Source organism: Monomorium pharaonis, chromosome 3, assembly GCF_013373865.1.
Source record: "Monomorium pharaonis isolate MP-MQ-018 chromosome 3, ASM1337386v2, whole genome shotgun sequence".
NCBI lineage: Eukaryota > Metazoa > Arthropoda > Insecta > Hymenoptera > Formicidae > Monomorium > Monomorium pharaonis.
Genome location: NC_050469.1, coordinates 30,384,033 through 30,672,390, shown reverse-complemented (window position 1 = coordinate 30,672,390; position 288,358 = coordinate 30,384,033). Strand labels below are relative to the sequence as shown.

The window sequence follows — 288,358 nt, the reverse complement described above, 5'->3', positions numbered from 1 at the left end:
CGCGCAAAATCCACTCGCCCCCGGTCCCCCAAACCCCAAACGCGCGTTCGGCGCGTTCAACAAGTGTATCGGTGTAAAAAAAAAAAACTGCGCCCCGACCATTATCGGTGAAATTGGGAATCAATAGCCCATGAAGGGATGGGGTGCCGAGCGCGTTCTCCGCCTTCTCTCTCATACCCGCACGACTCTCGGCCCTTCATCGCACGTGCACGCGCAGAGATACGCGTGTAGGTAGTTTTTATTGCACATCTCCCTTTACCGGAGCGCGGGATAATTCGATTGTCGCCTGCCGTGTTGAAAAAAAAAAAGAAAGAAACAAGGAAAAAGCGAGCGAGCGCGGAAGGGCGCGCTGAATAAAACCACGGTAACGATTCGGTAAGGTACACATACGGCCGACTTGTTATAGGCATCACTCAAAAAAATGATCTTGCAACTTCAATTAAAATTATATGTGTGTAAAAATTAGCTGAGGTAGCTAAATGATTAGCAAATACTGTGATATGTATATGTATTGCACTTAATCAATTTAACTGATAGAATCAGAATTTACAAATTCTATACGTGTCAAAATTTTAGCAGATACAAAAATTAGCGGTACATTTTGGTTGTGACATCAAGAATTCTATATATATCAACAAAAAATTTTTTGGGGTGATTAATTGATCGTACGGAAACTCGTCGGGTGCCTGTCCCTTTGCGCAAGCAATTCGCTTCTTTGCAAACAGTTTCTTTTTTTTTCTTTATTTTCTTAATTGAACTGTGAATCAATTGAATTTTAAGCGAGACCATATAAGTACATATTTGAACGGAAAAAAAGAGAAAAAGAGAAAGAAGTTTGAAATATAGTGAAATGAAAAGGCACTTCCGAAAGTAACTTTGTAATGACTTACAACCGACTTGTTGTTAGTCGGATAATAAGCCTAAGGGGTGTTTGAGCGTTGTGTAAAGTTCTGGCCGGAAATAACGTTTCACGAAAAATAATCAAGCCATCTGAACTCAATTCGGGCGACACCGGTATCTGCCGCCTTACCGGTATCCTTATCGCCTGTCTCCCGTCAGGTATAGGGCGTTAAGTGCAACAATGCAAGCGCCTAAATAAATGCCGATTTATGGGCTCGCGCAGTGACACGAGACGTATCGTAAAATTCTGTTTGCCTCTCCGAGGAGAAGAAGATAGAGAGAGGGCAGTTGGAAAGGGGAGAGGGAGAGGGGGGAGACGCCCCGCGCGCATAATGCCTGCCTGGCTCGTAAAACTCGCGCCTTCTTTCGACGATTCTCACCCTGCTTCCTGTTATTTTCTGACTTTATTGCAGCACTGCCGCGGCTGCACCGTTTGCAGAGTTTCGTTTGCACCGTCGAGGGATAAGGCGGCCGCATAAAAATCGGCCGAGCGCTAGCTGGCGCACACCAGCTGGAGACAATGTTTCTATTGTGGCCACCTGTAATCAGCGACGCGTTCTCCGCCGGGCGTCGGAGTTCCGCCAGGTGTTTTTCCCGAAACTGATAAGTCCGTTAATTTCTTTATGGCTTTACACTTGCGCGCGGTCCTACGCAAACAGCGTGTCTACTCGGCGCACAATAGCGTTGTTCTCCTTAAATCTGGTCACATCAATCGTGAATGGTGCACACGGTGTATTCAGATGTCGCAATTTGTTCCGTGGGATTGATATTACCACACGATTTCCTATATTTACACTTCCATTAGGACGTAACTCGAAAAAATGGTAATATTTTAACATATTCTTCACAGAAAATAGGCATAAATGACGAGAAAATAAGTTGAATTTAATTTCAATTTTGCGTTTAAAAAGGCTAAAAAAATATCATATTTTCCATTTATATTTTTATTTAATTTTTCTGATTACATAGAAGTTGTTAAAAATTCGTAATGTCTACATTTGATTTAAGTCATTATTTAATCATTCCTATACCACTGCTTAACATGCCGTTAATGTAATTAAATAATGAAATTAAATAATTTAACTTAAGAGAGTTTAACGCATTAAACTTGACTTAAATTTAATTTATTAATGATTTTGTAAATACACAGGCAAATATATAAATACTACTCACTTTAAAACTAAGCAATTTAACCATATATATATACATAGAAGTTAAACATAACAAGATATTATATAACTTAAAAAATTGGTTCAAATATGATTCTTTAATATTTTACAATGTTACTTATTCTATTTTTTCTGATACCGAATAATGCTCGACTGTATATGGACGATAATTCCGCCGTTGTCGAAATATTCACCGAATTTTTGGTATATCACCGTCACGGGAAATGGGACATTTCTCGTTCTCGCGCAATCTCCTACGTTTTTTCCTTCTCCAAGGCAGTCGAGCACAGAAAATGCGCGGTCGATTGACAAGCTTTTTACGAGCCTAGTCAAATATATCTAAAGAATTACCATATTGAAAGAACACCTATGACACCGGGAATTTAATATTCTTGACTTTCTCATCGAAATAATCAATATTCATATCCGTGTTGATATTTAAGTCCACAAAACTACGTCAGCGACTCTTGCGTTCTGTCACTGATGCTATCATTGAATGCTTCCGGGAAGTAAGAAAACATTCGATAATTTTTATGATTACAGAAAACACTCATTTTTGTTTCAACAGTAAGTTTTTCTTTAAGATGCTATAGAAGAAAAAAATATATCCTCAAGATATAAGAAAAAAATATTAACGAAACAAAAGTAATTATATAAAATTTTTAAGAAGTGCCGTCGTCATCATCATTGCGCTTCAACATAAAAGCAATATCGGCATCTTTAAATCTTTACCCTTCATCAAGAGGGAATCCATGGCCAAAGGGCGAGCGGCGGCGAAGAGCAGTACTGCCGGTGCTCTAAGTACGTAGGGCTTGTATTTAAAACATCCTTCCCGCGAAATACCAATATAGGTGAGCTCTCGTCATAAGGGGACGACTCAAGGTACGAGAGGATAGAGCCTCCTGGTTTCCCAGGCGGTGGATGCTTGGGGGTTGCCGAGCGTACGCGAGAATTTGCTACCCCTCCAACCCTTGCTGCTGGCAAGAGGTATGCCTTTGGCCTTTGTCATTTAATATCGGTGCCGGTATGCAAGGACTCGGGGTAAGGAAGCCTCGGGTGATCGCTTTGATGGCTGGGCGGTCCATTCGCAAATTTATGGCAAGTTAACTCCCCCCTCTCCCCCGCTTTGACCTCTTCTGGCGACTAGACGAGTCACCGCAAGTCGGAGAAACCCCAATTTCGATCGAAGATGCTCCGATTGCACGGATAGAGTTTCAATGAAATTGCTCAAGGTACACGTTGCCTTGATTCTCCCAAATTTTGAACAGTAATTCAGCTAATTTGAAGTGATCTAGTGTAAGCTGATATGTACTGATTCAATCTAGACAATCTTAACAAGCATTGAATAGCACAATTATTCGTCTAATCTTTATTTTAATATTACAAAATATATCTAAATAGATATAATAAAATAATTAATTAATCCGTTATATCAATACAATGAATAACTTAATGAGTAAAGCAGTAATATTGAAATGATATAAAAGAGGAGATTCACTTCAAAGAAAATGCCCTAAAATTAGATATGTAAGATATCATCTTCGATTAAAATTTATCGTTCGAAAACCGACATCATTAAGCCTCTTAAAACGAGAAGAGAAGGGTAATACTTTAAACCCTTTTTGAAATCAAAAGAAGAGAAAGAGAGACAACGAAGCCAAACGGAAAGAAGAAGATATTTGACTGGAAAGTCTTTAATATAAAAGGGTTGCCGCGGAATTAAAGGCACGTCGGCGATTATCATCAGCGAGAGTCTGGACGATCAATTGGGATGGTTAACGGTCAATTGCGGAACCGAGCGACTTCTGTGGGTGGCATGAAACATCAAGCGGACAAACGTGGTACACATCTTGATAAAGTAATTACTTATTTTGCAATTAAGTTAAACTCGCGAATTTATACTGTCATTTTTATTCAAATTACATAATCTGTAATCATCTCGTAAGTAGTCGCTAAAGATAATTTCGACGAGTCTGACTCTTCTTGATAATATTTATGATTATACATGTCGGCAAGCAAGAAATAAAGAATCAAGAAATGAAGAGAAACGAACGCGACGAAAGTCCCGGCGAAAGTGTCGGCGAAACTTGGTGGAAAAATAAAGAGGGAGAAGCTGTGTGCAGGAGCCGTGAAAAAGAGCCCCATCTTCCAAATCCTGCAAGCAGATATCTGCCGTAATTACTAATAAGTTTTCGACACGAAATGAGGTGAGGAAAAGGGAGAGGGTTAATCCGAAAGTACGACCGAAAGGGGTTCGAAGTTACTTCTGATACCTAGCAGACGGAAAACCCGTTGGGGCCAATAAGGCTCCAGAGAGAAACGGATGCTGCAGACGATCGGACGAAGGAGTGAGAGGCAAAGGATGAGAGAGAAAGAGAGAGAGAGAGAGACCGCTCCCTTTTCCATCGAGAAGTCGGATGGCTGAAAGCAGTTAAAGATTCGCGATGTCTTTTCGATTCCACGCCGAGATATTCGTAATTACTGTTTGTGTTTCTCTTCGTCGACGGCCGTATTTATCCCCTTGAAGCCCGACCCTCGGTGCCGATGTCGTATCTTTCGAACTCTTCTGGCCAACCCCAAGCCGGCGTCGTTCTTCTGGTCCTTAAATCCTAACGAAGATACCCCCGATTCACGATCTCTCCCTCGTGCCTGGCACTTCGTTCGCGGAGGAAGTAGCCCGCTTCTCCGATTTCTCCCGTTAACATTGATCCTTATCGCGACTGAAAGAGGGACAGACTGATGCTCTTCGAAAGTGTAATGGGTTGATCTGAAGCGAAAATGCTTTTAATTCGGTGCATCTGATTTATCGATGTCAATACCTTCAGCGAATTTCCAACTACTCGCGTAATCGTTTTAGAATTTTTGTAATTGCGAATCACGAAGTTAGAAAGTCTTTGATTCAATATGCCTTTTAGAAAATATTTAATTTTTATTACCCATCAAGTTTATCTGTCAATTTTCTTATATATTAAAATACAATTAAATTAAAATAACGTTTTCTAAGTTAAAAAAAAAAATAATAAACATTACACATAAAAATGACACATAAACAAATAGCGTCAGACCGGTAAAATATCTCGAAAACTAAACATTAATATTATATGATTTTTTAATATTACGATTTCCCAGATTATTCTGCATACATAAAAATTTTAAGATAAAGTTTTCAAAAAATGATTCACAAAATATTTTATATTTTATGTTAAAATATATGCCAGAAAAAAAAAATATAAAATATCTCATAAACTACTGATTTTTCAATAACCTAGACTTAATATTTTTATATATGCAGAATAATTAAAGAGAAATCATAATCTATTTTTAAATGAGTAACTATGATAACCTTCATATAACCATAAAAATTTGCTTCGAAAATTATTTTTATCATTAATTATTCCTCTCTAGACCATGCAACTATTGTATGAAACATTTTTTTCAAATATCTCGTTCTCGAGATACTTTATCCGTTACATTTTGCTTACTCTGTGTACAATATATCTACGTATGTGTGGCTATCATACGCGGCGTTAGACGGAGATGACTTTTCCAGTGGCCATTAACAATAAAAAGAGAAATCAAAGTTGCGAAGTGGAAGAGTGCCAAAGGTATCGTCAAGGCTATAGCTTCCGGCGCGACGGTCAGCATCCGGCGGAGGACGTAATTGATGGTAGCCGTTAAAATTAGGCGGCGGAATCAATCAATATTTTACGATCTCTAATAATCGCCTGGCTGCTCGCGCTGTGACACGTTAACTGCGGCGCATTGTTATATAGTGCTCTACAGGATCGTTCATCATCGGACCTACTACAAAGTAGTCGTTGAACCTGCGCGAAGGTAACGAATACAGGATTTATGTACAACGTCTTAATCCTATACAACTCCCTCTCTCGCGGGTAGTGCTCGCTCTTAATGCAACATGAAAATATACACGACAGTTTTTCAATTAAAATTTAATCTGCGCAGTAAAATCGCATTTAGCCGGACGAATTTAAAATAGTACATTTTTAATTACGCCAATACATCCTCAGATTAGCACACAGCCGGGCGCAGCGTTGTGTCTTAAAAAGATTTTATCAGCTTTTAATTCTGCTAACAAATGCATAATGTGACGTTTAATAAAGAAATTACGCGATATATTCAAGGCGCAGATAGACACTGTCCCCTCCGCTGTGCGCTAAGCAGAGTATTTTGAATTTTAAAGAAACGTGACACTTTGTATGTACGTGTCAGATACATAATGTGATATGGTGTAGCCGCGCGTTTGAAATATCTCTCGGAAATTAAGTGAATTGTACGCGCGCGCGCGTTAAAGGCAACAGTTAACTCGTCATATTGCTCTTTCGCCGGTTGACGTTATTCCTTCGGCTCTATTTCTCCGCCGAAAGATAAACGCGGTCATACGTGGACACAACGCCCGAGACAGTAAAACCCGCGGCGTGGCCTCGGGAGAGCGTTCAGATAGCCGAGAGAGAGAGACCCCCTTCCTCGTTTGCTACCACGACGCTTCGAGCGGTAATGCTTTCCTTCCCGAGCGGGCTGCTTGATTTATTTTATTGCTTTTGGCCTAACGTTCGGCGTTTATTTCGTCGAATTACAAGAAAAGGGTTGCTCGCGCCAGTCGCTAAAAGGCTCTACTTCCTCGCCCCGCTGCGCCTCTAAGTCCACAAACTTATGCTACTCCCGGTTACAATTTATCGAAGACACTCTGGAACGCCGAGAGATAGCATAGACGAGGAGCTAAAGAGCAAAAATGCAAAGATACGGATGACCGCGCTGATGATTTTTTTCACAGGCAATCGAGGAAAGATCAGATCTCTCTATCTACAAACCTGTCGAGACTCGAACGACAGATCTAAAAGCGACAATAAGCGAATTCGCCCGGCGGGGATTAATCCGGATATCCGCGAGGGCGGAGAAATCGATGTTCATCCCGCGCCGGGAGGTAGGAAAGAGGAGTTCCATAGGCATCGTTCACCGTCTTAATGTTTGCGATGGTGTTACGGTTGTGGGGTTACTATGATAATTGTAATGAACGCCTCGAGATTCCGCGAGCCCATCTGCGTCCACCCCCTACCGACGCGACTACGCGCGGGAGGAGGCGGGCGATACGCCTCGCGAGCGAGCAACGCTTCTCTACACAAACTCGGGAGCTCTTAAGTACCGAACTTGTTCGAATTGATTTAAGTGCTGAATGCTAAATCAACCGAAGGGCCCACCCTACCGGTAGGAGGGCGAGGAAGTGAAACGAGAAAGAGAGACGCGAGGAGGAAAATTTACGAGTCGCGCGGCGTCTCGCGTTTACGTGCGGTATCCTCTCCGCTGTATACGGCGAATCGACCCGGCGGTGTCGACCCCTCGGTGTAATCAGTATTTCGCGTGGATCAGATGCAGTTTAATGTAAAGGTAGGCGGTGTAACTAGCCTTTGTTCTCCTGGAGGCTTCCGGAGGACAGATAATCGGAGATGTATAGTCTCGCCGAGGTAATTAGTTAAGCGTGTAAAACAGCGCCCGGCGAGGATACGCGCGATTATTTATATCGCGGCGTGCAAATAATGCCGGTAATAAAAGCACGAAGGGGATACGAGCCATTTGCATCTTGGATTAAGCATATTTTTTGAAAAAAAAAAAAAGAAAAAAGGAAGGACAGTGACCGCTTTTGGACTTGTCCCTTCGCGAGATTCGCGAGATGTGTGTTTGGGAGAAGTGAAACATCAATGCAGAGGAGAATTGTCGAATACTTACCGCTTATGTTATTTCTTAATATTATATTTCCCTTTTAGTACCGATTTGTATGCAAACGAACGTTGAAAATTGTAGCTGTTTCAGGCATCTGTTACTACAATGTACTCTTCTCTCTCACCAATAATAAATTAACTTATAAGCTTTTTTGCATCAGGTTGCAAGAGATATGATTTTGACAACCGGTTATTTTTGTCTTTATTACTCATTTCTTACTTTATATTTTTATTATTAAGTGTTATTTACATTAGTATAAATATAAAATATTGATAAGATACGATTTAGACGATCGATATGCATTCATCAACTCTCCTCCGTATCATGTTTGTCCGCATCCGTATACACAGCGAAATTATGAGAAGACTGTATTATACGCTGCGCTAGGTATTGATTGCTAAAATTTTAAGTTATAATATAATAGTATAATAAATTGTATCGTAAGATTACATGGAATTTATTTAAGTTAGCGAACGCGTTACAACGTTCCGCGATCCGTAATTTATAACCGAAGTTCATATTGTGCCCGTGAACGTAATTATCCTGTGATAATTACTTAATTTTCCGCAGTCTCCTAGCTTATGGCATACTTTTACGGGACGACGTACTCGGACGAGAGGGTGAAACCAATCTTGAAGTTAACATGCTTCAGACTTTGCAACGAGTTTTGCGATAAATTTGACAGAAACTTTATAGCGAGTTCAAATATGCCGGTACACCCCGCCGATGCCTCGAGTATAACATCTTGTAAATTATACGTTGCTTATCGTTGTGCCAGGAGTTTTTCTCCCCTTCAATCTCGGGAGCGTTTCGTGCCACATTTATCCGCCATAATAATTTCACCAAGTTTATGAGGAAACTGATAAGAATAATTGAAGAAATGAGGGAGGGGAAAGGGCAATCCGTGTGCAAGTGAAGCGTGTAAATTGAAAAATTAATGCTCCTGGAATGCGTGCACGTGTAATCTTCTTAACGCGTTTCTAATCCGGAAGTATCCCTCTATATCCTTCCACCACCTACTTAGCAGGAGCTATCGTGTTCGATCGCCGTCCTTGTACACAATTTACTTGGCGCGGTAATTTACAGGCGTCGCCAACTCGACAATTAATATCGCCGTACGAAACGGTCGCCAGTCTAGGATCGACTTTCGGAAACGAGGGTCTAAGATCAAGTGCGAACGGCTTCCAGGAGTCCCCCAGATCTTCCCTCTTCCTCTTCTTCTTCTCTCTCTCTCTCTCTTTCTCCTTCTTGACCTCCTCTGCCTTCCTCTCCCCTTCTCTTCCGCGGTGGTGCCAGCAGTAGCGCGGACGTAGATCCGCGATGACGCACACGCGTCCGTCGCGTTTATTTTATTACGCGTGCCCGGACTCCGCGAGTGACTCGCAGGAGCTGGTAATATCCATAAATTAGGAGTATCGTTGAAAGAGAGGCACGGTTATGTCGCCCCGCGCATACGTACGTACCGTGCGCGCGTTAACCCGTTGAGCAACGACGTCGGATTTCTTCTTTCTCTCTCTCTCTCTCTCTCCCTCTTCTCGTCTTCCTTTTTCACGTGTAGATCTTATCCGCGGGAGGATCCGTACGGATCCGGCTGGGAGTGTGAGAACGTTCGCGAGGACAGGTAATGGTCGCGGCGACAATCCGTTCGTCAGCGAGGATCGCGAGATCTCGCAACGACGACGACGACGACGACGACGACGATAAGACGGACATTTAAGAGAAAGAGAGAAAGAGAGCCGCGGAGTAACTGTCACGGTAGCCCTTGCTTCCGATGAACGCGCGGCGATGAGAAAGGAAGTGAGAGCGCTGAAATAAAGGAGGCGACCCTTTCCCGAAATACGCGTGTAACACACTTCGCGCGCGCACGCGGAGAAAGTGTACCGATCCGGTCCCACGTGAGTTGTCATCGCGATAATTATCGCGGCGCGTATTTTCGAAGCTGGGTGCACGCGATGCCCATCAGCGTCCTTTTTTTCCCTCCCTTTTTTTTTTACAACAGAAAGGTGCGCTGCAATTTTATAATCGCGCATTCGATATAAAGTGTCCGCGCTAATTGAGAGCTCGGGATCAAAATTCTGTTCGGATAAGATTTTAACATTACCGTTCGCTCAGGTCTCTGAAAAAATTTAAGAGGCGCTAATGCATCGCTCGGATTTAAATATCGCGATCCGATGACTTTTTATCTAACTACGTTCGCGCGGTGTGTATCTTTGTCTCCGCGACAATGACAGCGTCCCGCAGGTGGCTACGGCCGTCTCCGTTTTCTAAAGGCCGGCGAAATGATTGAAATATGTACCGAGCGGCACAAGGTAAGGGCACACGGGTTCGTAATATTGCCCTTATACGGTAAATCCGCGCCTCGAGGAGAAGAAGAAGCTGCCCCAGCGACGTTAATTTGTGAACGATTACAGGCACCTGGTGCGTGCACCGGCGGTGCCTACAGGTCGCCACTACTACTGGGGCCCCGGGAGACAAAGACACGCGAGAGACCTCGGGGATGCGACGTGGCGGCCATCGCGCATTCTTTCTTCAGACGCGGATTTAACCGTGGTTGCGCGCCGTGGCGTTTTCCTCCTTCGTGTCTCTGTGACCCTGAAGGCCGACGACACGCCACCGATGCTCGGGATCGGTGTGAAACTGCACCAAGGGCATTCACCAGAGGGTATTGTACATCTGTTAAACGAAAAAGAACTTCACACTTTTCTAAACATTTATAAGAATCAGAAGCAAAAAATTTAATGATTTTTTAATAGGACATCTGTTGAAATTCTTCGCAGATGCTCAAATAATAAAAAATCTGTAAATTCTGTATATATTTTTCGTAATACTTTGAGATATGGCACATAAACATCCTTAAACATATCTACGAGTAAATGATGTGCTCACAGAAATGGTCCAAACATTTCAAATCGACTTTGTTTGATTTTCAATTATTGTTCAACGATTAAGTAAGTAGTTAAGATGATATAATCGAATTTGCTGTGAATCAGAACGTTGACAAACGAGATACACAGCGACAATACAAGAAAATGTAAAAGAAGGTTTATACGAAACATGCGACTAGACACCTCATTATTAGTATTTGCTTGGGCAAACCTGTTTTCTGATCAGAGCATACTTCGGCTTTACGGGACATCATCAATAAATCGAGATTTAAACATGTTTATAGGGAAAAAAACTCGAACAAAAATCTCTGTTCTATAAATTTATTTAAAAAATGATGATTTGCGAAAAAGTTTAAAAATTAAGCCGGATATAGATCTAAAAATAATTTTATCCGACTATTAAAATAATTATGTAAGATTCTCGAATTGATTGCTAGAATGTCAAAATTTCGTGCAGTATTGCTCATCACGCTTTAAAATTGTTTGTCTCAGATTGACATTCCACTTGAATTATGTATGCCTTGAAATTTTAAATAAGAATACAACCTTCAAAACTCTCTTCAAATTCGCAGAATATCAATAAGAAAGAATCCGAATTTTCTTATTGATCAATAAATTCTTCACAATTTATCACCGTACGAAAATAGCCGCTCAGGAGAAGATGAAACTGAACTGCTACGTCGAATACGGGAAAACAAAGAATTTAGGCGAGACGCCAGCGAATGCGATCGTCATAGCACTTTGGATGATTGCGATTAATTAATTTTACTCCGAGCCGAGACACTTAGTTTCCGTTCGTTTAAGCTCGTTAATACGCTATCTTCTCTCTTTCTCTCTGCCTCTTTCTCTTCCTCTCTATCTATTTCCCTCTCTGTCTTCGCACCATCTCTCTTTCTCTACTTCCTTGAACGAGCTGCAGAAACAGCTCACTCAGTTTACGCCGTACATGTAAATTCATCTGCGCCAGTTGGCCTGTCACGAAGAACGACCTCCGCTCGTGACCGATCTACTCGCCATGCTCCCCAACCGTAAAGAGCTTCTGAAATTCGAAACTTTCGTTGCAAAAGAAATAATATCCGGCATCACTCGTGAACGTCATGTGTTCCGCATTACCTGCGTTTATTGTTTAATAACAATTCCGCGCTGTAATATCATTTACTCGATCAAGAAAAGTCTTTTTTTAATAGTAACAGCTTATCTCGGAGATCTCTAACTTTAACTAGCAACTGGCAATTCCGATAAACGATTATTTTAATTAGCGACAAGCAATTCAATCAACGACAACTTCTATCAATGATCTTCAAGCCTTGTTAGGACAAAAAATCTCACGACCACTAACACCTATTAAATCAGACGCGACAATGGCCGGGTAAACTTCGGCTACTTTGGTACCGGTCGTTACCAGCGCAGGTCGTCTAATAAAATTAATGACAAGGACCGGTCTCCCTCCTCTCCCGGTGACGTGGAGCCGTGGGAAGTCGTTCGCGGGTCATCGCTGGCAACACGTTGACGGCGACGTTTTGTCGACGTGCATTTACCTGAACGGCTTCTTCTTCTCACCTCCAAACTGCTCGTAAAAGTTCGCCGGCACGGTGTACCTACGCGATGATAATTGTCGAGATTAGAGAGAACGACGAGAAGCCCGATGTTCTCTCCCTCTCTCTATCTCGGGCTAGTTAAAAGTAACGGCGTTTATTCACTGAATTCGTACCGACGAATCAAAATCTCGGCGCTTTACAGGCAGAATTCAAAACCGGTGTGACAGGTGTGGTGCTTTTGGCCTCGTAATTACTTTTAATTTTTAATGAGGTTTATGGAACGACTCGGCGGCACACGAAACGAATGTTTAATGAAGAGATATTATCAATGAAAAATTCCCCATGTATTTTCGCAACATTCGTATTGCCACATTTAATTTAACATTGGCGCTCGGTGAGCCGCGACGCGAAGAAACTTTGCTTCACGAGTATTATTTTTTTTTTTTACCTTTGTTTAAAACGAATAATTATTAACTGATCTAAGAACACATTTACTGTGAATCATTTAAGGGGGTACTGCTCTTGAATTTAAAGAAGTGAATTATTATTTTTTAAATATTTGTCATGAACTTTGGAAAAGAAAACCGATCGAAAAATAAAAAATGTTTTTATAAATGGTTTGCAAATTTTTCATTTTTCAAAATTGTTGCCACAACTTATCTAATTTTTTATCAATTGACTAAAATTTTTTGAAAGGTATTCTTAATATTTTATAACATATTTTTTTCTCTTTTGTCTAAATATAATCGAATAAAACAAATTCCAACTTTAATTTTTCACTGTTTTACTTTGCTGGATTTTTTACAAAAAAATCAATTTTTTAACTTGATTATAATTTAGACAAGAACTATATTTATATAAATCAAAAATTTCTTTTGAATTTTGTTTCTAATAATTTTTGCAATTTAAAGATGTATGTGTCTCATCTCAAAGTATTATCAAAAATTTTTTAATTTTATATACTATTTTACTATTTACTATTTAAATTAGAATATTTGTATAAAATTGGGCCTAATTTTTATATTGATATAAAAATTATTTATTTTTTGTTCTTAAATTTTATATAAGACCGCGTTTTATAATACTTATTTACAAATTTGATAAAGAAATAACATTACGAATTAAATCAAAATTTTTATCTACACTAATAAAACTCTAATAAACATTTTTACAAAAGTTTATTTGAATCCACTTACTTGTATAAAAATTATTTACCCAAAACTGAAAAAAAATGAGATTATTTTTACTGCATTAACATATTTCTTGGAGACATACACATTTTTAGCAAGTAATCTTCAAAATATTGTTTCTAATGTTTAAAAAAATTTCTAAAGAACATTCAATGGTTGGTTGTACCAAGCTTCAAGTTTATAGCTCTTATATCTTTCCCTTCAAAATTTCTAAAAATACGTATGAAAATGGTATTCATAAAAGCAAGAATAAGCTTATCAAAATTTATACAGTGGTAAAGACTCTAACAACGAATTACTTAAAGCAAATTTGAAAAAGTTCACATTATGCGATACCAAACTACAAACAGATGTACACGCGCAGATGATATCGTATTAAAATAGCTGCGGGCAATCCAGCACTTAGGAACCAATGACAGAGATCCCGCGACAGTTCACACGAGCGTAGCGCGCAGTACCATGCCGCCGTACAATTTCTTCGCACGAGGAAGTTATGCGCTCGCGGCTTATGAGAATCGCGATACGTAAATGACGGGCTGAGGCATTACATAAAATGGAAGTTTAATTGAAGCCAAACAATAATGCGATGTGCGCGGAACCATGCGGGTCAGGAATGGCATTCGTTATGTGTCTCTGCAGCTCTCACTCCCTTGCCTTCTCCCCCTTACCCTGCCACCTCTCTTCTTCTTCGCCCTCGCGCACGCCTCTCTTCTGCAATATCCTCCCTCCCTCCCTCCCGCCGTGTTCCCTCATTCTCGTCCACTCGCGCGCGCGTCTCCGTGTCGAACGTATTAAATTTCATATATCGCCTCTCCCTTCGCGAGGCCCACACTCCCACGATTCGCAATTGCTCGCATTCTCCGCAATCTAGAAATCTAGATCACTATTAATTTTATATCCTCTTCGCTCCTCGTATTCCCCCTCATCCCCCGTCCCTCCGTTCGTCGCCGAGCAGCCGGCGCGCTTTGCACAATTGTGCATTAGCGAGATGTTGCTCTCCGTGCTGCGGAGTAATCGTTACTAAAATCGTCGAAGGTTTATCTGATTTTCTTGAAGCGCGCGCCGGGAAAATTGTGGCCCCGCCGCGAAGCGGCGACGGGATGTGCTTTCATTGTTACTTCGTTTACGTAACGCCATAACGTAACCGCCAGCACGAATCAGGAGAGCGGCGGGCAAACCGAACGTAAAATCTACGTTTCGAGCAATCGGGCTGGCGAACGGCGTCGTGGCGCGTTCGCTCGTCTGCGAATACCAGCAGAATGCACCAGTTCAATTATTTCACGACGGGAGCGTTTCTATCATTTCTCATTAATACTCGACGACGAAGCGACTGCAATCGAGTCGCGCCTGCGTCGCAGTAGCGGACGCCGGAATAAAATCGGACGGAGATTTCCGGGGCCCGTCTTTACGGGATACGATAAGTTCTGCGAGAAGACGTGCGGGATAGTTATAAGTTCCTTCGACGACGTCAAATCGAAGGGGGATGTTCAGCGCGAGAGCGAGACGACGACGCCGGGGACGAAGTAATTTCAGCCATCTGGAGAGTCTTAATTAATGGGATATCTTACTGTTCCACTTCTTTCCGGCGCGCTGGCGTGCTAGCCGATTAAGCAAATATGTATCTTTCTCCCGGTGCATGGCCGACGAAGTAATTACAATCGGTATTCGTTATCGCGCCACGCCCGAGTAGATCCCCCTTCCTCCCTTCCTCCCTTGCTCTTCCCTCCCCCTCCCCGCGCGCCCTCCCCGCACATAATTATTAAGTTTTCCTAGGGGCAATAAATATGTCGAAATATATATCTGTGACCGCGAGAGGAGCGCGTCGAGGCGTTACCGCACGGTCTCGCTGAAATACCGCGCATGAAAACGAAATGAAATCAATGTATCGAGTTACTTAATTAGTCGCGGTTAATTGGATAACAGGTTTTAAACCGGGGGCCCTGCCGTTTAATAAGGACGCCGAGGGCAGCCGAAGGAAATCGTTTTTATTGATAATCGCTCCAATACGTTATTTCGTTACTAGAAGGCTGGCCACGGCGATATTCAGGTCCTGCATCTTCTAACATAACGACGTGCACGACGTCAATGAGGCTCTATTTTATTTATTTTCTTCAATAAAACGTTTCGCTTATTACTTATGTCCAGTTGAAATGATTATATACTTTTATTGCAAAATATATATATATATATTTTTATCATAAAAAGAAGCACGTTCATAAGGACTGAGTTATTCGCTAATAAAACATTTCTACTCTGTATCTACAAATGTTCTATCCCGCCTGTATGTACAGTAGCTTCGCGTTCTTGAGCGACCTAAATTTATATAAATGTTCAACAATTTAATCTACGTGTCTACAAATGTGCAGCTTCTCTCAACATTTTCCCTTAATTATGCTTGCCTTTGGTTCATGCAAAAAGGTCCATGAACGAAGTAAGCCCCACCACCGTCACCGCTTGCTTTAATTCGAAAGATGAATCTTCCCTTTATGAATTAAAATTTTATTCAATCGCTCATCAACAATTTATATTTTATCATAGAAATACAAATGTGTCTCTTTGTATAATTGGATCATGTAATCAATAATAACACTATTTTATAAACGTTTTATGCAAGATATAACTAATAGTTTTAGTTAAAGAAGAACATAATCCGATTGTTCCTGAGATTCCTATTTTTCACGCTGGTGCCAGAAATTTGCGTCTGATTTTTGAAATAGAAAAGAAGACATTTCTCCTAAGATTTAGTTTTAATAAAATTAGAAAATAAATCAATACAATATTCGTATAATTACATGTTGCTTTTGTTGAGTGTTTAATTTGTACTTTTTATATGAAAAAGTAACGCTACAGACAAATTTCAATTTTGTGATTATATTTTATCACTGTCAAACAGTGCTTCTCCAGCATACAACATCTTAATACTTTGGTCTGGTAGAATTTTTCTGGTGACAGATTCAAACGCAGTGCTCTAAACACGATAGAAAACCACTGTTTCCTGTTCTCGCATTAAAATTAATGTAAAATTTGTAAACTAGTAATTAATAGCATCAATATAATATACGTATACATTATGAAAGTCTTTATTTGATCAGATGATGAGTATGGTAGGAGGGACGTAAAGCGGATGAAATTGTTAAGGCGAGCCATACCGACGGTAAAATCGTATCTTTGTCCTTACGAGATCCGCGTGCGAGAGAACAGCGACCAATCAAGCAGAAGAGAAAGACATATAACACGCGGGATCCAGGGGCAAAGGAGATGGATAAAGATCGAGAGAAAACGAGGCAGGGAAGCGAACAGACAGAGACAAAGACAGAAGCTTTGGGTATAGAGGTACGCATGCATACACAATGCAGAAACGACCGTCCAGCCAAGGATGCATTTTATAGGTCCGATGCCTTTTATAGTCCGCAGGACTGCTGGCGGCTCTAAAGAGACTGCAGCGATGAGGAATCCCGTGCAATTAAACGCTTATTGCTTGCATATCTTCGAATCGATCCGCCACTAAAGTGAGTATCGGCGCTGGTAATAAAAGCTCCTAGATAACCGCCGGCGCTGACCACCGACCGCGCATCTCGGATCTTCGAATTTCGAAGTAACGACGGACAGACATGTGTATGTGTGTGTGTGTGTTTTATTCCGCCGAAAAGCACGGCCGAGTCAAAGTCGACGGGATATGTCAGAGCGCCCAGCCTCGCCTTCGGCTTCAGAAAGAACCACGAAAGCCAACGGGAGAAGAACTTCGTGCTGTGAATAATTAGCCACACGTTATTCATCGTACAAACTTACTTTCGTCACTCTAAATGTATACCTATAAAATATTGGACTTTTTAAATAATTCCTTTCATTTACAATTAATTTAAAACAAAAATTCAAGTATAAAAATGTTGATATTATATTTATCTTTGCGCGACATAACAATAATTGAGAAAATTTTATGACCCTTTTAATTGTGCCTTTGATAAGCGGTATATAATAAACGATTTATTGGTTTTATTCATCTAATATTATAGCGGAAAGTTTTCCAGTCAAAAAATTCTGTTCCCGCTCAAACCCATTGCTACTTGGCGGAGGATCGCAGGAACGAGAACGGCCAAAAAGGACTGTAAATATTTTCCTGGCGGGTTATTCCAGACGAAGTTGATTTTATGATTTTATGGGTTCAATTTTATGAAGCTGTCGATTAGATTCGCGGTACCGCTTTTTACACTCGTTTCGCTTTTTATATATTGGAAAGGAAGAAAAAAGAATTTCCGCAGGCGCGCACGCGCGTGTATCTCCCGTTGATTTTACGACGCACGAGTCGACTTTCTGATCAGCATTATGCCTCGCAAAATTAATATATAACGCATACTTTATACTGCCGAATAGTGCATTCTTATTAAAAAAAAAAAGAAAAAAAGATACAAAAAGTCTAGCATTCGAAAAGTTATATTACCGAGCGATACGACCACATTAGAAATCTTATCGGCGAAACGTTCCATAAAGGCGACATTCCGCGAACATCTTCACGAATACGGCCCATAACAGTTTCCGAAGGAAGACTCAGTTTATAATTAAACCAATTTAACGATTACATCGTGCGTCGCGATAGTCGCGAAGTCGCGGCCGAGAGCTAAAACAATTAGAAACAACGGCGCGGTGACAATTTATGTACCGCCGAGCTCCTTAATTTCCGCCGTTCCCTTTAGCGAAGCTCACTCGTCAAACAAGACGGTCATGGTGCGACACTCGCCTCCTCCTCCTCCTCGGACCAGCGCCACTTCCACCTCTCGAGCGTCCCACCGTCCGAATAAGCTGCGACACGGTGCTCATTGCTACATTACTAATTTCCGCCCTCGGCCTCGGCCGCCGCCGCACCGCGCCGCGCCGCGCGCATTGCCCGTGATACGCGTATGTACAATACATACAGCGAAGCCAGCGCGGTGCCATCATGAACATGATCAAGCGCGCATCAAGAGTGTGTCGGTGCTCCGCGTGCGGGAGATAATGCGTCCACCTACAAACCAATCTATTAGGCGCCATCTCTCTGACTGCTCACTTACGTCGGGCTGTCCGGTCCCGCCGTCTCTCTCTCTCTCTCTCTCTCCTCTCTCGTCGCCCTCGTACCTCGTCGCTGTCTCCTCCTCCTCGCCTGCCGGAAGCGGACCGATGCTGCCGGACACCCACGCGCGCGCGATCGTGCGTCGCGTTCGACGCGTATCAGCATTTGCGCGGACCGGAGAATGTGGACCGACAGGGGACTCGCGAGCGAGCGAGGTTCGCTTTCAGGTCAGAGCTCCGCGCCGGCGGCGAGGAGCCAGATCATAGGGTGAGTGATTTTGATAAACGCGCGACTATCATGTGAAAAGAATTCGTAATAATTAAGTTTCCTTCACAGGTATCTTTTTCACATAACAAAAAAATTACAAAAAGTGCCATTTCTTGGTCAAAGTGGCACTCCTGTCTACAAGAGTGCCACTTTTTACCAAGAAATGGCACTTTTTGTAATTTTTTTGTTATGTGAAAAAGATACACTCTAAAAAATAAGAATGTTCATATAATTCTCATTTATTATGATTTAAAATGTTTATAGTAAAATATTAACACAGAAAATGACTATAAGTTGTGGTTAAATTATATAACCGTAACCATTGTTTTCTCTCAGTGCAGAGTACACGTAAAACGATTGTAAATGTACAAATAGCGCAGATGATTTTGTATCTTACTCATATGAAATTCTTGCATATTTCTCTATTTTTATAGAATAAAGAAAGCATAATAGAAACCAGTCGGATTTTCTCAGAAATATGCAGTTCTCTGACGCGATGTGAATGAGCGATTCTTCAGAGGTTCTCTCGCACGTTCTCTCGCTCGAGATCGAGGAATCGCGCGCGTAACAGATGTTTCCGGGAAAAACGTGCTCGTAATATATCTATCGTTCCCATAAATTTCCATCGACCACCGATGCACAGTAGGCATTTTGTCCTCGACTTGATGATGCCCGATGATGAAGAGCCAGGCGCATTACGCGCCATTACACGCCGCCGCTTCGGAAAAGGATGTTATTCGCGAATGTAGTGTCACGTCGCCGCCGTCATCGTATCGCCTAATAACGAACATCCGAGCCGACCCGTTGACCGAATGTAGCCCGTCAATGATGCGTCGGAGTGTGAGCCGTTGAAATTCATTATTCTCAATTCTCGTAAACAGGCAGTTATAAATTATTCAGGCCGAATGCCCCGCCACGTTGGGATGACCTAAGCGGTCGGATAGCCGCTAACTGCCGGTAAATTAGCCAATTGAGGACTTCGAGTATCCGCGGATATCTTATTACACACTTGGCAGCTACTGCCATGGCGCCCGTGCGCTTGTACATCTCCGTCCGCGAGTGATATTCCTTCTCTTCCATCGCACATCAACTCAAAATCGTGGAAATCGGAGTAATAAAAGTAGAAATTTTTTACATTTAAATAAGTAAACCATAATAATTACCCATGATTAAACCATAATGGAGAATCTAGATCGATATGTGAAAGAATACAATTAATTAAAAATGAGTTTTATTCGATCGTAGGTGAAGTGCTTTATGTTTCTTATATGTAATTTTATACACATTTTCAAATTTATCAAACTCGGCGCTAAATAAATTTCAGATACTATGAAGAATTTATTGTGAGAAATAACATTGCAGCGAAGGACCGAGAACTTGGACTTCTAAACTGCTATTACAAACATCCGTCATCATAATTTTATATATAAATTTCTATCAATACCTAAATATCATGTAAATATAAATTTAAAAAAGAAAGAAAAAGAAGACCGAGACCTCCCCATCTTTCGTACGTTGCCTCGAATTCGATGTCGCTCCCATTACGAGAGAGCAAGTGGACTTGTCTCATAAATCGCAATATATTGAGCAAGACGCGCGAAAGCAAGCGTCACGGCCTAATCTCCCCCCTCCGCCCCTCCACAGGTGAACACGAAAATAATTAACTGCCAGATTCGCGGAGGCGGTCTAGAAACGGATTCGTGAGAACCTCGCGCGATGGAGGTCGACGGTTTCGAGAAAGACGATGGTTTGGTGATGACGATTCGTCGTTCACCGGGGACGACGGGGGGGGGACCGGCGATTCGTGAGACCGGTAAACAAATTTATTCTGCCGTAGACCAACACCGCGTCCGGCCGTGTCATTACTCCCTTTCGCTCTCTCGTTCCTTGTTAACGAGGACTCGTGGCCCGCACGCGTAAAGCGGCGGATCTTGTAATAAGACGGACATGTAGCTAACCGAATCGCAACCGGCGAGGACAACGACGGCTACGACGATCGTAGGAAATGCTGAACGCAGGGTGCGAGCTGGTGCACGCGCACTTTTTGTTACCGTTACGTCCGTGTAGCGTCTCCGTTAAAAGCGTCATTGTCTCCCGTCGACTTGGAGGCTCTCTTGTTCAACGGGAACAACCGAGGCATATCTTTCAGTATTAACATTGTATTCGTAGAATAGAGAGAAAATTACTAAATCGTATCTCATCAATATTTTATACTTTTAGTTGACGTAAGCAATGTTTAGTAACAAAAAATGTGAAATGAATGCAAAATGTGTGATGCAAAGAAAAATTTTTTAACAGATTTTTCTATCAGCACCTCGTTTTCTGCTAACAACACTTTACAAAATCTGGTACAAGTGATGTTAATCTTTAATTAATGTATGTAGCTAATAAAATAATATAATTGTGTAATTTCTACATGGTTTATTGTAGAATATTTTATATTTGTCGTATAAGCATATTTGCAATTTTTTTTAATCAAGATTAAATCGATGTTTTTGGAAAATCTATCATCAAGCTTATAAAATTGTATCGCCATACAAATTGTATTGCAATAAGTAATATTATTATAAAATTGAAAAGTAATAAGACCAGTAATTAATGTGAATAAAAAGTATGTAAATACTTTTACATTTTATTTCGTAGATTTTTATCGACTAATATCTCATTGAACGTCATCAGGTTACCTTCGAACGTAATTAATAGATAGACGAGCCGTTTCCGATGAAGAAAGAAAAACAGACACATCCCTCTTAATTATACATAGAACCTCGCAACAAAACGGGACCGTCTGTAATCCACTAGCTGGAAAAATTTTCCTCCGTCTTCTCTCATTCCGTCGCAATTTTACCGCGCGCATAGACTTAAATTGAAGCAGTTGCTCTCCGTAAGTGAGTGACTAAGGAAGAGAAAGGACTTCTCCTCCTTTCTTGAAAACGCCTGGCTAGGAATCGCGGCGCGAAATGAACTCGAGCATAACACATCCTTGTGTATCGTCGGACGGATGCTCGCCGCTTAAACTCCGCAGAGACAACGACGACGGACCTTGGGGTGTAAACCCAAGGGAAGGCGCCATTATCGTAGCTCAAAACCACGAACGCGGCGCGACAAATCAAATCTCCGCGCTAAGCGACTGAAAACAGGACGAATAGACGAAAACGAGGGCGGCGATGGGGGAGGGGAGGGGAAAAGGGGAGAAACGTCGAGTGGGGGGAACGGAGGGGAGGGAGAGAAGAGAAAATCCAGGAGAGGAGACGCATACACTCGCGGGGGATCCGTGATACAGAATGCCACTGGAATTTCACCGGATGCGCGGCACTTCTCCACGAGCCATTGAACAGCCATCGCGCTACGTCGCGCGATGTTCAATGAGCGCGGACAGCCGAGTGCGAGGACTTCCGTTTTAATACGCGCTCGCGACGAAATGGCGGACCTGCGTATGCGGGCGCGAGATGAGATGCTCCAGAGGTGATTTTCCGTGGATACGGAAAAATCAGATACGAATAATTAACCGAAATTTCGTTTTATAAATTCTCGATAAATAAATACTTTATGAGAAGGAAATTTGACGTCACTTATCTCGCTTAATTTTGTATCGATCATTAATTTTTCGTATTTGAATAGCTTATCTGAGGGAATACGACGTTCATTCCTTTTCCTTGTCTTAAGGTACGAACGCAATAAATAGATTACAAAAGAAATTCTAATTTTGTTAAGCAAGTTTTTCCTAGGGAGCATCTCCGCGAGCGCGTTTAAAATATTAGCGGGACCTCAGCGAGGTCGCGTTCCTTGTCTTTCCATCCTAGGTGACTCGTGAACTTCTTGTTCGCGGTCGCTGCCCCTGGCCTAGACGCACGACATGGCAACGTGAATATTATTATTAATGCGCGCGTGAGAGCAGAAAACGACCAGGAATGCGAGTTAAAAGGTACACACCGTACGCCGTGTGACAGATAAGCAGAAAGCCGAACTCGCGGAAGCCCGCCCGCCGAAGAAGCTGCGGCCTTGCACGTCCATCCTCCTCCATATCCCCCTCGCGCTATTATACGCGTCATGTTTCTATAATATGTTGTAACGACGGTCGCGCGGCCGACACGAGCCCGGGCTTAGACGGGCGCGATCTACGGCCGACTTTTCTCGGCGGAAAGCCCGGGTAACGACTTCCAAGACAGTCATGACGCCCCGTAGCGACACCCGACGCTTTTAACCTGCCGGAATAATAATAACCAGGCGGTAATCGCGCCTAATGCTCGTCGAGAGCCCGTCGAGCAAAAGGAAAAAGATACATACGCACGCTACATCTCTCTCTCTTTCTCTCTCTCTCTCTCTCTCCCTTTCTTTTTCTCTCTGTCTCCTTTCCCCTCTCTCGGCGAGTAAATAAAATTGGTTGATTAAATGTACTTTATAATCGCACCCGGCGAAAAAATATTCGCAGACTATTTTCGGCTGTCTGTATCTAAAGTCGAGTGGAATAAAAATAGGCGAGACGCGCGCGGGGCACGCGATTAATTGTTCCTTTTAGATCTACTTTCGATAGCGACGTTCTTTAAATACACTAATTAAATTTTCTGAATTTCAGAATCCGCTTTAAGTTACAGTTTTTAGCATTTTGGCAATTACAGATTTGCATGCCTGCACTATTAAAAAGTTAAGGCTTTATATAATTAAAATGATTTTAATTTAGGTACTCATATACTTATTTAAAGATGTTATTACCTTGTTACAATTCCTGCAAAGTAAACTGAAATGTGTTATAAAAGTTGTGCGAATAACATTATATTTTTATTTAACAGATTTACAATCTATTTGTTCATTTGTTATTAAATACTTTAAAACACAGAAAAGATTTTTTCATAAATACTTGAAATATTTAAGATGATTTGCGCAAAGTTTTGCCGCAATTCTAAGCTTAGTTATCCCGTAAATTAATTAATTCATAAATTTTATTTTCATAGAACAATTAATCCCTGCAAACTTTATTTATTTTCAATACTTATAAAAAGAATTCAGATCTTTTGTCATTATTTCTTTTTTTCGAGTTACATTTCCATTAGAACATATTCCTATTTTTCAGTAAAATAATTATTGATCCAAAAAAACGTATAAAATTGTCGAGTTTTTGTATTACTTTGAAACGCAATATAAAATGTCACTTTTTCATAATCTTCGTCGCTTTAAAAATATTTAAATATGTCTAACAATACATTCCTAAAATATCAAATCGAGATCGTACTATATGTCAATTACGGACATTGATACAAATCTGTAAACTTCGTGGACAATGGTCATTATTTTATCTCAACATCGTAGTTAAAGTAATTAAAATAAAACTTGAAAATATAATCGACGTTCCTTAAGATATACAATTAAAACTATGCATAAAAGACATTAGAAAGATGAAGAATTATCGTGACATTTAGTGTCTCAATCTTTCGGAAATCTCCCAAATCATTCAAATGAATCACACAATCGTTTTCATCTGACCCAAAAAGAAAGAGAAAAAAAGCAGAAAGAGGCCCGCGTGGGAAAGATTATTTCTCTACGAATTTCACCGTCCTGTATACTTTCTTGTGAGCGCGCCGACCGTCTCGATACCCATCAGCGATTGTCCGGCGTTGACTATCGGTCGACAGCACGGACACGCTGTTTACGCACCGCGTCGCGGGTTTCCGGTGAAATCATCGCGCGGCCGTCTCGGCGCGGCGCGAACAATCGCGCGGCCATAGTTAATACGGTCGAACGAAGTTTCATGGCTGTGAGCGGCTAATGTCCCGGCCGAGCACTGTCGCCTCGATTAAGGAGCGAGCGACGAGGACACGCGAGCAACAAACGAAGACGCCGCCGGCCAAGAGGAAGCAGGAAGCAAATGGAAAGGGAAAGACTCAGGGAGAGAGAGAGAATGTGCGACGTTGAACCTTCAAACGAGGCGACCGGATAAAAAGTTGTGCTTCTTTCTCCGGGAACGAGAAATAGATGGAGAACGCGCGCGTAAAATGAGGAAAGACGGGATTATGGAGAGAGAAAGAGAGAGAGAGAGAGAGAGAGAGAGAGAGAGAGAGAAAAACAAAGAAGATTGTGAAGAAAGAAACGGTAAAATATGGAATTATTTTCTATATGTCACGTAGTTACATTTTGTAATAAAAGCTGTTAGTTAAATCACATGGATCTATATCGAAATTAACAAAAAATTTAAGTCTTTAGGTTTGCAATTATTAAAAAATATTTTAAGATGCAATATCACTCATGGTAAAAAATATTTGTCAATCTGTATAAAAAGAGTTTAATAATAATACGCAAGCCTATAGATCATGCTTTGATGAAATAAATTTAATGTTTTGCTTAATCTAACTAAATATTTAATATTTTCTAATTATACTAATTCTCCCTCTTTTCCTTTGATTAACCATTGATTAACCTTTAGTTATTAAATTATACTCCATTCTTTCAAAATAAAGTTTACAAACATTTAATACTTGAATTGAAATTTGTGCATTTAAGGTAAATGCCTAAATTCTTGAACTGACAAAATTTTAATTTAGTTAGAAAATTTTGTCAAATCAACAATATTTTTTTCTCAGTGTAAGAATTTGTAATTCTGAATTGGTATTAAATGCTTATTAAACGGCTACTAAATATTACTAGTTACTCGATTAACTATATATTTAATTGAACTTATCTCATCAAAGCTTGGTAACTATCATCTAGGCTTGATAATTATTAGCCACCTCTCTTTTTTCACTGTAATAATTGTATACCGCGCCGAGTACAGGGGGAGACGGGATTCCGGAAAAATTGTTTCTCGGCCTCTCGGATGGTGGGAAGTCACCGTTCGCGGAGAGACGAGCATAATTAGTAGCAGTCCCGGAAAGAGCGGTTGTTTGCAAAAAACAGTTATAAAAATCATCAATCCGTCATGCATGCCGGTGTACGATGGCCGAGGACGACGACGACGACGCGACGCACAGGAGATCACCCGGACCTCTCCCTTTCGCCCGTCGTCGTCATCGTCGTCGTCGCCGTGGCCGTCGTCGGCGTCGGTACGTGACGGTTCGCATAATCGTGACGGACGTAATAATCGCCGAGACGCGCCGTCGTCACACCTCGTGCGTCCGCTCGAGCTGAGCGCTCACTTACAATTATCAACTGGACGATGCGCGCGCTTTCCCGGCGCCGACGCGGACAATGGTCCGGTGATGTGCGATCGCCGGGGATGAAAATTGGTGATTTGATTAAATAGAAATGCAGAAGTCGTTTTCAAAGTACAACGACCGAGACCGGCCAATGCCAGTAGTTGATGGTTCTCGCAGTTCTCACCACGATTCAAAGTATGAATTCTCTCCTTTAAAATTGAGTCTTTAAAAATTCTAATGAATACCTTCCATAAAAATTATATACTATGGACGTTAACAAGTGGTAATTATAATTGCATCGCTACATAATATTATATTTCCTGAGAAAAATCACCGTGTTGCCTCTTTTGTGATCGTAATAAATTGTTTTGTGTTTACTGAAATACATATCCCAATATTATGAAATACTTTTAGCAAATATTAAACTATTTAGTTCAACTAAGATTTGTTTAAAGAAAATTACTTCTCAACTTTAACTAAAACAACTATACATTGTGAGATAAATATAATTATAAAATATGAGAAATTTTTTACTCTTTGTCAGTAAAATTGAAAAGTTCTTAAAATAACCGTGAAGGCCCCTCTAAAAGTAATTAAAACAATATATGTGTACCACTTCGCTGGAACAGTCAGCCCCGAAGGGGCTAATGTACACATTATTCTCGGCTCTCCAATTATTACCGAATTAACGGGATTATTACTTCCGTAATCGTCACGTGTCAACATCGACGCGGACATGAAGCGCTTTCTGGTGCGCGTTATTCATAATGAAAAGGACACTTTATAAGAGGATTAGAACGCACAATTTCGGGGACACACGTTAAAACCGCGAGAGCACGATGACAAGAGCGCCGCATTGCCCTCGAGTGTGTTTGCTTCGTCGTCGTCGTCGTCGTAGTCGCGACTCGCAAGAGCCGCATACCGTATCTAATAGTGAAATAACTCAAATAATTCAAAAGGAGTTATGCGAATACCTTATCGTCCTGACGCTTTGTATTATCCACCCCGGCGGTGTTGTCCAACGGGGAAGATGAAGAAGGTGAAGGTTACGGCGACGGCGCGGTGTAGCGGCGTAGTGGGTGCGTATTTTTAGAATGATCTATGCCTTCGTTTGATTCCGAAGATTGCGCGCTCTCCCGGGACCAACAACAAACCGGGCGTCTTAACGGGATCTTGTTACGGACGCGCGTGTTTTCGGATTTCTGTAGATCAGCTTCGTCCTGGGCTGCTATCGGTATCACGAATCTAACTTGTCGCCTCTCCCTTCTTTTCGTTCAACACGCTGATAGGACCGGCCCGTTAGATTCATGCCGATCTAGATTACCTCCATCGTCTTTTCTTCCTTCTCCTCCTCCTGCTCCTCGCTTTCCTTCGCTTCTTCCTCACTATTTTCCATATTAGATAGCTCACTGGATACATATATATATATTTTTTTTTTCATCCCTCGACTGGCTTCTTCACGCCAACGTAAGTACTTAATCTCTAAAACGTGCAAATTTGAAGATCTCATTGAACATCCCATGAGTGCGATCAGAGCATTGACTTGAAACGCGATTATTTCTCCCGTTATTATATTTTCCAATTTCAGTGAGGCCACAAGTGAGTCTCGGGATTGATTACGCCCCGGAAGCATAAAGATTCTCGTCTGGTATGTCTGTCACTGGTATTCATGTCAGTTTTAATCGAATCTTTGAGACAAGCTTGAATGTGGAATCGGATGATTAATGTGACAGAGCGAATGAAATTAGGAACATTGATTAAAAGGTGCCAGCGACGCCGAAATTATTCTGGGAAGAGGTACGAAAAGATTGTCATGTATCGGTGTGCAACATATAAGTACTCTATCGCAGACAGAAATCGAAATATTTAACGAGCGTAATTTTCACATTTTAACAAGACATAAGATTGCAAACTAAATTACAAAAGAACTTAACCTAAAGTTTAAAAGTATCGTGTCAATCATGTTCAAATGCGGAACGTAATATTTCAGCCGTGTTACTAATTAATCGGAAATTACTTGTAAGACAAGGAAGGAAAGAGAGAAACAAGGAGAAGGAGAGTTTTACTTTATTATTCTAATATTATTCACTACATTTTTAGCCTTATTATTAATTTTATCATGTTTCTTGCATATTTTGTGCTGTAATGTAATTTTAAAAGTTCCTTCATTAAATAATATTTAACAATTATGCAAACGACAATAATCGATGCATAAACATTGATATTAATATTGAATTGTCTAGAACATATTATAAATTGCAAAAATAAATCTGCTTGTTTCTCGCGGTCGAACGTCTCCGCGAGAGGCCGCCTTGGAGGTTCGAGATCTCGAGCAGATCCCCAGTAGATTGGACTTCGAGTAGACTCGCACGCGAAGAATCATCCCTCGCAAATTATCTCGCGAGAGTTCCACTCGGTAGGCATGCGCGCGTACACATACGACCGTTTCACCCACACACGCGGTCGGGCTGTTGCGACCAAGTGGCAGGAAAAAGGAGGAGAAGAAGGTCCGCGCACGAACGCGAGGAAAAAGGCAGCAGGAAAATAAGAGAACGCGCCGCGGAGCGTCTTGCACGACGTGCCACGATCAAGATCGTAAGATCTAACTGGCGGCCGCACAGTGTTCATTCGACGTGCTATATTTATCGGTGATCTTGCCGAGTTTTCCGACCCCTTCTGGCCACACGAAGACATCCGCACACCACTTCGATATCGCGATTCTCCCTATGACGGAACGCACATGCACATGCATACGCTTTTATTTATAATGCAGAATGAAATAGGAAAGAGAGAGAGAGAGAGAAAGAGAGATGAGCGAGGGTGATGAGGGATGGAGGAAGAGGCAAGGAAAAGATGGAGGTCTCACACGCGCGCGGGAGAACAATGTACGGGTGCCTCCTCCGCCCGTTGTGCGTGAGCAAGCGCGGGTGCATGATTCTGAAGGATGCGCACCCTACGTGCACGCGGGAACGCTCATTAACGCTTATCGATAATTACGTTTCTATATTTATCACATAATAAGCGAGCCTATCTCGCCATTAGCGGCGTTCCCGGACGGCGCGGCGGCGGCAAGCCGCGCTGAGACATGGTCTACTTAAGTTGGCCATGCTACGGAGCGCCGAGCGACCATCCGACTCCGCGTTTTCCGCGCCCGGCCGCTCGTGGAAGATTTTTCCGGAGTTAATGCTACACCTTCCACCGAGAGTCGCTGAATAAACAAGATTATCGTACGACGGCACGAAATACGAACCTCAAGATGAAACTCGTTGATATGTTTCATATTAGATTATATGTTTATAATTTATAAAAGATAATTGTGTAGTATATTTATAGAAGATAATTGTGCAAGAAAATACTAAGAAGAGTGCCCTGATTAAATCAACGGAACGTATTAGGTAGTATTTATTTTTGTAAAACCGGAATATCTGGTTATCATCATTATACTTTGATGTGTTACAGCGAGAAACTTTGATAGACTTAAGTTAAAGATTTAATTAGCATTTTCTCTTATATCTTATAATTAAAAATCCACGCAGAATACGGCGCAACATGATAATCTTTTTCACTAATACTCTAGTTCCGTAGAATGTTATTAAATATGCCATAATACACAATGGCAACGAACCCATTTCATAATAACGTTATCATTGCCGTTTGAAAAGCGTGGATCTTGCGATACGTGGATCTGTGCGAGAGCACGCGAGTTTTGTCAGTAAAACGATTGATAACTACGGCGAATCAACCGAGCGTACTATAAAATATATAGTGTTCGTGATGAGGCAACATTGTAAGAATTTAATGGATAGCAGTAATAACTGGCACTAACGGAACGTACTTGCCAGGAAGATAGTAATCGTATCCATGCTCTATTTTGATCGAGATACGCGTACCAATGATTTACGCTGTTGTCTACCCATGCTGTTCCTCTTCTTGAGCGAACTTATCAGCGTGTTTATCACCATGAGAAGATTTTGGCTTTCGTTGACTGCGCGCGCTATCGTAAATTTCATCTGGTTATCTTGCGCAGCAATTATAGATTATAATATCATACTAAAGGATCACGAAAAAAAAAAAAAAAGAAATCATTCGTTCGTATTCACGTCTGTCGAATGAGCGAGCGAGGCCCTCGAGAAAAATCTCATTCGATCGATCAAACTCTGATTTTTTCGAGCTAATTATCTCGCTTCGATGTGAAAACGACGTTAATGGCCGTCGAGACAAGCTTTTCTAAGGGGACACGATATACCCCCTTCCACGCCTCGGTTAGCTTCTCCGCACGAACTGGTGCGACGTAGACGATAGGAGCAAGGTGGTAGGAAGGGCGCGAGGAAGGCGGCGAGGGCTGTTTCGCCCGGTATATTAATTTAATTCTTTGGATACCCGATAGAGATGGTGGGTGGAAGGCGGTAGGCGGGGGTAGGTCTCGCCCAGTTTGAATATTCATAGGAAAGAGGGAATAGAGATCGGGTGTAATAGAATTTAAATTAAGGAAGGGAGGTCGGCTGAAACTGTATGGAGAGTTCCATAATATGATAATGCGCGTCCTATCGATATATTCCTACGGCCGGCCGCCCCCGACGGGAGCTTGAAAATAGCTCGAGAGATTGTCGTACCGTTGATTGACCCTTGGCACCGAATATACCGCGACCGTTGATCGACTTTCCTCCCATTTGTCGCACCATCGACCTTTACGACTTTGCGTATGAGGCTTGTAAACGGCTCGTCGTAATATTCTCTTGGTGAGTTTTGCGAAATCCTTTTCCACGATCGTGTCTTTCAATACTGCATTTTGCAAAAAATATAAGTATAAAAATTGAAAAGTTACTCGGGCGTTTCTGTCCCATCGTCGTGTAACGTTACAAGCATAATCAACGTAACTTTGTTGCCCTTATTTGCATAATTCTACTCTCTATTTCTAATTCAACTCCGCTCTATATATATATATATAGAGAGAGAATATTATATACATTATCCTCGTAGGGTCGATAGCGTTTCGACAACAATGCGCGAGTAGGTTACCTCATAAGCGCAGGGCCATAGTCTACTGCAGGAAGATCCGCGCGAGGAACTTTTAATACGGACTCGAAGTTAAAGTCCACCTTTACCACCTCGAATCTCCTACTTTCGGCCTTTTCCACCGACAAGAATCTCTCTCTGATTCTCCGCCGTCTCCCTCGACACCCCTAACGCTCTTTCATCCCCACCGCTCTGCGCTCTCCTGCGGCGTCAAAGTCCTCCGTACCTAGCTCATTCGCTCGAGACGTCTCTAATCGTAATCGTCGTGGAGTGTTAATGTTCCCGTTAACTCGGCTGAGGTGTTTAACCTTGTTAACTCGTGCTCGTGCACGGTACTGGTACGAACACGCATCTCTACTTCTTAGATACGAAGCTACGTGGCGGATACATAGGTAGGTAATCGGTATGCTCGAGTCGTTTCAGCTTCCTTCCACCCGCACCCTTACAACCATGAAAAAAAGGAGACGCACATGCTTTTTAACAGCAAAAGTTGTAGATTGCGAATCTTACGACGTGTCAAAGCAATCTTCTCTTTTGCGATCTAAAGACATAGATTCAAATATCATCGATTTAAAAAATATATGTACACATTGATATAAAATCTTTGTGGAAAATGTTCGAGATTCAGAATGTTCGAGATTCATAAATTGAACAAATAGATAGGGCGGCATGCACGCGTTAACATATTTCCTAATCAAAAAAATTTCTCCAATCGGCATCTGCGAAGGTCAAAAGTCACGTGTAGATGCGTTGTAGGAAGATATGTTATCCCGTTGCAGCTCTCGCGACCGATGTCGCCTCCGTCCGTGACGCGGCTAAGTAACTCAAGCGGGAAGTACGTATAGCGTGCGGAAAAGTGACTGCGAAGTTTACCTCGGAGCGACAATCAGTTAAACAGTTTCCTGCGTACCGCGGTCGCCGTCGTCGCCGGTTGCCCGTGCTCGCCCGTGAACTCCCGGAGCGTACGGAGCGTAGTGTACGTGATGGCGTATAGCCGCGCGGCGAAGGCAGAGTTGCCTCTACGCGAAGAAGGTGTGGGGTAGATCGGCGTCGCGGATAAGCGAAATAAAAGTTACACTCCTCATTGTTCGCGGCGGCTTCTAATTACGCACGTGAAGCCGTATACGCGCGCTGGTAAGCGACCGCAAATGCGCGCGCGCGCGCGCGCATGTATTCCCTCCAGTGTGTGTTGTGTCTCGAGGCGCGCTTTACACTTCGCTTTTTAGATTCGCTCGCGCACAGTTTCCTCGTACGTTTACCGTACGCGCGTTGGAAATTTACGTGATAGCCATTAAGCCTAACTTCAACGTCGCGAAGCAAGTAGAATGAAATTCAATTGGGTATACCGCGTTTTAAAACAAACAGCACTGTACTTTCTTTGGATTCCGAGAAATGTTGAAAGAAATTCTCTGTCCAGCCAGTACTGAAAATAACGAGTTTACATTGATTTTTCGATACAACGATAAGAAAAAAAGATTCAATACAACAATTGGAGGATACGGTGAATTAATTCATATTTTATAAAAATAAAGAAAATGAGGGCTAAAGTTAAAGTGATCAGCGTTAAGAATTTATTTTCTTTCACTTTACGACATGTGAATTAGTTCACTGTTGCAACAAGTTCGTCGATTAATCGACATCTCATTTCTTGCCGGAAAGATGATTTTTCGTCTTGTACTTTTGTCTCTTGCGTGATTTCTCCGACACGAACGAACACGAAAGCTTTCTCTCGCTTCCAATAGAGACGCTACCGAGAAGGGCGTCCGTCGTCGTCATCGTCGTCATCGTCTGTAAATCTGCTCCAACGGCGGAGATAAAAACGGCACGGCGATGCATCTCCGCGCGGCCGGTCACATACTCCGCGCCGAGAGAGTTCGTTATCGGATGCAGATCGGAGAAGAAGAAGCAAGCGTGGCGCGGAGGCGCAGGGAGAAAGAGAGAGAGAGATTCTTGCCGCTGAAACGGGCGTACCGAATCCTATGACATCCCCGGGACATTTCCACGAAGGGCCCGGCGCGAGATGATTTACCGGACTTCGTCATAAAACGGTACCGCGCCGCTCCACGCACACGGGAGACACAAGAGGACTCTGATTATCGCTGGAGATTGTTTGCACAAAGGGGGCCTCTCCTTCGCGGATGGAAAAAGTCCCCCCGAGATTTAGATATTTACGCGGAGGATAGGAGCAACGGAGACGGAGTGTCCGTGTCGCGACTTCGCGATCAGGTTCATTGTTGAGGGATCATGACGCGGGATGGATCCTAAATCAGCTGGAACGAACCCGGTGATCTCGACTTCCCCGTCGCGCATTCTGCGCGATGAAATAAGAGCGCAGGGTCCAGATGGGCGGGCGATTCTGTCGCGGCAGAAACGCACGCAACCGCTGACTTACTCATACTCTGAGACACGACTCTGTCGTGGCATACGCCGCGCGCCGCGACGAAGTCGCTCGCGTGAACGAATCGACGTTTGAGCCCTTGGTAAAATTAATAAAGACAAATATAGTAAATAAAAATCTTTTCACTTTTAGACACACAATTTTTTGACTGCAATCGTATCGTCCTTCTGTCACGTTTTAATTTCCATTATCGTTCAAAATTAAAGACCCTTACGTTTCTAAAGGAAACCTGTACGTATTTAAACGTACGGAAACGTGATTATTCGTCCAGATTATTTGTTCCTGTCGCGGAGTCAATCACGCACGAATTCAAACGTCTAACTTACGAGGCTCTTACGAGCGCCGTAAGTCAAGGCGCAGGCACCAAGCCAAGAATCGCTCGGTTCGTTGTGCAAATACCCGAGGAAACAGAGAGGACCCGTAGAGCGCGAAGAGGAGGGCGCCATGGATGGGGAGGGATACGAAATGCAAAGGACCGATCGAGACGATGGCGGTTTCCCGGGGTCGGGCTCGAATCGCAAAACCCCGGTGCGTTAGTGTTATTTTAATCAGGAAATATAATGATCGCCGCCTCGCGGAGGGCGATGGCGACGGGGAGGGAGGGGGCGAATAAACGGGAAGGAAGGTGGAAGGAAGAGAAGGAATGGCGGGAGGGGGGGAGGGTGGTTCCGATGGCGTAGCTTGCGAACGCAGGTTGGCGCGCATTTGTTACGGGCCGATAGCAATTGTTTCCCCCTATCTACGAGTTCCACTGCGACACTGCAGCCCACCACCAGTTTGGTTGGCTGCGTCGCCTGGTCGGATTGTAGTGTATACGTGAATGCGTATACAACCTGTACCTGTTTGCTGTGTACTCAGTCTAAAGCGCGGGAAAGAGAAGGAGAAAGAGAGGGAGGAGAGAGAGAGAGAGAGAGAGAGGAAGAGTGGTCTTATGTAAGCGGCGCCCCGACGCTCAGTATAGATTGTATTCTATCGGTACATACGGTAATGTTGCTCCGGCATTGGTACAGGCTGACTCCAAAACTGTGATTACTTCGGGAAAGGGCACGGCGACGGTGACCTAATTCCATGCGAGCGCTTACAATTACACATTCCTCCGTCGTCTCTGTTATTTTATTTAATTCTTCCCTAACTGATATACTCTCGCTGTCGCAGCGTTTCTTTAATATGTTTCAATATGTCAAAGAGAAAGTTCCGCTTTCATGTTTTAGAGACGACAGGAAAATTTCATAGAATCGTCTCAGTGTCAATAATTTCTACTAAATGGGAGAACGAATACTTTAAAAGGCAAAAGTAAATCGTGATAATCGCGTGCAATGGAAAGCGATTCGTGCTTTCCGAGGCTTAGAAAGAGCCCCCTGCCCTTCCCCCAGCGCGGCACAGGTTCGAATAGGAATCGTTGCGTTTAAAAAACTGGCCACGATACAGCTGTATGGAGAAGACCGGGGGAGAGGGGAGGGAGATTTCAATCGTACGTAGACGCGGAACCGATCGTGCTTGTCAAAAGGAAACGAACTTCTCAACGGGAACGTCGGCGGAAGGAGGGAGGAGGGCATCGTGGCGTTTAAAAGCTGCTCTGCCAATCACGCGATTGTGTCAGGCGTCGTCCTGTTTACGTGGCATTTAAAAATTGCATCGAAATCACCGGCGCCTCAGCGTTTGATCGGAAAGATTAATTGCCCTTCACTTCTTTCGCAGTAACCCAAATTTCGACGTCGATCTGTCCGTCGCCCCTCAGAGCCTGTCTGTCGTCTGTCATCTGCCGCGTCTCGCGCGCGACGACGCGCTCGCTCCGCCGTCGTTAATTACAGAAACTCCCGTATCCATATTCACGTGATTACCGGAAGACGGCGGATTCGTTCGGGATAAGACTCTGCGGCGTGTGTCTGCCGCGAGATTGAGTTCGACTCATCTCGAAATGCTTGTAGCGACTATCCTATTCGTACATAGTTGAGTGGCGCGGCGGCGGCGGGTACATAGATAGGGGAGACGCGGGGAGGAGGAGGAGGAGGGACGAGAAGGGGAGGGAGACAGAAGAGAGAAGTGAAGAGAAAAGGGAGGTAGGGGGGTGGACCCATGTACGCCGTGTATCTATTTGCAGACACAGATAAACACGGATAGAACCAACACCCCGATACACCCCGGGACAGAGCGAGAGTGTTCTTATAGTGGAACTTATTGATCCAACAAAACTCATTTCAAGATACAGTGCGAAGTCTCCAAGATACTGCTCTCCTACTTCTCTCTTTCTCTCTCTCTCTTTCTCTCTCTCTCTCTCTTTCTCTTTCTCTTCTTCCCTTCCGTCCCATCACGTCCCGCACCTTTCCACTCCACCCGATTCCCTCCCGCCGCGAACCTCCCTTCGTCCATGATCTTCTCACCGTTCGACGCCCCATCCGCACGACGGCTCTACTCTGACTCTTGTATCGTACATCCAAGACGTTCCCTGTATGCGTAAGTATATATGCATATATATATATATATATATGTGTATGTGTGTGTGTGTGTGTGTGTGTGTGCGTGCGTGTGTGTATATGTATTTATATATATGTATATATACAGAACGATTAATGCACGTGCGAAGATACAAATAGGATTTCGAGAAACGAAACTGCATTCTTTCGAGCCGCTTTGATTCCACCGCAACAGAAATTCCGCGCGAAAATGAATTTAGATTGCTCAACGACGGTGGACGATACGTAGAAATCGTGCTACCACAATCGCTACAATTAGATTATCATTAGATTACCGATGCAATTATATTTTATCTGAATTTTTCAACGAACGCACACGTCCGTTTCTTACAAGAAATAGTTCATCTCTGCGAGCTGCATAGATTCGCGTTTAGGATCTCCTAGGGGGGAAAAGTTAATAATCTGACTCAACGCGTGACCTTGTACTCCGGCGCCTTCTCTCTCAGCTTTCACCTTTCCTCGCCCGCCTCTCGCCCAAAATCCAAAGTTTCCTCGAGCAACTCGACACTGGAAGCAATTTTGGCGTCGACTAACCCCCACCACTTTGCCCGCTCATTCACCTAGCCCTCCGCCGAGTAGTAAAGGAAAGTGCATAAAGTTGTAGAATGTCGCTGCTCGCCTACATTGCTCGCTCCTCGCTTGCATCAAGAGAAAACAATTCCAGCTCTCGCCTTTCATCTACCAGCTTGATATTTCTGACACATTCCTTACGCGCTTCCCTTTTTTTTTTCTTTTATATTTTGAGATCGAAGATTCTCCTCGTATCAATGTTTCTTTTTTGTTTCAAGATGTAGAAATGCGGTCAAATAGTAAAGTATGACAATAACAAACTCAGCATCTTTCAAGTTTCATAAAGTATTCACGCGTTCCTCTATCTCCTCGCGCGTTTTTCTTTCTTTTCCTTTTTTTTATTATTTATTATTTATCATGCGAGAGGGTACTTGTGTGCTAATGGATCTTCGTCGCCACGCGTGGGCAACAATATTTGAATCAACGTGGAAATGGGCAAACAAATGAAGAAACTTACGATTGCGTAAAACTGCGAAGTGTCTGCGGTTTGTTTGTCGGCGGGAACATTTCGAGGTAAAGGCCTAGAGAAAGAGGGAGCGGAAGTGAGACGACGCGAGACGGAGGCGGCAGAGAAAGAGGGCGGAAGGGTGTCGGGGTTGAGAAAAGGATGACGGCGAGAGGAGGCTGAGGAAAGGGGGGGGAGCTTTAGGTAGGTGAGTCGCGAAGGATGGGCGAGAGGTTGCGCGGGCGGCAGCTGGGGGAGGGAGGGTGGTAAAGCCGTAGGAGGAGGTGGAGGAGGAGAAGGTAGAAGAGACAGAGAAGGTTGGAAAAGGGGCGGAAGGGGTGGAAGGCCACGAATGTCGGAGGGAAAAGAGGGAAAGAGGATGGAGCGGGCGGGCGAGAGGAACGCCAGGAGAGGGAAGGAGGAGAGTGAGTCGGAGGAGATAGATGTATGTAGGAGGGCCGCTCGATACAGCCCCAGCAACTCCCTCCTCCACCTCCTCCTGAAGCCAAGCATCGCATCGCGAGGTTAAAGTGAGAAAAGTCAACTCCAGTCACTCGGCGAGTCCTTCCGCGCTGGAACATCAGGACTTAAGTGACCAAGTAGCATTGCTAAGCCGACAAACGGCTTAAGGATCACCCGCCTAAAGGGCCGCCTTTGTTTGTCAGCATCCAAGAAGAGTCTCTTTTGCGTCTTTCCGCGCGTCTTATTATCCCGTTAACTTTCAAAGGCGATATCGCGTCGGAAAGCGGACGACGGCGGTCGTGGCACGCGGTGAGTTTGATAGAGTTGCCGAGCGTGACGTAGAGAAGCGAAATTGTTACTTCGAATTCCGTAACGGAGAATCTTACGGGCGTTCAAAACTGACGTAACGGCGCGCGTACTAATAGTCGTCGTCACTGTCCCTCCTCCGAATTCAACGAGAATACGAATAGTAGCTGGGTAGCTACTAGCGACGCAGCCTTTCCCGTCGACGCAGTCTGCCGCCACTTATCGAGAGACTTTTAAACCCACTTTCCCGAGTTGGCTGGCTTTCAAAATTCGAGTCGAGAGGCATGCTTGCGCTGGCAGGGGCCTGCCAGCCGGAGACCTGCTGGCTTGTCACTTGGCTGGTTATCCAGGCACTTCCATGCCCGGCCACGCGGATACGAGTGCATAAACATACGAGCGAGCGCCATCCTAGCTAAAGAGTACCTTTATCTCTAGCGAGCCGCTTCCACCCACCGCCTCTCCCCCTAGCTGTACCTTTCACCCGTTCTCTTTCCCTCTATCCTCCTATTTTTCTCTTTCTCTTCCCTTCCTTACGCCCACCACTCTCCCTCTTTCACCCTGTTTTCCTCTCGTTTTCTCTCTCTCTCTCTCCCTCTCTCTCTCTCTCTCTCTCTCTCTCCCTACATGGAACCACCATTCTCCTCGTGTGACGCTGCCGGCGTTCAGGGCAGGAGGAGGATGAGGAGGAAGCTCACGTAGGTTACTCCTTTCTGCCGGCAGAGGATATTGTGATTTTAGCGTCTGTGTAATTATGGAAATTAGCGACATGGAAAGCCTAGGATAAAAGGGTTGATTATAATCCGGGCGCGGGAGTGAGGACCGACCCGAGCGTCTCGCTCCTCCGCGTGACCGTAGATTAAAACGCTCCTTCTACACTCGCGCCTTTACTTCCACCAACTACCCCTATCCTCCATCCGCTGCACATCCCCTCGCGCTGCGTCCCCCATATAACCCCTATGGACTCTGAGAACCGTCCGCTCCTTTCCCCCTCGCGCTTTCGTCGCGAATTCTGCGCTATCATCTACCCTGTATCCAGAATCACTGGCGATATTAGGATCGAGTTTCCTCTGCTTTGTATACGCGCTTACCAGCTGGAGGCGTTTAGAATTTCGTCTGCTGGGAGATGAATTATAAATGACACTTCTCTTTATCAAGGCGCGAAGCGCGTCTCTTGGAAGTCGCGCGCATTAACGTCAAAATACGTACGTTTCGTATACGACGGCATACGTCATGTCATCAGAAGTTTCGTTAGGAATTCCATGTTACTAGAATATTGACAGACTCGAGACTATCAAAGAAATTTCGATACATCGTCACGCAAGATATACGTAACCACTCTCCGTCGAGGAGATTAATCTCCAGTCTCGCAAAACACAATAAGTCAGCCGACCGTCTGCGTCGGTCCCTTCCCCCGTTCTCCCCCTTCCCTGCCGTACTCCCCCGCGTTTTCGGGGTCGTGCGAGAGAACGGCGGAGAAAAAAAAAAGCGAGAAAGGAAAGAAGAAAAAATGGCGAACCCAACGAATTGCCTGCTACGAGGTTGGCTGGTCGGGTTGGGGTGCAATCGCAATCCAACCCTACGGTAGCACCGGAGCGCTTTTCACCCCCGCGCGCATCGCCCGCGACATTGGCGTAGATGCGCGCACCCTCTTCCTCGCTCTCTTCCTTCCTCTCCCTCTCGCGTTCCCGTTCGCTCCCACTTTGATCCTCCCGCCGTCACTCCCTACCTCCTCCTATTCCTCCTCACTCTCTCTCTCCTCTCTTTCCCTCGTTCTCTCCACGACGCTTTTTCCCATCTGGCTATTGGACTACCGCGGCGTTTCAAGCGGCGGGCAGGAACCTATGATGTGATCGGGTATCGAATATCGGCTGGCTCTCCCATTGGTCGTTCACCGCGCACGGTCGCAGCACCGGCGCGGCAGTTACGACTGATTTGTTACGTAAAAACGTCGATAGCTTCTATACCCTCTCTTGTCCCACCCTTCGGTTTCCACCTCTCGCACAACCGTCCTCCATCCCGCCGTCCTCTGCTCGCTCACCACCTACCACGCCTGGCCACCCCTTCGACGGTCCTCGACATACCGCCACCGCCCCCAACGGGTTCCGCTTGTGATAGAGAAAGGAACGAAATAGGTAGATAGGGACAGAGAGGGAAAACTCTCTTCTTTTTTATCGGCGCCGTGCGTCGCCGCTCGCTCGTTCGGCTGGGTGCGAACGCATTGTCGAAGAAATGGCCGATAGACGATGTTCTTCATTATTTCGGATGAAGATTTCATCTTTGCTCGTTTGAATCTTGATGATCTTTGAACAAATTGACGATAAATCGATAATAGTGAATAAGGATAAGAAGACGTGACGTGTAATCATTACGTGTCACGTATGCATTTAATGCATAAAAGCAAGTATGTAATATTTTTTAAATCTGAATTTTTAATCTTTAATATTTTATTTTCATATATAATATATAATATATTAAATTGTTGTATCGAAATATATCACAGAAATGTAGCTGACTTTCTAATTGATTATTGTTTATTGTATAAATTAAAAACCGTATTATTAATAAAGTTGAAGCAAGACTCAATTGCTAATTTAATTGGTTTCAACAACGAAGTCGGTCTTTGATACTTCATACGTCCAATAACGCTGACATGTATAAATAATATATGACCGAATGAAAGAACGGAAAGGGAAATAACATTTTATAGTATCAAAGAATACATTAATATGTTGCAACTGTAAAATAATATGAGCCGTAATACTTAGTGACTATATCCACTCAAGGGCGTGCAACATTATCTTTGCAATTTGCCCGCTTTTCAAGCTCAATTCTACTCTCCTTGTCTCGCACGCTTCTAGACTACTTTCTCTTATAGTTCCTTGGTAAAACTTCTCGACAGAATCCAGTAGAAAAAAAAGGACGCGGTAAATTATACTTAAGTACTCCCTCTAATGGACTATAAACCGAAGCATTTGTGTGTATCTATATTTGCAGTTCTGCGCTAACGACGTAAAGTAAAATCCACTTGTCGACTTTGTAATTTAATAATCACGAAAGAGCGCAAGGAGGATAGAATCCGAGATCCGAGCTACCGAGCATGCGGCGGAGCGAAATTATTTATTCCCGCATATCAGACCGTCTTAATGATGATTACGCAATTTCAGTATTTCGCGCTATCATCAATCGTGCGTCATACGTCGTCATTTACATCGCGATCATTTCGGACTATTAGGTGTATCAAGGTGCACCTAGGATAAGAGACTTTTTTTAACATCTTCGCATCTCGGTCGAACGTCGAACGAAGATATCCGGGCGCGTTGCAGGGCGCGCTTGAGAACGCGAGAAATGGACGTTTCTCTCGCGTCGCGGGTGAATTTTAGTACGGCATCGAGAATATCGCGCGGTACCTTCCTCTATCGTGGGCGCCGGCCAGAAGGTAGAAACGCGTTACGATACTGCGTAGTGACCGTATTGTGGAAGCGTATTCAATGGCGCTCCGCCATTTAACACCCCGGCAAGCCGCGAAGTTTCCTGCAATGAAAGCACCGGCGCGGAACCTATTGTGAAAATATCTGACCACTGTCCGGTGCAATGAGGTATGGCCGTTCCCGGGAGTGTTGGCTCGTCGAATACGGTGCGCGCGCGGTACGAATGTACGTGTGCACACGGGTACACGGACGATTACGTGTGCACGTGCAACGACATCGACCGAAAATATTTCACGCAAGCGCCACTAAAGAGACATAAACGCACTTAACGACAGGTCCACGTCGTGATATACAAACCCGCGTTACAGTCCATTTTAACGGCACCGGGATATTAATCGGCATCCGACGCCAGGATAATTTACCATTCGTACCGATGTTAAAATAATTTCTCTCCCTCCCCTCCCCTACTCACGAGGTCCTGGAAATTATTATTAAGTGCACGATTTTAAAGAAGCAACCCAAGCTAATAATTATCGTTTGAGAGCAAGATGGTACCGTTGCCGTGCAAACCAAGAGAAATGTCCCGTTGATTGCTGATCGATATTTCAGAAATTATTCCATATTGAGATACGTAGAAACACGTTGAAAATTAAATATATAAATAATATAAAACATTTATAGATAAAATTGCAGTAATATAGTGGCTAAGAGCAAAATTATATACAATATATTCTTACATAATCTTACATATTGTTCTACACAGATTATTTTGCAACGTATTTCATCTTCACATTAGATAATTTTATTTGTATAACTTTTTGTTACAAAAATAGTTCATCACATGATCCATGAAGATATTCATTAAATCATTATTTCATTACAACAATGGAACAATTTTACCTCGCTACTCTCACGACTCGCTGCTGAAAGCAAGAATCATACAGAAAGAGAAAAAACGAACGATTGGTCTTAGGGAATGGCAATAAAGATGAAAGAAAAAGTGAAGGAGAGCGAGAGAACGGTAATGTAGCGCGTATAACTACGGTGCGAACGAAGTACGACGTAGAGAGAAGAGAGCGCAGACTCAATATCTCCGAACCGAACCCTCCGATAGGTCGAGGTTCGACTTCGAGGGTGGGAATAGATTTCCAATCGCTCGGGGGGTGGTCCTACGAACGGCTCGGATGTTCGCTCACCGCGCACCCCCGGTAAACTCCTGCCCGCCTGGCGTCGGCAGAGGGGTCCACCCTTTCCTGTATCGATGGACCAACGCACCTACACGCAACCCCGGCACCCTTTCCCCGCACACCCCACGGAAGTGTTACACCCCCTTTCGGACTCTACGTCGTTAGGACAGACTGCCCGCGGCGGGACGGAGAGGGCGCCGGAGAGGAGTGGCGGACCGGCACGAAGAGGAGACACAACTCTATTGACCAGGGTTCGATGCGCGCATCTGGGCGTAACCTATTCGTTCGTTCCGTCGGACCAGAGAGGGCGAAGAAGAGGAAGAGAGAGAAAGCGCGAAAGAGAAAGAGGGAGGGAGAGAGAGAACGTGAAATAGAGAAGGAGTAGTGAAGCATCGGTAGGACAGAGAGGGGAAGAAAGAATGTGGGAGGCAGAATGAGAGAGAGAGAGAGAGAGAGGAGGACTGTGCCGCGCCTGCGAATTGTCGTCAGGGCGACGGCGACACTGGAAAAATCGAACTGAAATAAACCGAAGCGTTTTCTTCGCGGAGCTCGAGCACGAGTTTTCCCTCTCGCTTGTTCTTTCACAATTTTCTCGGCTCTCATCTCATCCCCGTACCCCTTCGCGTTCCGTCGACCGACTCGCCTCACCTCCCTCTATCACCCTACTTCGATCTCCCTCCCTCCCCCCCTCTCTCTCTCTCTCTCTCTCCCTCTCTATCTCTTTCTTCCTCCCTCCCACCCCGCCCTCCTTCTCGTTTTCCAGCACTTCTCTTTTCTTCCGCCTCTGCTTCTCCTACCTAGGCTGGCTTCGTTCCTCTCCCAGGCTCCCGCAGTTTACTCTGTTATTGCCAGACCGTCCAGGACGACTGCGTTGGACTTTCGACGTCGATCGCCAGGCTTCCACCTTATTCCGCCTTTTCCGCGGTCAATATCCTTTCGCACTACATCTTTATTATGTCCCGTCCTACGGTACGCCTCTGTATAGAGCATGCACCTTGCATTGCCGTGAATCAATTATATGGTTTTATTAGCATTTCATTATCATACAAATTATATGTTTTTATTAACATTCATTATCACACAAATGTACTCATCTATAATTAATATTATTTTCAACATGCAATTCTTTTTTTCCCATAGACGTCTCACAACAACGCTTTGTACAATTTACACAACTTTACACAATTTTTATCAACACAATCTTTTAAAGGCGTAGAAAGAGATCTCGATCAGAACGATCGATGAGATTTTTACACTCGTAAAAGCTGACGTATGAGACGGAGCGATAAACGTTCGCGCGGCCGAGGCAATCCTGCGGATAGAAAAGTAGAGAATCGTTCCTGTAGGAAAGGAGGTGAAGCCCTCATCTCTCGCCGTAGATCTTCAAAGCTCGTCGCAACTTTCAGCGGATGAGTTGTTGGAGCGATTTAGGCGTTACCGCGGGAATGGTCTTTTCGCCTCTTCGTTCCTTCCGCTTTCTCTCGGTTCCTCTCGCATATCTACCCCGTCGAGTTCTTTCTCCCTCCATCCCCCCTCTCTCTCTCTCTCTCTCTTTAGGTTTCTGGCAGACTCTCTACAAGCCGGAGAGAGCCATGCCGGTATTTACACGTCTCCGTGGCGCGCGAAACAAAGAATTATTATTTGTATGCCCTCGTGGGTGGCGGAGGATTTTGCAGTTCACAAACTAAGTTAGCAGCTACAACTCCGTGGCTTGGTTTGGAGGTGCCGGTAGTGGCATAGGAGTCGAGCGGGTGAAGAGGGTGGATGTGGGTGCCGCGGTGTCCGGAGGTGTCGGAGAGGGGGAGGAGAAGAACTGTAGGTGCCTGCCCGCGCCCATCCCGGCAGCCTGCCTCTCTACGGTTTCTGAGATTATGTGTTGCGGATATACGGGAGTTACAGCCCTGATGTCGGAGGAGGTCTACGTACGTATGTGCGCGCGGGAGCTCGCCTCTTCGCTCTCTCACCTCGGCGCTCTATATTTCTCCCCCTTGTCTCTCCTTTCGGGCAGCACGGTAGCGCCCATTGTATTTTCGCACGAGTGTACACTTTTATAAATCGTCTGACGTACCGGGCCACCACCACCACTACCGCCGCCGCCGCCACCACCACCACCACCACCACCACCACCACCACCACCACCACCACCACCACCACCACCACCACCACATCGCCATGCGAGCCGGCACCGGATTAGATTAGCAGTGAGTTATAACGCCTCGGAGGAGCGAGCGAGAGAAAAAGGGCGCGGGGGCGAGGGAGAGAGGCGTCTTTCTTTCAAAGCCCTAATACGCGAGTCTGGGGGACCTTTGATCCATTTTGGAGTAGACGACCCGCAACGAAAATAGATCTAACTGTTATGCACGCGGAAACTTGAGGTAAATTCCTTTGTACTCGAAAATAGCGGACGTATTTATTGCGAACGGTATTCGCTCGCTGAATTGCAATACATTTTTCTTGAATTTCATTGTCGTATTCACCTGAGGAGAAACATTCGGAAATTTTGTACTTTGAAAGTATAACGAGGCAACACGGACTCAAATAAAGAAAAGAATTTGTTGTTGCGTTACAACTTGAAGGAATAGGTAAATTGCCAAAGTTTAATAAACCGCAATACCCAACAATATATGAAATCCGCTGGATAGGAAATTAGTATTTCGAGTCATTACCGTCGAGTACACGATTTTATTAACTCAAACTCACTGCGTCACTTCCTGAAGCACGCTGCCCTACTTGGTACTCCACTAATAAGCTTTCATAACGAACAATCTTGTAACCGAAGTATTTCCAAGCAGGGATGCAAAATCTCTACAATCGGGTCGTACCACCACAAAATAACTTTGTCGTCCCGGTGAACTTCGAAAAACTTCCCGCTTTCGCGAAGATTGGGAATAAGAATGCTGCCGGGGGTTTCGTGGACGCGAGTTTCTTAGTTCGGTATCTGGCGAAAGGAAACGTAAACTGAGAGAAATTCACCGGCGCACCAAGTCCCCGAGAGGTCCTTGTCTGTGGACTACCACCTTCTCCTACGGCGAACAGGCAGTCGCGATGGGAAGGTCGGTCGGAGGTATTGATCTCAACTCTTGCTTTTCTCAACTTTTTATCCGGCACAGCCAACCGCGCCGCGTCGGGGAACGACGGCGACGCCGACGACGACGGACCTAGGAGCCGGCAAAGCCGCAACTTACTTCAATTCCTCATTCCCGTGCGAATTCTTGGCTTGAACTTATGACCAACTCCTAACCCCCTTCCTCTCCCTCCTCCCCCTGCCCCCTCCCCCCCGCAGTTGCGGACTTCCAGCGCCGTGAGCCCCTGTGATTCTTACCGAGTCTCACCAGAGATCTTAAGAAGCCTTGACTTTTGTCAATATCTCGATTTGTCCCGAGCGAGATTAGTGTCGCGTCTTGAACTTCTGTAGAGCGCAAGGATTTTCGAACGCCATGCATAATTTTTTTCTTACGTTGTAAACGTTGTCTGTTTATGAAAGAGAAAAGAAAAAAAAAAGACTGTCGAGACAGTTTGAGACTTTCCAAGTTCTCAGAAGTATGGAAATGTTCTTTCTTGTTTTATACTTTCATGACAGTTGGAAATATGTTCTATATTTATATTTATATAAAGTTGATTTTATGAATATTATATATCTATATATAAAATCTACTTGGGTGTGTGTGTGTGTGTGTGTGTATGTATGTGTATAAAATACCTATATTTATGCAAAATATATGTATACACGTCTACCCTCGTCTTACGTAACTTATATTTTAGGAAAGCGTTCTTGTTGGTTCATCGACATGCACGCGAGCAAAAAAGCACGCCAACGAGTTAAAAACACGTACGATGGTAGCAGGAAAAGCAGTACAGGTAATCGTGGCCGCGGGGTATACACTCTTTAAACTTAAAATTCAGTTTTCGTAATGTAATCTGTAATCAAGCATCCATGTAATCTCTTGCATTTTTCCTGCGCATGATAAGGTATGATGTATTGATTTATTTATAAAATAGTTCATTTCGACATAACGACCGACTTGTACCCTCGACACACTTGTACAAAAACATCTATCTTTCTTATATCAAATTTGATTTAAGGGAAACCTGAATTTTACTGCATTTTAATACTCGTACATTATCAATTTCATTACCTTTCTTTAGTTGTTAAATTATTTGTAATTTTTGTTTCTATAAGTAATTATCACACAGATTCGACTAAACTAAATAATTCCAATTTACTATTTTTAGTTTAAACTATTTTCTATTTTTATCCTTTTATCTTTCCTTATCCGTAGAAAATAGAAGACTACTTTTTTAATTCAATTTGATTTCCAGTTATAAAAATCACAAAAAGTTTTTAGAAGATTAACGTGTCAATAAAAGAAGATATCAGTGGTAAAATGGGAGAGGCATGTCGCTCGAATGTAGCGATGAATAATCGCACTCCGAGGCTGGCTGCTTCTTCAGAATTAAAATTCAGTTTCGCGGTCTAGCTTGTAAGCAAGGTACGAAGCAAACTTTCATTTCCCATCCGGTGAAATATCGTGTATTTATTTGTCTGTGAAATCCTCGGTTCCTCGTCTCGCCCACCGCCTACCCTCCCGCACCCCCAGGCTTCGGCGCCTCTTTTGGGCACGGGAGCCCGCAGAAACCGTGCTGCTACGCCGAGGCGGCAGCTATCTACGTTTCTACCGTTTTCACGAAATTAATATATCCCTCATATACTTTGCATATTATTGCAATATTCCGTAGCTATTACTCGTCCGCCTTTTCCTACCTCACCCGCGTCTGTTCCCGCCGCGCCCCGTCAGCGCCCGCGATATCGCGGCAGTCGAAAGATGTACTGATTCCGCATCCCCAACCAAAAGATCTACGCTCTACATTCCTAATTCTCGCTGTCTCGTATCGTCTGCCTCTGTTTGAAATACCTCACCTCTGTTCCGCGATCACGCTGATTATTTAATGTCAGAAGTTGGAACGAGATATTATTTGTCTAGCACCGACGCGAGTCGAACGGGCACCGTTTCGCTAAAAATAATTTCATGATTAAGAATATTTAGAGTAAGTGCTACTAAAATTAATATATCCTTGCCGTCAGCCACGCGCTGTGAAAGCGATCGTGGCGTTACGGAAAGAATAAAAGAGGGAAATAATAAATTTCAAGAAACGTATAACTCTTTTTCAAGGACTTAATAACGACAATTTGTGAAACTTACGAGATCTACACTCGTTTAATATTCACTAAACTGCCGTGTACCTCATGTACGATTCTGTGACATTAATCTTTAGTCATTTAATGAAAGCACACGATCCATATCCAATTACAGATTGTGTTACATTTTCTATTGAAATAGATGGATGTTTAAAACTAATTACAGGTGTACAATAGCTTCAGTTTAAATATAGCGTCGTTATCAGAATCTCTGTCAGTAAGGAGAAGATTAATTCGCAGCCGGTTCAGTGACATCCGCAAATTAGTCTAGAAGTAGCTACGTCTGACCTCCTTCTATTTAAAGTACCATCGCCCAATGAGTTCTAATGAAAAATCGCGACTCGAATCGATATTTAAATTGTCAAGATTCGAAATCAGTCGCTAGGTATCGTTCAGTGTACTGAACGTGAAAAATTCAAGGGTGCGCATGCTCTCTCAAATTGGAAATCCAGCGCGATGGAAGGATACAGCTCCCCGTTAGTGGCGGAGCGATAATCCCGCGACTAATAATCTAATGTGCGCGATTCATCGCACCCTCATTTTGATAATTTTAACGTTCCTCTCCTTGAAAATAATTGCGACATGTCACAAATATGAATCGCGTTTGCGTTCGGTAGGCATCGCCAGGTTTACATCACCACCTCGTTAGACAAAATAATATAAAGTAAGCATTACAGTAGCCGCATGATCAGCGAATTAGTAGAAAATACATAGCGTAACCTAAAATAGTTTCTCTTCTTCTACGGTTAATTTAATCTAGACACAAAGTTAGCTCGTGCGCGTTAACCCGTTGCTGCCAAAATAGCAACTTAGTTTCTAAGCTAATATGTAACTGTCTTGCATTGAGATAATTAATGTTTACATTCACATACGCACATATTGGATTCTAAATCTTCTTGCTGCGAACACGCTGGGCGTTCATGCGTGCGACATGCACCTTCTTTCGATGAATCTGCCAGGTCTGTCCTGTTCGGCTGGCAGAAACTTTCGCGGGGTTATAATTATCATTCCAGCGTAAACAGCGTACTATTTTCCAAGAATCCGAATGACTGCTGACAAATGCGATTGCAAGGAGCGTGGAAATTAACATTAAAATCGCTTCTAAACGCTACGAGCATCGAAAAGACGGGGAGAACGTATATGCACTAAATATACATTCGTACTAAATTTAAATTGATATTAAACGATATTGCCCGACATAAATCAGTTACAGCCTGCATAATCTATCCGTATTTCATAACCACTCGCAATCATAATTGCAAATCAATACGCATTGCTTGACAAGTGGGCTTCTGCTTAAATTTAAACTCGGATAGCCCCTCCGCTGTGTGTATTCCTCCTTCATCCTCTAACCGTCTCGTTCTCTCCCCCCCCTCTCTCTCTCTCTCTCTCACATTTGCATCTGCTAAGTGATAAGTAAACCCCCCGTAAACATATCCGGACAGACGATAAGCGTGAAATAAATCGCGAAACTTTAAGTAGTTATAAATCTATACTTACACTGAGGTCGTGAGAAAGAGAGAAAGAGAGGAAAAAGAGAGAGAGAGAGAAAGGAAAGACGCCTTTTGGTCTCGAAGAAATGAAAATCAAGGGCGGAAGGTTGGAACGAGGAACGAAATGAGAGAGAGTCTAGAAAGGGAAGCAAACATAGCGGGAGGCATAAAATATAATTGCATCGGGTGGCGTCACTGTCTAGTACACCCTCTCCGCGCCTGATAGAACACCACCGCTACTCGCTTCTCGCATTTTAATGCCTAAATTATGTTCGGCATTAGAGATAGGCTGCCTCAAGAAAGCCCCCATTGATTGTGACCCTAGATGCCGAGTCAGTTCGCGTCTTTGTCTCAACGAGTTTGTTATTTGCGAATATGAAATGCGGAACACCTCGAAATTGCTCCAAGTTTCGCGACAGCTAACACGTAAAACTGCGGAATGAAAACAAATGAGCGTGTATTCAGACACTTAAAGAAAATGTGTAAAAAGACATCGATCTTTATTTAAAAAAGAAATAGAAAGTTTTTTTCTGTGAGTTATCTTAAGTAGGGTAAATTAGGGTATGATGGTCATACGGCTAGAAGATGGCCAATGGCTATAATTTCTCCAATAATTGCTAAATAATGTGTTGTTGTAATTATTTTTAAAGATAATCAATATTTACCATAGTTTATGCGCGTATACTATTCGAAACAGTAATATTATGGACATTATACTATGTTTTTATTTTTGACTGCTTGTAAAGTTTTTCATATATTCATTAAAAATTGTCACAACATCGAATGAATTATAGTTGAGTTATCACAATCAACGTTAGACACATAACGAAGGTATGTAAATTGTAATGTGCGATTATACATTTTATTTTAAATAAATACTATAACTGTCTTTCTCTAACAGTTTGAGTAAGATGGCCCATGACTTTTTTCGGGATAAGTGTTTTTATGTATTTATTTTATGTAAAAAAGACGAAAATTGCGCACTAAATGTTTTAAATTTGTTCAAAGATATTTTTTGGTACTGATAATTTTATTAAGCATTTTTTTTTTAATGTCGATAGTGTTACATGCTTTAAGCTTCAGTAAAGTAATATACTAAACGCTATTAAAAAATAATAAAAACAAAAACTTTTCTGCATGTTAAAAATTATGGCCATCATACCTGAGTTTACCTGTTTCAGATTATTAAAATAATATTTATATGTACTTAACTGAAAATTTTGGGTCATTCTATTATTATTTATTATAAAAATTTATATTACGCAATTAAATTACCATATTGCTATAACGACATACATATGAAAAATATTTTTAGAATGTTTTTTATTATTTTATCACTATGCAAAACATTTATATTATCGCGTGTAATTAAATGTAATTAATTGCATAATGATTCATTTTAGAATCATTATATGACGTCATAAAATATAATAAATATAAATAAATTTAAATCGTTTCTTTATGCTGCATAAAATAAGCTAAATTTACTGTAAAATTTAAGCAAACAATTGTCAATTTTGATGCACTAAATTTGCATTTTCTGTACTCAATAAAAAACTAATGTTATAAATAAGTTATTACTTTTTCTAAAAATGTAATAATAATTATTAATAACATTAATAATTAATACGTAATTATTCACCGCAAAGAATTAACTTCGAAACAATGTCGTTTTTCAAAAAGCTTACATCCGGGAGTGTGCTTACAAGTGTAGATCCTCTCGTAATATTAAGTTCAAAGGACGAGAGTTCGCGATTCGCGAGCTGATCTGCTGGAGAACATTTGTTTAATTAGCTCGCGCTGTCGCTGCTGACCGCGGGGACCGTTCGCGCTCGTCGTCTGTCCGTGGTGCGTTAATAGGCTCGCACTTCCAAATGGATTTCGAGATTTATGCTAACGCGTCGCATTTATTCGCGCACCGTGGCCCACGGGTCCGCGTGCGTTTCGCAATGCTACCATACGCAGACATTACGTGGCCGTTACCTGACACGCTACACGAAGCGATCATTAATAGAACGATATACCTGTACAGATTTGTTCCGAAATGTCCCGAGTGCACACCATAATGCAGAAATTACAGAGGGACATGGCATTACAAACAGAATTTCCTAAGAAAGCAATCGTTTTAATATAGAATAAAGACGAAAAATACGGAAAATTTGTTTATAAATTAATATTACTGCGATACAAGTATCAAAACTACTAATTTATGTAGAACTCTTAAGAAGCATATTAGCTATAACATCCAATTAATGAAGTTTCCAAAATTTACATTCAATTTCAGTATTAACAAAACAATGAAAAGATCTGAAAGATAAGATCTACAAAATAGAACATAATATAGAATACAGATTTAACACGAAAACAATAATGATTAACACAATACAGATAAACTTGTTTATTTATGTAAATTGATCAAAAATACAGTTAAACATGGTTCACATCTTTATTGTACATAAAACATCAAATAACATTATTATATGTGAACAATAAAAACACGAAATTAAATCTTAAATCATAAAATTATTATACAAAATAAATATTATTATTCAAAATAATTATGTATTATTATTCACGATAGGAACAGAAGTGTTTATATTTTTATATTTGAGTAACTCAAAATGACAATTTATATAAAATAGAAGGAACACTGCATATGAGAAATTTTAAAGTATGGAAAATTTGTAAGATATAATTAAGTATATCTTTCGTAAAAAAGATAAAAATCTTATATAATATATTCCATATTGTCTATTTTTAAAGCATTACCTGAACAACTTGATATAAGTGAAATTTTTTCGTATCAATAATAAAGAAGGAGGAATAAAAATATTTATGTCGAAAAAAACCATTGCTGCACAAGATTCGCTATTCGTTATAACATGTTTGCAACCGTAACTTTTAGCAATTGTCACCTAAATGCAATACTTTCTTTAAAAAATGAGCCTTTATTCCACATTAGTAGTCTATTCTATGTTATCTGTCTTTAATAACAGTTCAAGAATAAAATTGATGGTAACATTCCTAAAATTTATTATCATTTGAGAAAACGGATAATTGAAACGAAAATGCGATATAAAAGTGATAAAAAAAAAACGCGAGGTATTTTGTATACAAAACGTTAAAGCGGATCTTAATAGTATCGACGCAGAAAACTGCGCGACGAGAAAATGTTTTAGGAATATTAGTAAGCAGAGCGACGGAGGGGGAGGGGGTGGCGGCGGGTCGTGAGCCGCTTCGTCTCCCGGAGGGTGAAGCGCGGGAGATTAATTTACGGTAAAAGATAAGGAAGAACAGAGAGCGAGGTCCTCTCCTCTCATCCGACAGGATTCGATTGTGTCTCGCGGGGCAATAAATGTATTTCAAGCCGCTCGTGCCGACCACCCCATCCGTTGTAAAATATATCCATTGTTGTTGCTGTTGCAATTAGTCATGCGGCGAGACGGCCGCGTCTCGCGCAAAGAACCAAATAATATATGCTCCCGATATAAGCGGAGGACGTTTATTTTCAGTCATTTCCAGCGAGAAGACGCGCAATGGCGTAAGGGAGGGACGGCGGGCGGCTGTGGAGCGCGAATAAGAGACAAAGAATTTCATTCAGCGCGTTTCGCGGTCGGATCGGCCGCGGATGCCGATGATTAAACGATGCAAAAACGCGAAACTGATCCCGCGAATCTCGAATTTCCCTCCAAGGGCGGTGCGTCTCGCGTGCTGCCTCGATTTTCGACGTGGACAATCGATGCGACCGGCTCGGTGCATCGCAGACGGAGTCTTAAAATAGTGGTGAGCCTTCGGTAAAAATCAGTACGCGGGGACAATGCGATCCGTGGCACGTTATCTTTGGATCGAGGACAATCTTCGAAAGAGGTTCTAGATCGGTATCATACCAGTTGGCGAACGGCACCCGGAAGGTACGACTATGCGAGGATAGGAGTGCGATCTGCTCCAATTTATCACTAATGCACTGTAACGCCCACCGCGAGCGTGGTAGGGGCGCAGTGTGTGCACATCGAGAGAGAGAAAGAGAGAAGCGAGAGAGCTTGTCTCTCCCGCGTCCCAAAAATCGAAAATAGCGTCTGTGCCGAGGCTGTTTGCGCTGGGCTGACCGGCGCACAGTTCCTAGCTTGTCAATCGTTTAATTAAGAACCTCGATGACGCGAGCGTCGCTACCTGCCGCAACGCGGTAAACGTTCCGTACGAATATGCAAATATCTAGTGACAGTCGCGAGCGTCGACCGAGTCTCGCGAAGATCGGAAAACGTCTCGTTCAGCGATGCAGATTTCGGACTGCTGCCACATAGCCGCGACTGCGATAAGGGGGGGATAAAGAACTATGGGCGAGAACCAATCGTACACCGATTCTTTAATATGATTGGTCTTTGCCCTTAGTTTTTCATCCCCTCCGCGGCTACAGCTCTGTGACCAAAGCCCGAAAACTGTAACTATATTACAGTCTCGCCTGTTCCCTCGTCGCGCTGTGAGACGGCAAGCGATAAACGCAAAAAAAAGAGTTCGAGACTTATCGGAGATTCATGTCGAATCTCACGCGAGACAAGTTTGCAACAATGCGTTGCTTCTGCGTTACGTAACCCGGCGGTTTTGTCGGTACCGCCGGTGCGAAAGCCCTTGCCTTGAGGAGCGAATCCATAACGTGATGTAGCGTGATGCAATTCATTACGTTATACGTATCGCGCTTTGTGTCGCGCTCGGACACAAAATACGGATGCCCGTTACGAGTTATTTAACGTACGACACGCGGCCAGGCGTGTAATAAGCGGCGCATTAATTGCTTCCGCGACGGCGGATCTCGCGATATCGAGGACGACGACGACGACGACGACGACGACGAGCGCGCGTGCAAATCATGCTCGCGACGCGTTCGTATCTCTCGCTATCAATAGAGGCTGAGGTGTTCCAGGAATAGGCTGTCACGAGCGGTGCCAATGCAGCTACTAACCTATAACTTATTTCACGTGTCGTTTGACGTGATGCATTCGATCCAATAATATCTAGCAACATCGAGAGAACGGCGTCGCCGCTGCGGAATTCATAACTGCATCGGCCGACGACGGCGCGCTCGAACGCGCCGCGATTTTCCCCGCAGAGATGTTACTGTTGAGATTAATCGATCTTTCGGATCGCAGCGTCCGGCGGCTCTGGTAAATGCGCGGCCAAATTTACAGCGCGAGTTCGTCGCGCTTAATCGGGGCGGTGCCTGGAGTTGCGGAGAGATGCCAATAACGAAGGGAACGGTACATACGCTGCGATTGGCACGATTGTGAGTCCGGATTCGCGTTCGTTGAGACAACTTGAATTATATGGGTACGTTTCGAAAAATCGAAAAGCGCGAACGTCGCGATTAATGTCAAATGCGACATTTCCAGGACGCGCGATTGTTGCTTTACATGTGATCCCAGGTAAAAGTTTTTCTCAGAACGAACTTTTATATAAATTGAAACATTTTTCATAAATATTGAGAAGATCTACATATTTTTTCTCAGAATTTTTCAGACTTTCTGTTTAATTGTTTAGGAAAATTGTAAGATTTCTTGTGTAAATCTTAGAATTTTCAACATATATAAAAGATTCTGAGAAAAACCTTTCTAAAGTGTTTTCAATTCGTATAAAAATGAATCTGATCGCGGTGCTGCGTTTGTTGTTGCATACCGGAAATTTTAGTAGATCTAACTAAAATTTCTGGCCACCCAAATCCTCATTTAAATATTTTAGTTGCATACCAAAACGATCAGAAATTTATTTTCATCAAAACGCGCTTAACCAAACACATCTTGTTAATTCGACCATGATTGTTTTTCCCGTTTTGTAGCGACGTAACGCTTGATAAAGACGCTAGAAAGGGACCTTTCTTTGGCGTCGCCTTTGTCATGAGAAAAAGTTTAACGCTCACGCAAATATCGCTACGGACTCTTGCCGCGAGTTCACTGTGTTTATACAGTTCTCTTGCGACAATGCGAATGTAACTGGGCTACTTCCATCTGCTGTCGGATATGTTTGCTACGCTCTCTGAAGCCGACTGCTGAAACAACAAACTGAAGAACAGCGCGGCCGCGCTAGCTCGTAGCCTCGATTTCTGTCACTGCTTCGCAGTACGGACACGATACTCGGCACTTTTGCTCGTATCTATTTAAAAGATAATAAATGACGCAACACGTATGCAAACATGAAAATATTTAATACGACTGATACGCTACATCTCCATCTTCTCGCGATATCTTCCTTCTATTTCCTTCAGCTAACGCGCGTTACTCCGTTCCGCAGTCGTATAATTTCTTATCCTGGAAATATTTCCCATTATCGAGATAAAGCGTTAACGTTTACTCTGGATGTTCATAATTGATTTTGAATTCGTTCAAGCGAATCCAAAACCATTCCGAATCTAAGAGTTTCGTATGAGTCACGTGTATTGACAATTTTATATAATATTTAAAGTAATTTTATGTCTTTATATTTAAAATGACTTTATCAATCAATATTATTTAAATTCAAATTATTCACACCGAGATGAAAGTGAAATAAACTTAAATCGAAGCCTCGCTCGATATATTTGAATGTCTCGTCGAATTCTTCTCGAGATGTCCTTTCTTACGCTCTGTCTCCTTCCCTCAGATTTACCTAGCATCGCCTATACGGTCGATACAGTTGTTGGCACGACGAAACACCAGCCTCGATGTTTCGATCTCGAGTCGACATACCGAAGACACGGCGCTTTAAGTAGTTAAAGCGCTCACGGACGACCGACGCGACGCACCCACGTGTATCGGCCATGCGTTTCGCGATGCGCTTTATTTGCCCGCCCCCGTTGTTAACAGTCGTATTATGTCTACGGCGAAAACACGTTCACCGTGGTCGCTGCTAGACGGGGAGAGACGTGGCACCGGAGGTAAAGAAAGCCAGGAGAGACAAGGGAGATCGACGAGGAGGTTTCTACATGTCGCGCCCGCCATCGCCGCCGCTCGGAACGGTCTTAACGTCATGTCTTCCGTAACGACACGTCCGTCATCCGGCGAATCTTGCCACCCAGAAGGTGATGGGACCCCAGCGAGGGTGATCTTTTGATTCCGCGTGCAAGTTGCTGAAATACAGCTTACCAGCTGCACGGTTGGCGCATACATTTTTCCATTAATGTGCCACGACACTAGGATAAAGAGACGCGTTCTGTATTTATCTCAGCTTGAACTGCAGAGGATATTTTGATTGAAAGAAACATTGGAGAATTTCCGAGAGCGATTGCCACTTTGAAAATAAATATAGTTGTGAGAGGAGAGTCAAAGATGTGTGCAGCGGTGCATACGATGACGCATTAATTAAAAATTTAATAGCAGCATTCCAATTGCTAATAATAAACTGCGTATTACGATCTATTAAGAATAATTTACACAGAAAATAGTTAGCTTCAAATCTGCAATCATTATTTCATAAGTGAGAATATGAAACCTTTAAAAATTTTGACAATTTTGTACAGACATAGTTGTTAACATAAAGAAATTTTATATAATTTTATAGAGAAAAATATATTTAACTTTGTTGAAAAATAATTTTCATGAGTGAAGAAGAAAAAATATCATACAGAAAATAATATCTTCAAATCGAGAATTAAAACTTTTCAATACTATTATTATTAAGATAATCATATATTGTATTGTTTAGATAATTATTATAATATTAAAATAAAAATAAATGCAATATTTTGCTAAAATTTAAGATTACATTTTTGCTTATATTTGAGATAACGATTGTTAAATTGATACTAATTTTTTGTGTCAAATAATAAAATAGTTATATCATTGGTCGATCATTGCATTCTAAATCAGCATTTAAACCTTGATCCACAATCCCAGAAATTTGTCCGAGATCTCAACACAAGGCTTTACAGTCGAAAGATAATCTCTCGAATCACTTTAAGACACTCTACCACGTTTGCAGTATTCGACCAACACAAAACGCTGGGATTGCAGCCAAGACAATCGGTGATTTGTTTTTCAGTCGACTTACCACAACTTAAATAAACATTATTTTTAAATTTCCAATCTTCTTTACTATTTAATCTTTAAAAACTGAATATTATAGTTTATGGAACATAATTATTATTAATTTATCTTTAGTAAAAAAAACATCAAAATACATTTATTTACTTTTTCAGTATAGAAATTATTATATGTTTACGTAACGGAACAAGCGTTGCAATATATGTACATTGCATAATCGAGTAGCGTGACAGTTTGAGATGGATCCTCCGTGTATACGGGCGAAAATATTTACCTATCGCATCTAGAAAGCCGATTAATCCGACGCACCGAGCTGAACCCGGCCAAAGCAACTTTTATCATCACGTTGGACACATGCCAACGACAAAATAAGCGAGAAGCCCCAAGATCGGTTCCGCTATACTTGCAAGTGATTTATCGACGTCGAGATTGTTTCGATCGCGAGCAACGCCGCTTCGTCGCGGCGTCAGGTGCCACGGCCAGAAACGGCCCGATCAATACCCAATTGCGAGAGGAGGCGGACCTTCGGTCGTCGATACTACTCGTCGTGGGTGTAGAGTACGACAGAGCCGCCCCTGGCTCGCGAATCGACAGCGCCGATGCGAGAAGCGCCAGCGAGATGTGCAATGTGCAACGACGCGGTGCTGTTTTATTCGCAGTATACTAAAGTGTGTCGTCGTAACTGTCCCTACACGCCACCACCCTATCCCTCCCCCCTCAACCCCTCGCCCTTCGCGAAACGTCCCGTTTATGCGAAGGCTCTTATTTATCGCCGAAGACGTAGCGGGCCCGGTTACGGTTGAGACGGCGACGACGCCGTCGACTTGCGACGAGCATCGAGAATCACGCGATATGATATTCTTAGACGGAGTTAAAACCCGAGATCCGTACGCGGAGGAAGACGCGATCGATCCAGCTGTCAGAACGTCCGATTGACGAAGCGTAACGACCGCGCGGCGCGCTAAATCGATGATACACAATCCTAAAGTCGTGATGTAAATATATCCGAGAGATATTGTATTTATTGTCGTATATGTATATGCGGGGCTGTATATACCATGGCTGATACCTCGTCTCGAATAAGTGAGCGATGTTACGTCTATTTAAATCAATGACGCCAACCGAGCGTTCGAGATTACGTCGTCCTAATTATCTAATTCCACTCCGTCACCGTTTATACTCCGCGATAAAGATATACCTTTCGCACCAAGTTTGCCGTTGCGGGATAAGAAACTCCGTCTAATTGAAAGCCGCGACGGTTATATCTCATTGCGCTTAATTTTATTGGCATTCTTTTAAGCGCGCGCGCGCACGCGGCGTCGTTACGTCTATCATAATCGTCGCGTTAACAGTTCACTTCCTCGCGGGAGTTTCCTACGCGAGTGACGCTCGCGCTCGAGAAGAGAACACCAGTTAACACACGTACATACACACCGGGTGTACTAGGACTAGGAAGGTCTGATCTATTCGGACGTTTACGACCACTGCGAAACCCACCGGGCAATTACTCCGCAGATTCTACAGCGGCAATCCCCGGTATAGTGGCAAATTCGAAAGTGACGATTTCTATCTGGCGGGAACGGCGAGCGATGCTCCGTTGTTTCGTTTGGTCTTTAACGATCCGTCCACCTACAAACGATCGCCCCTGCGGTATAAAATATATCGAATGTTATTTCGCCAAGTGCACGAGAACGAACTGCCGCGAATCGAAATCAACGCACGTTTGCGTATATAAATGATAAATAGCAATAAATAATTGCGGGGGTAATTTAATTTAATTTTTTTACGTTAAAAAATTAACAATTCAAACTTACCAAAAAATACATAAACTAAAATAAACACAATAAAAAAAGAATTAAAAATAATTAAAAGTACACTACCTTCCCCTAAAAGAAATGATAGAAAGAATGATGTTAGTAAAATAATAATTTTCTTAAAGTATTAAAATAATGTAGGATGCTCAAGTTGATTGCTAGATTATCAAAATTTTTTAGAGTATTATTCATCATATTACACTTGAATTCTGTATAATTATTTTGATAGTCTAACTAAATAATGATTAGCTTTGGATTCAACCAAATGTTTAAATACTTTAGCAAAGCAATTCTTTCAGCGCATCGTTGCGTATTGCATATTTTTCAACTCTTACCTCCGTCTCCTTTTTCCTATTCTACATTTTGACCATATAATTATTTATTCGCAATTATAATTAGACAAACAAGCAGACCGAGAGGTGCTGCATCTTCGCGCAGCTGTCGGCGTCACCGTAGGCGGCTTCGACATCACTTCGTAAACACCACGAATCGCGGCGTCCGCGAGCGAATGACGGAATAAACGATAATTCCGCGGAGATGCAGCGAAAAAAAATGGGGCGCAACGCTCGTCCGAATTTCCAGCGACCAATTAACCGAAGTGCGCTGCTTTCCGAGATCCCGAGGACCAACCCCGAAACTCGCTCGCACAAAGAGATCGCACGGGCGCCTGCCGAAAAGAAATGCGATGCCGACCTTGACGCGTACAAATGCGCCGATGAATAACCGAGTCATTTTATTTAGAGAACCGATCCGTCTTTCCGCGATGCAGAAAGCAAGGGTAGACGCGATGAGGGAAGACATAGAGAGAGAAAGAGGCATAGGGAGACGGAGAAACAAATCGCGAGACACGAGGAAATAGAAAAGAACGAAGAAGTAAAAGAGCCTGCGCATCGCGCGAACTCTCTCTCTCTCTCTCTCTCTCTGTCTCTCTCTACCGTTTCTCCAGGAATAGTCACCGCGTAAGTCACCAACGGCGCGCGTGGTTTTTCCCTTCTTCAGGATCTTCGCCAAGACGGCGATAATCTCGAGGCGTGTCTCGCTTGGTCGATGCCGGAATATGCGACCAATTAATGCCTACCTCCCTTTGATTCTCAAACACGAGGATTGATGTGCTCGGCACCAGCCGGATAGATTTCACGGTGCGACTTTTTTTCCAAGACGAGCGAGAAAGGAGAGAAAGAAGAGCCCGTGCGTGTCTCTTTTCGCGCAAAAGGAAAATTCTCGCGAGACTGCCTGCTCAGAGCGACCGTCAACGGACAACGTCGCCTTTGCCGAACTTTTAGCACGCTATTTTTTACTCGCCCCGATTCGTCGAAGCGATTCACGGCCGCCGATCTTTCTCGCGGGACCCCGTCCTCGGGACACGTGGGTGACGGGCACGTTCGCGTTTTCGGGAATTATGGACGCGCCCGGCGTGATTTAAGGCGCATTTAGGCGAGGGAAATAATGCGCCTTCTCCGCGCGTGGGCGGAAAGCTCGTATTTATTGTTTCGATGAAGTAACCCCCCCCCCTCCCTCCCGGTGCACGCTGCGCACCTTTTTGTTTCCCGCGCGCGAAACTCTGGCCCCGTTGCCGCGTTGCGCTTTACACTCGCGTGGTATTTATTCACCTCACGGTGATGGGCTGACGCGCGAAACGAGGTGAATGGGGTCGTTTGCGAAGAGATAGGAGACAATCATCTCTCCATAAAAGTGATGTGTCACTAGCGCTGTCAGTCAACAATTTAATTTTTTTTTTTTTCTACATCTCTCGCGCCTTCTTCACATGGTTTTCAGATACTTTAGCGTTACGTCTTAGCGATGCCAGTTTATTAGCCAGACAACTTTCGTCGACCATTCCCGTTGGCAAAAACTTTTTCTCACGTAGACCATAAACTTCCCAGCTTTCGCGGACGTTTCTTCTTTTACAAACTGTATACATGATACGTAATGTCTGCAAATCACGCATAGAGGAAACGTTAAACTTATGACCATTGTCATTTACGGTGGACGGCCGATGGTAGTTTCAAACGCTCCCCGGCGTGTCTTTGGGAGTGTCAGCGGCCAGAGAAAACGCCAAGTCTTCACACGCGGAGGCAGCTGGTGTATGTTTCTGCGGATGCAATTTGGAGCGACGCGCGTCACTCACGGTATGATCGGTTCATCAGTCGGGCGGGCCACCTGCCCGACGACGAAGATGCGGCGTTAACAGTTAACGGCGGCGTAATTACTCGGGAGGATCTCCGCGGTTACAAATAAACGAGCCTAATTGACTCGGAAATAAACCGCGGACCGGTGCCGGTCGCGTCGTCGCGCATTCAAGTGAGACAGCGCGATGCGAACGAGTCGCGGGGGAGGTTGGCGCGGGAGGAGAAAAGGGGAATCTTTGGAAGAGACGCAGTTATGGAACACGGGGGGGGGGGGGGCAGTGCGAGTCTGTTCGCGCCATATGCACGCATACCAAAGGTTTTGACTTATGCCAAAACGAACTTGCCTTTGTGTCTGGGACTCGGCCGCGTCCCACACCTTCCCCTCCCCGTTCCACCCCCTGTGTCGGCCGAGTCGCGCGGGACTAACTGGGATTATTTTCACGGCATACCACCGTCTTAAATATAGACTTGCGAATGGTATCGAGTTCTGGTCGGAACGTCCACCCGTCCTGTCCTCCGCTTCTCCTTCTCAGTCTCCTCCTCCTCCTCCTCTCTCGCCGCGCTGGCACACCCCGCGCTTTTGCGTTCGACTGATTTTCTGGCATCGCGAGTTCGATGATACCGGCTCGCAAGAGGTAAACGGCCCGTAAAAGCAGTTTTGGCGGTCGTTGATGCTTCCACGCTTCGGGCCGAGTTTCTTTCTCGCGCGCGGATTTATGGCTCGGCTGTTACTCGCGAACGGCCGATTACGACGAATCGATTGTCGCAAGCTGCTATTTCGGTATACCGTAATCTCGCCGTCTGCTCAGTTCTCACGGTATAAAAATTCTTCTTTCACGTACAATAGTACAATTTTTAATTTTAAGGTATTTTATATTATATTTACACCGAGAGAAATGGTTTGATTATATCGAGATATTTGCGGTTATTACAATAGGACTCGAAACTAGAATTGCCTGATTGACTTTACTTTAATCCAGTAATTCCTACAAGATTTCCGTTTCGTCCATTTCTAGACTATACTGTATGGTTGAATCTACCAGATTTCTAATTGATGCAATTCTTTTTTCAGTATAAATTCTAACATTATACGTATATTTGAACGATTCATATTTCATTTACGTAATTAATTATTTTGAACGTGTCATACACGTGACGTGCTTTACCAACGTGATTTTATACTTCGGAGCACAATTCGAGTCGTTCGAAACGATTCCGCGTGGAAAAAGAACGTACGTCGATGGCAACGGCCGCGGAAACAGAAAGAGCGCATTTCAGATCGACACGGTGATTCACTGTGCCATTAATCTATTTCCACGTACCGGCGGCGCCGATGCCGATTTCCACGAAGTGCCTTTTGATCTGCGAAGATGAATCGGCAGCGCGGTTGTGCGCGACAAACGGGGGCTTCGGCAAACGGAGAAAACCTCTAAAAAGAGGATCGGGGGTGAGGTCGACGTCGTTTACATCGGAATCGTAAATGTCACTTCGATCGCTCGCCTCTCTCGCTCACAATACCGAGTCAAAGCGGCCGCAGCAGCGCGGCGGATGCCTCGCGCAAAACGAATCAAACTGTTTTCCCGACTCACCAACGTCAACCGCGTCAACACGTTATCGGGAAAAGTTGGGATTCGGAGTTGCTCGTTACAAATGTTCTCGCAAATTATTCCCCGTTTTGTAAACGAACGTAACACATTTCAAATGCGTCCTCCCTAACGCCGTTGTTTTCCTTTTGATAAGATTTACGGCAAATAAAAGAAAAAAAAAAAATCTAAAATACTTCCTCCCGCCGCGCAAAAACTTCATCCACTCGCTGATCGCAGGTGTGTGAAATTCTCAGAGACCCCGGATGAAAGAACACGTACAGTCTCGCGTCGGTTATTGCACACGGTGTGTGCAACGCGGAGCGGGATCTGCAGCTTGTTACGGAAAATTCTCTGAGTGATTCGAATACTAAATAGATTACGGCTGATATATAAATAGATTCACCGGAGGTTCGTTACATTGTTTTCACCGCTCTAGTAAGTTACACGCTTCTTTTGCCACGCGCAGTTACGTAGCAGCGGTTATTGCGTACAGTTTTTTCGAGCGCGCGAAAAAGCCCATAATTATATAAAAGATCTATAATTAAGTAAATTGTGCGGGTTAGCAATGAAACGGAGTCATTTATGGAAAGAGTCGGCGATGATCGCGTGACTGAGCAACGAATGCAGAAATTTATGTGTTACGTTATGATCGATACAGCCAGTGACGGACGCGCCGTTGAGAAAATCACCTGCACCGCTAAGTCATCTCACGTTGCGAGATATCATTTCGCAAAGCATTATTACGCATTTAAGAAACGTGACGAAATATTGCGGTTAAAAATATTGTAATTTAATATTGCTTTCAGATATCCCATATTGCTAACACATTTAACAATATTTATCAAATATTTCATAAATAAATATGTTTCTTTATCTAATGAAAAAAATTTCATGTGATTATAAAACTATAAATACACATAATTCTGATTTAAAAACAAAGATGTTAGAAATCTTGATTATAATAAGTCTACACGTTTGCATTAAAAAATTTGTTTTTTTTGATAATAATTTTATTAAGTCCTTTATCACATTTAGAAAGCATAAGCGATTAAATAATAATAATCCGCAACAAAAATTATATCGGTATTTGTTTTTTAATCAACAGTTATACTCTGTGATTTATTATGTGAGGTAAACGTTAAATCTGAAAATTTGCTGATTAATTTACATGTGTTTAGTACGTAAGAGCTATTAATATTGTAATCAGAATGTAACTTTAAATTTTAATAATACATAATTTTATATTAAGAATATGTAAATGTGTTTTTGAATACTTAAAACATAAATTCTATCGCTTTTTAATAGACTACAAATTTTAGAATAATTTTATGTCACTATCCATGTTACTAATTCCCCACAGTATGGATAATCATAATAAATTTTAACTAATAATAACTTCTCTTTTGACATACAATCAATTAGATAATCGGTTTAAGTACAATTAAGAGTCAGCGTTGTTATCAGTGTACAAAATAATTTATTCAATTATAGTATTTGTTTTAATAATTTAATTAGACGTTTTGGCTCAAGATCTTGTTATCTGCTATCTTTCCTCCCAAAAATAAACGGATTTGAAGATTGGTTTAGTTCATCAATAATAATTATATTCAGTTGTTTTGATCCATAAAAATTATAGATTAAAATTTCTCATATTTCGTTGAAATCAAATACTGTATTCAATTCACTTGTTTATATTTGAAATATATGATTTTTATAACATTTCCAAAATAAAACTTGCCTAAATTTATTTAAAAATTATAAAGTTACAAAATAATTCAGTTAATGATTGTATATTTTTATCATAATTATTGTTATATTATAAAATATATTATGTAGACTTTTTGTATAAGTTTTATATAAATTAAAATAATTAAAAAAGAATATATGAAATGTTTAAAATAATCGAAGAACTTCCGAACCTTTTCAATTAGAATTGTGTGCAGAATTTTAAGACAAGTCTGTTACCTCACCTAGTTAATGTTAATAATACAGTGTTAATACAAAAAAAGGGAGAAGTCTTAATATATCTTGTCTACATACATACGCACGTGCTTTATGCGCAGTGCATCGCTGTAAATTGGCATAACAGCCTAACCGTATAAACAGCGCACAAATCCCCCGTGAATTATGAGAGTGATTAGCCGCGTCCATCGTCGCCATGGATCCTTGGAGTCTCTTTTTCTCAGACTTTATCCCCAAAATTAGAGCCTACATCCTGTGCAGTCGGCGCAATGTTGCACGGGCATGTAAAATTTATGGGCGTTTACGTGCTACTAACCGATGCGAAGTCGTCTTGAGCGACCCGATAACTCTTTGGAGATGAACGAGCCGCAACGTCGTTCCCTTTACAGTCGGCTCGTGTACGCATGCATACTGTAGTATAACCGCTGAGGAAAAAAATCGGCAATCTTAAACTGCCGAAAATAAACATCTCCGCCGCGAATCTGCCGAGGCGCGTGCGAGATACAATTGAGAATTTGTTGCGGGTGCCGCGTGAAATCAGAAATTCAAGGAAAACGGTTTCACTGCGTAAGCTGTCTTGCTTAAGAACAGATAATCTGATATAACAGCTCTTAACAGCGAGACGTGGGAGGCGACGGAGAACCGACAGTCTCATTTTCGAATACATCGCAAGTTCATCGCGAATAATTATTCTCAAAAGACGAGCACATTCGCACGCAAAAAGAAGATAGCAAAACTATAATTTATTACGCACGTTTAACATTAACAACATTAAGCAGACGGTGCAACAAGGAAGTTATGTCGAAAAAAAAATTGTGTAAATATAAATGTGTTAACTATATGGGAGAAAAGTGTTTCGTATTTTTAAACATACACAGTAAAATAATTATGATTAGAAATTCCATCTTTAGTTATTTATCACTGCTGTATTGCAAGTAATAATAACCTTTATTTTCGTTTATAGTTTTTTAAATATGAAAAATTTTTACTGTAAATTATGAATTATGATTATTTTAAATATAGAATAGTAAAATATCCAAATACGGATAGTAAAATAAACATATGTACAACATTATACATGTACAGCATACATATACATATATTACATACATAAAAGCAACCATAATTATTATTACATAGTAACGTATTATTATTACATAGTAATAATAATGAATAGCTGCATTTTACCTAGCTAAAACGACTACAATAAATACAAAGTTGAAAATGACTCTAAATTATAGTTAAATTATACTAATTGCAAGTATCTTTTTTTCTTAGATTATAATTAATGTAAATATAAATATTGAACTTGTGTAGCAAGCCATAGCTTCGCTGTCTTTTTCCTTTCTGTCGAGTGAGTTTTGTGCTCACTTCGACATTGCTCTATTCTAAGAATGTTCTTCCAATAATTCCATTTTTAAATCTGTGCGACACACAGAGCTAATTTAACCCGTGGAAAACAAAGCTTTGAAATATCGCATATTATTCGATACGGCGTTGGGCACGCGTTCCGAACTCATCTTATTTCTCCCAAGGCTCGTAAACCGAGGCGTTATTACTCCTTCGCGTCGCGGGGAAAGCACAAAGCGATGCGAGCGAGATTCGCTCTGTCGCGCATCCAACCATCGGTCCACCACGAGCCGAAAATAAACGGTTCCCTACGCGCGCCTTGCTCGCGCGTGTACAATTGAAAATTTGCTGTTTGTCGCCGGCCGGCGTTGCATTAATCCGAGGAGAAGCTGGTCATCGCAATGTCGTGCCGAATAGCCGGCGAGAGACGTCAAGCGAGAACGAAAGGGAGAGGGAGTGAGCGATCGGGGGTGGAGAGGAGAGAAACGGCTCGCCACGCTACCAGCGCCACTAAATTAGCTTAATGCGATGCATTTGATTAGATCGCTACTCGGTGAGGTTGCCTGTGAGGAGGTGAGCGGTAGGTGGGCGAGCGGGGGCGGAAAGAGCTTTGCTCTTTCGAGTTGCGCGGGGTGGCCAGCCTCGTTTCACGGAATTGATTAGATTCAGTTATTAATATTCCTCTATCCCTCACTTCATTTCCGGCCCCGATTAACTCAGCGCTAACAGCGTGACGACGAGCAGAGACCGCGGTACAGAAGCGAGACCACTACTCCCGAGCCCCCCCCTTTTTTCCCCCACCCCACCCCTACTCTCTCCCACGCCACCTTCGTCTCCGAGTTCATCGTCTCTCATTCGCGCGAGAATATACATATCCGAAAATAAATCGGAAAGCGTTGGACAATCGTTCGATTAGCATCGTTAATCTACGGTTGGTTCACCACACAGCTCGTCGAGCAACGTCCCGTTTGAAAAGTTTTATTCCATTAAACGGACGCGCAAGGAGGCTGGTTAAAACGTATTATCCGTCGGTGGAAGTATTCGCGCGCGAGGGGCAATAAATTTCACGCGGACGCGATCGCGTGGGCTCACGCGAACGAGATTTATCTCACCTCCAGAACATTGTAGACACGCCGTGTATCTCCTATCAGTTGTCTTCTGAAGCGAATCGATGGTACTCCGAAGTAGTCCACCGCGAGCGAAGCGCGAAGCGAGAGCCGACTCGTGCGCTCACCGAGGCACGAAGCGATCCCGGGAGATCAGCCGCGCGGCCAAGGAAAACATCGAGGGCCACCGCGGTCGACCAGAGAAAAGATGGAAGATCACGCGGATTGCGATAAGATCGCCGTTTCAACGTTTGAACAGTCAATAAACACACCGGGGGGGAAACGGTGCGCTCACGGCAGCCACGGCACGTGCGGCGCGCCGTGACGTGCCAAAAGTCAAGAGGCATCATCGCGTTGCGTGGAAACAATTTTCCGCCATTACGTTTGTACCATGCTGTTCGCGCGTCATACAGAGCTAAGCGAGTGTGGAAATTGCATTTCTTGATGACGCGTGTAGTCAATTAAGCCGAAAGAGAGCTGGGAGAATCTCTATTTCAGATACGAAACTATTTCTAATGTTCCAAATGACAATCTCGATTATAAAACACTACACATGTATTATACTAGTATTTATATACTGAAAAAAAAATGTGTTTGATTCGTCACCGTAATTACATGATAAAATGATTATAATTAGAAACTCAATTTTTATAGTCGTTACTACTGTGTTAGGAATAATATCTGTTTATACACCAATTACGAAAAAATTACATTATCAATTGTGATAATTTTAATATTAAAAAAAAATGCAGTAATAAAATATCAAGATATAAATAGTAAAACTTTTTTATATAGTAAATGCAATTACAATAATTATGCAGTATATATAACTGTTTTTTTTACAAATTTGTTTACTTCTTACAAAGTAATAATTATAACTTGCATGGTTAAAACAACATGGTATAAATGTATAGTTGACACCGAAAATAACTATGAATTATAGTTAAATCATGGTGAATGCAACCATTCTTTTCTCAGCGTAGCAATATCTTTCTCCCTGTGCTGTTGTCTTCTTCCACGAGATAGTCGAGAAAACATAATTTTCTCCCTTTGCTGAAAAGTATTTGTTTCCATGGGCAGACGTGTAACAGCGTTGTCACTTGTATCGAGAACTTCGGACGTGTCCACCGCTCTGACGCGGAATTTACGAAAAGTGGAAAACTGAGGTCCATTCTGTCGACTTATCTGCCACGATCGCGGGGCTTGCTCGGGCACGGTCAAAGCAATTGCGTGTTTACACGCGTGTGCGCGCAAAGTAAACGGCGCCTATTCCACGCCGCGGAATATGAGAAGCCGCCGGCGGATCGTGGAGAAGATGTAGCCAAAGCAAACAAAGCGCCGGCTAAACAGCGCGACCACGTACAGACGAGGTCTCCCTCCCCCCTGTTCCTCCCCTCCGCCCCCTCCTTCATCCCTCCCGACACTTAACGATGTATTACAGTAATCGTTTCATTACCGGAATACGCCGATGCGCCGACGACGGGCCTATTATTGCCGGTGCCATTATCACGCGCCTGGATTCTCAATTGACTTCGCGCGCGCGGTCCTTGGGTTTTAATAATAATTCAACGTAGCGGGTGGGAAACCTACGCACAACGGCACTCTTACGAGCTCTTCGGCGGCGATGATGCTAACGTTTAAACTACTCTCCTCGCGATTCAAGTTATAACCCGCGTCCCTCTCCCCGCCTCTCCCCCGCATCATCACGGACTCGCTTCTTTGTCAGCCGGCGACAGAATTTATTGGCTCTTATCGGTCGCCTCCTCTCGATCGATTATTATTATTAACTCACTTGGGGGAACTCTCCTCGCGTTCAAGAGCCCCAATTTCCGCTAACCACTTGTCCCCCGCGGTTTCGCGCACACACTTCCAAAGCGAAGGACGCGCCGCCGCCAAAGCGACCGCCGCACACTTGCGACCGTTATGGATGCGGATACGTGTTGCAGCACCAGCAGCAGCAGCAGCAGCGGCGGCGGTGCTTGTGCGCGTGTTGTAAACGGACCTCTTCACGCGCGGAGCGAGGGAGGCGGGCGAAAGAGATGAGGAGACGCGTCGGTTGCTCGAAGATCGCGGGTAAGTAGCCAAAGCAAACGTACGTACGTACACGGCCCGGGCAGTCGCGTCGGTCGGGGTTCGTCGGCAAGGGCCGCCGCAGAAAGAGATCTCTCACAGACTGACAAAAAAAGTTCTCGTATAACCGGCGAAAGAGCGGCCTCGTCGTGTAATAGTAAAACGCGTGTATCGCACATGCCGTTGGCCGTTGCCACCGAGAGTTCGCATGCTCTTCCCTCCTCTTCCCTCCCTTCTATCTCTCTCGCCCCCCTTTCATCCTCATAATCTCTTTCCGTCAGTCTGCGCTCATATGTGTTTGTCCGCCTCCCTTTTTAGCGACCTCTTCGACGTTTTATCTTCTTCTTCTTCTTCATCGTCTTCTTCGGCCTCTTTCCTCATTTCCTTCCTCTCGACCTCCCTGCGAACCGAACGACGATTCAATCCGTCGCCGATTGTAAAAATAAACGGATTCTCTTCTCGCACTCCTTTCTTTATGACGCGCGTCTCTCTCTTTCTCTCTCTCTCTCTCTCTCTTCTCTTCTCTTCGATCTTTCAGAAGAGGGCCGAGTCAATGCGCCGCACGCTGCTGCAACGCAGCGTCTTCTATTTCCGTACTCACGAAAACCGGCGTCTGTGTTTTTGACCCTTGCTGGGCGATGACGCTCGTCGATTCGACGCGTTTCGTCTATTTGTCGCCGCGTGCGTGCGATCTATACGGCCTCTGATCTAACTCAGACCTCTCTCAGTTCGGAATGCCAAAATGATTCTCTTGGGAATTTTCGGTGTGGGCAGTTCCAGATGAATTTGTGTTTCTTTGTATATTTTAAATTCTTAGCTTATTAAAAATTTATTTATTTTTACAAAGTTCTATGAATATTGTTTGCAAATCGTTTTTTTTTTTTTTTTAATTATTTGTAGATTATAATCAATATTTATATATATTTAAATTAGCACAAGGAACTTGGCAATAAATGCATGTAATTAATTATTTAATCTCTTGATCGCGTCTCTCTGTTATAATTGATCTCTGTTATACTTAATCGTGAAATTGCGACTTCTTATAGCCCGTTCATCCGGTTCGTGCATAGTCTATTTATAGTTTAATTTGTGGCTTAGGGTCCTCGTTAAGGGTCGCGAGTGTATTTATTTGGTCGCACCGGGTTCAGAACTCTCGAAATCCATTCGCTCTCCGTCTTCGGCATGGTGGTCGAGCGGAAAGAATTTTTATGAGGGCGTTAAACAGGCGGCGAATGTATCTCTAGACTTTTGCCTCCCAAGCACGATCGGTTTATCGTTCAACGAACGATCGAGAAACCCGTCATTGTCTATACTCCCTTTTCTCGTCCCGTGAGCTATAAGAAGTCACTGAACCATTTGTTACGTGTAAACTCGAATCAGTTTTTTCTTCGCATTTGGCTATTGAATTATTATTTGATAATTTAAGAATAATTTCCTATATATAAAAATAAGCATTTAAATTGTTTGTAAATCTTTATCGAGAACTACGATTGTAGAAATTTTACTTGTTTAAATTTTGTTTGATAACTGATCGTGTTTGTCAGCTCATTGATAAGAAACAATATCATAACACCATGCACACTAAAAAAATTGTATTTTATATAGGAATCAAGGAAAGACTCTAAAAATAAGAAGATTCTAAAGTTAAAATTAAAATTATAATAAATTTGTGTAGCTATTTTCAAATTTAAACTTTTCCCTTTATTTTTAAAATATCCTCTTGGTTCCTAGAATACAATTTTTTCGGTGTAAACATTGAAAACTTTATGCAATATTATATATTGATACACTTTTTTGATTACTTTTAAACTCAAAAACTCCTGTAACATTTTTATATAAAGATTTTTAAAATCAAAATTTTATATACCCTAATGAAACTGTAATAAAGATATTTGTGCAAAAATTTATTTGAATCCACTTACTTGCCTATAAAAGTTAATTACCATTATAATGTATAAACTAAATTTTTTCTTCTTTGCAGCTGGTTTCCATTTGGGAGCCATTTGGATATTCACGACCAAACTTTTTTGTCCCTTGATTAGAGAAAAAAAATAAATCTAAATAAAGGCTGCAGTTTTTAAATGTCTATCTTTTAGCTGGTATTTTAGATCCAAAACAATAAAGTCATTGACTGCAGAACACTCCCTTCAAAGGAGATAATAAGCGTAAAGATGACAAGTTTCGTCATAGATGATGTAATTTATTGGTAATTGAAACCAGATCGGGGTCGTCACATATTGCATAGCCAATAGATGGATTAAGGTGCGGCTAATAATTGCCTCCGTTTACCGTGAAATTGGGGGTCTAATTGATTACCGCGCGATAATTGCACGGTGAGAAAAATAAAAAAAAAATGGCTCATCGATAGCGTAGGGGTAAATAACTTGGCGCGCATCACCCGATACCCGCACGATAGTGAGATACTCTCGCGCGCATTAACGTTATTGAAATTGTCACTCTTTCGTAAACGGGATAAAATTTGCATACAACGGCCATAAACGCAGCCGCGCCATTCATTAACGATGAGTCAGAAATGAGCGGTTCTTCAGTAGATCAAGTTATCGTTGCGCTGCCGTTACATGCGTGCTAACAGCCTGTTTTCCAGCCTACTAGTGGCAACGCTGAAAATAAGGCGTTGGCTTTCGTCTAAAGTTTAATCTCCACTCGAGAACTGATCAAAATCGAATTTCCAGCAGACGTGGATTTCTTTCTCGCCGCATTCTCGTATCCGGCCGCTCTTCTTCCTCTGTGATTAAACTTCAATCCGACGTAATATGCCAACCAAGTGAGAATGAAACTGGCATTAATTACCTTGGACAACTCTAGCGATTACAAGGTCGCGTTTGCTCATTGCACTCGGCAAATATTAATATCAGGACTGCATGCACGGTGTATTTCACGTTAGACAAAACGTTAATAGTAGTAATGCGCAACGAATGACGAAAGAGTTATTCATTAAGTTAATTACTCTTAATTAATCAATTCTTAATTTGAGTGGATTGTGAAGCTTTGCCTAACGAGAAAGCGCCCGGCGATTATAATAACTCGGGAAAGCTCGCATAGAATTGTCCTTCATTCGTTTACTCAGCCGCGAGAGTAATAAAAAATTGTACAATTTTTTTTTTTTTTAAATTCTTCGAAAGGGGCAGCATTATATATTTGCCACAACAGAAAATGTTCGACGAAACCACACACCCGATATAAAATAAAGAGGCCAAGGCGATAAAATGTGAATTAACAGCCTTGATTGCGAGCGTCGCTGAAGATCCGCAAAAAGCAAAGACTCTTAAACGTGTTACCCATAAGTCTACCAATTAAAATGACTTTCACTGGTATCTTTGGCAGAGGGATAGCGAGACAGCCGTAAAGACGAGGTAAGATGTGACGCGATAAAGCCCGAGAAGCGATCCGGGCATCTCGATGGTCCCTTTGGCGTCCGACGACGGTACTAGCCTATTTGCATCACCGGGACGTCGCGTAGAAAGTAAAAAAGTCCGACGCGCGCGCGCGCACACATACACGACGCTGGCCGCTAATTCGATTTTCGCGACAGGTCGATCTCACGCATGGTTTGATGGCATTTGAACGGTAACGCGCCGGCTGCGCGCGTACTCGCGCTCGTAGCGGTGTAAATCAGGAGTTTATGGTTACGGTAGAGAGAGAGAAGTCAAAGGAGGCTTTGGCCGTCGCTTCGACCGTCACACATTTTACCGAAATCGTCGCGGCGCATAGTACCGGACGATATATGTATAACGAGCATGGCATCCGTGGGACTCGTTTGCACGTACACGCGGGAAATGCACTCTGCGTCACTGAATCATCGCGGGCATACATTTACAAACACATTTGCATACACGTGTACATTTACAAGGTGCGATATGTAATACGTTCGATCTTAAATTTTCTATCATTCCACTGTAGCACCATCTCTTAAAATGCTGCTAAATTTTTATTCAAATGCTAATTTAGTGCAGTTTTTGCTATTAGAATTTTAATAGGTTAAAATAATATCTAATAAGATTCTTTCTTTCTTTTTAATCATTTAAATTTTGGCCCTAAAAACAATTGCAAAGAAGAAAACAGTGAAAAATTTAGCTTGATAATAATTATAGATAAATGATCCCATTTTGTTGCAATTTTAAGTAAATAATTTTTTAATAAGTAAATGAATTTTTGCACAAATATTTATTACAGTTTTATTAGTAACTGTACAAAGTTTTATGTTATTCGTAATCCTACTTTTTAATCAAATTTGCAAATAGGTAATTACATCACGAAATGTAATTTTACATAAAAATGAAAAATAAAGGAAAAATTAAATGACCTTTAAACTAATAAGAGAATTATGTTTAAATTTTACATAGATATTTAAAAGTAATAATAGAACAATCTATAAAGTTTAAAATTTTTTGGTAATACTTTGAAGGGTTACACATTTTTACACACAACAGTATTCTAAAGAATTATTATTCCAATCATTTGATATCTTGTTTCTGATTATTTTTTCATTTATTTAAAGTATTTCAAATAATTTATAAAAATGTATGAACATACTTTCAAGTGTCTAGAATGTTTACTCCTTTTTGTGTCAAAAATAAAATGTACTGTAATTTAATTACTTTCGAGTAACTTTTATAGTTAAAAATCGATTGGATACGAAACATGTAGGATTAAAAATGTAAAAAAATTCTTAATTAAATTTCTTAATTGAGTAGAATTAATATCTAAAAAATAAATAGCACTTTAGGATTACATAGCCCAAATTGCTTTCCTTCGTTCTTTTGAAAAAGAATGTGAAATTATTTTTTTTTTCCATGATACAACGTAATAAAATCACAGTAAAAATATATGAGTAAAGAAAAAGTACATTAATACATAAAGTATAGATATTCATCGCAATTTTGGGATTATAAAGTACCAAATATACTTTTCGTTTACAAAGTAACGGGAGATCCCTAAAAAAAAAAAGTAAACTCTTCAAACGAAGAGGCGGATTAAAATATTAGTCCCGTGATATTCTTATACGAGGTCACGAGTAAGATAAGGTGTAATGGTAACCGTGAAATGCGCGGGTTAAACGCTACGTCCAATGTGTCGTCGGTACGTGTGTATGACACGCTCTTACGACCGGACGGAGCTCGACAGATTCTGCGCGCGCCGCGTACACTTTCTCGCCTCGTTGTCGCGTCCGAAACGCCAGTTAATATCGTTGGATTGTCGGCGAATAAAGCGCGGACCTGGTGGAATTTCGAATTCTCGGCTGTAATACGATCAATCTTCAGCCGCGCTCGTTAACCGTCGAGCGGGTTCTCCATGCCGCTCGAATTACTCGGCCTTTAAGTGTCGCTACCCTCGCGGTTCGCCCATTACGAATGCCAAAAACGTTTGCGCGCAAACGACAGTTATTGACAGAACGCATAGACGACGCAGTAAAGAGCAATACGCGTTGCTTTGATTACAGAAATAGTAAGTGATTGATGTGACAGACGCGCGCGATACATAGAATAGCTTTTGCTCCTTTAATTCCGAAAGTTTTAAATAAACATAAAAAGTAAGCGATGAAAATACATAGAAAAGCTCAATTCATTTCGTCTGACATTACTCTTTAGAATAGTACATTTGGAAAAGCAAAAAAAATACCAATTTCTCGTGAGCAAATTATTTATTTATTGATTTATTAACAGCATCCATCGGAATGGATTAATCAGATTTAACGTTAAATCAGAATTTACTACGAGTCACGTATATTTTTCGACTAGTGAAATCGCACCGAATAAACCTCCCACCGTCGCAAACTGCAGCGATCGTCGCAGTTCAGCCACGTCGCAGAATTTAGAATCCGTGACCGCCGATTAATCTCTGAGCGGTCGTTATCCGTCAGGTTCTCCACGCTGGTCGCGCTTGGAGTTTAAGTGCTCGGCTTGGTGAATGGTCAGCGATGGTTTCCGGAAGTATTTTCCGTGCTATTACGGCGCGTGATATGAATCGATCGGATACAGCGGGATGGAACTCTGCACGCACGCCAATTCGCATAGACAATGAAAGCAAAGACATTATGATTATGAAGCCGGATAAAATTAGAGCGCGCCAAGGGGACGTGGAATGAAATTTGATATAACACTCCTGTGCTTTGCGTCTGTCTCGCGAGACTAAATTTGCGTGCGAAAATGAGGAGCACCTTGATTTAGCATATTATAATTACTAACACACGTATATTACAGTCAATGGATCAGAGAGAAGCATTAAATACTCTTAGACAGAGTTAGTTTCAAAGACTACAAAAAATTAAGTTTCTCATCTTAATGCATTAATCACGACGACAGGCTCCTTTTTCTAAGCACGATTCGTTTGACGACATAACGCAGATTAATGCGATCAGCCACGGAATTTGCTGTTGAATTTCGCAGCAAAGCTCGCATAATTCATTTCTTCGACGTTGTGACAATGGGTTGGGCAAGGTTAAAGTCGGAGGACTAACTACTTGCTAAGTCCTCGAGGTTCTCTCCCCCCCCGAAGAGGTCGGAGGAAGGGTTACGATCTCGTTGATTGCTGTAGTTCGACTATGGCTACCATATCGAGGACTGTAATCGCCTAGGGAACAATAAATTAGACGAAGGAAGAATCTGTCTGCAAAATCGGACGTCGGTGACAAACTCGTAACGCGCGTCATTCCGTCGTTCCATTCGCGACAATTTGACAGTAAATTATGAAACTTGTGTATAAATAAATTTTAAAATAATTTCTTCAACGCAAGTTAGTTTGGGATTAATGATTACACAATAGTTGCTTCTCCCTTTTTTTTTATAAAGCATCTCCGATTTGGCAATTTAAAATTGATCAGAATATATGAACATTGATATAATCCGTCGTTTTAAAGGGAATTCGCGTGTACCTGTCACCATTGCCGCGCACTTTGAAACGAATGTATCGCATATAACAGTTGATATATTTGCATGTATCTGGACTTTTCAAGTCATTTATTTCTATTTTTCTGACACTTCTCTTTGGGGGGGAAGTGAAGCTATTTACCAGTCCCCGCGATTCGGATAAATGCTATAACATTTTATAAAATTTCCGTCGAGCGTACGCGACGCAGTTTCGCGTTTAAGCGAATTAACTTTCCCTCCGATCACAATTTATTATTTCGCTCGATGGACGATCGATTCAATTCGTTCTTAATCCGAGAATCGAGAATTCTCCGGCCTTTGATAACACCCTTGTCGTGTCCCTATCGCGGGATATTTAATCTCCGCGGGACGTGTTTCCATTACAAAATATTTCTGTATTTGTCTGCGAAGTTTCTTAAGAGTTTATGAGGAAACTCCGCCGTTAACCGGCCAAGGTGGGTACATCTCGAAGAACCTCTCCTCGGTGTTTGCCTCGTGCTACTACGCGCGGTGCTCTCTTTGCCATCCCTTTAGTTTCACCACCAGTACTCCGAGCAGCCCCCCTTTACCTCTTTTTCAGCGTCCTCCCCTCGCTCTTCCCCGCAGCTACGGTGGCACCGCAAAACTCGCCCCCGCCCGCACGCGGAACGCGCGCGTGGCCACAACCGAGTCTCTGGAAGTCCCGGAGAAGCTGCCGACGAGACCGACTAACTTGCATAATACATTTTAATTTATAGTGATATTATGTAAAACAACTTTACCGATGTGCGCGTGTTTGACTGCGCCGAGACGCAATAGTGAATGACTTAGATTATTAATGCTCAAGATGTACTTGGATACGTATCAATCTATACATTAATAAAAAATGTCTTTCTCGTGATTATGACTAATTGTCTTTTGCTATTTTTGTTTTATTCACAGTTTTGCTATATCAGCCGATCTATTTTTTCCGTGCGCAGTCAGACATTCGGAAATAAATCTTTTTATTTATGGAACCTAATGCACGTTTTCAAGTTCGAGGTCTGATATTTTCGTCATTTTACATTGGAAGGCACAGAATCGGGGAAAGAAAGGTTAAACGGGGGAGTCATGTCGGAAACCGTCTGTATAAATACAGCTGTGACATGTCGCGTTGTGTAGAGGCGACCCTATAACATCTTATTCCGCGCGAGCGACTTTCTACTCCCTCTCTATTTATGGTTTCTTCGAGAGGGTAAACGATAACACTTTTAGGTGCGCATTTGATTGTATATAATTAAATTTGTGTATACATCGCGCATACGGGCGGGCTGGTACACGGTTTACGTTACTAACTTTTATCAAAATGTCTCAGAAAGAATAAACAGCTGGAAAATTGCTTTGACCCGACGAGTTCGAGCACTGCAGTTCATCGGGCGAGGTCGGTTGGTCCGGCCAAACGATTCGTACGCCATAGTGATAATGACAAGCATAACCATTACTGGCCAGAGGTTACTAAGCAATAACGCGGAAGAGCAGCTTTTCGGTCACGGTAGCTTGGCGGTAAACCGGAGATAAAAACTGCTCGTCTAGAAAATTAAATAATAAATTACTTTCGCCTCTCTCCCTTCCTCCTCTCCCCCCCCACCCCTCTTCGCCCGCACGCACACACACGCAGATTCGAAACTACCAGAGACCCTCACACAAGGATGGCAATTAAATATTTTTCCTTTTATATTTTTCTCGTAGAAACGATGGCGCAAGCTTGATTAATTCGCCGCGCAATTAAAGTCGACCGATCTTATTCTTGTTTCCGCGACGTTTGTCCATTCTAACGAGTGAATCATTTAGCCAGGTGTTAATCAGTCGGTAATCAAGATAAACTTGTGCCGATCTCTCGCTCAATGAAATCAATCGTACAAATTAAGTTATTTCTTTCAAGTCGTTCCGCGACACGTTTTGGTGATCAACGGACTTGGGGATTAAAAAGTTTAATCATTCATATAGCTGCTTCTTGCGATAGGATCTGTCCATAAAAAATACTTTAGAAGATATCGTAAAGTCAGAAGTCAAAATTCAGATTTCAAAACTAAAAAAACTACACTGAAAAAAGAGTTTCGTAATAATAATCAAGCTTTAGCATGAAATAATTTAAAATATAATATTTACTAATTATATTAATAGTAACCACACAATAATAGTAACTAAGTCGGTTATCAAATGATTACTGAATAACGGGATATATTAATGAAACATTTAATTGAGAAACTACTTCAGAGTAAATACTTTAATAATTGTCATCTAGGCATGATTATTATTAACAAACCCTTTTTTTCGGCGTAGATTAAGTTTTCTGCTAGCAATTGTTTTCAAAATACTATTTCAACGAGACCGATAGATAAAAAACACTTTGCAGTATAAGCTTGACGGCTATCCGAGCGAACGCTGCACTCAACAAGAGTCAATTATTTCCGACGCACGCGGAAAACACCTCCGCCATGCATGCCTCTCCATTTCCCACGGCACCAAGCCACGAGGCGCGCGCGGCGCTAAAAGACCTAAACACCGCAAACCCAAACGCTCACTAATTTTCTGTTTAGTCGTAAAATAAATTCTCCGCGGGCCAGGAAGAGTGTGCAGTAGGTTCGAAACGAGGAAAATGGTTCTCCGGGCGTATTTCCACCCTTCTTGCAGAAGGGTGGAAAGTGGTGGCGGCGGTGGCGGTTCGAGCATCGATGTTGGTGGCGGTCTGATGCCGCCATTTACCGAGCGGCAAAATTTCAAACCAGAAGTAATCGAATTTGTTGGCGTCGTTTAATGAGAGCCGCACAATAGCTGTCCGTATAATTCGTACACACCCCTCCGTTCGCGCCATCGCGACCCAAACGGCCCTTCGGTGTGCCTCTCCTCTCGCGACTCTTTTCCTGCTCATCACCGCCAATGAAAACGGAGAAACGGCAGAAAGAGAAAGGAGTTGTGTTCTCTACGGCGTAACTATTTAGCTGGAACGGCTTCTTGTGAAAACGTTTATTTAGCGGCAAGGTTGTTCTCTCTGCGCAAAATAATACATTCATCTCTTAATTAACGACGGGTTTTAATCGTTCAACTATCGACAAAAAATAATAAGACTTTTGAAAAGTTTTGGTACCTTGTCCATTATACCAACCAGGCAATTGGCGAATTGGAGAGAAATGTCGGGTTCTAAATGCTATCCGACATCCGGAAACCCCGGTTATTTACCAATACAAGTTGATTAAATGTTCCATGAAATCACGAGTTCCACGTCATAACATTTTAAGAGTATCCCCCTACATCTGGATGTGGCACACTTTGACTCTTGGCCGGGTCGAGCGCGCATACGTGTGCCAACACATATGTGCGTACGTTTTTCGAATAGGCTCAAAGTTTGGAGCTTTCATCAGCGAAACGTTTCTTCCCAACCGTTTAATTACAGTGCATTTAACCGCACGATCATTCTTACTCCTTTCCTTGCTCCTTAGCCGTTACATTCCTCGTTTACTCGAACATGTGCGTTTTCTCTCTCTGTCTTTCCGCCCGCCTATCTGCGCGCCCGACAAAATTTTAGCCGTCCGTTCGGAGCTTCCTGATGCTGAAGTTAACGAAGACCAGGCATCACAAGTTGAATGTAAGTATCGCGTCCCAGGTTGGAGGGAAAAATATACACTTTGAGGAATAAACGGGGTACATCGATCCTTGGAAACAGTATGGACCCGCTCTTTCGTTCCGCTCGTCGTGGAAAGTTTAATGACTTTTTGTTAATTAACGTCGTGCAGACTGTGAGCTTAGAGTAGCGATGGTCATTCCGGTCAGTCTCTCTCCTCCACATGCTCTTTTCTCACTGCCTCTCTCTCTTTCTCTCTCTCTCACACACACACACACACACACACACACATTCTCTCGTACTTTTCGCGTGCCCGCCCTTGTTCGATGGCAAGCGCGTTCATGCCCGTGGATCGTATTGCTCTCGTAGGGCAGAACACAAACACGCGCGCCGGTCATCCCGTTGTCCACACACGTGGAATTGCGGCCACGCACCGGACCGCCGAGCGCGAAACAATTTGCCAGTCGATAAATTTTTATAGAAGGTCGCGCCGGTGGGAGAGAAAGGAGCGGGGTAGGACGGCAGCAGGTACCCGCCGCCACCGAAACGGAATTGAATCGATATATTTATGTGCCGGTTACCGAGGGAAAGGGTTGGCGTTAGCGCTCGTGTAATTGCCGCCAGGGTAAACTTAATTTCGGGAGACGACCGACTGCCATGATCTAATCCGTGGAATTCGTGCGTCACTCCGTTTACGGTTAAAGGTGGACCCGGCGCGCGCAACCTGGATTTTCTATTCAACCCTTATCTCTGCACAGTTTGCCGCTTCTTTGTGCCGAGTAAATTAAACAGACATCTGTTAACGCAATTCGAGGCCAGCTTCATCATCAGTTCTCAACATTACGAACATCTGTCTGTTAATGAATTACATAATCTTTTTTTTAATCCTGTAGAAATATATATAAATATAGTACTGTTGTGCACAAAATATGGAACTGTATTTTGTTATTAGGTTGCCTATCTCTCTGAAATAATAGTCGAATAAAAATACACGGAAAGAAATGTGTAGTAAAAAATTATTATAAATAGTAAGCGCGGACCAAGGAAGAAATTATGAAAATTTTTACTATGTTTTATTAAATTATTGTAGTATTTACTTTTGGTATAATTTTCTGAAATTTCTTCTTGTGGCTTTCTTGGTCCGTGGCTATTATTGTATATAGTAATTTTTATTATAAAATTTTCTTCGTATATAATATAAAAGAAATATCCATGAAAAAGCAATCATGCACTGAGAAAAAACTATTTAATGTTTATGACTGTAATTGTGTAACAATAAAATACTTATAGTTAGGAGCTTTATTTTATAATTACTACTACAGTGTTAGTAATAATGTTATGTTTGAGATACTAGCACTATAAAAAGAATTTACTATAAATTATTTTAATTTTAAATATTAATATAACAAAATAACTGAGAGAGATATGAATGATTAAAAATGGACATTTTTGTGTATAAATGTAGTTATATATAATTATAGTGAATTATATAATTAATTTGTTAACATTTGCTTGCTATTTGTATAGAAGTAATAACTAATAGTTATAATTTACATGATTAGAACAACTATGAATATTATTGGCACCAAAAGTGATTTTTTAAGTGAGTATTAAATTATAGCAATGCAATTTTTTTTAAATTAAATTAACAAGATATATTTGGTTAAACAAATTTTACAAAAATAAAAGAATTTCTTATCATAATCAAATATCTTGATATATAATTCAGAATATTTAAAGAATAATAAAGATTTGATTAATACTTTCTGATTAGATCTACAAAACTTCTATATAGCAGTACGCAATTTACGGTGTTCTATTTCTTGTCAGAAGAAAATCACACAATAGAATAATAGATGTAGTATTATGAGATTTCTGTATCAATATTCTGGTAAAATAATTTTTTTTTAGTTCTTAGTTTAGTTTTTAGTTCTATACAAAAATTTACTCACAACTTTAATAATTCTCACCAAATTCTGATTCGTTTTGACAGACATATTTGTTGAATCTTGCCAGATATTCAATTAATAGAACTAGATTTTTTTCAGTATAATCGGAATCACAATATATGCCATCAAATTCGTCTAGTTATTTTAATGAAAATTATGGATCGTTCATATTTCATCAAACTGCCAGATTTTAATTGCTATATCCAAATTTCAGATTAATTCGACTAACCGTTTTTCTGTGTACATTTCGCTACAACTTTTTTAGAAACACGTCGAATCTCAACACTTTTTGTCCGATTGAATGAGAATGCGTGATTGGTACTTTGGACCCTTTTGGCTTCTAAATGTCAGGGAGCGATAACGCATGAGAAATCGCAATGAACGTCTTCTCATCGACCAGGTGCGAAGTGATATTTTCGTGGCTGTCACCAACGATTGAACTTTAGACAGTTGTACCTCGGGGACCGATAAAAGACCGATTCGTTTCATTATCGCCCGTATCCGCTGACAATCCTCGCGGATTAATGCCCTTTCGTGTTCCGCCGCGGTAAACGGCGTCCTCGGAATTTATTGTAATTGGTCTTTTGATATAACGTCGCGCGGTGCGCGCTCACGTGCCGCGCATTTTCGCCTCTCTTCTGCCATCCCTTCCCGCCTCTGCCACTTTCCCCTTTCCCCTGTGTCATTTGGTCCCAGCCCTCCGCCACCAGCGCCGCCGTTTTCTCTGACCACTACTCTTCGAAATAACGATAATATTTTAGGAGACGTGAACGATGAGTAGCGCGGCTGGTTTTTTGTTAACCTTCCTTCGTAAGGATGGATAGTGCGAGCGATACTCGTGCTCGTAAATCGGACGTTTCTTTTCTTCCTAGCGCCACGCTTTGGGCCTTGAGCCCATTTCCTCTGATGGAGAACTTATTCTCAGAGCTCCTCTGTATAGATCCTGTCGTAAAAATTTGTGATCTATCGTACTTGTTTCTCTTTGGTCTGTTTCGTAAAATCTCGCAAAATCTGATGCTTCTCTTCCATGGATAGACCTGCATTTTTCGACACACTCGCATGCTACGCGGAAAACACTTCTGATTCATCAACTAGAATTTTTATCAAACGGTTCCGTGCGACACGACGCTGACGGTTTTTTTCGGGTCGTGTCAGCCCTGTGAACGAAGAAATTCCATTGCCTCGAGAGCGATAGAGTATCGCGCAGCGATGGAAGACCGGCGATCAGTATAGAAAGAGAAAGAGAAAGAGAGAGAGAGAGAGGTAAGGTCGGGGGATGTATCTCGGCAAACGACTCGAACTCAGGAACCGGGATCGTTCGGGGAACGTACGAGAGACGAAATGCTCGAAACTCGAAGGAAGAGCGCACAATGCACGGGGGCCAGGGGCGGCGGAGGGAAACGAAAAGAGGGGGCGAAAGGATGGTGTTGTTGCCGACTGTGGAGGGCAAAAGACGAGGGAGGGAGGGAGGCAGGGGGTAGCCGGCTGAAGAGGCAATATAGGAGAAAGCTTATTATTGGACTTCGCTGCACCCGAGAAGAGAACAAAATACAGGCGAGCAGTGATTGCTGTTTCCAATTGAACCCCTCGCCACGCCACGCTCTCTACCTGAATGAACGTGCTAGCGGAAAATAATCAGGCCCCGCCCGGAGCTACTATCTAGCATTCGCGTATCTACCTTTACTCTCTCTCGTTCGTTCTTACTCTTACTTCTTCCGTCTCCGCGTATCGGAGTCGTCGTTGCTCCGCGGCGTCCCCCGCTTGTTTCAGGTATCGAGTAACGACTAAGTAAACGTTCGTGAGAATTCTCGTCTTATTCTCTCTCGCTGCGAAGAAACTGAAATTGCTTAAGAAATTATCTAGCCGTCAGAATCGCATACACCTTGCGGTAAAAGACAATCAGGACATAAACCGGAATCTATCACAGTAGTAATAATAGTAGTAGTAATAATATAATAAAACCATGCGATATAAAGGAGGAGAATGTTTTAGAAATCGAATTATTTCAGAATAACGATAATTAGAATAATAATTAAAGTATATCGAGACGCATCGAAGACGTTAATAATTATTAACGTCAATACAACGCAACACGTCATTTTCGATCTGTATCGAGATGATACCGTATACGTTTGATTCCCCCCCCCCCCCCCCGCAGTCTCACCTGTCACTTCAAGCGACGATGTAAAGTAAGTGGCCGCGGGTAAGAAGGCGTTTGTCGAGTGATGGGGTGGAAACGGGTCTTCTAGATAGCTTGCGAGAGGAGGAGGAGGAGGAGGAGGAGGAAGAGTAAAGAGGAAAAGGCGCAGGACGGGGTGGTTCGGGTATGGGGTGGCAGTAGGATGTACTCATCCATTGCAGTGCTGCAACTAATGAGACATCGCTAAAGGGCACAAGGGTAGGTGGGTAGACATGGCGGGACATATACGTGCGCGGGGTAGTAGGCGATACACTTCACCTGAGACTCGGCTGTAGACTGCAAGAGATAGACGACGACGACGACGCCAACGACGACGACTATGACTACGACTACGACGACGACGACGACGACGACGACGACGACGTCAACGATGAGGACGAGAGTGCAGGCACAATTAAAACTGACGCTCCTAATGGCAAGTCAAACGCCGACGGGCTCAAGAGATTCTTGACTTTCCAATGAAGCGATTGTTTCATATTCCTCCGCGCGCCTCACCCGCCCTCACATCCATCGACCTCATCCCCGCCCTTCCCCTCGCCATTACTCTCTCATTTCTATCCTCTCTCGCTCTGTCTCTTTCATTTATTCTCTTGTTCGTGCAGACCCGACACATGAATCCTGAAAGCTCGATGGAGCGAGAGACGAACACGGGGGATGAGACCGGGGAAACTTTAAGAGGGAGGAATCAGCTTAGATCTGTACACGTTTGCGCTGGCTTGGAGAAGGTGCCTGTCTGTCGTTAACAAACATGGCGCGTCCTTATCCAATCTCGATGTCTCGCGAATCTCTCCCCTATCGCGTGATATACCCAACGTGTCTGTCACCTACGTCTTTCGATAACATAAATTGACGTCACACAGATTATTCTTCTTACCATATTAAATGTTTATACGGCATACTTTTTTTTCTCAAACAGAAATATTTCTCAAAACGGATATGATAACGTTAAGAGAATGAATCATGACAGCTGATAAATAAACGTTAGAAACGATTTCAGAGTGTATCTTGATTTTCGAAAGACGCGAGAACGTACGTCTGGTAAGGAAGATGAAATTACAACTATCACCTTTCGACGTAATAATAGGTTTTTTATTCGCATGTAATTATCTCACCCGGTGAAATCGCTGTCCTTTACTAAACGCGGAGGGCCTCGTGCATTCATTCGTTCTTCTTCAGCCCCCTCTTCGTTCCTTACGGCGTTTGCATTACTAAGGACAGCTGCGAATTGTTTTTCTCGATGGAAAGAGAAAGAGGGTAGAGAGAGGGACAACAAATTCTTTGTTTACAGACTGACGTTTGGTTCTGTTAGCCGGTATGGAGCCTCGCATCTACGGGTCGCCAGCTAATGAGCAGCAAATCTCAAGATAACTGCGGGAGCACGCGCCGCCGCGTGCTGAACGCTTCTGGCAAAGACGGAAAGGAGGGAATAAGAGAAGAGTAGGAAAAAAGTGTAGTAATTGTCTGCTCCGGGTAAAGCCGAGGCAAACAACCAGTCGTGCCCTCGCCATTTTCGATGCTAATGCCACGGAAATTTTCGGACGTTTGACGTTGCGCAATTTCACGGAATAAAGTTCCGACTTATGCCTTTGCATATGCTTTGCCGATCTTACGTGTTGAAAGGTTTTTAACAGGAATTCGAAGAACACATTGTACACAGAGAGAAAGATTTCTTTAGATTTAATAAACAGTTTTGTTCGACTATTCCAAAGCACATATTTCTGTGGTTCTTATAAATTTTATACACATTTCTTTAGATTTAGTAAAATTGATTAAAAACAAAGAATTTTGGAATAGTCGAACAAAACGGTTTATTAAATTTAAAGAAATCCTTCTCTCTATGTATAACGTCACGAATAATGATTGTACACCAGGAAAAAGATTTTGTCGTAATAACAAATAATTTTAAAATGTTCCAAACAAAACTATTTAGTTGATATAAACAAAAATTTGTCTTATTCACATGTATTTGCAAAAGCAACTAAATTTTTTATTTCCTAAAACAAAATATTTGATTGCTTAAAAAAATGCCTTAACTGAATTTTTATACAAAATACTAAATCTTTTTATTTTGCTTTATGTTATAAAGAAAATTTGATAGCTTCTGCGAAATACACATGAATAAATAATGATGCTAACTAAATACTTGTTTTTATATTTATATTAATTAAATAATTTTGTTTGATATACATCTTAATAAAATTATTTATTGTTTTTACAAGGGATTTTTCTTAATGTAACGTAAAACGATAAATTTTTTGAAAATTATTTTGTGTATTAGCTATAGAGCTATACGAAGAAAACAAACTGTTTCGTTCTACTTTCAACGGGAACCAAAGGCGCATGATAGGACATGCAGTCGGATGCATATGCGGGTATTTCGCGGCCTCTCGACGTTGAATCCAATGAGCACCTAGTGCAGCATATCCTCGTATATCAGTCCAAGTGTGCTTGTATTTAACAAGCTTTCGCATATTATGCAGTACATGCTTAAAAGGAAACCAAAAATAGGGGCAAGTAGTTCAAGCTCGGGGGCAGAAAGGGGGGGGGGGGATTAGCACGACTCGCAACGGCGGCAAAGGAGGTGTGAGAATCAACGGGATCACAGTGACACCTCGGGCACCTACTCTCGTATCGTACTTTTTTCTTCACAGTGAGTACCGTACAAACAATAACAAACAGCACTAATGAGACTCTTCAATATCGTAGAAGCCGCAACCGTTGCCGACAAATGAGCGCGGCACTCCGATGTGCCCGCGACAAAACCAAAATTATGCGACATTGTCCGAAGTTCGAATGCGTATCTCGAGAGCTCTTCTTGATTTATTTACTTCTGTACTTTAATTGTCTCAACGTTGAAGGCAACGATAACTTTTTACGTATCGAATTGCATGAAAATTACGTATTGTCAAATCGCACGATAAAATCGGCATTTTTCTGTCGGGATTTAAATAATTGGAAAGGATTAAGTAAGTCCTTGCTCGTCCAAGATGAGTTTGGACACAAGTCGGAGATATAGATTACACAATACGATGATTCTCTTGCGATTTGCACCTAACTGCGATATCTTTCCTTTAATTTCCGTCATTATCTTCCATTCTGCAATACAACCTCTTTGTCCGTTAGCAACAGTTACAAAGTCTACCGTTGCAACAGCTGCGCGAGTATGCAATTAAACTAATTGGACTAAGAAATAATACCAACTGAGAAGATTGCAGGCCGCTGAGCAGTCCTTGCGGAAACCGAGGTTTGCAATGATTATTTGTTCTTTATCGTCCGCGGGTGCGGGACGTGGGTGGTTGCGTAGCTGGTTCCGATGTCCGCAACGCCGACATTAACCGCGGTCGCGAAGCAGGATTCGAATATTTCGCGATCGAAATTCGGGGGCCCGACGACGAGAAATCTGACACGGGCTGAATCAATACGAACCGAATCCGAAACGGGGACGATTCGCTTGCGATTGTGAGCGAAATGCACATACCGATATTTCATAACTTCATCAGCTTCTCCTCTATTAACTCTCGTAATTGAAAGATTAAATATTTATTGGAGCGCGTATCCGCGCTCCGTCCGAGTGCATTCGCGCTGAATAATTTTACTGGAAGTTTCGGTTGTTGAGGAGTTGTAACGGAGAGAGAGAGAGAGAAAGAGAGAGAGAGAGGGAGAGCTAACGTACAGAGCGCTCTCTAACATTTCCAATCTCTGCGCCGATTAATAATTCGCGGAGACCAACGGACGGTCTCCCAGACATCATCCGTGCAGCGCGTAGCGCACTCACGTTTGTCTGGAGCCCACAATCACGACGGCTAATGGATTTACGTGGCTTCATTCTTTGCGCAACAATTAGATTTATTATCGTTAACGAGTCCGTCCCTCCCACCCCTTCACCCTCCGACTTTTGATCGGGCGCGGACAAAGCCGTGCCGTGTCGTGCGCGAAGCAATTTTCTCCGTGAGCGTTCTCGCAGGTGTAACGGTGACGACGACGACGGGGAGGCGGACAGGGCTGATTCGCAAAGCAGTTTACACCGTTTATACAATGAAGGAGGTTTATACTTTGAGAGGAGAGAGAGAGAGAGAGAGAGAGAGAGAGAGAGAGAGAGAGAGAGAGAGAGAGAGAGAGAGAGAGAGCTGAAGCTTAATCGTTGCGCAGAATGCGAGGTGGTATGGCAGTAAGTTCCCTCCGTCGTCGTCGTTTTTGCCATCGTCGTCGCCGATGAATTCATCGAAGCCAAGGCGGTGAAAACCTATTAGCTGCCAGTCAATAAACAAAGGAACGTTTTGGGCGATTTAATATTGATTAATGGGGAGGTTAAGGAAGCGTGGAGGCGTTTAGTCAAAGTTCTCTCTAAGGCAGTGACGGCGAGAAACCCGCGGAACGGGAGAGAGAGAAAGTAAACGCCTTGATAAGGAGAAAGAGCAAGGGGCGGAAGGACGAGAGGGAGAGGGGTAGTATAGAGACGGGGGCGGAGAAAGAGACGGAGCGCGAGGGAGAAAGGTGCACCGCAGTTAGTGTGCGTGCGCGTGTATGCCGAGCGATTATCGAATTTCCTCCCTGTAACAATGAGGTCCTATTAACTCCCACCCTCGGCGAAGGTTCACCCGATATAACCCCCGCTTTTGTGTATTGTTAAGTCTATCCGCATTAAGCGATCCATAATGCGAAGTTACTCTTCGCGATAAATCGTTTCAAATTGCTGCGTCCGTTACGGATACCTGCATAAAGCACGGCGTTTGGTACAAAGCAGCGAGATTGGATTTTAGCTTTCGATGGAGCGCGGTGTATATGTGTTTCGATGTTACGCACGCGATAACGTAAAAAAAGCGAACACGCGCGGTAAACGAAAGGAGCCCCGCGTTCATAACGCACAATATATATTTATATATTAATTAATTAATTATCCCGTTCTACCTTTTGGCGCGCCGGCAGTCGTCGATCTTTCCCCGTTGCATGTTCTACTCGCGGAAACGATTTTTCCACGCTCGCGGAATAATGCGAATCTCTTTCTTGGATTCTGCGAGTTCGGATTCGGGGAGCGCGATTTCGACCGGAGGGCGTTGCGTTTACGTTTTGTTGTAAAAAAGAATGATTCCCCTTTACCTTTGAAATGCGCCGACTATCATCGCGAGTCTCCGGTACTGAATTTCCGCTCCTTCCTTTTTTTCATTGTTCCGTATGCTTCTTTCTCGTTCACACATCTTCGTCCGGCCATCCAATCATAGCACGTATCTTGTTTACTATAAATCCGAGACTTTTAAGAGAATCCCACCCTCCCTTCCCCCAATTAGTTCCATTTTCTTTTAGGAATGATGTACGTTTTGTTCCTCGGACGTGACAAAAAATTAAAAATGAAAATATCGGATTTTATCATCGCGTTCAAAATTAATATCATTGCTATAATCAATAATATAATTGTATAAGTATCAATAAAAATATTTTGCAGATATACTTCTGCACGTGTTTTGAGGCCTACTTCTCTTGCACACAGCTACATTGAACTTCATTTAACTTTGCGATCCAATTACGAAAACTATCATAAACTCCTATTAGGGCACTGCAACGTAACTGACACTATCAAATAAAGCAGCGACGCGCAAATACATTCTTTGCGTTGCTTGTCAACAATTAAACGATCACGCGCGCCTATCATCGCGCGCTCCCCGAGTTCATTAAGCGCGGAATAAAGCGCGCGCTCCCTAATTGCAACCGGCTAGAATTTAGCAACATTTGCACTCGGCGAAACATCTGTCTTAGGTGTTTCGCCTTTCGACAGACTTTTCGGTGCCGCGCGATGCGGCGGCAGAATTTCTGCAAGCCGACGTGATTGCGTTTTAATTTCTGCCCGCGCGATAATGGAAACCCACGATTCTTGTGGGGCCCGGCGCGATCGCATAATTGGAGATCAGGAACGTGATGTTCTCCGCGACGTCGCCGGTCTGCGCGGGAGCGCTGGCGTTTCGGAAGAAACGGCTCGTACCTTCGCCGGAATACTCTGCCTTACGTAATGCAGAAAATAGCTCGCGAGGAAATAGAGACGCCGCGCCGCGGCTTAGCGGTTGATCTTTATAAGAGCGCTGATGTTTCGTAAACCGAGTTCTCAAGATTATTAATAATAAGACTTTAAGTTAAGACGTGTGTAATTGGCATTTATGAAACAAAGATGTGAAATAAAGGACGGGGGGTAAAATGACCCGATTTTTGCTCCCAAGAGTGGCAAATGAAAACTGGTGTTTCTTTTGCAGCTTTCTAGCCGCTTAATCTGATTCTTTAAAACGTTTTCATTTGTTGTGGAAATATTAAAATCAGCATATGAAGCTATTAACATCTAATACAATAAATATTATTGTATTTAGAAACGTATTAATTTAATTTAACAATTTCCGTCCATTAAAAATGTTTCACTATTGTTGTGTTTGATGCGAATTAGTTCGAAGCAGATTTTGATGTTTAAAAATATTTTTGCCCAAATTTTATCATTTTTAAAAGTAAAACACTATAATACTAAAATACTTTTAATAAATAGAAATCCATATATTATATATAGAAAAATATGTTCATTAAAAAAAAGAAAAACAGAACAGAATTTTAAAAATCTCGCTTTTTTATTTTATTTTTTGTTTACGCGTCAGTTTTCATATATTGTTTATTCTATTACTTTCATTAACATACGATTCTCATAATACACCAAAACATTTCTAGAATAAATTTATAATATTACTCTCTCTTCTATGTATCACAAAATAAGATTGATATGTTATAATTATTGTTCAGAGAAGAATGTTTTATTCTTAAATGAAAAATTTTTAGTCTAAAATAAAATCTTGGTATTGTCTCATTTATTTTCTTAGATTTCATTTAGAAATGAAAATGTGTGACTCATAATATATGCATATTTAACAATAGATTTATGTGAAAAAAATTTAAGAAATTTTTGTTTCTTTCTAATAAAATATCATAAAGGATCATAACGAAGCTCGCTTTGTGGACACTAAAAATATCTCGTCCGTCGTTTAAAGGCCCATAAGTACTACGCTTTACGCGTAAGCAAAGGCTGCTGAGCTTTCCGCAGATACGTTAATTATAATGCATCGCGTGAAATGTTTCTTACAGGAGAGTATTTGTCCGCACGTCTTCTATCGGTGTCCCGGTTAACTGCTAGTAGTTAAACATCGTGCATTATAACATCGAATAAATTTTCATTTTAAATGTAAAAATATACAAGCTAAAATTTATATGAATTAAGGCTGTTGCACGTACATTTCCATAACCGTAACCATAGAGATTTTGACCAATCGCATTGCTTAACTTCTTATTAGTAATGATTACAAAAGTAGCCCTTTCTTTTATCTCGAGACAATAGACAGTCTTATTTAAGTTGACGGAATTATCAATCATATTTTAATATTGCTTTATTTTTATTCTGCATAGGGTTGCAATAAGATTAGTACGTCAAGAATATTTTTATTTTTGTTATTAGAAATCTTTTTTAAAAGGATACTTTCTTATATAATATTCAATATCGTCATGTGCTAATTTTCATACTTTCCCAACAAATTAAAATTTTTCAGAGAAATCAATTTAAAAACTATGGAAAAAATCTGCATTTTTACTTACCACTTTGAGAGCAAAAATCGAAGCGAAAAATTTTATCCATCATTGTTTAAGTTTCTCTTATATGCATCCAAAATTCTTACTAACGACAACTATTTATCATAAATAGATATAATGGATGTGCACACATTCAATGATTCGCGAGTGCAACGCCGTCCTCTCTCATTTTCTTCCTCCGTTTTATTCCACGGGGCGACGGGAGAGGAGAAGGGAAAACATTTTGCTCGCGCGAACAAGTCTGATCCGAGTATCATGAAAATCTACCAAATTATTACTCCGTGTCATCGCGTGGCATTCGTGCCAGGAGGTATGACGTTCAGGCTGCGTTGAGGCAGGTTCCGCGGCAATAAATAATAAATAATTCTTAAAACAGTCGCCTATACATCATCGTGTCATTTTCGCGACGCTATATCCATGCCGGCGTCGTTGTCGTCGCCGCCATCGCCATTGCCATCGCCACCGCTGCGCCGCCGCCGTCGCCGCCGCCGCCGTCGTCGTCGTAGTCGACAACGCGGAACGACGCGCCGGAAAATTTATCGATGCTAATTTCCCGGCCGCGGTCCTCCGCCGTCGTGGAAAAGAATTGTTATCCTGCCAGGGCTCGCCCCCGTGCCGTCACCCCTCGTCTTACCCGATCCTCGGATGGCTTGTTACCTGCGTGGTTTGTTTTTCCTGCCGAGCGATGCGACGCGCTAAAGCTCCTTTTTAAAATCACGCCCTGCTCCCTTCTTCCCCTACCCCCTCTGCTTTAAATGCTGAGTGAAGAGTACCGACGTGAATCAGCAATAAAGATCTGATAGTCGTCTTCCGTCTCGCGCCTCTTATCTCGTGTCCTAGTTCCCGGAAATTATTGTCCTTCGGATATAATCGGATAGGAATACAAGATATGTAAATTGACGCCCAATAAAACAAATCTTTTATAACATGGCAGTTTTAATTACACGCCACTATTATTCTTTAACGCATTCAACTGTGTATAGATATCTCTCCATTTACGATGGGATTATGAAATTTCGTAAATCGAATCAATTGTAAGTCGAATAGCATTTATTTTTTATAAATAATTATTCATTAAAAATAATTGGACTTCTATTTTCTTTTTGATAAAAAAAAATTTTGTTACATGTGCGTCGAAAGTCTCTTTCGTGTCATATTTTTGTGGGTAAAGTCACCGATTTCAGCACTTTAACATTATTGCATAGTTCTTGTCCTCTAATAGACGACATGAATCATGGAAGTCGCAAAAAATGGCACGACTTTTTCAACACGTTTGATCTTTTTAATATTTGCATGCGCGTCATCTCGCGTCATGCATATAGTTATTTTCGCAGAATTGACCGAATTGCTTCGTCGCTTTAGCAAATATAATTTTGACGAATCTGTCAATTTGCGAGAACTCGAGACAAGGGATCATACATCGATGTACGGGTAATAAAAAAATACAATATGCAACAAGGGCATAATGGCCTTTTGCACTTGTGCATAAAAGGTCTACTTTACTTTCTTGTTACATAATGCATTAACTATTAATTATAATTCTTAATACATTATTTAATATTATAAAATTAATATTTAGCTAAAGCAACAAATGATTTAATGTAATATTAATGTAATAAAATTGATGTTTAAATCGGATCATTGGTTAACGAGTGCGTAATCAGTTTCTCTCTCGGATGTCTATATATATTTTAGTAATAAGTTTTTAAAGTTCTATTAAAAAATAAAGCACAGTTGAAATTAAACGCGAAGAGATCAATACGCGTTGCAATAAGGATTCCTAAATGAATTTCACGAGGAAGGTGCACTGTATAAATCATGAAATCACCTGGTGATCCGATTGGCACATCGCTGTTTCGTTTCTTACAAGAGTACGGGTTATATGGTTAATTTCTATTACAAAAGAGCACTCGACAAACGCCGCGTGCATTATACCCACTTCTCGGGGCGCGCTCGTAATACCAGCAATACTTTTTCGCGCCTGTAATCTTCATAACGATGTCGTGAGTGGCGTAACACGGTAAATTACTGGATCAATGCTCTTTAGTACGCGCGAGACTTGTCCCCGCGTCGAGAGGGTGTTTCCGAAGAATGCGACGTAGACAATGCGCGTGACAACGGGAGGAGAAGAAAAAAAAACAATGGCGGACGGAGGAGGGGTCGAAAAGACACGCCGAGGGGTCCTCGGGGCGGAAAATAATCTTGGAAAAATTTCAATCAGCAAAATGCGTTACATATTCATATCCATCCCCCTCCCGCGCAATCTTGCCCATAAATAAGGTAAGTTGTTGTGCCTCGCAAATTGCGCGAGACGCCCGACGTGACGACGGATTCCGTTGTTACGTACGCGAACGGTATTCGTTATCGCCGCCCTTGCGAATTGTTACGAGGAGATTTAGAAACGTCGACGGGGAACGATATGCCTGCAGTTTCCCTTCTCCCCTCCCGTCCTTCCCGCTGCCGCGAATCTGAAAAATTACTACGTCAAGTATAAAAAACGGTCGCGGTCGATATATAGGTATACATGTACGTGAGATTTCGTGCGTTGCGTTTCCTTTCCTCCCGGATTCCTGGAGTGCGCGGAATTCAGCCGGGGTGGCCCCTCCGCGCGCCCCGGCTGGTAGTTAAAAGTTACAAGATGATTCGTTGAGTAATCCCAGACCGTTCCCAGACGGTGGCAAATTGCAATCGTGAACGCCGCGATAATTGTCGCGCCAGTTTGCGTAATGACAATTTTCATCGTGTCGTCACACAGCGCGACTGGCGGGGTGAGGGAGGGGGGAGGCGGTAATTGCCCTATTGCATCTTTCGGAGTATCGTCATTATCGCGAATAGCCCATTCGGATTTCGAATGTCTCGCGAACGCGCGCTGATACATTAGACATGTGTATATATATATATATACGTGCTAATCTGCCATTTAAAAACTTTATGAAAGCGAGTAAAAGACGGATTTCGTAACGTGTCAACGGATACGAAAGGTATAGCTAGTGACGACACATATATCTTTCAACGAAACGATTAAATTTCGATTTACGGAGACAGACAGAGAGAGAGAGAGAGAGAGAGAGAGAGAGAGAGTGAGATGATAACACGTACGATAAAGATCCGTTTTGAATTAAAATTGGGAAATGGCGAAGAAGTGGCGCGTTCCGAGGGCTTTAGAGGCGATTCACGATCGGTCGCAATTCTAATCGAGACTGTTTTCGCCCGGTGTCATCATCAATCTGTCGCGGCTCACGAGAGGGGTACCTTCAAAGATCACGCTATCTACAGCGCGAGCCGCGCGCGCGTGGCCGTACTTCCGAAGGAATTCCAACCCCGGCGCCGTTGGAATTGCACGGAAGAGTCGCCCGGGGAGTTAAGCTGAGCAACAGCGTTGCACCGCCCGGTCCGTTAGTCTATCCGCACAATAAACTACAATCACAAATTACAGAGTCAAATAGTTTCGGCGTTTCGCGCGGAATGTCGCAATTTCAGCTTCGCGAGAAGGGGTTTTCGGACCGAGCGGCGGGCGAGGGTATACGGCGCGGTGGCAAAGAGAGGGGTGGCATAGGGCCGCGGTGACTTCTTCCGAGGACGGCGAGGGGGGCGGCGGCGGGCGAGGCTGGAAGATGGAGAACGTCGGATAGAAGCGCCGGGGAGCTACGGGGGTGCTCCCGAACGACGTAGGGAGGACGGTGGAAACGTGCTGCTCTAATGAACTTACAATAATTGCCAACCATTGATCTATGGGCCAAAGAGTTGTGTTCCCTGCTGTATACCATTACCGAGGACCTTCTTCCTCCTCGCCTACGTGTTCCTCTTCCTATTGGGAGCCTCTTTCTTCCTTCCTTCTCGCCGGGAACACCGCCGGGTCTCGTCGCTCGTTCTCCCTCATCGGGATAATGTTCCTAGCTGGGGTGGCATACATTGTGCCTGGCATTAAAGTAATTCTAGGCAGCTAACTGCGACGACGAGGAAGGTTCTCGTCTGCGATTGTTTATCCTCGTCGAAAACGCGAGAGTGAATTTGCAGAGCGAGAAGATCCAGTCGGAGGCGCGGCTGCGCGAGGAGATATGGCAAACATTTCTTTCCTTTTTTTTTTTCATATTTATACGAAGCGCGAATCGATTAACGCGAGCGGAAAATTTTAATGTATATAATATTCTAAGTTAGTAATACACAAATACATGTGTGCAAATTCTCGATGCAAGTTTCAATAATTATTTCTTAAGCGTGAAATAATTAATCAATTGGGCAATATTTTTATCACGCTGGTAGATGCATTTGAGTGGCTTTGGTTTTAAATATTTTAAACTGCTGCGAAAGGTAGTAGTCGACGAATATGCGTCTCGACAGGAACGAAGGGACCATTTACATGCCGCTCGACAAGCAATATCGGGCGCAGTCGCCGTTTGCTTTAACTGCCCTACCAGGCAATTTTCACTATCGCAAAAACAATTAATGCTCGTTAAAAGAAATCCTTGATTTACTGTTGAATGGGGTTCGAGGCGAGATAACCACTGCTGGCATGCCTTACGCGAAATCCCCTTCCTTGGCTGCGAGTTAACAAGGGAGCCACGATGCTCCTAGTCTTTGACCCGTCAACACAAAGAGCTCCGTTTTTCCTTGGATTTTTCACGACCGCGAGTGAACTTTTAAGATATTCTTATATTCTTCAAAATGCTCAGTCATTTTCAAGTTTCACCAATATTAGCAATTGAATTTTGTTCAAAATTTTACCAATAATAAAGCAACTTTTTAAATCTTTGACTTGCGTTTACTGTTATTATATTGTGGAATTTTATCACATGATTTGGCTTTTTATATTTTATCAAAGTTCTCATATTTTCAATTCTATTGGATTTTATAGATAAATGATAAAATATTGCTATCGTTTTCCGATTGTTTAACTATGTGTTACTCCTAGCTTTTGGAATTGATAACAGAAAAGATATTCAACCGTATTTCTCTGTATGATAACTTTTTATTATTGCTGAAAATAACTTAAAACAGAAAAAGTCAAACGTTCAAGTAAATATTTTAAATAAATGTTATCTTTATGAAAAATTTGAAATATTTAAAATGTTTAAAATATATTTATAATATTTAAAATATTTAATTGAACGTTTGACTTTAACAAACAATAATAGTAAGTTTGATAAACAATAATATTAAATTAATTATTCGACTGATAAATGTTTTAAACATAAAGTTGAGATTGCTTATTTCGTCTGCAGCAAATCTTGTACTGAATATAATTTTCCTATTAATTTAATTTCTTCTAGCTCATATAAACTGCGCGCCGACAAGTTTGTTGGTCTTGAAACATAGTTACTAGCTAGTAAAAATAAATCAATAAAAAGATTTTAATTTCAAATTTGATAACACACAAATCTAAAGAATCACAATGATCGGGACAAGCTTTTCTGCGACATTTTTACGATACGTCATGTGAATGTCTTTAAGCGACTGGCTCTTACCGTGGCGAACGTATTAGTCGGCAAGAGTACAATAGGTGGGTAGAGCTTATGGTAACGGATGCTTTACTGCCGGCGCTATAGCCATTAACGGGTAATTAGAAACAGATGCCGAGCGAATCTTTTAACATAAAGCATAACCTTAATTCATAAAGTGCGATTATTCAGCGGCTGGGACACCCGGGAAGAGGCCATACATCACCGCTACCTTCGAAACAAAAGTTTTAATTATTTATTAGCCGGGGCACGCGCTGAATGCAACATTGCACAGGTCCGCGGTACCTCCGCGGTGCTTTATCTTTTATGTACTTACCCCTTGCCTTCAAGAGGCGGACGGGAAAGTCGAGAAGTTTATCAAAATGAAAAGAATACAATCTTTCACTCGCGAGCCGTGAATCACAACGGACTTGGGGAATTAATATTCTTTTGTTTTGCAATATTGGACATTTATTATGGCAAATTACGCACGCATTGGCACGCATTGTTTCGACACTTTCATTTTTTACCATAATTGATAGTTGGCGAACGATCCACGTCGTGGCTCTCCCGACTCGTCTCGGCATTAAAGTGCAAATCCTAGATGTGGCGCAAGAAAGTCCTGCCTCATCCTGTCTCTCATCTTCGCGAAGCCAGCTATTAGCCATCCAACAGTCCCATATATCGATTGTATAACCACGCTCGTACAACGTGACCGCAGAAGATATAAAGCCGGTTTTTCTCTTATTACCGGAGATACGCGCGGGGAAGGTGGCGGCGCGTCATCGAGCGAGACACGAAACCGCATAATGATCGGATAATGCATCTGCCACCATCTCTTTGGCTTGTGCCAGTTAATCTCGGCGCTCGCCGAAGAGGCGCCGCGCCGCGCCGCGCGGCGAATTCGACCGCGCGATCCGACGAGCCGACCGACGACGCCGCGCCGGGAGGATTTGAAAATGAGACGGCTTCGTGGTGGGCGTAGGAAGACGAGGGACACCAAGGGACACCAGGGGGGAGACGCGGTGCAGAGCTGACGTGGCGCAGGGCTGCCCAGCGGAGACAGACGGACGGACGAACGAAGACGAAGAAGGAAAGGAAAGAGAGAGAGAGAGAGAGAGCGGCGGCGACCCGCGAAGGGACGGGGAGAGACCGAACACCGAGGCCGCACCCTGCTCGCGTGGGTCGCCGGATGTGACAGTCGCTCTCTTTAATTACTCACACGCATATGCGCGCCGATGCTACGTGCAAGGACCCGAAGGATCCAACGAGGATGCCACGACACACGCGTACGTCCGCCACCCATACCGCCACGTCGCGCGTTCTTCGACTTACGCATTATGTTTTTTGCGCGTCTGCCCTCCCACAGGACGCAGGAAAAGAAATCCCGCGGACCGGTAAAAGGACGACGAGGAATCGTCGCGCGGGTCCGGCTCATTTAAATGGCGCAGCCTTCTACGAAGGAACAGGATCATCGCGACCATCGGCTCTCGTCTTGTACACGGTATATGCGATATTTTTGTCTGGACCATCGGTGTGATATAACGACGCGAGTAAATATTATAAATAAATAACTGAAGCACAGTTGTCAGTTCATTGTTATTGAATTATAGTCTGTATACCGAATAGCGAATTTTTTCGTATTTCTTCCTTCTTGGACACGCGACGTCGCATGTATATATTATCGCAGCTAATGGAGTCATTAGGACAGTTAAATCGTTATTCTTTATAACGTCCATTATCCTCCCGATCATAACTCATACGCGCCGCACCGCGTGGAACACCCGCACGCGGAGCAGAAGTCTTAATTCAGCAATTAACCTAATGGAATGTATATAACAATTAGGCGGTCCACGCAATTTTGTTTCGTCCGCGTAAGGATGAAAGGGAGCCGTTGCATCCCTCCGCTGTGCTTGAGACTTCTCCCGCCTCCGCAGCCCAAGGCAAGGGGTAGCGCCACGCCGAAGGAAAGGAAAGCAAGGACGGCGACGACAACGATGGTGCCGTTAGATGATGGTAGGGGGGGGGGGAAGAGGTTAGCTGTATCTCGTAATTACCAGCTGATAATTTATGTTTATGCGGCCGTAGGAGCGCCGGGCTCACTTACCCCTTTCGCGAATGGGGTTCAGCGAGCGCGCGCGTGCGGAGTATATTACTACACATTCTTAACGCGCGTGCGAGGGTGTCGGAGTCGCGAGCAGCTCCCGAAGGTTGGACGGGAGAAAGGGGGGGGGGGGGGGGGGGGGATGAAGGAGTGCCCCTTGTTCATATTATACATCCTTAAAGTCCTGCCACCCATTACACCGCGCCGTCGAAATTTACAGCCGTTTTCACACGTTACCGGAGGGGGTTAATAGTCCCTGCGGAGAACCGGGAGAACGAATTGTACGGGCCCCCGAGATACAAACCGTTTCCGGGAGGCAGGACCTCGGTCGAAGGACTCGAGGAACCTGACCACGAGCACCGCCATCCCCTGACCGCAAAGAGGGGTTGCGCGTGCCAGGCGTATCAACATTTCGCAACTGCTGCGCGCACGCGGATCGGCAAATTGATTGGATAACGCGGTGATTCGATGTTTTGAAAAAAAAAAAAAAACAACTTTAATGTTACATTTGAATTAAAAATACCTAAACGGTGATAATCTCTTCGGGGACGAACTTTCACTTATCACCACAATGTCTGGGATGCAATAAATATTTAATAATTAATTCTGTTTGCTTTACAGTCGGGAAGATCGAGCCGATCCATTGGCTCACTCTACGGAAGCGCATGAACTCGTTGAATCGTTTGGCCACTCCACGCCCGTCGAACCGATTGGAGCTGCTATATAGTCCGGAACTAATTGCGATCGTCAATTAGAACGCACCGGCCGAAACGAGCTGAGGATATTAATTATCGATGGTTTGGCTCGTGCAGCTCACGCGCCGAGACGACGAACGGCGTCGTCGTCGTCGGCAACGGCAGCAGGTAGATATAGTAAAGCAGGTAGGTTGGATACTCGCAACTATTCGGCTAAATATCCGGGCGGAGGGAAAGTGAGAGAGGAGGGAGAGGAACGACGGCAGGCCGCAGAAAATTAACTTTCAATTTGAACTCTTTATCGCGCCTGCAGCTTTCCCTTAACGGGAGGGCCTACCCTGTAGATGGTACCGGCCGGCAGGTAGCTTACACCTGTACACTCCGAATACCGGCCACCGAGGGAACCATCGAGCCCCCTTCCCTCCCCCATCCCCCGTTCCGTCGCTCGTTCGCTCGCTCCCTCCTCGCGCTATCGCCAAGAAAAACTTCCGGTTTCCTACATACTCGAAGGCGGCGAACGGTTTTCTGTGCACGCGAGCCTGTCGATCGTGTGTGTGCGCTTCCCACCGAGGAAGTTTATTTTAAAAATTTACAGCGGGCCTGTTCTGCCCGTCGTTTACATGCCGCGCGCACGTTGCCCGATAATATCGCGACGAGAAAGAATCACGATATGCGGAGAGAGATATCGCGGTGTACGCCGGGCTCTAATAATAAGACACGTACGCCGGCGTTCAACAAGCAAATTTGTATTCGTGATCGGGTTAACAATTCCTACGACGCGTAGCTTCGATCTGTGAAGGTAGGTAGAGCTCGCATGTTTATTGCCCTTTCCATTTCTGTCGAAATAATAAAAACCCGAGCGAGGGAATTATCAGTTGACGAGATCTATAGCGCTGCCCCTTTTTAGGCTTTCATCGCCGATTCTACGAATCCCGATAGTGCCGTTATCGACAAGCGGTTCTATATCAGTGTGGGTCCTGTCTTATTCATAAACATCGTCGACGTAACGTCGATAAAGGAACCGACGGACGTCAGTTACCGAATATCGTTCGACACGGTGAGAAGCCCGTCCGCTCTTCGGTCAGTACGTGCGAGCCCATTTCTCCGTATGTCGTGCTCGTTCACCCCTGACGTGGCACCTTTACCCGTTTCGAGTCGTCGTCGCGAGTTCGACGTTCCGCAAAAGCGTATTCCGCAGTGCGTGCGTGCGTGCGTGCGTGCGTGCGTGCAGGTCGACTAGGCGTATAAAGCGGGGCGATCAGGTGAGACAGGCCGAAGGGAAGCCACGAACGGAGGACACGGACAGATGTCGGTGAAATTCCGTTCGAGAAGTCACTCGAGCGGCGCCGGTCGCATAAGCGAACAAGGCAACCCACTCCGGCGCGTCTTCCTTTATTGCCGCCACGGGCACTTCTTATTGCCTACGCACGAATTCGTAATGCCCCGGCTACGCACTAGCGCACGGCCCGTTTCGTAAGTAAGCCGCAGATCGACCGGTAAGATTCGGCGAAATACTTCGTGAGGGAGGCAGGGAGGGAGGGAGAGGGAGGGGGAGCAAAGAGATGTTATCGCGATTATTCGCAAAAATCCGCTATACGTTACCACGCTGTACGCTTCTGCCGCGTACTTTCACGACTTTTTTACATAATCGAAAGTGGCCGCGTGCAAACGACGAACACAACGTTGTAACTGTGAACAGATGCTTCTTTCCCATATCTGAAAAATATCTTATTCTTGTGTCTTACAAGTATATTCATGTGTCCAGTTCTATATAATAGAATCGGTTAAATTGAGTATATTTTCTTATATTTATACATCAAAACTTTACGTACGTCGAAGCATAACAAATTAATTGCTTTAAATTGAATTAAAATAATGACAATTAAAAAGTTGAGTCATCTAAGCTCAATCACTGATTAATGAATATCATATTTCCAAAGTCATGCCCCTGCAAGATGCACTGTATGGTAAGCACCTGATGCCTGTAACTCTTCCCTAACACTGTTTTATTCATTATTACATTGCCGGACCATATCTTCAATTTAAAAGAGATGATATCAGGTTCGAAGTTACATTAGACAACCGTGAAGATATAGAAATGTGATATTGAGAAAGCAATTACGGGAATATATGGCCGATCATCAAACAACGAGATCCGTCTCGCTAATTTCTTAACGACAGGGGCCAGAGCACAACCGGTCATTAATTCCTAATTAAGAAGCAGTAAAATTTCAATAACGATCATCAAGAAGCGGACGTTACGGGGTCCAACGTCTATCGGCCGATACGCGTTGCGTCGAAGGGTTGTGCAGAAAGGGGAACCACGCAAGAGCAAGACGGAGAAACAGGCGAAAAGGAGCGAGGTATCGCACGACTGACCGTCAGGTGCGCCAGATGCGTGCTCGTCCCTCCTTCTTCGATACTAATCGTTCGCCGATCGTTTCTAAACGACCTTCGTATACCGGGCACGAAGAACGACTTCCTCAGCCAGCGCGGTTTGCCACACGACATTGTCATTACAATGAAATTACAGCAAAGCGCTATGCGGTTAGGAATTGTTACGTAGCCGCGTTTACATCAGCGATGTTATTCTAATCCTCTGCAAAAGTATTATCGGGAATAAAGATCGCAATTAAGAAATCGGTTATTTCTAGTTATTAAAACCAGAAGTCGACGTGATTAATTCTCAGACAGAACAGAGTATTATATAGACGTTCGTTTTATGTCTGTTTCTTGTCGGTATGTACTTTATAAGACGTCCACAGGATATACATCTGTGAGTGTTGTTGAAATATTAAAAAATAAATAAGTTTAAACGCTATTCTTACACTGAGGAAAAAAGTTGTTCATTTGACTAAATTTTTCAACTTGATTAAATTTCTTTAATTCAATTATTTATGTATTTTAGTCAAATATATAAATAGTTAAATTGAAGTACAAGTATTTTATGTATTTAAGTTAAATGCATAAATACTTAAATTGAAAAAATTTTAATCAAGTTGAAAAATTTAGTCTAATTAACATTTTTTTCTCAGCGTATATGAAATAAATTTACTTTAAAATTGCATTAAAAAATTATGTAATCTTACTTAGAATTTTAAGTAAAATTTAAGTAAAATTTCTGGATAATGTGCAAGTATAGTTTTATCAAATTTATATTTGTATTTAAATACTTTATTACATAAATTTTTACAGTATTTTTTGTAAATATTTTCATTCTTACTTCTTTAAAATCTGTAAAATGCAAGGCACAGCAATTATTACATATACTTATTTTTGCATATATACAAAAATTACTGTTTTTAATCAATTAGCGAGCAAAAAGTTAAATAATGGATACTTGTGTATGATGTGTGCCTATTATACGGCTGTATGTGTGATAGTACAAAATACTTTTTTATATAATTTCTTAAAATAGATCTATTATGTAAAAAATATACACGCTTTTATTGGAGATTTTTAAAAGGATGAAAAAAAAAATAATGTAAGGTATCTCCTTTTATATATCGCATCTATGAATTATTCTTGAACACGTTAAAAATTAAAACATGTAGATTAATTTTACAAACGGGTACATAGAATGTCCGAAGAACATAAAACGAATAGCTCACGAATATCCTGATATCTTTAAAGGATGTCTTCCTTAAATAGATCCTTCGGATATCCGTGCCGTCTGAGTTCAATCGATCGATTTATTCATATACGAACGCATTTGCGGAAATGTATTTTTTTTTTGTTTGTATTTAGTATCAATTGGCTGAAAATACTTTACTGAGTTACAAGCAGTACTTCTCGAGAAGTGGGATTACATTAATCTCGGCGTGCGAATGAAAATCCCTGGCAAGACAATGGGAAACGGGCCAGCACAATGACCAAAAAGGATGCACACTTCGTCCGGATATAATCACCAACGTACAATGATCAAATAAGCTTGCCGCGGGCCTCGAGCATTCGTAACGACGCTCGGCGGCACTCTCGGCGGTATTCTCCCGTGTGCTGAGCTCGCATGTATACCACGTAGGTGCGTGAAAGTTACACCGGCGGTATCGGGTAGTCCATTATATTCCACGGCAAGGTTAATACTGGATGAATTGGAATTGAATATTACGGCCCGGCCTGTGCAAACAGGACCTCCGCGCGATGCGTGCTGGCCGATGGTGTTGGAGCGGCGACGGCGATGGAGACGGTGATGGAGGTGGTGCCGCACCACCGGGACGGCGGAAAAGCGGATAGCTTGCGGTACGGTAACGGGCGCGGACCTCGGTGCGCCCTGCCACCGGTCACTTGTACGGAATTGTAATTATAACGTCGGTAAGTAAATTATAATACAATGCCGCGCCGGCGCGTGTTTGGTATTCACAAGATAAATAATACCGGCGTACGCCTCCGGAGCCGGCCGCGAGACGGACCAGCGATGCGGGGACGGGACGGGACGGGATCGTGCTGGGAAACGGGAGCGAGTGGCGAAGGGGCGGTGAGAAGGGCGAGGAAGCGGAAAGCGGAGAAGTTGAGACTCGGACGGGGCAAAATACCCGAGTTCTCCGCGTTTCTGCGGTCAAAGAAGCTTGACCTCGGACCACCTCGAAATCACCTACGCGGAGTTTTCTGACCTTTGTCGGGAGCGCTGCCGCCGGGGAAAAAATCTCGCGGTGTAGCCGCTCCCCGGCGTGGCGGGGAGTGCGGGGCGTTCGGTACACATAAGGGAAGTTTTGCGGTCGCGAAGTCGTACAGCTCCCCCAGCGATGGGAAGTCGCGTACGCGATGATCGTTCGTGCATCAGCGCATCGTCGTTTACGACGGCTATCTCGAATTTGAGAAATTACGGGTATAACTGTAATTTATTACCTCGGGCGTGAGAAGAAGGAGCCCTTGGAATTGCTGTATGTGCACACTTATGAAGCCCGCAGGATCTTAAATCCCGACCCCGGCGAGACACAATATCAATGGCATCACACGAGCAATCAATTTCGGTACCTCTCCCCTTCTCCTCCTTCTCTTCTTCCGTCTCTCTTTGTAACTTATTCCTGTCCATTCTCTCACCCCGTAGCTTCCTCCGTTTCTTCCTTCTTCTTCTTCTCGCGTGTCTCTAATGCCGAGACACATAAAGTCCAATATACGAACGAGTCGGGCCGCGCGATGACCATGACTCAAAAGGCTCCCTTCTCATCGCGCCGGGTAAATAACACCCACGTGACGGTGTCGCTTTCTTCCAGTCGGTGGCTAGATTACCCGGATGAGTTATGATAATTCCTGCCGGACGGCGATCAACGACGTCGGGCAATCAAACATGGCGCCCGCGGCCACCGAAGACCGTCAACGCCGCGCCGCCGCGTCGGCCGGCCGGAGTAATATCTCGCGCGCCGCGAAATAACACGATACCTAGGCGCAAGCCTCTCTCCCGAGGAAACAGCCGCACCTGTCCTTTCGCACCTTCCTCCCCGGGCGATTAATCTTTTTGCAGAGAGACAAGAGAGACGAGACCCCGGGTCGTCTCGAGATCGTTAGGGGTGATTGATACGTATCGGCAGAATTGATTGTTGTAGACAACGCGCCGCTCCCATCCCGTTTGATCTATATCACGTCTATATCACTTATCGAAATTGTTCGACGCGACGTCGCGAATAATTCTGGGCCGACGGCGGTCGCAAAAATTCAGTAACTTGGCTAAATTTCTCTACTTGAATTAGAACTTATTTTAATATCTTATATAAAAATTTTAATCAAACACTTGTATTTAAATTGACATACTCGAACTTGAGAAATTGAATCAAATTAAAAGGTTCAGTCTGGTTGACGATTTTTTTTCAGTGTACAAAAAAATTATTACAATAATGTTTGAAAGTAATTCCTGTAGTCATCATAATCTGAGCGAGAAGACACTAATTGTTTCTGTACGCGGAAATAATTTTGTCTAATCGAGCTTGTTTTTGTAGCTTTACGTCATCGTTTAAAAGTGCGACGCCCAAACGCGATTGTACTTGACATGGAAACGGCGATTTGTCGAACGCGACGATTTCAAGGAACGGAGAAGGAGATGTGCCACGGCGACAATAACAATTATTATTCCATCCCGGCAGCCGGAAATACAATGGCCGATCCGAGAAATCACGCCAATCGCCGCTCCTAACGTCGTCGTCCCGCATATATAGGCGCTCGTTAATCTCGTGCGCGCACACGTCGGTCGCCTTCGTGGAAACGGAAAAATAGCCTGGGAACAGCTTCGGAATCGCTGCCGCGGCGAACAATTCACCGTGCTACCATAAAATCAAAGCAAAGTCCGGCGGCAAAGTACGCGGCGGAAAGGGGGTGGCAAAAGAGGAGAGATCGATCGGGTCGCGTCGGTGCAAGAAGGAGTCTCTCTCTCTCGGTCAGCCCGATAGAAACGTCGCCGGTGCGCGCGAGAGAAAGCGACGAGAGCCCCGATAGCCAATGGAACCGATGGAACCAATGCGCGTGTTGCCAGTTTATTCCTACCGGCCAATCGTGTTAAATCGCTTCGACCTCCTCCACCGTCTCCTCCAGCTCCTCCCGCGCTCCCGTGCTCACGCCGGCTCTCCTTCCCTCCTCCGCCTCCGCGTCTTTCTCCTCTTGTTCCGCTGGCCCTTCAGCTATGCCACGCATTACGCGAAAAACACGAGAGAGGAAAATAAGAGAGGGACAAAGATACAGAGGAGAAGAAGAAGAAGAAGAGGAGGAAGACGAGGGCATCGAACAAGACCGAGGAGGCAATTTTATCGCGCGAGCAAACCAGACGAGGGGAGAGGCGGGAGAGGGGGTGAACAGAACGAAGGAGGACGCGGAGGTACCGTTTATAGGGAGGGAAAGAGCGGTGTACCGGCGGCAGTAGTGGTGGATATCATGAGAGAAGAGTAGTCGAGAGAGAACGCTTACCTACTCCTTGGAGCAGCGTCGCGGTATTGCGCCGTCTCCGTCTTATCGATAATTGGAAAAAGGAGAAAAAAAGGAAGAAGCCTGCCTGCCAGCCAGGGGTAGAGAAACGACGACGACAAGAAGAAGGAGGAGGCGGAGAAGGAGGAGGAGGAGGAGGACGACGACGACGACGACAACGTGGAAGAAAACGACGACGACCACGCCGGTGCCTGCAGCCAACCCCCTCGAACTCCTCTTCGGCATGTCTCCTCTTCATCCCCTCCCCCCCCTTCCTCTTCTCTACCGTGTGCCGACCGTCCCAATGTCCCGCGCGACCATCCTTCTTTCTCACCGATTTCCGATGCGCGCGATCCATCCTCCTTTCTCGGATACTTTCGGTGCGCTGGCCGTCTTCCTTTCTCGCCGAGCCTCCTTCTCCGCGGGGCTATTCCCCCTCTCCGTCCTCTCCTCTCGCTCGCCGGATGGAGGTCCACGGAGGTCGGAGGTAGAGAGGAAGCGAAACTCGGTGGAGGTGGACGGCACTTCATGGAGGTAGAGAGGACGAGAAGGAGGACGAGGAGGAGGAGATGGTGGCGGCGGTCGCACGGCGACGTTGGGAGGGGAAGCCTATCTAGAACTGGAGGGGAGAGGGAAGCTACAAGGCACGGTTGGAGCGGAGTAATGGAAGCTGGAGTAGATATTGTATGGCATTACCGGACGAACTTTCCGCGGCGAACATTGCGATATTGGTTTCGAAGAGCGCAGCCGAAGCAGCTCGGATGAAATTGGCCTACGGTGCTCTCTTTCGTATCCATCGCTTTTGCAATAGTAGTAGGACCCCGGGCTTCAAGCATCCGGAAATGCAATGTTATAAAATAGCTGGACGGAAATTACTGGGAATCATGGGAAAGCATTAATATTTCACCTTAATCTAACTTGTACATGAAATTAATTTAATTTAAATTTAATTATTTTTGTTTTTTTAACGTACAATTACTTGTAACTAAATTAATTTATATTATAAGAAATATAAGGAAATTGATCTTATTACGATTTTTTAAGTTAAAAAACATATTGATTTTTCTGACTGCAATGATCTGCACAGTATATAAGAATATACACTTTGCATGACTCAATTAAGATTCTGTATTATAATGTTTATAATCAACATAATTAATGTCATGAATAAAGATATGGATATTCGTATCAAGATATCTAATTATATTGTTCACATTAATTTCGTAAATATTGTTTCTTAGAAAAATATCAGTTCTTGAAAACTTTTTCTAATAAATACTATACACACAATGTAGCCTATTAGAGAAATGAGAATGTAATGTTATCGTTTATTATTTATTTAATTATAATTTAAAAAAAAAATGCACATATTATTTTTAGAAATTTTTATATGAACTATATATTTAAAAAATCTTAAAAAGTGAAACATGTATTACAAATACTACATTTGAAGAATTAAATGTGCACTGAGTATTAATGATATAGAGTGTATTATTAATGAGAAATTAATATAATGTGATATTTTGTATCGTGTATTGATTCACAGAACAGAAAGACAAAAGTATAGAGATATGTTCCACAATGATATCGTTGATATCGAAGTTTAATGTTTATTGCGACATGGTCATACTTTTAATGAAATCAAATTGCTCGTGAAGATGTAACAATGTCCGGACAAAAAATTTTATTGCGCGCTATTAAAGGGTAAGCACCATGTTGCAGATGTAATAAATAATTCATCGAACGAATGCGACGTGAAGTTTTAATTGATGATGATGATGATGATGATAATGGAGCAAGTTACACGTGTTTTCACAAGTAGTAAAGTATTAACTAATAGTATCCTTGGTGCGGGACAACAATGAAATCAAGTGATCAAGCACAATTTGAAGGTCTACGCTATAACAGAAAATTGACCGTTTTACAGGTTGCCCCGTTCCGCATTAAAAACTGCATTATATACTATCTCGATGAATGGGTATAATTATATGCAAATTACCCAATTAGTTTTGCTTGACATATTTGCAGTACTTGTTAATATCGCTGTTGTTCAGTAACAAACTATAAATATTATAATTCATTGTACAGATCACATCGTGTACACCCATTTATTTAGGCGATCGCGTTTATTGATTGCGTTCCCATTACGAGAAACAACACTGTAAGCGATAATTCGAGTATTACCCGAATATTTGCGTGGATGTTACATCATTGTTTTGCGATACGTATGATAACGCTCGAGTTAATACCGTTTCTGAAATTGCCGTTGTACCTTGGCAGGCGGAAAAAGAAGTGAGAAAGAGAGAAGGAAGAAAAATGAAGCCGGTGACAATCGAGTCAACAACCTGCGGGCGTTCCGGCCATTGTTTCCTTAGTCGTTGCGTAGAACAAATGATATTTCGAGAGGAAACAATGGCGCCCTGTGTTCGAAGTATCGCTCTGGTTCGTGGAAAGCATCAAACCGACTGTTACTGATACCCGACAGAAATTTCCGTTTTCTGAATGTGATTGTGTGCGAAGTCAGAGAGCCTCGTATGAAGTGATATCACATTCACAAATTTAAATTTAAAATTCACAAATTGTTCTCCAATTGTATTATATAAAATATTATATAAAATCTGCCTTTCGCCATTAATTTCTTGCAAAATTTTCATATAGACTATGTTTCGGAAAGAAAAAAAGAAATCGATGAAAGGCATTAATCCAAACCTAAAATAAAGCTTCTTATATTTATCGACTTATTCTATTGTCTATTAGTCAAGCAAATTTTTCGACTATCAATATGATAATCGTTCATACATCATACAGAGAGAACAATGCGTGAGTAGCTTAGTCGCGCACACATTTCTTCGTTTATGCAAAGTAGCGCCGCTGAAGGAAGACGATTGCTATCTTCACGCTTCATATGCCTTAATTGGGCGTTGTCGGATGACGGAATTAATTTGCGATCGGCGAGCTGAGTGGCTAATGAGAGAATAGACCGTCTTCCTTTTATATACCGAGGAGAATCTACCGGGAATTAATATATTGAACGGTTCATTTGGAATTACCTTATGTGACTAAATTATGATAATGGACGGGTTCGTTAGAAAATCCGTCCTCGTAAACTGCACATGCTCCGTTCGCTCCCGATTGATTACTTAATAACACTACTAAATATTTATTATCGTGCGCTCTCATCACGCTTCTTACGGTGAAGCACCTTCGATATGCTGAACTGATATTGTAATCGCTCTCAACGTATATTATTTTATTATGGGTCAGTACGCACTTTCAAGGTTCGCGAATAATGTCGAACGGAAAAATTGTGTATATCGCGAATAATAAAATTATTTCGCTGTTGCAGCTCTCTATTTACAACTATTCAGGCGACTGTTGAAATTTTTTATAACACAATTTCAGGAGGTTTTATGCTTTAAACATCTCTCTCTCTCTCTCTCTCTCTCTCTCTCTCTCTCTCTCTCATCTTTTCATAATGAAATATATAACGGGAGCAGAGGAAAGTGCCGTCGCATTATTCATCGCAACCGTGAAGTCTGACAGTTGCCGGGAACTTTCCAGCTCAAAATCGATGTCACGGCCGTAGTACCTCGATCTACCGCAACGTTGTCGAAGAAGAGAATAAATAGCAAGTAAAAAGAAGAGGAGCATTGTGTATCTATTCTCCGGGTTCGGGACCGAGACGTATACTGGTGCACAGACGCGAGATACGGGGACTGCAATAATAACAGGAAAGCAGCGGCACGGTCGAACAGACATATCGTGTACGTTTCGTAGATATTCGCGGTTGGACGGGCCTCGAGACCCGACTCCAGTGTGAATCCTCTCCATTCGCGGCGATCTTTTCGCTTTGTATTCGCTTCTGTGGTGTCTTAACCACTCAGAGCGTTTCGTGTGATATCTGTACATATGACGCCTACGTGACCGTTGAATTAAAACAGCTTGAGCGCGACGCGGACATCGCGATCGGTACTTTTCAGAAAACAGTAACTAAAATTTATTCAAGATATAAAAGCATTAATTGAAGTTGCATCAAAAAACAATAAATGGCAATATTTTTGTATTAAAAAACTTTTTGTCAACTGTCATTCAACAGATGATAAGACTTCGTTTCTGATAAACATATTCCAGTTCTTACATTAAGAAAAAAAATTATTGCAATTTAATTCTTAATCATTTTCGGTGTCAACTATATATTTACAATTGTTTTAAACATGCAAATTATAGTAGTAGCTATTAGTAGTTATTACTATGTAATTATTAAAACAAATATTAAAAAAATATATTTATCATAATTGTGATTACATTTATTATATAAAAATATTTTATTTTTATCTCTCTCTCTCTCTTTTTTCTTTTAATATTTATTAATATTTCAAATAATAATATATTTATGGTAAAATGCTTTTACAGTTGATAGAACTATAAGATTACTATTACTAACATTATAGCAGCAATAACTATAAAATAAAAGCTCTTAACCATAATTTTATTATCCAATAATTAGTCACAAATATCAACACATTTCTCAGTGTACAAATATAATCTAGCGTTATTCGTCGATGCTTTGTTAAGTCTTCTCAACCCTGCGTTAATGGAAACAGAGAAAGTCTCGCGTAAATACAGCGGCTACGCGAAGTGTTCGCCACCGACCAAGACGCGGAGTGCGTAAGAATTGCCAGGAACAGTGATTAGAATCACTCGCCGTTTCGGACCAGCGACCAAGATCGTCCACGCGTGGAGGACTCAGCTGCTTGCCAGGCCGCAATTACAATACGTCGGAACCCCCTCGTGATCTCCCCTCTGTTCACTGCTATACCACCAGTTCACTAACTCAACCGCCGCCAAACACCGACACACCTTTCCCGACAAGAAGAGAGAGAGAGAGAGAGAGAAACAGAGAGATTCACCAACACCTATACATACGTACGTACGCCTTCGTTCTTCGCACATCTCATTAACTCCACTGTTTCAACCTGACGAGGTATCGCCGACTATCAACCAGGCATCGACTTCGACGTAGGAAGTGATTCACGGTTCACCGTGCATCATTTCACGCGGATTCGACTGCTGCTTGCTGCATGCATACGTTAGATACATACGCAGGTCTATACATTTCGCAATTTTCAAGTGTTGAGCTCTCCCGAGGGCACAGACCTTGCGTCATATCGTCTTTAAGAGGTGATTGTGATAATTTTCTTAGGCCCGGTTGCAATGCAGCTTAACTTTAAACTCGGTTTAACTTACCTGCTATCTTTTTCTAATTCTAAGAGTTAGAAAAGGATAGCAGATAAGTTAAACCTAGTTTAAAGTTAAGCATTGATGTAACCGGATCTTTGCAATAAAGGAATGTCAAAGTTGCTCTGTTTTATCGATCAAAGGCGTTCTCTCTTCAACACACTTTTTTTTTTAAATTGTATTTATAGATTTTAAAATTCTTTTACACAATTAAAATAGATATCAATGTAATTCAAACCAGTCCAGTCTGTTTGTACAAAACCAGACTAATTCGAAGTATGAATTACATGAAGAAACAATGTAGAGTTCTTAAAATTAGGCTTGAATACCTGACATGAAAGATTAGAGTGCCTGAAAAATTTGTGCGTTAATAATGATATAATGTATAGTGACATATTGATGTTTTGTAAATCACTATTTAATCAATAAAATTGACGTTAGCATCTTCATTATTATATATTTATTTCGTAAAAAATTTCAACATTGTGGGTTTGCGCACAGAAAGATTTCTTTAAATTTAATAAACCGTTTCGTTCGACTCATTTCAAAGCAACTATTTATATTTTTTTGTTTTTAATAAATGTTGAATTTAAAAAATTTGTATAAAATTCATTAAAATCAAAGAAATATATACTTTGGAATAGTCGAACAAAACTGTTTATTAAATCTAAAGAAATATTTCTCTGTGTGTGTGTGTGTGTGTGTGTGTATGTGCATTCGGACGCGCGTTAAAATTATTTATATCTAATTATACACACATTCATGATAATTCATAAATTTTAACTAATATTTTAATATTATGAATAAGAAAATTTTCTTACGTCAATTTTTTTAAATAAACGTGCACTTATATTTTTTTTTATGGAGTTACATTGGATCAATTAGTTGCGTGCTATAACTTATTAACTTACGTGAAAGTTCCGAGAAATAATTACTTGCGCCTATTTCATTGATATCTTATCATTACACGTTGTACCGTTCCTTACAATTATGACTTTATAAAGTATAAATCTACAGCAATAATTACTTAATTCTCAAGGCCGTTATAGAGCACGTTGTACAAGCACGGTGGAACCAATTAGGATGAAAATTTCGATGAATTATAATTCGTACTCAACGTACCATGGCAGTTAATCGCACGGATTAAATTCACCATCGGGTCATTATATCGCGGCAAAGTCCCGAGTTTGATGTTTAGATGAAAACACAACGCGCGCGTTCACGTGAGTCGTCGCGCTCCGCCAGAGAAGAGCCACCTTGCAGCCCGATCCTAATTGTCTGGCAGAGCCAGGTGGGCCTTCCAGTCCCTTCCTGTCCGTTCATCAAACTGTCATTCGACGATGTCAGCCTTAAGAGAGCGAAAGGGCCCAACGCAACACACACAACACGTACACATACGCGCACACGTCACAAGTCCCTTCTTGAAAATCGAATTATCGTCAAACGCTGTCATTAGACACGCGTGAGTGGCTACGAACAAAATACCAATAATTCTTGTATTTCGTTCTAACATACCGGAAGCTAATGGATCATTTACATGTATGTACTTCGTACTCAATTCATTTCAATTGTGGGAAAAATGTTGGTATTTCCTTTCTCCCTCCCCTCTTTCTCTCTCTCTCTCCCTCCTGCACCTACATTATTTGCCATTTTAAAATGTATTCAAGGTAAAAGGAAATATATTCTTTATTCCTGAAAAGACACGTGGATATAATGTAAATCAACACTTAATCTCTAAATTAAAATTAGAAGATGTGTATGTTTTATTTAGACGTTTTCTGCGTAGAAAAAGTATTGCAAACATCTTTCAATGCTAAATATATGACCCATAAAAGCGTTAATTATGGTCGCAAATTGCCACGTATCCGTCAGTCAAATCAAGATGTGAAACGTCATTTCCGAAGATCACGTGCGTACACAGTAAATAAAATTTATTCACACGGAGAGAATAGGGATTCACTCATGTACGCCAGAATCTAAGCGCGCACGTTCATCAAAGCGGCAATATGCGATATTAAAGACGATTTAAACCACTTTCATATTCACTTTTAGCGATAACTCACCAGCACATCACTCTTTAATTATTTTCATACCGTGGGTAACGTAAATCGCGAATAGGCGTAATTTCCTGTGAGTACAGTGGCCATGAAAGAGTCGCGTCGTCGGTTTTGATGGCATCACCGGGACGCACGTTACCTGCCACCTTAGCTTCTTTCCATTCGTTACTTCCTTTCGATTATCTCGCGCCGTCCTCTATTAATCAGACCCGACGGTCGGTGCTCGCTCTTAATTACTTAGCGAGAGAGCTCGAAGCCCGCGTACGTAGATTGACCATAAAGATGACTCGGGGTATACGCTCGATTCTACTTCGATGGTACCGGCAATATAAAAGCGCCGACCGAGCCGCGGATACACACAGGGGAAGGACACAGGACGAGCGGTTTTAACTGGCCGTTAAAACTCAATGTATCGCCCGCACGACGCCATTAAGGGCATTTAATCGAAACGCGAACATGTCGGAATTATTCTTACCCCGACCTGCTCCTTTCTCACCTGTCATCGACCGTAATGACGCTAATGGACTCGAAGGGATCGATTACGTTGACTGTATTTGTCTTCTAATACTTGCTCGATATCAAATACGAATTTTAATCTGCTCAACGCGCGCGTACACAGACCCAATTTTATCCTTTTTTTTTATCAACTATTATCTGATTTATTGTCGTTGCACTTAATGTTGTGCTCTTATAAAACTTTTAAAATTTCGTCCGATATGTAACTGAAAATTAAGAAAAAAGAGAAAAACGAAAGAGACGTGTTACCGTGTTTGTAAATACACTCGAGACGAGCACTTTCTCGTTCGTTTGCACGAAGGATCGACGCTCTCTCACACGCGGACGGGCGCATTCGCGCGTGTGCGTGCCGCAAAGTACGTTGAAGAGACCGCGCCTGATTTAAGAGCCCAAGCCTACCGACGGAATACCACAGATATTAGGAACGTTCGCTCGGCGAACGAAGCTATAGACAGTCATATCCGGCGGGCACCGACAATTAATAACTCGCCAGGGCCTATTAATGCCATTGTTCAGAGACGCGTGACGAAAGTGCGTCCGTGTGAGTGCGCGTCAGCGTGGCCGCGTGCGCCTGCTATTGGCAGCACTCGAGCGGCGCGCGTGTACGTACGTGCGTGCGTGCGTGCGTATGTGCGTGTGTGTATGTGTGTGTGTGTGTGTGTGTGTGTGTGTGCGTAAGTACGTGAGTTAAGATACATACAGGGCATTTCAAAGCGAGGGCGAGAGGACGGTCGCAAACAGGTGCTCTCCCGCCTCGTGTGCGCCCGTAATCGGCGGGCCCGATCTGCCGATCGATCGAATTGCGCCACCCGGTGGCGGCAGGAAGCCCCCGCGCTCTCGGAAGGATAAAATGAGATTTTAATCGACTTTTCGTATGCTCACGCACAGCTGGAACTGCCTTTATGGTATACAGCTCCCGTGCGTAACGTACAATATGTATTTTCGTAGGAGTCGAGCGCCGAGGGTGCGATCGTTGAAAGTCCACATTGATAAGAAAAGTCTTGGCCGGAAACAATATTTATTTCTCCAATAATAAACAATCGAATCGGTTTAAATGAGAACAAAGAAAAACGATATCCAATTATTGTATTGCATATTGTTTGTAACACAATATAAAAGTAGAAACTAAATGTTTTGTATTTAGAATGAACGAGAAAGATAGTTAAATTATCATAAACTCAGGGGCTAAATAAAGCCTACTTAATTTATTTTATTTTTAAAAAATTCCGCTTATAGAGATGTATATTTTAAAATATACTTTTAACATCTTCATAAATAGAGTTTTAAAGAATAAAATTAATTAAGTATACTAGGGAAAAAATTTAGCATAAAAGCTGTTTAGTTGAAAATTATTTAATAGAAATCAAATATTTCATTTTATATGTATAACAAAAAATTTAGTTGCTTTTTCGGTAAAATGTACCGAGCAATATTATTTAGTATAATATACTTTTTATTCATATGTATTTCGCAAAAGCAATTAAACGTCTTGTTACAAAACTTTTGATTGCTCTTGAAAAATGTCTTCATTAAATAATTTTCGCTAAAAATACTAAAGTTTTTTTTTTTTTTATTTAAGCTTATTCAGGTACTCTGGTTTTCTTTTAAGGTTTATTCAGTACAGATATCTTAATCGTCCCAAATTTTTATCGCACACTTGCCTCCTGCGATTGATAAAAACTTCCTCGAAAATCGCAGAACCGAGAATTGGAGCAGGAATAACACGGGCGTACCGATCGCGTTGGAGCGCGTCGCGAAATCTTCTGATATATCGGCGCGAAGAATCGAAGCCGTGAAATTTATTTGCCGCGCGCTACGTCGTCCAGCGGTGCGATCAGTGTGCCGTGAAGGTAATAATAACGATACGCTATATGTGTACAGATATATACGTGGCGAACGGTAGCCGTCAGCAGGCACACAATGCCCAAGCGTCGACGCACACACGAACATCCTCCCGTCTTCTTGTCCCGGGTCTCATTACTCCGTTTGCGTTACGCTACCCGGTATACCGGAGTCGATGCTATCTGTCGTCAGTGTATCGGCTATACGAGGGTCGCTTCGAATTTTTACCACGACTTGATAGATCGCCTTAGTATGAGCGGCGCGCTACTTTTTGCCTTCCTTCTCGATAGCCGCGGAACAGTCGTTACCGAAATAAGGGGGCGAGAGCAAGGGACAAATTCTCTTTCTCTCTCCCTCTCTCTTTCCTCCTCCTCCTCCGTCAGTGTCATATATACGTTTATGCTAATTTGCAGTTAGCTTACGTGCGCACTCGTATCTCTGCCTCCGATACGTGCACTGTACGTGCCAACGATAGGGCGACCCGTGGAAACCGGTTCCCGCCTACCGAAATCACATGAAATGCGATTTATTTTCCCTTTGTCGGCTATTTGCAAACAGTCGGCGATTCGGCGTCCACCGATTTCGAGCCTACAAGCGTTAAAAGAGCGCGTGACAACTATGCAGAAAGTTATCGAGTCAATAAGTTAATGGATTTAAGAGCTTGTCACTATAGGCGAGTTTTTAAATTAATCGATTCATATTTTATCACTCAAAGTTTTCCGAACAGCTCGAGTTTCAATTGTCAAATAACGAAGGAAAGATCTCTCAATGTTTGGACGATATAAAATTATTGTATATATATATATATATATATATATATATATATATAAATATATATAATATATAATATTAGAAAAAATCTCCAAAATACTGACATAGGCTAAGCGATACCCTTTTAATATTCTAAACATTGCACTGTGTTACATTAATAAAAACATGATCTGTTTAGATCATTAAAAAATATGAAACAGTATTATAAAAGCTGCTGTGCTATTTGACAGAAGACGTTTTCTAGTTTGTATTTATGTTTTCAATGCTTTATTTTTAGTTTAAAAAATATCTAAAAGAATAATATACATAATATAATTCTGGTAACTGGTTTCTTCATTATTATTACATATTTATACAATAATACTAAGATAAAATTTCCTTATAGTAGAAATTAAATTTTTATCTGATTATGAGATAAAAAAGTTATGTCTTACCTAATTACTATCTCATAATGTGACGTTTACTTCTCTCATAATGATTATCTAATCTGGACTAATTATCTTTTATTATATCTTATTATTTATTCAGTACACAGGGGTCGTGTTCCGATATTAAAACCTGAAAATTTATAATTAATATTATGCGTATTATAAATTTTCAGTTCCTAAATAGATCTTTTATGAAATAAGATAATTTTTAATCTGACTTTGCTGACAAATCCAAAATTGCTGATTTTACAATAAGTATAGATTATATGTACATTTTTATAAAAGCATCGTTACTTGAAATCATTTTTTTCTGTGCAATGACAAGACAACAGTCACATCACATAAACTGATTATAAATATGCAGTCAGTAACTAATCGGTAATGAGTTAGAAAACTTAATCTAATCCAGTAGTAGCCAGGTATTTATAGATTCTACAGACTAATAGATTCAGAACCAGATCGACCAGATTTATTTTTTATTTGAGTAAAAGCGTTGCACCGTGATCGTATCGTCATTTCCTTACAATAGTTACAATAACTTATATTATATTGATGTAACCGGATTTCTTCCCTATCCAAAAACCAGTCTCCTCTTTTACCGGCTACTTATATTATAAATAAACGACAACGACGAGCGCCGACGAGAAATTACGTTATTTTTAGTAGCTAAAGATAGTGCGCGTGAATAGTTTCTCGTAACTTCCGAGATTTCCTTTTCAGATGGAAATTGCCGATTACCCTCTCAATGAGCGGTTTCCATGATTTTATTCCGCACGATTTTCCCTTTATATCTTCGAATGTCATCGTCAGTTTAATATATACGACGAGTTTTGTCAACTTGCAGTTATGCAAATTTAAATGAAAACTCTTTCAGAAATTAGTACATTTCTCTGAGACGGGGAACGAAAGGCGTTTCGACATTCTTGTCTTCCAACGTGGCGACTTGCCGCGAATCGGTAGAAGAAAAAAGAATCAATGCTAGGGGAATCGATCTGTACGGACTTTGATACTGCACTGAGAGAAGAAGACGCAAGTGTCCGCGCAACTGCGTCGTTTTCTTCGTCTATACGGCTATACACGCATTTACGGATCGCAGGCAGATTAATAGCCCGTGGAAGGATGAAACCAAGGCGCACGTTGCTTCTGAATCAAGATCGTAAAATCCCTGGCTTCCGTTCACACCAAACAGCCCTCTGAACTCGATTTCTCCGTCCATCTCTTTCTCTCTTCTCTCCCCTCCTTCCTCCCTCCCCTTTTATCTTGCTCGTATAAGCGAGGAACCAATAAATCTGGATCCGGTCGCCCGAATCATGTGTGTGGCTACTAAGGCGCTTACGCATTATCTCTCGCCCTCTCTCTCGTCTTTCTCTCCGTTTCTTGATCGCGCGCTCCCTCCTCGTCCTTCCTTCGTTCGGTACAGTTCCCATCGAACTTCCTCGTGCCTCGTCCCTCCGGCCCGCAACAGAACTCAAATCTAACTTATTTACATATCTCCGGCGATGGTGGCGAATTACCATATTTACGCGTGTATATACATACATACACTTACTCGGGTGGCACATACGTGCCAATGCATATGGGAGCCGAAGACGGACATGAAGACAGCCGCGTAGGTAGGGGAGTTGGAAGGGCCGAAGGGGAGAGGGGGGGAGGGAAGGGGGACTCCTGGTGCCCGATAAAAACCCTCGTATACCTCCTGTGTGCAAAGGCGGATCGTATGACACATACGGTGTACGTGGTGAGAAAAAAAAAGACGAGAGGGTCTATGTCTGCGTGCGTGCGTACGTACGTGCACGAGCGTACGCTCGGCGGTTGTGTGCGTGCCAGCGTGTGCAGCACGAGGAGGGTATCCCTCCTTTATTGGGCCAGGTGGAGGGGTTGCGCCAAGGTCGAGCCTTCTCTGTCTTTCGATCGTTAGAAGGGGTTGTGGATCGATGGGCACGAATTAGCATTGCACCGCGATAATGTCCGGGTATCTCGGGACACATTCGTGGCTGTTGCGACGTGAACTGACGATGTGCCTCTACACAATGTGGCGAATGTATGATATTTCGCGAGTTAACGCGCGAGTCCGCCAAATGCGCGGGGAAAGTATAACTCACTTAGCATAAACAGTCACGATATAACTGATAGTATCATCGGTAACCGTAAATACACTAGATTCGTTATACATCATTAAATCGACGCACAAAGATTTAATAAGACATTTATAAGCTCACGATCAATGGCGTGGACGGCGATTAGAAATGTTTGCGCGCAAAGCGTGAGCCCGAACGATGCTACGTACGTTGCCCTAGAAAATATCGGAGAAAGAGACCATAAAAGTCGATTAAGATCGCCTTACGTCGAAGTCGAGCCGGAGGTTTTCAACGGAAAACTTACAGTATTTCAGGTAGGCTCTATGGCCGACACCTTTGCTCGTTGACCTGGATCAATTCTGGAAATCAAGATCCAGGAAAATTGTGCGCAGGTAGCATACAGACGGTGATTCATTGGGCGGAAAAGCATTACTATCTAACTAGAAAAATGGATACAATACTTTCGAAAATCTTGCCATAACAATACCTAATCTAGATTTTTCGTTGCGTCACTCGGTAGCAATAATCAATTTATCAATTTAAATATCGCTTTTCTTCTCGACATCAACTGTGTTGTAATTTTAGTACTTACACAATTAAACTGGCATATAAATGAAACGGCAGTTTTGCAATGTAAAACATGTCGGCAATCAATTATTGTATAAGTTCCATCACGTTTGCGAAAGTAAAGAAAAACACGATTTTTCGAAGTAATCCATTAAAAAGAAAACTAATTATAGTTATTTCAGTAACTGACGATGATGATGAAGTTCGCATCGGTAAGTAACTTGTAATGTTTTATCGATGACTGAATACGAAAATCAATAACTGCTAATGCTCCTCAGTTGACATTTAATTTGATAATCAGTACACGATTGTCAGGTATCATAATCAGTAACACTCTTTAGTTAATGTTTAGTTTTAATGATAATGACTTTTTTTTTATTAGTAACTGATAAAACTGTTTCAATATATTAATTTTTATGTATCAGTAGTTATCCGTCAGTTTAATGCCCAGTTTTGAAAATTAGTTTTTTTGGGGTGAAATTTTTTTAAGGGATCGTTTAGAGGTGCGTAAAGAAGTCGGCGTGAGTCAATATTCGGAGTCAACGTCCAAACGCAAAGAGGCCCGAAGGAATGTTCTCTTCACTTTCGAAACCGACACTTTTGCTCATTGACCCGGATCAACCCTGGAAATCAAGATCGAGAAAAGTCGGTGTGGGTAGTATAGGTAGTATGGGTAGAGACGGTGCCGATTGTCCATTGTGCGCGTGGAAAAGCACGTATGTCGGTGGAAAAGAAGTTACGTGTGTCGTGTACGGAAAACGATACGCATTCAGCGCCCGGCGCGGCGCTCTTCCACGGGGTGTCCTAGAATTGGAAACGTGAGACGCGGGCTCGTGGATACGGATACAAACGTGACAGGTAGAAACACTCCGGCGGCCGAGAAAAACCTCTTTCTTCCCTGGGGACGGCTAGACAGTGCATTCACCGCGATTGGTTCCATTTCATTTTTCACACCGATTGAGAAGCGCATTATTACAAATAAAGATATATATAGTATGCATTTCTACCTTTATAATGCTTGAACATTCTCCTTGAGCACGGAAGCTGCGAGTAACTTAAGTTTATTCAATAAGTTAAATTTGTTAAGAACGTAAGATCGTTACAATCTCAACGTAAGGTGACTTATATTGAACATGATATTGAATTTTTGAAATTGTAACATGTATTATTTAAATTATATGAGATCACTATTGGTTTTAATTGAGTAAAATTAAATTAATAAAATGTTTCTGACAACCTGTTGTGATAATAAGATTACAAGATTATTCTTGATTTTGCTGTTGTCAGACACAGAAATTTCCGCTATATTTCTTTAGTTCAAGTTACTTTTAATTCATACAGATTTGCTTTAATTATTTATATAATTTTTATATATGTATTAAGCATTTAGAAAAATAACATAACATGATAAATCAGTCATTCATAAAAATTTATATCAACTCTAACTCTCTTAAACTATTTTCTTAGAAACTACATGGTCAATCGGTTTAAATTTTAGTTTTGCTTTAATTTATACGCTATATAATTTTTAAACGGGAACATTGATTTAATTTTCATTTTTCTCTATGCATGAAGTAACAAAATAATTCAAACTCAAGACTTTATCATAAAAAGAATTTTGTCATAAAGACGGTACTCAACTTAAAAATTCTACTATCATACTGTCGTCGCGATAAAGTTTCCGGACGCACTCGACATGTTGCGTTTCCACTCGAAAATCTCAAACTCAGAAGTGATTCGGGAGCACAATGAGAATGAAAATACATTAGTATTTCCACAAAGGGAAAAAAGCGGGATTATTCGCCGTAGATCGAGCACAAAGGTATTAGCACCATTTTGCTCCCTTAATATATTATTTCTACGTCGAGGACCTTCTCAGGGCCTCCTCTCCGCCCCTCATCCATATCCTTTCAATAGACAGTCATATGCATACCTATGAGAAGACGAGACGAGAGAGGGTGAGCAGGATGTACCGATACCCGAATTTCTTTCGATCGACCGGTCGGGAGACGGCTCCGTCTCCGCCGCGAGTGTGTATACGCGGGATGCAAATTTTCTCCGTATGCAAATCGTACATCGGGAGGTATGCAAATGCTCGGAACATGTGCGCCCCATCTTTTTCGAACCCTTTTCCGCCCAGGCGCGCCGAAGATGATCGGGAACGCGCCCGATATTTGCATATCTTGGATATTTCCTCTCATTGTGTATCGGGACCATTGTACCATGGGTTCCTCCGTTCCGGGACGGGACGCTGATTCTTACGTTATACGTGTATACGATGGATCCAAGCCATTAATCCGAATATCTCATTGAATCGAACCGGTGCCAGGATTGACAGATTGCCTCGAGTGTTCCCAGGATCCAGCAGTTTCCGGCTTCTTAATATTTTTCCCCGGTCGAGAGCGTGTGCCCGCAGATGTTTCTGCGTATCAATTAAGTGTTAAGTGTACTCATACTTTTTTTTTCACGGCGAAAAATTTGTAGGTAAAACTCCAAGAGAGTAATTTTCATATGTCTGTTCCACGTAGATTTTTATTAACCTTCAATCGAGCGTACGTATACAATACGCGTAGATTTTGTTGCGATTAAGCGTCACTTTTAAATGTCAAAAAATTAAATGTGATTTCAATTGGTTTTTCTTACGCTTTTTTTTTAAGATAAAACTATCATTTTAACAAGGCCGAGATGAGTATCTAAAGGATACATACACTTAAAAAAAATTGTTACTTATTTGCTAAATTTTCCAATTTGTTCAGTTCAAGTATTTATGTTGTTTTCAGTATTTAAAGTCAATTATTTCAACTCCTTGATAAACTTATTCATTAGGTAAGCATATATTTTATTTTTTTCTAAATAAATAAAGACACACATTACCTAATAAATAAGTTTACTAAGAAATTGGAACAATTAGCTTTTAAATATACAAATACTTGAACTAAAGAAATTGAATAAAATTAAAAAATTAAATCAAATTAACAATCTTTTTTTCTTAGTATGCACCTGGATTTATGATTTTTATTGCGATGCGCCTAATGGAAAGATTAATTCTTCCTTATATTATATACAGCCAATAGATAACATGTTAATATCATTTTACCGAATAATGCAAAGCTTAACATCTGTATATCTCAATAAGTGCGGCTGACAGTTGACTAATTGAAGATGCACCGAGCAAACGTAAAATAAGATAAAAGAAAATTTGGCGAACGTGAGAAAGGGGCGCGGCCGTCTTAGCATATCGAAATTACGACATAATCGAGAGCGTATCGAAATCAAGAACCAGAGAGAGAGAGAGAGAGAGAGAGAGAGAGGGCGCAGGGTATATTATACTCATAATACGATCGTAGCGGAGATGTCATTGTCTGAAACCAGTCCGAAACGATCTCTCGTACTCCTTTGCATACCCGCTCCGCGATTCGTAATTATTGGTCCACGCGCATTGATTATTAAACAGCCTATTATACGCGTCTCGCTCTCGGTGTTTTCGACGACGACGACGGTGCGTATGTCTGCCCTGTGCGTCGTCTGAATGCGACGTCGTCGCGAATCGAGGGGGACAGAGCCCAGAAAAACCGCCAGGTGCTCGCAAGTATGAAATCGATTTGGATAAGAAACACTGCGAGCACGAGAAGGAACAAGTTCCGTTCCACGAGCCACCCAACGGACGCGCATCTGCAATTTTTTCGAGATAGGAATTAGCATATCGATTATTCGCGCAATAAATCTGCAATAACCGCTTTGTTTGCCGTTTGCGATTTCATGCCTTACCAATCCGTAGAGAGAGAGAGAGAGAGAGAGAAAGAGAGACGGAGAAAGAGGGAGAGAGGAGGAGATCACCTCGAGCGATAAGTTACAGCGTAATAACTAGCAGAGTAAAACACCATGCACTTGCTAAATTACATTTTTATCATCGCCCTTGCGCCGTAAACAATACGTAAATATGTGTAATAAAACCGATAACAATATACGTACAACGGCGCTTGTTTACAACGTTTAACGGCAACGGACAACATTCTCGATGATGCATCATCCGTTGCCGCGCGCTCGGACACGCAATGTGCAGCGATGCGGGGACACACGGCAGCAGCGGAGGTGCAGCGCGATCGTTTTGCAATGTTGCTGAAATAATTGCTCGAAAACGGTAGCGCGGCGCGAGCGCGGCGGGGGAGAAGTGCGGGAAGGGGGGGGGGGAGGCCGCCCGGGAGAGATAGATGCTAAATTCCTCTTTGCTCCGAATTAATCTCGGCCGGAATGTAACTCCCACACCCGGCTACCCCATTGCCCCCGTGGACCACGCGCGTCGCGCCATGGTGGACTTTCATCACGAATGGCTTCTAGAAGGGGATGCAATTGTCCGCGTCGTCGAACCCGACGTGCATACGATGCACATTTTCGGGAATCGAGCGAGGAAGAGAAGAGGATGGGGAGGGGGAGAGTAGCGCGCGCGCGCTCTCCGATCGAATCATTCACTTCTGTGTTCTCCGCGCGCATATACCATTGTATAACGATTGTATAACGCGTATCAAGTCGAGCCAAACGTGTTGTTTGCGCCGTAATTATTTCACGTTGCGCAATGCGATCGTTTACCGCGCGAGCGGCGAACGTCCGTTCGTCCGTTGTTTGGGGATTACGGCGCGAACACATGTACCATACTCCCGTGAGGTAGGTTTGATAATACCCGATCGAGAAAGAGACGTATCCCCGCCGATGATGGCGCAATCCGTTCCGATGTCCTTAGTTTGCATGTCACACTCGTCGTCTATACGCGTTGCGCAACCGCGGCGCTGATCGCTTCGAGATATTAGTCGCGTTTTTACGTTTTTAAATGTCGGAACCTGAGATCGTAACTCGAGATATGGCGCACACTCGCAAAAGCAATGCGTTACGCTAATAGATTTGTAATGACGTATGCCAATAGAATTTTGAGATGACAAACCGATGATTATTCCGTATGACCGTGGTGGATTTTACGATGAATTGGTTCACAGTAGAAATCTTTATCACGGGGCAAATTATATTAATATGAATAATACGTATTTATAACGTTTGTTATATTTACGTGCATACTATATTTGCTATATAATTTGTCTTTGCATGCTCGTATAATTTTCTTCAACGGATTATCTCAAGCGCTAACTCATACGCGTATGCAAAGTGATCTTATTAATTATGCAGAAAGATGAAACTCGGCATTACGTCCATGACGAGAAATCTTAATGACAATCGGCGAAATAAGTCGCCGATTAGGCACGGTGTGTTACCCGCTATACTTTCCAGGGCAACGAAGGGCTACGGAGCCTGATTCGTGGTATGCAAATATAAAAATGTCGGATAACAATTCCGCCTATGTTTATTAATAGTAACTGCTCTTTCCCATCGCGTCGACTACTGCCGGTAGCTCGAGCGCGAACCGGCTAGACAACTCTATGAACCCCTTTGCGAATTATTTCAAGACAGATTTCCGAATTGATTTTTAGCATTCGAATGAGTTGCGAGTGAATAGAATTTGCGATGCAAGAGAAATTATTGAGAAAGACTAACTGAAATGACTATATATAGTTTAGTTGATCTATTGTGTTAATAATCCTAAAATAATTATTATTAATATTGTTTTCAATATGGTAAATCAAAACTTTGATTGATACAGTTGTAGAACGGTACGTTTCGGTCAAGTACACCCGCACGATACAATTGTAGACGACATACAACAGCGTTGTTACATTCAACTAATGAAATATATATTTCCGTCATACAATAATACGTATGGAAGTTAAACGCGATCTCTTAAGAAATGTCTTAATTAATCCTCAGAAGCGTTTATAGCAAATTACTTCTTGCCGCGGTAATTAGGCAAAATTACAACGTTCGCGTTGCACAATAAAGTAGAACAGACGGCATGAGAACTACGTTGATGCAAGAACGACCGCTTTAGTTTTGCTTATCATTTGCTTGCGTGGAAACAAAATCTTACGTTCAAAGCATGCATGCCTTAATTGAAATAACGCATTCTTCTTAGCTTCAAGACTTTTCACAGTGATTGCAATAAACATGTAATTGATTTATAAATTAATGCACGTATTAGTTTTCATTCGTAATTAATTATGTTGTTGCTTAGCTATTAAAAATTATAAACGCACATTTCTGAAAATAAGATCTTTCGGTAGAGAATATAATCAAAATTCTACAAGTCTTAGTATCAAGAATTTGTACCATTTTTCCCCAATTTACATAACATCAATTAAACTTTATGTTAACTGATTATTTGTAAAGTCATAATTCGAAGAATATATAATGAAAACGCATGGCGTTTTGTACACAGGAAACAATAACGCACTTTCGTATTGGCAAACGACAGTCGTTAATGTGTACTAAAAAATTTCTTCGTATTGTTGAAGGAAATTGACACGCAACTGCGTGCCTGTTGCGTGCGTTCGATTGTTTATCGAGCGTATACATAGCAGATACTATAAATACGCACTGTAAGCACTTTGGAATTTTAACGTCTTCGTAAATCCCGATTATCGTATTTGCAACGGTAAAATGTTTTTCAGGACGGAAAGCCGTCAAATTTAACATATACGCCTTTGAACGTTTAAATTCACCCGAAATAAATATCAGTACAGTTTATTACTTTCTATTTTACTTTCGTTTAAATTGTAAATAAACAATAATTTTTCGCGCTCCACGGAGTTTCTGAGAGTCATTCGGTACACTTAAACGCTTTTCAACACGTCAACATATTTTTTATCGCAGGTTCGATACTCTCGTTTATTATTATGTATTGCATAGTGATTACCCGAAATTCCGAGAATTATGGTGCGCTATCATATGTAATCGACTATTCCTTGTATGACTCGACCCGAGTGTTAAGTGTCGCCACGTACGGCGAAATACGATCCTCTGGACGTTCCTGGCCTACATTGCCATTCATTATGTGATCGAAAGTGAACGCTTAACCCTCGCCTCGAGAGGACGATATTCTACAATAGATCGTAGAACTGACACACACGCTACGTCAGACCGTGCCAGGCGTAAATCGCAAATCTCAATTTGCAAGTTAAATAAAAATCGCGAGTTTTCACGTTTCCACAAAAAAAAAGAGAGTTCTATTTGATATTTACAAATTTGTTATTACCTTATGCACATTATGCACAGCCGTCACGTAGAGAGGTAATTTATTAGCACGGTTGTTAGAGTTATAAATTGCAAGCATAATTCACCGATCAAGATGGCACGTTTGATCTATTCGCTCGGCGCTATAGACAGAACATTCTTCTTCGTGAAATTACGACGAGTGTAAGAACTGGGAAGAGTAATGCCGTTCCAGTCGTTTGAGGGTTTGTCTTATACGCGGCAGAGTCTCGGTGTGTACTTACAAAGCGAAGTAATGTACAGCAGATGGTCACGGCCGTGTCGCGAGGAACCGAGATCTCGTTTCGTCAGATCCTCGGAATTATGTTTGATTAGTATCAAGCGCAGAAACAATTTAGAAGTGGTTTTAATTCTTCTCGAAGGAATCACGGAGTCCATCTTTTTGTGATAAAATCAGACACGACGTTATTTCTCTTATATGTTTAACAATTTGACTTATTAAAGTACATTTTTAACAAATATGAATTTTTTATTAAATTCATAAAAAAATAATTTTATTTATTAAATCGGTAAGTTAATGTTTCGTGAAAAATTCCCCTTATTATGATGAAACTCCTTAATGTCAGAGGTTTTAGAAAAAATTTAAGACTTTTATTTCATATTCACCGATTACAACTTAGAACCTAATAAATTAACAAAAAAAAAAGGGATAATGAAAGTAATTTCGAAGTAGTTAATTAGAATCGATTGTGGAAACAATTTCCGGAGGAGAGATTGTGACAATGTCAGCTGGAATTTTTAAAGAGTGTGCTGCACATTGTCGGCCGCAACTCTCAGGATGAAAGACCCTATTCAGTTCGCTAACATTCGTTCAAGTGCACCTTCCTGAAAGCTGTTTCCAAGAGTGCGTGTATTTTAAGTACACATGTTACGTTGTATCCTGTCTACGTGTACTCTGCGATTATTACGGTAGCAACGTCTGAATAAGATTGGTCGGTAGACGATAATAATATGAGAAGAGTCAAATGAATAGTCATAATAATAATTATTTTTTTAAACTAATGACGCATAGGATAAAATAAGCGGAAATGAAAATGTTATTTAATACAGAATTTCGAAAAAATTTTATTTGTCGCACATAAAATTCTGCTGATCCACCGTTATTGAATCATAAAGAATTTTTTATGAGAAACAATATTGTCAAGGCAACACAGTGTAAGAGAGAGAGAGAGGGGGGGGAGGGGGAGAGAGATGCCAATCTCGAATTGACACTATCTCGAGTAGACGCCGCTGCGGTACGAGTTGCGAAAGTGCATATACAAGCTTTCGGGTGAGGATGAAAAGCGGAGTAAAGATAAGGGTAGAAAAACGTCGAGCGCTATGTGTGATCGTCCAGAAGCGACGGCGGTGGGGGCAACGAGGGGGTTAGAACCTGCGCCTAAGATCACCCCTTCCGAGCGCATGCTCATGCACCTTTTCCCACCCTGTCGCCGTGCTTTGACTCCCGATCGGAAAGAAGACTAGAGAGCCACAAACTATCAGTTTTCCTCATTTTCTTGACTTCTCGCCGCTCGAATTTCAAGCGTATCGTTTCGAAATACGTTTCTCCGTATAAACTTGGAGTTATAATATCACGAAACGCATATCAACGTTTCCGTTTCAAAATACACGTATTAAAACTATTTGCTAATGATTCGGACCATTTTACAAATTGTTTTTTCTCGGAGCACGGTTTTAAAGACTATTTAAATTGGTTATTAATCATAGCTGTTGTCGTTTATCAGATTAAAATTGCAACGATTGACATATGCTAGATTTAGATTAAATAAGCTCGTTTTGTAGAATTATCGATTAAGAAATTATTTTTGTGTTATCTTAGAAACAATATAATAAAAACATAGTTTCGGCAGAGAGGAACGTTAAACCTGATTTCTACAGAAAGAGAGAGAGAGAGAAAAGTGAAAGTAATAAAAAAAAAAAAAAAAACTAGAACAATTGATTTTCAATTAGAATCTGATCCCTCTAATCTTACATTCTTTCGTCGCTGGTGATTAGAGACCTCATTTCGATTCGAATATCTCGAGCGCAGCGCAACCCTTCTTTCCGATCAGCCCGTTGAAGTCACCGATACTTCCGATACCTGATATAGTGAACCGTCCCTCGGCGTTGCGGTTCGTGTCCTCGTGGCTGTAGGTGGAAGGGGTGCCCGGCGCACGGGTGGGGGTAGCCACCCTCACGTTCCAGCAGCCTGGTTTCCGTCGGTTTGCGTTACGCGGCGCCACCGTACGGCCCGCGCCGGAGCGGTCTCCCATTCCCGAGTCGATTAAGTCTTGTCCAACCATGATGCGTCCGAATACTCTATATTTTTCACCCTAGGTCCGTCCACAGGGTACACCGATTGCAGTCGTACGAGTACGTCGACCATTCGCGGGATACCCGCGACGATTTGCGGCAAAAAGCACCGGCTGGCTGATGACGGTCGGCCGACGCGCCACGAGACCGAGGCGGACAATTCTTTCGCCGGGGTGGAAAAGTGCGTGGCCGGAGGGATGACTGCGAGGGCTGCAGGCACCGAGCGCTCGAGTTAGTCTCGGCCAGAACACAGGCCCAGCAGGATCATCGCACACGCACACGAGGAGTGCGCGTGGAGTGCGTGGATCGAAATAGGCCGAACACGACGACGCTTCGCGCGTCGCATCACCGGGCGAGTGTGCGGACAGTAGAGTGCTTCGGTGTAAGGTGCGCGCTCTCTCCCCTCCCCCATCACCCCGGCGTTCTTCCGCACGCTCGAGGAGGACACTCGCGCGAGCAAAGGAGGCGCTCCCCAAGGCCCTGCTGGCGCTCCGCGAGTCTATTTCATTTTTCCTTCGCCCGCCTCGCGCCGCGCGCGCGGATTTCTTTTCTGCCACTCTTCGAACGGCCGCGGGAGGTCCGTACGAAGGGCAACGGTTTTCCGAGGGAGGACGACGATGTCGAAGAGTGACTACCGGAGAACGGCCACGGAGAGACTGTGTTGCACCAGGTGATTGTCAACGCCGACTTGTGATTGTGTTACTTGTGATGATCTTCAGCTGTGATAAAGTTTTCCCGTCCCCGAGAGATTTCGTGATATGATCCCAGTTGACGCGGGTGATTGGCACGTTAGGGGCGATACGCGAATAATCTTGAGCGATTTTCTCTAGCGATATTGTATCAATGGGCATGATAGGTGCATTTGAAATGATTTCGATTCAAAGAGGAAATAATGATATTGCGAGTAAACAACCGGGCCTCATTCTTCAAGTTTTAACTCGAACTTGTAATTTCTCACGAGTCGTCTTCAAGTATAAAATGATTTTCCACTTCGGACTTCCAGTAGTAAAATAATATATCAAAAATATTAAAATATAGATTAGATCGAAGCGATACGATTGATTCTGAAATCTTTCTAACAAATGAATTTAAAGCCAAGAAATATATTTGCTTTGTCGGGATTGTATAAAATACGCGTAACGTGAATATTTTAACAATATTTCTGCTTTTTAATTTTGATAAAATATTCTTCTTACAAGAAACTTAATGTGATCAGATTTGATAGAGTGACGGGTAATCTGTAAAAAGTCGCGACGGTAATGTGCCTCCGAAACGAGTAAATTTGCACGACTGCAGTATTTTTCACATCGACAAGACGTCGCGCCGATGATGATGAGTAATAAAATCCCCGATCAGCACTATTTTCGTGGGATTCTTTCTCTGGAAGTCTCTCCTCCCCGCGAACGGCACACACGTCACACACACGCAGGCATTCTTCAGGATTATCTGAAAGTCGAAACGGGGTACCAGCGTTGAACGTGACCATCCGACAGATTCCAGATCGTCTGGGGCGCATTACGTACCTTTATCTCGAGCGGTCAACCAACTTGCCTCACGGGAAGGCTCGGGAAGGAGAGTGAGAAACGCGATTCGAGTGGCTCTCTGTCGGAGAACTCGAGACCCGGTTGATAGCACTTAGCTGACTATTATAATTCACGCGAGTTTCAGATCGGCAAACACGTAAACCTTAACGTCTCGAATACGAGATCGTAAACTTCATTTGCGTTTCAACGCGCGGAACTGGCGTCAAGTGTGTTCACGAAACTCGTGATCGTTGACGCGAAATCATCATTAGCGAGAAAGAGAAAGAGGGAGAGAGATACAGAGAGAGAAATTTTCCTCGTACCGTATCACTGGATGGAAATCCTCTACTTTAGATGAACACATCTTAGACTCGTGGGAAACCCAATGCAACGTCATACGGTATACGAAAAAGAGACTGTTCAATCACGAGCATTTCTACCGATTCTTTCCTCCTTTCTGCAAATACGCCATTTTTCGTGCCGAAGGTTCGAGCGAAGTTGCGTTCCCTCGAGAAGTAATCGCCAACGTTCATCCGGATCGAGTTCATTCCCTGGATCTCGCGCGTGCCCCCTCCTCCTCCGGCCATCTGTACTCCCCCTCCGGTCAACCGCCGTGCTCTTATCCGGTGTAAAAAAGATTTCGCTTACGGACGGACGGACGGATGGGCCGAGTCGGTCTCATGTCGTTCCTACCGTGAGCGTGTCGCGAGCGACGTCGTCCCTGAGCGCGGCTCTTGAACTTACGGTTCTCTCGTTCGTCTCTCGCGCATCCTTCCATCCTCCGGTGTGTGCCTCCGCGCGAAAGATATTGTTACAATCGCCGGGGAGTCCTCGAGGAGGAGAATCGCGTTGCCCCGCGACGAAGACCAATGCGCGGCGGGGCAGGGCGGGGCGGCGGAAGGGACTTTATCGTCGACCGGGTATATTGAGTAGCGTGCGACCGTTGGAAGAAAGTGAGTCTCTCTGCTGCGAGCAGCGAAATTCCAAGACGACGACGACGACGACGACCGTGACTCGTAGGGACGACCGATGTCCCTCTCTCTCTCTCTCTCTCTCTCTCTCTCTCTCTCATTCTGGTGCGCGCGCGCACAGTTCCGTTTTCGACAGCCGGGCGTCGACGTTTTTGTTCGCCGTTCCGTTCGTGCAGACGTTCCCGCGGACGAGGTAAAGAAAAATCCCACCGATTAAACGAAGGCGAAGGTTTCGAATTCCTAGAGTCCTCCCTCATCTGAGTGACCTCAATGAGCAGCACCGGACCTGACGCGACGCTCATCTATCCCGCGATCGGCTATCTCTTCCTTTTGATAAGGAAGAAATCAAGAGCAGACGTAAATAGAGGGAAATCGCGCGCGATTCTTTTCACGTTGCACGTGCAGAAGTAATCGGGAGGATTAGTTCAACGATCGGCTCCTCGGCGTATTCGGCGAGTCTCGTTATCTTCGAGGAAGAATGACCGCGAATTAAAAACACATACGCACACATATTTGCACATCCCTGACAGTCGCTTTTTTCGCGGGACACGCGTAAAAATCTCTCTGCCGGACGGACGGCGGCGGTAATTTGCATAGAGCGAAAACGCGATCGAGAGAAACCGCGGCGATGCAGCGGCGACGCGGAAAATGGCCGAGAAATTCGGTTTTTGTTCTCATCGATGGACGATGTAAATGCGAAATAAACCCGCCGCCGCCGCCGCCGTACGTACGTACACGTCTGGGAAATATGTAATTTAAACTCGAAATGATTTGTCGCAAGTGAGTTATTCCACGGTACATCGAAATCCGCGCGGCACGTCGCATATCAGGCGACGCATTAACTTGTCGTACTATTACGAGAATACCGACCGGCCATACCCCGCGGTATATACGAGCGAGTAAAATCGTCTCGGCGGCATTGCAAAACGCGAGGGTGTATTCGTATGCTTTTGGCCAATCGCCGAGCGCGCGGTCAAATACTCCTTCGACCGGTAATTTTATCTTTATCATAAAATGTGAACGGTCGTCACGTGTCTGATTTCGTGCCAGTGTCCAAATGAGAGTTTAAAACAATTTTTCAAAAACGCACATAAAGAAAGAGAAATATCAGGCGAATCAGCAGAAAAATAATAAACATCCATTATGCGTCACCATCGTTTTTCCGCCAAACCGTTCTGCAATTTCGTCGTTTTAAATTATCGCTGTCTTCCCGATCGGTAATTCCATTACGTGTACAGTGAGCCAACACGTTGCACGTAATCTACAAAAATATTTCTATTCAAAATTGGTACTTTCTGACAAATCCGATCGTTCTCCGCCGCCTGCGGAATACTCTATTTTAATATTAATTGTTCGAGACGTAATATAATTTTGCGATACAAAGGCTATTTTAAAGAACTTATCAAATAACAGACTAAAAGCGATAGAGACTCTGCTCGGGATATGTCACTAGAAGTTCACATTACTTCATTAACTGCTCAGCAACGAACTGTCAGTCAAATTTATCCGCTCGTTTTCGATCAAGAATAACCATTTCGATTGTAATTCTAATTATCTGGCAAACTTAATGCATACCTCTTCTTGGAATTATAATCAGATAAAAAGTCATTTTATTAAATCGTTCCCCATGTCTCCTATATCTCTTTAGGGCTGTTACATTATGAGCACAAGATTTTTCAAATTTTCTTTTACAAAAATACATACATTACGTCGCAGCTATTCTCGAGATACAATCGAGCGACTATATTGACATGAGAAATGTATAAATATCGGAAAGTTTGTCATTTTCCTCTAACGGAATTAACATACATAGAATGAAATCGAAGGATTGTGCACTGTACGTATTTCTCTCCATCAAAACCGTATAAATCTTATGCGCGAATATACAATTGCGATTTTCACTCTAAATGCGGTCTCGAAATTCTCAATTTTGCCCCCTACCTCCCACTCTCCCCCGAGATACATACGAGATACATACATTTTATTTCGATTCGGGATGTCTTCGTTCTATTTAAATCTCCAGTCATCGTCGGCGGTGCGAGTGTGCGCGCAACCCGCGATGCATTACGCGTAACGTGGGGCCGTTGGCTCTGCCAACAATGTATCCAAGTGTGGACAACGCATTATATTTCTAACCGTCGAAGACGTAAGACGCGAGGATTGCTAATCTTGCCCATCGTCACGGACACGCGTTTACGCAAGCCAATGTGTATACGCGCGCGTGCATACACGCGCACGCACGTCGCGCGCACGCCGGCCGGCGTTGACAAACTAATCCCCGCGCTATACCGGGTGATCGTAAAGTACACGCTGACAAGCCGGCAGTCGTGTAGTAGTATTTTCGTGGTTTAGTCACGGCTGATAAATCTCGCCTCGTGCGTGCGCGCGAGACCGACGTAACACAACCGTCAACGTCGGCCCCGAAAATTACAAGTTTATGAAATTTTCGCGGACCTCGTATGGCGCAATCGATACTCACTCACTCGCGCTCGCAAATCGCTCCCGTCCTCGTCGTCGTCGTCCTCGTCGTCGTCGTGACGAAAGACGCGTCCGTCCGAGCACTAAAAGTGATTTCGAAATGACACTTTGCACACCGGTGCGACGCGAGCAAAGAAATCTCGTCATATTGTCGACCGTTTTGCGCAGAGGTAACGATCTCGTGACTTTACATCTCTTAGTGTGTGCAATGGATTTCCTCCATCAATAATTACAGGCAGCATTCTTCTCTCCCAGTGTCGCAACGATTTTCGATTATCACTTATCGCCTCCCGCTTGAGAACGGGACGCGAATCGGGTGTCCGTTGCGGAATACGAAAGCAGACATTGTCACATTAATAACAACTGGCTGAAATTTCCCGAAGCCAAACAGCCGCGTTAGCCGTAGAAACCAATCCCAAACTGTTGATGGTATTGCGAATTACCGCGGAATACTTAATCGTACGAAATCGATTGTCACGCGTCGCAACTTTGTTGCGTTAATCGAGCAACAAGTATCCAGTCAGTATTCTAATGACGATGCGCCCAGCGTTGTGCACAAACTGCGGATAGTCATTATCATGGTCAATCATGTATTCCCAACTTTCTGCATTAACTTGTCTACTATAGTTTACAAGTTGTTAGAAACGTACATAAAAAAATCGGCGAGTTTGGTGAAATTGATTTCTTTCTCTCTTTTTTTAATAATATCATTCGTGCTTCGTCGTTGACAAAAAAAGTTAACATGTTTCAGTTAACACACTGTATTTTACATTGTAAAATTATTTAAAACTTAATGAAAACTTACTCGCATAGATATAAAACGCCTTGCGCTATAAACAATCTGAATAATTGTACCTTTAAATCAACAGTTACAACATTGTTTTTTTAAGACACATTTTTTTCTCGATATTATAATTTTGAGCAAAGTGAATTATGTTGACTATTTGACCATTCGACAGTTCCCCGAACTTTGATTTTTGAAATATCTCATAAAGTATTTTTTTTTCCTAATCAAACAGTTCGGCACGATATTACAACTCTTCTCGTGTGGTGTCCAATTTTAATTCATTACGCCGAAAATGAATTAATTTAAAGTCAAACTGCGACAATCAATCCTCATGAAGTCGAAAGTCAATACTGCACAGACAATCAGTATGAAAATGAACGTTACGTGTGGTCGTACGTGCGCCGGGTTCGATACCAGTTAAGTTAACTGGTGCGAAGTGGGTTTACCGCGGTAAAAGGCGGGTTGTACCGGCTAACCCCTTCAGTGGGCTATTATCTGCACGCGTGTGCCCTTAGCCTATTTTTTTATTTACGACGCGTAAGTCAACCCCATAACATCGCGACAAGAACAATTCTGATATAAACTGCTCGATATTGCTTTCTTTTTCTCTCCTTTTTTTCCGTGGGATGAGTGAAATCGTAAAAGTCATATATATCAAATTTTTTGTTTGACAATATTGCAAATATCTTGTCCTTTGATACAAACAACGTTGACTACGATTACGCAATGTGCTAGATACAGATACAAATCAGAAGTAAGAAATGATTTTACCAAGAAATCTCTCGCCTATTTCGTGAAATGCATTATTTAAGCAGTGAGATTTAGACTAATTCAATTTTTAATTGCGTTTTAATAAATGAACGGTGTTATTGATTCAAGTACGATGTTTCTGTTGATTAAGCTATTAGATTTCAACTTCACCTAGATGCATTTCACGATTTAGGAAGGAAACCCTTGTCCTGCTTTTTGAAGTAATTTTCAAGTAATTAAGTGAAAAGGAGAGGCACCGAGTGTAATGGCGGATACGCCGCGAGGAAGGAGACTTTGGATAGCCTGTAATTTTTATTCTTGCGTAAATGTCAGTTTGAACGACTTTGCTTGTCAAATCATGATTTTTCTGTAACTTTTAGCTTCTCAAAAGTATTGTGTTAAAAAAAAAGGATTAAATAGTTAATCAAATCCCGTATAATAAATACTTGGTTAAAAATGTTTTCTATTGTTTTTATGACTAATTTTGGAACTAATGCACAATTCTTATTAACTTCATTATTCTTACTGTGCTCTCTTCAACTGACTTTCTTTCTTCTTTACATCTCTCATTAAATATATTTCGGTTATAAATCAATAGTGACCAAATTGGATTGTACAATTAAAAAAATGTAGCTATCGAATATGATGTACACAAAAAATTTAATTAATCTTATTAAGCGTTCGATTTCAAGTTTATTTCGATTATTGTTGACGTAAGTGATTTCCAACTCTGCTTGCTCGAGTCATTAATAGAAACGTTGGCGTTTCTCGAGACCATGATAAATTTGAAACTCAACTTAAATGTTTTTTCAACACAAAGGATATTTTCTTAAACTATTAAGATGAAGAGTTTTGGTGCGTTAGGGACCAAGACAGAGAGAGAGAGAGAGAGAGAGAGAGAGAGAGATGTAGAAGACTGAAAAAGACAGAAAGGGAGGCAGAAGAAGAAGGAAGAGGGGGAGGGAAGGTGAGATAGAAAGTCGAAAAAATGAAACAGGCTGATAGAGGAGCGGATAGGAGCGAAAGGGGGATAGATCGGATGGAAAGGATGGGAAATCAGAAGAAAAAGAGTAAGGAACGAAGAAGGGAACTAGCGATCGGCAGGGGTTGGAAAAGGGCGGTCGGGGAGTTGAAAATATGAGATCCGCTCTGGTAGGGACCACCTAGCCAGCCTCCGCTTCTTTCCGCGGCCTCCCGCTCCTTCCCGCGGCTTATCCCCACTCGCGCGGTGTCCTTTCCGAGATCAGACGGCGCGCGACCGGTAGTGGGGATATTCCCAGAGTTCAAGATTGGTCGTGTGGGGGGTTGGACTACCCCACTACAGGTCGCAGATCCCGCCTATCTCCCACCATTGGCTCTGCGCCTCCTCCAGGCATTGCATCGGTCGTCCGGTAGCTCTTAGTTTCAGGTTAGGAGCCTGCTAGGACGGGTCTCGTTCTCTCTTCTTGAGGTCATCCGGAGAGCGGAGACGAAAGGGTTTGCGGTCCGGGTGCATCAGTGGAACCACGAAACGAGGAAAGGGGAAAAGAGAGAGGAGGTGAAATATCGAGGAAAAAAAGCAGCCGTCACTTCACCACTCTGCCTTTTTAACCGAAGAAGGCACTGGGACGTGAAACGTCAAACCTGTCGTCACGATTGACATCGATGAGATTCGAGAGAGACTCTGCTCGTGGAGAACGGATTACGAAGGGAAGCAGATTTCGAAATCGCGCGACAGCGTATCGATCAAGTGTTACCTTCAAGTGTCACCAAAGTGTTCCGAAGTGATCTTCCTCGTGTGACTGAGTGAGGAGACTCCGTGCTCATCACATCGTCGTGATTGTTTTATCTGTGTAGTCGAGATTGTGCACCCCCCCCCCCCCCCCCGAAGTGCCGCGAGTGTCAGCGGACTTAGTCCCCGGTAGTCGACGCGAGTGAGAAACACTGATCCGTTCACAACGTGATGCACGCCGTGTGATGCGGCAGCGGGTTGAGATCTGCTGCACGCATCATCGCTACGTGGACGACGACAAGGAGGAAGAGCACGACACTATTGTCGTCGACATTGGCGAATCGTCTGTGAGAGACTACGCGATCTCGGCACGCCAGCCCAGGAGCTCCTTGACCCTCTAATAGCGGTGTCTAATGATACGGTGACGAATGACATGGATCAGCGCGATTCATCGATCGAGGAAGATCGAGACAGCAGTTTAACACAACAGTGCTGATGATGCCGTGGTACCGAGCACGTTTTCGACGTACGTGAGACTACTCGTCTGGCCCGTCAGAATTCCAAGTGTCATTGCGTGCGAAGTCCAAGTCAACGCTGCTCGTGGAGACGTGTTGTCGCGACGTTCCGCGCCGTACCTATAGGCTTTTGAACCGATCGGCTCGGGCGAGAGGAGGCCGATCGACGTTCGATTAGAGATCGATAAGATAGAGTAGACGCGCCGGGCTAGTGAGTGATAGCTATCACTAACGCATTGCAAACGAGCGCGCGATCGTGTTTTGAAAATTCTCTTTCAAGAAAGAGGAAGGGAAGACTTCCTGAAGGTCGAATGCGCGCTGCCGCGAGAGAGTGTCAGCTGTCCGGCGATGCTCATCGCGTGGCAATAACACGGAAGCGCGAGCCGCCGAGTGGACGCCGAGTGACACGCTACGCGCCGCGTCGTCGCGGACTGCCGGTCCGGAGAGACGGTGCCGACGGGACCGCCGCCTAAAACGTGTTCCGCGAGTGTTGCCGCGACCGGCAACGGAGGCGGAGGAGACGGCGGCGTCGGCGGCGGCGACGGCGACGGCGGCGGCGGCGGCGGCGGCGGCGGCGGCTGCGGCGGCAAAGCGGCCGGCGAACGAGGAAGAGCAGTTTTGCGCCCGCCGGAGAAGCTCGAAGCCGTCAAAGTGGCTTCGTCACTGGGGCTCCAAGGGCCGTCAGCGCCGATCGGGGCCCAACTACTGGCTACTGGTGGTTCGGAGGATGCGCCGACCGCGACCGTGTACCACGCCAATCTGGTAGCCGGTAGCAACACCTCCGTCGTGACAGCGGCGCTCCAGCAGCCCATACTAGCGGGTCTGAACTCAGCGGCACTGGCCAGCATGCAGGCCTCCGCGGAGGCCAACTCGCGGAATATAACGACCATGGAATGGCTCTACAAGAAGGAGCCCTTATTCACGCTCGCCCACTTCTGGCAACAGGTAAGTGCACCACGACGTCATGTTCCGCGCTCGATAATTCCCACGGGGCTAGTTGAAGTTCGGTGCTGTTGATTAGTGTAAATCCCTTCCCGCGTCTCCACGGGAGACTGAAGTGATTCGAACGGAAATAAATCTGACGGGAGTCTGAGTGCGAGAAAAGTTGGAGTATCCTGACGTTACGTTCCCGGACGGGAAAGTGATCGCGATCGTCGCGACTGCGTGCACGTTTCTCCGGGTGACGAGGATTAGTGCGGATAGGCCGGAGTAGCAAGTATTTTAGGTCACGCGAGAGCGAAGTGATCACGACGCGGTGTGCCGATCGGGTGTACTTTGCGTTACCAGAGGAAGGGAGAAAGGGGGGGAAAAGAGAGAGAGAGAACCTTTGTAGGTGTGCGTTCATTCTACCGTATATCCGGAAATGGGCCGCTCCGCGTCGGCATGGGGTGAGATAATCCCGGAGGGTTGCCGGAGGGTTCGACCGTGTCACGCGTTCGCCGCTAGTAGCAGGAACGTTTAAATCAGAAAATCTACTCGATGCGGGTAACGCAGTCATTCGATACGTTGCCGGTATTTACGCGGATGGGAGGAACAGGTCGCTCCGCGTAATTCGAAAGAAAAATACACACACTCCGCAAAACCTCGAGTTTTCTGTTTAAACAGCTAGCGCCGATATTGCACTATAAATGTCGTCGCGATATTCCTGGTGTTGCTGGTTTTATGGAGAGCGTTGCGGTCTTGACAATTGTAAATTAAATTGCGGATAACGTAAAAAAGAAATTATGCGAATATGTATACATACAGCTATCAAAACAGCTTAAATATAAAGCTGACAGAGAACCGATATAAACGTTCAACATTGTTATATTTATTACTCGGTAACGATGACTCGGGCAGACTCGCACGCAGAGTATCCATTAGAAACTGTTAGGTAAGATGATTAGCTTCGCATACGTGACATGTCGTTACCGCTGCAATTAAATGTAATCTCATGTAAAACGAACGAATTTCACATTTGTGTTTCGATGTCTTCAAAGTCCTCGCGAGTATTTTAATTGAAATGGGGAAAGTGTACAGAGCATGTGGGGCACAAAAGAAAGTAAAAGATTAATATATAAAATTATAAATAACTCATTTCGGAGCGTATGAGTAAGAAGTATCTGTCGCCGTTCGAAAATCGAGACTCATCGGATTTGATTTTCATACACGTTAAACGGGCTCTGTATGGACATGTCAATACTTTACTTACTAAAGCAAGTTTAGAAAAGAATGAATTGTCAATGCTTATGCCCTCTTTCGTATATTTAAAATCGTGCGCATTCGTTATTAGTAATTGTTATATATCGGATTTTCCCACTGTAACTGTCGCGCAACTCTAAGTTGAATTTTTGTGAAATTTACTTGCCGATATAAATAAAAGCGTTTCATCTGTCAAATCACCGACATTGCGATTCTTAGAGTAAGCATACGAATTTAATTGACAGGTAAAATATCAGAGCAGGTTAATTACAACGTGCTGTTTAAGAGAACGTATTTCGCGAGTATTTATTCGAAATCTAGCTTCTATTTGACGAATCGTTATACCAGGGCAGTTAATAAAGAAAAATTAAATCACTGCATCTCTCTGACAATATTGAATAACGCGAGCTACTGATATCCATTAAGATTGATTTGCCGTAAGTCTCATCATTGGAACTATTTGTAACGTTGACTATTGGTAAGAAAAAATACAATCTGTCATTTCGCGAAGGCCAAATGAGAAGAAATTAAAAAGGATTTAATGTGCCTATGGTTTGACGAATGTATAACTGTCATTATGACACGCGATTTATAAATCGCCTGCTCATTAAGATAAATTGTACCTTTTGGAACGTTTAGTCAAACATCGCTATCGAGTAGGGAGTCTTCGGGCGTATTTCTAAAATAGAATTGCTCTTCAGTTAGCTCTGTAAATAATGTGTCTGTTGGTGGTAAATCTTCTACCGCAAAATCTTTCGGCACCTCGTCCGTAATTGCTCGTTGGTCAGATTCTCGGCCACTTGGCCGATTCTAGGGTCAAACGGCAAAGGTGTGAGGGTGGCTAACGTCGAAGTTTCCCTAGTGCGGTACTTGGTGTTTGGAGGATAGTTTAGCGATTTGGGGATGGCGCGGCCGACTTGCGGCAAAGTGGCCGACATAGAAGGGGGTTGTCGCTAGCTGATAAACGATAAAGCCCCACTTGAAACGTGCCGATGTTAATGACTGGCCACAGGAAATGCAAACGATTGTCGTATCCTTTGATTAGCGGAAAGTCAACCGCGTGACGAAAAAAAAAAGGAGGAATCTGACAGATGTCAATGAACGACAACTTTTCGCGGGAGAAGTTCGATATTTTACCGGATGTTTCAATAACTTATCATTTATCGCGTCTTATAAATCAATTTGGAAAAGAAACTTCATATACCTTCTGTGCATTATTTATCAGAAAATAAAATATTAACTTTGACAGATGTTCTATAAAAAGGCAAAGTACATATATTTGTTTTAAATATTATATTTCCAATTCTTATTTATATATAATGTAATTATTACTTTGTATAATGTATTATTATTACTTAGAAATCATTTTATAAAATGTAAGTTAACGAATTGATATTGTTATTAATATAGATGCAGGTATAAAATGTTTAATGTAAAATTTTGTGACGTCATAATTGATTCAATATTGCTTGGGAGGCACAATACAATGCATTTTATTAGTTATTCTCGTTTAGCATGTAATAATGTTAAGGAACCATAATCGAACGTTGGCAGCCCTCGCTCGTTATTACCCAATTACCGGTTTCCTATAAAATACACCCGCTTAATAACGCGCGAACTAGTACCGCACCGTCCTTCACCACGAGATTATGACCCGCGCGGCTCGGGACTATTAATGGCGCATAGTTTCATAATTATGTCTATTGATTAGGCTACGAGCTAATGACGTAGGCACGCTATTCGTCTAACCTGGGACAACCGAAGTTTCTTCAGGTCAAATCTTTGTTAGGTGTTAAATATCAGCTATTGCGCGACAAAATTTCGTAATTTCATATTTTTAGTATTTTTACTCTAAATTAAAAAAAAATGGTTCAAAGAGAGAAAGAAAGAGAGATAAGGAAACGGAGAAAATTAAGTAAAATTAATGCTTAATATAAAGGTCCGAATTTTGCTGAAAGTAAGATATTGTAATTGAACTGTTATTAAGGATGTTTTTTTCAGTCGCTTTAATATAATTATTCTAAAATTATTTATATATATTGTAATGTAATATGTCTGAATAAGTATAACGCACCGAAACGTTTCCGAGCAAAGTGAAAATTGTAAAAGCGAATTAACTTCTCTTACTTCTGTGACGCGGTAGCTGAGCAGTGTAAATTCGTATACTTTTAATTCGACGCGATTTCTAAATCGAGCAAGTTGCAAATGGTCTGCCACTTTAGAGGCATCATTAAATCGGGGAACCACAACCAGTAACAAAAGGCGAAAGGCTGTGATTGTGATAGAAATTATATGGTAGGTTCTTTTCGACGAGCCTCGGTAGCTTCTTTCAAATAGTAATTCCATAAAGCCATCCATATGACAAAACATGCGCAACGGAATAAAGTACATTGCTCCGTCTGGCGACGCGCAGAAGATTGCAGCGCAATTTTCTGACTCGCGCACTATCGACGACAATCGAGTGAGTCTCCCAGCTCGTTAGCATGGTACATTTCTTGACATCATCATATTGACTTTCATACTGACGCTGATTCGTCATTATTGCACAACATAAAAAAACTCGTGTCGCGAAATTGTTATATTTCCGTGAATTATTTCCTGCACGTCAGTCAAAATTGCAACTACTCCGAAGCTCTGTTTTTATGATCACAAAACAGATTTTGTCAAAAAAAATTATTTGTTCTGTTTGCATGCAAGTACAATCTTTAGGAAATTTTCCAAATTTTCTGAGTTACAACAAAAGTTAAATCATCACAATATGAATGTTTCTCATATACTTATAAAATAACGTTAATAATTTGCGACATATCGCTTTATTAAAAAACGTAAAATTAATAGTAAATAACGATATTTTGTACCACAGTTGAATCAAGCTAGCCGTGCGGCGTTTTGTAAAATTAGGTCGTCGCGAATCCATCCTGTTTCTATAAAACAAATCTGTAAAAATCGTTGCAACAATGTCTGCAATTTCGACACGAAATAGCAACTCTCAAGACCATGATTGAAAAAAACACTACATTCAATTCTAGTGATCAAACTTTCTGTTCACCAAACGGAAATTGCATTGACATGTGTGAATGTGTATGTAGCGAATATAACTTCCTTTAGATAAGCATGCATGAATGCTGACAAATACACATTGACATGCGGAGTATAAAGGCCGTTTTTACGCAAAAACAACTTTTCGCATGTTCGAATTTGCGTTTATGTCGCTTAACAAATTTGATTTTTATTAACTTCTTTTTTTATGCCCCGTTATCAAATTTATTTGTAAACGCAACTTACGACGGCATTTCTGCAAAGAAATTAAATTCTTCGAAAAAAAAAAAAATTTTTTTTTATTGTCGATTAACATTGTCTTAAATTTGATAAATAAAATGTCCCTACCGCGAGTATCAATCGCAAGCGCGAAAGGAAAAAGGAATATGTTTCCTAAGTATCAGTTCCGGTCTGGTCCAGCAGCATCCGTGCGCGTGGAACGAGACCTCGGAGCGTACTCCCAATTAGGAGCGTGTCGGCCGTGAATGGACAAAAGTTTTGCTGTGGATAACCCTTCTCCTCCCTTCGTCTGCGACCCCCACCGCAACGACGGTGCATCCCCACTGCCGTCGGAGACGTTTCGTGGCTCCGCGCAGCACGGCAGTGGGGGAAGAATCCCCGACGAGGTTCCCGAAATCCCCGAGAGACGGCGACACTTACCGAGGCGCGTTGCACGCCGCGACATGAGTCACGCGGACGTGAGCGGGAACGGAAGACCACGCGAGCGAGCAAGAACAAGATAGAAAGAGGTAGATGTACGCAAGTGAATGAGAGAAGAGAGAGAAAGTTATACGAGCCAGATGTCAGAAAACGAAAGAGTGTCTCAGGGGCGCATTTTCCATTTCTAAAGACATATCGATTGTATCGCGCTTCGTTACAAAACTTGATGAATTATGATAAGAAATTCGATGATAGAAATAGATCAAGCGCATTAAGATGCATATAGAATGTGGAGTATCAAATATACAAGGAAAATCGTATACATTTATGATAAAGTAGGAGGATAAATTAATTTTTTGTTACTCTTTTTTTTTACACAATCGATTAAGTCTATAGTAACGGTTTTAGGATATTTGAGTCTCGTTAAAACGCAATGTCAGAGATACTCCGTCGAAATAGTTAAACTGTTGAAAATACGATACATAATGCGTGTGCACATTGAGATCGCGAACTGCAAATCACGAATAAATGTTTCACGTTGCTTGTAGGCTTGACTGCAATGCAATATATTTTGGATTTACGACGTGCAATATCATTAACGCAGATTATCGTCACTCGTTAAAAATTAATTATAGTAATTGGATATCACTATTAATTAAAAAGAAATTAAAGCAGCCAGGTTTAACAGAGCGGCTCGGTTATAAACCTGCTCGGGTATTAATTATGCTTAGTGAACACTCGATTTATTTATTTATCTACATTACTCAGCGTTAATCATGATTTACAGATAGCGCAAAACATTGAAATCATTTTATAAAGTGAAATATTCAGTTTACTTTTTTTTTTATTAACGATAATAAATATTAGTAATTAGCGACATAATATGAAGTCTGACGACATTTGCTGTTATCCCCATTTAAATGTCTAAATTTATTTCCCAGATACGTGCTATTTAATACACAATAAAATGTTATAAAAATTCTTTCAATATCTAATATTGTCGATTTGTCGAAAATATTAATTGTTCAGTAATTATCGATCTGGCGTATCTAGTAATAAGCAAGAAACCAATGAGTTATTGCAATGCTTTTTTTAACATACCTTATCGATTAAATATATTTTTAAATATTTTTTTTTAAGTACCTCTTATTGATTATAAACACGAACCGAACACAAGACGTAACTTTAAACTTCCCCGATGCGTTCAAACAGAGCGCAATGACAGTGGCACGTATACAAAAGGAGGACGGGAGCAAGAGAGGTCGACGAAGGAATCATTAGCGTGTTATACCGACACCGAGGTACTGTATGGTGCGGCGTGTCGGCCTCGAAATAGAATACAGGGGCTTATTTCAGATTCGCCGTCTCGTTGGTCTAGTCCAGGCCTGGTCTAGACCTATGTACTAGACCGAGGTTCGCCCGTTTTACGAGCTGCTAGTAGTAAGCAACGTGGTCGGTTATGCGCTTGACTATAAGCGAACGCAGGTGCACACAGTCGCGTATATATTTGCCGTTCGCCTGCTCACCTTATTAAAATACATAATGAACGAGTAGAAGCAAGGGGGAAGCGTCCCTTCAGCCGTTACCATGCACGTTCCTTTTCCCGACGATTCTCGATCGGCTGTTCGTGAAACTATTAAAATATCGTGTCGGTAAAACTGAATGCATTTGGAACAATGCGTGCAATTTAAATACCTGCCGCTGTCGAAAAATTTTCTCATTTCTAAGATATTATTGTATTCATTGTACCAAGAACAATGGGAAGCATAGCGCAGCGGAGGGAAGAAAGCGCTAATGATCGATCGTAAAGGCGGGAGGGGGGGGAAAAAAAATCGGTTTTCTTATCATCTCTTCTCCTCCGCCCACGCCGTAGCCGTATCGAAGACACAAACGATGGCTGGAAAGATAAAACGATAACGATCTGACGTTGCGAGTAGGAATGCGAGTCATAATGCGGCCGGGCGAGACTACTCGCGTGTTAGACACGGACGAGGAATTCCATTCGACAGGATGGGGAGCTTAGACAGCGAATATCTCATGGGAAGAAACAGGACGCGGTCGTCGCAGCAGTTTTGTTCGGCTATATAAAATAACGCTCAATCGCGCGGCGGGCGATAAGACCGGGCGTTAATAATAACAAACGGTTGGGACGTGTGTAACCGTTCGGGACCGGACACAACTGGTCCACTCGGTCGCGAAGAAAGGGGGGGAGGGGAACGAGGTTTTCCGCGGCGGGAGGAAGGGGTGAGGAGAGGAGAGGCACCAGGGGGATTATTAATTTTCCCGCGGCCGTTATTTCTGAAATCGGTGATTTAGCTGTCGGTGCCGGGGCCGGAGCCGGCTACGCGAGAGCCGCGCGGCTGCCTCGGCCAAACAGTGATTCACCCACACTCTAAAAATATCCAAATACACGCGTCGCGGGAGATACTCGTGCTCCGTCGCGAGCACCCACTAACTAACTGCCGGGTGAAATGCCACGCGAGGGAGCATATACGCCGCCGTCGCGATAACGACTCACGTAGGCAGTATTGGCGTTAAATTATTTTCCCGTCGATAGTTTATTCGATTGCCGGGATGATGGACGAGACAACGCGGCCATGCGCGCCATCGTATGGGACGAAGATTTTATATACGATAACCGTGCGCGTTTATTGCCGTACACGATATATTATTTTCCGCGACGGTCGCGCCGTAAAGCGCGAAGCTTCTTTTTGCTTCGGCGAACGTGAAATCAATTACGAGATTAAGGCAGATGCTAGTGAGGAGCAATTTTATAAATATGTGCATCGCGAAAGGTGCGTTCGCATCGATTTTCTTGTAATTCTTTGCCGCAAATTCACGGCTGTTTCTTAATTGCATTTGCGTTTAGTACAAACAGCGAAGGCAGAAGCGATCGCGAAATCGGAGTACGTTCGCCTCCGAGGAGGCCTGGAAACGTCGTTCTCTGTCGTTCGGTGAAAGTCAGCGTAAAACGTTCACCTCGCGATCCTTCGGTATTCTGTCGATGTATTAATTGCACGTTGCGATTTAAAAAAAAAAAGAAAAGAACGTTTCTATTGCTTTCGGAATTACCATTGCGTTTTAACAACCCCCCTCCCCCCCGTTGTTACAGATTGATAATTCATAGAAGGCATTTCATATTCATTTTTCACAAGTCTCATAACTCATCTTACAAAGCTTGAAATAAAAACTTGGAAAAGGGTATCAAAGTCCGCCGAGTAAGGATCTTCTCGCACGAATACTTTCAGTGCTCGCAAAGTGCATGTGTAACCATTACACGAATCATCTAGACACAACGTCGTCACGAGGTTCGAGCAAATATTTGTCGGGCTGTCTTACGGGCATCAATAAGCTATTGACCGTTCCGGCGCATCCTCGTAAACAAGATCTATACAGAATACATCGAGGGAGAAAAAGAGAGGAAGAGAGAGGGGGTAGATACTCCTTGTGAAATCTAAGAACATATTTACAATCCGCGCGCTTCACGTTACACGCGCAGAGATAACGTACGTCGTCCCGCCGCTTCTACTCCGCTTATTATATCTGCGTTTCTCGACCAGCAAGGCGTGATACCTCTTAATTACCGCGACCCTCGGCCCACGTGACCTGCGAACCTAGAGCCCCTACGAACTCACGGCTTTGCTCCATTGCACCCGCGCGCGTGCTTCCACGATCGACTCCGGCGAGGTTCACGGGACGCGCCGCGCCGCCGTACGTGTATGGTCCCCGACCTGGACACGCCGAAACCATAAACTTGAGGGTTAGTTGCGGTTCGATGCGAGGACTACGTGTATGTGTGTGTGTGTGTGTATGTGCGTGTATGTGTGTGGTCGAATAATACCTGGGTATAATAGTAATTGCAAATTGGCACTGTAGACGCTTTCGTGTCTGCTGGCTGCTCGTTTCGCCAACTATACCGGGTGTCGCGGTCGGGAAAATATTATTCTCTTTGTGTGTGATACATCTTACGAGAAAACCAATTTTCACTTCCCTCCCGGCACCGAAATTTTTCAGAGACATCTCAGAAATGTTTCACCTGAAAAGTGAAACATTTCATGAAAATTGCGAAACATGTCTGCAACGTTTCTGAGACAGCTCTGAAATAACAAAATGTCTGCTATGTTTGCGCTTGAAATCTTATTTAAAAAAAAAACTTGCTGAAAGACTGTGGTCTATTTCGAAAAATCATCTTAGGAACCTGATCTCCAAATTAATTTGTAAACGGAACTAAATAAAATTTTAGTGTCAAAATAGATTTTACTTATCATGGAGTTCAATTTTAGAGGCTTTCGGAGAATCCTTTCATTAAAATACTAAACCAAAGATCTCGTAATGCTGTAATGCTCGTAATGCGTAGGCGATAACGCGCACTGCTTGCGAGATTCTAAAATCATTCCACGCATCTTTTTGCAACTTTTAAACTTTTTGCAACCTTTAATATTTTTAGACTGAATAATACGATAGATTTAGAAACGTTTCTGTTGCAATATTTATGAATATCATAGAATTTTTTTGAGAACTGTTGGGCATAAAATGTGAAAGGTTGAAATGGCTTTAAACTCTTCCTGGAAATTATTTGCAAGAATCGGTGCTGTGTGGGTTAAAAATTTGGTTTCTCCACGTATCTCTAACGTTTCATTTGTTACGCGAAAACTTTCAGGAATTTCTTCTTGGAAGATATGAAATTGAAAATATCGATCGCTATAATTTACATGCCTTTGCACGTTGCACGCGTTAAGTTTACATCTGAAATTATCGAATTGTTTTTCTGCCGATTATTTAGAAACATTATGCGAGGCGTCGACGTGTACGAATGGATCACCCTGTAACATCGTTCTACGTGTTGGTTAGTGTCGCAAGTTGTCTGCGTCGCGTGTGCAACAGATGCGCCAGGCACGCGAGGCGCATACCTCCATGGGACATATGCGGGTCGCGAACTACGAACCTTCTCGTGAGACTCGTGAGACCTGTACACGATAGCAGAAATATTTGGCAAACCCACTGAATTCCGAAATTCGAACTTTATGCTCTTTTAGTTTTGTAGCAATGTTACGTACGTCAGCTACTATTATTACGCGCCCATTGCGTTACGAATGACCGACTATAAAGGGAATTCGCGCTGTATATCTGTAATGTCTGCGAAATAAGATGCAATTGATAATCAATTGTTAGTTGAATCCGAATTCGGAGAACACTCGCGTGTGTAGTGACACGCTCTGCCACTAATGCAGATTAATCGTCGTCGGGCACTCGTTGCTTTCTACCAACGGGAAAATAAACTCTTCCCCGTGAAGATGCTCCGAATAAGTGTGCAGAGAGTTTCGAATGCCAGTCGCTATTGTGCCTCGCATTCGGGACCCCCGGCGTCGAAAGAATCACCATGAGAACAGGGACGGAGCATCCAGAACGGTGAAACGAGAATAAAACAAGATCGAACAATGCAAGATAAACGAAATTCAATGCATTTAAAAATGCAATGGCAATGTCCAATTATAACGATTTTTTTATTATTAATTGTATAATAGATTGCGGTTTAAATATTTATATTTTATGACAAATTAGGATATAATTTTTTAATTCGTGATTGTATGTGCTATAGTGTTTCATAGTAATTTTTTTTAATCTATCCGAATAATTAACGAAAATTGATGATTATCTTTTTTTCATAAAGAAGTTTCCAATTAATGATTGATGATTCTTTTCTTTGTGTCTGTTTTCATCCCCTCCTCTCCTCTCTCTCTCTCTCTCTCTCTCTCTCAGTTCTTTTTTTATTCTCTTTGTCTTTTTCCCCCTGTTTCTCCCTGCTTCCGAAAACTATTCAAAGGTCGCTTGGAGCGGTTCCAAAATTCCGAATCGCATGGGACGACATCGTGGCGATTCCTGCAGCGATTCGGGCTTAAGTGAATTCGGAGTGAGCCGTAAAGCGAGGCTAAATAAACTTTGGCCGCAAACGTATCTCGTATTCGGCCGCGTCTGATTTAAGGGTGCAATAACTGCGCGATCATTGCGCCTGGGCTAATTTACCCGGCGGATTCGATTTCGCGCCTCGCAAAAGTTCTCGTACCGTGTCCTGTTCAATATCCTAATAGCATTCCGCGCACAAGGCAAGAATTATCCCAAATCGATTTATTATGCGCGCGAATAATTGATTTCATACTTTAAGATGCATCTCTGCCAATTTTACCGCTATAATTATTTTATAACCACAAACAGTTTTGTAAATATTTGAAAGTTGCACTAAAAGAAAATGGATAAAAGTTTTCAAATATTTTCTCAGGCATCCTTTCGAATTTAATCATACTTCTCTGTTATATATTTTTTTATAATAAAATGTGCGCAAATTGAAAAGTTAACTTTTTGTTAAAAATTCAACGGAATTTTTTCACTGAAGCTATCAACGGACCTGATCGAGTCATTAAAAACGAAGAAAAAAAAAATAATCGCGAAAGAAAAAAAAACGAAAGAGCCGATGAAAGAGGATTTAATGGACTAGCCGATCGAAATGAGCGACAGAGAACCACGTGGTGAGGAACGGTGACTAATATCGGCGGCGTTTATTTACGCGGGCGGAATTTACGATCGCCGCGAAAAAATCCGACGTCTTATTCCTTCTTCCCGACGCCGACGTCACGATGGCAACGACGACGGAGGGCGTCGCAGGAGGGAGGCACCACGTCTGCGTTCTTGCACGCCTTCACATTGTCCGCTTACCGACGCAGGCGCGCGGTGCACGCATGAATTTGCGTTCGACAATGTGCAATTATTGCAGACAGATAACCGGAGCTGCTTTACATGATTATTAGACGTGCGAAGTGGACGCGGACGAGCGGGTAGACGCGAGAGAGAAAGATGGCGGTTAAAACGCCGGGCCAGGAGAAGAAGAAAGATAAAGAGAGGAGAGAGAGATGCTCGTCGCTGACTCGAGGAGTTCAGCGAGCGAGCAATTACCTGGGAAACATAATTTACGGGAGATTGCCATAACAGACGAATACAAGCGCTCGCGGAACAAGCGAACCTGTTACATGCCATATTTCCACCTCATTTCACTCGTACACCCTTAACCCTTAATTCATTTTTCTAAGTGGTGTATAATTAGCAAGGAACATGGTATTACTCTATATTTTATTTTTCCCGCGATTACGTTTAATTAACGTGCACGACGCCATATGTTCATTGAACGCTATTTCTGCCCCACTGTATTATTAATTAATTAATTAATCATGTACGTGATCGTAATATGCGATGCACCTGTGACTCCGTTTGGGCAAATTTATTAGGAGAATGATAAGGAACTCCTTTACTTAGTCACTAATCAGTAGATATTGAAAATCTTTAAATAGTTCTTTATATAGACGTTATATATATTAGTTTGAACCGCTAACCTGAATGAATACATCGCGTTCCACCAATCATCATCTGAATATCAATGATTCTGCTTTGAGCAACGATGTTAAATATATTTCGTACTTTTTGATTCTTTAGCTAATCGTTACACGAAGAGGAAATGGTTGGTAAAAATATCTAAGAATTTAGCCAGATACAAATTTGAAATTAACTTTATTAGATCATAAAAATAATTATGTAGGACGCTTCATGAGTAAGGCTGCAAAAAATTCTGACATTTTAGCAACCGACTTGAGTGTTCTAATTATTCTGAGAGCCGAACAAAGTTATTTACGGATTTACATCTCGCTAAATTTTTAGACACACTTCAGAAACGCTTTTTTCCGCGCACGTTTTCAAGTGCGGCTGCACAACGCTTGAACCAATTAGATTCCGGCAATCCGCAGGAGATCACTTCCGTAACGTTTGGCACGTTATGTATTTAACAGCGACGCGCAGTAAATCGTGTAAAACAACTGGGATCTCGCGGAATACGCAATTGCGGGTCCACAATTGAATACCCGAAACGAACGGTCGAAGCGGAAGAGCACTTGATAAGCAGCCGGAAGTTGGTCGCGGGCAAACACCCAGCTTTCCTCTCGCCTCTGATAGCGACGCCGGCGACAGCTGGCCGACACGGTCCATTCGTTCTCCACAAAATTGCCGCGGCGATTTTCATAGTAAGTAAACGTTCGACTTTCCACAAATTAGGCTATATATTCGGGAGCTACGCGGTCGAAGCGAATAAAATATATATGCGCATTATTATTGACGATGACCAAGTTCGGAAGTAAAATTATCTTTCGGATGGAATTGTAAATATACACTCTAGTTTCGAGTAATTTCTAGAGAAACGTAATTATCTGTTTCTTAAATCGAAATGAAACTTGTTCGGTGAAGGAGACGCGATTCGCGTTGCGCTCGGACTGTCACGGGCGTTTGCTAAAAATATTACACGCATGTAACGCGGCTTATATTGCACCACTAACATAAAGTAGTAGAATATATGGTTCTAATGTGCTCTGGAAAGATACCACTCGATTGTTTGGCCGGAGCAATTGATAGAATAAATTTACGACCGAGCATTGACATCGAATGGATAGGGCAATCATATATCGAATCGCTTCGCGAAGTGATGAAGGGTAGGGAGGGGAGTAACATAAAACAGGGTCGATGACTATCTATTATTCGCAACGCGCATGAAGGCGAGACGCGTATCGAATATCGCGCGTTTATCCAAGCGCGGGCTTTTACATTTACGGATTTAATGCACGTATATGAATGCTTCGATTTGCGACGATCTTCACTGGCGACGTCTCGAGAGGTTCTCTCGTCCCTCGTCTCTTTCCCTCCCTCCCTCCCTCTCTCTTTCACTCTCTCTCTCTCTCTCTCTCCTTCTGTCACAGCATGTCGCACGCGCACGTCAATGCGCGCGGCGTTGGGGTCATCGTGGGCTGCTAATCATCGAGGTCGATTTGATCCTCTAGTACAGGATCACGAGCCGGATCCGGTCATCGGTGGAAAAGGAAACCCGCTATCGACAATCGCCGAGCCCCGGCCGTCTCGTTTTACGCATGTAAATTCATCCGGACGTGACGTGGCGAGCGGCGGATCTCGCGGTCGTGTGACGAGCTAAGGCCAGAGCCCCCGCCGGTCGGCGTTTATCAGGTCGACACACACGACTTGACTCTCGTGTTTCCAGATTTTCCTCGCCCGTCGAATTACGAGGCCGCGAAGCGTCCGAGCAAACGACACGCTTCGCGCGAGCGAATGCGCGGGCAGATGTGCCAATGTCTAACGTAATCGAGATGACCTGTCTGTGCGCAAAATTCTAATGTATACGTCCCAGTAGCCGGACGTGTAACGACAATATAAAGTGATTTAATTATATAATTAATTAAAATATATGGAATATTAACAGTTATGGTTAACACAAGATATATTAAAAGCTTGTTAAATATTTCGAAAATAATGAAAACTTGCAAAGTATCCGGACAATCCAAATATATCGTTTGTAAGAAATACAAAAAATATTATTTTAACAAATATATAATATTTTTTACAATATTTTAAGAACAGAAAAAGTATAAACTTTGACTTTAAGGTGTAACAAATTTTTCTTTAACGCTAATTCATATAATATTTAAAATAACCTTATACTCTCTTTATAAATGTCGTTAAACGTTAAAAAATTACAATTAATTTTGAATATTACACAGAAGTACGTTCGGTCACTGTGGGACATTTACCTTACACGCCAACGAGATATTAACGACGGCGCATTATAGTTGCGGCAATAATCGATTCTTTCGATAAAACACACAGCGACGATTTTTACGCAATGTTTCTTGCTTGCGGACATTACGCGATGTTCGCCATTGAAAATACCTTCGATCGTCGGAACTTGGATAACGTCATCAGAATTATTGACGATCAATAATTATTGTCTTACCTGGCAAGGTGCCATCTAATGCATGTCACAAGTGTTGTTAATGACGCGATGCGCGGTAACTGATGCAGATAATTTTTTTTTTCATTCGTTCTAGTCGCGGTTTGACGATGAAATTTTGTTATCATGTGCAATCGTGTCACTGTACTTGTTTATGCAAACATTATGTCCGTACTGATACAATTTATTACTATCTTTGAATATGTAAAACTTGTGTATTTACAACTTCCTTACAAAAATCTATATTTCTTTTAATTACGTATGTCATTGGATACTTTTTACGCGAAGAGAACGTTTTTATTAAAATACGAAAAAATTTAACTATAGATGCAGATTTCAAAATTTTTTCATCATCAAAATAATTATGTAGGACACTTAAGCTGGCTGACTGGAATGTCAAAATTGTTTTGCAGCATTATCGGGAGAGCCTGAGAGTCCTGCATAATTATTTTGACGCTCACAAAATTATATTTAGATCCTATCTAGCTATAAAATTTTTCGACGCGACAACGAAGTAATTCTTTTTGCATAGCAGTTTTATTTTTCGCAAAGTAAACACGATTAATTGACGAGATAGATTTCCTTTCTATCTTTGTCCCGTGCATCCAATTGATCATTTTAAATGATTACGGACTTGCAACAGAAATTAGTGCACGGATAGATAGCGCAGCATAAGCAAAATGCGCCGTAGCAGAGTTAACAATGACCGTCTATTGGATTAAAGTTAAATCATTTAACTGGAAGTCGTATAATGTACTTTCGTGAGCGATAGGAGGGAATGTTAATTAATGGCCGCAAGTTGGCGCGACATCGGACTTGCGCCACTGCAGGTGTAATACGCAAGTGCCTAATGTAGAGAACTTCGGTTGGGACTGGGTATCGCGAGCAGACGGAGTCAGTTAGAATTGAAGGAACTTTTCGCCGAACGATAAACCGATTTGCCGAGCTGACGCTAGTTAGCCGGACACGAGACAGCCATATACGCGCCCGGGCCATTATCCTGTTTCGGACGCGACTGTAATTAAGCCTGTTTCCAAGGATTAGCGCGCGCGCGCACGTAGTGAAATGTCCTCTCGGGCGAGTTACCTTTCTTTTCAACCGCGGCTCCATTACGGTTCGAAATGACGACCGCGTCGTAACTTCGTGAACGCATATAAATTAATTGCAAAAATTGACCGGTCAATATGTTTAATTAATTTATTTGGAAAGACCGCGTTGTTTTCGAATTATCTGTTATATAATCCTCACATAGAGAGGAACGAAAACAACAGTAAATAAAAAGAGTTCAGTCGTCGATTAAAGAAAAAAAAAAAGAATAAATTTCAGATCTGCGAGGGTGCGAAGAAATCTAGAACCTTTTGCTATGTTTTCGTGATACCATACTCTCAGTATCGTGGCGAACAAGTGTGCACGGTGGTAAGGCGCGCTCGCTCTCGCCGGGGCTCCCTTTTTTTCTAAATTGTATCTATTGGCTCGAAGCGATTGAAAGTAATTGAATGAAGCGGCCGGTTATTTACGAACGTTTAAGCGGAGCCAACTATCTGTCCATTCATTCGGTCTTGTCCCTTCATTCATTCATCATTCACTCTCGCCGGTGTACGGTCGTTGCATGTATAGCAGTAGTAAAGGCCCATTCAATTGATCGGTGATTGTCTAAATTATAAGATTGCCATACAATGGCTCTCATCTCGACCTATTGGGGTCCCGTTCGCTCGCCCGTGTTGCGTCACCACTTTAGGACCGGATCGTAAGCGCGGATCGTATTAAAAGTATACCTACGAAATCGGTCGATGCTCTCGCTCCCGATCGCGCCGGGAAGGCCTCGCGCGCGATCGGCGCCGAAAGTCACACTCGCGTGGCCGCGAGGAACGTTGTTTTACGCTCGAGCGTGCGGGGAAAGTCACGTTGCGGATACTCATTCATGGAAACCACTGGTCACCGGTGGTGCACAGTGGAGACAGGATTAACCGTCTGCTGTTGACAACACGATGACACGTGGGAAATCTAGGCAATGTTCGCGCATGCATACACGTGTGTGCTTCAGCTTTTTTCCTCTCTCTCTCTTTCTCTTTTTCTCCTTCTCTTCCGGCACTTCGAAATATTTAAAAATCGCAAAATATCAATTACACTTTTTTAGAATTAATTATGATGCTGATGTCTGAGAAATTTTATATTTTTCAATTTATTATCTTTATATCTTTTTTAATTTATTATATCCTAGCTATTAAATTATTATGAATAACAGTCGCGTCACGTATTAACGTACTGTACTATACTGCACGATGTATTTTAATATGACTTTTTAAAATTCAATCTTCTTAATGCAATCTAAATTTTCTATTTTTTTTTTTTTTTTTAATGGGACAAGGGAGAAAGAGAGTTAAATTTATGGCACTTATTAAAAAGTTGGAAATAATTATTAATCTTCAGATCATTAATTATTTTCCGGCGTCACTAACTCAAATGTATCGAAACTTGAATAATTCTACAAGATCTAACAATAACGTTAGCGGTAGACAGTAACGTTACCAGGCTACCAATTGTTCTTTCTCGAGGTCGATGAACATTTCACCGCCGAGACGAGCGTCTTGGCGAGTCGACCGAGTGTCGTTCCGTAATTTTACGAGTTCGCTCGAGCTAGATCTTGTGCATTGCGATTTGTAAAAGCTTAATGCCGCCACTTTCCCAGCGTACCGCGCTGTTTATGTCTCGCTAAGCGCTTTTCCTGATCACTGCTGTCGCGTAGGGAAACGATTGCAGAAACGTTTACCGAAACCGCGCCGGTTCGTTACAAATTACTACCGCATACCTGCCGCTTATCGTTGCGTCCATGATGAGCGCCTTTCGTTAGTAACGGAGAGATGCAGATGTTAAATATTTTTTTTTTCACTCACGAATAGGTTATCGCTTCGAGAAACGCGGCTTAACAACATATCGATGCATCTGAATTCGATTCTCGTATTCGCGCTACGTCCGCTGCACATGTACATTAAATATAAGCGTAAATTATATTTGGAATGGCGTTACAAAATTGTCGAATCTTTAATAAATCTTTCGAGACTCGATGGACGTCGTAACGCTTCGCATATCATTTCGTCCTATCTTTAGCGTGAACTTTTCAAATGAATATTTAACTTGGTCAAAAGTATATTGAAGGAAACGCGACGATGTTGATCCGCGCCTTGATAGTTCGGTATGCGCGCGATCGCGCATACACGTACGTATGTACATGACGATTGGATGCATGAATTCGCGCGCCGTAATCGCTTTATCGGAATATTTCTGTTGCGGCAATTCATCGGGAATCGTAATAATTAATACCTCGACCTCCGACTGTAATGCAATATTTATTGAGACACTAGCGGCGAATATCGCAATCTCCCGCGCGTTACAGCCGTGCACTGAGCCTCTCGTTTTTTCCTCACGTTAAACTCACCTGCGTCATTCGCGCGCGCATATGATGCGAGATAAATCATAGTTCGGCGGTATCTTCGGAGCGAATCGCGATGAGGCGGTGTGTAAAATTTATCGCGGTATCGCGCAATCGTGCGCGCGCGTATAGTTTCTTCTTTTTCACAAGGCGAGCGCGCCGCATGCGATCACGTGATTCGCAGACGTACTTACGTGCCCGCGAAAATTTATCGCGGCACGACGATGGGCGTTACTTGCAAAATGCGCCGGCAATCGATAACGACCGGCGGCATGCACACGACGATCGTGTTATATCGAATTTCTGTCTTGCCGCTCCGCGCGGTATCGCGCGGTCTATCTGGTTTCCAAACGGACGAATTCGCGCGAACTTTCTTTGTGCCCCGATGTACCGATCCCGTGTGCACGCCAATTTGATAAACAAATTTAATTTAGCTCCATTTACGGGTGTTTACTTTCAACTCCGGACTTATGTCACATATTGTAAATATCTGAAATTTAATTACGCGCATTTTTAAATTTGTTTGTGGAGCGACAGCCACCTCTACTTTTATTCTTTTTTTTATAATTACGATTTGATAATGACAAGTTACCATTTAACGATAATGGTATACGCATTATATTGGAAAAGGGGACTTTGTTACTGGACGAATTATTAACGGGGGGTTTTTTTTCAATGAAGTTACTTACTAAGAACGACTATTTTAATCTTGTAATTATCCTTACAAAAAATTGTGACGTCATTGCCAAACGGTTATTGGAAAAAAAAATGACGGTAACGGTAACGATATAACTCGTTACTTCTCACATCTACGAAGTCCTTGGTATTTTGACGATTTCTTCTATTCGCCACGCGATTTATTCTTGCGCCAAATTCGTTCGATCTCGAATTCGATTGTCGGACGGTATCCCTCCGGCAGAGGGAGGAAAACGGGAGCGCGCGTAAATATAATAACACGTACACGTATCTCTCTTATTCTCTCTCCCTTCCTACGGCGGCGATGCGGCTGCTCGTGTAAACGCTCGTAAAGCAAAGCGATTTTCGAACACTTCGGTGTACACCGAGCCTCTTCACCTTCCTCCGCGGCAGCGCCGAAGTTATCTGTGCATCGGCGTGAGTATACGCTAAGTATGCATAAGTACACCACTGAGTACACACACACACACACAGAGACACAACACGCCAGCAGCGTACGAGAAAGAGACGGCTGGGTGCGTACGCACGCATACCATGTGTGCACGCTCATGCACGTACACGTTGTACCCAGCGTCGAGGTATTAAGCGGATACTTGCGTGCGGCCGTAAGTAGCTCTCGTTTCCCTCTCGCACTCCCTCCCTCCGTATATCCCGCGCGCCTTCGCGATTCTTCGCGGAAGTGTTGCATTGAGATCAATCGAATAGAAACTAATCCAATACGAGCGACCGCGCCGCGCGGAACGCACTCGAGAGTATTCGGATTCGCGGATTCAGGATGGGATTTTTTTTTTTTCTGGGTCGAATTGCACATTTTTGCGCGAGGCCTCTCTCAGGTTTCAAGCATCTCTCCCGGATGTTAGTAACGCGGGAAATCGTCATTTATCACGATTGATTTTTTAATGTTAAATGTTCCAACGGTCACGTTTGGAATTCTTGATTAAAACAAACGAAACTTAGTACATATTTTAATTTGCTTAATTTATTAACTCAGAAACTATTCTTTTATTTTTTTTTTATCTTGTTAGAATACATTTAAATTTAATATTTTGAAACAAAGTTATGTAATCCCTATTTGTTTTTTCAAATGTTCAAATTATACCAAGAATTCTAATTCCAGTTCAGGTAAAGTACGTAGCTTTTGCTATAATTGTAACTACAAATTTAAAGATTACATCGTACGATTAGAGTCTTCTAAATGAAAGCAATACGGAAAATCGTTGTTTATTATAATTATTTTTTAATGTTAAATACTCTAATAAACTGTGTTTGGAATTTAACTTATAAAAATTAATAGAACCTGTGTGGCGGTATTTATTTTATTTTATTATTTTTTATAGCCTCTTTCTATTTTTTTTTATCTTGTTAAAATACATTTAAACTGAATTTTAAAGCAATATTATGTAATTCTTATTTATATCGACAATTATCCAAATTATACCGGGCGTTCCGACGCTTCCACGACTCCAGTTCAGTGGAAGCGCGCGACTTCTGCTATAATTGCAATTAGAGGTTTAAAGATTACACTGTACGATAACCGTTAGACTTTCCTTGCGAAAGCGCTCACCGACTTTGATTTCGATTCGCGGCCAGAATCGCCGCATCAAGCCGGAAAATCACACGGCGCACAAAGATGCGCGAAACTTTACGCCATCGTCTTTTACGAAATGCTTTCAATTAGAGCGCTTTCTAGTTGTAACTCAGCGCAATTACAATCGACGAAAATTACGTACGCGTTGCACGCTCGAGTCGCTTGTAATACCACGCAGCGGAGTAGAGGATCGGTGCGCCGATTGCAACGATACGGTATTTCTATATCCATAAACGTATCTACAAGGTGCGTGCATTTACCGTACGGATGTTTCATTATTTATACGCGGCTGTTGCGCCCGGCACGATTTCAATAATTAATTTTTCTGCCAACCTTGAGATATATATATCCAGTTTTCCTAATTAATTCCCCCCCCGTTCCGCATCAGTGACCTTTCGAAATTTTTACTTGAACATTCCACTTGTAAATTCACGCTTCTTTTCGAAATCGGTGTTACGTACGTTGTTGTTTGTATTTTTTGCAAACAATTTACGCATAAATTTCCGCAATATATAAAATTTCGTAAATCACGATAAACAAACAAATCGCAACGTCGTTACGCAAATTCGCGCGCTTAATATATTTCAGGTTTTTATTTTTTTTATTTCATTCCTATAGAGTTTCACCGTCGAAGGATTTTCCATGCACGCACTCGCGTGTGCGAATTGACGGGTACGGGTTATTAAGCAACGCTGCTCGCACGTTCGTTACCCCGCCCCTCTCTTTCCCTCGCCTCTCCGGGCCTTCGTCGTGTCTCGTCGTAACGTTCTCCGTCTTAGTCGGCGATGCAAATGCGCCTCGTAAAAGAGGCACGAACCGCTTAAAGAGGACTCCTCTCTCGGAGGAACGGGAGACGTAGGGGTGAAACGGGGGGAGGACCGGGAGGGGACCGGGTGTTGGTTACGCGCGAATTACCGATACACGCGTGCGATATGCGCCGGCTGATATTTATACGACCTTGTATCGTCCGTTTCGAACGTGGACAATAGGCCACGCGGCGGCGGCGTCTCGTCGGGGTCCCAACGTCCGTCAGATGGTGATAAGGGATATAAGTAACACCTGAACCGTGCTTCCGTTGGCCGCGGCACCGACCGTTCGTTTGTACGTTTCCATCGCTAAATTCCCGATGTTGATCGTGTCGCGTTACTCGAATTAATTCGGAGAAAAAAAAAACCGGAGGGTAACTCGGCGAATAATTCCTCGGGAGAACGGTGTCTCCTATTTCCGGCGCGCTCACACATTAAGCACCTGCTTTGAAAAAAATCGTAATAAACTCTAATTATACTATTAATATTATAATCATAGCGTTGAATTAATAGAAGAGATTTCTATGTAAGAAAAATAATATATTGATTAATATATTAATTATATGTGATAAAATGATCAATACATACGTTAGGATTAGAGACACGGAGATCAAAACCGAATCAGACGGTTCGCGCATCTCCGGTCGATTAAAATATCTAATGGACTTTGCAGTCTTCACACAGTTACCGCGGAGCTCCTTCTTTCCCGCTTCTAGGCGAAGATTAATTTCGCGATCACCGTCGTCTCACCTCGTTATCGTGATGGACTTCGCTACGGCACATCCGCGCATGCTGTAGCGTGATCCTGGCGCGAGTCGATACAATTAAGGCGTCACCGTTAGGCTCAGTCGGGCGGGCTGAAAAACAATCCGCGCTGCAAGAAGGCACAACCAACCCTCCCTTTCCTCCCCGCTCCCGTTTTTTTTTTTTCCAGCGGCGGATAATAAATCCCGTTAAGCGCGTCCGGATGCCGCTCGTTTTCGCGGCGTTTTCGCCCGCGCGACGATGATCGGCGGCGGCGGCGGCGCCGCCGCCACTCGTCTCGACCGGCGCACCGAAAGAGCACAAAAGCGTGGCTGCGCGAAAATAGCGGTAACTCCTCCAGCATAATGCGATCCACGGTAGCGGATACGCCAGTAATGCGCTCGCATCACGCGCCGCGTTTAGGTATACGCGTGACGCGTACGCCACGCCGTGGCTCACTGTCGCTCATCATAAAGGCCTGAAACAATGCCTCCCTAACGGCTCCTGAGCGGGCTCATCAGCGGCGTCGAGGTGTCCGAATATCGGGAAGGAATTAAAGGGGGGGAACGCTAATGGTTTTCTGGGGCACGGATGTAATTCCCTCCTCTTTCTCCTCTTCCTCCTCGCGCAAGAGTCTCATCACCTTCCGGAGAGAGAAACGGTCATTTAACGATTTTTAATTGATTTTGATATTTGAGAAGTAGTTCGAGTAATTGTTACGACATCGCGAGCTGTTAATTTGTTAAAATAAAGTCTAAACTCTGAAATTTGTCAAATGAACGCAAACGGATGAAATATTATTGTTGATACTGTTTTCGTTAATGCAGTTGGCACATTTAGTTGCATTTCTTCCCTCCGTTACTATTGATGTGGCCATTGTGAATTATTCGTTAATCAAGTCCAATACTCGATAACGATTCAATTTTCCGATTGGCAGCGTTTGGTTATATCTCTGGTATGCCGATTTGATTTATTTATATATGCGTACATATATATATATATATATATACATATGTGTGTGGAGCGGGCAGTTATATAAATTTTTCTGTATGTGTAACATCGGATGGATTACGCCGTTTTTATCGCTGCTACATGGCGGCCGTAAGACTGAAAATTGATAGTGCACATTCTTACTGAAGGCTCATGTAAACTTCGCCACGTAAGGCGTAAAACGAAAACGACGTTGCACGGAGATGAGGGATACATTTGTTTGGTTAATTTTCCCTGGCATGCGGCCTCCCCGTGCACGCATCATGCGATCGTTAGATGGACCTCTCGCGCGTGTAACCGTGTGTCGACGTGTCGTAATTACGCCCGAGACGGATACGCGTCTTTTATTAAAAAGCCACGAAGCCTCTTGCGCGGGCGCGCGTTAACCGAACAACCAGCGCGAGCCAGCGTGTGTTTGCCCTCTGATAAACCTATTAAAACGAGACGACCTGCGCATACCTCTCTAATTAATCGTACATTGATATAAACAATTACGCGATGTGTGCACATAATAAATTTATTTGTTTATCTCTAACTTTGCAAGACTTTTTAAATCTCGAACAATTTTTGAAGTTTCTAAAAGCTTCTTCAAAAAATTGTCGTAGATCGTGTAAATTATTAGCGTACGACAATGAAATAGAAATCGTCGGGTATTTTATTAGAATCGATGCTGTTGTCTCTCGGTGGAGGAGGTGTTAGATAAGTGAAGATAAGAAAAGGAAGGAGGTTGTGTATTGACCGTGTATACTATCGTGTACAACGTTATCCGAGCTTAGTCTTAATGACTTTTGGGTCCACGATCTTGCCACCCCTCCCTTTCTCTTTCCTTCTCTTTCTCTTTCTCCTCCTCCTTACACGCGCGCGCGCGCGCGAGAGAGAGAGAGAGAGAGAGAGAGAGAGAGAGAGCGTTTCCGGCAGTATACGGCGTCGCGGCGCGTCTTATCTTAACGACGCCCGATCGGGGATCCGCTCTTCTTGTTTCTTCAGCTTCCGAAACGCATAAAACCGGTACGACGCAACGTGGAGCGGGATGAGGGGGTTGTCGCCCCTCGATCGGAGGGGGACCACGAGAACGAGAAGAACGAAGGGAAAGGTATATGGAGAGGAAGAGAGAGAGAGAGAGAGAGAGAGAGAGAGAAAGAGAGGAGGGAAACTGCCGACCTAGTCCTACCTAGAACTACCAAGGAAGCTCGAAATAACACGCGATGAGGCGAATAGCACGTGTAGCCATTCATTTCAATCGCAGCACTTCCAGATACAATGTCTCTCGGGCGGCAGATATTACACGAGCGAGCATCGGCCTGCTTCCGGTTGTAAACTCGAGTGACTCGAGGAGGGCGGACAAAGGGGGCGGGTCCCTCATTCAAAAGGGATTAAATAAATTCGCAATTGGATGTACTGGAAATACTCTCTAAAGTAAATGGCGTCTACATATCTGGATTACAATGTTGGACGACAGTAATTGATACCGCTGCCTGTCCCAGCCTCCTGCTGGCGGAGCGAACTCGTTGACGACTTAGATCTCTCCGCGCGCAAAGCACGTGCGAGACTTTCCAAGGAAACGCAAACACGTGTGTACGCGCACGGCCCTCTTGTTATTAATCGTCGCTACGTGCCTGATATGTGTGTAGAAGAAATATTTTGACGTTTCGCACGGGAATTCTGGCTCGGGCGTCAACTATCACGACGGAAGAGGATCCCGCAGCTATGAATATCTCGTTCGTAGGGTGTCAATCAAATCGATACATTTTTTGCATACGTCTTATAATTTAGGAACGAGAAACTGAAAGCCCAAGTGACTCATTTCACGTGATCTACCACGATCAAACGATACTTGCGCTCGCAACGTACTTTCGAAAAAAAAAAAAGGAAAAAACCGGTACGATCTATCAAGCGTGGATTATGTGTTACATTTCACCCTCGGGGCGCTTCATAGGTAGGCAGAGTTAGCTTGAGAATCGTGGGGTGCCTTCCATTCGCTCGCGTATCCCCCCTTCTCTGTAATAGAAATCGAGATTTAACAGCTATCGCGGGCCACGCGAATTCGGCAATTCGTCCAATCGTCGTCTTTGCGATTGAAGGGCTCGCCCTACTCCGGTCAGATCCGAAGAGGGGAGGGGGTGCCCCACGGTGCCCCGTGCTTAATTTTAACGACACCCGATATGCAGATCGGGCGCGACCGGGTCTATGCAAATCACGCGAACGTACGCACGGGGATACCGGGCGCGTAACGATGAGGAAGAGCAGTATTGAAAAAAAGAATTGGTCCCCCGAAACTGGTTCCACACCCGAGACCAAACTCTTCCCCCTCTTCTCTCTCTCTCTCTCTCTCTCCTTTTCTCCGTACATGCGCATACATATGCGTGCACGAGTATGTGGCTATCCGATAATATATCGGTTTCTCCGCGTTTTATGTCTTATGGATCGGCCTTTGTGTTATTTGCGAACGGGGGTAAAAGGTTCCTAATGCCCGGTTTCACAAGTATGCGCGCTGCCAGTACGGCCATCGAGATGCCGATGGCCCCGAGACGACGTGGCGCGCGTGTGAAAGCCCAGAACGGAATGCGAGGAAGGTTCTTACCGGCGCGGCGGTGCCGGTGCCGGTGCTTCGAACGACGACGAATCAATTCGATTCTCATGTTTCGCGCTATTCCCACAAACGGAAGCGCGCGTCGGCGACTCTTTTTAATTGGAGCGCCTAATGAGCGGACTTTTCTAATTACCGCCGGTAAGCAGGCGACGCCGTGATTAATCTCTTTGCTAGTTTTAGATCATTTAATTGCCGCTTCGGCCCCCTCTCGCTTCAATTAGCGTCGAATGTGACGCGCGTACGCGCTAACGATCGAATCGTCAGAGCGAGCCGGACTTTTGAAAATAAATCGGGGGCTGATTACATCCTCCGCTGGGTCTTCGGACTTTTGTTGATCCCTATCGGACGGAACGATCCGGGTGAACGTGTCTGCGTTTCTTACACTTATATGTGGAATCAAGGTTATATCTTCGTTTTCGATTGCACATTAAATTGAATACCCCTTATTAAATATGAACGCGCGAACGCAGATACGAATCTCTCTGTGCCATTCTCAAGGCAGCATAAAACGCTAATGCCCGTTTGCAAAATATAATTACGAACGGCATTTCTCTCTCCTTTTGGCTTCGATAATAAATTTCTATTTTGTAATATCGGGAGAACGACGCGAGAGTTCGACCGTGATAGAAAACCAGAAACGAAAAATGTCGTTCGATAAAAGTGCAGTCGCGAAAAAGAGTGAAAACGAGAGGAGAGCCATCGCCGTGGTTCATTTGGCCGGCGACTTATCAGGCATCTACTCCTCGCTTCACAGAGGAAAAAAAAAATACACACGTCCACACGTGCGCGCGTACATATACACGTACGCCGACAGAAATTTCTCGCCGGTCCTCCATGCAGAGCTACTCGAAACTTCGTCCACGAACGTTCCAAGGACTGACTCGTTGTAAATCCAATTAGCGCCTGCGGCTTTGAAGTGGTTTTCCCCACTCGAGGTTCCAGTTCCTATCATCCGCTGCTCGCGATGTCAAGGGCTCCTTGGGGCAGTTTTTTCACTTTAAATAATTTTCCTTTCGGTTGAACCATCCGCGTTCATCCGACAACTGTCTTGCTCCCCCCCCTCCTCCCCTCCCTTACTCCTTCCTCTCTCCGGTCATGATGTAACTTTTCTCAAGACGGGTGTTGCTCGTCCGGATTCGAAACTTCAGTCGCCTTGCGACGACCGCTTCTTGGGACAACGGGGAATCGCAAATGAAAAAAGAAGGCTTCGCTTCGGATTGACGTTGGAAATTAGAAACTGATATGAAATGAACATCCCCCAGCAGCACCCTCTCGCGAACTCCGGTAGATTGGGATAGATAAATGGGATAAATGAAGTTATTTACAAGAAGAGACAATTTGTGCGATCGGCCGCGATTTCTTGCTCGCTCCCAGCCACACCTGAAACGATGTCCGTTTAGTATCCCCTTCGCTCCCCGGCGTTTGTATACGGGCGGGCTAATGCGCCTCGTTTTTTGGCGCCGCACGTCGCGATTGTCCGTTTCTTCATCTCGGCCATTGCGCAGAACGGAGCTTTCCGAGACAGAACGCGCACGGGACACGCGTATGCACGCATATATCAGCGGCCAACGAGGGGAGAGGGCCCTCAGACCCGTTCTTCACCGGCGATCCTCCGGCCGTGCGTTAACGAGCAATATGCGTCCGGTTCAACGTTTATATAGATCGCCGGCTGAGCGCGCGCGGGCGCGCCGACATCATCCGCGCGCGAGTGTGTTTACACCCGGTCGCGTCATCCGCGTCGCCGGCGATCCATTTTCGGCGACACTCGCCGTGCCGTCCTCCTCGGCATCCTCACACCGGCAATACGTCGGGGAACGCTTTTAAGGGACGCACGCTAATCCCGGCTGATGGGCGCAGATGTGAAATGCGCGTCGCGCGTGACGTTACCCCAAATTTTATCTTTAGCCCCTAAACTCAGAACTGACGAAGTTGAGACTTAAAATCGCAATTCCGTTCGAAGCAGAAGAGGCGGAGAGAGGAAGAGAGAGAGAGAGAGATCGTAGATTTTTTGCCGAATGTTGTTCAACAAATACGATGGAATCAGCGGGCTGCGGTAAACCGCGATATTAGAATCTCTATAATGTTCCGTACATGATCGTTTATCTTAATTGTCGATACTCGGAATCAATCATCTTTAATTCAACAATGACCGTTACGTTACGTGATGCGTATCTTTCTCCGATCGAGAGTGTCGGCGCTATTTATAATCGTCGCTCTAACAATGACTGTTTCAGCTGCAGTAAGTCGATTAGGTGCAATTACCGACTGAAGTTGATCGCGAAACTTTAAAGGCAGCGATAAAAAAAAATTGTAAGAGCGAAAAGCGATGCGTGTTTTCATAAAGGCCTCTGCGTTTTCTTTTCACGCTAACGATCGTACTCGCAGTGGTAACCCAAGTTGCGTCCTTTCTCTCAAATCGTATTATTACTTACCTCCACAACCAATCTCACACGTAGCAATAAAAAGACCCCACAGTATGATTACCGAAGGCCCGCGAATAAACTTGACGTTACCCGACGCGTCCGTGAAAGAAGGCGATTCCCACGTTGCGGAGTCGTGCAGTATGCGACAGACAAATCGTCAAGAGAATTATGTCCATGCGAGGGGAGATCCCGGCGGAAGGGAGGTACTACGAGGGGCAGCAGGGGCAGGAGGACGGCGGGTAACGTCTTCAAGTTCATGGCTGCGTTTAAAACACCATCTGCGAACGGACGTGGCCTGCAGAGAGCCACTGCGGGAGAAGAGGAAGGGGAGCTGCAAAGGAGGGAACGGGGAGAGGGAGGGGAGGTCGACAAGGGGGGGGGAAAGGGGGACTCACTGCCTGATGCATTCTGACGCGTGATTATGGCACGGAGGTCAGAAAGGATCTATGCCTCACTGCACCTCCGCCATTACCGGGGCATGATCGCGTATCTTCGGGCCTGATTGCGAAAACTGGAAATTCGAGAGTGTCTTCCCTCGCTCGAACGGTCCCGCGTGTGCGTGCGCGTATGCGTGTACGCGGGTGAGTGCGAACGAATCTTTTCTTTTTTTTTATCTTTTCGTCAACTCTCTCGCTCTGCTTGGTCTTCCTGTCGCAATCGTATTTGGAAAGTTACCCCGTAAAACGGAAGTGTCCTGTTAAATTTAGCAATTAGCTCTTCTTCGATGCTTGCAGAGATCACTTTATCTCTCTCTCTCTCTCTCTCTCTCTCTCTGTCTCACGACGTTCCGTAATCTAATATCTACTGCGTGTTACAGATTAATTCACAAACGCATTGCAGCCACTCGGCACGAGAAATTAACTGTTAATTAACGCTCGTTACAAACACATCGCGTAAGAAACGCGGCATCGTATGCAAAACTTGGCTCGCCACGTTACCAAAACAAAATCGACTGTCAAGCCCCTGTCAGTAAAGTGTTAACGATCAATTAATTATAATCCGCGTACGGCAGAGGTTACTCGTGGCTGAAATATTCAGTGCGCAATTGTTACTATTGCGATCGGAAATTGACTCATCGTTTGCCGGTTAGGGATAAACTCGAGCCGGCGCGAACGACCGAGTGTAATTCGCGATAATTACGTTGATGCGGCACTTTTGAGAGCCGACACGATACGCTTCCGCCCGGCGGAATTCCGTATTTCATTTACCTCTAGCAAACAGGATCCGCACTACTGCTGCGGTGGGACGGTGACCGTTCGATTCCGTTTCTCTTTTTCTCCGTGCTTCACGTTCGGTTTTTCTTTTTCCTTTTTTCCTTTTTGCACTCGTCACGTGAAAGGGAACGAGGTGTGAAAGAGAAAGAGAAAGAGAGAGAGAGAGAGAGAGGGCTGGGGCTGTTGTGGGGTGCGCGAAAGGGGTGAACCGCACCACGTGGTTGCCACGCGCGATGCACCCCGTGCACACGGAGGGCGATAGAGGCCGCGCAATTTGCACGCCACTCTATATTCTCGGAAGCGAAATTTTACGGAAATCATTTTTATCGGAATTACAGAGCCCTTCGGAAAACGCAGCGTTGCATAATGCGTTGTCGAATGAATATTTCATCCTCGCGCTACTGGTCGCAACCCCTTTCCTCCTCCTCGCCCATCTCTCCTTCGTCGAGAAACGTCGATGCACGCACCAGAGTAAATAACGTTATTTGAAAGATTACCAGCGTTAAATTCGTACATCATCTACATATATCATCAGTATATTGTGTGTGTGTGTGTGTGTGTGTGTGTGTGTTGAGCGTTTATACTTGACTTATACTAAAATAATACGTTACGCTGCACATTGCTAATGAATGTACGATACGATCTCGTTACGCGTATACACGCGCGCATGTATGTGTGCACGTTAAATGTTTACACGCGTATGTGTCACAACTCGTTCTCTCTCTTTCTCTCTCTCTCTCTCTTCCTCTCTCTGTCTGTCGGGCCTCTATCTTCACTGATCCTCCGCGCTATCGTGCTACACTAGTGGTTAGAGGGAGTGAGCCACTTACGTTTAGCGTGTAAACACGTTGTCTGCAAACATCACTTTTAGTTACCCCCCTTTAACTCGGCGCACGGATACGGTACGGGTGCATGCGCGTTTCGGTGCGACACACGCTGCGCGCTATTGTCGGTACGCGTAATGCACGAGTAATTTCTCTCACAAAAACATTACGATGCAGCTACATAAATAAGACTGCTATCAAACGATTATTGTTAATATCTTACATATCTAAATGTTTTCAACAAGTTTTATTGTGATTTATCAATTTCATTATTCTTCGTTCGTGTTAGAAAATCGAAAGATCGTGGATTGAAAGATCAGAAGTGTAATTCAATTATTCGAAGTGTCTTACTCAATCCGTACGTAGCGAGTAAATCTCGCTGGTATCGATCAATCGGCGATGTAATGGCGCGATAACGGCCGGCGAGCAGACACGTGGAATTACTTAGCACACGCGCGAATGCTAATCGCGGAAAATCATTCATTTCGCGGATCGGTCGATCGACCCTACCAGACTGAATACTAATAGACGTACTGGAAATTTACCGCCGCTCTTATCTAACGTAGGCGCGTTAAAAATGGCACGTGTTCTCTCCGGTGCGATTTGGTACGAGGAAAAAAGAAGAGACGTTCAAAGAAAGAGAGAGAGAGAGAGAGAGAGAGAAGAAAAAAACCGGGACGTCCGCCGTTGCCGCCGCGTTTACAGAGATCGCGAAGTCGCCTGGTTACGTAAAACGCTGCCACGGACAGATGACACCGCGGTAAGAACATCGAATTACGCGTTTCCTGCCTGACCGCCGGATTAATACGTACGTGCCCGATCGTACGTACGACGACGGGTAAGCGAGTGAGCGCTTCTGAAGGCGCGCGTATCGATTGCAGTCGTGTGCGCTTAATTCGCGAGTCTTTTCGAGAGGGACGACACTTCCCTTTTGCGCCCGGATGTTTCCCCGAGGATGTGCCGTTCCGCGTCGTAATCGCGAACACCTGCGCAAGAACGAAGCTCTTCGGTTCCAAGTAACTCGGAATCGAACACTTTGAATAGAGAGAACGCTTTCTCTCTTTACAGACTGCTATTTTTACGCACGCGATTCGTTTGTAACCATATAACAAGAGACAAGTGGCTGATTATCTGACACCCGAAAAAATTTTTTGAATTTTTTAGACAACCAAAATGTATCGCTAATTTTTGTATCTGCTAGAATTTTGGCTGTCACGTATAGAATTTGTAAATTTTGATTTCATCCTTCATTAAATTTATTAAATTCAATACATGTACATATCACAATATTTGCTAATCACTTATCTATCTCAGCTCATTTTTACATGTACTTTTTTTTTTAAAGGATCGCGGGTATGAATTGCAAATCGGTAACCAAATGGGCACAATCTTAGTGACAATGTAGCACGCCGTCCCGCTCAAGGCTAAACGTGCTTTAGCTTCACCTTAATTGGGTTTAACTGTTCTAAGCTATCCGCGTTTAAGTACATACACGAGCGTGTGTAATGTCTCAATTATTCTTGCCGCACAGAGGCGCCGTGTCTACGATTAAGCCTTCGAACACTGGTGACGTAAATCTCATATACATATCGTAAATTAAAAATTATTTAACAAATAAAAAAACAACTATCTGCAAATCGGAAAACATCGTAGCATTACGATTAATTAATTGCTCTACAACCAGCTATATGTGCTTGCTAAACGTATGCAAATTACGCACGTCCGTTGGAGAAGAGGAAAGAGAAAAATCAAATGCATCGAAGCATCGAAGACGTTTGTTAGATATCGAATAAGCGTTCACCTTGACTATGTTTGAAAAGCGCGTTATTAAACGCAGAGCATAATTGTCAGTTAGCGTCAGAGAAAAAAGATGCTCCGCGATTAGAGGCCGCGAATTGAGAGAGCAGAGTGGGGAGGAAGGAATCATTTATCGAGAGCTGCCAGCTAGAGCACGAGTTGGTGCTAGAGCAGGGGGAGGGGGTCAACAGGAGAGAGTGAGACGGAGAAAAGAGAGGGGATTGGAGGAGGAGGAGGAGGAGGGGGAGGGGGGGGGGGAATTGGTGCGCGAGCTATCGTGACAAATACGCGTATTGTATCGTGCGTGTACTCTCTGTGTGCGTCCTACATACAAACGTGTGTCTCGCGGTACGGCCGACGGCGCGGCGGGCGAGAAAGAGACGGCGGCACACATAGGAGGTGGTAGAGGTGGATATAATATTATATCGAGAGTAGGCGTGGTTTAAAAAAGGGGGCGGTACCGCGATACTCATTCTCTCGCTCTTTCCCGCACGCTCGTCGCGCTCCCACCTCTCTGTTTCGCTCTATTCCTCTCTGTCGTTACTATAATGCTCTTCCCTCTCTCTCTCTCTCTCTCTCTCGGTGTGTGTCGTGGCATCGAACTCAGGACCGCGGATCCGAGTCCTTTACCAACACATTCGGAGCACTTTAACTCGGAGCAGAGTGGAGCAGCGTTCTGACGAAGAAACGAGAGCGGGGCATGTGTTTATAGATAGACGTGGCGGGGGAGGAGGATGAGAGGGATGCAGCTGGAGCGAGGCGAGCGGTATATCCGCTTGCTATATCATTCAGATTGTCTCTATCTCATCCTAATGTGTGTCTCTCGTGTGTGCGCACGTACCCGCGCGCGTGTGTGTTTGTATGTGGCCTTCCTCGTCTTCCATGGACTGGATGAAACATCCGACGCGATCTTCTTCAATCATGCACGAAACTACGTAGATCTTTCGACCCCGCTTCGGGCCGAGCGCGCGAACGTTTCGCACAGCTTCTCGCAGCTCTTCTTCCGCTCTCGCGCATCTGCATCGTATCTGCATAGCATTCGCGCAGGAATGCTCTACGTACATATTGCGTCTATCGCGATGGACACTTACGTGCGGCAGCACGTCGGATACCGATACGTAAGTGTGCGGCCGGATAGGAGCGCGCGGATAGGAAGGTGCTGGCGAGGTGGAAGGGCCCGCGGGAGAGACCTCCGACCAATGATACCGTGCGGTTTTATCTCGATACGCTTATCTCTCGGTGCACGAGCGTTTTATATCCGCGGCTCCGACAGCCGCCGGGGATGTATTGACCGTGCGTGCGCGCACACGCGAGTCCTCCCCCCTCCTCCCCCCCCTCCCCCTTCGTAGGCGTGCACCACACGCGTTGCTATATTATATAGTCTTTGCAATATTCATACACAGTCTGTACGAGATTGCTACATTATATTACGCTCTATCGTATATTACCATTATTGTAATGGCAATCATGCCGTTGAACTGTAAAAGTTGAAAATATTGAAACGTCGTTTCCATGGTGCATCACTAGTTTTGATGATAGCGGGGGAAGCGATCGTGTTCTTCAGGGTGTATAGATCCTGGCACGGGATAAGGCCTGACGAGGTTCGACGAAATCGTAATTGGTCCGGCGATACCGGCGAGCAATAAAGGACACCGCAACGCTATATCCTTCGCGGTAACATTCGTTTTAACGGGCGATGGATTTTATTGGTGCCGCTGATCGCCGTGATACGCACGCGAGATCCAATCGCGCGCGGCGCATTCAATCTCTCGTGCGCGCGAGAAATTTTTGCGAAATATTTTTGAAATCCGTAACGGACGGTGCAAAAATTGCGGCAAAGGCCGCAAAAGCATCGGGCGCTATTAAAATACCGAGGGGAGGGGAGGTATCTCATTATTATGCCGGGATATATTGCAACAATCATTAGCGAATTATAAAATAAGCGATATTAATACGGGATGGCGCAATTTGTAATTTATACCACGAGCGCCTCATTATTGCGACAAATACACACATTTGTCCGTTGCGAAAATACGCCGGCGAAATTTTAGGTATTAAAATATCGGCGAAAATTTTTATCGCGCTGTTACGTTGCCCGTGCGTCAATGCGATTATTTTTGAAGCGCCATTTAGAAATCGATACCGCATAATTTACTCGGCAGACGTCAGGCGGAGCCGATCGCGTAGGCACGGAACGCGACAATGGTATCGTTTAATGAACTCCGCGCTGGCTCTGGGTCGCCGGAAATATTACACATATTTTGTCACTAATACCCGGCAACTTTCATCCGGTTTATAATCGCGGTCCCGTTCGAGGGTGAGCCGATGCAGTTGCGCCGAGGCCATCAAAACAGAAGCTAGACGCAGCCGCGACACTCGCCTGGGATCGCAGCGGGGGCTCCATAAAAATATTTTTAGACACGGGAGAAATTCTCTGATTTCTCTTTCTCTCTCTTTTTCTCTTTCTCTCTCTTCTTTCCGTCGACGAGGGGAAGCGCCGTGTATAAAAAAGAGGGAGAAGGAAAAAAAAAGACAGAAGTCCCTACTGGCGGGACGGACGGAGAGAGGAAATGGCTTAGACGACGATCGGATTCGAGAGGAACACGTGCAGTCGATACGTCTCAGCTGCAGCGCTCGTCGAGACGATGCAATCCGAAGAATACGAGAAACCAATTTTCGAGGATGTCTGTCACCCCCTTTGATTTTTCTGGCGGGAATACCTTCCGAGATTGAGACCATGTGCGTTGCGCGAAGTCTTCTCTCTCGGTCGTCTCTCGTTTTGCTCGTTTCACGATTTCGAAATATACTCCACGCGCGTACGTTGCGACGGATGCCTATCGGATGATTATTTATGCAGCAGATTCCGGAAAGTTGTGATGGAGTTTACTTTAACTTGGCTCATCATTATCCTTCTCCATCAATTAATTAAATGATATCTATATTTGATAATTTTGGGTCAGAAAGAGAAGGGGTGAGAAAGATCGACGAATTTCAAATTTAAATTTATATCGAATAATATCTCGTCGGAAATTTGAAATATTAAAGTAAGAGTTTGAATATTAAAAACTGCTCCGCTTTTTTTTTACTTGCTAAAAGCACGTCGTAATTCTACGGCGGTTTGCAGTACGAAGAAAGTCGCTCGGTAGCTTTAAATGATAACCCATGACTTTACATAGGAAACGTATAATACATCCCAGCAACAAGTGATCCACGTGCGCGACGACGGAAGTTCGACCTCGTCGTTGTCGTAATACAAAGGCAAGCACACTGGTATCGTGTCACAATAGTTAGGCTAGATGCCCTGCAAGCCAAGTTCACCTTTTAACCCTCCTATTACCTTCAATTCCGCAGCATTCCCTTTTCACACGCCGTTTATCTATGCGCTTCATCAGCACGTGACAACAAAATATATTAAGATTCTGTCAGAGGGGGGCTAGAGCCAACACTTTGACGCAAGTATTCGAGACCTCTCTCTTCCTTCCTTCAAATAGTTTTGAACAAATTTAATTGAACGTGTCCTCGTTACAAAATTATACCTCAAACTTTGTATTCGTCGAATTTCGACGAATTAATTTACTCGTTTAATTTGCGATTATTTCTAGAGGCACGTAAGTTTTTGCTCTACCGCGCTTAAATCTTTCAAGGAGATTATATACCTTTACGGCGCGTGCGATATAGAATCATCGTATCTCAACGTTCGCGAAGTTACATGACATTCAACTTGGGACTTTGGGCCTTTATTTGCCATCTGCTCGCAGGCACGCTTTTCCATCCCTTGGGTTTCGACTTTTGTTTACAATTTTCACGCGCAATTGCAGACGAATGGTTGGAGTTCATAGATCGATCGTATATAGCGCCGTCGACTACCGAGAAAACGAAAGGATCGCTCGTCAAACGGAGTAGATCGCTTTTGTATGAGAGCGCCGCAAGTGCCGAGTCACGCCTTGACAAACAGGGATGTCAAACAGATGTTTCATGCCGACCTTTCTTTAGGCCTGTGAGAGAGCCTGACAGATACTCTCCTTCTCTCTCCCTCTCTCTTCCCCTCTTTTTCTATCCGTAAACCATGCAGATCGTTCGCCTTTCGGTACTCGATGCTTGAGCACCGATCGTGCGGTTCAAGAAAACTCGGTAGTGATTCGGAAATTGAATTGTAATTTTTTTTTTTTTTACAAGGGAGAGAGGGGTAGAGAGCTTCGCATCTGCACGAAGTCACGCGAGAGCAAAGATCTTGAAAGGAGCTGCATGACAAAGCGATACGACAAATTTGGGTCAGTCCTTACAAAGTTGAAATTTCAGATAAAAATGATTTCTGAGTGGCAACCGAATGTAACGGGGGGGAAAGTGAAATTATACGGTTATCGCGAAAGAAGTTGCGGTTTAATTAATTGCTAAATAAACTGTGACTGGATCCCTGCGACCGTTAACGCGCTGGTAAATGATTCAAGAAAATAGAAATTGCGAAAATAGAGATGCAGCGTGCGTACCGTCACCCTCTGCACTGTCACTTTCTCACTTTGATTTACGCGTTTTCAAAAACTCGGTGATAACAACACAGTTAATCGTCACGAGCGCGGTCGGCAGGCCGTTGAATAAAAAATTCCTAATATTTTCCGCGACGCGAATCTCCGTGTTTCCCCGCATAATTTGCCGCCCCTCTCGTCCTCCTCCCCCCCTTTGGATTTAACGGCTGCGCGAAATTCGTCGCGTTGCGGGCCGGCACGCTTCCGGGGGCGGGATTTGCCTCGATTTGCGATTCCGCCGCGGTGAAAATGTTCCACCGGCGAATAAATCCGGGAACGAAAAACGTCGAAGTCCCCGGCGGCGTATGATTGGCTGTCGGGCATCGGAATCGGACTGTTCGTTTGAGTTTGGTCATTTTGGTCGCTCGGTAAATAGAGATTTGACAGGCGACGTGTCGGGGTCAGCGTTGCACCTGACGCCGTCAGCGGTTTTCGCCCTCTTTCTCTTCCGCGCTTTTTCTCCGTGGTTTTTTCTCTCTGTTTTCATTCTCTCTCCTTCTCTCTTGCTTTGCCTCCCTTCCTCCCACCCCGCCCCTAGACGGCGCTCTCGCCCTGATAACTTTCGCTGCTCGCACGAATATTCGCCCGGGGGACCAACGGTATTTCTTGCGACCCGAGAGATAATCGCGAGAAATTAAACCGACCGTAAGATTGCGCGATAAAAAATTGTCGGTGCTGTCATTTGACTCTCACTCGAATTTAGTTTCGGATACACGTCATCAATATCAACTTTCCCGCCCGACTCAATATCCGAGCTCTCCTCCTTTCGGTTAAAGCTGACCCGATTCATCGCAGATAATTATAATTTAAATCGCCCGCTTTTTGTATCTTTTAAATTCTCTTGATTTCTTTTCTCTTTTATTGTACACTGAGAAAAAAAAATTGTTGATTTGACAAAATTTTCCAACTAAATTAAAATTTTGTCAGTTCAAGAATTTATGCAATTTATCTTAAACACAAACTTCAATTCAAATATTTATATTAATTGAAATATATAAATACTTGAATAGACAAAATTTAATTCAGTTGGAAAATTTAGTCAAATTAACAACATTTTTTCTCAGCGTAACAATGATCACTTGTGCATCTTTTTTATTAACTTGTGTTGCTCTTCAATAATTATGTGTACATGTCAAGTATTCGAGTAAAACTTTAAATCAGCTGTTCAGCTGCTGCCTCGTCTATTTCGTGTACTTGGCATCTTTCATATTGCCGTTGAACTATATGTCATTTTCTTTGTTCATTTTTTTCTTGTAAACCGATTCACTCAATAAAGTTATTATTATTATCAATAAAGTTATTATTATTACTTACTCACACGAGTGTCTCTTCATCCGTGGCAGAATTCCTAGCACGATGTACATCTGTAACAAGAAAAATAACATGACGATATCTTAATAAAAAAGTTTCAATTATTGGAAATCTCTCCATATGTATATTTACATACACTCGGTACTTCTTTTACGGAGAAACGGTATTGATTTTATCAATATTTATAGGGGAATTTTCAAAATATAAAGAGCACTTCGAGAGACGGACTCATTGAAATATTTATACGTTAGAAAATACATGCGATTATTACATAAATCTCCTGCATTCCGCGAGCACGGTCTTTTTCGAGCTTCGCCTCGCTGTCGGTGTAATAACCGAAATTACAGTTATTCGATGCCCCTGCGCGTCTAATATTATGTCAAATAGAACAGTATTAATTATCTCGCTAAACGTTATTTATGTGTGTATATGTGAGGGACGCGCCCGCGAGCGCACGTTTATGTAAGTATGTGTGTGTGTGTGTGTGTGTGTCGACGCGGCAAAAGCTATCATTACACATTGCATGGCGTTACTCTGTCGTCAGTGGTGCATTAGGCAACCGGCACGAAATTCGTTTTATTAAGGAAACGTTGCACTTCTTTCTCGAGTGCAGCTGCAGCACTGCCGCTAATTGCAAAACGCTTATCTCGCAATATCTTCGGTCGCCACGTTTGTGGCTGCGCAAATTCGGGACGGTTTGCAATATCTCACAGAGAGGCGTGCGTATTAGCTGCATGCAGCGTAATCTGTAACATTTATTTACGATATGATTACATTTGCGTTTCTTTTTTTCTCGTTTATTTTTATATAAATGCATTTAAATCCTAAGAAAGCTAGTCTCGTATAAGAGACATATAAATACGACGGAAACTAAATTTAAAATCATTTTCTTGTTGAATTTCCTGTTAAACATAATAATTTATGAACTGTTACTTAAACGAACGAGTAATATTCTTTTATATTTCTAAATTTTTATATTTAATGGTGAGGTTATATAAAAAAGGACCATACTCTCGTCCTGAATCAACAAAGAGATAATCGTCGCGCGATAAAATGAAACGGATCGATGTTTGTTTGAAATCGAAGTCGATCAAATGACTTTACGAGCTTTCTCCTCTCTCTCACAAGGATCGTTTTTCACGCGAGCCACCTTTGGACAACCATCATCACCGTCGTCCCCCTTACCCTTACCTAATACCGTCCTTGTCGTAGGTACATGCTCTATACCGGCAGTGCATGCGAATACAATACTTAAGTGTGTTTACAGAGACAAGATCGACTGGCATGTTGTTTGATGTTGATTCCGTGGTGTTTAGGTGTCACCGTGCTCGATAGATAAAGCTCTTAGGGTACCACCACCCATGCTGGAACACCGCAGTGTGCGTACGTTCCGCGAATTGAAGGAGCAATCGCTGTGGAATTGATCGAGATTAACATTTTATATTCTTTTAGCACTTTAATTCAATGGCGTGTGAATAATTTCATTAACTTCATTAATTACATTAATTAGGTATTTTTCGTGGCCGACATGACAGCTAATATCGCTTTGACACTGCAACTATTATACAAAATTAAGCTAAAATAAACGTTGGTGAAGAAATATTCAAATAATTTTTATTGATTTAATTTTTATAGATATTCTTTATTTATAGATTTATCAGGTTAACGTAATTAATCATTTTATCAATTTGCACACCGACAAAGGAACGTTCTGCGCGACCTGATATTGTGTCAATAGCGAAAAGTTTATTAAAGATTGATTTCGCAGCGGCTTCGAGACTGTGAAGTCGAGATCGAAGGTGTCGAATGCGTTTTACCGACGAATAAAAACATTTTTAATCACAATATACACCGCGCCTTCGCAGCGCTAAGTGTTTTGTCTTTCTCATGGACCATATCGTATCGGGTTGGCTTATCAACTTCGATACCACTATCGACTCGAATTGTTCTCAGTGGTGCGGCCACTACCGGAAGTGCGGTATCGACGGTATTTGTACGGCCCCTATGCTCTCTCTATACATTACGCGTTGCTTCTCTATTGCGACTCAATTCCGTTCATCAAAACCATCAAATACGATCCACATTTCAATTTTTTCGCATTTTACCTCCCATCATACGGTTAAATTACCGTATGCACTAAATATAAGGAGAAATCGTCGTTCATAAAATCTCTTTATCTTATCAATAAATTCAGGATTCAAATAAAAATGTTATTAAAGTAATTTAATAATAATTCTAAATTAAAATTAAAGCAGAAAATTTCGAGATCGTCTTTACTAACTTTGTGTCATGTCATAATGATTACATTAGTTAGCATAATTGAATTATCCTTTGGTACGGCAACAAAGATTTATATAAAAAGATCAGAAGATTGATTTGATAGACGCTGTGTTCGTGATAAATTTCTACAAACGTCTCATCTTCTTGTACAGCAAAAATTCCTTTTATTAATATTCCAGATATCAAATAATAAATTGTAAAATAGATTCATTTAGTATACTAAATCTCCACGCATTATTCAAGCGGGGCATCGACGTCCTGTTAATCTTGTGCTCGGTGCGAAACTTAAGAACTTCGCTGCTAATTGAAATCAGACAAACAGGATTCCAAACGCAATCTACCCCTAACGATCGCATTCCTCGACTTCGCATTTATGTCGGGGAACGGGGACAACTCCCTCCCTCTCGTCTCGTCCGCAGTTCCCTAGCAAAACTTTTCACGACCATTTTCGATCCTCGTTCGAGAGCAAACGAGAGAAGGAACGTCGCGCTCATTATCCCCTCTTCCCCTGCCCACGTACAGTTCACACATCCGCTTCCGGCCGGGGATAATATAATAATCGGTCGACCGGCACAATACGTACGCGCATTATTTGCGACGATAGGTCAGCGCGTGCGCGCGCGCGCGCAAAAGTAAGAGGAAGAGAGAGAGAAAAAAAAGGAAAAAGAGTGGCAAAAAAATCCACGAAGGAGAGATAGATTCGCGATTAAAGGCCAGGAGGATGGAGGTCAGAAACCATGGATTATAGCGTGAGACACGAAACGGGGTCTCGCGAGAGCGACGAAGACGGCGGCCACGCGGAGAAAGACGGACACAGAGAAAAACGTGACACGGAGCTCGTTTACGTGATAGAGGTGGAAGATCGAACGCGAGCACAGCACGCAGGACGTCCGGATGCGTACGTGTTGAGCGCGTCGTTGGTGCGGAGGAAGCGGGGGTGGGAGAAGAGCGGCGGCGGAGGGGGGGGAGGAAGGGGGAGGGGGCGCCGATGAAAAAAAAGCTCGCGTATTTGTTTAATTATCAACGGTACCGCATTAACTCGTTAATTGAGCGTCAGATGGCGAGCATTGTATCCGGCTGACATGCTTTGTATCCGCACAGTGCACGCTCGTTGTACACGCACACGCGCACCGCGTGTGCGTGCGCGTATACGTGTGTGAGCATAGTCATAGTCGTTTCTTCTTTTCTCTCGTGTGTGTGCGTGTGTGCGTGCGCGTGTACGTCCGACTAGCGCCGTTCCTTGACGCGGTTTGTTGTCTTCTCTTTCTTTCTTTCCGTCATTCATTTCTTCACTCACATACGTACGCGTGCGCGAGTGTGGGGAGGCCGCGAGCGCGCGTACTTGTCACACATGTCCCACGTCCGGCGGCGGGTTCGGCAGACAGCTTCGGCGTTAATCGTATGCACAAATAATTAGAACAATGAGTGCGTGCCATTATTCGTGAACAAGGCACGCTTTGAGAGAGACGTTCTTTCTCTCTGTCTCTCTCGCCGCGTTCTCCGTATCGTTTTCCCTTTTTTCTTTCCTTTTTTTTTTTTTTTTGTTTCACGGCGTACCCCAAGGTACGTCTCTGCGGAGTGTACGCAGGGAGATCCCCTTTTGTCGATGCGATCCGCGGCATAAACGTAGAGAAGAGAAGCGGCAGTCTCTTTGGGGCGAAATGATCGGATAACTGCCTGAACTGTCTCGCACGCTATGATTCTTTTTGCATTCCTCGGGCTTGCGATTGAAAAAAAAAAAAGAATGTATCCCGCACACGATACCGCGATTGTGAATAGGGCTTTCAAATCGCCGTTCAGCCGGTTCTAATAATCACTGCTGCACCGTAGATACATGTGATTAGAATTTGATGGGCATTTGTATAAAAGCTGTAACGTACAATAACATACATATAACACATAATGTATATTTGTCGTAATTAATTAATATTTACTGAAATTATATTTTACTGTTATATTGATAATTGGTTATTTTCTTGTAATTATTATGTTACAATAGTATAATTACTACATATATGTATATATAATATATCTATATATATACGATATATAATTATATTATTATATTAACAATTCTAATTCTAATTTGTAACATAGATAACAAGAGTTGACGTTATTTGATCTGTGTCACTAATTAAAGTTGTGTTATCATTCTCATTATCGGGTACTAATCGATTGTTATTATTCGTAATATATAATAATCATATGTAATTATCTTTAGAAATAATGATGATTAAAATGCAGAATAGAGATTCCTGTAGCGTGATTTCTCAGTCAAAACAATTATTTAAAATGTCAAATGGCATTTAATAATATTAATAAAGTTAAGTCTTTTGCTACGTAATTACTCTAAAATTATAATATCTATATAAAATTACCATTATTGTACACGTCGTTTTGTTACAAGGCTCGGCAATTAAATTACTATTTACCATATCGTGTGCAAAGCAGTTGTTTGCTATTTTTTTCTTTTGCAACGTTCTATCACGCACCAATAATAATGCAAAATAACAATTAGCGATATACGTCGCAGTAATATACGTCGTTTATTCTGATTACGCATTAGGTTATTCTCGCTTGATTCTGAACGTCGATTGGCGCCGCCGTATCGGACTTGTTTGGCGCTTTAAGCTTTAAGGGTGCTTAGAAAGAGGGCTTGCGCCACGGCAAAATCAGGAAAGGAGAGACAGAGATAAGGGAATGAGCGAGGGGCGAGTAAAGAGACGGGTAAGCATATTGGTATTGAGTGCCGCCAGCTGACGATACTGAATTCAATTTAATGGAACGCCGTGACGCGAAATGGGACCTGCACTCGATATTTATTATATGGCGGTGCATTAATTACCGCAGCCCCGTATTCTTTGGGTACTTCTGCCGCCGGTACGGCGTTGGCTTTCCTTTATCTTCCGTTAATAATAGTAATGATAACGAGTCTAATAATTGGATCCCGCAGATCATTAGCGGACTTCCATCGTCGACTTAATAAATTAGGTATTCATCGCGTATCCGTCGCGCGACCGGACACGGAAAGAAACAAGTTTAATTAATTTTGATGCGAGATATATTTTTTGATGAGACCCGCTTTTGCAATTCCGTCTTATTTATTCTATAAATGAGATCTCTGATTAATCGGCATCTTATAACTCTCTATCAAGTTCGTTAAAAATCTTGAGGATAATGTTCGTTCGATGTTACATAGAAAGAAAAGGATATCAACTGAAGCAAATTAATGATAAAACTAACGACAATTTAATCTTTTTAAATCTTTGCACAAACGCAAAATTTAAGGGCAACGAGAATTTTGTTGATTGTATAACTCGAAAACTCGATCACGTAGTATTATTTCTCGTGAATAATACGTAATGTTCTCGACAACACGTACATATATACAGTGGCGTGCAAAAGTTTCCGGCCAGTGACATTTTGTACTCTAATTTATTTTAAAAAAAGATTAATGATTTTTAATTATTATGAGATGTGAGTATGAGATATAGGAAACAAAATAATATAGTAAAACAATATTATTTATGTTTGTAAATATATTTATTATTATAATTGTTATATTTGGATGTGCAAAAGTTTCCGGCCACTTTGTATTACGAGAAAAATTATTAGTCTACATGTTCTGTAATACACTTAAATTATATTTTAGTATTAATATTTTGTAGCCATACCATTTGCAGCGATAACAGCCGCACAACGATGTGGCATCGACTCAATTAATCGATTAATACAAACAGGTGAAATTTTAGCCCATTCTTCCTTCAACGATTTGAATAATGCGGCTTTATTTGAATATGTATGCTTTCGAACTTGACGGTCTAACGTTTCCCATAAATGTTCTATGGGGTTCAAGTCCGGTGATTGAGATGGCCAACTTAAAACTCTCACATTTGAAGAGGAAAACCACTGTTTTAATAACTTGGATGTGTGTTTGGGATCATTATCCTGCTGAAATATCCAATTATGCGGCATTGTTTCTTTAGCATATGTTAATAAATTTTTTTCTAAAATGTCTTTGTAAATAGCAGCGTTCATATTTCCGTTGATCTCGACCAATGGACCAACTCCTTGTGCAGAAAAAATTCCCCAAACCATCACACTTCCTCCACCGTGCTTCACAGTAGGAATTTGATACCGAACGTCATTTCTGGTACCAACAGGACGTCGTATATGTTGTCTACCATCGCTTCCAAAAAGATTAAATTTAGATTCGTCTGAGAAAGCTACTTTTTTCCAATCTTCGACTGTCCAATTTAGATGATCTTTGGCAAATTGTAATCGGGCCTTCTTATTCTTTTTACTAATTAATGGTTTTTTAATACCTATACGGCCAAAAAGTCCCACATCATGTAGTCTTCGTGTCACAGTACTACGACTAACATTAGCTAAGTTTTCATCCTTTAGCTCGCGTGCAATTTCGGCAGCAGTTTTCTTAACATCTGCAGTTGATTTGCGTTTAATGATACGATCTACCTTTTTAGATGTCTTTCTTGGTCTTCCACTACGCGGACGATCTTTTAAACCATACCCACAACTGTATTTTACAATAATATCATTCACGGTTGATTTACCTATCGATAATAATGAAGCAATCTCACGAGAAGACTTTCCTTCTTTTGAAAATTTTATTATTCTTTCACGAATTTGAATTTGCGTATGCCGAGCCATGTTTATGCTTCCACGACCTTCTATGAACTAAATGTAAATATTCAACGCTATACTCTATTCGTAAATAAATTTTTGAAGTCCTACTACGTCAAATATATTATGTGGCCGGAAACTTTTGCACATGCAAATATAACAATTATAATAATAAATGTATTTACAAACATAAATAATATTGTTTTACAATATTATTTTGTTTCCTATATCTCATAATCATATCTCATAATAATTAAAAATCGTTAGTCTTTTTTTAGAATAAATTAGAGTACAAAATGTTACTGGCCGGAAACTTTTGCACGCCACTGTATATATACGGTGTAAGGTCATCTCACTTCGTCACAAATTAGACGCTCGCGGGTCCGAGTTTAAAATAATTAAAACGTTCTGGACAAAAGACAAAAGCGGGTTACCTACCCATCAAATTCCGCGATGATATAAGGGCAGAGAGAAGGAAGGAAACGAAAGGGTGAGTCGAGAGGGGGGGGGGGGGAGGGGGGAGGCCGTACAGAAGAGGTGTGGGTCTCGACTCGAGAAGAGGTTTGATAGGCGAGCGAAGAAAAACACAGACTTGATCAAAGTGAAATACGCATTGCCAGCCATGTGGGTAATTATCCTGGACCTTTGCATTAACCCCTTCTTCCTTCCCGGTCTCGTCTGGGCAGGCCACCCTCGCCAGGCGTCCATCGCGTTTCCTCTCCCTCACACCCTACCGGATTTTCCTACCCTCGCGCACATCGCCGGGGATCTACCTCGGGATTCTGCCGTCCTGCATTCCTCTTATTCTCCGTGCTAACTTGGATTCGTTTTCAGTGTACTTTCAACGGCGTATCACGCTCGTCCCAGGCGCACGCATACGAGACCGGGTGATTACGATTAATTCTATCTACCGCTGGAATTATAATGAAACCTTAAAACGCGAAGTCCGGTGATACAGGCGCGGCTGGAATATTTCTCTGGGGTAATTCTCACATAATCAGAGGATGGAGAGAATATTCTTCTGAAGATCCGAACGTTTCGCGAATTATATATTCCCGCCGTATTCTTGCCGTCAAGTTGCGAAATAGCTCAAAGGCGGCGTACACAATTAATTAAGCGCAAATACGATAATGCAAATTGTAAGCAATAGAATATCGAATTAATTAAGTTACATTGATTATGTTCAATTTACCTTTGTGATCATTTTATTGAAACGTCCTTGCGTCGATATAAAATCCGATCGGCATTGTAACTGTTGCCGTCGAATTCTGCATCATATCAGCCAGATTATTATTACTCCCTTTCTAAGCATTTTCCAGGTGACGTGTTTTTAAACAATCGTACGCCATAGACGCGTAATATCTGGAAAATCGCTCTTTTTTTTTTACCTGAGCGCAGTGTAAGCCGCATGTTCTCAGAGCGTTTTTGTAATTCCGATAGCACGTTAAAAGCGTCGTAATCAATTGCCATAAAATAACGCGCGCGGGTGCACGCAGCCACACACACACACACACACACACACACACACACATACATATATACGTGCACACGTTACAGTGCATCCACGAGTACGACGGGAAGGCAGCGCGAGCGCGAGTGCCGAGATAGGCACTGCGGATGAGAAAAATAATTTAATTAATCTGATTGAGAATGTTAATGCCTGCCTCGCAAAATAATATCTAAATGAATTAATACCCACCGTCGGCCACGGCGAAAGAGGGGGTTGCCCAAAGGAAGGACGGCAGGAGCGGCATGGAACGGAGGAAAAACGGGCTAAGGGAGGGAGAGCTGAGGTAGCAGAAGAGAAGGGAAAGAGTGAAGGATCGACTTCCGCTGGATGCAGGATGAACAGACACAGAACTCACTTGGCGCGGCAAAGCCAGAGTCCGCGCGCGCGCGCGAGAGAGAGAGAGAGAGAGAAAGGGGAGGGGGAGAGAGAGAGAGGCGCTAATTAGCTAAGTAAAGCCGGCGCATTATCGCTTATTTTCAACCCTCTCCGGCTACCCCCCATCCACAACGAAAATGGCAAGTTTCTCTTCACCCCGTACGTAACTTTGCCCGTATAGAATATCGCGTTGCAATTCGAATTTCCAACCCCTTCTTCCCCTTCTACCTTGCCATCAGATCATCCGCCGTTCTCTCTGTCCTGCTCTGGGGGTGGTGCGTCCCCCCGCCCACCCCTTTACTTTCAGCTAAATCTCTCCCTTTTGACTTTCCTCTTCTGTCCCAGGTTTTTTCCCCCCCGATTCAAAACTGCGATCAGCAGTAGAGATCGACAGATAGTTTTATGACGCCTCCGTTGAATGCGCGGTGTCTACGGTGCATGCACTCGATGGACTGAGGTATCGCGTGGTCAAAGATCTGTATTCCTCTTCCACGATGATCCGGAATGCATCGCATTTGCCTTTGGACGATGCGTATCATGTAATAAAGATTGAAACAGGCGAAGTCCGTCAATAATTAAAAATTACTTAGTTTAGAGATAGAATTTAGAGATAGACGTAAAAAGTACTGTGTGAAAAAATAGAAGTTAGTTCCAATGTAAGCAAGACCGTTAAAAAATTTGGAGATAAAAAATGCAAGATTATAAAGCAACGAAATGAACACCTGAAACGGTAATAAAAAATCTATTTTCAGTCGTAGTACTCGTTAGAAGTGTTTCGAAGTGTCTGTTGAAATATTCCGGTGAAAATATCCGATTAAATGTATTTCCATACCTAACGGGATACGAACAAGATAGGAGGCAAAACAAATCGTACATGAGGGGGAAAAAAATAGTAAAACGCCTAGAATGACAAGTATCTACCGCTCGTCCTTTCGGATGTTCGCCCTTTTTGCCACTCGTCAATCGGAAAAATGGCACGCAAACCCGTGAATGCAATAATTCCATTCCACATACCGATCGCGCGAGAACGCACAGTGGGATTGACTCTCGCTCAAATAACATTTAACAATTTCGTTTGCTCCTATCCGGCAGCATCCTTACTTTTGCGTATGTTGCCATTACACAACATTGCAACCTAAACGATGCAAATAAAATCATAATCATAACATGGATAAGAGAGAGAGAGAGAAGCGGATAATTTTTCAAGGAATAGATTTTTAATGATTGATAGAGATAATTAACCAAGTTCCCTGCCAATGCTTTCCCCCTCCCACCTGCCTTCCTTCTCTTGCTTGGCCGTACAGCTTGGCAATCCTTTGATTCGAACCCCAGAGTTTCGCTCTTCAGCCCTATTACCACCCTCGTCGTCAGCGGCGTCCGCAGCTTTGAAATCCCGATGGTAGAAACGATTTTCAGCTCCGTACTTCCTTTTCTATCCGTCCTCTCTCCTTATAGCTTTATAGACGTGCTCTCTATATCTACGCGCGCCTTTATCGCCTGCCGTGTTTCTTTCGCGATGCGAAAATCCAAGTCGCGCCGCAGTTTCAGGAGTCGCTCGATAAACAGCCTTCGAAGGCCTGTTATGGCCTGATCGTTGCTTGGAAATTACGATACCATTTCATCGATCCCCTCCCCTCCCCCCCCATTTGTTTTGCTCTTATTCCTCTTCTTTTTTCATTAGATCGCGACCGACTTAAGTTTCGTAACGTCGCAGGCTCGACTGGCGATAGATAGATCGGGGGGACGAGTGCGAGCAGCGAGTTTCTGTGTGAAAGTTCGCCGGCAATTATCTCCGTAATTGTCGCGAACGAGCGCGATTAAATGGAAAGCCGCGCTGCCGGCGCGCGCTGCGTCGTTTCGAGACGCGCGCGATTCTGCGGATTCGCGACGGCTCTTTCTCCGATCGCGAGACCTTATTCCGCCGCGTGTGCGCGACGTGCGCGCGTGCACGGAAGATCTTTCCTCAAGTATTACATGTATTTTCGATTACCGTGGCGGATTAACGGAAAAAACGAAGTCAAAGCTATTCCACGGTACAGCGAGTCCCAATGGAGGGCGAAGCTCTCGTCGAGAGTATTTTATCTCGACGCAGCCACGCATTCGATACGTCGCGGCGCATAACTGCGGCGAGAAAACCTGGAGAAAAAAAGTACTGCTTCTTTCTCATTCTCTCTCAAGAGACAGGGCTGATTACCGAGAACAAGATCGCTTTCCGGTAACCCTTTGCCATTTGTTGCTACCTACGACCCCTTTCTCTCGCGTTCTCTCCTCTTCCTCCTCCCTCCTCCGTGCCCATCTCGATACCCACGAACGTCGAAACAAAAAGCCGCGGTGAACTTTGTTTCGCATACCCCCCTTAACCCTTTTCATTCACCGATACGCCGTCCCCTCGCCTCCACGCATAGCGTTCACAATGAACGGGTAATAATTTAAAACATGGATAAAATCGATACAAGAGCCCCCGCGCGTTCTTCTTTGCCAACGAGCCCTCGCTCTTCTCGACAGACCACCCTCTGCCCCCAATACCGCATCGATTGCGTGTCGTGTGCGAGTTCAATGCTTTCGATTACGCGCTTACGGGCGTACGTGCGATGTCGATTTCTCTTCACACTTATATTCCTTAGAAATCGCCAGACTATCGCATTTATGTCTAAGGCATATTCTTGACTACATCGAGGAACGAATACTTAAGAATTTATTCGAGGGATACAAATTTACTTTGCTGGGGATAAATGCGGCGAAATAAAATTTTATTCCTAACAAATAAAACAATTGATAAGAAAAAAAGAAAGCGTGTATATTACACAAATGTTCCTTTGTCGCAATTAAATTTTAGATAACCAATAAGTATTGAAAAAAAAAAAAAAAACAATTTACCTATTAAAGTATTTTCATTCTTTCCAATATAGATTTAAAAAGAAATCTTTCTAATACGCTATTTAATTAAACAAATTAAATAAATGTGTAAACGCATACGTAAGTGTTATAAATTTATATGTGCCTCGAGCACACGAGTAACATTAAATAATAAGCAGACCGATTATCTGATTAATTGATTCGGATGAGTACATTGTTCATGCAAAATTAACGGTCCTTTGTTCGCGATAGCCTCGCGATGTTAACATACCAGAATAGTTCAGTGCGGTAGACGTGTAAAAATTATTTATGAACTTTTGTTACGGATGAATAAGAACGACGGGTATTCGCTCGTCAATTTCAAGAAATTTCGTTCTAATTGGTACATCTCGCAGGAGCGATAATATAGCTTATTTATATTTTCGAATATCACTTATTTAAAACGTCTTTTCGCGATTGTCTGTTATCCACATGTCGACGATCGATTCAGCTTAATATTTCGTGACGAGTGATAAAGAATTGGATGAATTTTTTTTTCTGGCGTTTTGATAAGTGAAATGCAAATATACTTTACGACGTAATGCAGCTCGGTACTGATTTAAAGCGCGAGAACGTCACGGCGATATTAGCTGTCGTGTAAAACGAAATCAGCGAAGCGTATGATCGAGAATAGATATTGTAATTCTTTTGCGTATCTCGGCGAGTGACGACGTTCCGTTATCGAAGCGGTCATAAATCCCGCCCTGACATCTTCAGTTTGCGCTCGTGTTTAATGAAAAGAAAAAAAAAATAAATAAAAGAGAGAAAGAAGAATTCGTCTTACGTCAATATCATTCGGAGGCGGCTTTATCTCGGCCGGTGATAAATCAATTCCGTGAACGAGTCATCGAATATAGTTAACGTAGTGAATCAAAGGAAAATGATTCTCGAGTGTGGGAAGGAAAGATACGAAATTACTGACGAGGCGCAAAAATAGTTTGATGGAAGATTAGATTCCTAATGAATGGCCGAGTATCCAAATTTGCGCAATCTTATCCCCATCGGGCCATGTCGGCCCGCTGGTATAATTCCGCCCGTGTAATTTTATCACAAACACAATACGTAATATGAGAAATAATTTCGCTATGTGCGCAACGCGGCCGTAACTCGGCACGGTAACGTAAGATTGAATTGGGAAATTACGTGGCGCTGTAACTAGCGATTTCGCGACATCGCGGCCGGGGCCCGGGCAATCGCCTTGTAATTTATCCGGCGCGCGTAATGACGAGCGAATGAACGAAATTTCCTTTAGCGAGGCGCCCGGCGGCGGCGGCGGCGGCGGGCCGGGTGATTTCAATCGTAACATTTCCAATCGTAATCTTCGCCGCGGCGGCGGCGGCGGCGGCGGCGCTGCTCTAAGCTCTTCGGGAGAATTCAATGCGGAGAAATTAAGGGAATTGAATTAACCGCGACGGGAGTTTTCATTATCGGGAAAATTGGCAATTTTCCACTGTTAGGCGCGCGTAACGCCCGGCCCGTTCTTACCGGGGCACCGGGTAGGTAATCGTCGCGGAAACTCCTCCTACGGGGAGTTCCCGATCTCTCCGGTTAATTAGTATTATCCGTACGAATGAATTTTAATGTGATCTGTTATGGTGCGGCGGTATATAGAATAGAATGCCGGGCCAGCGTGGCGATCGAATTAATTCGCTTTCGAGAGTCGTTTTCTCTTTTTCGCGTGATAAAACGGCCCCCCCGACGGGGGACACGGGCGCGTTATAATGAAGTCGCTGCGATACGATCCCATTAAAATATTTCCATCGACTTCTGCGCCGCCTCGGTTGCAATCACGAAACTCGATGCGTTTTCGCTATATTGTACATATGTTACCCGCGCGCGCGGAAATCCGATCGTTTTAACCGCGGTAAATGCGGTTAAATCATTTATGGACTTTCAAGGCGCGATACGCGGGTCTTGTCCCGTCAATTCGTGCGCACGTAATTGCCCCTCTCCCCCCCTCTTCCTTCCTCTTCCCCGCCTCGCTGATAAATCAATATAATTAATTCGCCTATAATAAAGCTTGCGGCTTCGGATTAATCCGACCGCGATCGGAGCTATTTTACGCCCGCCACAAAGACGGCGAGTCAGCAATTACTTTTTGTTATCGGCTACCGGAATTCTAGCTAATTGCGAGACAATTCGAATCGCCGCCGCGGCCGAATCCTCCCGCCGATCAGCGCGCGCGCGCGCGCACATACCATCGTCGACTCCTCGCGCTCGTCAGGGAGCGTTAGTCATCGCTATAATTAGGCCTATTTGCGACGTTATGTTACGATTCGTTCCGAGAATCCGGCCTTCCGATAGATTTCACGATGCCGCGAAAATTACGCAGCGCCATCGGGAAGAAATCGGACTACTGACGACTAACCGTGCCGCACGCGAGCTCTCGAATCGCGAGACTCGTCGACGGTCTCGATGAGTCACGAGGCGGCAGGCTCATCTTTCATTTCTCATCCGAATCCACGAATTCGACGCAGCTTTGATCTTCGACGCGAACGCCTCCCAAAGAATACAAATCGAACGCTCCCGACATCCTCGAGAGTACTTTCGTATTAATCGTCCGCGCGCGAAACGAGTCACATTGTTTACGAAAAAGCTGTTGTCCAGAAAACGTTAAAGCTTTATATAGCCTTGCACTATAATAAATTGTGTACTTGTACAGTTGATGCGATCGCTACTGTAACGCGATTTATCTTTCTCAAATGGAAGGAAGAGGAACTCCCCCTTCGTCTCTCTCTCTCCCCCTCCCCCCCGACCGTCGTCCGTGGAAGGCCGGGAATGAATTTCCAATCGGGTATTTCTGTACGACGTTTCAGTCACGCGCTCGTCGGATTGACAAACACCTGGAGAGATAGACGCCGCTCTGCTCTCCGGGAATTGAATTTCGGTTATGGGTCAACGACGCTTCTAAATTTGCGATATACCTCATCATCAAAGTGTGTAATGTCAAAATGGATTAAAATATATAATACAAGCGAGAGCGCTGTGTGCCCGTTTTCACGGTGGCGATTCATCGAATGTAGAAGCGAGAAATTTCTGTTTGTACACCTGATCTCGTGACTCCGAGAGTAGCAGCTGTATGTCGTCTATACCTCAGACCGTACATTCGACATAATATCGACGCCGACACGTCGCCAAGATGTACGTATCGGCGCGACTTCTCGATTCGCTCGTCGACACTCCTGAATCGAGGGGAGAAGGGAGGAGGAGGAGGCGCGCCCTATCACCTTCCTACTTACGAATCACCTGTACTCGTCGGCACAAATCTGTCAGCGTATATCGGCATGCAGCCGTGCGCCCGGAGTTTGACGTACTAGTCAAGAGCAAGCGCGGCTTCCATCCGCCAGTGTATCGCAGGCACCCCCAGCCGTCGTTCCTCCCCCGATCTGTGTACGCGTGTACATGTACACAACACACAGACACGCGTACGTATATCTGGCGCAAGTTCTGATTAGACGTAGAATTAATGATTCGAAAATCAATACAGGGCCGTTCTCCCGAGAGTATTAAGACACCGTGGGGGATGCCATCTAAAGACAGAGCGCGATAGAGAGAAGGGGGTGAAAGGATGCTTGCCAGCGGTGCGGAAGGGGTGTGGAGGTGTTGGATGGGTGCTAGTGGAAGCCCAGGGTAGCAGGGGAGAGGAGCTCGATAGAGCGAAGGTTGGGGTTATGGTGGTAGTATATCCGCTAGACGAGCAGGGGGATGGAGAGGGGGTGTGGACGGGTAGAGTGAGAGGAACGGTGGAAGAAGGGTGCGCGGGCTCCTCGTTCCAGGATCTACTATTTTGTCACCAAACCCTTCCTCGCCCTTTGATAACTAATTAGTGTTTTACCTCCCTCTCTCTTTACCCTTTCCACGCTTAGCTGGGGGCCTCTTTTATCGTCCCAATCAGGGGACGTCCTGGGAGGAACCCCTTTTCATGCAGGAGGCGCATCGACGTTTCCAAGCCTCCCGAAAAGATGAGAATCAAAGGATTTCCAGGACGAAGCGTCAAAAGTGCGGAGGAGGAATGAGGCTGGAGGGAGGGGGGGGGGTTGGACGGGGTTCAGATAGGTAACGAGCGGAGACAAGATGAGAGAGGGTTGGGCGCAGGGAGGGAAGACGTTTATTAACCTGTTAAGACTCGATTTATTTTTCTTTATTTCTCCTGGGGTATTATAAAGTTTGATTACGCAGTGACGGCGTGATTACTCTTCGCGTTTTAATTTCGAGATTGAGCGAGAGGCTCAATTATAGCCATCGGTGTATGACGTTGTTAGACTCTAAACACACTTAATTGAGGAAATCAGCTATAGGCAGACAAGAGTCCACTACCGTCTTAATAATCGATAATGCTACGTTTATGCTACGGTTCTTATTACGTAAAATTGTAAATAATAATTATAGATATTAATACCACGGGTATTATAACGGGTATTACGGTTTACGTCATTTTGTCAAGAAAGAGGATGTCAGAAAGAAAAAGAGAAAGAGAGAGTTTTACAAAATGTTAACAATTTTCCGAGAAATTAAAAAGCCTGCCGCCACTTAATCATCTCCGACATCGTTTCTCGCACGTTAACTCTGATTCGTGCCTCGCTCGCGATTGTGCGTGGTGCTTTTTTTTTGCGAAAGAAGGGAAGTTAGCGGGTTAGCCGATCGACCGCACGTGTAGTCAGGAAAACACTCGAGGCTCGTGCCGTACAGAAACGAATTTCGCTCCGAACAATGGAGGACTCGATATACGGCGCGGTGGAATCAGTAAAGGGATGGTGAATACAGGGCCGCGGGGGCAAGAGTGGATGGAAAAGGGAAAGAGAGAGAGAGAGAGAGAGAGCACGGAGGGGGTGGGACGATTGTTGAAATTTGCATGAATCGATCACGATTGTTTGGCCGCGGAATGAGCACGCCACCACAGGAGAAATAATTCGCAATCCGTGTGCAGGCCGAGCAATCGAGTTACCGTTTGCCATTTCGATTCTGCTCGGTCCAACGGACGACAATGGCCCTCCGCCAAAAGCGAATCATCTTTGTGATCTGTCCTGAGCCGACTGATCACGGTGCCGGTTGTTCAGATGCTCATGCTGCTTTTTGCATTTTGCACTCTAATTTTTCTTGTTTTTTTTTTTTTTTTTTTTTTTTTTTTGTTTTGTTCGATCGCGGGGCGAACCGCGTTGCGCTTTTGCGATTCCGCGCCATCACGATTCTCTCGGTTCGCGGACTCTATTTCTCGTTCGATGAAATGTCAAACAAAACCGGGACCGATCGGCTGACATCGTGCGTAAAAAAAATTGTAAATTTATGAGAAATTGTTTTTAACTTTATTTCCTTTAGATTAAAAAAAAAATGACACGTCTTACCCTCTTTGATCGCGCGAATGACAATCAACATGAAATAACATTGAATTATTATCATCGGACGTACACACTCATTATCATCGCAAATGGGCATATTTATAGGTTCCACAGGTTATTACGGCGTATACAATTATCAATGCCGGTAATTTTGCGCGCATATTGTCGGTAGCGTTTCACTCACGCGCGAGCGACACCGTCTAAGCATCTGTCGATGAATAAAAAATGCGCATAAAATATTATCGCGAGTATGGCAGCGTAGCCTGATCGCGTGCTCGACAGACCGATTACACGCAATTAAAAAGCTGATTAACACGGAGTCGCAGTTCACGAGAGAGCAATCGTCACCGAACCGTATTGAAGTCGCGATGCCTGCTAGCATGCATGACGCATGGGTGAATGTGTGCGAATAGTACGTACGGCATGTTTATGTGTGTGTACAGATATACATTTCGCGAGCGGGAGACAGTAGGTTACTTTTAGTGCACGAGGATTGGTACCTGAGCGAGCACAATACGGGCTATATTTTTATGGGGCCGTCGTGGGGGTCTAATGGCACCCCACGGGTGCAGAGAGAGAGAGAGAGACAGGGAGGTGAAATAAAAAAAAAAGCGCGCGGGCGTGCGCGCGTGAGAGGAAATGCGCGAGAAAGAGGGAGCGAGAGAGAAAGAGAGAGAGAGAGAGAGAGAGAGAGAGAGAGAGAGAGAGAGAGAGAGAGAGAGAGAAGGTCACGGGAGGTGAGGAGGTGCGGGTGGAAAAAAGAAAAACAGGGATTTGGTATAGACGTCATTGTTTCCGTTTGGCACCCTTCGCACTCCGCTTTTCTCCGCGCGTTCGCTCTCCTCTCCTCTCCGCCCTCTACTCCCCCCCCCCCCCGGAGAGTCCCCCGGCCGCCACGACGCGGCACGGCGTGCCGCCCCGGCCGAAAACTACCCCTTACAACGGGGTGCCTGCCATTCAAGCTACTTTTTCATTTCTCCTCTGTTTCTCTTCCCGCGTTCTTCCACACATAGATTACAATATTACCACCTACCCCTCTTTCAGGCTTGCTCACCCACCCCTTCTTCGGGCCGTATCGCTCCCTCTTTTTCGCAGCGACCGACGCCGCCGCGGCGGTACGCGTCCTCTGATATATACGTGCACTTCTGATCATAACATAAATTTTAATGATGGCCGTGATGAAAATATAAGAACGCCCCGATATTTATGGCGTCTGTCCCGGCTACCGTCTGCATTCTCCTCGCATATACGCGGACGCATCAACCCCTTCCCTCGCGGACGATTTTCTGGGTCCACGTCGTATAACAAGTTGGCGAATGATACGCGAAGAACTAAAATAATCTTTGCAAGCTGTACAATATACTATATATATAACATTTAATATCATCATATTGTCATGTGCCAAATAACTTCGTTATTTTTTTGTATAACATTTTATCTAGAAATAGAATTACATATAATTTTGTGATATATTCAATTATCGTGTCATTTTGACTTGCTTGTACTGTCCGGACAATTAGCTGTATTAACGAGTACGAGACGAAGCTTTTTGGCTCTCGGAGCTAAGTTTGGTTCGGCAACCGATAAAAGGGAAACGTCACCGGAGCCGCGCTTTTTGTTCATCTTGCGTTGGCAGAGGAAATCAACGCCGACGCGACTCGAGAACGTCGTCGCTGGAAAGAAAGATCCCCCTCGTGGATCGCTTCATGTTTTCTGCCGCGTCTCTCCCTGGCAGATGATCACTAAGCTTTTTTTCCGCTGCCATCATGATTTATTAGTGCGGCGCGCGTGAGAAGATATCCGGTCCTGTTTCGTCGCCCGTTGCTCGTACTTATGCATTCCGAAGACACCGATATAACTCTGCTACAGCGTTGCAGACAGAGAGAAAGGGAGAAAGAGAGAGAGAGAGAGAGAGAGAGAGAGAGAGAGAGAGAGAGAGAGAGAGAGAGGAGTGTGTTCGAATACTATATTACACACGGACGTTTACACTGCTCGTTTAAATTGAATCTAGTACGGGAAATTCCGTCGTTCCATTGCCGAGGGACAAGTTTTTCTAGGCGTTAATCGAGAAGGGAAATGCGCGAGGCAAATTTTGTCGAGGACTAATAATCGTGACGATCGGATTTTTACTGTTCAACATTCCATTGCTTTTCGTATAAAGTACTTTTTTCGAAAAAAATCTATGTTCTAATAATTATCCTCTCTCGGTGTCTTAAGGAAAAATTCATTGATTTAGGGCTGCATCTCATTTGAGCACAAGTTTGAGCAAAGACGTAGAATCTGCTTCGGAATTTGACTTATGTCACTTCGGAGACACGCGACTCATATCTCTGCGATGCATAGCGCTACATAATGGCACTATGCAGATACATTGAATTAGAATTCAATAGCAACTGCAAATGCATTAGCAATGTGGATGTAGATTATGGCGGATATAATGACGTTATCGATCTCGGCTCGGGGCGACATAGAGATTATTATGTGGATATTGATGTATTTTCGGAAGTCGTCTCTCCCTACTGATTTCGGCGACGTCAGCGCGGATTCAAAACAAGAGCCCGTGATTGGACGCTCCGGGCGCATCGTGAAGTGGAAGGGAAGGAGGACCCACGGGTAAGGAAGGGGAAGGGGAGGGGGGCTAGGAACTTGAAAGAGTGCTCGTGTCTAATGATGTTTAAGAAAGGGCTTTAATTTTTCATTAGGACAACGGGGAACATCAAAGGCGTTTCTTTATTTTTTAACCAATGCCTCCAGGCTAGTTTCCGCCCGCGCGCCGCTGTATTATCCGTTCTCGACTTCCGTTCGAGATACTCTTCAACCGACACCCTCGGCCGAACGAGACGTATTGACATTTCTTAAATATTGCCGTCCCGATGCCGTCCATATCGAGAGAGACGGTCTATTTGGCCCCGGGGGTTCTACTATTCTCTCTCCCTTCCTCGCTTGCCTTCGCGTAACGGATTGCATCGTCAGAAGTCGTCGGTGCACGTGGGAACCTGCTCCCTACACCACATGGAGGACCATCCTTAGCTATTAAGGGTCCGCGCATATGCGTGTGCTCAGAGTAAAGAGTCAACGGCAAACGGTCGACGACCCTCGGGGAGAGATGTCTCTCTTAGGACAACGCGAGCGCGCGTTTATTGTTCTACGATTTAACGAGCCCCTTGTGTAGACGAAAATGCCTTCTATTTCTTCATTTGCGAATGAAAACGCATGTAGATGCGTGTCGAGGGTATTTGACGTAACTTTTTGCGTTGTTACTACGTCCCGATGCGAATACGAGATTTATTCCATAAACTGGAATCACGCGCGAAAATATTAATCGCGAAACGCGGAAACATATCGTCACCTCACGTGTTACGCGTCTCTCGTTTAAAGCCAAATGCAACGGGGGGGGGGGGGAAGCATGGCGACACGATCAATGATAGCGGTCATGTCGCGCTCCTCATCTCCGATGCTCGAGCTACGAAAATGCACGTAGTAATCAATGAGAACGGAATCTGACGGAAAGAGGGGACGCGAGGGGCGCTCGCGAGAAACTCCGTGGCTTCCTCTCTTCGGTGACTCTTCGTGTATGTCTCTCGCGTCCCCGACCGCATATTGCAACGTGTACCGGGGCTTAGAGCCGATCGATATCTTAATAATAAATACAAGAGGGGTTCACTCTCTGATGGCTGGTTGGTGTGAGATTGAAGAGGGAGACTGTGGGGAGGTGATTGGGGGGAGGGGTGGAATGACGCCACGTTGTATCGGAGGATTTGCGTTAGATAGAGCAAACGAGAGGAAGGACGGAGCGAGGTAGAGAAAGAGAAAGGACGAAAGAGGCGGAGAGAAAGCGGGAGAGAGATCAAGGGAGGGTGAACGGGGCGAGCGAGAGGGAGATCATTCGCACCTCGAGGTGTAATGAGAAAATTTGAAATATCGCGGGCGTCTCCCGCCTTTCTCTTCCGCCATTCCTCTCCGCCACTTCCCTCCTCTCTCTCTCTCTCTCTCTCTCTCTCTCTTTCAACTTCCCTTCGCCTAAAAAAAAATATAACAACGCCGGTAGTCATAAACGGCTGATCCGCGTATCCTCGCCCCCTCGTCCCCTTCCATTCTTTTTCCCTGCCACCCTGTGGGAGATTATAAAGGCGCCTGGTATAAGGCACTCTCGTCTCTTACTGTCTTCCTTTGTTTGTTTGCCCGTTTCCTCTCTGTCGCCCCCGTAATGCTCGCCAACCGGGCGAGGGGGTGTTTTCGTGGACAACCGCGATTACACACCCGTCGCCGCGACGCCGTCACCGCTACCGCTGCCGCGACGCGCGCGATCGACCGGCGACCTATCGATCGACCGTAACTCCAACTCGAGGTCCGAACGTCGCATCTGTCGTAAAAATATCGGTGTACTTTTAATGAACATTCAGATACGGTCAGCGGACGCGAAATGTAGGTCACGACGCTGGTGAATCCGGTAGCTCGCAGACGCGATATAAACCCCAATGAAAGCACGGGTCGCTCGGCGTTACAACCGGCAGTTGCCGTCGAAAGCGACATTACGGATTCTTTATGCTCGCATAAATTCGCCCCTCTCCTCCCCCGCTGCCTATCGCGCAGCGTTACCCCGTGGCTTCCCGCGGTTGTACTCGTTTGTCATTGCGCGTGCACGAAAAGACGATACTGGAGGATTGACTGATGGAATGCGCTATTAATTACTACGCACACGTGTCTTTAACTACAGTCGGAGAAGAGAGAGAGAGAGAGAGAGAGAGAGAGAGTCGACGCGACCTCAATGAGGCGCGACGGAGAGGAGGGTGATGAACTCTTTATGCACGGTGAATACTGGCGGAGGCGGCATCACGCGAGGCAGATTGCGCGAGATACGTACACCACGTAAATGTTCGTCGATGTTCATACGTGAATATCGCACGGAACGGCCTTTCCTTATCGCGGAGGCAACGATACGCGTTTATATCGATTTGACAGTATGGCACGATGTGTTTGCCGATGCGAACTCTTATTTCGCCCCCCCCCTCCTCTCCTCCGCGAATTATTTTGCCCGACCTTCGACTAGCGTCTTAGCGGCGCGACATTTCACCATCTGCCACCCACCGACAGCGTTTTATAGCTCCCGTTATTCGCACTCGTTACTCGTTCTCTACCTTGGAGATTTATATTTCACACGAGCGGGCGGTCGATCGATCGATCGATCGAACGTCTCCGCGATTTCGTCGGACGGAATTCCCCGTGCCTCTCATATTAGTCAACCGGCGAAAAATAAACAGAGGAAGAAGAAGAGCGCGGTGTCGATGATGCCGGATAAAAATAGACGCGAGAACGCGTGAGGGCGCGAAGGCGAGTGATCCATTTGAGATTCATGCGTTCGACGACGGGGCGAATATCAGGCGTGCACACGAGCGCGTGCACTCCATCGCAACATTTCTTAAAATTTGAATTTCGTACAAAACGATTCCACAATATATAAAGAACAATAAAGAGAGAGAGGGAGAGAGAGGCGAGAATTCCGCGAGACTCGATTTTAAATCTGCCTTTGTTGTTAAACCTTGGGACTTTATAACGACCTGGGGATAAGCCCGTCCGACTCGCCATGACGGTCGAATCGACTGAAAGAGCTGCTTTTTGCCATTCTCAATCTTCCTCGCTCGACGGCCGAGAGAGGACGGCAAAAAAGAAAGAAGACGGCGAGAGAGTCGAAAAATCTTATTCTGGAGTTACCTGAAATTGACTGCGCGGAGATTAATATCCCACCGCCGCTGCCGCCGCCGCCGCACCCCCCGGTCGGTCAATCCCCGAGATATATAAATGCCATTCGTCTGCTGACGAATACTTTAAACGATAATTTAGATCTGTCGGGAAATATAGTACCATTATCTTATCGACGTCCTGTGTTATTATTCCGGCGTTGGAAAAATTTATTTATACGAATTGAGTGTGTTCCCACGAAGGCGGCAACTTAAAAGTAGCCAGGGAATACTAAGAGAATGCACGTTTATAAATAAAAAATTACAAATACCCCGTGCACGCGGGATCTCGCGTATGTGCAACGGCGAGCTCGCTCCAATAATAGACGACGGCCCGAACGCGAGACCGCATCGGTAACGAGTGAAAAAAAAAGGTCGCGCACTTACAGTCGCTCATTACGCGACGATACAGCGCGTCGGGAATCGATTCCTCAGTCGCTCGCACGCCGAGATGGAGGGCTGAGGAAGCGGCGCGGCGCGGTAGCACGCAAAGTGCGTGACCGTGTATAGATGCGGGAGGTAATCCCGCGGTTAAAGTTCTTGCGTCCGCGCGCGCGCGCGCGCGAGATCCTCCTGACGCGCGCGGACCTATGTCGAATCGGTGAGTACCGATCGATCGGCGGCAGCCGGGCACCGTGGGGATGTCGGATAACCGTCAATTTGCGAAAGGGGTGTAAGACGGCCGTCGGGGCCGAGACGAAACGAAACGACGGCACGGAGCGCGATCGACCCGATCGAAGCTGCCGGCACACATCGTGATCGCTCACCTTCTTCCCTCCTGCGAGCTTGAAAGGCGGTGTGTAATCGATGCTGTCGGGTCGATCGAATCGAAACTGCTGCGACGGCGACGGCGGCGGCTGCTGCTGCCAGTAGCATCTCTCGTTTAATGATAGGTGAGGAGGAGGTAGGACGACGCGACGGGGGGAGGGCGCGATCCGACCGATCTGACGTGAGCCCGTAACGAAGTAATTCGATCGTGTCACGAAATCCGCTCCGTGTATTCTGCCACGCTCGCCATTCCTTCCGCGGCCGGCTGCAATTTCGTTTCGTTTCGTTTCGTTTTCGTTTCGCTGACGCGATAACGATGCGCGCGACGAGTAAGTAAAAAGCGAATTTGTCATCTTGTTTCGACATTATTATCAAATTTTTAACGCCAGCGGCAGACGTTAGAGACCCACATAACTGAAGGTTAATGTGTTTATCGAATTAGCACGATCGATGGAATCGACGAGCGATGCTGCAGGTCTTTTTCTTTTTCCTTTTCATGCCGCACTCGGAAATATTCACTAGAGATTATCGAGCCATTAGCGAGTGCGCTTGTATTCCTCCAACGGGACGGCGACGCTGCAAACCGATATGCGCGGGCATTTTAATCGACGATCGGCGCTTTCTGGATCTGATATGGAAGGTGTCGAGCGACGAAAGAGAGACGGAGAAAGGGGGGGGGGAGAGAGAGAGAGAGAGAAAGGCAAAGGTAGAGGATGTTATTCAGAAGCGATAAAATCGTCGTAGTGCATGTAATGGCAAACACATGCGTTCTCACCCCGATCCCGTTTCTGACTCCGCCGCGGCCGCGTACAGGTCGCCCTATCGGACCGGATCTATATAACGTGGCATATGTTTAGGTCATTAATTAGCATCTGGAGCCAATTAAAGTAATTACGAATTCGACGGTGAAATATCGCCGCAGGCTCTACGGGCGGCCTAGAGGCGGCGCGCGGCGCGGCGATTCCCGAAGCCGCATGGCACATACAACACACGCAACGCACACACGGAGAACCGAACACCACGTCAGTTTTTATCAGACATCCGTCATGTTGTGAAGGCGATCGATTGTTCTACGAAACTATAACGGGGATACTTATATTGCCGCCGCCGCCGCCGCCGCGCGAGGCAATGTAAAGTTCTCCTCCCTCCTGCCGCATGGCATTACGCGACCGACCGGTCTCTATTATTCTCGGTATCGCGATCTCGTTACTAATGGCATCATTACTATCCGTTTCGACAAGTTCGGAAACTTCAGAGCCGCGCAACGGCTACTTGCAGAGCTTATCGAAGTTAAATATTGACTCGTACCTACGTACGACGTACATGCATTACGACCTAAAAAAAATGTAGAGTACGATATTTCGTGTGTATATGTGTATGTGTCGTCTGCGTGTGTTCGGGCTTGACGCTAAGCGTCAGGAAAAAAAAAGAATGTATATCTTCGGCCGGCGCGTAATTTAATTTATTCATACCGTTTCTCATTAAAGCGAAAACATTAGATCGCGTCGACGATGTACGATCCTTATATCACAAACACTTTTTATAAAAGCGTACGCGCGCGCGCGCGCGCGCTCCGTACTTCCCTGTGTTTCCGGCGAGAGGTGCACATAAGTGTATGGTAGTGGGAAATATAAATTAGCCAGTACACATCGTAATGCAGTTTAATTACAAAATAGGAGGCGCGCGCGCGCGCGCGAGCGCGCGCTTATCGCCATTTGCGCTTATTTGCGATGGTGAATATTTAGCGCAATAATAACAAGATGCGTCGGCGCGATACATACGTTCGACGCTAATAAATCACCGGCCGGCAGAATCTCTTTTGCGTTTAGATCGCATATTATAGCGTTATGGACGCTCGATCGCTCGGGAGGAGGAGGGGACGCGCGCGCGGGACGTTCGAAGAAAACCATTATCCCTCAACGACTTCCGCTGTTAATATAACGATCTCGCGGTAGCGCGCGCGAGAGGACGATCGTTATCGGCGAACCTTCTCTCCGATCCTCCGCGTCTATCGGCCCGGAGTCCTCGGGAATTTCCCCCGCCGCCGCCGACATCAGCTTCCTGACGTGTGTCCACGTGACAAATACGCAGGATGCCGCCAGACGGGCAGCTATCGATACGCATCCGCCATTCGAACAGCCATATATTACAGCTCGCTCTCGGATATGTATTTATGCTTCCCGTATCATTTCGCAATTATCGATAACATCGTCAAGGCTTTTTGCAGGAAACAATGGGTCATTACTTGCCTGCTGTAGCCTGGTGCCTCTGTTTCTTCCCCCCTCTCTCTCTCTCTCTCTCTCGCTCTCTCTCTCTCTCTTTCTGGCTCCGCGCTCCACGTTTGTCCTCACCTCTCCCGACTCTCATATGTGTCTCACGAGACATACGTCATACACATTGACGGATCGATACACACACTAATGTCGCCTTCCGCTAAACCGAACGATTATACGAAACGTTCGACATTAGTTTCGTTTCCAGTAGTTGTATATTCCCCGAACTCGATTAATCTCATGTTAAGCGTCTACGACTTTGGTTAACACCTATGGTCATTTCACTTCGTTTTATTCGTCTACGTGGTAGATGTGTTGTTAGGCTGCGCAGTCTCTGGGGAAGATAGCGAATCGTCGATCGTGACATTGTCAGCGTACCTGAACTTGTTAACCCGAATTTGTTAATAGATGGACGGTTCGTCCTGGCTTACGTCATCGATGCGCGCTCGATTGTTGATCGCACAGAAGCGACAGGTCGGTCCGGTTTTCCTTCCGACTCTGGCGAGCCGGTACAGAAGCGGTATAACCTGTTTGATTCGAGCGATCGATCCTCGAATCCCTTCCCGGATGCCTTCTATCGGCTCGGCCGCGCGAACGTGGATGAAGCGGACAACGGGAAAAGAGAGGAAACGAACGAGTCGCGGAGGGAGGACGAGAATTACGGGCAGGGGGTGGCTATCCGGCGTGCACACGAACGCGAATGTGACCGGGGATAGGCCGGTTCGAGGACCGTGCTACTTTGAATATAAAAGCCACTATAATTAATATCCAGACCCAGAATAACAGGGGAGGGGGTGAACAAACAATATTTATTAGGTACTTTATGGGAAAAGTTTAAAAAGGCAGAATCCCCTCTCTCGTACTTAACGGTACCTTCGTTATTTTCGTTATTATCGACTCTCTCCCTTGTTTCTCTCTCTCACCATCGACGGAAGAGTTTCGGTTCGAAAGAAAATCCAGTCCTCCCCCCATTCGGTATCGCATTCAGTCTCCGCATTCACGACACTCGTTTGCGTGCTCCAAACGTTGATAAAGGGGTAGCGACATCGCGGCAGACGTCGCACGTCGTCGCACGCTAATTAACGAGCGCTTTGCTCTGGGAATCCGGCAAAGGCGAATGTGGTCGCCGAAAGTATTTCGTCGTTAATGGTCTCTCCTTGCGAGAGCTTCGCCTTCGACTTCGCTCTCTTGACGGAACAGTGCTCCTTCACGTATCGATATGCATGAGCGATTTCAGCAGAAATGCAGAAACTCGCTACGAGCGCGACATGCGGGGCCTAATTATTGTGACTGACATGTCACAGCGGCAACGATGTTTGCACCGCGAGCATCAAGTTAACGGTTAAACTCGCAAAAGTATTGGCGGCGATTACAGTGTTTCTAGTTGATATTGCTGTAATTATATTATATATATATATATAATTACATATTTTATTTACTACACAGAAACATAATTTGAAAATGTTTTAGTTTAAATGTTTCGTAAAAATTTTGTAACATTATTTATGGTTTGGTCTGCTGATTGTAGAGGCACAAAAATATCACCAGCTCCTCACTCTTAGTGTACTCAATTCTCTCACATCAGAACGAGCGAGATATTTTTAATGCGGACAATACCAGGTACAGGTGGTTTGACGTGAACTCTCCCGCGGGACATTCCTTCGAATTTCGATAATCTTAAGAGATCACATTATAGAACGACGGAGGGCATTACAATGTCCAGGATCAAAGAAACTGTGCGACGCCAGAGCCTGCTATTTCCTGCGCTGAGAATATCAAAGCAGTCTCGCGCGGCTCGACGGGCCGTCGTTTCTATTTTTGCCGGCTTTTCGTAGCCGCGAAATTAGGTGCAGCCGGCGAGAATTGATTGATTTCGCGTCGCACGGCTCCGCGACGGTAATTTAACGATCCGGACCACCGTGAAAAATTTGCACACCTTAAGCGCAATCGTCTGCGCCGTTACAACTCTCGCTGATTCTGTGTTGCAAAATTAAACCTGTTTAAAGCGAGACGAGGTACAATCTCGAATTACATAGTACCTACGTCTCGATAGAAAGGACCACCGTTTATTATTATTAACTCGAGTACAGCAACACTTTTCCATTTCTTCTATTAATCGGTCTCTCGAAATTATCGAATATTAAATATCAGTTTACACACACATACATACACACGCGCGCGCGCGCGCGCGCGTAAAAAGTGTGAGTTGTATTAAAGAACTTATATCGATAGAGTTGATAAAAAAATGACAATACCGCTCGTTTATATCGCGTGATATTGTTAACGTGACTCGAATTGATTTTACAATTTAACGTAACGCGAAACTTCGTCGTCGCATATTTGACTAAAGACACCGAGAAAATTTAAAAACGTGATTTTCAATTCCCACCGAGTTGATGTAGCGTGTTTATTACGAGCATTAACATTAATTATCGTCTCTTCTCCTTGTTACAGAGAGCGACTTCGGCGGAGAAAGAAATAGCCGCGCTAAAAGAACAGCTCGCAACGAATGACAACAATTCCAAGACTGAGGGACACCAATTGTCTCAGCCTCCGCAGGGAAGCGATCAACAACAGGTACACGATGCCAGCAATCCCAGAAGGACGCCGAACAGCAACCTCGAGCAGGAGCTGCAGGCCAAAGACAAAGAGGTACGTTAGATCAAACTCGAACTCTTCCGCTAAAATGTTGCTCTCTCGTGTATTACCATGTAGAATGATGATTCTAATCTTAAACTTCTCTCTCTCTCTCTCTATCTAGCTATCTATCTATCTACATATCTCTATCTCTAACATTTAATTGAAAATAAGAAATAATGGATTCATAATTTCTTCAACAATAATGACGAAACAAATTGTCTCTGATAAAAAATATTATTATATTAATATCCATATTCATGTTTCCCTCAAAATTTCTGTTAATTACTGACAATGTAGATGATGAGCTGGTATCGTTGTAATGAAGGAAAACAGATCTCGCGAAAGGATTGACAAATCGAACGTTCCTTCACGAACAATCGCGTGGCTTAAACCAACTGGGGGGATGGCTGCGTGCAAAACCAGCCGCGTGCATGCAACTGCGATTTCTGTGTACAGACACGCGTGAGCAGCGGCAGTGTCGAGGCGAATGACTAACGTTGCTCGTGTTCGATATCCGCATTCGGCGGATTATTGTCCCTCTCCTTCTTTATCCGCCTACGCAATTCTGTTTCCACGCAATCACGTACGTATACCGCACGCATGCCTGACACTCATCCCTTGTAACCGATTGCTATCGTCGCTCAGAACCTCCAAATAGTGTTCTCACCTAAACTTTTTAAATTAGTAGCCGCGTTTATGTAGACAGAAGGTCTTTACAATTCTCTCGAAAGTTAGCTGAATACATTTCGATACAAAATTTTGCAATTTATTATTAAAAGTCTTGTACACCAATATTACACTGAAATACTAGGTATACATGGATACAATATCCTTCAACGATGTATTAATTAATACATGTATATTTGTATTATGGTGTGTGTATAAAAGTGTAGTAATTATTACGTCATACTTAACATCGTTGAAGGATATTATATAATGTAAGAGAGAATGCTATTTCAAAAATTACGGAAATGATATCAGCCGATGGAAGTATGTATTTAACACACAAGATCAAGTTAGTACTTTGCGCGCTAACTTCTCTCTGTGTTTGGCGCAAATTATATTTATTTATAAGGGGGCTGGCATATAAAATACAGAGGCGGAAGCGGTTGTAGGTTTTTCGCACAGCGAATCGCATTCAAAGGCGGCAACGTGATTGGCATACGAACGGCAAGTAATGAATTCGGGCGAGTCATTTCGCAACTTTCTCGCGTGGCATTTTTCCTCCCGAGAGAGAGATACACGATCGGGACCTAGATTCGCGATAAACGTTTCAAATTACTCCGTTGCTGCGGAACCACGCGAACTCCCGCTTGCAGCTATAAGTAGCGAACGTGTAACTAACGATACTCGATCGGCCCCATCGAAATAGATAACGAAGTCAATTTAGAAAAGCCGTAACCGCGCCGGGGATCTATCGGCCTCTCTATCTCTCTCTATCTCTCTTCAACGTCATCCACTAACGTCGCGTCCGGTTGAATAGGTGCATCTCGGTGCATATATTTAGTAGCCGACAAACGGCACACGTCGTACGGGGATCCGGCCGGCTCGCTCGGGTCGTTAAAGTGCCGAAATGCCGCGACGGCGAGGACTTTTTATTATTCGGTTTGCCGATCCGCGCGGTTTCGGAACCGGCGGTGTATCGTATATTTATCGAGAGGGTAAATAACCCCGAGGGGCGAGGAGGGCGAGCGCGCGCGCACGCGCACACGCAGGCGCGATTTCGTTCTCTCGGCGAAAATAGCCGCCGACCGGCACAAACCCAAAGTCTCTTCGGAAAGCCGGGCGAATGCAACATTGCTCTCGTCTAACTGCCCGCTGCAATCCCGAGCTGCGACGTGCAGCTGCCGCGCGACACGGATGAATGGAGATAATGACGGTCATCCCTCACTTTTACCGCCAAATATTCGACCTAATAAACTACGACGGTAGTCTCGTACCGGGCGACTCCGTTTTCTCGGGTTTCGTTTTACCTGGGGGATAGCCGAGGTATCGCCGCGGTATGCCGAGCCGTTACGCTTCTGGCTGATGTGCAATTAAAGTCGATTAATTGCAAGTAGGTAATTATATATAAATGTACGTAGCGTAACGAAAATATTACGTCTGCAACTGACGTGCCTGTCGCTGTTGTACAAGTCACGTGCTTTGAGATGAAAAAGCCTCTTTTCTTTAATTCGGTCCATGTTGATAACATTATTAATTATAAATCAAACACTAATATTAAACAAACGAAAAATATTAATTCGCTACAAAAAATCTATATCCCTTTGACGAAGGATACGGGGGGTTATCCAGATCAAACTACCAGTTGAGCAAGGTACATAGAGCTATTTAAGTCAATAAATCTTCGAGAGGTAGGTATAGAATACGAGTTACCCGTCGTGCTACTCGAAGCCTTTTTTCCCCCGGAAGTGGTCAGGAAGAGCCTAAGTGGTAGTTGCACCCTTTAGTGCCGTGCACTTTGCGTGGTTTACGAAGCGGCGTGCAAGGAGGTCGAGCCCGTAAAAATCTTGCGGTAAAGGGAAAGGAGTGTGGCGGGAATGGCGGTGGGAGGAGGAAGCGTAACCTGTTAAGGGTGTATAATGCGAGAGGGGTGAAAACAGCGGCGGGCGACGACGAGCAGCGGGTGGCGGAGGTGTACACGAGTCCTTAAACAAAGCCAAAAACACTTAAAGCGGCGCGCGTGTAAGAAAGGAGTGATAAAAACGTCGCTAAGAGTTCAATAAGTATCCTCCTTAGAGCCAATAACAACCACTCTTCCTTTTCTGTCGCTTTCAGCCGCCCTTACTCCGCTTCACCCCCCCCCCCCTCGCGTCGCCCCGCGCAAGGAAAATCGTTTGCTTCGAAGCCTCGGAGCCTGTTGTAATCCCGGAGCCGATAATCTCCGATCCCGTCCCTCCCCTTGTCAACGTCGTATCCTTGGTCCTTGTTCGTCCGTCCGTCCCCTTGTCTCGAGGGTAGAAAGGGGACGGCGCGCGTTCTGTTCTCACCGACGATGCCTTTTAACGGATAAGAATTTGCTCCGCGGACAATGTCTTTATTGAGAAGCCATCGCGCGCCGTGGAGCACCGGAATGATTTTTATTATTCGTCGATTAAAGGGAGGTAATGGCAGTTTCAAGTCCCTCCCGTGCGACGGGATGATTTAAGGACGATAATGAGGAGTAAATAATGCGATAGTGTCTCTCCGAAGAAGGGCGGGGGGGAGGGCGAGCTGTCTCGGGGAGGGGTGTTCGCGATACTCGGGAGTCCTGAGTCTCCATGAATTATGGAGACTTCGGAAGTACACTAGTTTATGATGGGTCCATAATTATCAGACACGTATGTGTCGATTCTACGTATTGCCGTAGCTGATACCGTCTCCGCTCCGTTAATAGTTTTCGATACGCGTTGTCTGATATTCCGAATGTAAAAAAAAAGTCTTCGCGAATTGAACAGATTCCTCGACCTCTTTTGGCGCGACGTAACGTTACGAGTAACATATGAACCACTTGATTACACGTGACACTACCTAGAACTTTTCGAACACAACAGATCTCGGAATCGTGGATCTTCGTGGACGTTTCGCTTCCGCGTATTCGCCATTTCGGCTTTTCGGCATATTAATAACGCTTGATAGCGATGACGCGCGCGTAATCCAGAAGCTTCTCTCTCTCTCTCTTTTTTTTTTATTTTTCGGAAAACGCGTTGTCGAGCGAGACAGATTGTATCAGCCATCATCTTTTTCCGAGAGCGTCTCGTCAGCTGATAAGAATTATCACTTTGCACTTATCAATCGACTCCGCGGCTTCGGGCGACATGTTTTGACATCGGCGAAGACAAGAATTGTCTCCAGACAACCTTGAACAATTAATTCTGACATCCAGTGATATTTTTGCGCTTGTATTTTTTTTTCCAGATAATCGAAAAAGTTATACTCTCGATCGCGACCAGAAACCCCGGGGTCGTTTTATTTTTGGAAATGCACTATCCACGACGCGTAACGAAGTAGCGATGATTCGCGATTGCCAACGTCTTTCGTGTCCCACGACTCATTATCTCGATATTTTGGAGCTGCATGGTATTGTGCATGCGAAGCTCCGAACCGCCACACAACGGCCAGTCCCGTCACGGCACGTCTATAATTTCAACGAGACGCTGCGATTCACGTTGTCCCCGCGGCACCCTGTCCGTCACCCCCGGAGACAGGCTCGCGGTTTCGCGCGCATTTAAATCTTGCGTTCCCGCCGAAAATAAATCACTTTCGTCGCGCGTCCTGGATCATGCACGGGCGAGCAACACGAGCACTCGGAAAGGGGACCGTTGTCAGGAAATTCGCGGGGGTTTCTTTATTTTTGACGCTGAGTCGCATTTTGCGATACCTATATTGGAGCATTCGTCGTCCGATACAAGGCGGATGCAAGGTTATAATATTAGACCGGAGAGGATCAGTAGAAAAAGAGAGACAGAGGGGAGAAATACTTTTTCCCGGATAGGATGTGGGCAGATATTAGAATCGTTGCGACCGCGTAACATCCTATAAACATGGCAATAATAAAAATTAGCGCGATGGATAAAGCGGCGCGATAAGCGCGCTCGTCCGCGATTCATTCCGTTTCCGTTTCCGGTCGCGTAACCGCGCCGCGCGCATATCGAAGCACGATGAGTATCGATGTAGGACGGAGCGTGCATGCCCGTCGACTCCGCCGGTGCACCACGGTAGCAGACGTTCGCGGAATCCACGGACTTAGATCCCACAACGAGACCAGGCTCTGGCGATATTTGTGCTGCTTAAATTGTCGCGATAACGACGCGGCGCGTTGACATTTCTGACGACATTTTTAAGTCGCGAGAGAAGGAGAAAGAGAGAGAGAGATATTCTTATTGAGCGTCCGTGGAATCTTCAACATGCGTATAATTGCCACGACGCGCATACAAAGTAACTTGAAATGCTTCATCTAGATTTATCTCCCAATGCGAACAATAAATTACAATGGCGGAAATGTTCACAATGTTTAGTCTTTGAGTTCCACCAACATCGTCGTCTCTCCTTGTCCCCTTGCTGCTGCAGAAATTGGATATAGTGACAATGATAACATACGCGCTACCTAGGTGGCGGAGAATGAGAGAGAGAGAGAGAGAGAGAGAGAGAGAGAGCCTTCGGTAGCCTTTGTGTAGCTCGTGACGCGGCGACAAATTGAATTCGTCACGGCCGCAACTCTAAATTCTCGCTATTTTGTTGCTGTACTTATCTTCGGGATTTTGTCGCGTCTTACCGGCCCCCCTAGTCTCTCTCACTTCCCGCAGCTGCTTGATCTTAATTAAACGCCAGAAATCTCTGGCAGCTTTAAAACTCGTAATAGATATTCATTTGTCCTTAACGCTTCGCGTGCCACGAGTCCCCAGTCGTAATTACATCAAGTTATCATGGCATGCTTGGTCAATGAGAGTAAGTAGAAACTGCGTTTTAACGTTATTTGTCAATGAATAAAGAGAATCATTATTTTAACGTTATTTGTCAGGTCGCGATGACAAATTAGGGCCGGTGCCGTGTAAGCCGCGCGAAGACATTTTCCGAGACGCCGTCTCGGAAGCTTACGTTTGGAATATACGCGTGACGTAAAAAAAAAAGGGGGGGGGAAGAAATGTCCTCCGCTCTTCGAAACGATAATTTTAAATTGCGGGCAATACGATTATTACATAATTGCGTGACACGAGTTTAATTTGCATTCATTGCAATTGGAAATTATTAATTATTCAATCTGCCTGTCACATCGATTCTCGAATATTTCACCGATTATCTCGGGGTAACGCAAACGCGATGCACGCGCTGATGATTGACAGTGATTGCTGCCAAAAGGCACACAGTGGAAGCACGAGTCATTTGGCCGTTGTAGCGTGACGAGTGATTCATTCTCCGCGCAATTATAACAGAAAATATAATGGGTCCTTCGGATATCTATCAATTCGTTAATAACAGTAATAATAGTAATAATAATGGCGACGCGGGGTTCGGGGTATTTTAAATTTCTGAGAATTTGTATCGCAAATGAGTCCTTAACGACTTCGACGAAGTTGAGAGAATTATTTTATTTCGGATCGTTTTCTTTCGGCTCTCACGAGAGGCTCAAGGGGTGACAAAGAGAAGGATAAAGAGAGAAGGAGCGGGAGAAGAAGAGGAGTACAACTTCTGGCAGCGTGGCGAGATGAAAGAGACACCGTGATACTCGTGCCAAGGCAAATACGCTCGGCGAGTGTTTCAAAACACGTTGGCTAATGTACCGAGCGCGGTAGATCGAAAAATAACCGTGAGCGTTATCCGCGCCTCTTCTTCTTCTTATGTCCCATTCCCGCGTATATCGTCCTACGGCGAAGTGAGATTACCACCGGAACAACCGAGCGCGGTCGTTCTCTGGCAAAAGGCATAATAGAACATCTCCTTCTTGCCGTGTTTTCGCTCGCTCGGTGATGCCGCACCGAAGTGGCCACGCCACTCGAAGTGGATACAAGTGTGCCCGAACGATTGTACAAATGTAATTCTTGGACGCGTTTATTATTTTATTCGCTCTCTCGCGCCTCTCGATTCTGTTCATTATTTACGATTAAACGCGCGAATCGCAAGTTAAGCTGACGCTCTAAAATTTCACCGGTCACTTCGTCGGCATATCATTTATGAGTGGAGGTATAAGTCGACAATCTGAGATACCGTGGAATAACTTTCTCGTTTTGTACTTCCGTCGTGACTACAGCGTCGACGACGGATGAACATCTTTGAAGTACCGTGGAATTTCTATTTCCCTTTTGTTCTCTCTGTTTAGTGTCGACTGTAAAATTACTTTTTGGAATCTCACACGGTATTTAGGAACAGATAATTAAAATTATCAAAAGACCATCGCGAAAATTGTAACTGCAAGTGACTCAAACATTTGCGCACGTGAGAAAAAAAGATTGCAATTACCATTTAACTATAATTTATACTCATTTTCGATGACAACTATATATTTATGTGTTTAAATCATGCAAATTATAACGACTAATCATTATTACAATGTAAATAGTAAGCAAATGTGTGTTAAAAAAATAGTTATACTATAATTATTATAATTACATTTCTGATATTGAAATGGTTTTTTTTACTGTATCTTTTCTTGATATTTTACTGTATAAACTTGAAAATATTGTAATGTAGTTTTCATAATTGACAGAACTAAAACATCAAGTATTATAAACTAACAGTAGTAACTACAAAAATAGTGCTCCTATAATCTATGTTCTTATATTACTTTATCATACAATTATAGACAAGGAAATAATTCATTACTTGTAACAAAGTTAGAGTTTTTTTTCCAGGAATTATAACATAACTGTGTCCTATTCTTTCTGTACATAACTGTAATTTAGTTATACTTTTTTGGTCATTACTTTTTGAGAGAGAAAAATTGTAACTCTATGCTAGTTACTTTTACAAAGTAACTTTTTCATTCCTGATTATAGTCATAAGTATCAAACATCTTTTTCACAGTATGGCATAACTATGGTATAATGTTCATTACATATTAATTAAAAAATCAAGATAGAGATAATAAAAGTAACATAAACATTTGTTATGTAGTTCCAATTGTAATTAAAGTGAATATAACTATTTTTTACATTTGCTTATTATTTATTATTATTATTATTATTATATCTAATTACTTTATGCATGATTTAAGGATAATATTCAAAAATTGCGCGATATTAAAATTTACTTTTTCTTCCACGAGTGACTGTTCGAGTCTTATCTTGTCATCACAGACTTCTTCGTGTGAGCCAATCGGAACCTTGTCCGTTTGTCGCAATTAACAACGAGATATCGGTAACGGACGCCATATTGGTAACGCCGATGATAGGCCCGCAAGAGTATATCCATAACGATATTACCATATTTGCCCTGATAGGAAGATTTGCTGATAATTAGCGCGATAAGGAACAATCGACTGCGCAATACACGATGATACAGCGTGACAAACAATCGGCTCGCGGCTCGAACGAAACGACAAATTTTATCATGCCTCCGGCACGACGATTACGTGTCTGTGTGTATACGCTATACATATAATGGATATGTAGCGTACTTATCCGCGAAGTATCCACGGCGCCATGCGCCATAAAACAGATTAGACTTACGTTGAACTGACGGATCTATCAGTGTGGGTGGAGAAACTAGAGCTCTAACAATTATGTAATCATTTCTATAGATTTAATTATATATGAACCACATGCAGACACACAGGCGCGCGCGTTTTTTAAAATTGATATTATAAATTTAGTATATACAAAATTAACTAACGTATTTTTATCGGGGAAATAATGAATTAAATATTCATAATGCATATCAGAAATAATTTAAATTTCATAATATATATTTGATAATTTATATTTTATTCAATTTGAAAAAATTTGAACAATATAATTTTAAATCTAATTCTCTCTCTCTCTCTCTCTGTGCTTTTTGCATAAAAACTAACTCTATTTAGCGTTTTCACGATGTGCACAAATTTTAGGACAAATTTGGTTTCTTATGGATAACGTAGCTTTGCAGTACAAACGCAATATGAAATGCAATAATTTTTGCAGATGTTATATCTGCATACGTCTCATCAGGAATCTACCTTGCGGTATCCGCGGAAAGGATTCGCGGTTGCGTTGAGGCTTTCGAGAGGGTTTCGACTCGAGGGTACTGACCAAACGAAAGGATCGGTGTAGGGAGGACAGGGGCAACAGTGGTCTGGCAAAAATCTAGAAATATTTGCACTCAAGCGAAAATGACACGGGTTATAAGTGCAGCGAGTGCTTTCCGTTCTCGCGACTTCTTCCGGCGATAGCTGTCCAGCTTACACTGGACGTCAGGGGGAATATTCCAATATCGTTAGAGATATTCATTTCGTAAGAGAGAATTTCGAGTAGAATGAAATATACAAAAATCCGCGATATAACTTCACTCCCCCGTACATTTTTCGGAAAAAAAACTGCAGCTCTCTTCTCCGCCGTCGTTTTGTCTCTCTTCCTTCGTCCTTCTTGCCTCGAATTCCCATATCGGACCGATCTGACTATCAATTTTATGACTATCGCTGTTGCTGGCATCGATGTTCCGATTAGGACATTTAATTGTTAACATCATTTCAGTTTTTTTTAACAATTTTCTACGAGTTGCTCGTGACGTTATTTAAGACCGGTCAATAGCGGTATATCAATCTGATTAAGCCCGAGCAAACATTCTGTTGCATCAACGACGTTGCGGTGCAGCTCGAAAGCGAATTATCCGTAAGCAACGCTCTCTCGATCTACATCACCTAACCCGTGAGCGCAATCAGGAATATCCCTCGCGTTCTCCCTCGAGTTGTGCGTATGTGTGCGCGCGGTAAAGGAAAAAAGAGGGAGAGGAAAGACGATCCGCATGCTCCATCATCGTCGGCTGAAACATTAATTAGAAAATCTGAATAATTAGGAACTAACTTTCGCGCGACGTGTAAAACTCGTTCCGCCCCGATCCGCGCACGAATACGTACGTAACAACACGTGTGCGTGATGCGTGGTTGCGTCTGTTTCGCACTCCGTAGGTCGGTGGGAGTCCGCCTTCCTCTCGGCCGACCTCGGCGGGGGCAGAAGGGAGGGAAGGATGAAAAGCGGACGGACGGCAGGGTCTCACCCTTCTGCAGCTTCGCTCTTAGCTTTTTAAAAAAAAAAAGAGGGGGGGAGGGTTCTCCTCAGTTCGAACCGATCGATCGACCTCATGCTCTCCTCCACATCGAGATGTGTATCTGGTCACGGGGCTCGCTGATTGTATCGTAATTACGGTTTTAAATATACTTCATCGAGCACGCGAGCTTACGAACTCGGCAATAGGGGTTGGAAGACGGGGGGTGGCGGCCGGCGCTGGAATAAGGTAGAGGTGAAAGGAGACAGTTAATGCCCGTGCCCTTCGATTTAACGTCGACACGAGCGCGCCCGGGGGTATTGCAGGCGGCACGCTCACAGGCAGGGGGTGGTGGCGGGTGGCCGCGCGGCCACCTCATCGGTAGGCAATCTTTTCTTATCGGGTCACAGGAGATTTATAGAAACGTGCCGCGATGGCGTATTGTCATGACTTGGTCCCGTGCACGTGAAGTCGATCTGGAACGCGATATACGGTAGGTGTATGAGTGTGCATGTGCCTATACACCTTTTATACCTGTGTACGGCGCACGGCGGAAAGTAGCTACCCAGATGGAATTATTACTCACAACCGTGACTAAGCCGGGCTTGAAAATTACGTGCCCGATCCGCAAAGACGATACACCGCGAAATACGCCGGTCTCTATTGCGCCGATCAAAAGGATCGTGAAGTTCGCGATTGTTTGCGCCGTTAAATTATTACCGCGCGCGGCACTACACGGTAGTAGTATCCGCCGGCCGGTCGAACTTGATGTATGAGACTTTCTTGCCGCTTTGTGCCGCTTTCCGTGCGGTAATTCCAGATCGCACACGTGCTTATTATCGAATGACGTAGGGAACGGGTCGTGATAGACACTGTTGAAAGAGCCCTGGCTCTCTGGCGCTGCGTTTAAGAATAATCGTGGAGATATGTGACTTACTTCAGCTTCAGCTTTAGCTTTATACCCCCTGTCTCTTTATTATTTAATGTAAAATTATAACGTTCAGATATGATTAATTCGCTTCGCTAAAATTGTATTCGTTTCGAAGACTTCATAAGAAATACATAAAAATAAATTATTTCACGAAAATAAAATGACACATCTATATTCTTGAAAACAGAAATTTTTAAAACTGATTTTTATTGAAATTTTTATAATAAAAAAGTCACAAAGCAACGACTGATATGCGACTTGAAGGCTATATTGAGCAGCAAAGAACAAAATAAGGTATTTGAAATTTGTGTGACAATTTATACGAAAAATTTCAGCGGAGAAAATTATTCATATTTTGGCCATTTCCACGGAAAATAATATGGGCAGTTGAATTCGCTTCTCTATCTACTTTCCTTCGGTCGACTTTTCTCCATTGGTCAGCCTTGATATCATTCGCCTTCCAATCCCACCGAAGAAGATAATACCGAAAGGATGAAGCTCTCTCCTGTCGACGTCCCGAACGCGCGTATGCGCATATGAAACGGAAGAGAGTACCGGCAGAAAAACGGCGGCGTCTCTCGAAATTAATTCTTTTTTTCTCCGGGAGATAAAAACCTAACGAAGCCGCGCGCGCGAGCTTTATTACGCGAAAGCGAACGACGGAAGAGAGGTATATACGGACGGACGTAGGTGGAGGCTCCGAATGAGGAAGCGGGAGGGGAGAGCGGGAAAGAGATAGGGAGAGAGAGAGAGAGATACATGTGTACGGGGAGAGGAATTGATATAGGTGTTCCTGGTGGCGATGGCGATGGGACGAAGGGTAGACGCGGGAACCGGAGGAGCGCCGAGGGGCGGCCGGGGGCGGCGGTGCGGGCGGCCGAGACACAAATACGCTGAAAATTAGATTCATAACTTTTCTGCTGCGCTTTCGCGGCGGAACGACTAAAGGCTGCCCGGGCTAGTTAAAAATTCCGTGTGCCCGCGAATATCAGTCCCTATCTCCTCATCCTTCTCATCCTCATTCTCATCCTCATCCCCCCCCGCCGCACGATCCTTCTCATCGCGTGCGTGTGCGTGCGTGCGCGCACGTATACCTACGTGCCGTGTACGTCTGTGTGATGCATATATCTATATAAAAAAATCCCACCTCCGCCGTACATGCGAGAGGTGGTGGACTACCCTCCTGCTCACCGACACCCTCCTTCTCACTCTCCTTCTTCTCCTCCACCCCTCTCGCTCCTCTCCTCCCTACAGTTCGCACGCACGGTTATATCCTACCTATACCTTTCTCCACCTATAACCTACACGCCTCCATCGTCCAGACGGACGACGGGAATTATCTCCGTTTTTCCGCAAACGCGATTAACCAGAAACGTCGTTCAGCAAGCCCTCCGGGCCCTCTCGAGCGGCAGGGATATCCTCCTCCTCCTCCTCCTTCTCCTCCTCCTCCTCCTGCACGCCGTTCCATCTCGCTCGCTCTTCCTTTGGCTTTTGACTCGACTCGACTCCGCCGATTGATAATTCACGATTAATCCTTCGCGAGAGCGGACTTCTCTCCCGTGCCGCCCCGAGGCTGCCTCGAGTTCACGGCGAATTTCGTGGCAGCCGATAATTTCATTGTACTTGAAATCCGAGACGCGAGGGAGAGAGAGAGAGAGAGAGAGAGAGAAAAAATGGGGGACGCGCGCGCTTCTTGTTGCGAAATCAGACTCCGCGAAACCGACGGGAATCGCGAGGATCGAACGTGCGGCTGCTGAAGCCCGTGCCGCTTCCTATGATAACGAGCGGCGCGGCGCGGCGGCGGTTTCTGCGGTTTGCGATTATCGATACCGCTAACTTCCGCGTAATTGATAGCCGAGCTCCAGTTTCTTTGCTCGGAAGCTTCGAGCATTACCTCCCGCGACGAAATAGGATTAATAACGACGAGCGCGCACTTATTACCCCGAACGTACGCGTGCCTGTACGTTATGCTCGTGCACACCGAGTTATACACCCGCATATTCTTCCTATATATAATACTTTTATATTTTATGTTTATGTAATGTTATATTTATTATGTGTAATACTTTCTATATATAACACTTTACTCCTGTTCTGTCCTCGATGGACGCTGGAAAGGTGCATTTCTAAACCCGGGGCGCACACATCGTTAACTCTCCTTCTATTTTATCTCGCGCGCTATATTTTATCCCAGATGGATTTTTATATCTTAAGAATACTCGGAAATATACTCATATTTTTAACGGTATCCTCTTTCAAGACATTTATACACGTATGTCCGGCACGTAGCTCTCACGGCCGGGGCGACGCGTTTTTCGATGCGATTTATTTCGAGCGACAACTCGTCCACGGGTCGATGGTTATAATAATAAACGACAACGTGTCGACGAAAAACCGGCGGATTGTCAGTAGCGCTTCCTTCGCGGCATTATACCTGCAATACGTACATACATACGTTGAAACGTCGAATGTGCCGCGCGTACGTATCCTGTCGATTGGCAGAATGTCAAAGTCGCCTCGTTTAGTTGACTCGCGAGAGATGTTTGTGAAGATGAAGCTCGGAAATATACATAGAATCGAAGGCGTAATAATAATAACGTGCGGATTCCTTGGCGCGAAATATTAAATAAATCGAACAAACTGGCCGCGTGATGAGAAACGGACGCGGAGAAGCGCTCGTAAATAATGCCCATTGATCCCATCAAATGCAGCTAATACGTGCATTTAATCCCGCGGGGGACCTCCTGAAAACGGTGACATTTCGTAAGCGTTTTGAATTATGCCCGGCGAAATATTTCGGCAGTTATTTTGGCCGATGTATAAAACGCGCTTCCCGTTTATACGCGCGCGGGCGCGCGTTCTCTTCGTTTGTGCCGAAGAAAAGGACAGCGCGAGCGCGCACGAATTATTCATCCGGTGCATCGTGGGTAAATTCAAAGCAGCGAGCGCAAACCGAGCTGCGTGACGTGATGTCAATATGAATTAAACGCGTATCGTAAGATTACACGTTCCCGTCCTCGAAAGCGATTAACGCCGAATGGAATATATCCCGGTGTAAAGGCAAGAGGTAACGCGCCCCGGAAATTCCGGCACGAACTCTTTTTACCTCCGCAGTTCCCAAATTGCCTGATCCTTCCCACGCCTTTCTTCATCCGAAAGAGATACGTGGCTTCCTCTCGGCAAAGCCGGATTGTATTGAGCCCCGATGAGGACGTAACTTATCAGTCGTTCGGGTTTTCCGAGCCCTCTCGGCTCCACCTTCGCTTTTACGTCGGCGCACAAGTATATGATATTTAAAATTAATCCTTCCTTTGTGCTGCCTGCCCGCGCGCCCGCTCGCTCGCTCGCTCGGCTGTCTGTCTGTCTGTCCGTCTGTCTTTTTATCGTACCGATATGGAGTCCCGTATAAATTTTACTCCATTATTCGTTCCGTTCGCGGTTGGGGTCGGGGGCGGAGGGGGGAGGCGCAAGTGGCGAGGAGTTAAGAGAGCTCGGGGGGGGGGGGAGGGAGGGGGAGAGAGATCTGGCGAGGAGAGATGGTCGACCGAAGGAGGGGAGAGTGGTTTGATTCCGGAAGAAGGGGAGCGACGGTTCGTCTTTTTGTCTTTGCCGGTGTACCGTGAGGCTTTCATTTCGAATCCTCAATCACCGCCGGTGATCAATCACAATTGAACTCGAGCGGCGAGGACGCGGCGGGATGAAAAAAAGGGGGGGGGGAAAGAAAAAGGAAAACAAGACGAGGAAACAACCCGGGCAAAAAAAAGCGGGACGGAAGACGCGATGAGGCGTCAACGCGGAACGAACGAACGAACGAACGAACGAACGAACGAACGAACGAAGCGCGGATCGCCCGATCTCGGATCTCGGGTATCACATATGCGATAGCGCGGCGATACGAGAGGCAGATCAGAGGCATGGGACGAGATTGCAGCTTGCCAATTGTTGTGCGGTAATTTTAGAGTGGAAGAAATGGACTCGGAATTAAATTTGTAGCTCTTCCAAAACTTGACGCATAGACACACTGACGCTTTGCGACTGTGTGCGGTTACGAAAGCAGACAGAATCCGCCCGTCGTATAATATGTATCGCGGATAAGAATATACGCAAAATCGCGATGCGGATACGCCGAACGGTTACGCCGGGCATTAAGTAGTGATGCCCGCCGCAAGTCAGACGGCGGCGGCCCGTGAGGGGTGAGGGTTCGCCGGGCTCGTAGGATTCGAGTCAGGAGGTGGAGAAGGTGGAAGCGGCTCAGGTCGGTCCGTGAATACCTTTTGATGCTACCCCACCCGCGATCCGAAGGATAATGCACAAACCAAAGGATAATTCCCGATACGGGGACGAAATCCGAGCGGGAGAGCGGGAGAAGGAGGGGGCGGAGGGCGCGGGGTGGTCGGGGCAAAAAACTCTTATTTAAAAATGTATTTACCGTCTGGCTCGCAAGAATCGCCATCCGCCTGGAAAGTTCGCTTTTTACCCTTCTGCTTCTGCTCCGCCGTGTGTACGTACGTACGTGTGTATGTGTGTGTGGACGCGCGTGTAGACGTGTGTGCGAGTCCGCTTACCGCTTTATCCGCGGAGATGTAGAAACCGTGGGGGGGACGCAGATACGAGGCGGGGTAGGAGAGGGAGGGAGCGAGCATCTACCTATTCTGATCTACACGTGTGCCTGATCCGTACGTGTGTGCGTGTTCGTGGAGACGTTTCACCAGCGACTCCTTCGTCCGTCTGTCGCTTTTCCGTGCTTGAACGCCAGACGCTTGAACGCGAAAGCTTTTCAGATCGACGTGGAGGCACGTAGAGATTCGAGACCGAAACGATGGACAAAGGGAAGACTGATAACCCTCGATGTAACTCGTGGTAATCGTGATGGGCACGAATACGAGCGAAAATCACACATCGTTTAAACGTAATAATTATAATATACTCGTCGCGTCGTCGAGATTTGACGTTTTAATGTCTTAGATTTAATAACATTGTAAAATTGCAGGATGCGATGAATACGGCGCGTGCAATTTAAAATTTCTGATAACTTTGAAATTCACGTTTCGTTCATTCAGCATACACTGATGGAATAATGTGTTGTATTTGTGACTATAATGGCGCAGTAAAATAATTCTAGTCAGGAATATTATTTTTATAGTAATTATTACTATAACATTAATAATAATAACCATATACTTTCAAGCTGCATAATTTATAGTGAAATTTTTTAAATAGTTGGCATACTTGGCATACTTGGCGTACTAAATTTACGATTATTATTACTAACATTATTGTAGTAATTACTATAAAAATTATATTCCTGACTGTAATTATAATATTTCACTATGCAATTATAGTCGCAAATATCACACATTTTTCTACTAACATAGGGGGATACCAAAATAATTTTTCCCGATACGAATGTCAATTCAGCTATCTGTTTCCTAATCCTAATACGAATTTTCGGTGCCCCAGGGAGGCATCAAAGAGTTCAGTTTCATCGTGCGAAAATAGATTGCGGCGTGTCGGACATTAAATGGATAAATTGCATCAGAGGCCGAGCCGCGGGATATAGCGCGCGGCGCGCGATAACACGTGCAGATTACAGACGCGGTAGCGCCATTGTCTTGAGTGTCGGTAGCTTAACTTTTATCGAGTGAACGCATATTCACATGCACACGTGCGCGCCCCCGCGCGCGCGCGCGCGCACACACACACGTAGACGCGGACCTGGAAGTATGGTGCAACCTCGGCAATCGTTTCGCCGGCGGTGCCGTTAGCCGATTCCGAACTTTGCCACGCGGCAGTCCGCGGGAAATGTATCTGGGATAGATGGATGAAATGTAACTATCAAAGTTGGCGATCGCAGCACGACGGCATTTCCCCCTCCCCCCCCCCCCGGGTCTACACCCGCGCGCTGCAACTTGCCACCCATCCGATACCCACCCCCTTCGCGCGTTCATCCTCGACGCTTGCTCACAATTTATATTACGGGCGAGGTGCGCATATAATTAATTTAATTAAACGCTCCGCGCTGAAAATCGTCCTATTAGTTCGGCAACTTTTGACGGCTGTTACCTTTCTGTCTCCCTCTTTCCCTCCAGCGTTTCGTCCTTTCTCTTTCGTTCTCTTTTACCCTCCACCCCGTCTCTCCTTCCCACCATCAGTTTCTACCATTTATTCGTCCCCTACTGCCGTTCGCTCTCTTGGTCGTGTGCTTGTTATTCTCACGCTTTCCGTTCGTTACTTTGCGACATACGAACGTGGAGATTTTTTAATGCCGTAAGTGTAAATACAACGCTGCGCTTCCGCCTGTTTGTTTCACCTTGCGAGAGAGTACAATTTCGAGTCGCTTTTCTGCACCGTAATTTGTATCACTCGCATTATTGTTAATTAAATTCCCTCTCCACGGCATCGCGACAGAGTACCGTATTCAAGAATGTGATTACGATATGACACGTTGAATTATACGTGCAAGACAGTCTCGTTTAACTGTCCGTCTTATTTAAATATCGCTGCATTTTGTTATCGCCGTCTTTCTCCCCTCGTACAATTGTCAGCGCCGCAATTGTACGTGTCAGTTCACTTTTACAACGCGTTTAGATCTTCTGTAGCACATGACAAAATTAATTCGTTCTTTACATCTTTTTCCAAACTTCATTTCCGATTGAAGTGTACAGTACGATGACACGTACATTTTACTCCCCGCACAAGCAAAACAATTTTAGAAAAACCCAATAAAATTTAAAAGATAAAAGGAATCAAGTGAATACGCGGGGGGACAAAAGGTGCAACGGCAAAGATAAATTTTGATGCAGCAGCGTTACTAATTATAACGCCGCGATATATATTTTATTCGCTTTCGTGCCGCGTCGCGCGCACTTTGGTTGTCTCGCGGCTGCGCCACGCGCGAGATTTCTTTAACGTCATTTCGCGTCGATTATTCGTCGCCGCGCGGTTTCAAGCGGCCACTTTGCGCCGCTCATATTTCGCGAAAATGTACGCGACGTGTCGCAATATTTCTCTGTCCTTTCCAAAGGTACTTGTTGAAGCAAAACTTTCAGCTTGTTTGACAAATGTTGCGTACCGCGCCGCCATCCAAATATCTATGGCATAGTCAATTACTCTTGGCAGTCCGAAGCCGACGGTGGACGTTAATGGGTTAATTTTGATGACAAGAAGTGGCAATGCCAGCGCGTACGGAAACACAATCCTCAAGGAATCTATTAGCTGTGTCGGGAAGCGCTGAAGTAACGTTTAACCAGTGACAGTGATGTCTTTTTAATTCGCTCGCTCGCGGGCTTCCGTTCAATTGCAGCCGCAACGGAACGTGAATATGAACGAAAATAATATTGTTACACGATTAAGCGATTATGTCAACAATCTACCGATGTAGATGTTACAACAGCGAGATGCCGATAATAATATTAACAAAATGTGTTTAGTTACAATGTATGATTTATTTTAAGTCATATTATCATAACAATCCATATATATTATATGGAAGAAACAAGGTTTTGCTGAAACATCTAAAAAGCAAGATACAGATTTAAAAATAATCTTGTTGGATTAAAAAAATAATTGAAGGACATTTAAGCATGATGAGCAATACAAAAAGTTTTGTCATTCCAACTTGATTGTTGTTTTTTATATTATTCATAGTCTAACAAAAATTTCAAATCTGTATTTTTAGTTATTTCAATAAAATCGTTCTGTCTATATACATATATAATTGTTAAATTTATTTTATATATGTGATAATTATTATTTTTTATCAATTTAAATATATGACTTCTTATTATCGTTCATATAAAGAATAGAACAAATTATGATTAAATTATCATTGCTCCTCGCCTTGAGAACCACTGTTGAAGTTGAATACCGGTAGTGTCGATTTTCCCTTTGTCGAAAATGTAAGGGACCGTTGTTCTATCGCGGATTGACCTAACTCCAAAGGATAGCTGCTAGGATTCTTAAGAGCTGCCTGAACAAACATACAGATTATAGCTAGCCAAGGAAGCTACCCTCTGATCTCATTCTGTTTTATCCTCTCTTTTCTATTAGAATGCTGCTTCTTCCTGAAATATCACATTTTCTTCCCAATAAAATATTTTTCTAAAATATTATTCCTCTCTTTATCCACGCATTTCCTTTATGACTTTGTCTTTGAGATTTATTCTCCTTCTCTTTCCTCTCTCTCTCTCTCTCTCTCTCCCCCTTTCTCTCACTTTCTCCTAAGTTCTAACCGGATTTCCTGGCTCTCTTTCACTGCGCCTTGCTATGCATCCACGCTTTGTCATTTGCTTAGGGTCAATCTGTGTCGTTGGTCCTCTGGAAATCCCTTCAGGTTGCTGCCGTCACGATATCCTATCCTAGAGATCACCGATCGTAATTCGATCTGACTGCAGAGCGGCACAAAGGTGGCCAATGATCGCCCATCCTGCGATCCTAATGCTTATCGCCTGCCGCCTCCGGGCTGCGTCCAATTGACGAGGCTCGCACGACGCTCTCCAACGCCTCTCATTAAGTATTCGCGCTCGAAGGATTTCCTTTGTAATAAGGATTGACACACAGGTTCGGTCGATGACAAATGAAAAGCTCGAACAAGTCGTAAATATAAATTTTGCTGCTACACTGCTTCATGCTTTTTCGTTTTTAAAGCTGTAATTATATTTATGCAGTTTCAAAAATGAACGTATCTCTGACATGTTATTATCTGAGATGTATTTAAATATACATCTCGATTAAATCTCTACAAGCTTGCATTTCAAAGAAATTTACATTTTATGCTTATATAAATATCTCAGACACATCACAGTCAAATCAAATATATTTCAAATGTCTTATATTCAAACACTAATATGCACGAACTGCATAATCAAATAGTGACCAACATATATGAACGCATACTATATTGCGAGATTGTATTTATAAAGATCAACCAAACGAGTGCGGACAAACGCGAATGAACAACTTGTTTTAAAACATGTATAATTTAACAAACGAAAATTTATTCTCTCACTAAATTGATGACTTCGAACAATTATTCATGTATTTCATCTTAAAAAAAAGTTCTTCAATAAAAATTAATATAGTTGATTGAACGATTAAATTGTCGTTGTATTTCACTAGTAACGTAAAAATTTAGCTAAAGATAAATTAAAATTAAATCGTCAGCCAATTTGATTAGGTCGATAACTTGCCGCTTAGATATTAAGTTTCATATTAACTAACGTTTGTGAGCATTGATATAGCCTGGAGGAATCTTTATCGGGCCGAACTGAAAGAGAGATACGATAGAATCGACGGATGACGCGTAATAGTATGAGTGCCTTTTCGAACGAGGGCAATAAATGACCTACGACCTTTCCGGAGTACAGTGGTGACTGTTTCAAGAATTATTCATTTGCTCTATAGTTATTATAATTCCAAATGAGTGTTCGACAAACGTCAAGTGATGCAAATTAATCATTTACTTTACTTTTTATTTTTATATACGATTACACACATAATTACGTATATTTACAAATTACATTTATTTATTTATCACGTACAGTTATATAATTTATAATATCTACGTTTTTATCTACTATTTTATTATCTTCATTCTATAAAAAATAACAATTGGTTATAAAATCTTTAAATATTTCACTTTTCACTATCAAATAACGAATTAAATTGTATTGTAATTGTATAGATAAAACCTATCTATTGAAAATAATAATCTCGCGTTATATCGTTGTCATTATAAATATTTAATAATATATATCAAATGTGCTTCAATGTCTTATTGAATAATATTACACAAATACTGATATGATACGGAAGTTATATCTCTGACATTGAGTAATTTCTTATCAATATAAAGTAAATTCGGCGCCACTGAACGTCGAGCTTGTTGCGGGAAGCTGGGGTTATCGATAGAGGAATAAATAAGTTTATACATTTCGGCTAATCGTGCGTCAACGTTTGATCAAGTAAAATAAGTTACTGTGTTCTTTGATGCCTGTATTAAGGATGGAGAAAGGTCCGAGTAACGATACAGTCTCCAAACTGTGACCCTTGGTTCGATCGTATTCATTTGAAATTCGACTGCGTACACGCGACGTTCTCGTAACGTAGGTTTCGAGTGGCCGGGAATTTCTTACTTACGGAAATAAACAGAAAGAAATAAACAAGTGCAAGTAGATACTTTAATTAAGAATACGAGATATGACAATAAGAAGGATGTGATGAAACAATTACAATACATTTTTGCTTCTTGCGATTAAAACGTAACAATGGGTGAAAGGCGGTTCCCCGGGAAATTGAGGACTACCAATTGAGATCTTCGCGATCTTCTCGGCTGAATGTGTGATTTTCTTCCGAAAAAAAAAGAAAAGAAAAAAAAAAGATTACGCGACGACAGAGCTCGCCAAAGTGCCTGGAAGTAATCCGCTTGGGCGCGTGGCAATGCTGAGAGTAAGCCCAGGAACGATTTGAAATCCGAAGGCGTAAGATCTCGGTCGGCGGAGGATCGGGTAAGTTCTCGAATTTAATTACGGCAATTAGAGCCGAAAGGCTTTCTCCTTCCACCGTCGCTCTGTTCGCACAAGCCCGCTGTCCCGCCCGCCCTTCTGCTTACCACCCTTTCTCTCGATAGCCCCGGATCAATCGCATCGACCCTTCCAGCCATTCGCAGCAGACACCCGGGCTGTCGTTGATTGACAGAGAAACTTTTAAATCACACCCCTCGCTCGCACACAATCCCCCCCCTCTCTCCTCTCCGTGTTCGATCACTTCGGGGTCTATCGTTCGCGCGAGATTAATTTGGTTTCCTTCGCGGTCGTCGGAAGGAGAGGGAGACCCCTACGTACATACGTACGCGTTAAACTTTCGGACGTCCACTAATTGTTCCCGCCCGCGAGTAAAAGTGAGTCCACGCGAGGAAGCAATTAATCGGCTGTTGCGAGCAGGCGAGGTATCTCGTATCACTGGAGACCGTATGCTTATGTACGTATATCACGTATACATTTCGATGTGATAACGGACCGGGGGGGAGTTAAAATTAAGACCGCGTAAATATAACTCTATGAATAATACATTCCTTATCCAATTATTGAGATTGTTCGTTTCCCGACCGAACCGTCCGACGATAGAGACGATAATCAAGTGCCGATATCGCCCCGCTGCCGGAATATAACGATTATAATCATTTTACCGCACGCTACAGGAAGAGATCTCTCGACTATCGATAATTAGACAGAAATTTCCAACTGCCTTCGATTATCGCGGCGAAGAAGAAGAACGCGGGCTGTCGGGACGCTCTTTAACCGGGGCGGGCCGTAATGAACTTTGTGAAAATTGACATTAGCAGCGGGATTAAACGATGGCCTGGGAATAAATCGGAGTCGTCATACGTCAGATAGATGTCCGACGTAAGGGCGACGTGTACGTACGCGGCGTCGCGCTCGCCACACGTCACGTAAAACGTCTCCGGGTGCACGTGCACCAGAACTTACGGGCACGCGTAAAAGCGCACGCTTAAACGTGAGGTGGGCGCGTGCACGTGCCCCCCCCCCCTCCCCCACCCCTTACGCTTCCTGTATAAGAAGAATGTCCCTATTGATAAATCGCGAACGGACGATTCGGACTAATTCCCGCTCGTTTCCACGCGGCACCATTATCGGCCGCTCGCCGATTATACCCGACGACGATGTGCCATCCGCCCGCACCGTGACCGCCTCGTTATTTTTAATATATTGTATAACCACGTATTACACTTTATTGAGGAACATTGTGCCGGCGAGGAAGGAGACGTACGCGTGTTTCAGCGATTATTTACAGCTTAAGCCCAACTACGCGCGTGCGTTTTTTTTTCTCTCTCTCTCTCTCTTCATAAAGACGGCTATATTTCTATATTCGCCGCCGCTGTAAATACGCAAGACAATGACGAATTGAACCGGTGACAGTCCCGCATCTGACTTTTTCGTGACAACCTCGTGTAATGTATTTCCTCATACGACCTGGCAATTTCCGTGGCGCATTTGCATTACGATTGGCCGTCGCTTAATTGAAGGCTGTCAATTCGGAAGTACGAAATACGCGCAAAACAACGGGATAACAGGTGACAATCGAAAATTTTATACACGTATGTACGATGGATTTTGTAAAGATCGACGTTCGCCATAAATGTGCAAGAATGCGCGCACGTCAGGATATACTAAATGATTGTGCAGCGATCATCGTCCGCTGATTTTAATTGGAATTTTCGTCGGCGTAAAGGGCTCCAATTTCTTTATTAATATAAATACTTTTCAACATGTGCGATGTCCGTGTGCTGATTTGAAAGGTTTTATCATACGCACATAGAACGCGACCAAGCGTAATGTGATACAACTATCGATTAGCAGAGGTATTAAAGTTTGCCCTGATAGGCAGCCTATAAGCAAGCAGCCATTTGAAATAAACATAAGCGCTCATACGATCGCCACGTCACATATGCATCGCGAAAAATCTATAAAGCATCGTTACGACGACGTACTGACATGCTGGCGCCCGTGGTGATCGTTACCATGTATAAACAGAATAGATCTAGCACGATTTATATATTTTTAGTCTGTAATTCCAACTGATCAATAACCTTATTATAAATGAAATAATAATCGGTGATATCATAATATACATAGGCCGATACACCCGTTGGTTCCGTCACATTACGTTCAAATAAAATTAAATCCGATTGCGATTAAGCAAAATATACCATCGTAATATTTTCTCTGATGTTACGTAGGGAGAAATGCGTATCACTTAAATGACTTTTTATTACATCTCTCACTCAGTGTTAATTTTTATGCAAAATTAATTTTGCTATTATCATTTATCAGTCTTATATTAATGCCTTTTATTATAATATTTAGAGATCCTCGTACGGTGGTACAATTGAGGAATGATAGATTTTTTCAATATCGATTTAATGCATAATAATCTGTATAATAATTGCAAATATGTATATACAATAAATAAAAATTTCTAAACCTTCTTTTATGAAAATATAAGAATGCAATTTTAAAAATTGCGTAATTACATTATTATTTGCTACATAAATTGATGAAAGCCTCAAATGTACTCGACTTCTTAAAATACTGTTAGCACGAAGTAGAATGTAATCTGTTAAATTTTTTTCTATAATATTTATTTCAGCAACTACTACTTTACATAACGTCGCGCTATAAAAAAATACTGCATCAAAATATTTTATTTGCAGAAGAACCACTTAGTCGATTAACCGTGTTGACAAGAGAATCCTTGATACTAGTAAAGTCCCATTCATGTCGAAATTATCGATTCGCTCGCAGAATGTTCCGCGGATCAACCAGCGAACTATCAATCACCGATTCAATCGAGAAATTCGTGTGTCGCCGAAGAAATTTCCCTGCGATGCTCGACGAAGCGGATGAAGCAATTAGACGAAGGCACGCATACCCGCAAGTAGTCGATTATTAACGATTGAACGATCCGTGCGATTTTCTGCTTCAAGAACGCGCGTTCTGCCATCGCGTCGATAGCTTACGCTCAGCGTCTCTTATTCGTATAATTATTGGATTCACACATGACTAGACTCGACTATCGCACTGATATTATCAATAAATTAATTATTGTATATGTAAATGCAATTGAACTGTTTGCTAACGGATTATTTTTATGGCATAAATAATTCTAGGCGATTTAGGATAATGCGCGTGCAAATAATAAAGATAAAAAAATATGTCTTATTAAAGCACTGTGCAAAATAAAGAAATTTTTATAAAATATGTACGCAGAAACACGATTTTGCTGGAATGTCTAAAAATTTAATTAGGTACCTTATAAATTTTTTGAATCGTAATAATATTATAAAGGCCGTTTTTTTAAACGCGAGCAATGCTACACAAAATACTTATACATTCTAGCAACCAACTTGAGCGTCCTACATAATTATTCAGACAAAAATTACTTTCAGATCTAATCTTTTGATTTTTCAAATCAAAAAAAGACCATTCCTTCTACGTAAAAATACACCTTATTTAACATTCTTTTAAAGTATTTTTTCAAGCACTTAAGGATCTTTGTGGTTTATTACGAAATACTGGTCTTCACGCTCGGATAAAACTGGCTAATGGCGACGTAATCAAAGTAAGACGGCCCGGCGCACACCAGTTGTCCCCCTTTTCAACAGAATCTTCAATCTCACTACTAACGAAATTAATTTGTCTTCCTAATGTATCCGCGCGTATCGCTAGGCGAACTCTGGTTAGAGCAGGCTTCCGAAACTAGTTAAGCAAATAGACGTCGTTTGGAGAAAGAAGCAGAGAAAGGATCAGAATAAGAAACAGGGTGGGATACATTCCCCGCGCGCAAGTCGCGCGCGGATTACGTTTTTAGATCGGCTCCTTAACCTCGTGAGGGATGAATTTGGCGGAGGGTGTGCGCCGGAGATTCGATCGAAATTAAAATTAAAATTATCGTAGGGACGCCGGGTGTGCTGTCTCCTGCTCTCAGCTCCGCCTCTTCTAATCGAGATTTTCACGGTCTCCGGCGTGCAGTTAGTTTTAAGTGGATGAATGCGACCCGAGATGTATATCTCGTGTGCTTCTGATTGGTCCTATCCAATTAAGTGTCTCAGTTTGAGTTGTCATGAGTTCACAGATCGAGCGCAATGTTCGGATATCTCGATGTGTTCCGTCATTTCATTTCTGAACTTCACTGTGCAACCACCGAATATCAACATTCTCTAATTAATCATTGATATATGGTAGCGTACGACTGAGAGTCGTTCGCAAAAAAATGTAAGATGTACATTAATCATTAATAATTAATGTATTCAAAATACAATATAAAAGTGCGATATAATGATGAGAGCTTTAAAATTGTCTAATTTCTACTCGCGAATTTTCATATAACATATTTTAATCAAATGCACGGTTATTTATAATAACCATAAATGAGAAAACTGTTATATCTTAATAATGCAGGCATTAAGGCGGCAGAAGTACCGAAAAGAGGGGCAATTCGCAAATTGAGGTATCTCGAAATGCGTCGTAGAGTAAGCGGAAGTGGCGTAACGTCCCAGAAAATTAATCGTGTCCGATATTACGTCGAAGCCCGTTCGGCCCTCCGGCGAAGGGTGGCCAGGGAAGGAAGGAGAGGCGCCGTAGCGGGAGAGACGGCGAATACTCGGCGCTACAACATCGCGCGGTGTCGCTCCCTGTAATTTTCGCACGATTTTATGGGAATTTAAGAATAATTCAATTAGGGCCCGGGGATCACTTTCCGAGATATGCTAATTCCACGGTGAGACCCGCTACCAGTAGAACTGTACTAACTATGGTTGTTGCCAGTGGAGAGCGTGGCGAGGGGGAGAGGGGGGGGGTAAAGTAACTCAGTGTATAAAAGCAAGACGGAGACAGGAAGAGACAGAGAGGAGAAACGAACGATCGTACTTATATCGTCCCCAATTTAAAAATCTAATCTCCAATGATCGTTCGGAGTGAGATAAAGAATACGATCCAACGTCGGGGATGGGCCTGGCAGTCGTCTCAAGCTATCGCATTTTCAATCCGGCCTGATTAAATTCATTAGTTTAATAGCGGGGTAGGTATCAATATCCAAGCGATCCCCTCCCCCGCCCCCCCCCCTTCCCTACTCCTTCCGCCTTCCATCTGACTCATTCTTTCCCGCTTCTCCTTCCGTGGCTTCTTCCGATTCCTGGTCGGCCTCTCCTTCCACGGTCCTTAACCGCCGACTACCCCTTGGGGTTTGGCACGGCCGAAGGCAAAAGAACCGCCTAATAAAATTGGCAAGAATCACTTATATTTAACCCTCGGTCGATCGGAAAGACGATTGAAAGGTCTGTTTCGCGACTGTTTTCACTTCGACGAGGACTCTTCCGGCCTCTTCGCGCTTGATCCTCGACGGTTCACCCGTTGGAGAGTCCTGGCTCAAAGAGAGCGACTGAGCGGAGGGGTAAGACGCTCGACAGGGAGAGAGAAGTGGTTGATAGAACCCAGGTAAACATTCGACGGCTGAGATTAAGCTGAGATATTCTAATGGCCCAGCCAGTTGGCCCCGTGGGTATCGTCGCGGCATATCGGCCTCCGTAGATCTCCGCTGCCAAGTAATGTTTCGCTCAGGAAAAGCGAAAGAAGCTAAAAAAGGCTATTCCCGATTGACCAATAGCACACGAGCCTTAATCTATTCAAATTGGAAGTGATTGCGTTGTCTCGTGAGTCGAGGTGAATAAATGTCAATAAAACTGTAGTGTATGAGATTCTTATTATTGCATAAAAAAGTTTTTTTTTTTTTTAATCTCAGTTGCGATTTAATTGATTGCAATAATGATGAGTAATGTAATAAAAATTTCAATAACAAATAAAAGTCTCAAAAGACCGGTGAGACGAAAATTCCGTGGCAACTTTGAACGCACAAAGAGTTACCGAAGTAACTTTAAAATAATTATTGAATTACCGGATGAACGAACGCGACTTACCCAACGAGATCTGCGTCTTGTATCGCCACTAAACCGTGGGAAGATAAAGGAAGGCTATTAATGCCATTTGAAGAATGCAGGGAGAATTTTTTGCGCTGATCGCCGTATGGCTTCTCCGTTATAGAACACATGAGAGATGTAAAAAACAAATGTGCAAGCATAAGCACAAATGATACAAAATGGAGGGAAATACATCTTGAATGCTCAAAAATAAGTCAAGCATATATATTGAAAAAATCTAATTTATTTGCTACATGTTCTTGTAGCGTTACAATTAAAACTGAGTTAATTATCATCATATCATATATACAATATCATACATTTATATGCTAACCGTATTTAAATTTAAAAAAATAAAAATATATATATACGCCATATAAAATAATTCCTAAGTACAAAAAATTGAACAGAATATTTCTTAGCTTATTTTAGGAAAAAAGATCCTATAAATATGTCCTATATGTAAAGTTAAAAAGAAAATGATGCAAATTGGATAAAAATGTCAAAAATCTGAAAAACGCTTAGAGATATATAAATTTGGTGTATGTACATATATATGTGTGTTAAGAACCACTTTTAATACTAATAAAACGTTTTTAGAATTTACTTCTTAGTTTGTTAAATAACACCCTGTATTTTAAAAACAGAGTAACTTAGAACATATATCTTGTCTTCTTGAAATAAGCTAAGAAATACTTTTCTCGTTTTTTTTTTGTACTTATTCAAGAATCACTATATATAAGAAACACGTGACACAATTTTCTCACAAATATGATGTACAACTATTCGTATCGAATCTTGTTTTGGTAACCTATAATCGTCTCCAAACCGTGATTGCTTCTCGCTTAATCTGCGCTACACATTTACGAAATCAAAGGTCGTTACGTCGAGCGAATTGTGGAGGACAAAGTCAGGCGCAATTATGCTAAAGTTTTCTCATCGACTAGCGACCCTCGTAAAGAGAAAGAGAAAGGCGGAACCTCTTTTCTTTTCTTCAGTCTATTCCCATTTCACGTGCCTAACGAAACGGAATTCAAAGCTTTGGGGTTTTATGAACTTCCGAACGACTATGTCGAATCCATTTCTTTCCAAATCTATAAATGTCTCATTGCAGCCGGCCCAGTTTTTCACGATTTTCGTTGCTTGAATCCGCGCCCTCGCCCTCGTACTCCAAAATGAGAAGCATGAGAAGAAAAGAAACCGAACCGAACCGAAATCCTTCGTCCCGCTACGCCTCGACTTCACGGCACGCGATCCCGATTGTCGTTCGTGCATACTTTCCTTTTTTTTTTCGCCTACTTTGTTCCGTCTCCTTTGCTGCGACTATCGCTAGAGGGACGGAGGATGGTTTATTTTTCTGCACGATTCACCGAAAGGCGATCCGCCTACTCGGCGAGGGTGACGAGGATGACGAAGATTACCATTCGCGGGCCAGTTCGCAATTTTAAATCATCGTTTAAGTGGCTGGTACCCATTATTTTCTTATAGTATGTTCATTACCTTGCACAATGTCTTTCTTTTCTCCCTGTTCGTTATTTCCCATAAATTCACCACGTGACAAGCAAGTATTTGCAAACGCTAAAATAGATACGACAATGTACCGTCGATACGTTACTGCAATCGTGAGGAGGATAAAAAATTGCACAGTTCTATTATTGTCGCGTTTGTACACAACTTCGGAAGAATATTTCCGGACACGCAAATATAACGGACGCTATTGTGTCTCGGTTGAACTACCTGCAGGTGCGTCGCTTTGATCATTTAACGTTTGTCACGTTACATTGTAAATAATTAATTATCATAATACAAGTAATGATAAATCGATAATTATATTGTGACAAAAAAAATTTTTAATAGGAGATAGTTTTTACTGGGGAAACGTCGACAATTAAAAATACTTCTATTAAAAAATTTAACCTTTTTCAACAATTGTATATATTTTTAAGTAGGAATTATCCCTTGTACGAAAGTAAGCGCAATGCATAAAAATCGCGAGTTAGGAACAATGACAGGCCGGTCTGCGAGTCTGCAAGTGCTTGTAACGATCGCGCAGATTTTCCATGGAAATTCGTCACGTGAAGCGGAGGTGGGAAGAGGCAGAAAGAACGGAGCGGAAAAAAGAGCCGTGAGCGTCGAGCAGAGCGAAATGAATAGCGCCGTCCTATCTCGTCGTGGTCCACGTGAGGGTTCTTTTAATACGCAAGTCGAATGGCCGGTCGGGCCGCAGGATATAGGTAATTCCATTTCGCCGATAGCTACGAGGCGGCGCGCGAACACCAAGGAAAAACGGGGATAGAGCGCGCCGGAGGAAGCGAGGGAGAAGTAAGCTTGCTATTGTAACCGATCCTCGAAGCCACCCGCATGACGGTAGTGTGGCCGTAGCGAACAGCCAGTGGCGAACGCACACGAAGCCTTAATAACTTATGGATTCGATATGCGCGTTATTGAGCGTCCCGTTAGAATCCGGGCGCTATCGATGATATGAGTACGCGCGCGATGTGGTATACAGGATGTTTCACGGGGCCCCCGTGCGCGCCCGTCGCCAAGGGGCGGCACGTCAGAAACTATAAGACCAGAATGCATAATCGTATTAGCGACAGGTGTTTTGTTTTCTCGGACTGGTTGCGCGAAGCGTATAATCCGATGTGTTTCTTCTCTTTAACTTAACTTGGAACGAGTTTGAACCAAGTGAGGAATAGCCTACATACAACGTGCACCTTGGAAACTCAAGTTTGCCTTTTGTCACACGAATCCAGAACGCCAAGTATTTTTATATGCAAGAAATATGTAAGGCTCGTTAGTGGCGAAGCAATAAACAAGCAAACTGAGGATGGTAAAGATAAATACGGCATCGTGTCATTTGCAACATTAACGTGCTCTCCCGTGATACTTTCTTCCTGTCATTAATATTATACGCTAGCGATTAACGATACGTAAATAATAACTCGTGTGATTTAGCCCTAAGAGTGGAATATCTTATTCGTCGTTACGCTATGCTTCCGTCTCACCCCTGCCGATCTTCTTCCTCATAATCTATTCAATACTCAGTCGAAATCAATAGTGAGTAGTTTTGATCGTCTACCTATCCGAACCCTCCCGTTGATTCCTTCATTAAGAGTTCCGATCCGCGATTCATGGAGCTGCCTGTGTGTATCGCCGTTCATCTATATCGCTTGCCGGGGCAAAGTTTGACCCTTACTTTCGTCTAATATGAACGAGAGCATTATGTCGGCAAACCGGCCAACACACGTCGATGTGATATCACTATCTTCCTCCTATCTCTCTTGAACGATAGCATTTCCTTTCTCTAGGTCTATCGCGCTCGGTACGCTGCGATCAATCACTTGTGGCTCGTGTTAACGCGCTTTAAGCGCTTTGCCCGGGTTACCAAGGTGCGCGTTAAGTGTTCATTATTGAGGTACACTCGATAGCTGTCCGCTTGTCGATACGCTGCCGAGCGTTTTGCCTGCAGTCTCTTGCAATCTTCATTTATTCATCCTCGTTTGTCTGTCGCTAAAATCAGTCAATTTACTTTACTTCCCCCGGGGAACAATTCAGCATTTATTAACGCGAGATTTTATTAGCGTAAGAAATTTCTCTTTCTCTCCCTTACGCGATGCGATTCTTTATAATCTTGTCGGCCGTTTGTAGATACGGCGAGCTTAAATCCCACGATTTCTTCGTGCACATCGCCACGAATGTAATTTAAACGCTTCGCTTAGCCGTTTCGAAGGATTTATCACCGAGGGAAACGTCGCGATAGACGTTGCTCGTTATCGATTAACAGCGGTTCGACCAGCTCTAATCCTTCCAAGATACTTCCAGAATCCGTTAATGTCGATATCGGAAATCTCACTCGACCGTTTGCTTGCCCCTAGGGGATACTTGATAGGAGGGAGAAATTCGTACTCTTCTTCGCAATGCGCTCGGCGATATCTGCTCTTCGGTAGTACTTTATCTAGCGCGATCAGCATTATGCAACTACGCGAACGGCACTCGTTCCGCATCCGCAGGAAAATACGGACAAGACAGAAGAGGTGAGGCTTCATTACGACAAATGCCGTGATATTTACGCGACGTGCACGTGCACAGGGTGTGATAGAGTTTAACGAACTATTTATTTACTTTTGCCACGCGTGAGAGGCGAGCACGCGCCTTTCATCCTCCTATGAAATCAGCTCGCGATCATAAAACCGTATTCCTGGCCACGTGGATGATTTTGTTTAGTTTCTCTCGTCAAATATATGCCACCTACGTTGCCACGATATCTCCTCCCTCTAACTTCTCGCTTTGTCACTCTTTCTCTCTCTCTCTCTCTCTCTCTCTCTTTCTCTCTTCCTAATGCTTTTCGCTTCACACGCACAGACACGTGTTCACGTGTGTACACGCAATGTGGAGCCAACCAGGCGCTATTTCTTCCTTCCCTTTTTTTATAACCCCGAGCATTATAAATTCAAGCAACGCATCTACACACGCACCCACTCGTGAGCGTAATTTCTTCGGCTCGCGCGTAGCAAGCTGATAAAAACGCACGCGCGCGGCGCCGAGGTTCTCTATTTATTATCAAATTTCTTTATGGGTTTACAAGCCTGTCAACGACGTGTTGGTGTAACAGGAGGCTCACTCACACGAGCCGAAGCCCATTAACCGATGCTCGCCTAAGGTACATTCCCTTACCGTCGTTCACCAGGCGACTATCATTCACGAAGTAATAACCGAGCTTGCCCGTACACGCGCGTGCGTACGCGTGAACGTGTATAGTATGTCTATATATATGCACGAACACACACACACACACACACACACACGACTAGATGGTAACATTTACTGCTTCGCCCTGGCGCGTTCACCTGCCCAGGGGGCATCTGAGATTTTTACGACAAACCGCGTGTCACTCGGGGTTGCGGGCGATAAAATCCTCCTGTTGGCGAGATTAACGTCTCTGTACAGATTGCGAGATTGTACCTGGAGGACACGCTCAACTTTCAGTCAGTATATATATGATCGATCATTTGTTTGCATCGCGCGATTAGGGAAAACGATAGTTATTTTGTTATATCAGAAACGCGAAAAGAGTTGCCGTAAATCCATAAAGATTTCGCGCTGACTCAGAATCTAGACTTGCGTTTTTTTATGTTGTGATGGTGGGAACTCTATTAGGCTTATTCATAAATAAGTTTCACAAGATAACTACTAAATCACTTTTTCAGAGCTAATGCTATTTAGTGTCTAATTACTTTATGTGTTGTAAGCAAAAAATAATAATGGAGTATTATATATAACAGATTAAAATCTATTATAACATTTTTTTTTATATAGAAATTCAGTTTTGTTAAGTATAAAATAAAACTTATTTATGAATCAATATTAAATTCCGTCTCTATCTCATTCTATATATTATATATTATATGTTTCTTATGTGAAACGTAATAGTAACGCTGACTAACAAAATCGTGAATCATTAGCTTGGTCCAAAGTTCTTATGTAATGCTACAAATATTTTCCGACTTACTGATATAGCACTGTACGCTCTCACATTGTCAGCATTTACATGCTCGTGTTCGTATTCGTTATCGCGCAATCTTCGGCTCTACGTTCTACGTTTGAACCGACTAGAGAATCTATCTTTTCCTTGTTCCTTTTATTTTTGCAAGGCAAACAAACGAGCGACGTACAGTTCGACGGCCCGGAAAAATCAACAGCATCGACTTCGACGACTGACAGTGACTGGACACACTCGTTTATAGGGCGGACGGATGTCAATTATATTCTGTAATGCGTGCATGATCGGATTGATTGTGAGCGGTGCAGGGGGTGGCAAGTAATACATATATGTTGGATACAGGGTGTTCAGTTTTTATCACAAAATTTACGGATTTTTTTATGAATATGAGAATAATATTTTCGAAAATTCTAAAATGTCTATGCAAATCATTTTTCTCCCTAGCAAAAATATAATGGATGGATTAATTATGCAGAAATACTATATTGAAAATAAACATTTCAGCAAAAGTAAGATTTGGATGGATGAGTATGCGTGTATGTGTATGTTGACAAAGTGTTCTATTCGATTTAATTTTATGTAGATTTTATTAACAGATGTTTAATTGAAAATTTAATTGCTAAGACGTTTAACGAGTCAAGAATTTGCGAAAGAAGGTAATTTTATCTGAAAAATTGCTTTCAAAACAACCGAGAAAACGTACGACTTCTGATGCAACCTGTACCACGTTCGGTGCATATGAATGAGTGATTGATAGACCGATACATTTCGTCTGGGTCGACGCATCGATATTTCGACCCTATGGATATTTCATTAGCGGTATTATATAATGATATAAAGGTGATGTCCATGTGATAGGGGAGGCGTCATATAATGATATGAAGGTGATGTGTCTATGACGGTGGGAGGCGTAGGGTGATTTTGTAGGCTGAAACTCGTCGGCACTCGTCGAGCTGTCGATTAACTTCATTAATTATTCGACAATTAATAGAAAGCTCATGTGTGAGCAAGCGTTGATATCCAGACTTTCGAGTGGATTTTAATAATCGACAGTAGTTGGTTAATTATTAGTGCGTGTGTTTCTCATACTCTTTTTAACGTCATTTTTGCAATAAGAAAACACATTAGTACTTGAGAAATTATAGTTAACTAACACGAGGCATATGACATATTATAATAATATAATAATAATAATGACGTATGATAATAGTCTTATAAAATTATAATGATATTATAATGTACTTTCTTATGTGAAAAATATTCATCAATTTCAAATCTGAACTTTGAAAAACTTATTACAGTTAAGAAACTGAGAGTAAAAATTATTATATATAAAAGAAACAAACAGTAACATATGTTTGCAATTTCTGAAAACTGTTAAATTTAATTTTGTAAACGATTTATTTATTTAATTTTATTTAATTAAATTCAAAAAAATTTAATATATTTAACGTCTTCTTTATATAACTCTCCTTTATCATCACAATATGGTTATAAAAGAAATATCATATTAAACAAATCACAAATTGTAAATCCAAAAAACAACAGTTAATATAGCTCTAATTTTATATTTTGTTACTTGATTAATAGCATAATAATAGATCATTTAACGTATTTAAAAAAATGCATAATTTCCATCACAATGACTAACCACGTGTCTCTTGCTTTCTGTTACAGGTGAGTCCACGTGCAAAGGATATCAAATATATTGCAAATCTAAAGATTTGGCGAGTATATAAGACCGCGTGGAATTATTTATTGTATATTCTGTGCACAAACCATCCGGGCAAGTATTTATAATTTATAATTAATCCTACAATTGCCGATTACTGCGCCGGTCTGCGGGGACTTCGGGGACTTCGGGGGAACATCTCGAGATTTGAGAAAATGCAGAACGATCAGGGAAAAAACGAAGAACCGTGAATTCAATGAGAACCAGTATAGTATCGGCCGCATCGAAATGCGGGGTTCTCTTGTCAGTCGAGAGGGATGCGGGGGGAGGGGGGACGGCGCTTCCGCAGGGGGGAGGAAGCAGAACGAGTTCGAGTGGTAATGCACTAATCAACCCCTTGGAAGGCGGATGTATTGGCGCTATACGGACGTAGAGCGCGCGGGCTTTGGTTATAATCGAAGGCTGCTTCGAAGGGGGATTCAAAGGCGGAGGGGCGGTGGACACGGACGAGTGCGAGAGAAGGGTGGCAGGAGTTGGGTGGCGGGTTGAGAAGCAGGAGAGGGTGGCTGCTGTAGGACGGCATCGCGATCGACGTCGTTGTAGCATACACGATGTAAATTTTGCCCGGGTGTGCGGGTGCGGGTGCACCCTACACGATAGGGTGGAATCAAATCGATAGCAGACTAAGATATACCTATCAGTCTAATTGTCAGTACAGAAAGACCGAGAGAGACAGCAGCCTCGTGGTATCGGAAGAACGGATGGCGGGCAAGAAGGGATGAGTGAAAGGCGAACGTAGCAGGAGGACGCGCAAGGGGCGCGGGGGAGGGGGAGGAAAGGGTGATACCAAGGGGTGGGATATGCCAGGCATATAGCTTAATCACCCTCCTACCGTTCTTCAACCTCCAGCCAACCCTCTCGAACGTTGGTACCTACACCAACCCTACCTCCTCTACGTCCTAGAGTAGCCGGCCTTCCGTCGTCCAATAATCAATAATTATACTCAAATAAAGAGAGAAGGGGATGGATGAATCGCCCGGCAAAGGGTTAGAACGGAGCGAGAGCTAGGTATCGGCGTAAGATACCGAGCGAGATGAGACTACAGGCGCCTAGTACCTCCTATACCGCATCCTCTCTCATTTCCTTTCTCTCGCACTCGGCCTTGTTTCTCGCCCCATCTCGTTCTCATTCTCTCACCCACCCCACCTTCTTCCTACCACCACCACCGTACCGCGACCGCTACCACCACTTCTGCCTCCCTGCCACCCACATCCTCATCCTCATCCTACTCTTCCTCCTCCTCCTCCCCCTCTCGCCTAGGTACAGGCGAAAGCTCCGATGCGGGCTTCTGACTTGCTTGGCTCTCATTCACTGAGTGATCAGGAACGTCGCCACCGCGATCGGTTCCGATGGAGGAGGGCTTTCGCGCGACGGTCGATTTAATCGCCCTCGATTGGCTTCCTAGGTCCCAGCCTCGATATTCTTGCGGTGACGAGAACGAGAATACCTCTACTCTATCTGTGCATATTCCCCTTGTTACATTACATAACAGTTACATTATCACATAACGGTAGAAAAATATAGAGAAAAACGCGCATGCGGCGTTGCCATTTCTATAATATATTTGAGTGAAGAAAATATATACAATATTAAAATAATATTTTACAAAGCTACGTGTGTGAAGAACATACGTGGTGGCGTATCAGTTAAACGTACCATCGCACGTGCTAGATACATAACGAGTAAGTCACGAGTTCCATGGGTGGAATAATGGAAAATCGTGAAGGTATTAAGTACAAAGAAGACAAAGATGATAGCTCGTCGATAGAAGCCTGGGTGGTTGATCGATGCAAAACCAGCTGAAAGTCGCGTGTCCCGCGTCTATCGTCTCTAATTAATCATCGCTCAACACGGCCAATACGCTCCAGTCCAAGGCGCGTGTTACCTTCTTCGGTGCGCAAGCTTGGTAGAAATTAATTGCAATAATAATCTGAGATCAAGGCAGTGATCGACGATGCCGCATGCGAATATGGCTCGTTTGCGACTCTTTTGTTTGTCAAATGGCTCTTAGACCTTTTTTTTTCTTTGTTCAAAAGCGACAAGTCTTAAGATATCAACAAATCGATATGGCCTTTATAGACAATGAATATATAAGGTGAGACGTTATGCTCTACAATCGAGGCGTTACGAGACAGAAGATAAAATAAATAAAATTCAATGTAAATGAAGCAAAGTAATGTGATATGAAATATAAGAAAACGTAGTACATTTTAATAGAATATAATCGAAATTCTTTCGTGTTAGCATCTTAACATCGCGAATGCAATATCCTTTACTTCAATAACGTTTTAAATTCCTCAAAATTGCTTATGTGATTTTGCAATTCTTCAAAAATATGACATATCTCAACATTCGCGAAACGTGATAGCACATATCACGGATTTCTCTCGTCTTCAAAGACAAGTAAACTACTTTATAATTCGGGCACGCGTATATTAGGTATACTTATACGGTATACGCGCGTATGCATACGCATTGAAGTTATGGTTCGGCGTCCCAGTTAAACGCGGTAGCTCTCCACGGGACGTGGCTCCGTTCACTTTCACCTTCAAACGAAAGTAAAGCCCGCGCCCCCGCAAAAGGGGTAAACAACGTGAAACACCCCAATGTGCAACACCCCAACGTGCAACAGCAGCGGCGGCGGCGGCGGCGGTGGCGTGAATGTAGAGCGGGGATGCAACGGCGCTTGAAAGGAGGATAGGAGGTTGGACAAGAGGGCGAAATAGAGAGGACTGAGTGAGAGAGAGGGTAGATGGTGTCTGCTTTGCCACTTCGGAAACTCTTGTGAAGTAGCGGGAACTCCTGGGTTCGCATATACCGTAAGCAGGTCAGAAACTTCTTTCGACCCTTCGCCGCGTTCCTTCTCACGCTGTAATCTCTCGTCCTGCCGTATCTCCGCCTTCCTTGTTTCCCGCATCCCTTCTACTCCTTCGTCTGAAGCTTCGTCCTTTTCTCCCTCAAACGTTCTCTGCATCTCTTTCCCTCGTTTTCTCTGCAGCTCGGCGTTGTCCGAGGTTAGGGATTACGCGTCTCTACACTTTCCCTTTTCCCTACTTCTTCTTGTTATTTTTCGCTTCTCTCTCTCTCTCTCTCTCTCTCTCTCTCTCTCGCTGTAGTATTCTTCTCTCACAACCCCGGTCGCACTCTTATCAGAGAGCATCGTGACCACTAGTTTCTTTCAAGGTTTTAAGGACTTAATGAATTTCAAGACTGAGAATCTCGACGTTAACCTTGACCTAAAACAAACTCTAAAAACGAAACATAGAATAGTTATATATATCACCAAGAGACGAAAATACCTCGCTTATAAAAAGAGCTTTTCATTTATATTATCAACAACATTATATTTACATTTCATATACTTTTTATAGGATGTTTGGAAAGAAACAGTTTATACAACGTGGAACGATCACGTTGATTATTAGCAATTATGCAAGCACTTATGTGACAGAATTAATGTCAGCAAAATTAACAGCAGCATAAAAACACCCATATATAAATCGCATTTAGATGTATGATGAGTTACTGGTCGTGCACGCATCTATCTACATTTCGAAATGTACGATATGCAATTATGAGAAGCTCGGGGGAGAAAACTCGGAACGGCGATTTGCTGATACATGATCCTCGTTACTGAAAGAGCATTGAATATCGCTCCTCGTGGTATCAGTTTGTTGTTAAAACGTGTCTACGCAGGCGGATGAAAGGTTACGCGGCGTCAGGTATTCAAAGTTAATTTAGCGATTATCGGCACTCTCCGAACCACGAATAGGTAACATCGGCCTGAAAGAACTTTCCGTTTTAAAGCTGCAAACTCTCGCGATATGGATAAAGAGGATATCGCGTTGGGATAGATTTATTGAGCCAAAGGAACAAGAACAAAAATACAGATATTATTAATTGCGAAGAATATTAATTTCCATTATATGATTAATTAATAAATTTAATAATTTAGTTTGTTTCTAGATTTTCCCATTGGGATTTAAAATAATTTCGTAGCAAGCCAGCATTAATTTAACATTTACTGAAATTATGTCATAAACATCAATAAATTTTAAATATCTTAAATTGTTAACAAATTTTCAATACTTATATATACAAGAGTGCCGATTATAGTTGTTAAAATCCATTAATATTAATTTTAGTCAATTTTAATTTGTCAGACATTTATTAGTCTATTTATGATTAAATGAACAATCAAGTTAGCTATTTAACCAATGGAAATTCTACGCGAGCGCACTCGTGCTAGACTGTAATGGCTATAAGCGGACCTTCCCTGACACGTGATTCCCGAGGTTAAGCCGCGTCCGCAAAACGTGCGACCGAACCTGGGTTGACGTCCCGCCGGGATAAAAAATCCGCGCGTGTAGGCGGCCGACGGTACGGTCGATCCTCCTTGTGTGTGTCCAGCTTAACGAGGGCACTTCAAAGCGAACTGGAGCGATATTAAAATTAGAGATTCGTCATTGCCATCGAAGCCGACTCTTTTTCTCTTCTCCTCTGCCTCTTTCTCTCTCTCTCTCTCTCTCTCTCTTTTTCGCTGTCACCCCTTTCCTCTCTTCGTCTTTTTCCACCCTTCATCGAGCATAGGGGGGGGGACACACTCGGACGACGGTAATATTTCGAGTGAACACAGGGGTGAATACGGGTACAAGGGTAAGGGAATGGATATGACGGTACAGAAAAAGAGACGACAACACCAGACCGGAGTAACGGAGAGAAGTTTCGACGGTGGTGAGCTCAGAGGGGATTCTGTTGCTCGGTCAGAAGGGTGTTACGATAAGGGGTTGCGCTACCTCAGCGGAGGCGACCGGCAGATCAATGAAAAGGGTTCGCACGAGCGGGAGGAGGATTGATCGCCGATAGGGAAATTTCGTTAGTTTCCACCAGTCATAAAAGGTGATGGTGGTGGTGGGCGCTGTTCCTGCTGCTATACCGCCGCGGAGAGGCCTAACTAACGTGGAACCACCCTTCGAAATTCACCCTTCTGAGAGTGAGACGAGGGTGGTCGGCCGGAGCCACGGAGGTGCGGGTGGAAGCAGGAAGAGGTGAATTTCCACCAGAAGGAGGAATGGGTTGCAAAGAGAGAGAGAGAGAGAGAGAGAGAGAGAGAGAGAGAGAGAGAGAACTGCTGCCAGCCTGTGTCGGGGTGGTCTGCGCGTTGGTGTTTGTGTTGATGGAGGAACCGGCGCGAGACATGGAAGCACACATCAGAGTATTAACGAAATTTTAACCAATCAATGAGAAGTTCATTAGCCTGTGCCGCTTGCGTTGCAACCCCCTTTCCTCGCGACTCGAGAACGGCCTCCATCTCCGGACTCGGTCGAAACCAACCTATCCGCAACAACACCCCCTCGCGTCTCTTCTCAGGGCAGCCACAGTCTTGGGGGAGATCGCGCGCCAGTGATAAAATTCAACATTCGACGTGCGAGGTACCCCTTAGCACCCACTGCCACCCTCCGCGGAGAAACTCGCTCTTTACCTTCCCCGCCATCTCTATTGCCGTTTCATGCTCTTTCTGTTCGCACTGGATTAGTGTACGGAAGCATCTAATTGTAAATGCGAAAACATTAAGCGACCTCCCTAATATATAGCGCTATGCTAAAACGATTGAGACAACAATTTTCATTTTAAAATACGTGAATTTTTATTTTAGTCAAAGCATTCCGTTCAAACAGTGTCGTTGTATATAATTCATATAATTAATTAAATAAAGTCAAAAACAGAACCTGTTTCTGTTGAGAAATAGCGTCCATAAATTAAGAGAAACTTTTTTCGTATACGTATATAACAATGTTTTTAATCTAAATTGGGTAATGTGAGTGATGCGACATACCATTAACGATGCGCATGCAACCGTGGCTTCAACAGCGTATACAATTAGGTGCGTCCGATTTCTTAAAACAGATACATTAGTCAAAGGCTATAACCAACCGGGGGAAGGTTTCCGTGTCGGTAGGGTCGTCTCTCGCCCACGCATTTGTTGCAGTGTCATTTGTCTCCAATATCTCTCGGCGCCCCTGGGACAGCCGCGCCTTCGTACGAACCGCCACGGACAATGCATGGAATAAGCCACAATAATAAAAAGAGTCAGTGCGCGGTGTCGCGGTGTCGCGAAGGAAGGGTGGACGCCGGCGGTAATAATATTGTCACGATGATTGATACGGCCGGTCTAAAGTTTTGTCGATATCCCGACATACGCGGCTACTATCTTACGAGACGGCTTATTTAATGACCAGATCGATCCAAGTCGGGGACATTTGGTCCTTATTAGACTCTATCGGATCGAGCGCGTAGAAAAATCGCTGGTAACAGGAAAATATTGAATGTCTCGATGAGTCTGTGAAAATGAAATTCCTATAACGATTTATACGTAATCAGCATTTATCGGCGATTGAAGTTCTTGTAACTGCCGATTTGCATACCGCATCATGGATCGCGCCGCGAAATACAAATATGTCAACCGTATGATGAATTCTGAACGATTCCTATTTCCGAACGAACGCTTATAATAAACAGGAGGGCAATAGTATTGACCACGATGATTCGCGCTAGTGATCTAGTATTGTCCTCGGGGGAGACTTCGAGATCTTAAACTTTTTTATAAAACTTGACGGACCGGAACGACAACAGCAAAACTATCAGATGATCATTAATATTATTAAATGATTAAACGCTATTGCGACGGTTTCTGATATTTTACGACGCCGCGGGCATCTCGTTCGAATCTGATTGACGATGTCGTACGTCGTGTGTCACCGGGATTCAAATGTCCAACTCCCTCCCCCCTTCCCGCCCCCCAAAATAAACGTTAAAACCGCCTAGGTGCCGGCGCGGCGCAAGGATCGGTTCCCACGTACGCGATTTTTTTCTTCCGCCGTCATTTGTCTCTAATATCTCCCGACGCCCCCGGGACAGCCGCGCCTCCGTGCGAACCGCCGTAGACAATATATCGAATAAGCCACAATGACAAAAAGAGAGCCGGTACGCGGCGACCGACGCCGTGAAGGAAGGGTGGCGTGGCGGCGATTGTATTGGCCGCGACGGTGGCGGTGTCGGCGGTGTTGCCGAGTGGAAAACGGAGGGGGCAGGGGTGCGCGCGGTGGAAATGAGGAAGACGTAGAGGGTGGGCGACCGCGGAAGAGACGATAGCGGGAGAGAGAGAGAGAGAGAGAGAGAAAGAGAAATGCAGAAAGGAATGAGAGAGGGTGAGAGGGAGGGACACGTACGAAAGGATGGTTAGTGGCGAAGGAACGACAGGGCATCGCGGGGAGGAGGGGGAGAGGGAGGAAGGAACGATAGGCGGAAAGAGTGGTCGACCGCGTAAGGGAGGAAGAGTTCGGAACGGGAGAGGAGAGACGCACCATATAAAACCGAGGCGCGCGGAGAAAAAGAGATTTGCATTGCCGGGCCTCGCGATGGGGTAAACCGGCGGGGGAGAGATGGAACGGCTCTCGCAATATATCGGAGGAAGGGGTTCCCCGTTGGAGAAGACCGAAGGGGTTGAGTAACGACACGTATCATACGTGGAACCATACACCGGCGGACACGTACGTTCGATATCGCGTGGTGTTTTTACGTCCAAGTTTCTCCCTTCGCTTCCACCAATTAGACCGTGCGAAGGAGCATCTTCCCCTCTGCCTACGCCGAACACCTTCGAGAGCTGACGCGGCCGAATAAATCATTGTACTTCCATTTGCGATCTCGCGCTCGGTATCGTAGATATTAGGATCCCGTTTTCCAGCTATTAATCGCGCCGCTCTCCTACCTCCACGAAATCGCAAATCCGCGCCATAACGAAAGACGGTAGCGCGGCCTCGTAAAACTTTCGCCTCTCGATCTAGATCGCGTCACCCGCGAATTATAACGAAACATTCCGCAAACGCCCCCCCCAGCGAGTAAAGCCGCAAAATCGCCCCGAACGGATAATCGCCCCGATCCCTATCTTTTCGCGAAACCGCCGCCGCGCGACGAGCTTCGAGTCACTCCTTCGATCGGAACGCGGGTTTCGGTATTTCCCCGACGGCGCACCACCTCGCCCCGGAATAGCGAAACTCGCAACTTTCTCATTAGCCAGCGCGACAATACAGTCAGGGTTAGGGATGTGTCTATGTGTGTGAGCGCATCCAACACACTCGCGCCCCCCCCCCCCCCCCCGCGATATATGTCACTGCCGGATGGATAATAATGTGTGCTTCAGCCCGATCGGCAGTTGTCGTTGCTCACCCTTCGCGATTCGACCTATCGTGCGCCGCGTGTGGCGTTAAGCGCCCCGTACCTTTCTATACTACGTATATACGCGCGTGCAAACGCACACACGCGAGATCGCGCCCGACCACTCACCTTCTCTCCCACCGAGGAGGAAGAGCCACCGCATAAATGTCAGGGACCAGCGGCTGAGCATTTCCTATCGAGCATTTCTGTCAATAAGCGCTGCCGCGTACAATGACGGCGATTCGAAAGCTGCTGATTATGAAATAAATGCCCGACTCGCGACCCGCGCGCGCGCGCCCGCGCGCTTATGATCTCTCTGTCTTTCCCCGGAGAGGGAAATGATTGTTTGCGACCCGCGAGCTTCCTCCCAGTTCGCGCCCAGACATCGAGTAAGCCGGCGATGTTGACACTTTCGATACCCGTCGATGGACCGCAGTGATTTCAGACGGAATACGTCAGCGTACAAAAGTTTTCGTTTAACTTATAATGATATCGCAATAATATAATCTTTACTTAGTTTAAAAAAGCTTGCTTCATTTTAAAATTGTATCCAGATTTCTTCGTCATCCAATATATTCTTATAATAATATAATAGAAAATAATATTTGTCATTCTGTATATTTATAAATATATTATATTATTCTATCATAATATTCTCTATTTTTATAATATATATAATAAAATAAAGCATTTTTATCGTTCTATATTTATAAATATATATATTTCATTCTACTTTAAAATACATTCTACTATTTTTCTGTATAAAACTTTATACCTCTTGTGATGCTATAATCTTTTTATAAAATTAAAAAAGCGGTGTTATAGAAAAACGACTGACGCAAGTGATATTTCTCGGACTCTGCGATCGTTTCTTTCGGCGAGTAAACGAGTAAAGCGGAGAGGGGTGCGATTATTGCAAATTTCACTGGACATTGATACGAATACGCTCAAACGTCTTCCTCTTCTCGGTGTCCCTCTTCTTGCCATCCATATAGCCCGGCAGTCCGTGCCCGTTTCTCTCGTTTCAATATTTCTCTTCGGCGAATGCCCCGGACTAATATATGGCTTCTGTCGAGCCACTGCGAGTCGAGTGTGGGTGGGCGTACGTATTCATAAACGCGTAGTCCTCGTAATGCAAATCAGAGAAAGAGTCGGGGGGAGGGGGGAGAGAAAGAGGAATAGGGCGAAGGAGAGATGAGAGAAGGGAGAAGAGTACGAGGGAAGAGGAGGGAGGAATGACGAACGCGGTTAATATTAATTCTTCGTGGCCGCCGTCCGGTCGATTGCGGATCGTAGCAGCGCAGGTGCCGAAGATGGCTAAATCCTTTGTAAACATCGAGGAATTATTAGGTCAGCTGTGGAAATAATTTATGCCCGTAACGATTTAATCGTTCCGTTCGCGACGCGCGAGAACACGCGAGCTATGTTAGATCTATATATTTAATTCTCATTAGCCTTTTATGTTACATTGGCACACACATCGCGGCACATTAATGAATATCGATACCTTCGATAAGCGAAATGACATGATTTATTTTATTAATTTTTATCCGTTTCAACATACACACCACGAACATTTATACGCGATTAGTAGAGCTTTACAAATAATGAATGGGTGGTAATAATTCTCAATATATCCTCGATAGTATTGAATATATAAACGCGAAACGGACTTTGTGCATCACCACCAATCCTCGGCAGAAGTCCCGATTGTAGTCGTACACGCAAAAAAGAGAAACACAAAAAAAAATCAGTTCGGTGCAATCGCGCTTCAAGCAAGACTGTTTACATACATTTCTGATAATACAAGTTTTTAAAACAATACCGTAGCTCAGGGTGACTAAACCGAGCGCGCGCGGAGATGCCGTTCCATTATAAAGGCAATATCGCATGGTCGAGTCTCTACCTGGTATTACTAGCTTTCATAATCTGATGTATATTACGCATAACCGCGTGTATCAGGGGTGCGAGAGTGAGAGACGCGAGAGAAGGTGTGGGAGTGGTGAGGGTGGCAACCAGGAGGATCGCGTACTACCGTATGTATAGGACCGGTTTCGGCAAAGAGTGCCCTCGCCGGTGCTCGCTCGTAATAAGCATAAATCCTCGGAGGCTTATCTAGCGGCGCCCAGAAGAACGCTAAAATAAAATATCATACATTTTGCCTTCTACCCTTCGTACCGAGGTACGTTACGACCGGCGACACCCCTCTTATCCGCCTCCCTTCGCTATCCCAGCAGTCGCTTTCTCATCCCTCCACGCCTCAACTCTCCACGCCGCCGTAGAGCTTCTGCAAAGTAAACATTGCCTTCGGTTGCTTAACGGGCAAGCTGCTTCGAGAAGTCTTGATTCTCGCGGGTCATTTCAAGAGTTATTGTTGCCCCAATTTATACGCGCTTAAAAATTCGCGTGAAAAAAAACTTTCAAATTATGTCAACTGTCATAAAGAAAACTTAAAGATTTAATTAAAGTTATTTTTTTTTCTCCCCTTTACTTGATATCGTTCGTTACATCTTTTTTAAATATAATATAAGATAAAATTTCAAGATAGTCAGGTTTCGTTATTTTCTATTTGATTTTTCAGTAGAGAGTTCTTATTATTAAAACGTCTTTCGTGCAAACAATGACGAGTCTTCCGACGAATCGCAGTTGATCATATCTCGCTACTTTTTTCCATCTACGGCAAAAAATTCAGACACGTCGCGATAGGGATGGTGAGCGCCCTTTCTGTCGGATTTTTGCGAGGGTATGCGCGTCGATGCAACGCGAGATGTTGGCCAAAGGCACGTAGTCAGTGTAATGAGGCGAGATACATTCGGCCTCAACTCTCTCCCGCGCCCTCTTCCTTCTGCCGCTGCTGCCTCTTTCTCTTTCTCTCTCTCTCTCTCTCTCTTTCTCTCTCTCTCCTTCCCCTTTCTCATTCTCCAGTTCCCGTGAGGTGGTATCGTACCAGCGGAGGATGGCTGGCGGAGAAGCTCGGCCAGAAACGCGAAGGGGTTCGAGGGAGGACGCTCGAGAGAGGGAAAGGGTTGAGCTCGAAGCCCGATCAGTCATTAGACAAGTGGGTATTCACATATATCGAGTTGTAAAATCGATAGGGGTGTCCGTTAGCCGTGTATCCTGTAAGGAGAGTGTGGTGGGGATGAGATGCGAGCTGATAGAACGAGAGAGACGTGGGCGAAGACGGAGAGAGGACGAATGACCGACCCAGCTATCTCGACGTCGGCCTGACGGAGACAGAAAACGGAAAACCCCTTTCTCTCCATCTATACTTCCCCTTCGACCCCTTTTGTTGCTTCGCTACCCTCCTGCCGTCCCTAGCCGCCCATCCTCCTTCTACTTCGTCTCCTCCACCTCCTGCCACCGCACGTATCCAGTCCTTGCATATTAATCCTGCCCATAATTCCCACTTCCCAGTTTGGGCAACCCTTCGCTTCGGTTGCTTCAGCTACCCACGTCGGCAGAGTGAAAGGGAAGGAGAATGAGTAGGAGAATGAAAATCGGCGAGATAGAGCGAGAAAGAGGAAGGCAAGCCGCCTCTTATCGATTGGGCTTTCTTTCCGACCTCGGCTTTTAATTGGCATTCTCCTGTGGCGAGAAGAGGAGCGAACCTCCATGGGAGAAAGCTCCATGGCCCAAAGGGGTGCTTTGCCACTAAAGGGATTGATACCGACGATCTTTCCTCCCGAGATGCAAAAATGGAATCTTCCTATCGTGACTCTCCGATATCGGTCCCCAGGACGAGATTCTACAAAAGTCCGGCATGATCTACCGAGGTAGATTCAAATTCTCACGATGGATCGAGCGATATAACAAAGCGCTCGTTTACGCATGAAAGATTCATTGAATTTTATGGATCGTTATTTCTCAACAAAATGTACTTTCTGTCAATGTTTGTACCTTTTTACTTTTCTGTTGTCTTTCTGAAATATAAAACATTGAATATATTTTTCTTTTGTATTACAAAAGAAATTTGGCAATTTTATTTAATTTAATTAATCGCAATAAGACTTAAAAAATTCGCAATTGTTAGAATCTAGATTTTCAATCATCAACTTACATATGATCATGTTATTTTCTATTCAATTAACGAAGTATTTTTATATCAAATTGTAACTGATGCCTATTCTTAGAAATAAACATTGGCAAAAATTCACCTCGACTGCCGCAAAAAAATCGACTACAAATCGACAACGAATCGAATAAGCAAATGAGTGGTGAAAGTCAGTCTAATTTTTACGACGTTTGACCCCATCAGAGATACATCAAGGTAATGGATATAGATCAAAAGGTTATCAAAGTATCCCGAAACGTAAACGACAATTTATATTTGCGTTCCCGTCATCCACGTGGAAACGATAATGTGACGACGTAGTGAAAAGGGGGTAGGGAAAAGGGGAACCGTGAAACCACGGAAAGCGAGACCGTGAGTTTCGACGGCCATGACGATCTCGTACCGACGCATCATTGGCGGACAGACTACGAAATTAATACGAAGCAAACGGCCATCTTGTCCCTGTACCGAATCTACGTACGTATACGAAAAGGGGTTCTAATGTGCCGCGGCGTATGGATATCGGAGAGCCGCCGTTACTCGAGTCACCGCGTCCGTGCATACATTCATCCGCGTGTACGCGCGCACATACACACGTGCGTGTATGTACACACGTAAGGATGAGAAAGGCCGTGGACGTATGCGTGAAGATTGATTATACCGCAGGAGAAAATGTGATCAATAGCTCAACAAACAAAGGCCTCCGACGCCTATATAATGCAAATAGCAAAAATCGCGTAGGATTAAGGGGGTTGCAAAGGGAAGAGGACGTGTGGGATCATGGAAAGGGGGGGGAATGGGAGGTGATAGAGGGTGGCGGGACGGTCAAGAAACAATACGGACGCGTGCGGCTACTTCAAGTTTGCTTGACACCACCGCGTACAGGCAGCCCTTGCGCGCACCCTCCGCGTACCCTTCGACTTCGCACCCTCCGGTTCTTCCCTACGAGCCAGCTCGGAGCCCACCGTCCTCGCTTTAATTTGCATACGACCGATCATGTCTTCCGACTCGCCTTCACATCCTCGTCGCCATACCTCACGACCATCGATCAAGCCCCGATTGTTTTTGCTTCAACTCACCCCCACTTTGCCACCCGGATTGGACGCCTTCCGTGCTAAGAGGGAGGGAGGTTGCTCGTTGGTCACTACCCCCTACACGTACGTCTCTTATATGCGCTCACACCAACTTTGTGTGGCTCTGCAGCAGTCGAGAATCTCGCTAACGAGCGGTTCTCCTTCTACTGATGACATTGTTTCAACGTAGAAAACCTGCCAACATCCGCCACCCTCTGCTATCGTCCCTAGCGATAATTCTTTACTTTTACTTTTTTCATTATCTTTACCCTTCTTTGATTTTTTTGCCTTAAATTAACTAGTGATTAAATTCCTTTTTCAAAATACTGTTTTTAAAACATACATACAATTAATTCTTTTAATTTTTCATCCATGAAGTATTGCTTTTAATAAGGTGCAACATTGTCGTTTTAATAATTTATATTAATTATTTGATTATATATGTAAAGATGACCTAATTTTATTTAATTTATTAGAATATGCAAAATTTTTCTTTTACGTTTTTTTGTTAAAAATAAAATTATTTGCAAGATAAAGTGGAATCGAAATTCAGTACAAGGTTGAAATTTGTAATATAACAAACGATATATGATTGCAACAATCAAGAGTTCATAGTTCTTATAAACTTCCCGGAAGCACTAAATTTAACCGAAATTCATTTGATCTTTACGCAATCATCTCTAAATAGCATATAATTAGTAATGCTATCAACATTCGAAGGAACCAATTGTAAGTTAAAAAGACAGTGATCTTCCGTTACTGTTATTATTATGGTAACAAATTATATTTGAAATTATAAAATGTGAAGTATAACAATACAAAATAATTTAGTTCTAAATTTTATTCGCATAGGCATAAAATTGGTATATATGTGTTATATTTCAAATATATACTTATTAAATAGTCCTGGTTTTATCTAAGATTTACGTGAAAGATAAATACCATTTAGGTAAATAAAATGAACTCTCACATATATTAATATATAAATATTATAAGAATATATCGTAATTACATATAATTATAATTATAATTAATAAAATGCTTTTAATGTCGCAATAACTGAACTGAAATGTAAAGATTACGTACACGTATATACGTTCAATAGTACAGATAGAATTATGTCATGATCGTTTCTCTTTCGTATGAAACATGTATCAGAAGAAAGTTTAAAGTAGGTTCTGCATTTCGAAGCTTTACTCGCTCTATAGTTCGCTAATTGAAAAAGTATGTGGTCACACATTTTGCACTGTGTGTACGTTGATTTCTCGTTTTATTCGCATCGTTAAACAGTAGTCACGAAAGAGAACGGAGTCGATAGACCACTCTCCCACAACGCCGAATGTCGAAGGGGTGAGTGTCCGTCACGTGAAAAAAAAAAACACACGCATCGCCCGGTCATCGCCGTATTTATCGTAAGTTCGTCGATCGACGGGGTGTTAATTCCACCTGTCCTTCGTTTCAGGTTTCCCTCATGGCGATAACCTACCCCATCGCCACTAATGGCGGACATTATTACGAGCGATCGCGGCAACTTCGGAAACTTATCCCTACATAAGCCACCCCCGCCCAGCAGAGCAACCACCCCTTTCTGCCTGATGGTATATCGAACGTCAATGCGTACTTATCTACACCCGTGTCAGTTCTTACCTGTGTACCGTAATGAATGTGCATATATATGTGTCTGTATGTGTGTGTGTGTGTGTGTGTGTATGCGTGACATTGCCACACACGCATTCGTGTTCGCTCGCAATACATACACACCTAATCTACACATGTAGAAACGAAGCTTCTGGACGTAAGCGCGTATCGATTATGGATGAAACGGAGGACAATCGACAGGTAGCCGCCCCCCGATAAATAAACTAACGAGTAAAAACGTGCAAGTTTACCGCGTGCGTCAAGGCTGTTCGATTTTACGCTACCGCGATGAGTCATGGCATTACAAGGCGCCAGAGGAATGTAGTTAATTTCATTAAATTCTAAAGACCCAATCGATACGCACAGTTATATCCGTTTACTGTCACTGAATACACCGCGCGACAAATCGAGGGAGGAATTTTCACGTTTGCAGATATTAAATAAATTTAATTAGGTGAACTGGGGGTCGAGATGCATCGCAAGATGCAAAACGCGGGTATCCAACGTATGCGTCAGAGGTGCGAATTTCACGAAATTGAAGTCGTTGCGTCTCGATTAACCCGCGGAGCACGGGAAAAGAGACGATACCTCGGCGAGGAAAAAACAATTGATACGATCTCGTTCACGTAGCTCGTTGCATCGCGCGCGCCAACGTACTCGGCTTTAAAATCGTCTCACCCTATCCCTCTTTGATCGACTTTCTCTCTTCCTCTTCTTCCGCCTGCAGCCTGCTCTTCCCACCGTTCTGTATTCTCGCGCACACGCATCCACGTGAACCCTCACGGAACACGTGGATAGGTTTCGAGTGCTCGCAATTCATCGCGATTGATTGCGGCACAGTGGCAACACAACGATTGCCGTACGCTCTATTCGTCGCGATAATTTTTTGCCGCCGTTCCTGCCACTCGATTCTTTCAACATCCCGGATTCGTCCTCGTTATAGAGATGGAAAAACAAGACAGTGCGGTCGCACTGTAATTATTATGTGCGGATCGATGACGCATTAATGAGGGACGGATGTACTCCATATACGTCGCTGCGGGCGACACGGATATAAATGTCATGATTGATTCTTTCATTTTGTAGGCTATACTTTATTTCGCTTCTTTTCGTTAATTAAGATTTTGTAATTTTTTAATTTCTTACAATATCGAAAATTGTCCTTGAGAATATTTCTTTCTTCAAAACTATCACGAATTATTTGTATTAATTTTAAATGATAGAAATTGTAAAAAATGGTTTTACTAAGTACTTCTACGTGCTTGCTTAATGAAATCACTTTTAAAATCATATATCCTCTGCTAGCAACAAGATAACTACGAAATCATATTTATTATTTCATTGATCTTCAAGAACTTAACTGTCGAAGTGACGAGATAGTCGGTGACATATGTCATAAATTATTACCGATACGATAATTGGATGACAATTCAACGATTCGATCGATCCGATTGAAACTTTATACGTAATTTAATCCACGGTAATTACATTGAGACTCGCCAAGATTTAAAGTTATCCTCTCTTAAGCGTTCGCTATTGATTTCCGTATATATTCCCGATAAAATTAATAAAGAGCTTCTGGTAAGCTCCTTACTAGGTTCGGCCCCAGATAAACGATGCTCGAGGCGAATCGCGAAGGGGGGAGAGGAACTCGTAAATGTGATTCTATATTTGCGTCGATGATAATGTAGTTACGTTCCATCTCCATTTAATCGTTTCGAGTCGATTTCCTGATGAACGATGCGAAAGTACCCGGCGATATTTCAGGAAGTAGCAATTTCTCTGATTTATATCGCGCGATGTCTTTCTTAATGCGGGAAATTTTATCGTCGGTATCATTCAGTAAAATGTAACGAGCGCGAGACATCGCATTAGGAAATATTAATATTTAAGGTTTGCTAGTGATTTATACGCGTTATTTTATTGATTTGCAATTCGGTTATGATCTTATCAGACGCCTAATGAGGTCAATGTTGCTATTTTTAGATCAGCCAGTTGGTTGAGGAGGTGTCCAGGCTACAGCAGAGCCTGCAACGTCTTCAGGAGACAAGTGCGCAAGCAACAGCGCGACTCGAGGAGGAGCTCGAAGTGCGCAGGCAACACATCAACAGACTGGAGAGCAAATTGGAACGACAGAGGGACTATGATGACCTGAAGCGCGAAATCAGTGTACTGAGGTCAGTCGACCTTTCGCAGATACCAACTGGCGAACCTGGCAAGAGCTTGGAACATCTTCTTATGGAGCGCTTTAAGGCGCTCCAACAAGCCGAGAACCTGAAACCCTCCAATACACCCGACGCACTCGGTAAGTGGACTAATGATATGTTTCATTTAAGGTTATATATTAATGATACGCGAGGCACTTAATTTTAATTGCAAAATGTAGAAGAAAAAAAAGGGTAAAATGCAGAATTACAGAGTCGGGATAGCTAACTTCTAGCATTGTATTATAATTTGTATCAAAAGTAGCTGTTTCGAAAAAAATGAAATGTTTAAAAATATTGCCTCCAAATATTAATCATAGTTAATCGATAGCATATAATAAATAAAAATTCATGTAATATTTATGTAGAAAAATATGTATAATAATTTAGGGATCTGTTAAAATTAAAAATCTTTTAAAATTTAAGAAAAGAAATAGTAATTAGATTGAAAAAATGTAACGAGGTGTCGGTAGGTCGATTACACCTCGGCGATATCGCTTCTAATTCTTGCGCTACCGCTCTGATCTTCGGTCCCCGACTCTCTCTCTTCGAGGCTCCGTCGACGGGCTTTATCATCGAGTAACAATGAAAAGGACACGAGTCACGCAACGCGGACGCAAGAACGCTTCTATAGAATAAACGAGGGATGACTGAAGGAGCTTATCGGAAAAGAGAACAACAAAAATAACCCTGCTTGCCATTGTGTTCGCACTTTTCTCAGACTCTCTCTCTATATATATACATATTCTCTCTCTGTCTTTCTCTACCTTTCAAACTATTTTCCCTTTTATTGCTCTCATTGTCTCTTTCTCTTTCTCTTTGATCTCTGTTTTATCATTCCTGTCATTTCTACTTCTCTCATATACATATCTCATCTCTCCAGACTTGGCTGCTTAGGCTGCACTTTTTTCGAGCCACTCTCTCGCTAATATTAACGTACATTCGTGGAAGGTACTAACGCAACCGAACACACGTTAGCCCTTCATCTTTCTCTCTTATAGGCCTACCTTGTCTTTTATCGAATGTTCCAAATGTTCCTCTCTTGCCCACGTAAAGGGTCCTCTAAACCGCTCTTCCCTCCCATTTCCATCCGTACACTGGGAAACGCAAACTTCGTGCACGCAAATTTGTGGACGATATTCGCAATATTTGCCCGGGCCGAGCCATTGTTTCGGGGACAGAGTTTATTATGAATCGATCCAAACTGACAGAGAGAGCGCGCGACGAGAGGGAATGAGAAAGAGACAATCTATACACGCGGAGAGCCAGAGGGATACTGCAATGTGCCGCCCTTTCTAAATCAAACCGACCGAATCCATCGTCGTCGTCGCTCGCGTTCCGATCTTTCCAATCCCGCTATTACTTCCTTTAAACCGTAATGAAACAAGAGTATCGTCTTTACGTAGATTCAAAATTTACCTCATACACTGAGATTACGTGATAAAATTAAATCCCTTTTCGAGGCCAATCTCGATGGTATTCTACTTTAAAAGACCACACAATACTTCCCAGATAACCACGTAGAAAGTTTTTGGTCCCAACCCTATGATATTCCGTACTCTGACATTCGCGACAATCACATCGCAGGACAAAGAATTGCGTTTTATTTAACGTGATTTCTCGAATTCGCGCGTCAACGCGATCAGCATTCAACGCGAGATGGACAATATCCTTACGTTCACGATTTCTTTCCGGGCGATCGGCAACGTCTCCACAGTCCTCCTCTCGTTGGCGTCCACGTCGTTCCTCGTTTGTACACTCAAGCGTGGATTGTGATCCGACGAAGCGTCGAAAAAGAGAGTCTCGGTCGTCCGTCGTCCCGGAAGATGGTCGAGAGAGCCGAGATCATCGGTCAATTTCGCACTTCGAAAGAGACAGCGCGGACGGACTGGCGATCAGAACGGGGACAACATCGCGAGCCGAAGTTAGGTTGAGTGTCATGTACGCGTGAAATCGTGCTGACGGGCTCCCTTGTGTTTTTGGTGGTTGCAGGTGGATTATCGTCACCCCTGCAGCGCGCCTCGACCGCCTCGCCCCACGGGGTCGGAGGTGTGCCACCTACGTCCCATGTGTCCTCCCAACAACCACCGCCACCGCCTCCGACAGCAGCCTCCCTCCCTCCACGTTCCACCCCGACGCCCTCTTCGGCCACTTCGACGACTTCGAGCCTCCTCTTCCCACCACCCCTCCAGAACGTCGAGACTTTTGGCTCGTTTCTCGGTGAAGAAATCGTCGCCAATTGGAGGCGGACATTGGAAAGGTCTATCATGAACCAACAGCAGCAGCAGCAGCAGCAGCAACAGCAGCAGCAGCAGCAGCAACAGCAACAGCAACAACAGCAACAATCACAGCCATCTCAATTAAGCCAGTTAACTCAACAGCAACAACAATTGCAGCAAGCTCAACCACACATGGGTTTACACCCGCCAACAACGCCAAGTAGTTTAAATCATCTTCCATCACCGGGTGCGGATCCGTCGTCAACCTCGAACACACCGGTGAAATCGAACACACCGATCGGTACAACACCTCTAGGCAGTCTAGATGCCATTGAGAAAGCGCCGACGCCGGTATCGGGACACGAAACGCCAGCACCTCCGACACCATCCTCCACAACCGCCTTGACATCACCGCCGAGCTTCCAGCCACCAACGTCAATGGTGGAAACTAGCACCCCTTCGGCTTCCATCAATGGCAGCGGTCTCACGTCTGGTGTACCGAGCGCACCGCCTCCGAAGAGTCCGCCTGATCAAGAATCATGTCACAATAATAACAATAGTCATCATTTGGCAAATAACAATATCGGCGGGCTGAGTGTCCTCGATACGCTAAAGAGTCCGTTTCGGTTTGACGATCGAGCGTATCCCTTCCGATTCGGTGACGAGTTCGGTGCTGCCGGTATGGCCGGTCGGCTGGGCGAGTCCCTCATTCCAAAGGGCGATCCTATGGAGGCGAGATTGCAGGAAATGTTGCGTCATAATATGGACAAATACGCCTCGCAAAATCTTGACACTCTTCACATAGCCAGGCGGGTACGCGAGCTATTGTCGATACACAATATCGGTCAAAGACTGTTCGCCAAATACGTTCTCGGATTAAGTCAAGGCACGGTCAGCGAGTTGCTTAGTAAGCCCAAACCTTGGGATAAATTAACCGAGAAGGGCCGTGACAGTTATCGGAAGATGCACGGTTGGGCTTGCGACGAGAACGCCGTGCTGCTGCTCAAGTCCCTGATTCCCAAGAAAGGTGAGTACCGATCATCAGTTCCAGCTCTCTCTCTCTCTCTCTCTCTCTTTCTCTTTTTCTCTCTCCGTTTCTCACTAATAGTTTTTTATTTGTATTTCAATCGTTTCGTACAATTTCTCGACGCGTCTCTGCGTAATGTCCGACATGACGAAGGCTGGATCGTCTGACGTCTCGATGTCCACGAAGACGGACGAGACATCGTAATTACACATGCAGCCGTATAGTGTAGAGAGTGTACTTGTGGCAATTGTGATTAATTTCGCTTCCTTCTACGCCCCATAAGCGCGTTTACAGTAAAGCTTAGCGTGAACATTTGAGGATGCGCGATCGAATAGTTTACTATCTTAAGTGTGTAATTACGTTAACTCGCATTCCGTCTTCCTTGGAACGTTAAACAACGGCTCCAATAACGAGTTGCTCGTGTATATGCTTCTGCCTTCGTCGTCGACGACGAACTTGTCGATTGACTTTGACTCTCGAAAATCTTCCGCCTCGCACTGCCAATAATCCATCTCGCCAAATCACTAACCATGAGCTGTCAGCTAATCTTTCGGCTGCTAACGCGGGGCCCGATGGTATTTCTGTCCCCTTTAACTGCACCATGGGAAAGGAACGCTCAAGAGATCGCATCCCTCTTCGTGCACACGCGAGGGAGTTAAATATGCGTTGGTGACATCGTGGGTTTTCAATATTGGGTTAAATTAGAAGGATAGAATCGATAAATCCTGCAAGTCATCGACAGAAGTCGACTGTAGTGCAATAATTTATGATTTTACAGAAATAATTGTAATAATTGCAATAATTGTAAACAAATAGAATTTGCTGGCTATAATAGGTTTATCTACGTGTAATTGTGAGGTAAAAAGTACTTCGCTGCATCGTCATATCGTGCTGTTATCCAAGCCATATTGTGTTCAATATTTGATGCAAAAAACGCTATATCTAAGCTTGAACGGTTATAGTCTTAATTAAATTACGCAGCTCGTTGGCATACCTTGCCGCAGCTATCGATTGTATGCTGCGTTTGGCAGCCATATTGTTTAGACTAATAGCTCCTGGGAATAGGAAGCCCCGGATGAGCACTGAGTAGGGGTGAAATGTATAAAGGGCTCCGCGGTGTGTAGAAAGGGAAGAGATGGAAGAAGAAAGGAAGATCCAGTAGAGAACATAGAAATCCTAAACGCGCCCCAGCCTACGCCTATCGCGGAGGGCAATTTACACTTTTCTGTTTGCCGCAAACTTGCTAGATTATAACAAATAAATAGTATTTTATCTTGGCACATTCCGTTCTCAATGATAACAGAGTTATGCTTAACGAATGCAAAAGTGTAATATCGTAAAAAAAAAAAATTTTTGTACGTTTTATCCGTAACATGCTCTCGCGACGTGCGTTACGAGCTCGCGATACGCGACCGTGCGGTCCCTTCCGCTTTTTTGTAAATATTAATATCAATCGCGCAGGATGTTGACTCAATGCCATCATTTTCCCTTCACGTCCGGTGACGAAATAAAACGTGTATAAAATTCAGCCGGAGCACGACATGCGTCCCGCATCAATGGATTGTCGGTTTCCGTCGGATCTCTGGTAACAACAATCACGGGGCATTACAGCGGACAGAGTGCTGGGACACGGGGGAGGGAGGGACGGAACGGCAAACTGGAATGAAGGGTTAGGGCGATCGTAGGGTGGCGGGAGGGAGCCGGTGACAAAAACTTAGGGGATCGTAACATTTCTCGATGCGTCAGCCGTAAAATTACAGGGACGTGTGCTTGTATTATCCTGTGGCGTGAGCGCGGCAGTAAATCAGAATTGCAAGAACCATCGCTAATACGGTCGTCGAAATTGGTCAAGTAAACCGTCGAAGGGAAGAGATCGTAACAAGAAATATCGATGGTCGTTGTTAATACGTACGTTTGGAATGCATTTCTTTTTCACGCCGTTCTATTTCAGAATTTTATTTTAGTTCTAAATTAAGCTAACATTTATATACAATAAGTTAAATAACTAAAATATATTATCATGCTACTGCTTAAAATAATTCACGGATGCTACGAATCATATGTCATTAGATCGAAAAATAGTTATAATCAGTTAGACACTTAAAATCTTTGTTAAAAATATAGCACACTATCATCAATACGGTTTCTTAATCGTCGGATTAATCATTCACCGCGGCCGTTTGTTCGTATGAATCATGGTCATAAGTCCCTTTGTGATCGTAACGAGAATCCGCCGCGGCTCAATAGCATAAATATACTTGGAGTAATGTCCGAAACTTCTATAATCAGCCGTGATTTATGGGCAAAAATCAGTGGCTTTATAAAGCCTGTGAAAGGCGCCGCCGCCTAGCTTTGGTGGAGGTGTCGGTTAAGATAAGTTTGCGTCGGGCTAAATACCTGATCTAACGACTCATCACGCGCTATATAGACGGGCGAGCAGGCAGGCGGCGCAATACCAACCTGTCACTGAAGGCTTCATTGTGATTTGTGAATCGACTTTACGGTCACCTTATTTATCATACGTACGTTTGAAAACTGTTATCATTATGTAACGGGCTATTGATTTTTTTAGTCGAGATTTTATATTTTTTTAGTTCACCATTTTCATTATAAGAAAACGTCGCAGGATCTTTAGCCTACGGTGTCACGCAAATCGTGCGCATAATCACCAAGTAAAAAGAACTCTACAGTCTTTACAAGTTTGCTTCACGCGATATTCGTCAATCTTTACACTAAACACTTATTTATGAACGCGGTAGTTTTCACGAAATTTACCGTGCGCGCTACGAGGCCACACCGTAGCGCTGACAATGAATTTATTCGCGTGTAAGCCCGAGGTAAAATAATTTAGATCCCGTTAACATTTGCCCGGAGTCCTCAGGGGTTTCCGATGGCCCGAAATCACGGTTACGTAAACTGCGCGTAGATATCTTTCAGTCACTCGCTTAAGGTAAGCCGCAAAAATCGCGCGTTCGTGGAAACTGCTAATCCCACGACAAACGTATCTGGATCTTGGCCCACTATTCAGCACGGCACGTCCGAGCGGTGTATTATTGCTCGCGCGGAGCGGCACAGGCACACAATTGATCTGAGCGCACGACCAAGAACAGCGCGTAGCGAGATTACCGTAATAAACATAGTTGGTCTAGCTCCAAGTCAAGTTTATTGCAAAATTTTGTTTCCTGTAGCGGTTAGCGTACGTCCACGCGCGATCCGCCGAAGACTTTTCGCGGCGCGGATTCGTGATCGTCATAGACGAAAATCATGGTTACGATGATTTGTAACCGCAGTGAGAAACGTTACGAGCCACGCTCGCAGTCGTATAACTGTGATTTCCATACGAGCGGCGAGACGTTTATGCCTTCGTAACTAATATAATTATCGCATTTTACGAGAAAGTATAATTGTAAACAGATTTTTCGTTACTGTATAATTAGCAATGTCAAAGAAAACCAAATACTAACTCAAAGTGCACATGGGGAAGAGTTCAGAGAAGCGTTCACACCCAACGATCGCGATTCAATAAAAGTATCTCATCTGCGTACGTTGACCTGATCCAAAAGGCAGATAACATTATCGAAGTGCGACAGCGGTTTCAAAACTCATGTAATAACATTTACGCGTGGCAATATCAGTTGAACTCTACATACATTAAACAAAAATTGCGCGACTCACAGAGGTCATCGAAACCAGCTGACTGTCCATTTGTTTAATCGGAGTATTAAGTTTTTATGTTATAATCTTTATAGAAGAATTATCTATTACTTGCAAAGATAGATGAAAGTTTTTCGAACAATTTTTAATCACCCAACTATAAGCTATATAATTTTATCTGAATCTAAAGAACTAAAGAATTACATATAGAAATTGAATTGCACATACACACCAAATAAAATTAGAATTCTCTGTCTGAATATTCTGTGGGCATTCATTAAAATGGTAATTTCTGACTGTAATATCGGAACTGGATCAATTTTAATTTGGAACCACGAACGCATATGCGCTGGATTATTTTTTAAATCTGTTGTTCGAACGCCAGAGAAATCGGCGCGACGATGCCTCGCGGTTCTACGCGGACGTTCTACCTCTCACCGTCAAGTTAAACGAGCTGTTGTACGCAACAACGTGCCTCCACCCGCAAAAGTAAACGAGGAGAATACCTCTTGTATACAGGTGCGCGCACAGGTGCACGCGAGCGGCTGCAGAGCGCAACGCTCCCAACTGTATCCCGCGCGAACAAGTTTCGTTCATTAGCTTCGCCTTGCGCGCCGATTTTATCGGATCTCGTGCACCGCTCGCTCGTATCGTTCCACATCTTGACGCCTCACCGCGACGAGATACGTTATGCGCGCGCGCGAACGCGACCCGCTCAGGATTTTCGGGTGCAAACACGTCCCCGTTCTTACTAACGATGATGCAAACGAGAATTCAGTGTGAACGCGATCGTATTGCTCGCCGATAGCATCTCGAGACAGGTACTTTTCAGCCTGGTACTCGAAGAAACTGACTACGCGGCATTTCGCGTTCCGTTGCTTATTTCGCGTTTTGAGAATTTTGCTGTGCTGCTAGTTAAATCACTCGATAGCTGTCCAATCGACGTTCGATCAGGCGTTTAAGCGCATTTAGATGCGCTGCACAAGGTGATTGGAGCGCGCGCGCGCGGGAAGATGCGAAATATGTGAATACTTGTCCCGCTTATCTCTGAAATGACATCATCACGGCGAACAAGTTCCTTCTGAAGTACCGATCGCACGGCGAATTAGCATATCGTGTACGGCCCACGAAATATCCATTCCTTTTTTAATGAGCATCAAGATAATGAAGTTATTGGATATGTTTATCTCGACGATGTTACTTGAGTATCATATAACAGTATATGCGTAACGCTTTCAATTTTCTCCGAATCAACTTTAGTTTTATGGGGGAAAAAAAATGCTACAGTCGTCGTGCGTCAGATTTCTATGTTAAGATGTTTTTCAAATATTGTACAAATTTTTCCCGAGCATTCTCAGTTTTTTCAGGATTCTATTTAAAATTATGGAGAATTTTTTAATGCAGTTTTGAAATAAATTTATTATTCCTTTCGTCGGAATAAAAAAATTTAATAAACCTTTGACCTGAACTTTAGAACTATAAATACTTTAATTGGTTCTATGAGATTGTTTCTATTTTCCTACACCTCTAATATCTCTTATACAGTCACAAAGAAAAACTTGAGTTTTGAATAATAAATATGAGAAAGTATTAAAAAAATAATATGATAATTAAATAGCGATCAAACACACAACGCCAATTTAGAACTATCAAATTGTAACTAATTTAGAAAAAAGACTCGCGATTTACACAGGAATGTACGTAGATATGTACACTTATTTGCTAATTAATTTTGCATTATTAAAAAAAAAAAACAATTTTGTTAGAAAAAGTAAAATTTAAGTTTAAAGAAACATTCCAAAAATTTTTCTGAACAGCAACAAAATCCTATGGGAAATGACAATTTTCAACGTTGGAAAATAGATTCTCTGACGATTCTAGATATTTCGGATTTTTTTTCTAGTAAGCATTCAACATGCGCTATACATGCACGCGCGTTTCTCGCAGATCCCGCGCGCGATCGGAAGCGTCGTAACCCGCGACTCGCATTCGCACCCGCAACAATCGGGTGAGTTTCTTAAGTCACCGTTACCGGCGAACTCCCACGAAATCGTTCCAGATTTTGTAATCAGGTGCCCATTGTCGACGTTTCTCCCCGTATTTCGCGTCGCGTGTGCGCGCCCGTGTGTGCGCGGATCGCGTCGCGTGCACGTGCATGCGTCGTGACGATTTTACGGCGGCGCGGATATAATTGCCGTATACGCGCCGTATATGCCGCGGTACGGTACGGTACGGTTTCCTTTCCGGCGAAGCGTATTCCTCCGCGCGCGCGCGTCGCCGTCGCGCCCATTGTGTACCGTGAGCGGACGCAATTGTTCCCTCTTTCGTCGATTCCCCGTAACCGGTCGGTCTTTGATGCCGCGACGCGATCGGGACGCACGTCGACCGTGACGTTTCACCATCCGCGCGAGGTGAGACCGAAGGCGGGCGCGCAATCGCTGAGAAAAGTATGGATTTGGTGCGCAAAGCTCGTGCAAACAATGCGGGGACGTGCCGCGAGCGAGCGACGAACGTTGCGCAACCGGCCGGGCCATTTTCCGAGCGGCGGACTTTGTCGGGGGGATTTTTCAAACCGTGAGAAATTAACGCATGTGTGAGCGATCGAAGTAGCGATGAGATGAAAATCTTTTTATCACATCCAACCGTCGAGAATATACAATGCATACGCTCACGCCACATTTTTCTTTTTTTTTCGAAGTCGACATCTCCATTTTAACGCCTTTCCCCTGTCATAATGTAACATCCTTCGGAGCTTGACGAAACGCTCCTAAATCTAATTTCGTCGAAATCTACTGGCATCTGCAATTTACGCGCGCTGCAATACACCCGCGCAAATAATCAACGCGGGGAGCGCTACTTGAAAAAGTAGCACACACAAGTTGATTCGCGATTAAGCAAACCTGTGGAAAAATACCTCTTAATTGAGAGAAACATTGTGAAATTGCAGCGATACTGTTCATTGTATCCGGGCTGATGAGAAGTGCCTGCGGATATGTGCGACAAGTGAAGAATTGCGCACATCACCGCTGTAGGTTGCACGCGCGCCCGTAAAGTATCGCCGCGCGATCGCGTTCGTCCGATAATATTTGTTGCCCGACTGCTTATTCTAGATTTCCTATGAGAAAGTTGCGAGAGGATGTTGGTTCTCGGGCGTAATAATCAACTGGCGCGCACGATTCCGTACACCATGCTCGTAAGATTTCCCACGTAATGCCATCGAAGTATCCGCGGAAAGGAAGATGTTAGTGATGCAAGTAACTCATCTCTCTCACCGTCAGTTTCCAACAAGATTGAGCTACGCTGTCACGTGGCGGCGTTTGATTTGATACGGTAATGATAGAGAACTCCGAAATGCTGTCAAATTAATTAATTCAGGATTGGGAACGTTACTTCTCATAAAAGTAATTCATTACCGTTACTTAAAAAGTAAAATGGATTCGTATGTAAAGCGTAAAAAAGAGTTTAGACGTTAAAATTACATTATTTAATAATCATATGTAATAATTTTTCTAATTATTTATAATTATATTAATACCTTTGTTTTCCAACGTACGGATATTTTTTTGGAATTCAGATTGTAATTCGCAAACCTTCATATTTTATCAAAAGTTTGCAGTGTTTTCAAACATTAATATTGTTATTAAGAATGCATTCTAGTATTGATTGTCAATAAAAGAAACCTGTAATTTATGTTGTGCATATGTACTATAGACTTTTAGTACAATGACTATCAAAATGCAGCCTGAAATACATATAAAATCTTTTTTACACACACACGCACACAATATTTAAAATATATTAGAAAATACTATTATATGTATATATATATATATATATATATATATATATATATATATCAGATTAAAGATTAAATTACATTAAATGCAGTTATAAGTTATATATATCTTTTAAGTTATAAAACTTATAATTACATATATTTCATGTAACTCAATTTTTTGTCTGGCACGATTATTATACATATTTGTGCACTGAAATCGTATAAATCTGTTAAATAGATATAAAGATATAATAGAAAACTAAAGTAACAACAAAAGTAACGGTAACAGCATTACGAGTAACGCGTTACTTGCCAATCCTGTTAATTATCTTTAATAATAGCGATCGACAAACGTTGAACGGCAGCAATTATGATTTTTTTATTAGCTAAATTAATTATAAAATAAAATAAATAAATAAAATTGTTTATTTCAATACGTTTTGGGATTACTCAAACACACGTAACATGATTTCTCGAGTAAAGGTTTATTGCCATTGTTAGCGCAATTTAAAGAATATGTTCCGTTCGATAATAATAGCGCTGATTTCAGGATCGCAGATGGCGTATCCACAGAAAAGATGTATGTAATAGTGGCCTCGTTTCTTTTATCTCGGTATATCCGCAAACATCAATCCATATATGTAACGTAATCATTACGTATGCTTCTCCGAATTCAGCGATAAAATTACTAGTGATATAACAATATTTATGATACGATAAAAATTTATAACATTTGTTCACGAGCAATTCTTTTGACACATTTCCACTTTGTTCGCCAAGAATATTACTTTTATATCGGTTATCGCGGTACAGCTTCTCATTTTATAAATATTTCATTAATAGTAACAGCTGATCCTAATAGATTTGAGATCTATTGTATATAGTTTTACACTGAGAGAAAAAAAATGCTGGTTTTAAATAAATATTTCTTTAAATAGTATTAATAATATATTTTATATAAAATCAATAATATTTATTTAAAACGAATAATTAGAAAATATTATTTGTTTGAAATAAATATTACTGATTTCCTATAAAATATCTTATTAGTACTATTCAAAGAAATATTTATTTAAATCCAGCAATTTTTTTCTCTCAGTGTACGAAGAAACTTTTGTTGGTTCTATATAACCAGGCGCAGGAAGAGAGCAGAATCATAATCACGCGAGCACGAGTTTGTTGGCAGGAATTCAAACGTTGCGACAATGCGCGATCGCGCGGATATGCATATACGTCATCGTTCTCTCTTTTCCTGATTTCACTCGAATGCCTCGAACCACCCACCTGGTTGTCAATTGCACGAACATTTCGCTATCGTTATCTTAACTCGGCGAACCTGTCGATTTCCTCTCTGACTCATGTACTATTATCTATCAGCGTTAGAGTGTATAATATGATGGAATGCGACTTGCATGGATTATCGCGAGGGAAGTTAAATTTCCCGTGAAAGAACATATGCCATACGATATACTCCAATACAGAGGAGCAATGAAAAAGAGATATTATTCTTCTTAATGCGCTACTCGTCGCGGACATCGTTGCGATTGCTTATGGCATTAGAGGTAATCATATCTGCACAACACAAATGATACAAGATAATGATATAAAACGCGTAGCTCTCGAATCGCGTCTGGCAAGAATCGCTCATTGCCTTCGTAATCGTGGAAATATAGTGGAAATTCCATGCGCACACGTTTAAGTAAGGAACATTATATCTTGATGGACAAATCGCCCGAAGATTATTTCTTCTTTGCTGTCAAAATACATATGGGATTCTTATGCCGCGTGTCAAGCCACTTTCTCTCGCCGATTCGCGTGCGCTTCTGCGAGAGCAATCAAAGACATGATCGGCTGTTCGTTCGTCTGAATCTTGCAGCTGATTGGTCAATTAGACGGGAAACACGTAGAAGGACTATACTCCTGCCGACGTGCAGGGGAAAGACCGCAAGGGAGAGGGTCCAGAAGAGGATATTTTAATTATCGTCGTTGAGTGTACTTCGCCTTCGGGTTCAGCACGCAGTTATCGATTTCGCGCTGTTATTAATTGCTTAGGAACATAAAATCATCCTCTAAATATGACCTGTTATTATATAACAAGGCTATATTTTCGAATAAACATTCTTCGTTAGAAAATTAATATGGCGTATAAGATCAATGAGAGATTTTTACAACAATATATATTCATACATATAAATCATATTATATGGCATTAAATAAATAACATCATTTATTGAGACATAGAATGACGATCTCAACAGAGGAAAACAGCAAGTAGCTTTGCTAACGGTCAAAAGTCAGTTGGACAAAGCGCGTCGCGATTATTTTTGTTTTTCATTAAAATTTATTTTTATATGTGTGTATCTCTGATTATATTTCTAAGACCAACCAAACTGAGTAAGAATACACCACAAATTGTGCCTCACCCGTAGAGTATGTTTCAGGCAAGGAGCAAGGAATGCCAGCATTCGCGCGTGGCCCACAGGATGGTGGTCCGCAGGAAATGAGTGACGAAAGATTGGCACATATTCTCTCGGAATCGAGCCATATGCAAATGAGAAGTGAGCACGAGATATCGAACGACGCTGACAGCAAGAGTCCGAGTAGACTTGGTTGCCCGAGTCCGTTCAACAAAGACAGACTGGACAGTCAAAACAGGAGACTGAAGAAGTACGAAAACGATGACATTCCCCAGGAGAAGGTAGTGAGGATTTATCAAGAAGAATTGGCGAAGCTGATGGGCACAAGAGTGGATAATCTTCGCCCGCGAGAATTTCCTAGGTAAGATCACGTGGATTTAACAACGTGAGTTTCCTTGCCGATATTTATATCGCAGCTTCAACTAAATAATACACAATTTCTGCCGATGCACGATGACGACCAAACGGATGACGCATACACGACCGAATTAATGACCTATACTTGCTCGGATACTATACTGGCACGAAATGTCAAGAGCAAATCGTCGTTTCGTGATAAGAAAACCTTATTTGAATGGTGTAACTTTCTATGTTACCTAACTCGAATAAAAGTGCTCAATACATCCGAATATGACGTACATATTTCGATTGTACATCGTATTACAATATAAAAAAAATTTTTATGTGACATGTATAGTTTGAAATTAACAATATCGATGGTATCGTGCAATCTTTATGTACGATTTACCGCGATTGATCATTATTGAGGACAGCACACGACCTCGATTGACCGTAGTGCGATTTTTCCGCATTTTTTCAGTGGCGCCCAGGGCGGTCTTCAAGGCATCGAGCGTACCCAGGAAGATATTCGATTGGCACTCGACGCTTATCACCGTGAACTACAAAAATTGAATGCCGCACCAGGTCAGAATCCGTCAATGGCGGGTTTACCAGGATTGCCTGGATTGCCAGGTTTGCTGGCGCTTCAACAACAAGCTCTTCAGCAACATCACTTAGCCGCTAATGGCGGCAGCGGTGGTGTTCAGGACTTGAGTTTAGGCAAAGTGGATCCGCGCAATAAAATGATAAATGGTGTGTCGGAAGAAGAGAAAGAGAAAATGGAAGAGGCGATGAGACACGCTGGAAGTGCATTCTCTCTGGTGAGGCCGAAGCAGGAATCGACGGGCCCTCAATCAACACCCGGCGGTTCCAGCGCGAGTTCGCCGCTTGGAAATTCCATACTTCCCCCCGCGATGACACCGAACGAGGAGTTCTCCAGTGCGGCAGCAGCCAGTCCTCTTCAGAGAATGGCCTCTATCACGAATAGTCTGATAAGTCAACCGTCCACCCCAACTCACCACTCGGCCAACCAAAGACCGCTGAAAGCTGTGCTTCCTCCGATCACACAGCAACAGTTCGATCTGTACAATAATCTTAACACCGAAGATATTGTGAAGAGGGTAAAGCGCACTTTAAGTAATCATATCGAGTGTTAATTATATAATTTATATTGATAATTATTTGTTTTATTAATAATTGTTCATATCGTATCTAAGCTTGAATATCTGTTTCTAATGTACAGGTGAAGGAACAGCTGTCTCAGTATTCGATTTCGCAACGATTATTCGGCGAATCAGTATTGGGTCTATCTCAGGGATCAGTGTCAGACCTCCTCGCGCGTCCGAAACCATGGCACATGCTGACCCAAAAGGGCCGTGAGCCCTTCATCCGAATGAAGATGTTCCTCGAAGATGACAACGCGGTGCACAAGCTCGTCGCTAGCCAGTACAAGATCGCACCGGAGAAGCTAATGAGGACCGGCGGCTACGGCGGCCTGCCTCGTAAGTTTAACTCAGGTCAATATAGATGTTTTGTTACTTTATTATCAACATAGTTCGGGAGCTCTGGTATGTCTGTTGAGCACGACATCATATGACACATTATGTATCTTATTACGATAAAAAACCGACCTTAAATCAGCATGACACTATTGCAACATAGAAATGCAACTTTTTTACTTTATAGAATGAGTTAAGAATTGTATTGATATGACCCTTAATAGAAATAAATAAAAAAAGAATTGTTTAACGTAGGAGATGAGCTTTCGGACTATATGTATCAAATTTCGTTTATACGCTGCTTAATTTTTTAATCGAATTTTTTATTGTTACAGCCTGCGGAACACCTATGAAGCCAATGCCACCAACGAAACTCGTCCAAGAACAGCTTCAGAACGCAGCGAAGGCGCAGGCCGCCGCTCAAGCAGCCGCGCAAGCAGCGGCGCAGCAGCATCAGCAGGATAATCAGATGCAGCTCGGGCCGCCACAGCAAAGTCCTCAGCTTCCACAGCATCCGCAGCCGCCGCCACCAATGATGTTAACCCCGCCCGGGCCTCATCATCCCCATACTCAGCTTAGCATTCAAGAACTCCAAAAGAAACAACAGCAGCAGCAGCAACAACAACAAATGTCGCTACATTCGCCACATCATCAGATGGCACCGTCGCCTCTTCGAAGTCTTCACCCGCACATTTCACCAAGCGTATACGAAATGGCCGCCCTTACTCAAGATCTCGATACACAGACAATCACAACGAAGATCAAGGAAGCTTTACTGGCTAACAACATCGGCCAGAAGATCTTCGGTGAAGCGGTTCTTGGTCTGTCGCAGGGCTCCGTCAGTGAGCTATTGAGTAAACCGAAACCGTGGCATATGCTCAGTATAAAAGGTCGAGAACCTTTTATTAGAATGCAACTTTGGCTATCAGACGCACATAACGTCGATCGACTGCAAGCGTTAAAGAATGAACGACGAGAGGCGAACAAGAGACGACGTAGCAGTGGTCCCGGCCACGACAACAGCTCCGACACTTCAAGCAACGACACAGCCGAATTCTATCACGCGGCATCACCTGGCCCGGGACCTACCACTGGGAAGAAGCAGCGCGTTCTCTTCTCGGAAGAGCAAAAGGAAGCCCTCAGACTTGCCTTCGCCTTGGATCCGTATCCCAATGTAGCCACCATTGAATTTCTCGCCGGTGAACTTGCTCTATCTTCGAGGACGATAACGAATTGGTTTCATAATCATCGGATGAGACTGAAGCAACAGACGCCGCATGGTCAACCGGAACCGCAGTCGCCGCGAGAACCCGGCCAACCGTTCGACCCTGTTCAATTCAGATTACTGTTAAACCAAAGACTGCTGGAGATTCAGAAAGAGAGATTGGGTCTAGGAAATGTACCTTTATCTTACTCTCCGTACTTTAATCCCAACCTGGCGGCTCTGGTAGGTAATGCACTAAAAGAACAATGTTCTGGTCTTGACCTCTCGATGAATGCCCTAAAGAGAGAACCTAATCAAGAGTTCGAGGATGAGGACGTCGAGGATGCAATGAGTAATTTAGGTAGCGAAGACTCAGAAGGTTCGGCTAGTAGTATAAAAAGAGAACCTACAGAAACGCCGACGGCACCGACGACAGTTAGGTCCAACAGAAGAAAACCTGCGGCTCCACAATGGGTGAATCCAGAATGGCAAGAACCAGCGAGAACGGGCGACGAAGTCATCATCAACGGCGTTTGCGTGATGCAAACGGATGATTACGGAGTAAAGAGAGAAGCTGAGGAGACTATAAGAGTCGAACCGACACCGGTGCAGGATCGATACGAAGAGGATGCTCAAAGTGATGTCTCTTCCGTATCGGGCAACAATGGAGCCGATCGTGATAGCCCACTTCCCAGTCCAAAGTCTGGTCAGAACAGTCCAGCAACGTCGCTCAGACCGCCGTCGGCGCAACAAATACAGCAGTCCACGGAAGGAAGTCCGAAGGATGTGGTGAAACACGAACCGGAGGAAACGTGGGATTACTAGGACAATTCAAGGCACAAAATTCCATGGGATTATGCGCGAGCTCGAGATTTCTTCTGCGGACAAAGTCGAAACTCGAGCGAAGTATCCGACGTGTCTCCAGAATCGTATTGTTGACATATGCCAAAATGACGCTTTGTTTGAAAAAGACGTTCCGCGAGATCTAGTTAAGTTTTAAATGAGAAAACCAGCTATAGGACTCGATTGTGTGAGTCCTGCCTACCACGAGGGCATTATCATAGTGAGGCGAACGCGAAAAATCTAGGAAGATGTCGAAGAGAAAGAGAGGACATCTTGGTTCGACGGACGAGCACCAAGAGAACAAAACGATCAAAACTGAATGGAGCTCAATCAAAAGAACTCACATTGTGACATTTTCTATGCGGCAAGTGTTACGAGATCAGTGTCGGTGCGCGCGGGTCAACGGCGAGATCGTATCATTTAGAGGACTGTGAAGTACAACGGGGCCGGCTGTGGAAGGACGACGGGCTCTCGTTGCAATTCGCTCGAAATTCGAGAGAACCCCGGCCGTTTTCGCTTTCGGATGATACTATCCCCTTTCCGATGATGAATGATCGATGGGGTATCATTCTAGAGGAGGGGAGACTAGAAGCGGACTAGATAATGCATGGAAAACGGGGGTGGTCCGGGTTCGCCACAGTGCAATCTCCCAGTAACTAATTGTTAGATCAAATTATTATTAATTTTTAACGAAAATTACGCGCGACAGAACGGCCGATTAATAATTATTGCATAATTGTGATTCATGTTATTGTTTATACTCGCCTCCCTATATCCCCTATAGTGATTAAGCTGTTAATGTTGTATACTCTCTCTATCTCCAGTTACGTACCTTTTTATCTCTTTCGGTTAAGATTCAATGTTCCCTTTTCCCTTTCTCTTTTTCCTACTCTTCTTGCTTATCCGCCTATTTATAAAACTGCGAGAAGAATCACTTAAGACCGTTACCAATGTTATTATTATCACTGCTATTATATATAATTACAAATTATTAATATTATTATTATATAATTATCATTATTAAATATTCTCAGTTGTCAAAGAGAGCACTGTCATTGATTACTATTTTTACGTTGATATGTTGAACGGCGTTGCAGAATGTAAAATACCAAAAAAGAAGTAAATTTATTCGTTCCACGAGATGATTATTTAAATTTCCTTTTTCTATTTGTTGGGAGATATTAGCTACGCTAAATTAATTGGTGATGAATATCTTTGATGATTATTATTTAAAATTCCTTTGATTATTATTATTATATTATATTTATATTATTGTATTATTAGGCTTATGTTATCATTACTATTATTATTATTATCATTATTATTATTATTCTCATTATTATATCGATAATCATTATTATTTTATTATTATCAGAATCATTGTCGTGACAACAATGTGGCTTGTAAAGCCAATGTGATAGAGCTTATTGCGATGATAAGGAAAAAGAGCGTGCGAGTAAAAGACGAACATAGGCACGCCGAATTCACTGAACGTGGCGAGAGATTGCGCGAATACGACGTGCGATTTCTAGCATATGTAAATATCTGTACAAAGGAAAAGAATGGACGAAATTTCGGAATACGAAACAGAAGAACTACCGTACATGCATACACACACAGATACACGTGTACACATCCAGACACATCCAGACGCACGTATATATACATAATACAATCTTGTATATTTACTTACTTACCACACTTAACTATCTAATAGCGTACGAATATATCCACGCAGAGACTAACAGCGGTACACATTGAGTGACTGCACGCTGAATTTTCACTTGTCGCAGTCGGCATTGCACATCGTAAGAATAAAGTCGCGTAATCACAGCGACGAACGATGAGGTAAGAAAAGAAAGAGAATCGAGCCACATGTTTCAGTGACCGCTCGTTGCGATCCGTGAAAATGCAGCGTTCGGGCTATAGTAAGTGGCGCAAAAGGAGAACGCGTATAATTATGAGAATTTGCCGGAAAATTAATCGAATGCCTAGAGGGAGGGAAAAAAATGCAGAAGACACTTCGAGGCGATTCAGCGAGACATTAAGAGCGAAAGGACAGAGCGAATGAATAAACGTGTGTGTATGTGTGCGTGAACCTTGTAAGAGAGAGAAAGAGAGACAGTCCTCGAATTATTACGAATCAAACTATAGTATTTACCAGAATATAAATTTTAATCTTCAATTAAATTCTAGTCCGCAGTTAAAAGTAAAAAAAAAAGGAAAAAACAAACGTGAATAATATTGTACGTGGCAGAGACGCAAGGAATTTTGTGCGAGACGATCGCTTTAGAAGGGCATTGCTAAATGAGAGACCAGTGATCGATTGGTTCTGTTTTTCCCCATTCCCCATTCCCCCGATTCTTTTCAAAGTTTTTCAATTGAATTGTCACGATCGAGCCGGATTATCAAATGTACATATTGCTATTATACTCGTGCGATTTACATCTCGTAACTTAATGATGCTGATTCCGCCTGCCGACGAGTGATCCCGAGTCTTACCGAGTAGCCTGACGAACGACGAGAATACGAACGGATCGTGGCAGACGAAAGAATCGCGACGAGGACATGCGTAATCGTATTTCGTCGATCGTCTATGTCGACGAGTGACATCGATCAATTAAAGGCTACGGTAAAAACTCCGGATACGCGAGGTTACGATGAAGCAGGGAGGAGAGGAACAAACAAGCGATCTCACACTCTTCGAATACCAAACTAAATTATTTCGCTCGAACATTAGTCTAATATTCATCCTTACGATTTATCGACCTGGGTTAACTGACGCAGCATCCGCCAATCGCGCGAAGATCCGTAGATAATCGTCGATTCTCACGACGGAGTTCGAACGAGCTCGTTTCTTAGGACTACTTTATTATCAGGTACAACAATAATGCGACTCTCGCGTTGATGAGACGACCGGATTTCAGTCGCAAACGCGGCCAAAGCGTCCGACAGCTCGACGGATAGGCGCCTTACGATTTATTATATTATATGTATACATTATGATTGTTTCCCTGTTCTTCGTTCGCGGCGGACAAGTGTAACGCATAGATTCTTTGTAGATACAGGATAGCCGATAGATAGCCGATAGCTTTAATTATTTAAACAGTACAGCTTTTGTGTCGAGAGCAAAGATCGACGACCGTCTATGGTACACGGCGGACATGTAATATAACGTAACGAATATACACAAGTGCGTAATTGCGTGCGGATGCGTTAGCGTTATCGACAATGGCGGGAAGGAGGGAAATCATATCGTAAAACCTAATAATATTTTACAACAAGAGGTAACTGTAGATAGACATTCAAAAGCTGTTGAGGCCCCCCCCAGGACGCGCGAGGCGTGTATCGAAAAGCACGTGCGCGGGCATACGATCAAAAAGAAGAAGAAGAAGAAGAAGAAAAAGAAGAGTAAACGAACCACGAAGGACACTGTCATCCAGTAGTGAAAATAATGTATTAAAAAAAAACAACGTTTACCTAAAGTAATAGTCTATTGATTTGTATTTCATTTCGAACTGTATTATAGCTTTAAAGAGTATCCTGTACATTGCATAAACACACGAGCACTATTGTTTTAAATTGTACGTTTACGATTATTATACGAAGATAAAAAAGAAATAAATAAGGTATACAAAATATTGAAGATATGCGAGAAATTTATTGACGATCTTAACTTTAAGGGTCTTTAATATCTCCTTTACGCACAGTGAGATTTCACGACGAAGTTAAATTATCCATATGTTTTTTCCGTGAGAATTTTAAAATTTAAGCTACTTTCAAAATTTATTCTTGAATATCAACAACAATAATAATCATTGCCGCTTTGGAGACATTGAAAGAATAGTCTTATTTTCTTTTTTTGTAACATTAAAAGATTCTCTTTCTGCATTTTAAACTTTGACTATTATCTCCTTAATTAATTTGACACATGCATGTTTAATTATCATTTGTAAAATAAAATTAAAAAATTTTAGAGATTTTTTTTCAAAAAGATAGAGAATATTTCATAATACGCAAAATATTTCATTTTACGCAAAATAAAAACTGAAGAAGCAGCACGAAAACCTACATAACTCTTTCCTTTCATTATATATTTATTACATACTATATATTTTTTCCTGTATATAGTTAATAATATATATTGAAAAAATATGCAACAAGCGTATAATATATTGTAAAAATATACATAATGACATGATAAGACTTCGATGTCTCAAATTGTCTTAAGTATTACTACACTCATTACTTCTTGTCATTCTGGTTCCCTACATGAATCTTACATTCCTAACGTCTAAAATTCATAGTAGTTAAACATGCAATAATATAATTCAATCACGAAATAAATGGAAAATTATCTTAATTGTATGTGTACATATAAAATTATATTATTCATATCAATGTCTCCTTCCAAGAATTTCTAAATTAAAGCCTGTATATTAAATATTACGCTGCTAATTATTATAATCACCTACCTTTTCCCTTTCTTTCCGAATTACTTATACGTATAACTTTAATAAATTTTAAACTTTTAAGACAAATAAAATTAATTAAAATAACTAAAAATTTTTTAGTTAATTAAACTGGATATTCTTTTTATAGGTCTTGCATATCATATGAAAATTAAGAATAAAAAACAAAATTGATTTAATCTTTTTATATTAATTAAATAATAATAATTCATTATATTCATTATTGCGCAAACAAAGATGATAATTAAACACAATTTTATATTTTTTTAGTGCAAAACTATGCAGAAACAAAAAATAAATCTTAAAATATATAATATTACTTCGAAATTGTTTTAAAATGTAAAACTTGTATTTTTTTATTATATATTTGTTATACTGTATTTGTTGCAGCGGCATCTTGCTAGTGAGAAAAGAAGCGATTGATCATGCAGTACAAGCGGTTACCTTCGATTGTAAATATAAATTTTATATATTTTTGGAAAAAATTTAATCTTCTTATTCAATATTTATGATATGTAAATATTTATTACATATTCAAAAATAATTTTAAAAATATGCTTTATTTAATATCTCATTAAATGTGCATCTAAAATTTTAGTATTGTAAAGACTTTAATAAAATGTTAAATAACTTATAATTTCAAAATATATATTTTATAAAAACTTTAATTAATAAAAAAGTTCAATTTTATTATTTATTACTTTTTAGAGAAATATTTATTGTAAATAAGCATATAATTGTTAAAACATGGTATTAATGATTATATAATAATTGTTAAATAAGTATATATACAATAAATAGTAGCAAATAAAAAAATGGCAGATGATTAATAATATTGTTGTTGATAAATGTGTATAAAAAAGTAATAAATGAGTTCACTCACCAGTAGTCGCATTCTCCCTAAGCGCGCCTTCAGCTGTATCTAGAAATTAATGTGTCATAATTAATATAAATTTTATTGTATTATATTTTATATATGTTTAATCTCACATATCATTCAATTATTTCCATTTTTTATTAAAACGCAGCTATGCAGGCAATAAATTGTATAAATTATTATTTAAATACTTTGTTATTGAAGTTAATTACGTAAATATCTTTCGATTATTAGTTGCTTCCGTTTAGAGTTTTTAAAATAAATAAATAGCAATAATGTATACAAATTATCACATATCACACTTACACACACACACACACACACACACACACATACACGCGCACGCACATACTTAAATAACAAATAGATAATTTTATTCAGCAGTTTCATCCATCCTGAAGATATCATACGTCAAATTAAAAGAAATGATGAATATCAAAAACAATTATTTAATTAAGCACTGAGCAAATTTTGTAAAGTTAATATTTTACATTTTATTTTTAAAGGACATGAAAATCGCGCATTTACATCGCGAACGTGTCGTATTATGATATACAAAGATTACTATTATTACGTAAAAAAAATACATTAAAGATGTAAGAAAAAAATTTTCAATTAATCTTATAAATTATAATCTCAACATTAAAAAATTATAGTTATTTTTTTATCAGAATATCTCCATCAATCGATAATCGCCATCGATTATTGTTTATGTAGATAACGAGTAAAACATAATTTACGTTACATATGTATGTACATGTAATAAATATTCTTCATTGCGTGTAAACTGTATGAAAGTTACATTTTTATGTGTCATCTATGTAAACAATAATCCCTGAATTATAGAAAATTTAGATTTTATTAGAAGTAGAAAATTATATTCCATTATTTTATTTTTAATTTTATACACTTTTATTTTATCAATATATTAAAGAGATGCTAACAATCTTACAATTTGATTATTTTTTCTATGAACGTAATCTTAAAATTTACGCCACAACTCTGCTAGAATTAACGTACTAACGCAAGATGTATATCACCTACTTTTCCCATGGTCGCACCAAGTTTACTTGACGGAATTTTATTTACCGACGCGACACACTTTATCCAGTGATACTATAATCACGCGGAATTTACTTGAGAAACTCTCGTTCACATCTACCGACGCGATTAACGCGATGAATCAGCACTACGATCGTGTGAAGTTTATTTGACGGATCTGTGGCACATTTATCGTTCACCATTTACTGATGCGATATACTATACTTAACAATGGATTCTTTGTTAAATATCAATAAAACAGTACATGAAATCCATGTTGAATCCATGTAATATTCAAATAGAAACGTAAATTCTACGTAAAAACGTGAATTTCACGTACTGTTTTATTGGTATATAGAATATATACATAACATAATTAATTGTCAATAAGTATTAAATTTTGGACATACTAATGAAAGATATGTCAAAAGCGTACCGATTTATCTCGATAAAACATAAGGGTCCTTTTCGGCGTGGCATTGTCATCGAAATCTCTGCTCACTGGAACTACTCCGATTTCGTGTCATGCTGTAGCATCATTCACAGTCAGCGAAACGCTAATGATCGTACAAATCTGCGGAAACCAACACGTTCCGGTAATCGCCCGTCACTCAAGTCGGCACTACCGATACAAAGACTGCAGCTTAAACGTTCTTAATGGATAAAATTCGTGATTTATTGCGGAGTGAATCAAGGAGCGAACACGTCCGTGTCGACAAACCGAATACTGCGCGAAAACTGTCATGGCGCCAAGTCAAGCGCGCGATATTGAATGTTTGAATTGGCGCGACATTTGAAATCACAGTTAAACGACAATTAAAAATCATAAAAATTAAAACTTTTTTTACACAATTTCTATGGTTCTCAACAAATTATGATTATCAATAAATAATCTTTTATTCGTTTCAGTAAGAAAATTCATTAGAGTGTCTTAAAACATATAAAAAAGCTAAATTATTATTACTCTTATTATAAATTGAATTTATCGTTGCCTAAAAACTGTAGGAAATTCATTATTTCATAAAATATTACTGTATGTAATAAAAGTTATTGTAAATAAATAAGAGAATGGCACAAATAAAAATGGTATGAAAATCTACCGCTTGCTTGTGTTATTACATGTTTTTATAGGAAAATATGATATAAATAATTAATAAAATGGATGAGAGAGAGAGAAAAGAGCAGGTGTAATGTAGTACAGACGTTGTTTCATTGTCTGAAGATTTAATTGACAATATGAAATAATGTATAACCAGATCAAAGAATCATACGAATTTCAACGTAAGTTGAACGAATTTCCTAAGAGGAAAGAATTATTTCTCAATTTCACTTCGCGTAATAATGATAAAGAACCGCAAGTTTACTTCGTAAGGAAAGCGCCGTTACTCTGCATACGAGTTTTAAGAGTGAATACCATACCATATACATATATGTTATATTACGATCACTAACTGTAATTATTGATACATTAACAATATTATCATTATTATCACTTGAATTAGAATTAATTATTTTGGCAACTTACGGTTCGATGGAAATTTAATATTTTACATTACCCCATATGTATACGGCTTCAATTATTCTCACCGCAATATCATATCAAGTCGTATGCAGTCATCCACTCTCAATAATTGAGACATTTTACAAGATTGTTGCACTTGTCTCGCCTTTTTTTGACTTTATAAAAAAATTTATTTATACATATATATATTTATGAAAGTAAGAAAATACGAAACGACACACTAAGGAATCATTATTGAGAGATAAACGTAAACATATTGTTTTAAATTACAAGGTTTTGTCCAAAGGGGCTCAGAATCGTCTTGAGCATAGGAAGGGCAGGGGGGGGGGGAGGAAGTTAAATTTTTTATAAGAACTATTAATATTAAGGTAATAATCATACAGAGATGATATTTTTGCTTTATGTATACGTGTAAATTAATTTTCTTTAGCTGTTTATTATGTAAAAGGTGAATTGCGTGTGTATCTCTTTTATGTTTCCCGTCTCGATGGTTTTGGATCATACGTTGGTGGCGGTGATTTAATAAACATGATAGAGCAGCGTGAGTTTTTCTCTCGCGTTCACACACGCTCTGTCTTGCTCTCTCTCTCTCTCTTTCTCTGAATAAGGATGGGTCAGGCTTATTCCGCTTGTAGTGGCACTGTTATCCGTTAGCTTTATGCTGAGCATCGGTATCTTTCTTACAGTGCTTACGGCTTCCCTATATTAATATTACACATAAATAATTAATATTACACATAATAAATTTCGCTAATATTACTCACACATGTTTATAAATAACATAAAATAAATGTATCAATAAGTATTTTTTAAACTTACCAGAATTAAATAAGTCTTTCCATTTGAATATTTGTTCATCCCCTACAAACACTCCTCTTGACTTTTTCTCACGCACCTCGCCACCTTTCGCTTAAATTCCGTATAACTTTCCCTCCACTCTTTCTACAGTAAAAGAAATAATTATAGATTAATTAGATAAATATAATATTGAAAAACTTATGAAAATCACAGGTAAAAAACAGTAAAGAACTAAGCAATACAGTTTAACGATGCATAATATTATATTATTTAATAATTAATACATACATACAGAGAATTCAATTCGTATATATTTTAATCTTGATTAATACCCAATTCATAGGGCATTATTTGAAAAACAATCATAAAAATCTTTAAGATCTTAAGAATGTTTTGGCTACATGTAATCTCAATTAAAAGTAACTAAAATTTAAAAATTGCAGGCTTTTTAAATATAATTCTTTTCTTTTTAATCAGTAAAAAGTTTTAGTAATATCCAAATTTTAAGGTTTAAATCAGCTGCAAACATCAAATAATTTGGTTTATAATAGCTTATGTAGCATAAATGTCAATATTTTGTTGCAATTTTATATAAATAACTTTTACAGGAACAAGCACGAATCCAAATAAACTTTTCTACAAATATTATTAGAGTATTAGCATAAAAAAAATTAATTTAATTCATAATACTATTTTCTCATCAAATTTATAGATAAATATAACAAAACACGATTTTGCAAAACAATCAAGAGGAACTAGAAAATTAAATAACTTTTAAACTCTTCGATAAAAAAACTGCTTAAATTTTACGCTAATACTTTATTTGTAGCAGAACAATTTATAAAACTTTGTTTTTGATATTATTTTAAAATGTAACATCTTTAAATCTTCCATGACTATGTTTATACATCATGTCATCATCGTTACTCAATTTAGGCCTGTTTCTACCAACAGCAGATTAACTTTAATTTCGTCTAACTTATTCTTTATTTTTATTTCAATTTTTAAAACTAGAATAAGATAGCAAGTAAGTTAAATCAAGATTAAAGTTAATCTACTTTAGGCCTTAATAATATCTGTAGTTAACTAATTGTAGTGAAATAAATACTTATGTAAAATGTTTTATAAACGCTAATTAAATTGTTTTATATTACCAAATCGGATTTATGTTTATGTATTGATGTTATGTATTAATGTTGAATTAATGTTTATGTATTTCACGCCAATAGCTATAACTATAAATGTAATTAAACTTGATTAATAAACAACGTGTAAATTATTAAAATGCTTAAAGTTATTATTGACAATGATAATTACAAATATCTTAAACATTCTACTCATATTTGACTAGAATAGGTGGAAGATTTAAAATTTTTACGATTAATACGATTAAAATTTTTACGATAATCAAATTTTTACGATTAATTCACAAAAAATGCACTAGAGTTCCCAAATCAAGGTTGAAACATATACGAATTAAATTCTCTGCATTAATTATTGTTAAACACATACAATAATTTACACTAACTGTGTCAACTCAGATAGGTTTTTTCTATCTTTTATTTAAATTAGATAATTTAAATAAAATAGTTACTTATAAAGTTACATATAAAGAAGAAAACAATACGTGACATTTTTTAATATATATGCAGATACTTACGGCGGCATCCACGTTAGCAGGGCTTTCATCATTAGGATCTGCAAGCATGCTAATAACACTTATCAAGATAGTTTCGACTGTGTGAACTGGTAACCACCGCTCGGACGCTTTTTCGTATCCCCATTTGTCATCACCGGGTTCATGCAATATCGATATACACACATCTCCATTTTTGTCAATATTTGGATGCCATATTTCGGTTATAAATTTCATTCGTGGTGGCCTAAGTGGATATTCTTTTGGAAACTGTAAATGTGCTTTGAAGAAACCACCTTCGTATAATGTATCCGGAGGTCCAATAATGAGTACTTCCCACCGATATATGTCATTGTCATCTATGAGGCCTGCAGAAAACCCTTCTACTGGGTTTTTATTTAATTCTGTAAGAAAGAAAAATTGAATATTATAATTAGATATATTATTTCATGAAGTTCATATTGAAATCATATATCTAAAATAGTTAATAAAAAATACACAAAAAAATATAAAAATAAACTATTATAAAATAAAATATATTTAAAGATAAAAAGATAGATCTGCTCTTTCTAACTAAAATTCTCACACTGTTTTCTCATCTTTTTTTTCTCTATAAAGTTTCTTTAAAAAAAAAAGAGAAAAAATGAATAATACAAGAAATTCAACTAAAAAGAACAGAACAAAAAAACCTGATGTTAACCTAATCTGAATAAGTACTAATTTTTATCCCATTACTCCAAGATACCAATCGTTTTAAATAAATAAAAGAAAACAAGTTTGAGTATATAAAAATTTACTTTTTAAAATTCTAACAGAAGCTTTAACATATATGCTTTTCTATTTAAATTATAGTTTATATGTAAAACAAAGCTCCTATCAGACTATGTATTAGAGATTAAAATTTAATCAATCAGAATGAAACAAAATTATTTAATTCGTCAAATCGTCAATTTGCAATCTCAAATGTGTAATCTGGCATAAAATAAATAATATCTATAACAAAAAACTTATGCAAATGAAAAACATACTAATAAAACAAATGTAACAGTATTACAAGATTACAATTAGCTCTACAGATAAATTACACATAATATAGCATTATAGTGGCCTACTTGACGCTTACAAATGTTTCAAAACATTTACACTAATTGGAACAAAGAATTTTAATAACTGACCAATCAAAAACATGTTTTATAGTCAAGTGGACCACAGTCAGTTGAGTTTAAGTATCACAGGCTGATCTCTCAGGAAGGATCATTCCCTAGACTCATCATTATTTAACATCTAATCAGAAATATAAGAAAATGTAGAAAAGGAAAATGCTTGCAATGCTTGAAAGCATCATTTATCCTTGTTTAATATTTAATAATCAACAAATTCAATAATCAATATGATTCCAAGAGCATTGCGAGCATCAAGTAAAATACACCTTGCGTCTCAAACGTAAAAAGATCGTAGTGAAACTTCCGCATAACCGTGACGGCAAGTGCGGCGACAGTCTACGCAAGGGATAGCGTGTCTAGGTTATGTTCCCCGCCCGGTACTGTAATACCACCTCCAAAAACGAGGAGGGTGGGAAGAGGAAGGAGCAGCATCCGAGCGTGTAACGACAGGTCACGACGTGCACGTGCACGAGCACATGCTTCCGCCGCCGGTGACGACACGTCAGCCAGTGTCCAGGACAACGCGCGGCGTATAGGTTAAGTTCGCCCACGCGAGATTGCGCCGCGCGGTGAGTCAGCGCGACGTGTTCCGGCCTTCCGGCGCGAAGGAGACGAAGCACGAGGTTACTGACGCGACGGTGTCCTCTGTCTCTCTTTTTCTCATTCTCTCCTCTCGTTCGTTCTCTCTTTCTCTCTCTCTCCCTCTCCTTCTCTCTCTCTCTCTCGCGCGCGCGTACGCACGCACGCCGCACAAAGAGAGGCCAAGCTCGGAGGAGCATGGAGCATTTTTCGTGGCGTCGATCTCGTCTGGAACAGGGGAGCATGGCTCGAAGGCGGCTGACCTTCGATGGTCGTTGCACGGCGCGCTTTTGCTCGCTCCTTCCCTCCCTCTTTCTCTTTCGTCCTCTCCCTTTCTCTCTCTCTCTCCCCCGACTCTCTCTCTCTCGCTTGCTCCGTCCCTATCTCTCTGCGCTGTTTCCCCGGTTTTTTTCTTTATTTTACTTTATTTTTCTTTCGCTTCTCTTTCTCTCTCTCTCTCTCTCTCTTTTTTTCACTGATCTCGGTGTTTTTTTTTTCCCGTCGCTCACGAGAGACGTGCGTGGAGGTGACGGCAGTGACGCGCATACGCTATAAATAACGATGCCTGCAATTATTTTCGGGCAAGAGCGGCCTTCTCGTTCACGATCTCGATGGATCTCGACGTCGTCCTCGTCGTCGTCCTCGGCGCGGCAGGACCCGCCGCCGACGACGACGAGCCGGCGACGAGGGGCCGGGATGAGAAAAGGGGGGAGGGGGTGAGGCGCGAGGTAGACGGGAAGGCTTGAATCTCGAGATCGTGCCGCGAACGACAACGACAACGACGACGACGACAAGGGGCGACGTTGTTAGCTGTCGCTGCCACTACCGCCGCCGCCGCCGCCGCTTAGGTTAACGTAAGTCGCGGGAGAGAGAGAGAGAAAGCGTATTGATTTTCACGCCCCGTATCTGTGCGCGACGTACGCGCGGTTAAAGGCGAGCCGGCCGCGAGGAAGACGGCCGGGACGCGCGGAGGCGACGAGCGCGGCCGCGAGGATTTCCCCCGGAACATGGTGTAACGTCCGAACCCGCGGGCCATAGCACGGACGACAGCGGCGGCGACTCGTCCCTCTCGCAGAGAGAGAGACAGAGATAGAGATAGAGAGAGAGAGAGAGCGCGAGCGCGAGTCACACACAACTCCCGGATTCCACGCTCGGCCGCGCTCCCACGTCGGACACACTCAACACTAAGCGGCACCGCGCTCTCACATTGTACCTGCTAATTGTTTCCGTAATAACAGCGCGGACTGTGGCTCTGACATTAATAAAAGTTCAGTTAAATAAGACTAAGACTGAAAACAATCACTTTTGCTTGACTGGAAAGATGGCTAGGTACGTCGCGGAAGCGGTGACCACGCATGCGCCACTGGCTAAACATATGTTCTTCCGTCCGTAGTTCTGCGCCGGCCCGATGCGCGGCGCCGCCGGTGCTGCTTCGCGCGGCCGCTGATCGAAACTCGGGTACCAAAAAACCATCAACGGCTCTCGCTCGATCCTTCTCTCTCGGTCGAGTGAATAATAAAGCAGATCGCCGGTGTTAGCGGGAACGGGTCATGAAGCGAACGAAAAGTTCGAGCTACGCCGATAAATGGTATAAGACTATTTTGAAAGTAATTAAACGTCCGATGCTTAATAACAAGCACGTTCGACTCAAGTTCGCTCGGTACGTTCAGTAGAATACCGCGAGTGCCAATTGTGAGGCGCTACCTAGTCGTGCGAACATACTTCAATACGAAATTCTCTCATAGAAACGAATTTGTCTCTCGGCGCGTAATTTTTATTCAAACGGTTTCCTCACCGCTTTCGTCGGCCTACGTTTTCACGGAGTTAACGTGACGTCATTTTCGTGTCATGTTGATTTTCGCCGCCAATCAGACGAGCCGTCCTTTTCACGTATTTTTCCAAGTGTAACGGTCGCGCCAAGTGAAATTCTCACGCGCGGTTTACGTTTTACTCGTGTCGTGTGTGATATATTATCCGTAATATCGGGAGTGTCGAATAAAGTATCGGACGATCGTTATTAATGTGCGGTTCGAGAATGGCAGGATGATGTCAGCAGAAAGCGGCATCCATGGAGCAACTCGGTATTAAATATATTATACAATTTTCTCAAGTGATACATTTCTTTAGCTACTTTTGTGTTTGAGTTTAGGAATAATATTTATCACATTTTCAGAATCAAAACCGGAAAAGGAATGTAGCAGTAGCAGCAGCAGCATCAGCAGCAGGAGCAGCGACAGCAATCGGTGAGTGAATTTTTATCAACTCAATTATTTGAATTTATATCATGTATATGTGGTATTGCACATTTGTAGAATACGATTATGCACATTTGCATAAAACAGATTTAAAATATGAGTGCATATAATTGTAAAATGTACCGGTATAGCATGAAACAGAACCAAATAAACGTGGACATAGCATAGAATAGACCCAAAAAGTCATGCACATTACCGACGGGATTCATAGATATTTGACTACATAGTTCAATGAGCACATTTTATGCACATAGAGGCGCTGATAAATGAAAACACCTAAAACAATGCGATGACCGCTCTCTAACAAAAAAATATATAATAGATTATGTTAATTAGAATGAAGAATTGTATTATAATAACAGAAATATGAGAATTACGTACGTTAGCATTTTTTTAATTGAATATTATTATAATTTTTAATTACATATTTTATTTATGATTTAATTGCTACAGAATAAAAATATTTTTGAAATTTTATATATATATATATATATAATATAAGCAGTATAATGCAGAAAATAAGGAATACTATACAAGATGCTTTATATAATAAAGTAAC

At 42.9% G+C, this 288,358-nt stretch overlaps 3 protein-coding genes and 1 long non-coding RNA gene across 11 annotated transcripts; 3 read left to right on the top strand and 1 right to left on the bottom strand.

Annotated features, from left to right (window-relative positions):
- Positions 1-43,141: 43,141 nt before the first annotated feature.
- On the top strand, positions 43,142-51,335 carry LOC118644909. Its single transcript, XR_004962687.1, has 2 exons — positions 43,142-45,206; positions 45,905-51,335. It is a non-coding gene; the product is annotated as an uncharacterized LOC118644909 (long non-coding RNA).
- Positions 51,336-82,087: 30,752 nt separating this feature from the next.
- Positions 82,088-83,327, top strand: LOC118644662. The gene is made up of 3 exons (XM_036283660.1): positions 82,088-82,219; positions 82,367-82,498; positions 82,531-83,327. Exons 1-3 carry the CDS (start codon positions 82,088-82,090, stop codon positions 82,750-82,752), a joined length of 486 nt encoding a protein of 161 aa, XP_036139553.1. The 3' UTR covers positions 82,753-83,327.
- Positions 83,328-129,164: 45,837 nt separating this feature from the next.
- LOC105832673 (homeobox protein cut) lies at positions 129,165-277,098 on the top strand. Of its 8 annotated transcripts, none has more exons than XM_036284732.1 (9): positions 129,165-129,812; positions 137,060-138,822; positions 204,799-204,996; positions 256,259-256,577; positions 258,469-259,722; positions 269,584-269,932; positions 270,368-271,043; positions 271,154-271,427; positions 271,745-277,098. In XM_036284732.1, the coding sequence occupies exons 2-9, from the start codon at positions 138,724-138,726 to the stop codon at positions 273,436-273,438; spliced, it is 4,863 nt and encodes a 1,620-aa protein (XP_036140625.1). In that variant the 5' UTR covers positions 129,165-129,812; positions 137,060-138,723; the 3' UTR covers positions 273,439-277,098. The 8 variants fall into 8 exon arrangements, with proteins under 8 accessions (XP_036140625.1, XP_036140624.1, XP_036140628.1 ...); XM_036284731.1 differs by having other exon boundaries at positions 137,054-138,822; XM_036284735.1 differs by having other exon boundaries at positions 137,047-138,822; positions 270,392-271,043.
- Positions 277,099-281,034: 3,936 nt separating this feature from the next.
- Positions 281,035-286,909, bottom strand: LOC105832674 (ubiquitin-conjugating enzyme E2 G1). Its single transcript, XM_012673827.3, has 4 exons — positions 286,758-286,909; positions 283,827-284,206; positions 282,188-282,310; positions 281,035-282,068 (listed from the first exon to the last, which is right to left on the bottom strand). The coding sequence occupies exons 1-3, from the start codon at positions 286,801-286,803 to the stop codon at positions 282,230-282,232; spliced, it is 507 nt and encodes a 168-aa protein (XP_012529281.1). The 5' UTR covers positions 286,804-286,909; the 3' UTR covers positions 281,035-282,068; positions 282,188-282,229.
- Positions 286,910-288,358: the final 1,449 nt, after the last annotated feature.

What these genes read in the sequence shown, in the direction of transcription:
- LOC118644662 (XM_036283660.1), top strand. Translation starts at nt 82,088, where the DNA reads ATGGATAGTGCGAGCGATACTCGTGCTCGTAAATCGGACGTTTCTTTT. An exon ending in TCCTCTGTATAGATCCTGTC is followed by an intron (nt 82,220 to 82,366) that starts GTAAAAATTTGT and finishes TTCATCAACTAG; the next exon opens with AATTTTTATCAAACGGTTCC. An exon ending in CGATGGAAGACCGGCGATCA is followed by an intron (nt 82,499 to 82,530) that starts GTATAGAAAGAG and finishes AGAGAGAGAGAG; the next exon opens with AGAGGTAAGGTCGGGGGATG.
- LOC105832674 (XM_012673827.3), bottom strand. Translation starts at nt 286,803, where the DNA reads ATGTCAGAGCCACAGTCCGCGCTGTTATTACGGAAACAATTAGCAG. An exon ending in ATTACGGAAACAATTAGCAG is followed by an intron (nt 284,207 to 286,757) that starts GTACAATGTGAG and finishes TCTTTCTTACAG; the next exon opens with AATTAAATAAAAACCCAGTA. An exon ending in CTGCTAACGTGGATGCCGCC is followed by an intron (nt 282,311 to 283,826) that starts GTAAGTATCTGC and finishes CTTTTACTGTAG; the next exon opens with AAAGAGTGGAGGGAAAGTTA.
- LOC105832673 (XM_036284732.1), top strand. Translation starts at nt 138,724, where the DNA reads ATGCAGGCCTCCGCGGAGGCCAACTCGCGGAATATAACGACCATGGAA. An exon ending in TCGCCCACTTCTGGCAACAG is followed by an intron (nt 138,823 to 204,798) that starts GTAAGTGCACCA and finishes TCCTTGTTACAG; the next exon opens with AGAGCGACTTCGGCGGAGAA. An exon ending in TGAAGAGGGTAAAGCGCACT is followed by an intron (nt 271,044 to 271,153) that starts TTAAGTAATCAT and finishes TCTAATGTACAG; the next exon opens with GTGAAGGAACAGCTGTCTCA.